Source organism: Bos grunniens, chromosome 7, assembly GCF_055505025.1.
Source record: "Bos grunniens cultivar Pamir isolate PY7600 chromosome 7, Bosgru_T2T1.0, whole genome shotgun sequence".
NCBI classification, from domain to species: Eukaryota; Metazoa; Chordata; class Mammalia; order Artiodactyla; family Bovidae; genus Bos; species Bos grunniens.
Genome location: NC_141171.1, coordinates 100,751,534 through 101,039,891, shown reverse-complemented (window position 1 = coordinate 101,039,891; position 288,358 = coordinate 100,751,534). Strand labels below are relative to the sequence as shown.

The window sequence follows — 288,358 nt, the reverse complement described above, 5'->3', positions numbered from 1 at the left end:
GTTTCAATACAGATACAACCCAGATATCCAACTCCTTGATTCATTGGCTATTGTGTATAACACCCTTTTGGTCAGTCTTGTACTGGTATTTGAAACATCATCTTTTTTTTTTTTTTTCCATTGTGAGATGAATATCAAAACTGTTTATCTTGTTTGGTGGCCTTTCATGTCATTGGATCAGTTGCTATGACCATAGTCTTATCATTCTTGAATTAAAAAACATTCTTGGTGTGCTCTTCCCTTTGCGGATTGGAACACTTCAGCTTGCACTTGTTCTGCTAGCCTGGAAAACTGGGTGTTTGGAAACTGATTAGTTGCATTCTGAGGCCTTTTTATTACTGACTCTCATCTTAATTTTTCATATTAACTGAGGGCTTGTGGTTTAGCTGGTAAAGAATCAACCTGCAATGCGGGAGACCTGGGTTCAATCCCTGGGCTGGGAAGATCCCCTGGAGAAGGAAAAGGCTACCCACTCCAGAATTCTGGCCTAGAGTATTCAATGGACTGTATAGTTCATGGAGTCACAAAGAGTCAGACAGGACTGAGCGACTTTTACTTTCATGAGTAATATGTTTTCCTTTTCTATTGCCTATCAAAACCATTTCTGTCCTTCAATGTCCAGATGGAACGTTAACCCTCTCAGAAGCTTCACCTGATGCTTTCAGCTAGATGGACTGGATCTCTTGTTTCAATACCCAGTGAGATAGCCCTTTTTGTCTCTTATGGATTTTTCACTTTCTGCTATTATTCGTTTATGCTAGTCCAGTGCTTCGAAAAGGAATGAAGCACAAATAGTTGTTAGACTTTTTATTTTTTAGAATTTGAAATTCCTTTAGTATTTTCAGGGATGTGTTTGTTGCACTAAAATGACTTCAGATTTCCTCTTTTCCATTATGGAAATGGTTTTGGTCAAGCTGATGATATTGTCAAAAAAAAAAAAAAAAAAAACAACCAAATTAACAACAACAACAAAAATTGAGATGAGAAATGTAGTCTTCCCAGCAGAGATTAAAGTTATGGAAGGATCACTGAGAAAACATATCAGCTTCTCTGGGAGGCATGAAATCAGAGAGAGAGACTTCAAACTATGTCCCGAGGAAGGGGCTAGGGAGGATTATCAAACACATCTGAACTGGAGCTTGGAGAGTGGCCAGTAACAGTGGGAGATGAGACTGTTCCAAACATGTTTCTTAGCTATTGCTGAGAAAGTTTCTTAGAGTATTTCCTTCCTTTTTGGTCTTTGGACAGGTTAGGCCTTCTCTAATTAGCTCTTTTCAGAGTTAGACTCTTAAGAAAAACTGTATGATTCATGCTTTCCCTTGATATACCTTGGATAAAGATGAAAGCAATTCCCATGGCACTGGGAAGGTCAGGCTCCTGTGGTGCTTGTCTCTTTGGAAGGCTAAGAAGATCCATCGCTCAACTGTTACCTCAAGGAGCAACTGGGGGAATTGGGAGCATTTCTCCCACTAGAAAGTGGAACTCAGTGAAAGCCTAGGTGGGGTTTAGAATGCTACCTCCTGGTCTTCTTGAGTGCAGATGATTCAGAGTGTTTTGATTTTTAATACTCACAGGGAGGACCCCTTGATGGTGGAATAGAAATAGTAATCCCTAGGAAGAACAAGGAAAATGAGAAATTCAGACAAGTAGCTTCTGAAGGCCTATCAGTCTTTATAATTTAAATAATATATTTACATCATATAAATCTTTAAAAGTTCTTTTATTTTATATTAGACTATGTTTATAATGTGTTAGCTTCAGGTGTACAGCACAGTGACTGAGTCATACATATACATATATACATTCTTTTTCAAATTCTTTTCCCATTTAGGATATTACAGAATATTGACAACGTTCCTTTTGCTATACAGTAGGTCCTTGTTGGTTATCTGTTTTAAATATACTAGTATGTATGTGTCAGTCGTCAATCCCAAACTCCCAATTTATCCCTCTCCCGTGTATTTCCCCTTTGGTAATCATAAGTTTGTTTTCTAAGGCTATGAGTCTGTTTCTGCTTTGTAAATAAGTTCTTCTGTATCACTTTTTTCTAGGTTTTGGATATAAGCCATATCATATACTCATCTTTCTCTGACTTTCTTCATTTAGTATGATAATCTCTAGGTCCATCCATATTGCTGCAAACAGCATTATTTATTCTTTTTAACGGCTGGATAATATTCAGTTGTTCCACATCTTCTTTATCCATTCATCTCTCGATGGACATTTAGGCAGCTTCCATGTCCTGACTATTGTAAATAGTGCTGCAATGAACACTGGGGTGCATGGATCCTTTCGGACCATGGTTTTCTCCAGATATGCCCAGGAGTGGGATTACTGGGTCATGTGGTAGCTCTATATTTAATTTCTTAAGGAACTTTCACACTGTTCTCCATAGTGGCTGCACCAAGTCGCATTCCCTCCAACAATGTAGGATGGTTCCCTTTTCTCCACACCCTCTCCAGAATGTATTGTTTGTAGACTTTTGGATGGTGGCCATTCTGACTGGTGTGAGGTGATATCGCATTGTAATTTTGACTTGCGTTTCTCTGACGATTAGTGATATTGAGCATCTTTCCTTGTGTCTATTGGCCATCTTTATGTGGCCAATGTGTGTATTGGGGAAAAAATGAGGAAAAAATGTGTATTCGGTTCTTTCATCCATTTTTTAATTAGGTTGGCTTTTTGATACAAAGCCGCATGAGCTGCATGTAAATTTGGAGATTAATCCTTTCTTGCTTACAACATTTGCAAATATTTTTTTCCCATTCTGTGAGTTGTCTTTTTATTTACTGTTTCCTCTGTTGTGCAAAAGCTTTTGAGTTTAATTAGGTCCCATTTGTGTATTTTTGTATTCATTTCCATTATTCTAGGAGACATATCAAAAAAGATACTGCTCCCGCCAGTTGTTGAGTCCAGAATTTGATGTTCTCAAGGCTGCCCATGACAGAACAGGGCCTTTATAATCTGGGCAGAAGGACAGTTTTAAAACAAGCTATTGCATAGGACTGATGTTGAGGCTGAAACTCCAATACTTTGGCCACCTGATATGAAGAGCAGACTCATTGGAAAAGACCCTGATGCTGGGAAAGATTGAGGGCAGGAGGAGAAGGGGACAACAGAGGATGAGATGGTTGGATGGCATCACCGACTCAATGGACATGGGTTTGGGTGGACTCTGGGAGTTGGTGATGGACAGGGAGGCCTGGTGTGCTGCGGTTCATGGGGTCACAAATGGACATGACTGAGCGACTGAACTGAACTGAACTGAATTGCTTACTTAGCGATTTTATTGTCTGTGGTTAATTTTTTAAGCCTCTCAGTGTGTCTAATCATTACCAAGGGAGCCAGGAGAAGGTATCTGGGGAAAATGTTGGGTTAAAATATGAAAGTATGGGAAAGGGGATTCTATGATTCAGTGTCTGTGAAATAATAATGTATGAAATTCCCCAAGGTTAAACTAAGACTCAAAGGGAAATAGTGGGATTACTTTGACATAAGGGAACATTTTGTCTTGTTTTTAGTAATTGACATGTAAATGTCCTGTGTTACATATAGCTCAGTTGGTAAAGAATCTGCCTGCAATGCAGGAAACCTCAGTTTGATTCCTGGGTCAGGAAGATCCACCGGAGAAGGGATAGGCTACCCACTCCAGAATTCTTGGGCTTCCCTTATAGCTCAGCTGGTAAAGGATCCACCTGCAATGTGGGAGACCTGGGTTCGATCCCTGGGTTGGGAAGATCTCCTGGAGAAGGGAAAGGCTACACACTCTGGTATTTGGGCCTATTCAGTCCTTGAGGTTGCAAAGAGTTGGACATGACTGAGTGACTTTCACTTTCACATTTATTAAGATGATTTCCCTTACGACCTACAGGATCTGGGCCTTTTCCATCATCTCAGAGAGAGAAGTGTGAAATGGATAGATGCAGCCTCCAAGGGGATCTTGAACTCAATTACTGGGGTTGTGACCCTCATGAACTGGGTGTGTATGAATTCTTCAGAATGCTTGGCCTAATTGGGAGGATCTTTTATTTCAAAACAATCAAATAAATATCAGAACATTATATTTGGGTGTTTCTAATGTATTTATATATAAACTTATATTACAACAATAATATAAAGGCTGGGGGTATAAATAGAATTATATTGTTCAAAATTCTTACAGTTTACATGAAGTGGTAGGATACCGTCAAAGAAGACATTCATACATAAAGTCTTTAATATGTTTTGAGATGGTTTTTGTGTAAGCTGGTGTAAGATAAAAGGCCAGTTCCCCAGTACCAATTATTGAAGAGCCCATCCTTTCCCCATTGTATATTCTTGGCTTTTACATAAGTTAATTGCCCATATATGTGTGATTTTTATTTCTGGCTCTCTATCCTGTTCTGTTGTTCTAAGTGACTTTTTTTATTTTTAATTGAACAAATTTGACTTGTATAAAATTAAGGTACACAGCTTGTTACTTTGATACTTTTACACATTTATAGATTGTAATGTGATTGCCACTTAGCACCATCTATCAAATTACATAATTATAGTACAATATTATTGTCCATATGTTGTACATTATTGGACATTAGACTTCTGTGGCTTATTTACTCCCAGTTATAAGTTTCTGCCCTTAAACCCTGGTAGTAATGAACATTTTACTGTTTTTTAAAGGTTTGTTTTTGTTTTTTAGATTCTATATATACGTGACATCATACAGCACTTGTCATTCTCTGATTTAACTTGTTTAGTATACTGTGCTCACGGTCCACTCATATTATCTCAGGCAGTTCAGTTGCTCTGTCGTGTCCGACTCTTTGTGACCCCATGTTGTCTCAAATGGCAAGATATCCTCCTTTCTCGTGGCTGAATAATATTCCATTGTGTATATGTACTACATCTTTATATTCATTCATCTGTCAATAGACATTTGGGTTGCTTCCATTTTTTTTTTTTTTTATCTTCATATAGTGAATAGTGCTTCAGTAAACACAGGAGTGCATAATATATCTTGCCAAAATCATGTTTTTATTTCCTTTCAGAATATATCCAAAATTGCTGGATCATATGGTAGATCACTTTTAATTTTTTAGAGAACCTCCAGATTGTTTATAGTCGTTGGACCAATTTATATTCCTACCAACAGTGCACAACAGTTCTCTTTTCACCATATCCTTGCCAGCATCTGTTATCTCTTGTTTTTTGATGATAGCCATTCTACAGGTATGAGGTAGTATCTTATTGTGGTTTTTGATATGAACTTCTCTGATTAGTGGTGCTTACTGTATTTTCATGTACCTCTTGGATATTTTGACATTCTCTTTACAAAAATGTCTATTTAGTTCTTCTGCTCATTTTTATTAGATTGTTTGTTATTAAGTTGTATGAGTTATTCATATATTTTAGATATTAACCACTTATCCAGTATGCGGTCTGTAAAAATTTTCCCCCATTCTCTAGTCTGTCTTTTCATTTTATTAGTATTTTGTTGCTGTGCAGGAGCATTTGACTCGAGATAGTTCAATTTGCAGGAGAAGGCAATGGCACCCCACTCCAGTACTCTTGCCTGGAAAATCCCATGGACGGAGGAGCCTGGTGGGCTGCAGTCCATTAGGTCATTAGGAGTCAGACACGACTGAGCGACTTCACTTTCACTTTTCACTTTCATGCATTAGAGAAGGAAATGGCAACGCATTCCAGTGTTCCTGCCTGGAGAATCTCAGGGACGGGGGAGCCTGGTGGGCTGCCGTCTATGGGGTCGCACAGAGTCGGAGACGACTGAAGCTGATTTTTGCTTTTGTTTTTTGTGCTTTGACATCAGGTCCAAAAATGCCACTGCTGAGACCAATATCAGTACGCTTCTTTCCTACATTTTATTTTATGGTATCAGTTCTTCTGTTAAAGTCTTTTGTTGATTTTGAGTAAATTTTTGTGATTTATGTGAAATAGAGGTCCAATTTTATTGTTCTGCATGCATTTTCCCAGTTTTCTACCACTGTTTGTTATCATTTCCCATTGGTTTTCTCTTGGCAGCCTTGTTAAGTATCAGTTGACCATGTGCCATTATTTTATTCTGGGTTCTCTATTCTGGTTCATTTTAGTCTGTGTCTATTTGTGTGCCAGTGCTATACTGTTTTACCATGTTACATCTTTACAGTATAGTATACCCAGCTGTGGATGTGACTGGTGATAGAAGCAAGGTCCGATGCTGTAAAGAGCAATATTGCATAGGAACCTGGAATGTCAGGTCCATGAATCAAGGCAAATTGGAAGTGGTCAAACAAGAGATGGCAAGAGTGAATGTTGACATTCTAGGAATCAGCGAACTCAAATGGACTGGAATGGGTAAATTTAATTCAGATGACTATTATATCTACTACTGCGGAGAGGAATCCCTCAGAAGAAATGGAGTAGCCATCATGGTCAACAAAAGAGTCTGTAATGCAGTACTTGGATGCAATTTCAAAAACGACAGAATGATCTCTGTTTGTTTCCAAGGCAAACCATTCAATATCACAGTAATCCAAGTCTATGCCCCAACCAGTAATGCTGAAGAAGCTGAAGTTGAATGGTTCTATGAAGACCTACAAGACCTTTTAGAACTAACACTCAAAAAAGATGTCCTTTTCATTATAGGGGACTGGAATGCAAAAGTAGGAAGTCAAGAAACACCTGGAGTAACAGGCAAATTTGGCCTTGGAATACGGAATGAAGCAGGGCAAAGACTAAGAGTTTTGCCAAGAAAATGCACTGGTCATAGCAAACACCATCTTCTAACAACACAAGAGAAGAATCTACACATGGACATCACCAGATGGTCAACACTGAAATCAGATTGATTATGTTCTTTGCAGCCAAAGATGGAGAAGCTCTATACAGTCAGCAAAAACAAGACCAGGAGCTGACTTTGGCTCAGATCATGAACTCCGTATTACCAGATTCAGATTTAAATTGAAGAAAGTAGGGAAAACCACTAGACCATTCAGGTATGACGTAAATCAAATCCCTTATGATTATACAGTGGAAGTGAGAAATAGATTTAAGGGACTAGATCTGATAGAGTGCCAAATGAACTATGGAATGAGGTTCGTGACATTGTACAGGTGACAGGGATGAAGACCATCCCCATGGAAAAGAAATGCAAAAAAGCAAAATGGCTGTCTGGGGAGGCCTTACAAATAGCTGTGAAAAGAAGAGAAGTGAAAAGCAAAGGAGAAAAGGAAAGATATAAGCATTTGATGCAGAGTTCCAAAGAATAGCAAGAAGAGATAAGAAAGCCTTCCTCAGCGATCAATGCAAAGAAATAGAGGAAAACAACAGAATGGGAAAGACTAGAGATCTCTTCAAGAAAATTAGAGATACCAAGGGAACATTTCATGCAAAGATGGGCTCGATAAAGGACAGAAATGGTATGGACCTAACAGAAGCAGAGATATTAAGAAGAGGTGGTTTCACAATTTGTATGGAAATACAAAAAACCTCGAATAGCCAAAGCTATCTTGAGAAAGAAGAATGGAACTGGAGGAATCAACCTACCTGACTTCAGGCTCTACTACAAAGCCACAGTCATCAAGACAGTATGGTACTGGCACAAAGACAGAAATATAGATCAATGGAACAAAATAGAAAGCCAAGAGATAAATCCACGCACATATGGACACCTTATCTTTGACAAAGGAGGCAAGAATATACAATGGATTAAAGACAATCTCTTTAACAAGTGGTGCTGGGAAAACTGGTCAACCACTTGTAAAAGAATGAAACTAGACCACTTTCTAACACCATACACAAAAATAAACACAAAATGGATTAAAGATCTAAATGTAAGACCAGAAACTATAAAACTCCTAGAGGAGAACATAGGCAAAACACTCTCTGACATACATCACAGCAGGATCCTCTATGACCCATCTCCCAGAATATTGGAAATAAAAGCAAAAATAAACAAATGGGACCTAATTAAACTTAAAAGCTTCTGCACAACAAAGGAAAGTATAAACAAGGTGAAAAGACAGCCTTCAGAATGGGAGAAAATAATAGCAAATGAAGCAAAGGACAACCAACTAATCTCAAAAATATACAAGCAACTCCTACAGCTCAATTCCAGAAAAATAAATGACCCAATCAAAAAATGGGCTGAAGAACTAAATAGACATTTCTCCAAAGAAGACATACAGATGGCTAACAAACACATGAAAAGATGCTCAACATCACTCATTATCAGAGAAATGCAAATCAAAACCACGATGAGGTACCATTTCACACCAGTCAGAATGGCTGCGATCCAAAAGTCTATAAGCAATAAATGCTGGAGAGGGTGTGGAGAAAAGGGAACCCTATTACACTGTTGGTGGGAATGCAAATTAGTACAGTCACTATGGAGAACAGTGTGGAGATTCCTTAAAAAACTGGAAATAGAACTGCCTTTATGACCCAGCAATCCCACTGCTGGACATATACACTGAGGAAACCAGAAGGGAAAGGGAGACGTGTACCCCAATGTTCATCGCAGCACTGTTTATAATAGGCAGGACATGGAAGCAACCTAGATGTCCATCAGCAGATGAATGGATAAGAAAGCCGTGGTACATATACACAATGGAGTATTACTCAGCCATTAAAAAGAATACATTTGAATCAGTTCTAATGAGGTGGATGAAACTGGAGCCTATTATACAGAATGAAGTAAGCCAGAAAGAAAAACACCAATACAGTATACTAACGCATATATATGGAATTTAGAAAGATGGTAACAATAACCCTGTATACAAGACAACAAAAGAGACACTGATGTATAGAACAGTCTTATGTACTCTGTGGGAGAGGGAGAGGGTGGGATGATTTGGGAGAATGGCATTGAAACATGTAGAATATCATGTATGAAACGAGTTGCCAGTCCAAGTTCGATGCACGATACTGGATGCTTGGGGCTGGTGCACTGGGATTACCCAGAGGGATGGTATGGGGAGGGAGGAGGGAGGAGGGTTCAGGATGGGGAACACATGTATACCTGTGGTGGATTCATTACGATATTTGGAAAAACCAATACAATATTGTAAAGTTTAAAAATAATAAAATTAAAAAAAAAAAAAAAAAAAGAGTCCATTCTGAAGGAGATCAGCCCTGGGATTTCTTTGGAAGGAATGATGCTAAAACTGAAACTCCAGTACATTGGCCACCTCATGCGAAGAGTTGACTCATTGGAAAAGACTCTGATGCTGGGAGGGATTGGGGGCAGGAGGAGAAGGGGACGACAGAGGATGAGATGGCTGGATGGCATCACTGACTCGATGGACGTGATTCTGAGTGAACTCCGGGAGTTGGTGATGGACAGGGAGGCCTAGCGTGCTGCGATTCATGGGGTCGCAAAGAGTCGGACACGACTGAGTGACTGAACTGAACTGAACAGGAAGTGTCATGACTCTGTTTTTGTTTTCTTCTCAGTATTGCTTTGGCTATTCAGAGTCTTCTGTAGTTCCACAAAAATTTCAGGATTCACCTCTATTTCTGTGAAAAATGCCTTTGTTTGATGGGCATTGTGTAGGTGGCTTTGGGTATAATGGTCATTTTAAAAATATTAATTCTTTCAATCCATGGACATGAGAGAAAAAATGGAATACCCCACAATTTGCATGTCACTTGTGCACAGGGGCCATGTTTTCTGTGTATTGTTCCAATCTTAGTGTGTGTGTTGCTGAAGTGAGCTTGGAACAGAGGCCCTACAATTCAGGGCTGTCATTAGTCCATAAGTAACCTTTACCTGAATTTGACAAAACCTATGGACAAGCCCGGATGCCAAAGTGTCTGGTTCTACATATGGAATGTAAGCTTACCTGTTTTGCCAGGCAGTTGTATAGAGTGCACAATCAACAAAACTTCATGTATTTCTATTTTTATTTAATTCCAGGCCAAATAGAAGAGACTGACAACATAATTTCACAGAATAGAATGCAGACACTCTCATTTTAGCATTCCCCCTTAGTTTATAATGCATGCCTGGTTTGCAAAAAGGCAAATAATTAATAGGAAAGTGATATCCTTTGTTTCAATCTTCACATCTTTAAAAGCAATATAAATATGCTGTTATGGGATAGGACAAGCAGAAGCTTCATGACAGAAGTATTTAGACTCTTGTACATTTCTTATGTACAAATTTCATAATATTATTATGTTCAGTTGGAATTGTCTATATTTTTTTTTCTGCTTACTCCTAAAACCCTCTCCTTAAAGGTTAGGAGAATGCATTTCACATTTGAGTTCCAATCAAAAAGCACAGTGCCTGGCATATAGTTGGCATGGAATGAACACATGATATTCCTGATTTCTCTCTATCTTAATTCCCTGATAAATACTAAAGGAAAAGATCTGAGATATAAATTGTGCAATCACAACATGTAGATTCTTTCTAATGAGACAAACATGTAAGCGTTTTCTGGACTCCATTTCTATTCAAGACTACTATAGTCGTGTTCAGTTCAGTTCAGTTCAGTCACTCAGTCGTGTCCGACTCTTTGCGACCCCCTGAATTGCAGCACGCCAGGTCTCCTTGTCCATCACCAACTCCCGGAGTTCACTCAGACTCACGTCCATTGAGTCAGTGATGCCATCCAGCCATCTCATCCTCTGTCGTCCCCTTCTCCTCCTGCCCCCAATCCCTCCCAGCATCAGAGTCTTTTCCAATGAGTCAACTCTTCACATGAGGTGGCCAATGTACTGGAGTTTCAGTTTTAGCATCATTCCTTCCAAAGAAATCCCAGGGCTGATCTCCTTCAGAATGGACTGGTTGGATCTCCTTGCAGTCCAAGGGACTCTCAAGAGTCTTCTCCAACACCACAGTTCAAAAGCATCAATTCTTCTGCGCTCAGCTTTCTTCACAGTCCAACTCTCACCTCCATACTTGACCAGAGGAAAAACCATAGCCTTGACTAGACGAACCTTTGTTGGCAAAGTAATGTCTCTGCTTTTGAATATGCTATCTAGGTTGGTCATAACTTTCCTTCCAAGGAGTAAGCGTCTTTTAATTTCATGGCTGCAATCACCATCTGCAGTGATTTTGGAGCCCAGAAAAATAAATTCTGACACTGTTTCCACTGTTTCCCCATCTATTTCCCATGAAGTGATGGGACTGGATGCCATGATCTTTGTTTTCTGAATGTTGAGCTTTAAGCCAACTTTTTCACTCTCCACTTTCACTTTCATCAAGAGGCTTCTGAGTTCCTCTTCACTTTCTGCCATAAGGGTGGTGTCATCTGCATATCTGAGGTTATTGATATTTCTCCTGGCAATCTTGAGTCCAGCTTGTGCTTCTTCCAGTCCAGTGTTTCTCATGATGTACTCTGCATATAAGTTAAACAAGCAGGGTGACAATATACAGCCTTGACATACTCCTTTTCCTCTTTGGAACCAGTCTTTTGTTCCATGTCCAGTTCTAACTGTTGCTTCCTGACCTGCATACATATTTCTCAAGAGGCAGATCAGGTGGTCTGGTATTCCCATCTCTTTCAGAATTTTCCACAGTTGATTGTGATTCACATAGTCAAAGGCTTTGGCATAGTCAACAAAACAGAAATAGATGTTTTTCTGGATCTCTCTTGTTTTTTCCATGATCCAACGGATATTGGCAATTTGATCTCTGGTTCCTCTGCCTTTTTGAAAACCAGCTTGAACATCAGGAATTTCATGGTTCATGTATTGCTGAAGCCTGGCTTGGAGAATTTGAGCATTACTTTACTAGCGTGTGAGATGACTGCAACTGTGCAGTAGTTTGAGCATTCTTTGACATTTCCTTTCTTTGGGATTGGAATGAAAACTGACCTTTTCCAGTCCTGTGGCCACTGCTGAGTTTTCCAAATTTGCTGGCATATTGAGTGCAGCACTTTCACAGTATCATCTTTCAGGATTTGAAATAGCTCAACTGGAATTCCATCACCTCTACTAGCTTTGTTTGTAGCGATGCTTTCTAAGGCCCACTTGACTTCACATTCCAGGATGTCTGGCTCTAGGTCAGTGATCGCATCGTCATGATTATCTGGGTCGTGAAGATCTTTTTTGTACAGTTCTTCTGTGTATTCTTGCCACCTCTTCTTAATATCTTCTGCTTCTGTTAGGTCCATACTATTTCTGTCCTTTATCGAGCCCATCTTTGCATTAAATGTTCCCTTGGTATCTCTAATTTTCTTGAAGTTATCTCTAGTCTTTCCCATTCTGTTGTTTTCCTCTATTTCTTTGCATTGACCACTGAAGAAGGCTTTCTTATCTCTTCTTGCTATTCTTTGGAACGCTGCATTCAGATGCTTGTATCTTTCCTTTTCTCCTTTGCTTTTCACTTCTCTTCTTTTCACAGCTATTTGTAAGGCCTCCCCAGACAGCCATTTTGCTTTTCTGCATTTCTTTTCCATGGGGATGGTCTTGATCCCTGTCCCCTGTACAATGTCATGAACCTCAGTCCATAGTTCATCAGGCACTCTATCTATCAGATCTAGTCCCTTAAATCTATTTCTCACGCCCACTGTATTAATTTTTATGAAGACTGTATATCCTTTGCATTACTATAATAACTAACCATTACAATTTTAATACCAAGGTGCTCTTACTTTATACTTGAATAAGAAAATTGTGTCAGTCATTACTAATTATATGATATTGAGTGGTAAATAAAGACTCTAAGGTCAGAGTTATATTTCATTATGTTAGAAATATATGAAAATATATTTTCACTTGCAATTGTTACATTTGTTCAACTTCTATACAAATGCAATGTACTTTGAATACCCACTGGTAACATAGCTGTGTAGTTAAAATATCTAAGCTGGCAAATTGTAGTTTGGCTTTGAAATAGAAAAATGGGCTAGAAATTGCCCAGAACAGGATTAAACTGGAAAAAAAAAAAAATCCAGCAGCCTATATTCAAAGTATAATTGTATTCAGCCCATGATTTAACATATCTTGCAGCCAGTGTGGTAGTTAATGTTTGTGTAACACATGTGGTATTCCTTTGTTTACTTTCTGATCTCTCATTAAAAGTATTCTTGTGTGAAGGACACTATAGAATTTGTAAACCATAATATAGAAAAGGGCTCTTGAGAACATTTAAACTTTAGTTGGTAAAGAATCCACCTGCAATGCAGGAGACCTGGGTTGGATTCCCTGCGTCGGGAAGATCCTCTGGAGGAGGGCATGGCAACCCACTCCAGTATTCTTGCCTGGAGGATCCCCGTGGACAGAGGAGCCTGGTGGGCTGCAGTCCATTGGGTCACGAAGAGTCAGACACAGCTGAGCGACTAAACACAGCAAACCTTCTATCCAGCTTTAGTGCTTGAATCAGTAAGACAACTTTTGTAGCCTTACCATTGGAAGTTGTCATTTGCTATTTAAATCCTTTCCCATTTGCTGGAAAATGTCATTGCTGCTGATAAGGAATCAAGAAGAAAATTGGAGACTTGGATATGAAACTCTCTGGTGATTGTTTAGTATAAGTGAACGTTTTTGTTTTGGGTCTGAAATAGACTCCCTAAGTCTATTTTAAGAAATGCTTATAGTGTAAATATGTCATTCATGATTCTTCAATAATGAGCTTGGAAATGGTCTATATTTAAATCTAAAAAGAGCCCATGACAAAATGATACTAACTATAGCGCTTAAAATGTTTTGTGTCATTTAGAGAGAAAAACATAAAGCTGTCCTGACTTCCTGTGGTAATTAGCGCCTCTTTTATGGTAGCATAAAATGTTCTCATGGTAATGCTGTAAGAAGTCATTTGGTTTTTATCAACTGCTGGAATTACTTTGGATGCTGTTACTAAAAATAGTGGGATATGTAGGTAGACTCAGGGTGCAGTAGCTTGGCACATGCTTGCCTAAACCTGGCATTCCTCTGAGGTTCAGATTAAAGGCCTGATTTTGTAGTTTTGTCCCTCACACCAAGGGAAGGCCTTTGACTGATATTCCTTCAGTTCCTTTTATGGAAGTAACAAAAGGAGAATGTCTCAAAGAAAGGAGGTCAGGGTGGAATAATGAGGAAGGAAGCAAGAATTAGGGAGAGAGTTGAATTTTTTAACCTGAATTTATTTTATTTACCATTATTTTCAATCCTTTTAACCATTTTATACACCATTATTTTTACCCTTGCCAGGTTAATCTGGCGAGTTCCCTAAATTGGGTGGATGAATTCATCCTTTTAAGCTTTTTAAAAGCAAAATAATTTTTCAATGATACTTCCATATAATTGTGAACAAGACCAATGCCAGAGAAGAGGAAGAAAAAAACAAGGTAAAAGACAGGAAGAAAGAAAGAAAAATGAGAGTGAAAAGTTTTCTTTAAGCTTTTGTATTTTTAGAGATGGTGAGAGGTTCTGCTCTTCTATAACTCAGTGAGTCTCTTAACTTTTTCTTATTATTCTCTCTTTTTGGCTATTGCTGTTCATTCTTGTCTCTTTGATCTTTCCTGTGTTCTCACTTCCCTTTCCAAATTTTCATCTTTTCAAAGCCCTCATGTTACAGTTTAAAATTATTATTGTAATACTGACTGCTAAAACCTTTCCATTCATTCCAGTTTCCACTGGTGTGGTTAGGGCTGATGAACTTGTGAACACCAAACCTTTCTAATTCTTGGTGTGGCCTCCCTCCACTAAGAAAAAGGATTTCCTGAAATCCTTGTCTGAGTGCCAGTACTGGAATGGGGTTAAATGTCCTTGGATCACATAATGATTGGCCAATGGGCCAATCTGTTTCTGAGAACATATTAAGTTTTAAAACTCTGCCAATAATGACATGATTGTTTAGCTGGTGACAGGTGGAAAAAGCAGTCCTGATTTTGGGGAAAAAAGTCTATGTTGCTTGCAATTAGTAGTCATGAGAATAAGCTCAAGGAACTGTGAACAGATTGAAATGGATAAAGTTTATTCATGTAGTGAACACAGCTCTAATTGTTCAGCTGACCATTTTCACTTTCTGGGCAGATAGAATGACCACATTCACATTCTAACTCAGAGTCCCTGTGGGACCATGGGACTGCAGAAGGCACTCTGCACCTCTAGTCTGCAGCACTTATGAGTTAGTGTGTTTCTTTCTCAGCTGCATCCCTCTCTTGCCCCGTCTTGACTATTCCAGAAATCATAGAAGGAAGCCATCAGGAAATGAAGGAATATCTCTTTCCACCTGCATTGAAATTTTCGTAAATAAGAAATTTGTATAGTATCCAGATCAGCTCAGTTCAGTTGCTCAGTTGTGTCCAACTCTTTGCAACCCCATGGACTGCAACACACCAGGCCTCCCTATCTGTCACCAACTCCTGAAACTTGTTCAAACTCATGTCCATAGAGTCGGTGATACCATCTAACCATCTCATCCTCTGTCATCCCCTTCTCCTTGTGCCTTTAATCTTTTCCAGCATCACAGTCTTTACAATGAGTCAGTTCTTTACATCAGGTGATCAAAGTAATGGAGCTTCAGCTTCAACATCGCTCCTTCTGATGAATATTCAGAACTGATTTCCTTTAGGTTTGACTGGTATGATCTCTTTGCAGTCCAAGGGACTCTCAAGAGTCTTCTCCAACACCACAGTTCAAAAGCATCAATTCTTCAGCGCTCAAGTTTCCTTATAGTCCAACTCTCAGATCCATACCTGAGAGCTTTGACTAGATGAACCTTTGTTGGCAAAGTAGTCTCTGCTTTTTAATATGTTGTCTAGGATGGTCGTAGCTTTTCTTCCAAGGAGCAAGCACCTTTTAATTTCATGGCTGCAGTCACCACCTGCAGTGATTTTGGAGCCCAAGAAAATAAAGCCTCTCACTGTTTCCATTGTTTTCCCATTTATTTACCATGAAGTGATGGGACCGGATGCCATGATCTTCATTTTCTGAATGTTGAGATTTAAGCCAGATTTTTCACTCTCCTTTTTCACTTTCATCAAAAGGCTCTTTAGTTCTTCACTTTCTACCAAAAGGATAGTGTCATCTGCATATCTGAGGTTATTGATATTTCTCCTGGTGATCTTGATTCCAGCTTGTGCCTCTTCCAGTCTGGCATTTTGCATGATGTCTTCTGCATATAAGTTAAATAATCAGGGTGACAATATACAGCCTTGATGTACTCCTTTCCCGATTTGGAACCAGTCTGTTGTTCCATGTCCAGTTCTAACTGTTGCTTCCTGAACTGCATAAAGATTTCTAAAGAGGAAGGTCAGGTGGTCTGATATTGCCATCTCTTGAAGAATTTTCACAGTTTGTTGTGATCCATACAGTCAAAGGCTTTCGCATAGTCAATAAAGCAGAAATAGATGTTTTTCTGGAACTCTGTTTCTTTTTTGATGATCCATCAGATTTTGACAATTAGATCTCTGGTTCCTCTGCCTTTTCTAAAACCAGCTTGAACATTTGGAAGTTCACAGTTCATAAACTGTTGAAGCCTGACTTGGAGAATTTTGAGCATTACTTTCCTAGCATGTGAGATGAGTGCAATTGTGCGGTAGTTTGAACATTCTTTGGCATTTCCTTTCTTTGGGATTGGAATGAAAACTGACCTTTTCCAGTCATGTGGCCACTGCTGAGTTTTCCAAATTTGCTGGCATATTGACTGCAACACTTACACAGCATCATCTTTTAGGATTTGGAATAGCTCAATTGAATTCCAGCACCTCCACTCACTTTGTTCATAGTCACGGTTCCTAAGGCCCACTTGACTTCCCACTCCAGGATATCTGGCTCTAGGTGAGTGATCACACCATCGTGGTTATCTGAGTTATAAAGATCTTTTATGTATAGTTCTCCTGTGTATTTTTGCCCCATCTTTTTAATATCTTCTGCTTCTGTAGGTCCATAACATTTCTTCCCTTATAGTGCCCATCTTTGCATGAAATGTTCCCTTGGTATCTCTAATTTTCTTGCAGAGACCTCTAGTCTTTCCAATTCTATTGTTTTCCTCTATTTCTTTGCATTGTGAGTGAGGAACACTTTCTTATCCCTCTTTACTATTCTTTGGAACTCTGCATTCAGATGAATATATCTTTCATTTTCTCTTTTGCCTTTAGCATCTCTTCTTTTCTCAGCTGGTTTATAAGTCCTCTTCAGACAACCATTTTGCATTTTTGCATTTATTTTTCTTTGGGATGGTCTTGATTACTGCCACCTGTACAATGTCATGAACCTCTGTACATAGTTCTTCAGGTACTCTGTCTATCAGATCTAATCCCTTGAATCTATTTGTCACCTCCACTGTATAATTGTAAAGGATTTGATTTAGGTCATATCTGAATGGTCTAGTGGTTTTCTCTACTTTCTTCAATTTAAGTGTGAATTTGGCAATAAGGATTTCATTATCTGAGCCACAGTCAGCTCCTGGTCTTGTTTTTTTCTGACTGTGTAGAGCTTCTCCATCTTTGGCTGCAAAGAATATAATCAATCTGATTTTGGTATTGGCCATCTGGTGATGTGCATGTATAGAGTCTTCTCTTGTGTTTTTGGAAGAGGGTGTTTGCTATGACCAGTGTGTTCTCTTGGCAAAACCCTCTTAGCCTTTAACCTGCCTTGTTTTGAACTCCAAGGCCAAATTTTCCTGTTACTCCAGGTATCTCTTGACTTCCTACTTTTGCATTCCAGTCCCCTATGATGAAAAGGACATATTTTGGGGGGTTTTAGTTCTAGAAGATCTTGTAGGTCTTCACAGAACCGTTCAACTTCAGCTTCTTCAGCATTACTGGTTGGAGGCATAGATTTAGATTACTGTGATATAGAATGATTTGTCTTGGAAACTAATAGAGATCATTCTGTCATTTTTTAGATTGCATCCAAGAACTGCATTTCAGACTCTTTTGTTGACTCTGATGGCTACTCCATTTCTTCTAAGGGATTCCTGCCCACAGTAGTAGATATAATGGTCATCTGAGTTAAATTCACTCATTCTAGTCCATTTTAGTTCACTGATTGCTAAAACGTCTATGTACGCTCTTGCCATCTCCTGTTTGACCACTTACAATTTACCCTGATTAAGGGACCTGTGCAGGTTCCTATTCAGTATTGCTCTTTACAGCATCGAACTTTACTTCCATCACCAGTCATATCCACAACTGGCGTTGTTTTCACTTTGGTTCTGTCTCTTCATTCTTTCTGGAGTTATTTCTCCACTCTTCTCCAGTAGCATATTGGGCACCTACCAACCTGGGGAGCTCATCTTTTAGTATTACATATTTTTGCATTTTCATACTGTTCATGGGGTTCTCAAGGCAAGAATAGGTTTGCCATTCCCTTCTCCAGTGGACCACATTTTGTCTGAACTCTCCACCATGACCTAACCATCTTCGGTGGTCCTACACAGCATGGCTCATAGTTTCACTGAGTTAGACAAGGCTGTGGTCCTTGTGATCAGATTGGTTAGTTTTCTGTGATTGTGGTTTTCAGTCTGTCTGCATTCTGATGGAGAAGAATAAGAAGCTTATAGAAGCTTCCTGATGGGAGAGAGTGACTGGGGAAAACTGGGTCTTGTTCTGATGGGCAGGGCCATCCATGCTCAGTAAATCTTTAACCCAATTTTCTATTGATAGTGGGAACTGTGTTCCCTCCCTAATATTTACCTGGGGCCAAACTATGGTGGAGGTAATGAAGATAATGGTGACCTCCTTCAAACAGTCCCATACACACACTTCTACACTCAGTGCCCCCAACCCTACAGCAGGCCACACTGACCCATGCCTCTGCTGGAGACACCTGGACACTCACGGGCAAGTCTGGGTCAGTCTCCTGTAGGGCCACTGCTCCTTTTTCCTGGATCCTGGTGCACAGAAGGTTTTGTGTGTGCCCTCCAAGAGTACTTTATAGTACTAAGTCCCCGATATTCCAGGAACTGTTTGTTAGTACAGCAGAACTTCCCTGGAGGAGGGCATGGCAACCCACTCCAGTAACCCACTTGCCTGGAGAATCCCCATAGACAGAGGAACATGGCATGCTACTGTCCATGGGGTCACTAAGAGTAGGACACAACACAGCAACTAACCATACACAGCACAGCAGAACCTACCTGGTTGTGACTACATTTAGCCCAGTATCATCAGTTTAACAAATCAACTTAATGTTGTCAGCTAGTAAACCTGTCTTCAGTTTTTTAGATGAACTTCCAAAGTATACTTTACAGTTATGAGCTCAATACCAGTTGTACAACTGTCTTGAGAACCGTGCATGTATTTGACATCCTCAAAGTATGTTCTTGTTGGAAAAGCGTCGCAACATGCTTTAGCAGTGAACGTGAATTCCGCTTCCTCTTAAGAGCTCATGGTTAGTGAGTGTGACATCTGGGAAATTGCCCTTTAACGTGAATAGAGCAGTTTTACATCCTTTTATATAAGATAGCTATTTAGATCTTTTGTAAACTTTTAAATTTATTACACGTTTTTGTGTCATCTCGACAGAAACATGGCTGTGTACATGAAGGGAGGTAAAAAGGAACTTGTGTTTCAGTCGCCTTTCACCGTGGCACACAGTTCTTGTCCACGGACTGCATAATCTGTGTGTTGGCTCTCACCTAGGCTTGGATTCAGGGTGTTTCATGTACCTCTCATTCGGAAATGGAGGCGAAACGAGTTGCAGTCCTTGGGGTCGTGCTCATTTCATGGGAGATAGTAGGAAGGTTAGAGGAGCCAATGGAAATATCTGTTGCCTTTATATCTGCTTGACATTATGCCATTTCATGTCTGCCCACATCACTTCACTCAGGGCGAGTCACCTGAACATTTATTTTGGGGAGTGTCAAAAAATATATAAGCTTTCATTGAACAATCTAAACCTTTTTCCCACAATTTTTTTTTCTGATGTATAAAATGATTCTGATTTTAAGATGATGAAAATATGTTTTATCTTTATCAGTTTTAAGTACATTGTTTATTAACATTTCTAAATAGACTGCAGTCAATTTTCTTCTTAGTATATTTATCAAAATATTTTTTGTTTTTGGCTTTGTTTTAATATTTGCTTGTTAAATAAATACTATTGATGTGTTCACTTTCAAAAGGATGAAGAGTAGACTTTTTTTTTTTAATTATACAACTTTTAAAACTCACTCCTACAACTATATTAATCTTTGGTCCATTGTTCCTAAATGATGTGTGATTCTCCATCCTGTGCATTTATTTCATGTCATCTAACCACTCTCTGATCAGTCAATCCTAAAGGAAATTAGTCCTGAATATTCACTGGAAGAACTGATGCTGAAGTTGAAGCTCCATACTTTGGCCACCTGATGTGAAGAACTGACTCATTGGAAAACATCCTGGTGCTGGGAAAGATTGAAGATGGGAGGAAAAGGCGACAACAGAGGATGAGATGTTGGATGACATCACTGACTCAACTGACATGAGTTTGGGTGGACTCTGGGAGTTGGTGATGGACAGGAAGGCCTGGCGTGCTGTGGTTCATGAAGTTGGAAAGAGCCGGATGTGACTGAGTGACTGAACTGAATTGAACATGTGGCCTTCAGGGCCAAAGAACAAAGTGATCATTAACCACTGAGTAACTAAGCAACAATAGTCAATAACAAAGCAGTAACTAAAGACTAATATTCTTATCTATAGATTTTCCTCCAGAATCATAAAACATGTGACTCTGAGAAGGCCACATGAGTTACAGCTTAACTCCCCACATATTCTTTCCTTCATGGCTGAGAGTGTTATAAAGCTGGCCTGGATTCAGTTTTGGTGCCTTCACCTTGGAGCGGTGTTGTTACCCTTATCCTCGCTTTTCACTGAACTCTTGTGTCTTGTTTCTCCCTCTCCTGCCGCATTGCACTTTCTGAAACAATGCTTGTCAAGCCGGTCTCAACAAATACTATTACTACCATCATTTATTAAATACTTATTTTTAGAGAGGTTTATGTGAATAATGCCATATGTATAAAGATTACATGGGTTATAATACTATTGCTATTTTAAATATGAGAAAAATTAAGCTTGGTAGGTGAGGTGAACTTACACAAAGTCATACTTTCAGGATTAAAAGAGAAGCATTCTGACTTTCCAATCCCTTAGTAAATTAAAAAGACAAGACTAAGCACTTGTAGCTTTTTACTTAGAGCTTTTTTATTTCACCAAAAATTGTATAGTTGTTTCATAACACTGTCCCTGATATAAACCAGATGTTGGAAACTGGCAATATATGCATTACCTGCATGCATATAAAACGTATTTTCCACTCAAGTTGTACCACAACTCATGATTCATATTTCAGTTGGAATTTTAATATCACTGAAAATGTTTCTAACCAGAAGCTACAATTTAATAATTTTAAGAGGGATGGTTAATCATATAATTATTGCAGATGTTATTCCTATTATTTATGTAATATAAGTATTATTTTTTATATTCTAACACCAAGAAAAAGTAGATGAATTAACCCTATAAGGAGACAATACTTTATTTTAAATTGATAGACAAAAATATGTTGCTTTTCTCTACTAAGTGAAAGTTCATAATTATTAAATACACTCATTTGTAAATTAAGGTTAGTTAACTGCATTCATTAAAGCTATACTTATCTATAATGATTCTGACTTAATTATTAATATTTTGATTGAATTATAGTTATGTGTTGGGAGCCAGCATATTGCATATTGAGTGCATATTGCATATTGCATATTGAGTGCATATTGCATATTGAGTGCAGCACTTTCCACAGCATCATCTTTCAGGATCTGGAATAGCTCAACTGGAATTCTATCACTGCCAGGAGCCAGCATGAGGAACTCCGCCTGTGGCAAAGGTCATGAGGAAGGAGGCTAGGCATACGCAAAGGCAGGATCGAGCCTCAGGGGTCCTCCTGGAAATTCTCGAGCATCTACCCCCAAAACCAAAGTCTGCCTACTTTCTGCTTTGTGCTTTCACCTACACCTCTGACTTTACAGGGGTCTGTCCCCCACTACCTCTCTCTGAAAAAAAGTTAGCTTACAGCTCCAGTTAATAATTCCTGGGTGTGACAGTGTTTCAACCTACAAACTCCTTTGGAAATCCTCTAGCCTGCCTGAATAGGTTTTTCCGGCCACATGTGATTGTTCAGAGCCTCCCAACTGCGAGAGGCAGATGTTCTAAACTGTGTAAACACAGATTCCTTTGAGTAGTTAAAAGATTGATTAGAAATTGTATTGGTGAAGGGTTTTTCACTTGTTGGGCCAATGTTTGCTGCTAAGTCTCCATATCCCTTACCTGCTGTGTCCCTGGCAGTGTATTGATTAATATAATTGGTGTAAGTAGTAGCTTTAATGTTTGTAATCTTGGACCCTTGAGTTAATTTTTTACTTGTTATGGCCCACCACACCTTTGCCCTTTAGGAATGCAACTTTATCTAATGCTTTTGGAGGGTGGCTCTTGACCAATCACCTTTAGAGAAAAAAAAGTTTTCTGAAGAAAGGGTCTTAAAATGTTAACAGACCTCCAGGCCAGAAGATGATGCAAATCACCTAAACTTTTGCATATGATAAGTTTGCAGGAAGAAAGCCTGGCTTACTGCATGACTCTACCCCTTCCCCCATTATCCTCTATGCATAACTTAAGGTATAAAAACTACTTTGGAAAATAAAGTGCGGGCCTTGTTCACCGAAACTTGGTCTCCCCATGTCGTTCTTTCTTTCTCCTTCTGGCTGAATTTTTTCCTGAGGCAGAGAAGCTCGTCAAGCCTACTAATTTTGCCTGGGCTTCTAAGATCTGACCAGGGAGGCCTTAGTGTCTCCTCTCCTTCAGGAGAACGGGAGGACACCTGCGGCCTTCGTAGGTGATGTAAATTCCCTGCTTTGGAATTTTATTCAGCCTCTTTTCTCCACTGAATTTCCTCACTGAGCTATCCTTATTTCAGCCTCTTTTCTCCACTGAATTTCCTCACTGAGCTACCCTTATTCTATTACTCTTTATATCCTTCATTAACGTTTAATTAAACGGTTGTTTCCTGATCCTCGCCAACGCCGTCCCAGCTTCGAATTCCCTGGATCCACCAGGGCTGGATCCCGGCAGTTATGCAAATGCCATTGAAACTTATTGTCATGTGTTACTTAAATCATAACCTCATGATTACAAGTTACTCAAGATATATTGGAAAATGCAATAGCACCCCACTCCAGTACTCTTGCCTGGAAAATCCCATGGATGGAGGAGCCTGGTAGGCTGCAGCCCATGGGGTCACTAAGAGTCGGACACGACTGAGCGACTTCCCTTTCACTTTTCACTTTCATGCATTGGAGAAGGAAATGGCAACCCACTCCAGTGTTCTTGCCTGGAGAATCCCAGGGACGGGGGAGCCTGATGGGCTGCCATCTATGGGGTTGCACAGAGTTGGACATGACTGAAGCAACTTAGCAGCAGCAGCAGCAGCAAGATATATTGTCTTGTAAAGATATAATCATGTCATGTGTAGTACATGTTGATGCTTTTATATAGCCTATGGCCAAAATCTAGTAATATCTTTAATAGCAACTGAATAATAATAATATCCTCCAAGAGAACAATGAGAATTTGAGTTTCATGGTGGTTGTAAGTGTTCTCTGCATGAAGCTATATACAATAATACAAGACTACATGCACCATCTATTGATGTTTAGTTTATGGTCTGTGGGCTTCCCAGGTGGCGCTAGTGGTAAAGAACCCGCCTGGCAAAGCAGGAGACATAAGAGATGCAGGTATCATCCCTGGGTCAGGAAGACTGCCTGGAGGAGGGCACAGCAACCCACTCCAGTACTCTTGCCTGGAAAATCCCATGGACAGAGGAGCCTGGCAGGACAGTCCACAGGGTCGCAAAGAACTGGACATGACTGAGGTGACTTAACACTCATGCACTAGTCTGTACCAGGTTCAGTGGCAAGCACCTTACTTGCACTATGTCTTTTTATAGCTTCTCAAGAGCCCCATGAATCTGAATAACTTTTAATGAGGATTTCTCTGGCAAGTTCCATTCTAGACACTGGGGTAGCAGCACTGAATCAATAGACATCTCTGCCCCAGTAGAGCTCACCTTCTAGTTGAGAAAAAAGAGACAATATAAGTAAAATATATAAACAAATAAAAATTATAATATTTGTTTTAAGCAGAAGAAGAAAGCAGGGAATTAGGATAGGAAGTGTCATGGAGAAGGGAAGTCATTTTAGGAAGGATTCTAGGAAGTTCTCAAGAAGAGGTAACACACCATTGAAGACCAAATACTTTGTCAAAGAGATTTGCTCGCATTGGAGTGCAAAGGTAAAGCTCCTGAAATTGGTCTTTGCCAGCTAAGATGGAGCCCAGTGAGTGTGAGAGTGGTATGCTAAGAGGTTAGAAAGGTGAGATACTTCAAATCACATGAAACAGGTGAAAACCCAACAAAGTATGGACTGCAACTGGGAGAGATAAATGATAGGTAATCAATAAGTTAGACTCATGAGTAAATTGAAGGGTGAATGAATAGCCAAATAAGTAGATAGAAAATTGATTAATAAAGTTTTTATTATTCTTTTAAGAACCTTGTTCAGTCCAATCTATCTAAAGCAACTGATGCTTATTAAAGAAGGAAGAAACTGAGTAACCATGTATATGGTTGCCCAATATTACACAAGAGATAGGTTTAGAATTGAATGCACTAGAGAAACTCTAGATCTTTAGCAGAAGGCTAATATTTTCGAATTTGGTTCTTCCAATACAAGAATAAACCTTTTGCAGAACACTTTCACGTTATACTCCAACCACCACATTTACTTCAAGACACATAGAGGTTTAATATTTATGTCCTGGAAGCATCACTATGAACAAAGCTAGTGGAGGTGATGGAATTCCAGTTGAGCTATTTCAAATCCTGAAAAGTGATGCTGTGAAAGTGTTGCACTCAATATGCCAGCACGTTTGGAAAACTCAGCAGTGGCCCCAGGACTGGAAAATGTCCGTTTTCATTCCAATGACAAAGAAAGGCAATGCCAAAGAATGCTCAAACTACCACACAATTGCACTCATCTCACATGCTAGTAAAGTAATGCTCAAAATTCTCCCAAGCCAATACGTGAACCATGAACTTCCAAATGTTCAAGCTGGTTTTAGAAAAGGCAGAGGAACCAGACATCAAATTGCCAACATCCACTAGATCGTTGAAAAAGCAAGAGAATTCCAGAAAAACACTGACTATGCCAAAGTCTTTGATTGTCTAGATCACAATAAACTGTAGAAAATTCTGAAAGAGATGGGAATACCAGACCATCTGACCTGCCTTTTGAGAAACCTGTATGCAGGTCAGGAAGCAACAGTTAGAACTGGACATGGAACAACAGACTGGTTCCAAATAGGAAAAGGAGTACGTCAAGGAGATCGTGGCATCTGGTCCCATCATTTCATGGCAAATAGATGGGGAAACAGTGGAAACAGTGTCAGACTTTATTTTTTGGGCTCCAAAATGACTGCAGATGGTGATTGCAGCCATGAAATTAAAAGATGCTTACTCCTTGGAAGAAAAGTTATGACCAACCTAGATAGCATATTCAAAAGCAGAGACATTACTTTGCCAACAAAGGTCCGTCCAGTCAAGGTTATGGTCTTTCCAGTTGTCATGTATGGATGTGAGAGTTGGACTGCGAAGAAAGCTGAGCACCGAAGAATTGATGCTTTTGAACTGTGGTGTTGGAGAAAACTCTTGAGAGTCCCTTAGACTGCAAGGAGATCCAACCAGTCTATTCTAAAGGAGATCAGTCTGGGGTGTTCTTTGGAAGGACTGAGGCTGAAACTCCAATACTTTGGCCAACTCATGCAAAAAGTTGATTCACTGGAAAAGACTCTGATGCTGGGAGAGACTGTGGGCAGGAGGAGAAGGGGACGGCAGAGCATGAGATGGCTGGATGGCATCACCGACTCGATGGACATGAGTTTGAGTGAACTCCAGGAATTGGTGATGGAGAGGGAGGCCTGGCGTGCTGCGATTCATGGGGTTGCAAAGAGTTGGACACGACTGAGCGAGTAAACTGAACTGAACTGAGCCTCTTACTGTAGGTACTATCCCTTGTTAAAGTTCAGGAATCTTTGAATCTGCCTTGATAAAGAACTATGTCAGCCTCTATAACAGCTTGTTCTGTGCTGGTACTGTTCATCCTTTATAAATGGAAAAGTCAGAGAAATGACCAGAAGGAGCAAGACAGAGGGGGTAATAGGGCAAGCTTAGTGGCTGGGAAGGTTTGGCCAAGTGGATGAGAGAGATGGCAGTCCTCTCTGCAATTACCAAACAAGTGGTTTTTATTTTAATAAACTCTGAGCAGTTATCTTAGTAGTTATTTTAATACTCTGAAGGAACTAATATGCTAACTTGTTTTTCCAAGGGCAAGCAATTTACAGAGAGCATTTGCTGGTTAGATCTTCTGAAAGGTAAAGGTTCTCTCTTTTCGTGAGGCTGATTTCTTGATTTCTGTGACTTTCAGCTGGACATCTCAGGGAACATCAGAAATTAAAGAATCAGGTACTCCCCTCATCAAGGGAGAGCATGCACCATGGGGGGATGTAGAGTTTCTCTCACAAAAGGGTGTTAGAAAGACTCAGCTGTGTGATTTAATTCTGGTTTAGTGATTTGGGGGAGAGTCTAAAGAAGAGATAGCTCTCTGGACTGAAAGCTGTCAGAAAGCAGGGGCAGTGCTGTGACTGGGTAAGAAGTAGCAGGTACTTGTTTAGAGTAGTAGTCAAACAAGGAGAGTTTTCTTGTGGGTGGTGGAGTGACTGTGTTTCAGTTTGTTTTTAGATAAAATTATGAAGTAGTCTTGCTGTTTTTCGTTAGGTTGTTATCTCAGAGTAACTTTGTCTGAAATTTGTATGTTGTGAAATTTTTTATCAGATAGGAGAATTCATGGCCTAGATATAATTGTCAGATCAGCTTATGAATGCCAGGGGTTTCTTTCTCTTTCACAAATTTCTCAGAACTTTTTAAGCAAGGAAGATTAGCTGACATATTGCAGACATACAGAAGTTTGATAACTGCATAAATATGGGCTTCCCTTGTGGCTCAAATGGTAAAGAATCTCCCTTCAGTGCAGGAGACCTGGGTTCGATCCCTGGGTTGGGAAGATCCCCTGGAGAAGGGCATGGCAACCCACTCCAGTATTCTTGCCTGGAGAATCCCCATGGACAGAGGAGCCTGGCGGGCTACAGTCCATGGGGTAGCAAAGTCAGACACGACTGATCAAGTAAGCACAGTATGTAAGTGATACACAAAATATAAAAATATCCCACTCCAGGAATAATGTTATTGTTCAGTTGCTAGTTTTTTTCTGACTAGCAAATTGCTCCTTTTGCCTTCTATCTTTCCCCAAATCAGGGTCTTTTCTAATGAGTCTGCTCTTCGCCTCAGATGGCTAAAGTATTGGGGCTTCAGCATCAGTCCTTCCAATGAGTATTCAGCGTTAATTTCCTTTAGGACTGACTGGTTTGATCTTGCTGTCCAAGAGACTCTCAAGAGTCTTCTTCAGCACCCCAATTTGAAAGCATCAATTCTTTGGCCCCAGTTCTTGGGCTCCATGAATATGCAGGAGGAATTAAGGTTGTTCAGCATATTAAATTATTTAATATAATCCTAAATAATTTTCAACTTTGAATATATCATTTTCAGAAGCTGTTATTTCGTCTAATGGCCAAAATTAACTTCTGGTAATAAAAACTCCTTTACATCTTGGAAATATATATGCTGTAACAGTCTATTCACAAACTAGAAAATTCAATAAAATTGATATTTACATATATGTATTTTTAAAAGACCTAACAGAATATAACTAAGTGAATGTACTAGTTAACAATATGAAATAATCTGTATCATATAAAATAAATCTGATTATTTATGTCATTTGACACATATTCTTTGCTGCTCACTGTCTATGTCTGTGAGTCTGTTTCTGTTCTGTAAGTTCATTTGTATGTTATTTTTTATTCCATATATACGTGATATCATATAGTATCTGTCTTTTCCTGACTGACTTATGATAATCTCTAGGTGCATTCATGTTGCTGCAAATGACATTATGCCATTCTTTTTTTTATGGTTGAGTAAAATTCTACGGTATGTATGTATCACATCTTTTTTATCCATTTATCTGTTGATGGACATTTAGGTAGCTTCCATGTCTTGGTTACTGTAAGCAGTGCTGCAATGAACATCAGGGTACATGTATCTTTTCAAATTATGGTTTTGTCTGGGTATATGGCCAGGAGTTGGATTTGTGTATCATATGGTACTCTATTTTTAGTTTTCTGAGGAACGTCCATACTGTTTTTCACAGTGGCTACACCAATTTACATTTCACCAACAAATACAAGAGGGTTCCCTTTTCTCCACACACTCTCCAGCATTTGTTATTTGTAGATTTTTTAATGATGGCCATTCTGACCAGTTCAATGAGGCACCTCAGACTGGTCAGAAATGACGTGCATTTCTCTAATTAATAGCAACTCTGAACATCTTTTCATGTGCCTCTTGGCCATCTATGTCTTCTTTAGAGAAATGTCTATTTAGGTCTTCTGCACATTTTTTGATTGGGTTGTTTCTGTTTATTGGGTTGTATGAGTTGTTTTCAAATACAATTATTATTGAGGTTGCAATTATTCATATTTCCTTATGTTTTACCCACTGTCCATCTACTCCAGGATCCCATCTAGGATATGATGTTACATTTAGTCTCTTTAGGTTCCCCTTGCCTGTGATGTTTTCTCTGATTTTCTTGTTTCTTGGATGGGCTTGACGGTTTTGAGGACTATCAAGTATTTTTGGATGATGCTGATCTGCTAAAATTTTCTAATGTTTTCCTCTTGAGCAGACTAAGCTTGGGCTCTAGGGAAAAATACCACAGAAGTAAACTGACATCTTCATGATATACCAAAAATATGCATTATTAAAATAATTCATCGTTGGTGATGTTGACCTTAATCACCTTGCCAAGGTAGTATTTGTCAAACTTCTCCACTACAGAGTTGTTTCCACAAAACCTTTTTTATACTACATATTTCAGCTCTTTGGAAGAAAAGATACTGTGCATAGCCCAGTCTGAGGAAATGAGTCCATGCTTTCCCGCCTGAAGGAACAGTATCTGTATAAATTATTTGGAAATCCTTCGCTTAGAATATTTATCTCTTCTTGTACTTTTTGATTATTCAACTGTTCTTTTGTATCATATGAATTTATGACTATTTTATATTTAGGGTTATAATCTAATACTGCTTTATTGGTTTTCTTGCTTTAATTGTTTCATTTGGCCATTGGGAGGTCTTTCAACTGACTTATTTCTTTGACTTATACCCAATCAATGTGTGTGTGTATTTTCTTACATGTATGTCTGCTTTTTTTGTACATCCTTATTTTTTTTGGCAATACAAGATGCTCCAGGTTCAGCTTATATATCTCGTATCCAGGTTTGCAATCATACTCCCCAAAAAGATCTGGTTTCTTTTATTGGAGGAAGGTATTAGAAATCAAAGTCTGGGTGCTGAGTGTATTCACTGCTACTGGTTATCATGTTTTTAGACCCTCTCAGCTGAATGACAGTAAAATATGTCTGTGGTGATTGCTACCATGAAATTAAAAGACGTTTACTCTTTGGAAGGAAAGTTATGACCAACCTAGATAGCATATTCAAAAGCAGAGACATTACTTTTCCAACAAAGATCCGTCTAGTCAAGGCTATGGTTTTTCCAGTAGTCATGTATGGATGTGAGAATTGGACTGTGAAAAAAGCTGAGCACCGAAGAATTGATGCTTTTGAACTGTGGTGTTGGAGAAGACTCTTGAGAGTCCCTTGGACTGCAAGGAGATCCAACCAGTCCATCCTAAAGGAGAGCAGTCCTGGGTGTTCTTTGGAAGGACTGATGCTAAAACTGAAACTCCAGTACCTCATGCGAAGAGTTGACTCATTGGAAAAGACTCTGATGCTGGGAGAGACTGGGGGCAGGAGGAGAAGGGGACGACAGAGGATGAGATGGCTGGATGGCATCACTGACTCGACGGACATGAGTCTGAGTGAACTCTGGGAGTTGGTGATGGACAGGGAGGCCTGGCGTGCTGTGGTTCATGGGGTCGCAAAGAGTCGGACACAACTGGGCGACTGAACTGAACTGATAGCAATACATGTACATGCACACAGCCATGAATAGTGGTGTGTCTATCCATTATTATCTATAACAGGTACATATGAATTCATATTGATGCGTTTAACTCAAGTTTATTGCACACCAATCATCCTAGGCTATTTCTTTTGTTTATTGTAAATACCCACTCCAACAGTGAGAAAGCTGAATCCTGTTATCCACAATTCATTTAATTTCTCAGTTCCAGTATACATGCAGAGCAGTATCAGAGATTTAAACTCATACTCCCATGGTAGGAAAAAAAAAAAAAAAATGTGATTTTGAAATCAGTGCTCATGTTCAGTTCTTTTGCCTTTAGTCTTACAGAAGCCACTCATACCTAAAATCACTAGGGTCAGCAACTTCACATCCCAACTGTCTTCAGTAGTGCTGTTTAATATGTTTGTAATAGGGCTTCCCTTATGGCTCAGCTGGTAAAGAATCCACCTGGGAGACCTGGATTCGACCCCCGGGATGGTAAGTTGCCTGGAGAAGGGAAAGGCCACCCACTCCAGTATTCTGGCCTAGAGAATTCCATGGACTATATAGTCCATGGGGTCATAGAGTCGGACATGACTGAGTGACTTTCACTTTTTTAATATGGGTACTTTTGTCATAGTCTATATTCAATTTTCAGATCCTTTGCTGTTTTATATTTTTTGACCTTGCATATATGAGGGCATAGCAACCTACTGGGGTCCAGCCCCGGTGGATCCAGGGAATTCAAAGTGGGGATGGCGTCAGCGAGGATCAGGAAACAACTGCTTAATTAAACGTTAATTAAGGATATAAAGAGTGGTTAAATAAGGATAGCTCAGTGAGGAAATTCAGGGGAGAAAAGAGGCTGAATAATTCAGCCAGAAGGTGAGAGAAAGAATGACATGGGGAGACCAAGTTTCGGTGAACAAGGCCCTCACTTTATTTTCCAAAGTAGTTTTTATACCTTAAGTTATGCATAGAGGATAATGGGGGAAGGGGTAGAGTCATGCAGTAAGCCAGGCTTTCTTCCTGCAAACTTATCATATGCAAAAGTTTAGGTGATTTGCATCATCTTCTGGCCTGGAAGCCTGTTAACATTTTAAGACCCTTTCTTCAGAAAACTTATTTTTCTCTAAAGGTAATTAGTTAAGCGCCACCCTCCAAAAGCATTAAAGTTGCATTCCTATAGGGCAAAGGTGTGGTGGGCTATAACAAGAAAAAGAATTAACTTAAGGGTCCCAGGTTACAAACATTAAAGCTACTATTTACACCAATTATATTAATCAATACACTGCCAGGGACACAGCAGGTAAGGGATATGGAGACTTAGCAGCAAACATTGGCCCAACAAGTGAAAAACCCTTCACCAATACAATTTCTAATCAATCTTTTAACTGCTCAAAGGAATCTGTATTTAGACAATTTAGAACATCTCCTGCCTCTCACAGTTGGGAGGCTCTGAGCAATCACATGTAGCCGGAAAAACCTATTCAGGCAGGCTAGAGGACTTCCAAAGGAGTTTGTAGGTTGAAACACTGTCACACCCAGGAACTTTATTAATTGGAGCTGTAAGTTAACTCTTTTTTTCAGAGAGAGGTAGTGGGGGACAGACCCCTGTAAAGTCAGAGGTGTAGGTGAGAGCACAAAGCGGAAAGTAGGCAGACTCTGGTTTTGGGGGTAGATGCGCGAGAATTTCCAGGGGGACTCCTGAGGCTCGATCCCGCCTTTGCGTATGCCTAGCCTCCTTCCTCATGACCTTTGCCACAGGCGGAGTTCCTCATGCTGGCTCCTCGCAGTGATAGACTTCCAGTTGAGCTATTCCAGATCCTGAAAGATTATGCTGTGAAACTGCTGCACTCAATATGCAATACGCCAGGAGATGGCTCCCGGCAGCAACCCACTGCAGTATTCTTGCCTGGAGAATTCCATGGACAGAGGAGCCTCGCAGGCTACAGTCCATGGGGTCCCATAGAGTCGGACACTACTGAAGCAACTTGGCATGCATGCACGTTAAGGTTTGGCTTTTATGTAACATTCTAAGGATTTTGACACATGCAGAATGTCATGTATCCACCATTACAGTATGACACAGCAGTTTCATCACCTGAAAAAAAATCACCTCTTCAACCCTAACTTTACGCCCCAAAATCCTGGGCAAATCTGAACATTTTATCGTTTTCTTTGCTATATTTGTTCTTTTCCAGACTGTCATATAACTGAAATCTCACAATTTATAGCCTTTCAGAATGACTTCTTTCACTTAAAACTATGCATTTGAGATTCTCCATGTCCTTTAATGCCATGATAGCTCATTTCTTTTTATCAGTAAATAGTATTCCAGCATATGGATGTAGCACAGTTTCTCTATTTGCCAAATGAAACACATCTTGGTTGCTTTCAGTCATGACAATAATGAATAGGGTTTCTCTAAGTCATGCTGTGCAGGATTTTGTATAGACTTAGGTTTTCAAGTAAACACCTAGGATAGTAACTGCTGGATTATACGATAAGACAGAGTGTAAATTTCTAAGGAACTGCCAAACTGTTTTCCAGAGTGGCTGGGCAAATTTGCATTCTCAACATCAGTGAATGAGAATGCCTTTTCCTCTACATCTTTGCCAGAATTTTGTATTCTCAATTAAAATTTTTATTATAACAGGTGTATAATGTTCTCTCATTGTTTTAATTTGCAGTTACACAATTACAAATTGGGGTAGAAAAGAGTCAGACACAACTTAGCAACTGAACAACAACAACAAAATTTCAAGCATTTGTGATGTGCTTATTTCTCATCTGTATGCCTTTGATGAGGTATTTGTTTAGCTCTCTTAAATTTTTAATTTAATTCTTAAATTTTTAATTAAAAGAGTCCTTTGTGTACTTTGTGGATAGAGATTCTTTTCAGATAAATGTTTTCCAAATACTTTCTCCTGGTCTGTGGTTTATCTTTCCTTTAGGAGTCTTTTTTGCAAAGTAGAAGCTTCTAACTTGTATAAAGCTCAGTTTCTCAATTTTTTTGCCTAATGGATTATGCTTTTGGCATGTCTCACATCATTTTTTATTTAAAAATTGAGGCATTATTGACATATATTATAATAGTTTCAGATGTACAATATAAAAATTTGATATTGTACATACTGTGAAATCCCTCAGAAGAAATGGAGTAGCCATAATGGTCAACAAAAGTGTCTGAAATGCAGTATTTGGATGCAATCTCAAAAACGACAGAATGATCTCTGTTCATTTCTAAGGCAAACCATTCAATATCATAGTAATCCAAGTCTATGCCCCAACCAATAACACTGAAGAAGCTGAAGTTGAACAGTTCTATGGAGACCTACAAGACCTTTTAGAACTAACACCCAAAAAAGATGTCCTTTACATTATAGGGGACTGGAATGCAAAAGTAGGAAGTCAAGAAACACCTGGAGTAACAGGCAAATTTGGCCTTGGAATACGGAATGAAGCAGGGCAAAGGCTAATAGAGTTTTGCCAAGAACATGCACTGGTCATAGCAAACACCATCTTCCAACAACACAAGAGAAGACTCTACACATGGACATCACAGATGGTCAACACCAAAATCAGATTGATTATATTCTTTGCAGCCAAAGATGGAGAAGCTCTATACAGTCAGCAAAAACAAGACAAGCAGCTGGCTATGGCTCAGACCATGAACTCCTTATTGCCAAATTCAGACTTAAATTGAAGAAAGTAGGGAAAACCACTAGACCATTCAGGTATGACCTAAATCAAATCCCTTACGATTATACAGTGGAAGTGAAAAATAGATTCAAGGGCTTAGATCTGATAGACAGAGTGCCTGATGAACTATGGAATGAGGTTCATGACATTGTACACGAGACAGGGATGAAGACCATCCCCATGGAAAAGAAATGCAAAAAAGCAAAATGGCTGTCTGAGGAGGCCTTACAAATAGCTGTGAAAAGAAGAGAAGTGAAAAGCAAAGGAGAAAAGGAAAGATATAAACATCTGAATGCAGAGTTCCAAAGAATAGCAAGAAGAGATAAGAAGGCCTTCTTAAGCGATCAATGCAAAGAAATAGAGGAAAACAACAGATTGGGAAACACTAGAGATCTCTTCAAGAAAATCAGAGATACCAAAGGAACATTTCATGCAAAGATGGGCTCGATAAATAGCAGAAATGGTATGGACCTAACAGAAGCAGAAGATATTAAGAAGAGATAGCAAGAATACACAGAAGAACTGTACAAAAAAGATCTTCACATCCCAGATAATCATGATGGTGTGATCACTGACCTAGAGCCAGACGTCCTGGAATGTGACGTAGGCCTTAGAAAGCATCACTATGAACAAAGCTAGTGGAGGTGATGGAATTCCAGTTGAGCTATTCCAAATCCTGAAAGATGATGCTGTGAAAGTGCTGCACTCAATACGCTAGCAAATTTGGAAAACTCAGCAGTGGCCACAGGACTGGAAAAGGTCAGTTTTCATTCCAATCCCAAAGAAAGGCAATGCCAAAGAATGCTCAAACTACCACACAATTGCACTCATCTCACACGCTGGTAAAGTCATGCTCAATATTCTCCAAGCCAGGCTTCAGCAATATGTGAACTGTGAACTTCCTGACGTTCAAGCTGGTTTTTGAAAAGGCAGAGGAACCAGAGATCAAATTGCTAACATCTGCTGGATCATGGAAAAAGCAAGAGAGTTCCAGAAAAACATCTATTTTTGCTTTATTGACTATGCCAAAGCCTTTGACTGTGTGGATCACAATAAACTGGAAAATTTTGAAAGAGATGGGAATACCAGACCACCTGATCTGCCTCTTGAGAAATTTGTATGCAGGTCAGGAAGCAACAGTTAGAACTGGACATGAAACAACAGAATGGTTCCAAATAGGAAAAGGAGTATGTCAAGGCTGTTTATTATCATCCTGCTTATTTAACTTCTATGCAGAGTACATCATGAGAAACGCTGGACTGAAAGAAACACAAGCTGGAATCAAGATTTCTGGGAGAAATATCAATAACCTCAGATATGCAGATGACACCACCCTTATGGCAGAAAGTGAAGAGGAACTCAAAAGCCTCTTGATGAAAGTGAAAGTGGAGAGTGAAAAAGTTGGCTTAAAGCTCAACATTCAGAAAACTAAGATCATGGCATCTGGTCCCATCACTTCATGGAAAATATATGGGGAAACAGTGGAAACAGTGTCAGACTTTATTTTTCTGGGCTCCAAAATCACTACAGATGGTGACTGCAGCCATGAAATTAAAAGACGCTTACTCCTTGGAAGGAAAGTTATGACCAACCTAAATAGCATATTCAAAAGCAGAGACATTACTTTGCCAACAAAGGTTCATCTAGTCAAGGCTTTGGTTTTTCCAGTGGTCATGTATGGATGTGAGAGTTGGACTATGAAGAAGGCTGAGCACTGAAGCATTAATGTTTTTGAACTGTGGTGTTGGAGACGACTCTTGAGAGTCCCTTGGACTGCAAGGAGAGCCAACCAATCCATTCTGAAGGAGATCAGCCCTGGGATTTCTTTGGAAGGAATGATGCTAAAGCTGAAACTCCAGTACTTCGCATGCCACCTCATGCGAAGAGTTGACTCATTGGAAAAGACTCTGATGCTGCGAGGGATTAGGGGCAGGAGGAGAAGGGGACGACAGAGGATGAGATGGCTGGATGGCATCACTGACTCGATGGATGTGAGTCTGAGTGAACTCCAGGAGTTGGTGATGGACAGGGAGGCCTGGCATGCTGCAATTCATGGGGTCGCAAAGAGTCAGACATGACTGAGCAACTGATCTGATCTGATCTGATACTGTGAAATAATTGCCAGAATAAGTCTCGTTAACATCTTTCACTATACATAGGTACAAAATATCTTATGATTAGAACTTTAGAGGTCTGTTCTCTTAGCAACTTTCAAGTATGTATGCAAAAGATCTTATTAACTGTAGTTACTATGCTGTATGTTACATCCCCAAGACATATATTTTTATAACTGGAAGTTTGTATATTTGTCTTTGTCAGTCTGACTTATTTCACTTAACCATATGCCTTCAGGATCATTTCATGTTTTTAGAAAATGACAATATTTAATTTTTTCTTATGGCTTAACCCATTTTGTGTATAATACCCAGTGGGTATGGACTCACTGGGGCTATTACTATAACAGTTTACCTCAAGGATAATTAAAATTTTAACTGGAGTTGAAACTTGAATAATAAAAATTTCATGACAATTAAATTTGGGTCTTTCTATCCCTTTAATATTATAAGACTTTAGTCATTTCTGTTTTAGGTTTTTTGGTTTAGGTTTTACGATGTTTGCATGAGGAAATTAGGGAGTGTGAAGATTCATGAATGACGTTCACAAATTCTTCTTGGCACAAATGTTGTATTCTTTCACTCTCTCTGTGTCCCAGAAGTCACGTGACTTATTCTTCCTAGAACAGACTCCCACCTGGCATCTGTTTCTATCCAAATCTTTTATTTATTTATTTTTAATTTTATTTTATTTTTAAACTTTACAATATTGTGTTAGTTTTGCCAAATATCGAATCTGCCACAGGTATACTTGTGTTCCCCATCCTGAACCCTCCTCCCTCCTCCCTTCTCATACCATCCCTCTGGGTCGTCCCAGTGCACCAGCCCCAAGCATCCAGTATCGTGCATCGAACCTGCATTGGCGACTCGTTTCATACATGTGGTCAGCTCAGGGAATTTTTTACTAGGTCCTGTCTAGAATAATCTCAGCAGTGCCATATGATTGTTTCTTTCAGCCTCATGGAGAGCAGTAATTGGGTAATATTCATGGAGAATGCAAAATGAAATTAAAAAAACTCAGACTTGTTGTGTATGTTTTATGTCCATTTGGTGCCAGGTTTTTGCAACTACTTATAATGATTCTTCTTTATCAGTGTCTAGAGTGTCAAAAGATCTACCTCCAAACAGCATAAATAAAACAGTAAATGTGTTCTGCAGTGGTGTGACCTGCTGTTATTGTTCATGAAAGTCTTAGTCGTTCAGTTGTGTCAGACTCTCTGTGATCCCATGGATGGTAGCCCACCAGGCTCCATCCCATTGGATTCTCCAGGCAAGAATACTGAAGTTACCAGCCATTCCCTTTTCCAGGGGACCTTCCTAATCCAGGGATTGAACCCAGGTCTCCTGCATTGCAGGCAGATTCTTTACCATCTGTGCCACCAGGGAAGCCCCATTATTATGGGAGCCTTTGTCTTTAGGCATCAAGAGGGAATTGTTAAAAACTGTTACTATTCACTGTATATATATTATAATATGTTAATATACTATTATCAATAGTAGGTAACAAATAATTTCCATCCGGATGCCTAAAGACAAAGGCTTCTAAGAGGTCTCACCCATTAATTGAAAGCCATTTATTGTGAATATTCCCCAGGCACTTGACTTGTTAGCTCAAGTGACTTGAATTTCAAGGTTCAAAGGTAAATGGTTTGTAATACCTAGAACATCAATTCGAGTCAAATTATATATGCAGCAGGATTTATACAGAAGGTAAGAAGATAATTTAGGTCAAAATGAATACACTGAATGTCTGAAAACTGGTCAACATTATCCTTTGAAACAGAGGTACTTATTTATGTTTTGAAATATTAGCAAGTTAAAAGCCTTTTGGCGATGTTTCTTTTTTCATGTGATATGAATGGAGATGCTGTTAGAACTGAAAACTTTTTGTTGTTGGCAGTACTGGTACTGTGTGGTAAAGAACGAACTTTGAAATTTTATATGGAGCCATTGATAAAACAGAATCTTATAGAAAGACTCTAATTTTTGTATGTCAGAGTAATAGAAATTGCAGTATTTCTAGAAAAAAAAGTTTTAATTATAATATTTTCTTTTCAAATGCCATTTTTGGACATAAATATTTATTACCATAGAACCTCAAAATTATGTGATGAACCCAGAAGGCTTAATGACCCCAAGGGAAAAAGTATTTTATAACCACATAGAATCTAGTACACTGGATATAGTTGAGTGTATAATAGATATTGTGAAGGTTACTTGTGAAATATGTAGCTCCTCTCTGCCTTCTGTTTTTTCCTGTTTGCATTTCCCTTCTAACTAGCTGTGTGTGGAGGTGGTTGTCCTTGGAACACATATAAATTGCTTTCAGTATGTCTTTACACAGGCAGGGGCTGTTAATCTTAGGCAATCCTAAATACCCTTTGCTTTCTTTTTCTTAGTCTGTAGCAAAAGACAAACAAAAAGCAAAAAAAAGAAAAAAATCCTAAGAGCTATATTCCGCCTTGGATATGATCTGCTGATCTGCTTGTTTTCCAGCCCCCAAACATTCTCTCCATGATGCTTTCTTGACCTTCATGACTGATTAGTGAGTCACAGGTACAAAAACCCAAGAATAAACCACATTGGGAAAAGCCAGCCAAGGCTTCCTGCATAATTACCATGAAAAACAAAATTGTTCTCATTTCTAGAAAATATTTCTTTAATTTCCTCCCTTATATTATGAGGTGATTGGGCAAATTAATCTGTAAATCTGTTTGGGAGCAAGCTTTCTAATTTTCTCTTAAGAACCTCTATTGTTACATAAGAATATCTCGTTAAGCTTTGCCTTTCCTGGGGAATAAGAAGGCAGCAGGTGATAATGAAATAAAGATTTTTTTAAGAGGTATGCTTTTTACTACAGAAAATAAAAAGGTGTTAAATACACTTTTAAATTAAGTATTTTCTTAAAATCAGGAGTTGAGCATCTGTTTGATTTCCCTCCTAAAGGCTTTTATGGCAATTTCTCCTCTATAAGGAGGCAACTTGAACTGCATTGACATTATTAAGCCTGCTAAAGCATATTCCCAAATTCAGGACTTATCAGGTAAGCTGACTAAAGAATAATTTCCCTTTTGATTAGAGTCAACTTTATAGCAACTTCTCACCTCTTTGAGTTTGAGTATCTTGTGTTTATCATTTTTATTCAAGACTCTAAAGTAGGATGCTTTTTTGTAGCCTTTGGGTAGAGATGTTATAAGCAAGATGAACAGTGAAATCAAATTTTTGTTGTATATTAAAAGCCTAACTGTATTTGAAAATGCTTCATCACCTGAAATAGTGTTCTTGGACAAAACACCATAGTGGATGCTAAATTTGCATTCCTCTAATTTCTGATTTGTAATAAGTGAAACTATCTTTCCTGTCTTTTATGTTTGAACATAATTTCCTTATTGTATAAATATATCAAGAATTTTTGCAATATATTACTAAAATGTTGATCGATTCTTAAGATTTTGCAGTTGGTAAACATTCATGCATATGTATATTTTTAAATTATCTTCTAGGATTATGCCCCCTTTAAAACTCTTACAATGTAACTCTTTTAAAGAAATCAATTCAGGAAAGGGTTATAACAGGATGACAGTGATTTATACGAAAAGCATTTTCCCTTCAGCACTGTCATTTTACTTCTCACAAAGTCAGTGTTATACGATTGTGTATCTTATGTGTATATTCAAAACTTGGTAAGTAGAGTTTAGTAAATACACATAGCTTTTTATAATTTTAATCATACTGTAAATGAATATTGATGAAAGAACTTTTACTTTTGCGATCAGTATGATTTTCTTTATAACTGGAATCAGACCACATGAATTTTCTATGGATTGTATTTTTAAAAAGTGTGACATGGGACTTTCTTGGCCACATATATTAATCTATTTATGAATCTATTTAATTATAGTCTATTTGTAACAGTGAACTATATTTTTGTTATCACAATTCTGTTATTAGTGGGCATTTAGTCAACCTCCAAGAATATTTTAAAAAATATAAAAATAGAATGCATTATTCTTTGTACATGGACACTCTTAGGGAAGCATTCCTGAGTTTAGAACTATATGTATTTTAGAAATAAATAGGTATTTTGATAGTTTTTATTTATTTATTTTTTAATTTTATTTTTAAACTTTACATAATTATATTAGTTTTGCCAAATATCAAAATGAATCCGCCACAGGTATACATGTGTTCCCCATCCTGAACCCTCCTCCCTCCTCCCTCCCCATACCATCCCTCTGGGCCGTCCTAGTGCACCAGCCCCAAGCATCCAGCATCGTGCATCGAACCTGGACTGGCAACTCGTTTCCTACATGATATTTTACATGTTTCATTGCCATTCTCCCAAATCTTCCCACCCTCTCCCTCTCCCACAGAGTCCATAAGACTGTTGTATACATCAGTGTCTCTTTTGCTGTCTCGTACACCGGGTTATTGTTACCCTCTTTCTAAATTCCATATATATGTGTTAGTATACTGTATTTATGTTTTTCCTTCTGGCTTACTTCACTCTGTATAATAGGCTCCAGTTTCATCCACCTCATTAGAACTGATTCAAATGTATTCTTTTTAATGGCTGAGTAATACTCCATTGTGTATATGTACCACAGCTTTCTTATCCATTCATCTGTTGATGGACATCTAGGTTGCTTCCATGTCTTGGCTATTATAAACAGTGCTGCAATGAACATTGGGGTACACGTGTCTCTTTCCTTTCTGGTTTCCTCAGTGTGTATGCCCAGCAGTGGGATTGCTGGGTCATAAAGGCAGTTCTATTTCCAGTTTTTAAAGGAATCTCCACACTGTTCTCCATAGTGGCTGTACTAGTTTGCATTCCCACCAACAGTGTAAGAGGGTTCCCTTTTCTCCACACCCTCTCCAGCATTTATTATTTGTAGACTTTTGATATTGCATTTTAAAAATGTACCAGCATTGATGAGCATTTTCCCACTATTTGGCCAATTCTGAACATTAGATATATCAAATGTATTTATTTTCCTTTTCAATTTGTAGTACGATGGAAAAAACATAAATAATTATCATTTGATTTTACTTTCCAGATAGCATATAAGATTAAATATTTTCATATATTTAGAGTTAATTCTGATGTACTATTTTGTGATATTTGTTCATAAATTTTCTCCTTATTTGTTTATCTTTTTATTTTCTTATAAATTCAGTCACATATAGGTTTTAAATATTTTCCCCAGTCTGTTACTTGTTTTTCAAAATTTGTTTTCTATTATATAATCAAATTCATAAGTCTGTTCCTTTGATTCCTTTATTTTGTAGCTTGTTAAATGGATCTTTCTTATCCTAAAATTATCAGCATATTTTATTTTGTAATATTTTGAAAGTTTTATATTTTACATTTAGAATCTGAAATTTATGTTAAGCAGCAAAAGGTAAATTTTGAATCCATTTTTCTTGGAGAAGCTAAATAGCTTGACTCCAGTATTTTGGTCCATGATCCACATAAATCAATTTTGTATTTGCTGTGAAATAAGAGTTAAGCTTTTTCCTGTTCATTTTTTCATGTGGCTATTCATTTTTCCCAGCACTGTTTATTGAAAATATTTTCTTTTTTCCACTGGTAACTGTGTCAGATAAAGGAGCAAAAGGAGGAGAAGAAGATGCCTGGGGGGATATCCCTGGGTGCTAGAAAATGGATGGATATGTTCTGTAGTGTTCACACAAATGTGCATATATAAAACAAAAAAAATTGCAAAGAACTAATTGCACACAAAAGTACCTCTAAAACCTGTGAACCGTGAATCAAGTAAGTGGAATGTATCAATGTGACTCTTCTGGCTATGGCATTACACTAAGACAACGTGTGCATAGTGCAGAAAACTAGGCATTACCTCGTGGGATCTTTCTGTGTTAGTTCCATCAGCTACATGTTGAGTCTACAATGATCACAAAATAAGATGTCAACATTACTTGTGAACACATTCTTTAGAAAAGGTTAGCATTTGTCACAAAAGTAACTTTAGAAATTCCTAAATCCTTGAGATGAAATGCAAGGGGTCAGATGAATAAAATACGGGTTTACCAATAACCATGAGAAGCAATTGTAGAGTGAAACAAATTTTTCAAATCAAGACCTGTTAAGTAAACAGATAATAATTAGAGGAGGGATTGTTACTAACCTTCTTCATGATCTAATTTGCTAGAATTAGCTTTCTCATCTTTGAAGAATGACCCAAATGTATAGCACAGGGTAAGGAGGTCAGCGGGAATTAGTTAAGACTTTCATAAAGCAGGCTAATGACCAGCTAAATTCCATAAGAGGAGATATTTACTCCACATCTCCATGCAGCATTGGTCTGATTATTTGACTCTGCAGTCAATTAGTTCAAAAAACCTATTTAATGAAAAGCCATTAAACCAGTTGTGCATATAAGTGGAATGGATAAAAATTCAGTTACCACAAAGAAGTAACTGATTAATTAGGGTTATATTTCCATTACTAGTATTAAATTGTCATTTTGAGCAAAATCTTCTGTCTTCAGGGAGTATATAAGGTGCCTGGAAAAATGATAATATAGACAGTTTCCATGAGAAAGTTTTTAAAAGTAGGCATATCACTATATCCATGAAGATACTACAGAAAGGTAGATGCCCATTCAAAATAAATATTTTACCCTTCGGACAAGACCAAAGGTGAAGTGAAGGTATTATGTTCTCTTTTTTCTGAATGTATGAAGTCACAGATGCAAAAGTTCAATTATAGCAATAATATAAATTTAGCCTAGAATAATTCTAAACTGCTTTAAACATGTAGATTGTATCTAAAAAGTTTTTTCTTAATTGTTATATATGGCAAAACCAATACAATATTGTAAAGTTAAAAAATAAAATAAAATATAAAAAAAATAAAAAGGTAGGACTTTACAGCTGGACATACTCAATAGTAGCTTATTAATTCCAGCCCCAAACTGCATTTGAAAATAAGCAGAAGCATAGATACATATGAGTGGTTCAGTTCAGAATAGACCACCCCCCTTTTGATGAATTATGCTATACTTTGCAGAGTGCCGTTATCAAAGGAAGCATTCTGATGCCTATTTATACTGTTTAGGAAATAGAGACTCAGAATTAGTGACTAGAGAAGGTGTCACAGTGGTACCAGCAGAGCCAGAGCTTGAAGCCAGCATTTTTTCATGCACAGTACTCTAGGGACAGAGCCTTGTTTCCTGTAAGAAACGGTGCCATAACCTTGCAGTAGGCAGAATAATGGTCCCCCAAAGGTGCCCGCTTCTAACCTTTAGAATCAGCAGATAAGTTATCTTACATGGCAAAAAAGATCTCTTAAATCTGATTCCATTTGGGATCCTGAGATGGGAAATTATCCCTCATTACCTGAATAGGCACAACATAGTCACAGGGGTTCTTTTAAGAAAAAAGGGAGGCAGAATAGTTGGAATCAGAGGAAATCTGATGGATGGAAGGAGGCGGAGATCTGAGTCATGGGGGCTTATGAACCAAGGAGTTCAGGTGGCCTCGGGAAGTCGATCAGGCAAGAAAAACGGGATCCTCCCAAGAGGCTTCAGAAGGAACACACCTTAGCTACACTTTGATTTTAAGCTAGTCCTACCCATTTCATACTTCTGACCTCCGAATTTAAGAGCATACATTTGTATTGTTGCAGCCACTAAGTTTATAATAATTTTTTATAACAGCAATAGGAAACTCTTACAAAGTTTTAAAGATAATACTTCATGTAAATAAATACCTCAGCAATTCTTCTCTGTCTAACATTCTGATGAGAAATTTGCCTCTCAGTAGAAAACCATGAAAGAGTTCAAAGCTAATACTTTTATCTTGAGTTGAGCTCTTTTTCTTTCTCTTGACATCTTTGACTTCTTAAATCAAACCTTTTCCCCCCATTAATCATACTTAAAGATTGTGTTTTCCATGGTCTTAATAGCCTTCTAGTTTTTTTTTTTTTTTTTTAACTAGATCTGGATGATTTTATAAAAAGGGAGGATTATCCTTTCATTATAGTATGGCATGTTACTGAACTGTGTGCTATCAATACTTCTTATCAGCAGATGCCAATATGGCTTGGGATGCTAGGAACCTTAGTCATGGGTTCCCTATAAGGTGAGATGTGAGTAAACAAGGACTCACAGTATTTGCCAACTCATCATTTATTCATCCTTTTAAAAATTATTGTACTGAAGTATGATTATTAATAATTGTACTTAAAATAGATAAACAGTGAGGACCTACAGTATTAGCACAGAAACTGCTCAATATTCTGTAATAACCTAAATGGGAAAGGAATTTGAAAAAGAATATATATATATATGTATATATATGTGTATAACTGAATCACTTTGCTATACACCTGAAACACAGCATTGTAAATCAACTGTACTCCAATTAAAAAAAAAAAAGTCATACATATTAATGAATACAACTTTATATTTTGGAGGTAAGCATCTATTCATGAAACCATCACCATAATCCATTCCCATATATATATTCATCACCTTCTAAAGTTGCCTTGTGATAATATTACTGTTAGTCTTTGTGATAGAAACACAATATAGGATCTACCCTCTTAGAAAAATTTTAAGTCAAGCACAAGCTAGAATCAAGATTGTCAGGAGAAATATCAATAACCTCAGATATGCAGATGACACCACCCTTACGGCAGAAAGTGAAGAGGAACTCAAAAGCCTCTAGATGAAAGTGAAAGAGGAGAGTGAAAAAGCTGGCTTAAAGCTCAACATTCAGAAAACGAAGATCATGGCATCCGGCCCCATCACTTCATGGGAAATTGTTGGGGGCCAGAGTGAGGTACTCCGCCCGTGACAAAGGTCATGAGGAAGGAGGCTCGACATACGCAAAGGTGGGATCGAGCCTCAGGAGTCCCCCTGGAACTCCTCGAGCATCTACCCCCATAACCAGAGCCTGCCTACTTTACTACTTTGTGCTCTTACCTACACCTCTGACTTTACGGGGGGCTGTCCCCCACCACCTCTTTCGGAGAAGGAGTTAACCTAGAGCTCCAGTCAATAAAAACTCTTGGGTGTGACAAGAGTGTTTTAACCTACAAACTCCTCTGAAGGTTCTCTAGCCTGCCTGACAGGCTCGTCCGGCCACATGTGATTGCTCACAGCCTCCCAACCATGAGAGGCACGAGATGCTTTAAACCCTCTAAAAACAGGTTCTTTAGAGAAGTTAGAAAACTGTAAGTATAGTGGGCTAATTAGAAATTGTGTTGGTGAAGGGTTTTTCATTTGTTGAGCCAATGTTTGTTGCTAAGTCTCCACATCCCCTGCCCTTACACACATTAATGAATATATAGAAGAAATAAGTATTAACCTTTGATATTAATCACGTTAGACCTTAGGCTAAGTAAATTCTTTCCTTAACTAAAACCCACTACACCCTCACCCTGTAGGAATGTAACTTTATTTGGGCGGCGTCTGTTTTGAGACTAATCAGCCCTGGAGAAATAAGTGTCCTGACTGACTGACCGCTATCACAAGGAGAGGGTCGTAAATTGTCAGCAGGCCCCCCTGGCCAGAAGATGATGTAACACCCCTAAGACCTCTGTATACATTTGTGTGAAGCACCTGACTTTAATAAAAGTCAGGACTGCTGTCCCCACGTGACTTTTGTATAACATCTCAGTGTATAAAAACAGACTCTGGAAAATAAAGAATGGGGATCAGTTTCTCGAAATACTGGTCTCCCCATGTCGCTCTCTCTCTCATTCTGGCTGAGTCTCCATCTGGAGCGCGGAACCCACCATGCTTACTAATTATGCCTGGGCTTCTAAGATCCGACCGGGGAGGCCTCAGTGTCTCCTCTCCTTCGGGAGAATGGAAGGACGCCTGCGGCCTACGTAAGTGGTGCAAACTTCTTGTCTTGAGGTTTTATTGGTCTCCCGCGTAAACCAAGCTACTCAGCCTCTTTTCTCCACTGAATTTTCCTACTGAGCTATCCTCATCCTATTACTCTTTATATCTTTAATTAATATCTAATTGAAGCTATTCTATCCTGATCCTCGCCTACGCCGTCTCTCCTTCGAATACCCTGGATCAGCCGGGGCTGGTCCCCGGCAGGAAATAGATGGGGAAACAGTGGAAACAGTGTCAGACTTTATTTTTGGGGGCTACAAAATGACTGCAGATGGTGATTGCAGCCATGAAATGAAAAGACGCTTACTCCTTGGAAGGAAAGTTATGACCAACCTAGATAGCATATTCAAAAGCAGAGACATTACTTTGCCAACAAAGGTCTGTCTAGTCAAGGCTATGGTTTTTCCAGTGGTCATGTATGGATGTGAGAGTTGGACTGTGAAGAAAGCTGAGTGCTGAAGAATTGATGCTTTTGAACCGTGGTGTTAGAGAAGACTCTTGAGAGTCCCTTGGCAAGGAGATCCAAGCAGTCCATCCTAAAGGAGATCAATCCTGGGTGTTCATTGGAAGGACTGATGCTAAAGCTGAAACTCCAATACTTTGGCCACCTCATGCGAAGAGTTGACTCATTGGAAAAGATTCTGATGCTGGGAGGCATTGGAGGCAGGAGGAGAAGGGGACGACAGAGGATGAGATGGCTGGATGGTATCACCAACTAGATGGACATGAGTTTGAGTGAACTCTGGGAGTTGGTGATGGACAGGGAGGCCTGGTGTGCTGCGATTCATGGGGTCGCAAAGAGTCAGACACGACAGAGTGACTGAACTGAACTGACTGAACTGAACAATACAGTATTGTTAACTGTAGACACTGTATTATAGAGCATATCTCTTGCTCATTTTATCTAACTGAACCCTTTAACTAATGCCACTTCCTTTTCCTGAGGCAGTGTTTATTCTTAACCTATTGGCTGTGCACATCTTCAAACACCTAGAGAACAACCCAGTGTTAAATCATATCTGTTTCTTTCTGTTTACCTTCAGTTGTCTTCTGTGCTTTTATGAGCTCATTGACTACTCTAAATCAAAGCAGTTAAATAGTCTTACAAATATCCACTTGCCTACTCATCTGGAACTCATTATTATTTATATTGAGAGAACTATCAAGCCTCTAGTTCATTGACATTATGATTTATAACACCTTGAGGTGTGAAAGAATTTATAATATCTTAAAGTTATTACCATAGACATTATATTTTCAATGCAGATATTGACATTCTTACAAGCAATACTTTATCATTTCCCCCCTTAATGATATACTTTGGAAACTTTAGATGAATTAATATATAAAAATATCTTGTTTACTGAGATAAAATCTCACTTTCATACCTCAGATTAACAGGAGTACATTTTACACTTTTCAGTTAACCCCACATGAATGGACAAATGTCAGTAATACAGATGGTCTGGCCAAGAGTATTAGTACTTCAGCATAGTAGTGTTAGTTGCTCAGTTGTGTCCAACTCATTGCAATCCCACAGACTGTAGCCTGCCAAGCTCCTCTGTGCATGGGATTCTCCAGGCAAGAATACTGGAGTGGACTGCCATTCCCTTCTCCAGAGGATCTTCCTGACCCAGGGATCGAACCTGGGTCTCCTGCATTGCAGGCAGATTCTTTACCGTTTGAGCTATAAGGGAAAATTTTCAAAATTATAAAGTATACAGAAGTTAATATTATATTTTAACATGTGTTAGAGCTATCAAAGGGAAGAAATGCTAAAAATAATAGTGCTAAGTAAATATGTCCAGTAGTTAATGAGTAATCTTGGCATAACAATGTGTAAATTTTTAACTATATTCATAATAATGAGAAGTGATAATTCTGAAAGACCTTTTCCCTAAGTTGAACATGGCACAAGATTCTGTGTTCCACAAAGCATAAAAACATGTATTGACCATATAATCCTTAATGTACATTTTAAAACTTACTAATTTACAGGTTCTTTTAATGCATACAGATGATTAGGGAAAAGGGAAAATGTTTATCAAGATAATTTGAGTTAAATAATGCCTCTAAATATATCAAACAATATGTTCTATTGCCAGGTCCACTCAAAGGTCTAAATTTACATTTTAATTTCCAAATGAAAATATATTTCAAATAAATTTGATTACATATTATGTTGCACACTCCAAATGCTACATTATTCAAAAATTTTAAAGTCGAGCTATATACACAACTTTTACCCCTCCAAAGGATTTCTTTAAGCATTTTCTACCTTAAGTTTGGATATATGTGTATGAATTATATTCTAAGTATATTAGTTTTATTAGAATATTTGAAAACATATATAGATCTACATTGGTGGCTCAGATGATAAAGAATCGGCCCACAATGCAAGAGATGCAGGTTTGATCCTTGGGTTGGGAAGATTCCCTGGAGACGGGAATGGCTACCCACTCCAGTATTCTTGCCTGGGAAATTCCATGGAGAGAGGAACCTGATGGGTTACAGGTCATGGGGATCACAAAGAGCTGGACAAGACTGAGCGAGTACATGCACACACACATAGATCTACATTAAGTGGTTGACTTAAACCATCTTGCAGACTCTCTTCTAGGAGCACAATATGGAAAACAAGGAAGTCATTAAGTAAATATTCTACCTGGAATTCAGACAAATGGAAAGGTATGATTCAATAGGACACACAGGGGATAGACATCAGTGGTAGACATCAGCTATCAGAAGAAAACATTTGTAAATATTTAGGTACCCAACATAGAAGCCCATACATGTATAAAGCAAATAAAGGGAGAAATAGAAAACAATGCAATACAATATTATTAGGGGACTTAAGTACCCCAATCATCAATGGATAGGTGACCTAGACAAAAAAATAAGGAAACACAGCCTTCACCAGTATATAAGACTGAAAACATAGACTTTGTTAATATACATACAATACATTCCATCCAAAAACAGCAGCACGCACATTCTTCTTAAGTGTACATGGGCATTCTTCAGGATAAATCATATGTTAGGCTACAAAACAAGACTTAAACAATTAAGAGGGACTGAAATTATACCAAGCAACTCTTCTTACCACCATAAATCAATTACAGATACCAGAAATCAATTACAAGGAGACTGGGAAATTCACAATATGTGGAGATTAAACAACAAACTACTGAACAATATTAGCTAAAAAGAAATTTAAAGGGAAATCAAAAAATATCTGGAATCAAACTAAAATGGGACACATACCAAAAGCTATCATATAAATTATTTCTAAGAGAAAAGTTCATAGCAGTAAGTGCCTTCCTCAAGAAAAATCTCAAAACAACCTAATGAATGTCACAGTTGAGGAATTAGAGAAAGAACAAATGAAACCCAAAGTTAATTTTAAAAGGAACTAATAGAAATCATAGCAGAAATAAATGAAATAGAGCATTAAAAAATGAAACCCTAACCTTTAGCTAGATTCCCTTTCACATCAGGAACAAAATAAACATGACTATTCTCACTAATTTTATTCAATAACATTCTGAAAGTCCTAGCCAGAGAAATTAGGTTAGTAAAAGAAATAAAAGACATCCAAGTTAAAAAGGAAGAGGGAAAACTACCACTATTTGCACATAGCATGATATTCTATAGAGAAAACCCTAAAATCTATCAAGATATCTATTGCATTTCTATACACTAATAATGAACTATCATAAAAAGTAATGAAGGAAACAATCCCCTTTACAATGGCATCAATATGAATAAAATTCCTAGGAATAAATTTACAAGGGATGTGAAAAAACTGTATTTGAAAACTGTAAGACACTGATGAAAGATTGAAGAAAACACAGGTGAATAGATATTCCATGCTTATAGATTTGAAAAATTAATATTGTGTCCATACTACCCAAAGTAATCTACAGATTCAATGCAATCTCTATCAAATTCCAGTAGCATTTTTCAAAGATGTAGCACAAACAATCCCCAAATTTGTATGGATCCAAAAAGACACCAAATTTATTGGAAAAAAAATTAATCTTGAGAAAAAAGAACAAAGCTTGAGGTATCATGCTACCTGATTTTAAACTTTACCACAGAGCTAGGGCAATCAAGACAGTATAAGTCTGGCACAAAAACAGACAAATATATTAATGGAACATAATAGATAGCTCAGAAATAAATCTACATTTATGGGGTCAATTATTTTAGGAAAAAGGAGCCAAGAATATATGGTGGGGAAAAGACAATCTCTTCATTAAATGGTGGTGTTCAAAACTGGGCAGTCACATGCAAAAGAATAAAACTAGACCACTGTTTTATATCATACACAGAAATTAACCTAAACTGTTTTAAAGACTTGAATTTAAGACATGATATTTTAAAATATAGGTGTTAAAATTACTTGAAATCAGTACTGGTGATGATTTTTTTGGATTTGACACGAAAAGTAAAGGCAACAAAATTAAAAAATGGGAGACTACAGACACCAAGCCAGGCTTCAACAGTATGTGAATCAAGAACTTCCAGATGTTCAAGCTGGATTTAGAAAAGGCAGAGGAATCAGAGATCAAATTGCTAACATCCACTGGATCATAGAAAAAGCAAGAGAATTCCAGAAAAACATCTACTTCTGCTTCTTCGACTATGTTAAAGCCTTTGACTGTGTGGATCACAACAAACTGTGGAAAACTCTGAAAGAGATGGGAATACCAGACTACCTCACATGCCTCCTGAGAAATCTGTATGCAGGTCAAGAAACAACTGGACATGGAACAACCAACTGGCTCCAAATTGAGAAAGGAGTACATCAAGGCTGTATATGTTCACCTTGTTTATTTAACTTATATGCAGAGTATATCATGCGAAATGCCAGGCTGGATGAAGCACAAACTGGAATCGAGATTGCCAGGAGAAATATCAGTAATCTTAGATGCGCAGATAATACCATCCTTATGGCAGAAGCAAAGAGGAACTGAAAAACCTCTTGATGAAAGTGAAAGAGGAGAGTGAAAAATATGGCTTAAGATTCAGTATTCAAAAAACGAAGATCATGGCATCCGGTCCCATCATTTCATGGCAAGTAGATGGTGAAACAATGAAAATAGAGACAGACTTTATTTTCTTGGGCTCCAAAATCATGGCAGATGGTGATTGCAGCCATGAAATTAAAAGATGCTTGCTCCTTGGAGGAAAAGCTATGACCAACCTAGACAACATATCAAAAAGCAGAGACATCACTTTATTTACAAAGGTCCATTTAGTCAAAGCCATGGTTTTTCCAGTAGTTATGTATGGATGTGAGACTTGGACCACCATTCTTCGGCTAAATGCCAAAGAACTGATGCTTTTGACCTGTGGTGTTGGAGAAGACTCTAGAGAGTCCCTTGTACTGTAAGGAGATCAAACCAGTCTATCCAAAAGGAAATCAGTCCTGAATATTCATTGGAAAGACTGATGCTGAAGCTGAAGCTCCAATACTTTGGCCACCTGATGTGAAGAACTGATTCATTTGAAAAGACCCTGATGCTGGAAAAGATTGAAGGCAGAGGAGACAGGGAAGACAGAGGATGAGATGGTTGGCTGGCATCACCAAGTCGATGGACATGAGTTTGAGCAAGCTTCAGGAGTTGGTGATGGACAGGGAGGCCTGGCGTGCTGCAGTCCATGGGGTTGCAAAGCGTAGACACTACTGAGCAACTGAACTGAACTGAGCATCAGGCTAAAAACCTACTACACAAAAAAGGAAACCAGCCAAGTGACCAATTAACACATAAACTGGGAGAAAATATTTGCAAATAATATATATGATAAGAGGTTAATTCACCCTCAGAGATCCTTGTAGGGCACAAACAAAACCTTATGTGCACCAGAAATGAGGGAAGGGAGCTGTGACCCCCACAAGAGACTGAGCAAGACCCCACTTTGAGTGAGGGTCTCCTGGATTTAGCAGCAGCACTTCTGGGAGGCACAGTGTGTCGTGTAAGCCCTCTTGAAGGAGGTTGCCATTAGCCCCACCATAGCGCTGCTGGGCAGGCGACTCACTAACTGGAGAACAATTATACCAAAGAAGTTCTCACACTGCTGGGAAAGTTCTGGGCCCCACAACAGACTTCCCAACCTGGGGATCTGGCAAAGGGACTGAGAATCCCCAGGGTATTTGACTTTGAAAGTCAGATTATAGAAGTTCCACAGGACTAGGAAAACAGAGACTCTTCGAGGGCACCAACAAAACCTTATGCACACCAGGACCAAGGAGAAAGGAGCAGTGATCCCACAGGAGACTGACCCAGACTTGGGAGTCTCTGGCACAGGCATGGGTCATCAGTGGCCTGCCACTTGGTCAGGGGCACTGACTACAACAGTCCTGAGAGGCATGGCATGCTGACATAAGTCCTTTCAAAGGAAGTCAACATTACTGCCATTACCCCTACCATAGTTTGGCCTGAGGCCCAACTACAGGGAGGGAACACAGCCCCACCCATCAGCAGAAAACTGGATTAAAGATTACTGAGCATGGTGTTGCCCACCAGAACAAGACCCAGAGCATGGTGTTGCCCACCAGAACAAGACCCAGTTTTCCCCACAGCCAGTCCCTCCCATCAGGAATCTTCCACAAGCCTCATATCCTCATCCATCAGAGGGCAGACAGAATGAAAACCACAATCATGGAAAACTAACCAAACTGATCACATGCACCACAACCTTGCCTAACTCAATGAAACTATGAGCCATGGTATATAGGGCCACCCAAGTTGGATGGGTCATGGTGGAGAGTTTGGACCAAATGTGGTCAACCGGACAAGGGAATGGCAAACCACTATGATAATCTTGCCTTGAGAACCCCACGAACAGTATGAAAAGGCAAAAAGATATGACATTGAAAGATGAACTGCCCAGGTTGGGTAGGTGCCCAATATGCTACTGGAGATTAGTGAAGAAAGAGCTCCAGAAGGAATGAAGAGGCTGAGTCAAAGTGGAAACAACTCCCAGGTGTAGATGTGTCTGGTGGTAAAAGTAAAGGCCAATGCTGTAAAGAACAATATTGCACAGGAACCTGGAATGTTAGGTCCATGAATCAAGGTAAACTGTAAGTGGTCAATCAAGAGTTGGCAGGACTGAACACTGGCATTTTAGCAATCAGTGAACTAAAACGGACGAGAATGGGTGAATTTAACTCAGATGACCATTATATCTACTACTGTGGGCAAGAATCCCTTAGAAGAAATGGAGTAGCCCTCATAGTCAACAAAAGAGCCTGAAATGCAGTTCAGTTCAGTTCAGTTCAGTCGCTCAGTCGTGTCTGACTCTTTGCGACCCCATGAACTGCAGCATGCCAGGCCTCCCTGTCCATCACCAACTCCTGGAGTTCACTCAGACTCACATCAATCGAGTCAGTGATGCCATCCAGCCATCTCATCCTCTGTCGTCCCCTTCTCCTCCTGCCCCCAATCCCTCCCAGCATCAGAGTCTTTTGCAATGAGTCAACTCTTCGCATGAGGTGGCCAAAGTACTGGAGTTTCAGCTTCAGCATCATTCCTTCCAAAGAAATCCCAGGGCTGATCTCCTTCAGAATGGACTGGTTGGATCTCCTTGAAGTCCAAGGGACTCTCAAAGGTCTTCTCCAACACCACAGTTTAAAAGCATCAATTCTTCAGCGCTCAGCCTTCTTCACAGTCCAACTCTCACATCCATACATGACCACAGGAAAAACCATAGCCTTTACTAGATGGACCTTTGTTGGCAAAGTAATGTCTCTGCTTTTCAATATGCTATCTAGCTTAGTCATAACTTTCCTTCCAAGGAAGAAGCGTCTTTTAATTTCATGGCTGCAGTCACCATCTGCAGTGATTTTGGAGCCCCCCAAAATTAAGTCTGACACTGTTTCCACTGTTTCCCCATCTATTTCCCATGAAGTGATGGGACCGGATGCCATGATCTTCATTTTCTGAATGTTGAGCTTTAAACCAACTTTTTCACTCTCCACTTTCACTTTCATCAAGAGGCTTTTTAGTTCCTCTTCACTTTCTGCCATAACGCTGGTGTCATCTGCATATCTGAGGTTATTGATATTTCTCCCGGCAATCTTGATTCCAGCTTGTGTTTCTTCCAGTCCAGCGTTTCTCATGATGTACTCTGCATATAAGTTAAATAAGCGGGGTGACAATATACAGCCTTGAGGTACTCCTTTTCCTATTTGGAACCAGTCTGTTGTTCCATGTCCAGTTCTAACTGTTGCTTCCTGACCTGCATACATATTTCGCAAGAGGCAGGTCAGGTGGTCTGGTATTCCTATCTCTTTCAGAATGTTCCACAGTTTATTGTGATCCACACAGTATAAGGATTTGGCATAGTCAATAAAGCAGAAATAGATGTTTTTCTGGAACTCTCTTGCTTTATCCATGATCCAGCAGGTGTTGGCAATTTGATCTCTGGTTCCTCTGCCTTTTCAAAAACCAGCTTGAACATCAGGAAGTTCACAGTTCACATATTGCTGAAGCCTGGCTTGGAGAATTTTGAGCATTACTTTCCTAGCATGTGAGATGAGTGCAATTGTGCGGTAGTTTGAGCATTCTTTGGCATTGCCTTTCTTTGGGATTGCAATGAAAATTGACCTTTTCCAGTCCTGTGGCCACTGCTGAGTTTTCCAAATTTGCTGGCATATTGAGTGCAGCACTTTCACAGCATCATCTTTCAGCATTTGGAATAGCTCAACTGGAATTCCATCACCTCCACTAGCTTTGTTCGTAGTGATGCTTTCTAAGGCCCACTTGACTTCAAATTCCAGGATGTCTGGCTCTAGGTCAGTGATCACACCATCATGATTATCTGGGACGTGAAGGTCTTTTTTGTACAGTTCTTCTGTGTATTCTTCCCACCTCTTTTTGATATCTTCTGCTTCTGTTATGTCCCTACCATTTCTTTCCTTTATCGAGCCCATCTTTACATGAAATGTTCCTTTGGTATCTCTGATTTTCTTGAAGAGATCTCTAGTCTTTCCCATTCTGTTCTTTCATCTATTTCTTTGCATTGATCGCTGAGGAAGGCTTTCTTATCTCTTCTCGCTATTCTTCAGAACTCTGCATTCAGATGCTTATATCTTTCCTTTTCTCCTTTGCTTTTCACTTCTCTTCTTTTCACAGCTATTTGCAAGGCCTCCTCAGACAGCCATTTTGCTTTTTTGCATTTCTTTTTCTTGGGGATGGTCTTGATCCCTGTCTCCTGTACAATGTCACGAACCTCATTCCATAGTTCATCAGGCACTCTATCTATCAGATCTAGGCCCTTAAATCTATTTCTCACTTCCACTGTATAATCATAAAGGATTTGATTTAGGTCATACCTGAATGGTCTAGTGGTTTTCCCTACTTTCTTCAATTTAAGTCTGAATTTGGTAATAAGGAGTCATGATCTGAGCCACAGTCAGCTCCTGGTCTTGTTTTTGCTGAGTGTATAGAGCTTCTCCATCTTTGGCTGCAAAGAATATAATCAATCTTATTTCGGTCTTGACCATCTGGTGAAGACCATGTGTAGAGTCTTCTTTTGTGTTGTTGGAAGAGGGTGTTTGCTATGACCAGTGCATGTTCTTGGCAAAACTTTATTAGCCTTTGCCCTGCTTCATTCTGTACTCCAAAGCCAAATTTGCCTGTTACTCCAGGTGTTTCTTGACTTCCTACTTTTGCTTTCCAGTCACCTATAATGAAATGGACATCTTTTTTGGGTGTCTTGTAGGTCTTGTCTAAAGGTGTCTAAAAGATCTTGTAGGTCTTCATAGAACCGTTCAACTTCAGCTTCTTCAGCATTACTGGTTGGAGCATAGACTTGGATTACTGTGATATTGAATGGTTTGCCCTGGAAAAGAACAGAGATCATTCTGTTGTTTTTGAGATTGCATCCAAGTACTGCATTTCGGACTCTTTGTTGACCATGATGGCTACTCCATTTCTTCTGAGGGATTCCTGTCTGCAATAGTAGATATAATGGTCATCTGAGTTAAATTCACCCATTCCAGTCCATTTCAGTTTGCTGATTCCTAGAATGTCGACATTCTCTCTTGCCATCTCTTGTTTGACCATTCCAATTTGCCTTGATTCATGGACCTGACATTCCAGGTTCCTATGTAATATTGCTCTTTACAGCATCGGACCTTGCTTCTATCACCAGTCACATCCACAGCTGGGTATTGTTTTTGCTTTGGCTCCATCCCTTCATACTTTCTGGAGTTATTTGTCCACTGATCTCCAGTAGCATATTGGCCACCTACTGACCTGGGGAGTTCCTCTTTCAGTATCCTATCATTTTGTCTTTTTATAATGTTCATGGGGTTCTCAAGGCAAGAATACTGAAGTGGTTTGCCATTCCCTTCTCCAGTGGACCATATTCTGTCAGATCTCTCCACCGTGACCTGCCCATCTTGGGTTGCCCCAGGGTCATGGCTTAGTTTCTTTGAGTTAGACAAGGCTGTGGTCCTAGTGTGATTAGATTGACTAGTTTTCTGTGAATATGGTTTCAGTGTGTCTGCCCTCTGATGTCCTCTTGCAACACCTACCATCTTACTTGGGTTTCTCTTACCTTGGGTGTGGGGTATCTCTTCATGGCTGCTCCAGCAAAGCACAGCTGTTGCTTCTTACCTTGGACGAGGACTATCTCCTCACTGCCATCCTTCCTGACATTCAATGTGGGATAGCTCCTCTAGGCCCTCCTGTGCCTGCGCAGCCACCACTCCTTGGATATTTTAGGAGGACACATTTCAGTGTATAGCCCTGGTTATGGAAGTTTATGTTGATCCTTATTTCATGCCATTATTTTGTGGTATTAACTGTTCAAGATCCATAAGTTCTATGTTAACCCCCTTAAAGATATTATTTTCTTCTTATGCTTTTTTAATATTTCCTTTTTAAAAAATTACAAATATTAATATGTCAACTTTAGTTAACAGCAAATGATTTAAGATGTGTGTGCTCAGTCGCTTCTGTCATGTCTGACTCTTTGCCACTCAGTGGACTGTAGCCTGCCAGGCTCCTCTGTCCACGGGGACTCTCCAGGCAAGAATACTGGAGTCGGTAGCCATGCCCTCCTCCAGGGAATCTTCCCAACCCAGGGATTGAACCTGCATCTCCTTCATCTCCTGTGTTACAGGCAGATTTTTATCTGCTGAGCCACGCGGGGGGCGGGAAGCCCTAAATTTAACATAGCATATGATCAATGAGCAGGGAGGTTTGTGGGTGAACTTTACTTTAAAAAAAAATAACTTATTGAGTTAATAATTATTGTATAAAACTGTTTCAGGTGTACAATGTTGATTCACAATTTTTAAAGGTTATACTCCATTTATAGTTATAAAATATTGGCTGCATCCCATGTGCTGTATAATATATTCTTTAAGGTTATTTTATACATAGTAGTTTGTTCATTTTCAGCCCCATTTTTTAGGGGGGCTGTATTTGCCCCTCTTCCCCTTCCCTTTTCTCACTGGTAGCCACTAATTTTTTTGTGAGACTATTTTTATTTCTCTTCACTGGTTCATTTTATTTTTTAGATTCCATATGTAAGTGATATCACACAATATGTGTCTTTCCTTACCTTTTTTCACTAAGCATACTTTCCCAGTCCATTCATGTTGCTGAAAATGGCAAAATTTCATTCCTTTCTGTGGCTGATTAATATTTTTTGAATATATACATATGTATATCACATCTTTTTAATCCATCTCTTTGTTTATGGACATGTAGGCTGCTTCCTTATCTTGGCTATTGTAAATAATTCTGCTAGGAACATTAGTTTACCTGTGTCTTTTCAATTAGTGTTTATGTTCTTTTGAACATATTCAAAAATTTATATTTCAAAAGAAATCTAAGTTATATAAGAAAAATTATCTAATCAACTTGTTGCCCAAATCATGCTTCCACCACACCTCTGCCCCCCGCAGAGCAGCAGAACTTGAAGGGTTACAGTCATGTAAGTGCTGGTTGATTGTTTTTGTGCGTTAGCCTAGTCCATGGGGTCACAAAGAGTTGGACACGACTGAGCGACTGAACTGACTGAAAGGCACTTTACCCTTACTGAAACACTGAAAAATATTCCAAGCATCGTATTAACCTTATCTATCAAGGTAATGATTTCATGAGTATCATTATACTGTCAAATTCCCACTGACAACATTATTACTATACAGAAACTTTATAAGGAAATGTATTTTGACACTGATATCTTATTAAAGTATTTTGATCCTAAGAGAAATAATCTCCTTTTTTCTTAAACACTGCAAAGTTGTAAGTCAGAGAGAGCACAACAATGTTATCTTTTCGGTCAATGGTTTTTTTCTTTAGCTTTCTCTGAGCAAGTAGCTAATAAGTTGCCTACTTTACTATCTCCCCAAGGGCACGGCAGTGGTCTAAGTGTCATCTGGAAGAATAAGGGTTAGGTATTCCCTTCTCAACATGATGGAAGTTTTTACTTTATTCCAGCAGGAAATGTCAGCAGACATACCCGTTTGACACTATAAACTGGATGCTGGCACTATCCATCTCCTCCAGTGGAATCTACCTGTAATTAGACTCAACTCAACTTGCGATCCAATGATTTGCCTGATAAGAGACAGTGGAATTTTCACTTAAACTGCGAAAATCTTGAGAATTTCAAGCCTGGGATTTGTCTTCTAAGACCCAACTATAGGCTCATTTGAGTATGGTGTGTTTTCAGAGGAGATAGTAAAATGAATCCAAAAACAGATGTCTGTTTCTGGGACATCTATTCCAATAGAAGGACCCCATCTATTCCATTTTTTGTACTTAGGATAAATATATTTTAGTTTTATATTAGAGCTATAAGCATGCTATAAGCATGGAAATACTATTCATAAGTTTATTGTTGAACTTATATAATAATAACAAAGTGATTTCAGTTCAGTTTCGTCACTCAGTCGTGTCCGACTTTTTGCGACTGCATAAATCACAGCATGCCAGGCCTCCCTGTCCATCACCAACTCCCAGAGTTCACCCAAACCCACGTCCATTGAGTCAATGATGCCATCCAACTATCTCATCCTCTGTTGTCCCCTTCTCCTCCTGCCCCAATCTTTCCCAGCATCAGAGTATTTTCCAATGAGTCAGCTCTTCATATCAGGTGGCCAAAGTATTGGAGTTTTATCTTCAGCATCAGTCCTGCCAATGAACACACAGGACTGATCTCCTTTAGGATGGACTGGTTGGATCTTCTTGCAATCCAAGGGACTCTCAAGAGTCTTCTCCAACACCACAGTTCAAAAGCATCAATTCTTTGGCGCTCAGCTTTCTTTATAGTCCAAATCTCACATCTATACATGACCACTGGAAAAACCATAGCCTTGACTAGACGGACCTTTGTTGGCAAAGTAACGTCTCTGCTTTTTAATATGCTGTCTAGGTTGGTTATAACTTTCCTTCCAAGGAGCAAGTGTCTTTTAATTTCATTGTTGCAATCACCATCTGCAGTAATTTTGGAGCCCAGAAAAATTAAGTTAGCCATTGTTTTCACTGTTTCCCCATCTATCTGCCGTGAAGTGATGGGACCGGATGCCATGATACTGGTTTTCTGAATGTTGAGCTTTAAGCCAACTTTTTCACTCTCCTCTTTCACTTTAATCAAAAGGCTCTTTAGTTCTTCACTTTCTCCCATAAGGATGGTGTCATCTGCATATCTGAGGTTATTAATATTTCTCCCAGCAATCTTGATTCCAAATTGTGCTTCCTCTAGCCCAGCATTTCTCATGATGTACACTGCATATAAGTTAAATAAGCAGGGTGACAATATACAGCCTTGACATACTCCTTTTCCTATTTGGAACCACTCTGATGTTCCATATCCAGCTCTAACTGTTGCTTTCTGACCGGCATATAGGTTTCTCAAGAGGCAGGTCAGGTGGTCTGGTGTTCTCATCTCTTTCAGAATTTTCCACAGTTGATTGTGATCCACACAGTCAAAGGCTTTGGCATAGTCAATAAAGCAGAAATAGATGTTTTCCTGGAACTCTTGTGATTTTTCGATGATCCAGCAGATGTTGGCAATTTGATCTCTGATTCCTCTGCCTTTTCTAATACCAACTTGGACATCTGAAAGTTCACAATTCACATATTGCTGAAGCCTGGTTGGAGAATTTTGAGCATGACTTTACTAGTGTGTGAGATGAGTGGAATTGGGCGGTAGTTTGAGCATTCTTTGGCATTGCCTTTCTTTGGGATTGAAATGAAAACTGACCTTTTCCAGTCCTGTGGCCACTGCTGAGTTTTACATATTTCTGGCATATTGAGTGCAGCACTTTTACAGCATCATCTTTCAGGATTTGAAATAGCTCAACTGGAATTCCATCACCTCCACTAGCTCTGTTCATAGTGATGCTTCCTAAGGCCCACTTGACTTCACATTCCAGGATGTCTGACTCTAGGTGAGTGATCACACCATCGTGATTATCTGGGTCGTGAAGTGATTTAGGCCTATTTAATAAAGGATCAATTACTTTGTTGTTAAACTGGGTCAACATTTGAGTTGAAGGGACAGTTTAAATATACTTTAGAATGTTATTGTGTGGTATTTTTCTTAAATGGCAATGTATTTGAGGAAAATTCCCTTTCCATTCCTAGCTTCTGTATATTAACTACTAGAGTTAAGAAGAGAAGAAAGTTTACCCTTCTGCTGTGCCCTGGATAAGCTCTTAGAAGACTTAACTTTTACAGGGCAAACCTCTTTAGATAGCCCTCAAAAGATAAGTTCATCAGTGTTTTCATTAAGCTTTTATTGAGTGCCAAATATGTGCCACACACTGCTATTTATACTAAGTACTTGTTATTGGGAATCACAAAATCAAAAATACCATCTGCAATCGAGAGATTTGCGATCTTGAACATATAAGCAGGCATGAGACTAAATTGTGCATTAAAATGTTAGTAATTCTATGTAAGATGTAGGTAGATGGGGCAATGGAAGCACAAATGAGGGAGAGATTACACCTGAGTTTCATTAATCACATCTGAAACTTGAAGGAAAGATGAAAAATGTCTACAAATAGGTACCTGTCAAACTTCTTTAGAAGCTAAAAGAATAGCTTCAAGGTTTATGGGGAGCTAGGCTGTGGAGAATTTAAATATATTCCAGGAGCATGAAGCTGGAGAGAATCAGTTCTCCAGAGTAGTTGAGGTCTGGGTGTAGGCATGTTTCAAAAATAAAGTTTATCACATCCAGTACATGTCAATTTAGTATTAATATTTGGCACATTTTGGATCCTAATTTTGTAAGACCCAAATTTCTGCAATTTAGATCAGCCAGTCAAAACCTACACAAAGGCATGAAGAACATCATGAATCTCAAATCAATATATTTCTCCAGATATTTTAATACAGTGTTTAAAAATACTGAATTTTCCTAGAATTTTGTAACTTTTAGTAAAGGGAGAGAGATTATACCCAAGCATGCATTCATCATTTACTCTCATGGGGGAAACTCTCATGCCTGAACATTTTAGGTATAGTGAGCTGTTAGTAGAGCTCATTTTACAACTAAATTTTTATTTAAAAGAAAAAGAACCAGAGAAAATAATAGCTACATGTTCATAAAGTATCACTTATTCTCTGTGTTGTACAGAAGAAGATACTAAAGAATTTTTGAAATCATTATTCTAGTATGCTTAAAGCAAATGAGAAATGCCCCATGTCACTATTAATACATCAAATATAATTTATCACTCAGTGATGAAACACAAATGAGTAAACTTCAATCATATTTTTTCAAATATTGCATTGAAGAAGAAAACCCTCCTAGAATCAAATATTGGTAAATAAATAAATCTAAGAAATATGACAAATACATTATTATAATCATTATTTCATAAATTTACCTTTAACCCTAAATAATATCTTTACACTTAGGATAGATTTATAAAATTGCCTTTGTGTCTGTAAAAATGGTACAGCAGAACTTTGTCAGTTCAGAACTTTGGTCAGATATCTACTTTCATGATCATTACCTTCATTTCTTGAATAAAAAAAAAAATACTTGGGAAAACTGGTGAAATTATGCCTACTTAGTAATCACATGCCTGGCATATTTGATCAATTTTCAGAATTGAGGAACTCAAGGAACTATCCATCTTACATACAGAATAATTGCACTTTGAACGTGTCTAGAGCAGAATGGTCAAAACTAACCATCTTTTTGGAATGCTGCTTTTTTCAGCATGTTTGTCTTCAAATCAGAACTAAAATTAAAATGACATCTTTTTAGCTTACTATGTTTTTTCTGAAATAATTTATAGCAATTGATTTACAGAATACAGGATGCTCAATGTTCCAGAATATGTGCCATTTTAATGCACACCATTTTATTCACTGCATTTTATATCTCTGCATAAAAAATATTAATTACTAGCTGCAATTTATGTCAAAGAGTGGTCTGCCTATATTTTCCTCGAAGAGTTTCATAGTGTCTGGTCCTTGATTCATTTTGAGTTTACTTTTGTGTATGGTGTTAGGAAGAGTAGCTCAGCCTAGTGCTCTGTGGTGACCTGGAGGGGCGGAATGTTGGGGGAGGGAGGAGGTTTAAGAGGGAGGGGGTGTATATATATCGCTGATTCACTTTGCTATTCACTTGCTAAAGCAGGAACTAACACAGCATTGTGAAGCAATGAACTTCAATAAAAAAGTAAAGTATTAATCAGCCTTGACATCAGCCTTATATTTGAGTGTTTTATAACATTTTTATTTGGTATTTCTTAAGTCTTAAAATTAGGCTTTTATCACGCTACCCACTTCATTGAGTTGTTCACAATCTTTATCTTCTCGTCTTCACTTACTTAAAGAAAATGAATGGCAGTGACTAACATGCCAGTGTTTGAGTGAGCCAAAGAGGCTGAGACAGAACAAATATATGTCTCTAGTCTGATCTGCGCATCTGACTGCCTGTGTGATTCCTGAGGCTGCCCTCCCAGCTGTCATATCAGGGTTTTAACTCTGAAATAAGATCCCAGAAGTAATGGCTTTGACTTCAGATATGATGCTCCATGTGTTTTTATCTGCTGTAGACACATCTGTTAAAACTTATGAAGATGTTCCAATCAACTAGTAGAATTCACTGTCCTATTTTCTCTAATTAGGTTAAGTTCTATTATCTTTTTCTTCTATAAGAGGTAAGAGTTTACTGGTTTAGCTTCATCAGTGTTCTACCTCCTGATTCTATTACTACCTTAATGCCACTGTCTTCCCCATTTCTCAGTAGTCTAGCTGCTTATTCCCCCAGCTCTTTACCTATTTGCAAACTTTATGACCCTAACCCACTGGGTCTATCTTTAGAGTGCTGTTTAAGCAAACATGATCCAAAGGCCTTCACTGATTTTAAAACAGGTCAACTCATTTATTCCACCTTTAAGATCACTACAGATGGTGACTGCAGCCATGAAATAAAAAGATGCTTACTCCTTGGAAGGAAAGTTATGGCCAACCTGCATATTAAAAAGCAGAGGCATTACTTTGCCAACTAAGGTCTGTCTAGTCAAAGCTATGGTTTTTCCAGTAGTAATGTATGGATGTGAGAGTTGGACTATAAAGGAAGCTGAGCACTGAAGAACTGATGTTTTGAACTGTGGTGTTGGAGAAGACTCTTGACAGTCCCTTGGACTGCAAGGAGATCCAACCAGTCCATCCTAAAGGAAATCAGTCCTGAATGTTCATCAGAAGGACTGATGTTGAAGCTGAAACTCCAATACTTTGGCCACCTGATGCAAAGAGCTCACTCACTTGAAAAGACCCTGATGCTGGGAAAGATTGAAGACAAGAGGAGAAGGGGACGACAGAGGATGAGATGGTTGGGTGGCATCGCTGGGAGTTGCTTTAACTCCTGGGTAGCCTTGCCGTGCTGCAGTCAGTGGGGTCACAAAGAGTTGGACACAACTGAGCGACTGAACTGAACTGAATGGAACTAAAAATACTAACAGGTGTTCTTTTAGGAATTGTCTTTTAAAAGATAGTAAGAGACACCTTCTTGTTGTTTGGTTAAAGATCATTTAATAAGTTTTTTACATAAAGTAGTGAATGAAATAAGCATTTTTCCTCGTTCAGTTCAGTCACTCAGGCATGTCCGAATCTTTGAGACCCCATGAACCACAGCACACCAGGCCTCCCTGTCCATCACCAACTCCCGGAGTCCACCCAAACCATGTCCATTGAGTCGAGATGCCATCCAACCATCTCATTCCTCTGTCATCCCCCTCTCCTCCTGCCCTCAATCTTTCCTAGCATCAAGGTCTTTTCCAGTGAGTCAGCTCTTTGCATCAGGTAGCCAAAGTATTGGAGTTTCAGCCTCAACATAAGTCCTTCCAATGAACACCCAGGACTGATCTCCTTTAGGATGGACTGCTTGGATCTCCTTGCAGCCCAAGGGTCTCTCAAGGGTCTTCTCCAACATCAGAGGTCAAAAGCATCAATTTTTCAATGCTCAGCTTTCTTCATAGTCCAACTCTCACATCCATAAGTGACCACTGGAAAAACCATAACCTTGACTAGACAGACTTTGTGGGCAAAGTAATGTCTCTGCTTTTTAATATGCTATCTAGGTTGGTCATAACTTTCCATCCAAGGAGTAAGAGTCTTTTAATTCCATTGCTGCAATCACCATCTGCAGTGACTTTGAAGCCCCCAAAAATAAAGTCTGACACTGTTTCCACTGTTTCTCCATCTATCCACCATGAAGTGATGGGGCCGGATAGCATGATCTTAGTTTTCTGAATGTTGAGCTTTAAGCCATCTTTTTCACTCTCCTCTTTCACTTTGATCAGGGGCTCTTTAGTTATTCTTCACTATCTGCCATAAGGGTGGTGTCATCTGCATATCTGAGGTTATTGATATTTCTCCTGGCAATCTTGATTCCAAATTGTGTTTCCTCCAGCCCAGCGTTTCTCATGATGTACTCTGCATATGTTAAATAAGCAGGGTGACAATATACAGCCTTGACGAACTCCTTTTCCTATTTGGAACCAGTCTGTTGTTCCATGTCCAGTTCTAACTGTTGCTTCCTCACCTGCATACAGATTTCTCAAGAGGCAGGTCAGGTGGTCTGGAATACCCATCTCTTTCAGAATTTTCCACAGTTGATTGTGATCTACACAGTCAAAGGCTTTGGCATAGTCAATAAAGCAGAAATAGATCTTTTTCTGGAACTCTCGTGATTTTTCAATGATCCAGCGGATGTTGGCAATTTGATGTCTGGTTCCTCTGCCTTTTCTAAAACCAGCTTGAACATCTGGAAGTTCACGGTTCATGTATTGCTGAAGCCTGGTTTGGAGAATTTTGAGCATTACTTTACTAGCGTGTGAGATGAGTGCAATTGTGCGGTAGTTGAGCATTCTTTGGTATTGCTTTTCTTTGGGATTGGAATGAAAACTGACCTTTTCCAGTCCTGTGGCCACTGCTGAGTTTTCCAAATTTGTTGGCATATTGAGTGCAGCACTTTCACAGCATCATCTTTCAGGATTTGAAATAGCTCAACTGGAATGCCATCACCTCCACTAGCTTTGTTTGTAGTGATGCTTCCTAAAGCCCACTTGGCTTCACATTTCAGGATGTCTGGCTCTAGGTGAGTGATCACACCATCGTGATTATATGGGTCATGAAGATCTTCTTTGTACAGTTCTTCTGTATGTTCTTGCCACCTCTTCTTAATATCTTCTGCTTCTGTTAAGTCCCTACCATTTCTGTCCTTTATTGAGCCTATCTTTGCATGAAATGTTCCCTTGGTATCTCTAACTTTCTTGAAGAGATCTCTAGTCTTTCGCATTCTGTTGTTTTCCTCTGTTTCTTTGCATTGATTGCTGAGGAAGGCTTTCTTATCTCGCCTTGCTATTCTTTGGAACTCTGCTCAAGTAGGTATATCTTTCCTTTTCTCCTTTGCTTTTCACTTCTCTTCTTTTCACAGCTATTTGTAAGGCCTCCTCAGACAGCCATTTTGCTTTTTTGCATTTCTTTTTCTTGGGGATGGTCTTGATCCCTCTCTCCTGTACAATGTCATGAACCTTCATCCATAGTTCATCAGGCACTCTATCTATCAGATCTAGTCCCTTAAATCTATTTCTCACTTCCACTGTATAATCATAAGGGATTTGATTTAGGTCATACCTGAATGGTCTAGTGGTTTTCTGCACTTTTTTCAATTTAAGTCTGAATTTGGCAATAAGGAGTTCATGGTCTGAGCCACAGTCAGCTCCCAGGCTTGTTTTTGCTGATTTTATAGAGCTGCTATATCTTTGGCTGCAAAGAATATAATCAATCTGATTTCAGTGTTGACCATCTGGTGATGTCCATGTGTAGAGTCTTCTCTTGTGTTGTTGGAAGAGGGTGTTTGCTATGACCAGTGCATTTTCTTGGCAAAACTCTATTAGCCTTTGCTCTGCTTCATTCTGTACTCCAAGTCCAAATTTGCCTGTTACTCCAGGTATTTCTTGACTTCCTACTTTTGCATTCCAGTCTCCTATAATGAAAAAGACATCTTTTTCTCCTAGACAGAAGGGTATTTTAAGCAATTACTTCATATTGTGTTCAAAATGAGAAAGTCATTTTCAGATACTGCTTCTGCTGATATCACTCTTTTTAGGTAACTTCAAATATCTAAGCATCTGGAACCCTAACTTAGGTTGCACAAATTTTAACCACTTCTTCTTCCACTGTGTGGCATAACTTGCCTCAATCTTTCTTACCCAAGGTCATCCACAGTAATGGTCAGTCACAACCTTTCCTTGGAACTTTAAGAGACACTACAGTCCACTGGGTTGTAAACAGTTGGAGACAACTGAGCAACTGAGCTCACAGGCACACACGCAGCAGAGCCTCACTGTGCTAGGGTCTGTCCACAGTGGTTTTCCACTCTGTATTCACAGAGGGATAAAGCATTGCCATACAGCAAACGGCCAAGCCTGTGGCCTGTCACAGGTTTATACAAGCACCCCCTAATCCAGAAAACCAACTTTGTAATCTGTAAAATCTAAATTTCCTTTCATTACTAAGATCTCCTTCACTGTCCCAGAAAGTCTTTATCTACTTCCCAAACCCCAAAGATCTGCACTCTCCAAACTCCAGAAAAGCATCCCTTCCACCTTGTCTCATGGCCTTCTCTGACCTTACCCGCTCCTTCCTCTCTCACCTGCCTCTGTACCCAGAATCCTGAGCACTTCCTTTGTGTGCAAACTTTGTATCTAGAATGTGCTAGATTATTTTTTGTTGTGTCTATTCCTCTACTTTCCAATAGGACCCATTCTCCTGAGATTAAAGTGAGAAAACACTGAAGGAGAAAAGGCAGAACTCTTTTTAGATGAGAAAAGGGCAAGGCGTTGAAAAATGCATGTTAAAATATGTGTTCCAATTAATATATTTTTTACTCTTTTTCAACATAGCTGGACTTTGATTACATGGAAATATTCATTTGGAGACTTAAAGGACCTGAAAGCAGCCAACTTTTGGGACCCAGTAGGTCTATACTCTGCTTAGGACCAGTGCCAAGTTACAGATGACCTAGTGAAAAATACTATTACAGTTTTTAATATCCATCTGAACACAGAAATAAAGACTAGTAACGGAGGAATGATTAGTTCATTGTTTTTGATATTGTCTCCTAGTGACAACACGGCACCAAGGAAAGAGCACAGCTTCGGGGACATAAATACTTGGTTTTGAATCCAATTTCCTCCTCTTTATTAGTTTTAAGTTTCATTTATCTTAGTTTTAAAGATAAGGCACATTCAGCACCTCATCTTGTGGCTGGCATTTACTGCTTACCTGATGGATGCCACTGATTTTTTTCTTTGCTCTTTTTTCATTAGTTATGTATCTGTATATACATGTATCTATTATTCAAGGAGGTTATTTTTCTGCTATCAAATATGGGGACAGCAATAAAGAATTAAATTATTTTAGATTATTATTTATTTGTGTATTCTATTTTGTATATTTTAAGAAATCCCAGAGGTCTGACATATGAAAACTGAACAGAAAAAAGGAGATAGCTGTTGGTTGAAGATCACTAATCAAACATTATATAAACTCATGCTTCAGTATTGTAACTCTAAATACTTAGGAGCTGACAATGGGACATCTGAAACTTAAATGATAAAGGTGTCTAAGGTAATGAATATTTTAAAAACATTAATTAAATCTGCTACTTGGGGCCATGTGATTAAATTTTTTATTTAATAAATTGCAAAGGTTAATAGATTTCATGTCAGCCAACTAGAAATTTCTGATCAGGTGAACATATGAGTGGTTCAAAGTCAATGGAGCAATGAATATATTATAAAATCAAACTTCCTATTTTTTTATTAGACATGCAGTTCTTCAAATTATGGAAAATTATTGAATGATTAAGTTAGATTAATGAGCTATTATTGCTTCAAGTCAGGCTGTTTACATTTTAATTGTTAAAATGCTCTTTTCCTAAACTCCAGGTAGCCCAAGATATGAACTGTCAATGTGTATATACATGCTTCAGCTTAACATACTGCAGCTGAATTCTCTAAATTTTATGTTCAATTAGTGAACTGAACGTTTTTAGTTTTTGAAGATATATATATATAATTATCCAGGCAAATATTGAGTGTTTACTTTAAAATACTTGTGAGTTTTACAATTAGAGTTTATTTTTTATAATTTCAGAGATTTCAAATGTTGAGGAAAAAATTTACATAAAGTTCTTCAGTTTCATTTTATACTGAGAATGTCTATCCCATAGTGTTACATGTTCACTTTAAAGTTTAAAAACATTTTAGGAGAACTAGACTTTGAGGAATTTTAGCTGGGAACAATATTGTTTGGTTAAATGCTTAATTAAGTACCTCCTTTCACTCAACTCCAACCTGATCCACTAACTTTAGGTTCAATGGGCCTCTCTTCTTTAAGCAGAAAATTCGGAGTTTCTTCTGATCTCTAGCACTTGGCACTTGATATCTATGACCTATGTTTTGAATGCTCTTCCTGGAGATATTCACATAGTGATTTCCTGTCATACTTAAGGTCAGTGCTCAAATATCTCCTCAGAAGCATTCCCCCCTTAAAGTAAACATCTACTTGATTTCAAGGAGACATCCTCAACTTCACACATAATACTATCCTATATCATTTTATATTTGTTTATAGCACTTTACACAGTTAATAATACATTGCCTGCTCCTATTGGGTTTTAACTTTGGTGCGGGCAAAGACCACATCAAACTTGCTCTGGGTATATCCTAGGGTCTGAAACAGTGGATGAAGAACTCAAGCAATGATGGCTGAGACACAAATAATTAGACATCTTTGAAAATGACGCATTGATCATCTCTTCTGAATAATTTAGAAAATAGTTGCTTTGAAGTCATATAAAATAAAGCAAAGCTCAACTCAACTGTGATCTCTGAAATTTTGGTCATTCAGTACTGTGACTAGGGGGAGGTTTGTTTCCTTGTTTATTTATATGTATTTTATACACACACACACACACACACACATATTTGGCCACACCATGGGGCATGCAGGATCTTAGTTTCCTGACAAGGGATTGAACCCGTGCTCCCTGCATTAAGAGCATGGAGTCTTAGCCACTGGACTGTCTAGGAAGTCCCTTAAGTATCAGATCAGATCAGATCAGTCGCTCAGTTGTGTCCGACTCTTTGCGACCCCATGAATCACGGCATGCCAGGCCTCCCTGTCCATCACCAACTCCTGGAGTTCACTCAGACTCACATCCATCGAGTCAGTGATGCCATCCAGCCATCTCATCCTCTGTCATCCCCTTCTCCTCTTGCCCCCAATCCCTCCTAGCATCAGAGTCTTTTCCAATGAGTCAACACTTCGCATGAGGTGGCCAAAGTACTGGACTTTCAGCTTTAGCATCATTGCTTCCAAAGAAATCCCAGGACTGATCTCCTTCAGAATGGACTGGTTGGATCTCCTTGCAGTCCAAGGAACTCTCAAGAGTCTTCTCCAACACCACAGTTCAAAAGCATCAATTCTTCAGTGCTCAGCCTTCTTCACAGTACTATTAATAAATAAATATCGTACTGGTTTTAATGATCATTTATGAAACAGAGTAGGAAATACTTATGAAGGTTATTGTGTAACTTCTTTCAGCCAAAGCTATTAATATTTAGGATTGCTAAATCTGGGTTCATTTGCATGTAAAAGATGCACAATTTAAGTTTTCATTCTCCAAACTGAGAACATCCCTACTTTTATATTGCCTTCTTTATTGCCATTGGAAGATATTCATCTCAAATTTGCATAAGCAGTTTTTGTAAGAGAAGCAGCCCACATTAAGGATACTGACACACACATGTGAATTATTTATGTTACCAACATGTTTATAATATGATATTTATAACATATTTATAATATAATAAATTTTGTCAGATATACACACTCATGAAACCACTACTATAATCAAGATACAGATCATTTTCAGACTCCACACAGATTCCTACGGCTATTTGCAGTCTCAGTCTATCTTTCCCAGCCCCAGGCAATCAATGATTGACTGGAATATGGCTTTTTTTTTTTTTGCTCAAAAAGCTAATATTTATTTCAATCCATGTTGCACGTATCAGTAGGCTATTTTGATATTAAAAAATACTGCATTTTATTGTGTTTTATTGTGTAGATAGGCTTCATTATGTTTGATAAACATAAGGATTGTTTTTTGTTTTTTCCTACTGTGAATAAAGCTGCCATAAACATTTGTATATAAGCCTTTGTGCTTTAGTTTTTCTTAACTAAATACCTAGCAGCAGCAGCTTATAACACAGGAAGCAAAATTTGACATAACCAAGAGTAGAAAATAATAAGAGTTGCAAGATTTGATATAGTATTTCTATTAATTGACAAAACAACTAAACAGAATATCAGCAATGGTACAATGAGCATGATCAACACTATCAGCCAGCTTGACTCACCTGACCTCTATAGAGTGCTCTACATGAAGGCAGAAGGCAGAAGAACATTTGTTTTTCAAGCACAAGATAGATCATCTGCTTGACTCTAAAGCATATCTTAATAAACTTAAAAGAACGGAAAGCACATTCAGTATATTCTCTGACCATCATGGAATTAAGGTAGAAATCAATAACAGAGGGAACTTGGGGGAATTCTCAAGTATTTGGCAACCTACACAGCTCTAAACAACCCATGTATCAAAAGAGAAATATACAATGAAAATACAATGTATTTTGAATAAATTAATAAAAACCCACAAGATTTCAAATTTACAGCATGCAGGTAAAGCAGAGCTTTTCAAAAGAAATTTACATCTTAAAACCTTTATATTTAAAAAAAAGCCTCAACAAACAAAGGTAGGCAATCACCAACACACAAATATGATATTAAAACCAGCAATTATGAGAAGAGGAGGGTATAAATTCAGGATATTGGAAATGCATTGGAAATTAAGAGACCAGCAACTTAAAATAATCTTGTACAATATATAGACTGCTATTAATATATCAAAACCTCATAGAAACTACAAACAAAAAATCTATAATAGATAAACATGCAAAAGTAAAAGCAGTCCAGACATAACACTGAAGATCATTATCAAATTACAAGAGAAGAAAACAGGAGAGGAAAGGAATAAAAAAGACCTTAAAAAACAAATCCAAACAATTAACCAAATGGAAATAAGAACATTCATGTCAATAATCACCTTAAATGTATGTGGATTAAATGCTCCAACCAAAAGATATAGACTGGCTGAGTAGATACAAAAACAAGACTGGTAACATATGCTGTTTACAAGAAAACCACTTCAGATCTAGGGATACATACAGACTAAAGGTGAGGAGATGGGGAAAGGTATTCCACGTAAATGGGAATCAAAAGAAATACAATAGCAATACTCATATCAGACAATATAGATTTTAAAATAAAGACTATTACAAGACACAAAGAAGGACAATGAATAATGATCAAGGGATCAAGTCAAGAAGAAGATATAATAATTGTAAATATATATGCACCCTCATGTATTGGCAAATACTAAATGCCATAAAAGGAAAAATCAACAATAGCACAATAATAGTGAGGGAATTTAACTGCCCTCCTACCTTCATCAAAAGACAGATCATCCAGACAAAAAATTAACAAGAAAACACAGGCCTTAAACAATGCATTAGACCAGAGGGACTTATCTGATATTTATAGAGCATTCCATCAAAAAGCACAGAATAAACATTCCTCTCAAGTGCACACGGGACATTCTCCAGAACAGATCATATCTTGGGCCACAAATCAAGCCTTGGTAAATTTTAAAAAACTGAAATCATATCAACCATCTTTCCCAACTACAATGTTATGAGATTAGAGATCAATTAGAGGGGGAAAAAACTATAAAAATCAGAACACATGGAAGCTAAACAATATGTAACTAAATAAGCAACAGCTCACTGAAGAAGTCAAAGAGGAATTAAAAAAAATACCTAGAGGCAAATGACCACAAAAACACAATAATTCAAAACCTATAGCACATAGCAAATGCAGTTCTAAGAAATTTTCAGCAATACACTCTTACCTCAGGAAACAATAAAATTATCAAATAAACAGCTTAATCTTACACCTAAAGAAGCTAGAGAAAGAAAAATAAACAAACTCAAAGTTAGTACAAGGAAAGAAACCACTGTAAATCAGCTAACTCCAAATATTTTTTTAAAGCAATCATAAAGGTAAAGAAAACAATGGAAAATATCAATGAAACAAAAGCTGCTTCTTTTAGAAGATAAACAAGATTGATAAAACTTTAGCTAGATACAAGAATAAACTAGGAGAGGGCTCAAATCAAAAAATTAAAAGTGAAAAAGGAGAAGGGACACACAGTTACCAGTTACAGTTACATACAGTTCCAGTTACCACAGAAATACAAAGGGTAATAAGAGACTAAAACAAATGACTCTGTACCAATAAAACGGACAACCTAGAAGAAATGGACAAATTATTAGAAAGGTACAATTTTCTAAGACTTAACCATGAAGAAATAAAAAATGTGAACAGACCAATCACAGGTACCAAAAACAAACCACTGATTTAAAAATTCCCAACAAAAGCCTAGAACCAGTATCACTTCACAGGCCAATTCTATCAAACATTTAGAGAAAAGCAAACTGGTATCCTTCTGAAACTCTTTCAAAAATTTGTACAGGGACACTCCTTAGCTCATTCTATGAAGCCACCATCAGCCTGATAACAAAACCAGACGAAGATGACACAAAAAATAAAAATTAAAGGCCAATATCACTGACGAGATTGCTTCAAGAAAATTAGAAACACCAAGGGAATATTTCATGCAAAGATGGGGTCGATAAAGGACAGAAATGGTATGGACCTAACAGAAGCAGAAGATATTAAGAAGAGGTGGCAAGAATACACAGAAGAAGTGTACAAAAAATATCTTCATGACCCAGATAATCACAATGGTGTGTTCACTCATCTAGAGCCAGACATCCTGGAACGTGAAGTCAAGTGGGCCTTAGGAAGCATCACTATGAACAGAGCTAGTGGAGGTGATGGAATTTCAGTTGAGCTATTTCAAATCCTGAAAGATGATGCTGTGAAAGTGCTGCACTCAATATGCCAGCAAATTTGGAAAACTCAGCAGTGGCCACAAGACCAGAAAAGGTCAGTTTTCATTCCAATCCCAAAGAAAGGCAATGCCAAAGAATGCTCAAACTACCGCACAATTGCACTTATCTCACACGCTAATAAAGTAATGCTCAAAATTCTCCAAGGCAGGCTTCAGCAATATGTGAACTGTGATCTTCCTGATTTTCAAGCTGGTTTTAGAAAAGGCAGAGGAACCAGAGATCAAATTGCCAATATCTGCTGATCACAGAAAAAGCAAGACACTTCCAGAAAAAACATCTATTTCTGCTTTATTGATGATGACAAAGCCTTTGACTGTGTCGATCACAAGAAACTGTGGAAAATCCTGAAAGAGATGGGAATACCAGACCAACTACCTGCCTCTTGAGAATCCTGTATGCATGTCAGGGGGCAACAGTTAGAACTGGACATGAAACAACAGAATGGTTCCAAATAGGAAAAGGAGTACATCAAGGCTGTATATTGTCACCCTGCTTATTTCACTTCTATGCAGAGTACATCATGAGAAATGCTGGGCTGGAAGAAGCACAAGCTGGAATCAAGATTTCCCGGAGAAATATCAATAACCTCAGTTATGCAGATGACACCACCCTTATGGCAGAAAGTGAAGAGGAACTCAAAAGCCTCTTGATGAAAGTGAAAGAGAGAGTGAAAACGTTGGCTTAAAGCTCAACATTCAGAAAACGAAGATCATGGCATCTGGTCCCATCACTTCATGGGAAATAGATGGGGAAACAGTGGAAACAGTGTCAGACTTTATTTTTCTGGGCTCCAAAATCACTGCAGATGGTGACAGCAGCCATGAAATTAAAAGACGCTTACTCCTTGGAAGAAAAGTTATGACCAACCTAGATAGCATATTCAAAAGCAGAGACGTTACTTTGCCAACAAAGGTCCATCTAGTCAAAGCTATCATTTTTCCAGTAGTCATGTATGGATGTGAGAGTTGGACTGTGAAGAAAGCTGAGCACTGAAGAATCAATGCTTTAGAACTGTGGTGTTGGAGAAGACTCTTGAAAGTCCCTTAGACTGCAAAGAGGTCCAATCAGTCCATCTGAAAGGAGATCAGTCCTAGGTGTTCATTGGAAGGACTGATGCTGAAGTTGAAACTCTAGTACTCTGGCCACCTCATAGGACGAGTTGACTCATTGGAAAAGACCCTGATGCTGGGAGGGATTGGAGGCAGGAGGAGAAGGGGACGACAGAGGATGAGATGGTTGAATGGCATCACAAACTTAATGGACATGAGTTTGAGTGAACTCCGGGAGATGATGATGGACAGGGAGACCTGGCGTGCTGGGATTCTTGGGGTTGCAAAGAGTCGGACATGACTGAGCAACTGAACTGAACTGAACTGAAGTGATCACTGATGAACATACATACAAAAATCCTCAACAAAATGCTAGCAAACAAAACCCAACAATGCTTTGGAAAGATCATACAACACAATTAAGTGGGATTTATTCCAGGGCTGCAAGGATTTTTCAATATCCACAAATAAACCACTTTGACAAACCACATTAACAAACTGAAAATTGAATGAAGTAGCTCACTTGTGTCCAACCCTTTGTGACCTCATGGACTGTAGCCTACCAGGCTCCTTTGTCAATGGAATTTTCCAGGCAAGATTACTGGAGTGGGTTGCCATTTTCTTTTCCAAAAACCAAATGATCATCTCTATAGATGCAGAAAAGATTTGAAAAAATTCACCATACATTTATGATAAACAAAAAAACAAAAAACAATTCCCAGAAAGTGGGTATAGAGGGGACTTACCTCAACATAGTGAAGGCCATACATGACAAATCCACAGCTAACATCATTCTCAATGGTGAAAAACTGAGAGCATTCCATCTAAGATCAGGAACAATGGGAGGATGTCCACTGTCACAAGTATTACTCAGCAAAGGTTTGGAAGCCCCAGCCACGGCAATCTGCAAAGAAAAAGAAATAAAAGGAATTCAAACTAGAGAAGAAGTAAAACTGTCACTGTTTGCAGATGACACAATACTATGCAGAGACAACCTTAAAGATGTTATAAGAAAACTACTAGAGCTCATCAATGGATTTGGTAAAGTTGCAGGATATAAAATTAATACATAGAATTCTCTTTCATTCCTATACCCTAACCATGAAAGGTCAAAATAAATAAATTAATTAATTAAGGAAACAATCTTACTTACCATCACATCCGAAAGAATACAATATCTAGGAATAAACCTATACCTAAAACAGAGAAAAGACCTGTACTCCGAAAGCTATAAGATGCTGATCAAACAAATCAAAGATGATTCAAACATATGGAAAGATATACCATGTTTTCGGATTATAAAAATCAATGTTGTCAAAATGACTATACTATCCAAAACAATCTACTGATTTAATGCAATCCCCATCAAATTAGCAAGGGAATTGTTCACAGAACTAGAACAAAAGTTTATTAAATTTGTCTTGAAACAAATTTAATAAACTTTTTGAGGCAATGTAGTAATAACACTCAACTTGAGATCTACCCTTATAACAAACTTTTTTTTGAAAGAAATACTACCAATCTTACAAAAACTTTTTACAAATGTAAAGAGGAATTATACAATCTCCAATTCTAAAAGTCTAATATTACCCTGTCACCCAAGTCAGAAGAAGAAAAAAAAATCTGAAAAAAAAAAACCACCCAAACTTTAAACCAATATACCTCAAGAACTTAAACATAAACATTCTTAATAAATATTAGCACACCAAATTAAGCAATATATGAAAATGAGAATCAGTCAAGAGCAAGTGATATATAGTCCAGGATTGTTTTAGTTAAGAAACAATCTTAAGGAACGTTAAGATTGTTTTAGTATCTGAAAAACCAGAGACAAGACATGGAAGCCACCTAAATGTCCAAGAACATAAGAATGGATAAAAAAGATGTGGTGCACACATACAATCAAAATTTAATCATGAGAAAGAAGGAAATCGTGCCATTTGTAGTGACATGGATGGACCTAGAGGTTGTCACACTGAGAGAAGTCAGGCCAAGAAAGACAAATATTACATGACATCCCTTACGTGTGGAATCTAAAAAGAAATGTTATAAGTGAACTTAACAAAACAGAAACAGACTTACAGACTCAGAGAACCAATGTATGGCTACCAGAGTGGGGGAAGGGTAGGAGAGGGAGTGACAGGGAGTTTGGGACTGACGTGTGTGCACGTCTCTGTATTTAAAACAGACAACCAACAAGGACCTGCTGTACAGCACGGGAAACTCTGCTCCATATTTGTAACAACCTAATTGGAAAAGAATTTGAAAAAGAATATATACTTGTATACGTATAAATGAATCACTTGGTTGTACACCTGAAATGAACATAACATTGTTGATCAACTATACTTCAATATAAAATGAGTTTTAAAAAATAATATACAATACCCAGTAAGGTGGCACAGTGGTAAAGAATCCCCCTGCCATACAGGAGACACAAGAGATGCAACTTTGATCCTTGGCTAGGGAAGATCCCCTAAGGTAGGAAATGGCCACTCCAGTATTCTTGCCTAGAAAATTCCATGGACAGAGGAGCCTGGCAGTCTACTGTCCGTGGCATCACAAAGAATCAGACGTGACTGAGCATGCATGCACACAAAAATCTTAATAGTTACAGAGAAAGAATTTGATTGGATTCAACACATATTCACAATAAACTTAATCCTAATGAAGAGTTAGGATTACCACCAGAAAACCTATAGCTGACATTGTATTTAGTGCTGAAAAACTGAACATTTGTAAAATCAGAAAAAGGACATGGAGTCCACTCTTAATCACATTTAGTCAACAGTGTACAGCAGTCCTAGCCACTGGATTAAGGTTATAAAAATATTAAATACATGCAGATATGCAAGGGAGAAGTCAAACTGATTTTACTCACAGCAACATGATTTTTATATACAAAATCTAAGGAAACTTAAAAATTACTACCTATTAGAAATGACTTTACCAGTAATACAAGGTTCATGATCAATATATACTAGTCATTGTATACCTATATGTTAGCGACAAACAATATGAAAATAAAATTAAGAATATAATTTCATTCACAATACTACCAAAAAGAATAAGACACTTAGGATAACTTCATCAAAAAAGTGTAGTCTGTACACCACGATGTGTTAAACAACACTGAGAAAAATTAAAGACTACCTAAGTAAATGGTCAGATATACTTTGCTCACATGTCAGAAAACAATCACTGAATCCCAATAGGCATATTTGTAGAAACACATAAGTTGGTCACAAAATGTGTATGAAAATGCAAAGTTTCTGGTGTAGCCAAATAAAATTAAAAAAAAAAAGAATACTTAGTGGACTTTGACTTATTCTCAAACATTATTATAAAGCTATAGTAATCAAGAGAACATATTATTTTCAGGAAGGCAAACATTCACATCAGTTGAATAGTATAAAGAATCCAGAAATAGACCCTCATCTATGCAGCCAATTTATGTTGACAAAGGCAAGGTGACTGAATAAAGGAAATAATGGTGTTTTCAGAAATGGTCCTGGAAACATTGACTATGCATATAAAAAAATTAACCTTGCCATTAATTCGTATCTTACTAAAACAAACTTGAAATGGGTCATATACCTAAAGGTAAGAGCTAAAAACATATACAAAGAAAACACAGGAGAATCTTTAAGTGAGCTTTAATTGTACTGGAAATGTTTGTGAAGAAATAACATATGAGGATTAACCTTAGTTGAAGTTGATATTAACATACAAACAAGGTTACTAATTCATGAAGATATTGCAAAATAATTTTATTAAAATGGAATTTTCTGTTGATTGAATTACCCAAGCTTTTCAATAGCTAAGACTATAAAAATAGCAAACTAGGATTTTCTTAGCTACTTTGAATACATCTTGATTTTTGTGACGCATCAATTTATTTGGTAAAATGCTATACAAGCTCCTTTTATTAGTCCATATACTTTCTATGTTTATTTTTGAAAAGCCTACTAGAAAATGGCCTCTATCTACTTTTTGAGTAAAAGAAAACAAGAGAGTAATAAAAATTTAGTTTCCTTCCTAAAAAAAACATCAAGGGAATTCATGAGATACAACCAAAAGTAGATAGAAAGCAGTGAACCATTGAAACTACACAATGCGATTTGCATAGAGCTGTCAAGTGAACTCACTCAGGAGTGAGTACAGAAAAAAGGCTTTATTTTCATGATTTAAAAACAAAATAAATTAAAAAGAACTAAAAAAAAAAAAAAAAAAAAAAAAAAACCCTGAAAAAGAGGGTAAAAACAAAAATGCTAAAACCATGGTGATTAACGAGTAATCACAAGTATTTTTGTCAGTATTTTCAGAATGTATAAACCCAACATTGGTATCTGAAGGGACACACCACTTAGAATATATGAAAAAATTTAATGCAGGGACTGTAACTGACCTTAGAGATATCCACCGGCTTGACTGTGGAAGCAAAAAAAAAACTTACCCCCAAAATCTAAGATCTAGAGACGGTTGTTGTTGTGTCATCACTAAATCATGCCCAGCTCTTTTGTGACCCCATGGACTATAGCCTGTCAGGCTCCTCTGTCCATGGGGTTTCCCAGGTAAGAATATTAGTTCAGTTCGGTTCAGTCACTTAGTCGTGTCCTACTCTTTGTGACCCCATGGACTGCAGCATGCCAGGCCTCACTGTCTATCACAAACTCCCAGAATTTACTCAAACTCATGCCCACTGAGTCAGTGATGCCATCCAACCATCTCATCCTCTGTTGTCCCCTTCTCCCACTTCAATCTTTCCCAGCATCAGGGTCTTTTCAGATGAGTCAGTTCTTCACATCAGGTGGCCAAAGTATTGGAGTTTCAGCCTCATCATCAGTCCTTCCAATTGTTATCGACTCAACAGCTGAAACCATGACTTCTTCAGCACCTCTCTAAAAGTGAGGCCTTTTACTAACTATCTTAAGGTAATTAGCTGGCAGGCCTGTTTATTTTGAAGCTCAATTTGGGGAAAAAAATAGGCAAAGCAGTTCAGTTCAGTTCAGTTCAGTCGCTCAGGCGTGTCTGACTCTTTGCGACCCCATGAATCGCAGCACGCCAGGCCTCCCTGTCCATTACCAACTCCTGGAGTTCACTCACACTCACATCCATCGAATCAGTGATGCCATCCAGCCATCTCATCTTCTGTCATCCCCTTCTCCTCCTGCCCCTAATCCCTCCCAGCATCAGAGTCTTTTCCAATGAGTCAACACTTCGCATGAGGTGGCCAAAGTACTGGAGTTTCAGCTTTAGCATCATTCCTTCCACAGAAATCCCAGGCTGATCTCCTTCAGAATGGACTGGTTGGATCTCCTTGCAGTCCAAGGGACTCTCAAGAGTCTTCTCCAACACCACAGTTCAAAAGTATCAAACTTCAGTGCTCAGCTTTCTTCACAGTCCAACTCTCACATCCATACATGACCACAGGAAAAACCATAGCCTTGACTAGAGGGAACTTTGTTGGCAAAGTAATGTCTCTGCTTTTCAATATGCCTTCTAGGTTGGTCATAACTTTCCTTCCAAGGAGTAAGCGTCTTTTAATTTCATGGCTGCTGTCACCATCTGCAGTGATTTTGGAGTCCAGAAAAATAAAGTCTGACACTGTTTCCACTGTTTCCCCATCTATTTGCCATGAAGTGATGGAACCAGATGCCATGATCTTTGTTTTCTGAATGTTGAACTTTAAGCCAACTTTTTCACTCTCCACTTTCACCATTATCAAGAGACTTTTTAGTTCCTCTTCACTTTCTGCTATAAGGGTGGTGTCATCTGCATATCTGAGGTTATTGATATTTCTCCCGGCAATCTTGATTCCAGCTTGTGCTTCTTCCAGCCCAGCGTTTCTCATGATGTACTCTGCATAGAAGTTAAATAAGCAGGGTGACAATATACAGCCTTGACGTACTCCTTTTCCTATTTGGAACCAGTCTGTTGTTCCATGTCCAGTTCTAACTGTTGCTTCCTGACCTGCATACAAATTTCTCAAGAGGCAGGTCAGGTGGTCTGGTATTCCCATCTCTTTCAGGATTTTCCACAGTTTATTGTGATCCAGATGGTCAAAGGCTTTGGCATAGTCAATAAGGCAGAAATAGATGTTTTTCTGGAACTCTCTTGCTTTTTCAATGATCCAGCAGATGTTGGCAATTTGATCTCTGGTTCCTCTGCCTTTTCTAAAACCAGCTTGAACATCTGGAAGTTCACATTTCACATATTGCTGAAGCCTGGCTTGGAGAATTTTAAGCATTACTTTACTAGCGTGTGAGATGAGTGGAATTGTGGGGTAGTTTGAGCATTCTTTGGCAACTGCCATTCAATAGACAGTCAGACAGAGGTATCCCTTCAAGAGATTCTTCCCTGACTGTCCCTGGTCCATCTCCTCTGGTTTCTCTTGATCAGAGCTCTGCAATAACAAATGTGCTGTGGACTATATATTTAGCTTGGAGGTTTTTTTTCCTTTTTATTGTGCTAGTGGGAAGAAGAAGGAGAAGGAAATGGCAATCCACTCCAGTATTCTTGCCTAGAGAATCCTGTGGATGGGGGAGGTTGGTGGGATGCCGTCTATGGGGCCACACAGATTTGGACATGACTGAAGCCACTTTGCATGCATGAGTGTATTTGGAGAAGGAAATGGAAACCCACTCCAGTATTCTTGCCTGGAGAATCCCAGGGACAGAGGAGCCTGGTGGGATGTTGTCTATGGGGTCACACGGAGATGGGCACGACTGAAGCAACTTAGCAGCAGCAGTGGGAAGAAAACATGGTCATATAAAATAATTCTGGAAAGAACATTAAAAATATTTTAATGCCAACCTTCTGATGTTATAAATGAAAACTGAGGTCCAGAAAGGTCATATAAATAAAATAAATGTCGCTCAATCATGTCCGACTCTTTGCGACCCCATGGACTGTAGCCCACCAGGTTCCTCCGTCCATGGGATTTTCCAGGCATTAATACTGGAGTGGGTTGTCATTTCCTTTTCCAGGAGATCTTCCCAACCCAGGGATCAAAGCCAGGTCTCCCGCATTGTAGGCAGACGCTTTACCGTCTGAGCCACCAGAAAGGTCATACAACTTGTCAAAAATCCTATTTCTCATTTGTGTCAGCACCAGAAGTTGAAGCACTGTCTCCTAAATCACAGTCCTATGTTTTAGTTTCTTTGTTTCATTCATTGTCAGTTTAAATTTTCACCTATAATGCTAATAGAAGTGTTTTCTTAAAGTATAAATCAGTGTACAGTTGAGGAGATCTAGAATAAAAATAATGCAGTGATTATTTGAAGACTTCCCTTGTAGCTTAGTAAGTAAACTATCTGCTGCAATGCAGGAGACCAGGGTTCGATTCCTGGGTTGGCAAGATTAACTGTAGGAGGAAATGGCAACCCACTCCAGTATTCTTGCCCAAAGAATCCCATGGACAGAGGAGTCAGGCAAGCTACAGTCCATGGGGACACAAGAGTCAGACACGACTTAGTGACTAAACCACCACCACCAGTGATTATTTACATTAAGTATGATTGGTTGGTTTATACAATACGAGTGGTTGGTTTATGCAGTTTAATTGGTATCTCATTCCCTTTTCTCAAATACATCTCAGGCTTAAATATCAAGAAGTAGGGCAAATTTTACCTCATGTCTACAATATCTACTTAATTTTACTTCTTCCAATACATATCTGAATTACATACTTCTTTAATACTTTAACACTACATAATATAAAATATAGATAGGATAGTATGTTTCAGACAAAATTTCAGGCTCAGAATTTCATTTTAAAGAGATTAAGTTCTAGAAACACACATTTTTAAATATTGTATACCACTAGATGTACTAAGAAGGTATTACATTCTAGGAATCAGCAAACTGAAATGGACTGGAATGGGTGAATTTAACTCAAATGACCATTATATCTACTACTGCGGGCAGGAATCCCTCAGAAGAAATGGAGTAGCCATCATGGTCAACAAAAGAGCCTGAAATGCAGTACTTGGATACAATCTTAAAAACAACAGAATGATCTCTGTTCGTTTCCAAGGCAAACCATTCAATATCACAGTAATCCAAGTCTATGCCCCAACCAGTAACGCTGAAGAAGCTGAAGTTGAACGGTTCTATGAAGACCTACAAGACCTTTTTAGAACTAACACCCAAAAAATATGTCCTTTTCATTACAAGGGACTGGAATGCAAAAGTAGGAAATCAAGAAACATCTGGAGTAACAGGCAAATTTGGACTTGGAGTACAGAATGAAGCAGGGCAAAGACTAATAGAGTTTTGCCAAGAGAACACACTGGTCATAGCAAACACCCTCTTCCAACAACACAAGAGAAGACTCTACACATGGACATCACCAGATGGTCAACACCAAAATCAGATTGATTATATTCTTTGCAGCCAAAGATGGAGAAGCTCTATACACTCAGCAAAAACAAGACCAGGAGCTGACTGTGGCTCAGACCATGAACTCCTTATTGCCAAATTCAGACTTAAATTGAAGAAAGTAGGGAAAACCACTAGACCATTCAGGTATGACCTAAATCAAATCCCTTATGATTATACAGTGGAAGTGAGAAATAGATTTAAGAAACTAGATCTGATAGATAGAGTGCCTGATGAACTATGGAATGAGGTTCATGACATTATACAGGAGACAGGGATGAAGACCATCCCCATGGAAAAGAAATGCAACAAAGCAAAATGGCTGTCTGAGGAGGCCTTACAAATAGCTGTGAAAAGAAGAGAAGCGAAAAGCAAAGGAGAAAAGGAAAGATATAAACATCTGAATACAGAGTTCCAAAGAATAACAAGAAGAGATAAGAAAGCCTTCTTCAGCAATCGATGCAATGAAATAGAGGAAAACAACAGAATGGGAAAGACAATAGATCTCTTCAGGAAAATCAGAGATGCCAAGGGAATATTTCATGCAAAGATGGGCTTGATAAAGGACAGGAATGGTATGGACCTAACAGAAGCAGAAGATATTAAGAGATGGCAAGAATACACAGAAGAACTGTACAAAAAAGATCTTCACGACCCAGATAATCACGCTGGTGTGATCACTGACCTAGAGCCAGACATCCTGGAATGTGAAGTCAAGTGGGCCTTAGAAAGCTTCACTATGAAGAAAGCTAGGGAGGTGATAGAATTCCAGTTGAACTATTCCAAATCCTGAAAGATGATGCTGTGAAAGTGCTGCACTCAATATGCCAACAAATTTGGAAAACTCAACAGTGGCCACAGGACAGGAAAAGGTCAGTTTTCATTCCAATCCCAAAGAAAGGCAATACCAAAGAATGCTCAAACTACTGCACAATTGCACTCATCTCACATGCTAGTAAAGTAATTCTCAAAATTCTCCAAGCCAGGCTTCAGCAGTATGTGAACCGTGAACTTCCTGATGTTCAAGCTGGTTTAGAAAAGGCACAGGAACCAGAGATGAAATTGCCAACATCCACTGCATCATGGAAAAAGCAAGAGAGTTCCAGGACAACATCTATTTCTGCTTTATTGACTATGCCAAAGCCTTTGACTGTGTGGATCACAATAAACTGTGGAAAATTCTGAAAGAGATGGGAATACCAGACCACCTGATCTGCCTCTTGAGAAATTTGTATGCAGGTCAGGAAGCAACAGGTAGAACTGGACATGGAACAACAGAGTGGTTCCAAATGGGAAAAGGAGTACGTCAAAGCTCTATATTGTCACCCTGTTTATTTAACCTATATGCAGAGTACATCATGAGAAATGCTGGGCTGGAAGAAACACAAGCTGTAATCAAGATTGCCGGGAGAAATATCAATAACCTCAGATACGCAGATGACACCACCCTTATGGCAGAAAGTAAGAGGAACTAAAAAGCCTCTTGATGAAAGTGAAAGTGGAGAGTGAAAAAGTTGGCTTAAAGCTCAACATTCAGAAAACGAAGATCATGGCATCTGGTCCCATCACTTCATGGGAAATAGCTGGGGAAACAGTGGAAACAGTGTCAGACTTTATTTTTCTGGACTCCAAAATCACTGCAGATGGTGACAGCAGCCATGAAATTAAAAGACACTTCTTCCTTGGAAGGAAAATTATTACCAACTTAGATAGCATATTCAAAAGCAGAGACATTACTTTGCCAACAAAGGTCTGTCTAGTCAAGGCTATGGTTTTTCCTGTGGTCATGTATGGATGTGAGAGTTGGACTGTGAAGAAGGCAGAGTGCCGAAGAATTGATGCTTTTGAACTGTGGTGTTGGAGAAGACTCTTGAGAATCCCTTGGACTGCAAGGAGATCCAACCAGTCCATTCTGAAGGAGATCAATCCTGGGATTTCTGCGGAAGGAATGATGCTAAAGCTGAAACTCCAGTACTTTGGCTACCTCATGTGAAGAGTTGACTCATTGGAAAAGACTCTGATGCTGGGAGGGATTAGGGGCAGGAGGAGAAGGGGATGACAGAGGATGAGATGGCTGGATGGTATCACCGACTGATGGACGTGAGTGTGAGTGAACTCCAGGAGTTGGTGATGGACAGGGAGGCCTGGCGTGCTGCGATTCATGGGGTTGTAAAGAGTCGGACACAACTGAGCAACTGATCTGATCTGAACTGATCTGATAGGGATATAAAACCTCTCTTGGTTATTCATTACTACCTTTCTGGTTTTGGTCCAGTAAACCTGCAATCTCATTCACAGAAAACTGCTATAAATATTACATAAAAATTACCTTTCTGTGTATAAAGGAATAAACTGTCTTTGAATCTGCCTCTTCAAACCACTATTGTGCTCAGTCATTTAATTGTGTCTAACTTTGCATTTTGTGATCCCATGGACTGTAGCCCATCAGACTCCTCTGTCCACAGGACTTTTCAGGCAAGAATACTGGAGTGGGTTGCCATTTCCTCCTCCAGATGATGTTACCAACCCAGAGATCAAACCTGTGTCTCATGCATTGCAGGCAGATTCATCACAGTTGAGGCACAGGGGAAGCCCTGCGTCTTCAAAAAGGGTTGATGATTATGTAATAAGTAGAACTAGCGTGCTTAATTTTTTTTTCTGTTTATTGGTTGACAGTATAAGACAACCTCCAATAGACATTAGGAAAGATTTTTATCCTATTGGATAAATGCAATATTCTACTATAATAGCTCAGTCGTGTCCGACTCTTTGTGACCCCATGGACTGTAGCCTACCAGGCTCCTCCCTCCATGGGATTCTCCAGGCAAGAGTACTGGACTGGGTTGCCATTTCCTTCTCCAGTGGATCTTCCCAACCCAGGGATGGAACCTGGGTTTCCCGAATTCCAGGCAGACGCTTTAACCTCTGAGCCACCAGGAAGTCCTTCACTTCACTCACTCACTCACTATAATAGCTTAATTCAGGTTATATGTATTTTTATATGAGGATTTAGTAAATGTATCTCAAAATTTTTTAAAAAGTTTTATCAGATTGTAAACCTTTCATTCTAAGTTTTATGAAAATAATTAAGATATGTGTATGTACACATTTGTAAATTTTCACAAAAATATAGAATATAAAACATATAGATTACTTACAGGTATATGTGACTATGAAAATGTGTTGCTATATTATTTATATTTCATAAAGCTTAAGACATAGCCAACTCTGGTATTAACAGGGCCAGACTATCACAAATAGTTTTCAGAGAGTGACCCAAGTCCATTAACAACATTTTACATTAAACACATCTTTATTAAGAGTTTTTAAACATCTTCTTAATAAGCACTGTATAGAACTAGATCACAGAGTCATTGTTCTGAAAAATATCTAGAAGGGTTTCTCAACCCGCTGCAAAGAGAACTTTTTTGCCAACCACCTTCTCCAATATCTCTACAGAAAGAAAGTTAAATTCTATTTAATTGGAAGAGATTAATATTGTTAGAGTGGAAGGAATATAAATGGTAAGCTAGCAAAAACTACAGAATCTCAAAAGAAAGGATCTGATGAGTACAGATGCAAGGCAGTTACTGACAGCAGGAATCTTTAGGGACAAAGCCCAGGACCACACCCATTTCAGAAGATCACTGGGCTGCCTTTATAGGTACTTTAAATTCCTTAGTCTTGGTATCCCCCAAGCATGTAGATAGGCTGCAAACTAGAATTGTTGTGCTCAGGGAAAGGCCTTTTAATCCTATAAAAGGTTTAGATAAAGAAGAGGCAATTCCCAGTGCACAGATTCCACAGGCAGATTCTGAAGGTCATAGAAGAGAAAAGAGCTTGAAAAATAGATTTTGCTGTTGTTCTGGTCATTGTCCTCCCTCCCTCCTCCTCTCCCTTTCATCCTTTTAAAGACCAGCTTTTAAGTATGTAAAGTAAAATGTCTGTATGTTTTCAGACATAAAGTTTATGGATGAAGAAGAACATTGGGAATAATGGAGAAAATGTAAAAATCAAATATTTTGTACTAGAGGATAAATAAAATGTTTGGGGTAAAAGAAAAGCTAATTGAGGGAAAGCAAATGATTGAGTTGAATAACCCTGAGAAGACAGTCCCTGAACACTGCCCCCCATTACCCACTCCCTTCAGATCTAGTACTTGGAATAGGATTTCTATAGAAAAACAAACAAACAAACAAAACTAGCTATTTAGAAGTTGGGACACTTTTCTGTCATTCAGGTTTAATCAACTTTAGTAATAGGATCGGTTACATAACTCTACAGAAATTTTACAGAAATTATAAGGCAATGGAAACCCACTCCAGTGTTCTTGCCTTGAGAATCCCAGGGATGGGGAGCCTGGTGGGCTGCCATCTATGGGGTCGCACAGAGTTGGACACGACTGAAGCGACTTAGCAGCAGCAGCAGCAGCAGCTAACAATAAAACATTTAGCAATTTACCCAATGTGAAGAGTTCCCTAGTCTAGAGAGAACGAAACATGCTCATGTGTCTCAGGGTGATTGCGTGTGCTCAGTCACTTCAGTTGTGTACAACTCTTTGTGACCCCATGGACAGTAGCCCACCAGTCCATGTAGCTTCTCTGTCCAAGGAATTCCCCAGGCAAGAATACAGCAGTGGGTTGCCATGCTGTTCTCCAGGGGATCTTCCTGACCCAGGGATCGAACCCACGTCTCTCATGTTTCCTGCATTGGCAGGTGGGTTCTTTACCACTAGGGCCACCAGGGAAGCCCCTTCAGGGTGATTAGCTCACAATTAATTCCCATTTGGCCCTTCTGTAAAATCTCTTCCCTTTCCAACCATTACCCTGCACTGACTTTAAAAATAAACCATAGGCCCCAAAAGGGGTCACTTATGCTAGACCATGCCACCAAACTAAAGTTTAATACTATTAGGTAGTTAGGATAGGAAAAAAGGAGTCCAAAATAGCAGTGGCTAAAAGACAAAGAAAGGGAAAAGCCCGCGGAAAAAAAAAGAAAACCCGTGGACTGGAGGGAGGGAGAACTTCAGGTGAGACAAACACACTCCCTTCTTGGCTAGCCCAATTTGCATAGGGCAGGCTGGGCGGGGAGGAGACAAACAAATAAAAGGAGGAAGCCAAGACAGACTAAGGCTTCTCCTTTTGGGTCAGCCCACCCTCATGCGTCAAGGGTGTACTATCCTTTGCTTGCAGAATAAAACTGAGCTGTAACAAAGCTATAACCCTGGTCTGCCATTTCAAATATTTGCTGCAGCGAGACAGAACTGAGGAAATTACACACTCCCCCAACAATACCTAACCTAATCGATGCTTCAACTTCCTGCAGAAACGTTGCTTTCATTGGTTAGTCAGCAATTTTCTGTTGAGCACCAATGTGGTAATCTGTTGCATGGACCTGTTCCATCAGCATCCCCCAAAGGAAAAAGCAGTAACCCACCTACTAAGACCCTTTTCCCCCACAAGTTAGGTGACCCAATCTGAAATAATTTTTTATTCTGTGCCTGAATTCCTTATCCTGCCTTAGGAAACATGTCCCTTTTTGAATTCCTCTGGAGTTCCCCTCTACTTGCTAGATGAGACACTGCCCAATTCATCAATCATTTAATGAATTCAATTAGATGTTTTAAATTTATTTTACTAATGGCTAATTTTTTTAACAACACCAAATGAAAACAAAATTATTCCCTGGTTAAGATGGCTTTGGGAAGTCCTGTGATATCAGGATACATGTTAAATCTTTTACACTACAGAATTTTACCATAAGGCCATGATCTGTCTTAATTTAATAAGGTTCATTTTCTGCCTCTACCTTAACTTACAGTATGTCTTGGTCACAATGTATATCTCCTTAGTCTATACTCCTTAGGAGTATATCATACTCTCCAATGTCTCTCCTGTACATTTTCATTCTTTTGGTATTTATTCTGTATTCCTACTCCTCTTTTAAACTTCTAATTACTCAGTTCAAATATCCACTCTCCTGATTTGTTAACCATTACCTCCCTGGGAAGTAATGGGTGTTTTCTACCCTGTTTTACCACTTTTGCATGAAGTGAAGAATTAGTCCCTTAGTCGTGCCTGATTCTTTGCGACCCTGTGGACTGCAGACTGCCAGGCTCCTCTATCTATGAGATTTTCCAGATAAGGATATTGGAGTAGTTTGTTATTTCCTTCTCAAGGGGAACTTCCCAAACAGTGATCAAACTTGGGTCTCTTGCACTGTAGACAGATTCTTTACCGACTGAGCTACCAGGGAAGCCCCAAATTTTGTGTGGTTCTTTATTAAAAAACACTTGGCCAATATTATCATCCTTTTTGCTTGTGAATGCATAAGTCTCTAATATTGTGTGATACTACAGAATAGGTATGACATATTATCCAGATCCTACAATCACACACTCAATCCACAACAGCAGTTTGAGTTGGGGTACTTATGTATGTATATTTTATTTCATTAAGTAAATAAATGAATCACATTTTTGAAATAAACATCAGAAGTGAGAGCCTTAATTCTATACCTATTTAATTTAATAACTTTATAAAAATATAGTACTACCTGCTACCATCTACAAGATGCTCTCTGTATCAGGGTTTCCCAGAGAAACAGAAAGGAAGAAAGGAGTAAGGCAGGATTGATTAATCTGTATATCTCTGTCTGTCTGTCTGTTTATCACAGGAATTGGCTCATGTTGTTGTGAAGGCCAGTAAGTCCCATGTTTTGGGTCTGGAGAACCAGGACAGCTGGTGGCATAATTCAGTCTGAGTCTGAAGTATAGACTGAGTCTGAAGCTGGTCGGGGGAAGGCTGATGGTATATATAAGTTCTGGTTTGAGGCTGAAAGCCTGAGAACTAGGAGCCCCAGTGAGTCTGAAGGCGGGAGAAAATGGGTCTCAACTCAAGTAGGGACAGCAAATCAGCCTTTCCTCCACCTTTTTGTTCTCTTTGGGTCTTCATTGCACTGGATTCCACCCACATTGCAGAAGGCCATCTCCTTTTCTCAATTTGCCAATTCAAATGCTAATCTCTTCCAGAAACACTTTCACATACACATTCAGAATACTTTACTAGCAATCTGGGCATTCCTTAGCCTAGTCAAACTGACACATAAAATTAAATATCACACTTTCTAAGAATTTTTCATACTATTTTAGGAATATATGTTTGATGCTTGGAAATGTAGAAAAAGTAAGTAAAATATAAATAGTACTGTCATAATGCCAATAAAAGTTACAAATATCACTAATATGTTTTATCTTCACTTTTTCTATATAAATCAATGAATTCCAATTATGTAAGAATGCTTTTTTTTTTTTTTTTTGCATTCAAGCATGTAATGCTGTTTTTATATGATGCTTAACTAAAAGGAAACATTGATAGCATCACAAGTTCCATTTTCCTTAGAAAATAAAATTGAGTCCTTGTAAATGTAGTATGCCTTAAAACCTTTATCTTTGGTACTTTTCATGTTTGTGTTCCAGGGGACATTTACTAATTTCCACAATAAATAACAACACTAAATGGAAAAATGCATATTGTGGACAGTAGCATGGTATTAGAAAGTAAGAAAAGTGACTCAAACAATGTTAATGGGTGAGTAGTCAATATTACTATGCTAACATAGTTCCTTTAACCTAACAAATAGTTCACTACATACTAAAGAGGACTTTTAAATAAATAGCCTAGATTAACAAAGAATTTCAGTTGAGTACACATGTGATTCAAAAATATAAACCTCAAGACATTTATAATATAACTCATCTATTTTTCCAGAAAATAGCAAAAGGGAAAAATAAACATTACTCCTGATATCACCTCTCAGGGAACATCCTTGTTAATACTTCAGCATTCATGTTTCCATGTTTCTACCTAGCTACCAGTAAAGAATCTACCTGCAATGCAGGAGACCCTGTTTCAATTCCTGGGTTGGGAAGATACCCTGGAGAAGGAATAAGATACCCATTCCAGTATTCTTGGGTTTCCCTGGTGGCTCAGGCAGTACAGAATGCACCTGCAATGCAGGAGACCTAGGTTCAATCCCTGCATTGGGGAGATCTCCTGCAGGAGGACATGGGAACCCATTCCAGTATTCTTGCCTGGAGAATCCCCATGACAGAATTGCCTGGCTGTCCATGGGGTCGCAGAGTTAGACACGACAAAGCACAGCAGGATCTTCCCTGGTGACTCAGACTAAAGCATCTGCCTACAATACCTACCATGTGGGAGACCTGGGTCCAATCCCTGGGTTGGGAAGATCTCCTGGAGAAGGAAATGGCAACCCACTCCAGTATGCTTGCCTGGAAAATCCCACTGATGGTGGAACCTGGTAGGCTACAGTCCATGGGTCGCAAAGAGTTGGACACGACTGAGTGACTTCACTTCACTAAGCACAGCACAGCATACATCTTGGCAAAATAGAAAAATGACCAAACTGTATGTTTTGTTTTTTTTTTCCCAAGCATTTTTTCTAACTATATAATTGTCTACATACTTAAAATGTTATATATTAAACCTCTGACTCTATACCAAGATATACATATATGTATATATATTTTTCCATTAATATGGTACTGAATCTCTCAACTCGTTTTTCATAATGTCTGCTATTTCAGACACTCAGATTCTTATTTTCTAATTTATCCCCACAGAGTATAAAATTTCATGCCAGACTTGCCAACTAGTACTCTATTTCTGACCATATCCTTTCCTGCTCAAAACTTACTACTTATGCCAACCCAGATTAAGTACATATTTCATAAAAATCTACATGTATTAGTTTCGTCACCTACTTCTCCCCTATAGGTGTTGTGTACTCCAGTTGCTCAGTTGTGTCTGACTCTTGCAACCCTCTGAATCGTAGCCTGCCAAGCCCTTTGTCCATGGGATATCCCAGGCAAGAATGCTGGATTGGGTTGCCATTTCCTTCTCCAGAGGACCTTCCAAACCCAGGGATTGAACCTGCATCTCTTGCATCTCCTACATTGCAGGCAGATTCTTTACCACTGAGCCATCAGGGAGGCCCTCCTTTTTTTTTTTTTTCTTTATATATTAACAGCCAAACAATACTACCTGCCATCCTAAATAGTTCAAACTTTTTTGGCTCCTTGCTTTGCTTTTGCTCATTCTCTTTCTATTAACTTAAATGCCCTCATTCAACAGGCCTTCCTACAGGAATATTGCCATTGTTCAGGATCCACGGCCAACATTACTTTCTCAAGATAAGTGACTAGATTTCCCTTTCCACATATGTTTCCCCTCTTCTTTGATCTTCCATACATTTATATATTTTAAGAACATTTACCTAAGTCCGCATTGTACTATTTATCTGCAAGTTTATTTCAGGTATTATTTATGTATTTTATCCTGCCTTTCAGAGAAGACAATGGCACCCCAATTCAGTACTCTTGCCTGGAAAATCCCATGGATGGAGGAGCCTCGTGGGCTGCAGTCCATGGGGTCGCGAAGAGTCGGACACGACTGAGTGACTTCACTTTCACGCATTGGAGAAGGAAATGGCAACCCACTCCAGTGTTCTTGCCTGGAGGATCTCAGGGATGGGGGAGCCTGGTGGGCTGCCGTCTATGGGTCGCACAGAGTCGGACACGACTGAAGTGACTTAGCAGCAGCATCCTGCCTTTATACATATATGTTAAGAAATTGTGTCAAATTGTGTAAAAAAAAAAAAAAACACAAAAGTCTTTTACCAATTTTGTTGCTGATATTTCTGTGTCTAGTATATAGCAAGTGCATGATAGATCCTTATGTAATTGAATTCATGGAAATTTTAAGAGCTGATTAAAAGCTATAATTTATGTCATGTATTATACACCATTTAAGATCTAAATAACTACTCTGAAAGAAAAGTTTAGGTAGAGCTGATAATTTAAAATATGTTTTTCTTTCATTTTAAATGCAGTGACAAGATTGGCCCATATCCCTAAAATCAATACCTAGAAATGTGTACACTTTTAACAAATAAGTCAATCCAACTGCAGTGTGTGCCTAATTCATAGTATGATAGTTTGGACATCATCAAAAAGAAAAACCTCCCAGCAAAAATCTGTTTAACTCCTCCTTACATAAATAGAGCTCCTCCAGCTTTCATTGCCTATAAATTCCCAGGTCAATATTACAAATGATTTACTCTTACCACAGTGAGAATACTGTAAAAACATTGATTCTGGGAGGCTGAGAGATGGTGAGGACGCCGCCTGGGAGACCCTCCATGGAGAAGCTGGAGGAAGGAGGAAGCTGGAAGCATTTAATGGCTTGCACAGGTGGAGAGACAAGAGCTGAGCCAGAGAGGCTTCAGTAAGTGCATGGTTAGGCTTTGTACACTCAGCTCTGTCCCCAAGTTGACTGTTTTCTTTCATGAGACAATAGACTCAAAACAAAACAAGTTCATGTGAGCTCAGGGATAGGGAAGTAGATATAAGCTTTAACTTCTCAGGATAGTTACAGTTCTTTTGCAGAACAGCTTAGATCAGTCGTTCTCAAAGCGTGGTTCCTGGACCAGCAGCATCAGCGTCACCTGACGACTCATTAGAAATGCAACTTTAATCACCAAAACAGGTAGTGAGCTGGATTGGGAGAACAGATCTTAGTTTGGCAACCTCCAGTCTAAATGACCAGTATTTATGAAATAAGAGAGCATGAAATCATCTACATATTATAGGAAAGTTTATGACTAATTTTGTGGAAGATGAACTGATGCAGAGATAGGTTAATTATATTCCAAGGTTTTAGTGCAAAAATGCACTGCTTAGTCATGGGATATGCAATTTAAGTCTAACTCCCTAGCCTCTAAAGTGTACACTGCCACTTCTTTCACAGTGGAGAAGTGAAATAGGGTGTATAACGCTATAATAATTTTAAATGTGCTAACAATTAAACAGTTTTCTGAAAAGAATATAAAATGGGCTGATCTGACAAGTAAAGAGTTTGGAAGGCACCACATCCATTCTCACAACAGAACAAAGCTGAGAAAATCTAAAAACCAGTAATTCTTCTTTCATCTATAACAGAATTGGGATCACGGGGGAAAGTACTGCCCTGAAAACTGGAGAGACGGGTGAACTCAGAAAATCACAGCTTACAGAGGGAGCAGATACCCACAATTGAAGCCAGTATCAAAGGGAGCCCTAAATGGACTGTCACAATTCATGAGTCTTACTTTTAGAAATCTCACCAGGCTCTCATTGTGAAAAGTAGAGAAAGGTCCCTTCATGCTTCTGCCAGGGGAAGGGGAGAAGTACCACTTTTGAAATATGTCCAGAGCACCTATTCTTCATTGCAAATGTCTCTTTCTAAGGAAACTATTTTTCCAGAGCCTGGCAAGTTTGATTTTGTTGTTGCTTCATTGCTAAGTCAGGCCCGACTCTTTGCGGCCCCTTGGACTGTAGCCCGCCAGGCTCCTGTGTCCATGGGATTCTCCAGGCCAGAATACTGGAGTGGGTTGCTGGGCCCTCCTCCAGGGGATCTTCCTGACCGAGAGATCAAATCAGGGTCTGCTGCTTGGCAGGACGATTCTTTATCACTGAGCCACCAGGGAAGCCCCAAATTTGATTTTACCAGAGCCTTAACTGACCAAGGAGAAGAGAAATACCCAACTCCAGCCCCCTAAGACTTCCTGCATCACCTAAGGTAGGGAAGACAAAAAGGTGAAGCGCATGAGCGGAGGTCACAGCCTGGGAGCACAGTTGCCCTCAAAGAATGAAAGCTATCAATGGGATTACAGATGCCTCCTCTCCCCCGACACATCTCTCCTCTTCACCATCACACTAACTGGGATCCTTTACAATAATGAGGGGTTCCAGCTGAAAGAATTGCAAGACTTGTTCCTACTTTTTTTTGTTTGTTTGTTTCTACTTTAAGAGAGATTGTCATACCGAGTGAAATAAGACAAAGACACATATCATATGATATCACTTATATGTGGAATCTAACAGTGGATTAAAAGCGGTATAACTGATAAGTGGTGAAAACAAAGGAAGAAGAGGAAAAATTCAATACAAAGAGACTGGACAAGAGAAAAAAAAATCTTTCCTACACAAATGTTACCGGATTGTGAGAGAGAATGAAAATACTGGAGAGAAAGTGAATCCAGAAGGATACTCAAGAAACTCCAGTGCATCATGGGAAAATATCTTTTCGATGACACTTGAGACTTTACCTGATGGCAAGATGGCATCTACTAAGAAGCTGACCTGCCTTTGACAGTGCTTTACTTCAGCACTGTAACCAGAGAGGAAGTGTCGTAGGTGGAAAGAACAAACATAAATGTGTGTGGACGAGGTTCCCCCTTCAGCTCTCCCCTTGCACGATGGCTGAGCACTGTGAGTGGTGGGCATCAGTGCTGTGAGAATTACAGGAGGTAATGATCTGTCTCCCTGTTAAAGGGAGATGTACTTTCCTCTCATATAGGTTATTTCTGAAACAAAATCATTGTGGATAGTAGATAATCTTTGTGTGCTTATCTCCCACTAGTATTATTTTCTAATTTCACAGAAGGAATATATTAGATTCCTGTAATGTTCCATATATAAACTAGGCAAAATTCAGAAAAAGCATCATTGCATACAATGAATCAGTTCAAAATTCAAGCATATTGAATTGTAAAAATTATTAAAATTTCTCAGTTGTGGGACTGGCTTGATACCTTCTGAGAGAGAGCGTTTACACCAGAGAAGGCCATTCGTTCAATCTTACATCCACAAAAACATATTTTTTTTTGGCTACAGGAAGGCACCTTGTTTCAGCTTCTTTAGCTAAGTTCTCTCAGATTTGATGATCTCTGTGATAGACTGCTACGGTGGAAATAGCATTCAACTTTTCCCTTGAGCTGAACTGACAGGCAAAGTAGAACTATTTTTCTCAGAGAGTTGGTGGAGGATGTATTGTTTTACCTCTCCTCACTCCTGGATGCAATTTTAAAGAAAGATTGCCCCATTTTAATGTTCAACAGTCTGAAGAAATTTCATGGTCAGGGAATAATAATTTTCTCAACAAAATTTAGCCCCTCGATACCATTTGGCTATATGCCAACATGTAAACATTCAGATCCACCTTATTAGAAAATTGTTTTAATGTAGCTTCATGATCTAGTAAAAGAGATAAGAATGCAGCTTGTGAATAGAGCAGAAAGGCTTAGCTCATTTCATATTTTTTTTAAAGATTGCTCCTGCCTGACTGATTTACCTAGGAACTTTATCAAGGGCAACTGGAATTGTCGCCTGATTTATATTAATGGAAACTGAAGAGACTGAAGTAATTTGTGAACAGTTATGTGTGAAGATAGAGCTGTAACCACAAGTGGTCACCTTGCCCTTAAACTATACTGTCCTTCCAGCCACTGGGTTATGTAATGGCTATAACGAGGGGAGTCTATGAAATGGAGTGTCGTAGAGTGTGGGAGGATCACCCATCAAAAAAAAAAAAAATTAACCATTTTGACGGAAACTTTCCTTTTTATAACTGGATGTCCCTGAGATATTTGGATGATGTAAACACAGCTTTGAAAATACAATTTCTCCAGACCAGTGTAGCATGGTTTAGAGCAGAAGCTGCCAAAAGGCCTCGTGCTGGGCGGTGTGGGTCAGCAGTCATATTTTCCTCACACAGCAGTAAGTGGGCAGAGAGACCAAAGGCAGTCTCAGAAAACACAGCCACAACACACATCCAGCTGGCACACACTAGAATGGCCTCCCAGGGTTTATGGCCTGTTCTCTTCTGATTATTAACCTGGTGTCTATTCTGGTGGTCAGTGTCTATGCTCCATCAGCTAATGGATAGATTGAAGATCATCACTGCATATAACAATACAACCTAAGATAATGAGATTAATAATGCAGGAAACGGAATCTGGAGGAATATTAGACATGAACAAACATTGTTAAATGAAGTAAACTTAGATGAATCGGTGGCTTTCAACAGAACATATTGTATAGCTTGGAATTCCAAGAGAAGTTTACAAACATTGGAAGGTAGCATCAGGTTTGGGCTAATGGACTGCGAATCCTCGACTGTTGGCTGCTTTGCTGTTATAACACTTCAGATTCTTTTAGTCCTGCTGCTGCTGCTGCTGCTAAGTCACTTCAGTCGTGTCAGACTCTGTGTGACCCCATAGACGGCAGCCCACCAGGCTCCCCTGTCCCTGGGATTCTCCAGGCAAGAACACTGGAGTGGGTTGCCATTTCCTTCTCCAATGCATGAAAGTGAAAAGTGAAAGTGAAGTCACTCAGTCATGTCCGACTCTTAGTGACCCCATGGACTGAAGCCTACCAGGCTCCTCCGTCCATGGGGTTTTCCAGGCAAGAGTACTGGAGTGGGGTGCCGTTGCCGTCTCTGTCTTTTAGTCCAGTGGTCCTCATTTACTGTGCATTTAAGAATAATCTGGTGAATTTGAAAAACATCTGACACACAAGTCCAGCTGCAGATCAATTGAACAACAGTCTACTGAGAGTGGGGAACAATGTTAAGTAATTTTAATAGTCGCCCATGTCATTATAACTATGGCTTTTGAAACAAGCCTAATTCTTAATTTTAAGATCATGTCTGAGTATTGTCATTAGTTACTATTCCAGGCTGAATTGCGTCCTCGCAGAATACACGTTAAAATCCTAACCCACAGACGGGACTTCCCTAGCAGTCCAGTGGTTGAGACTCCATGATCTCAGTGCAAGGGGCACAGGTTTGATCCCTGGTCAGAGAACTAAGATCCCATGTGTTACATGTGTGTGCTAAATCATGTCAGGCATATCAGACTCTTTTGTGAGCCCGTGGACTATAGCCTGCTGGGCTCCTCTGTTGGAGTGGGGTGCCATTTCTCCCTCCAAGGGATCTTCCAACTCAGGGATCAAATATGCATCTTTTTATTCTCCTGCATCAGCAGCCAGGTTTTTATTACCACTGCCACCTCAGAAGCCACATGCCACATGGTGTGGCCAAAAATAAATAAATGAAAGCCAAAAATGATAACAAAGTAAAATCCTAACCTCCAGTACTTAAGACTTTGGCATTATTTGGAAATAGTCACTGCAGAGGTAATTAATTAAGAAGAGGTAGTACTAGAGGATGGTGGCCTGCTGTGTGCTCAGTCTCTCAGTCTTGTCTCACTCTTTATGACTCCATGGACTGTAGCCTGCAAGGCTCCTCTGTTCATACGGCTCTATAGGCCAGAAGACTGGAGTGGGTTGCCATTTCCTTTTCCAGGGGATCTTCCCGACCCTGGGATCAAACGCGCATCTCTTGCGTCTCCTGCATTGGCAGGCAGAGTCTTTGCAACTGCGCCACCAAGTGGGGAAACTTTGACATAGAAACATATAGGGAGAACACCAGGTGAGGATGGAGGCAGAGATCAGGGAGACGCAGCAGACAAGGAACAGCAAAGACTGCCAGATAAACCAGCAGAAAGTAGGAGAGATGACGGGAACTGAGTCTCCTTCACAGCCTCAAAAGGAACACCTTGATCTTGGACTTCTAGCCTCTAGAACCTTGGGACAAGCGATCTCTCTGGTTTAAGCCAGCCGGTTTGTTAGGGCAGCCCTTGTAAACGAATACAGCTAAGGGTGCAATCCGTACTTTAGCTTAACTCTAAGTCTTGCTTTCTTCCTACGCACAGTGAATATGTCGAGTCTATGGATCACTGAATTCCTCTCCCGTTTTTTCTTTGTATGAGCAGATAACCTTCTGCTGTCTCTTTCTTTCCCATAACAAGGTAAACTAGCTGATCATCTTTCTTAGCTTTCCTTTCAGTTTCTTCACTAGAATATCGTTCATTTATGTTCAAGCAGCACAAGAAATCTGTGGTCATCAGGGAATGGTGTTCTTTATATATGTTTCTCTAATCCTTTAATTAAAACCGACAGAAGAAATAAGCTTCTTCAAATACGTTGACTGTGCAGTCAGGTATTCCAGTCACCTCAGTTGAGGTCTAGGAATATGTTGGAGATACCCCATTCCAATACATATTATATCATGGTGCTTATTTTATTGTTTGGGGGAATAATTCTCATGGAGGCACTGCTGGGAAACCAGTCCTTTCATAGAGGAAAAATATACACTTACTAGGATTCTAGATACATCTTTTCTACTACAGGAGTTCTTAGTTATTTCAAACATCAGACTCCAAAGCTCAAAATAAGAAAAGGGAACCAGAGAGAACTGAATAATGGCAGAGGTTGGCAACATCAGCAGCAGCATGGAGTGGATGGAATGCGTAAAATCTTTGTGGAAAGAGAATAGAATATTTAACAACAGAAGCAGGAGGGGAAGAGAAAATATTGCTTATAAGGTCATACGGACAAGACAGAATAATCAAATGCCTGGGGTAAGTAAGGATGGTAAAAAGAAAAGTTATAAAGGAAAAAAATACAAGATGCTGCTGAAAATATCACCATGGTTTCACAGGAATAGGTATGAAAATAGGTCGATGATGATGAATCTTAGAGATTCTTAAGTTAGAGAAAAATAATAAAGATGAGAATATAACATAAAACACTGACTCAGTCATTCCTCACTAAAGATTTGATTTAGTCATGATAGCACGTGTATTCTCAAATAAATCTCTGTTCTTACTAAGCTGAACTTTAATTACCTGAAAATATATTAGCACCATCAAAAATGCTTGAATCTACACAGTATACATGGGACCCTGTAGGCACTGTTACTGAGGTGTTATTACCTGTCCTATGGGAGGGGAAGGAGGAGGTTTCATATACTGGCATTTGAAACTATAATTTTCACTGGCTTTCTATGCTCTTCACTGAAATTCATTTCTTAGTAAAATTCGGACTTTTTATTTGGCCTGTAGCTTTATATGCTATTACAGAGTTCTACAGAAAAGACTTTTTTTTTTTTTTTTTAGAATATATAAATGATGCAGTTCACTGAACACTTCTAATTCTTCTCCCATCTGGGTATTATGTGGGGTTTCAATTACCAGCCCCCTTGAAATTAAGTGTTGTCAATTGATTTGCTTTAGACAGTATTATAAGTGTGGTCACATTGCAATGGAAGTGCTAAATGCTAAAGGAAAATTCACCCTGTCTTCTTTCTTGGATAATCATGGAAGGATGGTGGTGGTGGTTTAGTTACTAAGTTGTGTCTGACTCTTGCAACCACATGGACTGTAGCCTGCCATGTTCCTCTTTCCATGGGATTTCCCAGGCAAGAACACTGGAGTGGGTTGCCATTTCCTGCTCCACATGGAAGGATATATTAAGATAAACTCTAGCCTGGGTTCCTGATGACTATAATGAGGAAAAAATTCCTACTGCTGCCTGCACCCTGTGATCTATGATGGGCAGGTAACATGAACAAAATTGTAAATACTTGCTGTTTTAAGCCACTGAAACTGTAGGATAGTCTATTACTTCAGTATAACATATCTTATATTGATAGGCAGGAAGGTTATAATATCTTTTATCATCTTAAAATAATTAAAAACATAAAGATCTAAAGAACAATAATTTCTACACAAAAGCAATTAATAGTGAATTCTTTTTTCACACGTCATTAAAGGAAAAGCAAAAACAAAACAAACAAAACCAAAATAAAACTTACTTATCCATATGAATTTGTCTATTTGCTCTGGAAGACTGTTATTTGTCTTAGAATTAAAATGAGTGGATTTTAAAGTATTCTGAGAAATCAAAGAAATTAAAATTTTTTTATTGCACAAATTTAGAATTCTTGTGCTCTCTCTTGTTCTTACTCTCTTTCTCCTCTCCTCCTTCTCTCCTCCCTCTCAAAAGAACCCATTTTCTAGAATAAAATTTAGGGTCACTTCTTATTCTGTACAAATAGATTCACAGACCCATTTGAATTTAATAACCTTATGGAATCCCCACAGTATCCTAAGTAGCGGTGTAATCTGTCATCCTTACACATTGACTTATATTCTCTTGCCATTCTAAAATGACTGGTAGCACTGTATGCAGTGGGCATAAAGCCAATCTGCCTAACAGCTAAAGTCAGTACAATGTCACATTTGTGTGAAAACCCTGCAGACATTCAAATCCATTGGAAAGGATTTTAAATCTTTTCTGAATTACGTCCAAAAAGTGATAAAGGAAAAATCACAATAATGAAACACAGCTACTCTAATGCTATCTTTCCACTGGCTGCTACCACCTCCTATGGCAAAATGGCTATCTCTTAGTCTTGCAAATCATTCCTCATTACTCTCTCATAAAATTGAGCCCATTTCTATATTTCTCAGTCCTTTCCTTTTAACTCTCTTTACCAGATCTTAATTTTATTCAATTAGCAAGCTTCCATTTTGGAACTCCTTTTAATACTTTTCCCCATCTCTTACCTACATGAACACAAATAATGGTCCAAAAGTTGATCAGACAGAAGAAATACAATAATAAGATGAGAAAATGTTTATGGCTATTAAAGTATATAAGCAAATGACAATTGCACACAACACAAATGTGCTTATAAAATATTGGGATGGCCAAAAAGTTCATTTGAGTTTTTTCATGTTACAGAAAAGCCCAAATGAACTTTTGGCCAACCCAATATAACATTAGCCTACAATGTAAATTGAAATACTTCTCACTTTATATTTAGATTTAAATATTGAATTATGTACCCAATGCTCTATTTATTTGCTGTAAATTTGCTTCTCTTCTATCATGCAAAGAGTTGACTCATTGGAAAAGACTCTGATGCTGGGAGGGATCGGGGGCAGGAGGAGAAGGGGATGACAGAGGATGAGATGGCTGGATGGCATCACTGACTCGATGGACGTGAGTTTGGGTGAACTCCGGGAGTTGGTGATGAACAGGGAGGCCTGGCGTGCTGCAATTCATGGGGTCCCAAAGAGTCAGACACGACTGAGCAACTGAACTGAACTGAACTGAATACATTTCTATTAACACCTGTGTGTGTCTTGAATAAATGGGGAAATTTGTCAGGCTTCTAAATAGTTTTCTGAGTCCCCAAATTTATACTGCCACCTTATCACTTTTTCCCCTAGATTTATTGTTTTATTTACTTCCTATGATATTTAGTTTTTAAAATAAAAAGATGGTAGAAAGAACTTTTAACTTCATTTCATTTCTAATAACTAAACTTTGGAATGTGAAAGCACAATATTAACAGGTGATTGCAAGAACTGTAAGTTGAAGCAAGATCACTCTAGAGAAATTTAACATGAACACTATACGCTTATCCTTTTATGATTTCTACCTAGCAGGCAATTGGCATCTATATTTTCTTCTCTTAGATATTCTGAGAAGCAACCACATGGCAGCATTTCATATTTCACAAACTAAATGACAGTGCAAAAGTAGTTTCCCATAATGGAGGTGCTTTGAGAAGTTGAGAACTATTATGTGACTCATCAGCTTCAAATAATTCAGGCACTAGAGATAAAGGGTAATATCTCTTGTTGAAAGCACAGGTTGAAGGAAGTATTTTCAGTGGAAAACTTTCAGAACCTCTCTGCATAACGTATAGTGCAAAATTGTGACAGGTTTATACTATGCAGTTCTACATAATGGGTTATGGGAAAGCAAATCAACAAGAAACAGAGAACAAAAATAAACAATGTGCAGGATGGACAGTAGGTTAATTTGGTGACTGAAGCTAATATAATGGCTTTTAGGTACATTAAATGCTTTTTTCATGACACCCATAATTAAATGAAGTAGAGTAAATCATATCTTAAAGAGAAATCTGATTCTGCTATGTGTTAATTATCACCAAAATTGGATAATTGCTTTGTGGAAGAGTTAATTCTTTCTGGCAAATAGAATGTCAGGTACTGAGTCTGGTTTAATTAATACCTTAGTAATTACAATACTTTATTATATGAGGGAAAACTAATTTACCGTTGCTCAAAGTTAATCTCTCATTCTACAACAGGCAGCTCAAAATGGCATTTATTTTTTAATAGTTAATGTTCTGCAAACAATGGTACTCAATAAATGTTTATGACTGTTTAATTTACTTTTGTTTTTGTAAGCGTGTGATTGGTCCTTTGCAAAAAGGTGGCGCCGTCAATACTGGCATTGACTCGGACTCAGTGTCTTACCCTGAGATTTTCCTATCAGTCAGTGTCCTTGTATAGACAGACGATAATTGATGGAGTAGAATAATATAGATAATTGCATAAAGAATAAGTTTGAAAAGAATAATATTTCCCTTCAGGAGAGAAAATGTAAAAGATCACTCTGTTGGCAGTACTCAGGGAGACTACAGGCAAGCTTAGCAAACAGTCTTAGTTAAAGGACAGCCACGCAGACTTTTTCCCCTTCTTTTGGATTGTACTTCTGGCAATTTCATGTGGCTTTAGGCAACTCCATGTTTCTCTTTCCCTCAGATTTTTTCTTTCTTCGACTCTCAATAAAATACAAAAAGCTAAACACAAACAGTCATGATCCTGTTATTTGCAACGTTCCGAAGGGCAGCGGAATGCTTGACTTCCCGCAGCTCAGCAGTCCACACAGCACGTTAAGTGTAACTGTTGGCACATTCAGGTAGTATGTAGCAGACCAGTGATTTGTAGTTTGGGAGGCTGTTTTAATGGGCATTGAATTGTAAATGCAACTGCCATGAAATGGTTTGAATTGTAACATTGATGAAAATGTGTTTGCTAAGTGATTCCCTAAATTACTTTATGGAGTATAAAACATCTGCATTTAGCAAGATTCTATTTGGCTGAAAAATAAACATTTATAAACCACCAGCTTTCATGTCTGATGACAATAATGTACCGGAAGACTTGAAATTGCATGACAATCTAAATATGCTTTCTCTTAAAAAGCAAATAGTACTGTTAATATATGACATATTAGATTGTACTGTTTAAAGGGTAAATTCCTCCAGAAGATATATAAATGTCGTGGTATACATTCCCACTTACAAAACCAAATGATAAACAGCACTGTGATAGACGCTGGGTTAGGAGAAGGTCGATTTTGATAATAAAGTACACGTTCACAAAATCATAAACAATGGTGAAACATCATTCCTTGGTTTCCTCAAAAACTGAAGAAAATATTCAATACCAAATCAGTTTTGTTCAGTAATTTTACATTGCTGGTCCAGCAAACAATAAATTTAGAATAATGCAAAGCAGATGTTTGCTTTAAGAGTCCATGGATACCATACTTATGAAGGTATTTGAGAAACAATAGAAAATTCAACCAGGTGCTTCTTACCACAGAAAGTAAAATAATACAATAATCAGTGTACTGTAATCAGACCCAATGGAGATCAGGCTTACAGAGGTGTACAGATATATTGGTATAAAATAGCTAAGCAAAGAACATTTCATGAGCTATTTGCACATTTCTGTAAGTTACCATCCACACTAATCTGTTTGAAGGAAATGTGACTTTATATAGTGCCCATCAGAGACTGTCTCTCTTTAATCGAGTTTGATTCTACTCATATAGCTCATAAGTTCCTCCTTCAATTTAAGCAGTAAAATTATTTTTATATTTATTAAATCATAAAACTTTTATGTTTTTATAACAACGTAACCATTAGAATAATATTTTGGCATTTTTTATTTTAGTAGATGCAAGCAATGTTAATTCAAATATTCATTGCTTATATGTAAGTACTACCACCAACAGTAGAAGAACAGAGCAATGTATTACCATTAGATTTACAGTCAAAGATCTATCCTTGACTCATTATTCAAAGACATTAGTGATCATTTGATTCACATATATTAATTTTTTGAAAAAAAATCCACATGTATATCTTATGTCAGGATAGACTTATAAATTCATGCAGGTTCTTCAATGAAAAGAAGGTATTGTCCTAGTGCATGAACAATGGCTTGATATGAGTTTCAGTATTTCATAAAATTTTCAATGGCTTAAGGCTATTCAACATATATCAAATGAATCTATCTTAGAAAAATCATATTGCTGTATTAGAAAGTATACTTCCTTTTCCATAATATTAAGCAAGGTATTTGACTTCTTGTATTAATAGTTAATATTACTCATTACTTGCCTGATTATTTACATGTTAGCTGATAAAATAATACCTAATTAATTGACACATATTGTAGTTGACACAATATTTACCTCATTATTTTCTGAATTTCTTAACATCCTCTTAATTCTCAGTCTGCTCATTGTCACTCAAACTGAAGTATTTCCTTCATAATAAAGTTATCTTGCTACTTATAGCATATAAATGATTTTAAAATTTCAGTGTTAAAAAAACAAATCTCTGGAATTGCAGCAAAGGACAATAGGAATTAAAAAGGACAGGAAAAAAAAAAAAAGCACAGGCCTGGAAGGTCTTTGTGAAGAGTAAGCTGAAGCAAAAGAGCTAATCACCAGATTAAGGTTTTTGAGTAAGACTCAAAGATAACAGGTGTATAATTATAGAAAACCATGTTCATACACTGTTAAGGAATTTCCTTCAACATATTGTGTTCTATTCATTAGGTGCTCAGTAACTGACAAAAAACTAGGCGTTATACAATTTAAAACATTTACTCATAGGAAACTGACGCTAAGAGAGAGAATCTGTCTGTGGTCACACAGCTAATGAACAGATTTAAGTATTCTTACTTCTGGTATTTTTGTAATGTAAACAACATGATCTAGGGGTGTCATCTACTACAATGCTTCCCTCACAGCTCAGTCGGTAAAGAATCTGCCTGCAATGCAAGAGATCCTGGTTCAATTCCTGGGTTGGGGAGATCCCGTGGAGAAGGGATAGGCTATCCACTCCAGTGTTCTTGAGCTTCACTGGTGGCTCAGCTGGTAAAGAATCTGCTTGCAATGTGGGAGACCTGGGTTCAATCCCTGGGTTGGGAAGATTCCCTAGTGAAGTGAAGTCGCTCAGTCGTGTCCGACTCTTTGCGACCCCATGGACTGTAGCCTACCAGGCTCCTCTGTCCATGGGATTTTCCAGGCAATAGTCCTGGAGTGGAAGGGATAGGCTCCAGTATTCTGGCCTGGAGAATTCCATGGACTGTATAGTCCACTGGGTCACAAAGAGTTGGATAGGTCTGAGTGACTTTCACTTTCATTTTCTACTAAAATATACTAATATGGCTTTAGCAAGATTTCAGTTAGACCTACTACTGTACAAGAGTATCAAATTGATAACCAATTCCTATAGGTACAAATAGGGATATATATACAAAAGGCCTTAAATAACTTTTTTCCCTTTCAAACCATTTTCCCAGTTCTTGACATTTGTCACAAAATATTTCACAGATGTGTAAAAAGATATATGTACATGGATGCACACTACAATAAGTAATTGTCTATGTGGTGATCTGTAGAGCACAATTTATTTCTAGAAATCGTTCCCTGTGGTCTTTCACATCTACATAAATCCTGTGGATCTGCTATTACTATGGAATGCCAGTCCCTGGGCCAGAGGTTGTCAACTGACTGAAGCCTGATCAGTTAAAACTCTATACTTGTATACTTTGACTTAGAACTGGATAAAAGGAGTTGAGAGGTGTGTATGCGTGTGTGTGAGTGCACATGTACACACAGTTGTGCACAGGTGTACATGTGTGTTTGTATCTGGGTATGGCGGTGAGAAGTAGAGAGCTTGGCTGTTGTCAAGGGCCATTTTCTTCTGAATTTGCAAAGTGATGAAGACAGTGTGTATTCCAAGAAAATGAAGTTTATACACAGAAAGAAGCAACTGAAGTTGAAAAAAAGCAGCAGATTACACACACTCACACACACACACACACACATATAAACAGAGTGTGTGTGTGAGAGAAAGAGAGAGGAGAGGGAGGAAGAGAGGGCCTTGGAGAATGAGTTCCTAATTCCGTTTATTCATGAGACATTGCTACATCTTCCTGTGCTTTGGATTTTCAATTCTTCTTTAATTTACACAAAGTACTCTAGTACTCACCAAACAAATCACCGTTTTCTCCAAGCTAGCTTGGGATAGGCTTCCATGATTCACAACTAGTAGTTCTAACTAACACAAAATTTTTATATTAGTAATGAAGGCACATTCTAGTGATTATATAATTACAACACAATCATATAATGGGTTTTCTGCAACCATTAAAAGTCATGTTTTGAACATTATTTAATAAACTGTGAAACTCCTCTAATTATAATACCAAGTGAAACAAAGTGAGATGCAAACAGCATATAGAGTGTAATTCTTTTGAAACTCTAAAGTTAAAAAAAAAACATTTACAAAGACCAAAAGAAACTCACCAAATCATTAAAAGTGGTTATTTTAGGCATTGCAATTATGGTTAATGTTGATGTTATTTTTCTGGTTTGGAACAGTTAATATATTTTTTCATAAAAAGCAAAATAATAAGCAGTATTTAAGTTGTATCTCTGATTAAAAAAAATTTATTCTTTACAAAGGCACATAGAAGGGCTGGATCAAGATGGTGCAGTAGCAAGACCGTCAGCTCACTTACTCCTACAGAACTACAACGGCCTATACAGCAACTTTGAGAACAACCTGAAGACCACCAAAACAGAATTTCTACATAACTGAAATGGCAACCCACTCCAGTATTCTTGCCTGGAGAATTCCATGGACAGAGGAGTCTGGCACGCTGTAGTCCATGGGGTTGCAAAGAGTCAGACGTGACTGAGCGTCCTTCACACACACACAAGAAATAAATAGGAATGAACACGAACAACACTAAAGAAAGTCATCATCACAAGGGCAGAGAGCAAGAGAATAAGAAAGGAACAGAAAAGAACTACGAAAACCATGAACAAGATGGCAATAAACACATACCTATCAATAATTGCTTTAAAGGTAAATGTACTAATGCAATTTACATGTAAATGTACTAAAGGCTCCAATCAAAAGACAAAGAGTGCAATATGCTAATAAACGACCAAAGTGTTCACTGGAGAAATCAAAGAAGATATCAAAATATACTTTGAGACAAGTAAAAATGAAAACACAATGATCCAAAACCTATGAGATGCAGCAAAAGCAGTTCTAAGAGCAAAGTTTGCAGCAATAAAAGCCTACCTCAGGAAACAAAACACGTCTCAAGTAAACAACCTAAACTTATACCTGAAAGAACTACAAAAATAAAAACAAACAGAACCCCACATTAGTAAAAGGAAAGAAATAATAAAGATCATCGCAGAAATAAATGAACTAGAGCAGTGGTCCCAAACCTTTTTGGGACTGGTTTCATGGAAGACAATTTTTCCACGGGCCAGGGGCAAGGGGTGGCTTTGGGATGATTCAAAGCACAGTGCGCTTGTCGTGCACTTTATTTCTACTATTATTACATTGTAATATATAATTTATATAATTTAAAATTATACAATTGTCACTTGGCACTCACTGATCAGGTTTTGATACGAGTCTGCAAGCAGATGGTTTCTGTGCAGTTAAACCTCTCTGCTAACATAACCTGTATTTGCAGCCACTCCCTAGCACTCACCGCCTCAGCTCCACTTCAGATCATCAGAATTAGATTCTCATAAAAAGCATGTGCAGTGAAGTTCACAGTAGGGTTCATGCGCCTGTGAGAATCTAACGCTGCCACTGATCTGACAGAAGGGAGAGCTCAGGCAGTGATGTGAACAATCAGGGGCAGCAGCTGTAAATAAATGTGGAACTTTGCACGCTCACCCATTGCTCACCTCCTGCTGGGCAGCCTGGTTCCAAACAGGCCATGGACCCGTACAGGTTTGTGGCTTAGGAGTTGGGGGCCCCTGAAATAGAGAATAAAAAATAATAAAAAAAAAAGAGATCAGTGAATCGAAATCTTGCTTCTTTTTAAAGACAACAAAAATCGATAAACCTTTAGCTAGACTCATCAAAAAAATAAGGAAGAGGGCTCAGGTATATAAAAATCAGAAATGAAGTTACAACCAATATTAAAGATATAATACAAAGGCTCATAAAAGACTATTTTGAACAATTACATACCAATAAAATGGAAAACACAGAAGAAATGGACACACTCTTAGAAATGTGCAATCTCCAAAAACTGAATCAAGAAGAAATAGAAAATATGAACCAGATTAAATTAATCACAAAAATTCCCAACAAACAAAAAGTTTAGGACCAGATGGCTTACAGTTGAGTTCCATCAAAGATTGGAAGAAGAGTTAACACCTATCTTTCTGAAACTATTCCAGAAAATTCAGGAGGAAGGAATACTTCTGAATTTATTGTATGAGACCATCACTCTAACACCAAACCAAAGATGTCACACACAAAAATTTTACAGGCCGATTATCACTGGTGGACATAGACACAAAAGCCTCAATAAAATATTACCAAACCAAATTCAATACATTCAAAGGATTATATACCATGATCAAAAAGACTTATTCCAAGGATGAAGAGTGGTTCCATATCTGCAAATCAATCAACATAAGTCACCACATTAACAAAATGAGCAGTAAAAATCACATGATAATCTCAGAGTCATAAAAAGCATTTGACAAATTCATTATACATCTAGGATAAAACTTCTCAATAAATAGGTTATAGAAGGAATGAATATACCTCAATATAAACAGGTCATATGTGATAAACACACAGGAGGAGGAAATGGTAACCCACTCCAGTATTCTTGTCTGGAGAATCCCATAGACAGAGGAGCCTGGTGGGCTGCAATCTGGGGCTGCAAAGAGTTGGACACAACTGAGCAACTAAGCCCATGGCACAACACAGCACTCAATGGTGAAAAGCTGAGAACGTTTCCACTAAGATCAGGAATGAGACAGGATACTCACTCTCACCACTTTTATCCAAAAGAGTATCAGAAATCTTAGCTTCAGCATTCAGACAACACAAAGAAATGAATCAAATTGGAAAGAAAGAAGTACAATGGCTACTTACAAATGACATGATGCTATATTTATAAACACATAAAGGCTCCATCAAAAAATATTACAACCAATAAATGAATGGATTCAATAAAGCTGCAGAATACAAAATCAATATACAGAAAAATGTTGCATTTCTAGACACTAATAACAAACTGTCAGAAAAAAAATTAAAAACAAATGTTTATAATTGCATAAGAAAGACTAAAATACCTAGTAATAAATTTAACCAAGGAGGTGAAAGACCTGTATTCTGAAAACTATAAGAACTTGATAAAAGAAATTGAGATGACACAAATAAATTCAGTGATATGCTATGCTCATGGGTTCAAAAAATATTGTTAGAATGACCATACTATCCGAAGTAATGTACAGATTCAATGCAATCTCTATCAAAATTCTAATGTCAGTTTTCAAGGAACTAGAGCAAATAGTCCTAAAATTTGTATGGAACCACATAAGACACTGAATAGCCAAAGCAACATTGAAAAAGAAGGTACCATGCTCCCTGATTTCAAATGAGTCTACATAGCTAAGTATATAGCTATAGTAATCAAAACTATACGGTACTGGCACAAAAACAGACATAGATCAATGGAAGAAACTAAAGAGCCCAGAAATAAGTGCATGCTTATATGGTCAATTAATTTACAAGAAAGAAGCCAAGAATATACAGTGGAGAAAAGACAGCCTCTTCAACATATATTGTTGGGAAGCAATACAGACATGGAAAAGAATGAAACTGGACCACTTTGTTATACCACGTATAAAAATAAATTAAAAATAGATTAAAGTCCTAAATGTAAGACATGAACCATATAACTCCTAGAAGAAAATATAGGAAGTGTGGCCTCTGACACTGATCATAGCAATATTTTTTTTAGATCTATCTCCTTGGGAAAAGGCAACAGAAGAAAATGCAAACAAATGAGACTATATTAAGCTAAAACATCTTGTGTACAGTAAAAGAAACCATCAACAAAATGTAAAGGCAACCTACTGAATGGAAGATGGTATCCACAAATGATATATCTGATAAGGGGTCAATATCCAGTATATATAAAGAACTCACACAACTCAACACCAAAAAAACAAACAACCTGATCTAAAAATGGGCAGAAGATATCCACAGACATTTTCCAAGGAATACATACAGGTAATTTACAGACCCATGAAAAGACACTCAACATCTGTAAATGTCAGGGAAATGCAAATAAAAACCACAATGAGATATCACCTTGTAACTGTCAGAAGGGTATTATTAAAAGACCCTCCAAAATAAAAACAAACAAACAAAAAACTAAACCAAGTAAGCATTGGCAAGGATGTGGAAGAAAAGGAAACCATCAGGCACTGTAGGTGGGAATATGAACTGCTGCAGCCACTACAGAAAACAGTATGGAGCTGGCTCAAAACATCAAAAATAGAACTACCATGCTGCTGCTGCTGCTAAGTTGCATCAGTTGTGTGTGACTCTGTGAGACCCCATAGACAGCAGCCCACCAGGCTCTGCTGTCCCTGGGATTCTCCAGGCAAGAGCACTGGAGTGGAGTGCCATTTCCTTCTCCAATGCAGGAAAGTGAAAAGTGAGAGTGAAGTTGCTGAGTCATGTCTGACTCTTCGCAACCCCATGGACTGCAGCCCACCAGGCTCCTCTGTCCATGGGATTTTCCAGGCAAGAGTACTGGAGTGGGTTGCCATTGCCTTCTCCAAGAACTACCATAAGATCCATCAATTCCACTTCTGAGTACTTATCTGAAGAGAACAGAAACACTAATTCAGAAAGATATATGCATGCCTATGTCCACTACAGCATTATTTACAATAGCCAAGAATGGAAGCAACCTAATGCCTCTCAATAGATGAATGGATAAAGATGTGGTGTATATCCACAATGCAGTTTTACTCAGTCATATAAAAAATGAAATCTCTATTTGTTACAACATGGATGGACCTAGAGGGTATTATGCTAAATAAGTCAGACAAAGGCAAATACAGTATGATTTCAATTATATGTGGCATTCAAAAAACAGTACAAATGAATAAACATAACAAAACAGGAACAGACTCATAGATACAGTCACCAGAGTATATGGGGTTTGGGGGGGCAGTGAAATAGATGAAAAGCATTAAGAGTTACAACCTTCCATTTATATAATAAATGTCATGAGGATGTAATGTACAACATAGGGAATGCAGTCAATAGTGTTGCAATAAGTTTATATGGTGACAGATGATTATTGACTTACGATAATCAACTCCATGTTGAACACCTGAACTATTATAACATTGTATGTTAACTATATTTCAACAAAACAGAAAATAAAGATACATTTAATTCACTTCATCTCAGTATACCTAATTAAAAAGTTTTGTTTTGCTTTTTGAATCTCTCTATGTCTCCTTCCCTGGGAGCTCAGCTGGTAAAGAATCTGCCTCCAATGGAGGAGACCCCGGTTCAATTCCTGGGTTGGGAAGATTCCCTGGAGGAGGGATAGGCTACCCACTCCAGTATTCTTCAGTTTTCCTGGTAGCTCAGACTGTAAAGAATCCACCTGCAATGTGGGAGACCTAGGTAGATCCCTGGGTTGGGAAGATCCCCTGGAGGGGATCTGGCAACCCACTCCAGTATTCTTGCCTGGAGCATCTGCATGGACAGAGGAGCCTGGTGGGTCACATTTCATGGGGTTGCAAAGAGTTGGACATGACTGAGTGACTAAGCACAGCGCAATCCTTTCCTTACACAATGAAATATGCACAAATTTCTATACATTTGTTCATTCAAGTATTTGGACTAGATTTAAAACCAATAGCAGAATATCTAAGTCATTAGCAGAATCTTTCATTTATTCAAGTTCCCTTTGTCTATTTTATGATGCTCTTATAGCCTCCAAATACTTCCTCCAGTCTAAGTAGTGCAATTCAGAAAATAAAAAAAACCTGGTTCATAGGTTTATGATTATCAGCACCCTAACCTGGCATTTATAAACATAGGTGAAATTACTGTTTATTTTTATATACATACAGTGGGTGTCATAAAAACATACAAACAAACAATAAAAAAACAGGTACAAAAAAGATGCATTGTCTCTGCCTGAGAAAAAATGAATCACTTTCTCCAGATAAGGATATGAGGATCATACCATTGCAAAGAAGCTGTATATCACTGGAAACTTGTCAGTTACACAGTTAAGCCATAGAATACATTCTTGGAGAGTACTTGAGAAATGCTTAAGAACTTTTAAACAATTTTAATAACTGTTTTAGCTGTTCGTTACAAGTGTCTACTATATGCCAAGCTATGTACTGGGTGCTTTCAGTACAACTATAAGGGACATATTAACTCCATGTGGGGCATTATATACTTGTATGTATAGGAAGGCTAAGCAGCTTGCCTAAAGCCACACAGGTAGATAGGATCAGTTGCCGCTGCTACTGCAGCTAAGTCGCTTCAGTTGTGTCCGACTCTGTGTGACCCCATAGACGGCAGCCCACCAGGCTCCCCTGTCCCTGGGATTCTCCAGGCAAGAACACTGGAGTGGGTTGCCATTTCCTTCTCCAATGCATGAAAGTGAAAAGTGAAGTCACTCAGTCGTGTCTGACTCTTAGCGACCCCAAGGACCCCATGGATAGGATCAGTATTTGGCCTCAAATCAGTATCGAATCCTGATGTCAATACTGCCTAAGTAAGGCCTTTGTAACTCTGTAACAGGGGTCTACAGCCCTGAGCATGTAGTACATCCTGATCCAACTCAATGTGCTAGGGCTGGATTATCGCACCTTCGTGAAGTTTGTTTCTGAGTGTCCAGGGAAGTTATGAGTGCCACAGTCTATCAGTCACTGGATTTGGAACTGCTGTGCAAAAGCACAGAAAGGTTGAGGCTTGAATGCATGGTGACGACTGAGTAAGTCCATGGGGTGGGATGGGAACACCAATCTGGCAGTGCACTGAGAGATAGATAACAAGGCTCAAGATACTGTATAAAATAGTTAAGTTAACCAATTTAATAGTGAAAACAGCCCTCTAACATAGTTACCACTATCCTCAGCTTCATGCACACACAGTTCAGGAAACTAAGAACCATAAGAGGAAATCAGCTTTGTCTGGGGTCACACAGCAAATAGTGGAAACAGGGTCTGAATTCAGACATTATGGCTTCCCTCTTAACTAACGCACTGCACCATTCATAACTACCTTCCCAGCACACCAGAGAAGCCCACTTAGTAGATATTTCAAAGTAAATATTTCAAATATCTATTTCAATAGATATTACATCTATTGTAATAGATGTATTACAATCCCAATACATTCTGAGCCTACTTTCAAATATTTCTTCTGTCATTGTTACTTTTGGGTGTGTTTGGTTTGTTTTTGATTCTTGTGGATTTATGGCTTAAAATTCCTTTTTTATTGTCTTACATGTTGAGCTTTGGAGGAGCAAATATAAATACCTGTATCCTTCCAGTCTTCAGTGAGAAGCTTAACTTTAAGTTTCTTAAAGATCAAACATTAAGTTTGATGTTTCTTAAGATCAAATGTTATGGGAAGGAAATATAGGTATCAGAGGATAAGAGAAATGAAAAAAATAATTCTGGTGAGGAAGAAAAAATAAACTCAGCACAATTTATCTAGTTTGTCTGAGTATAAACAGAAACTGTTAGCATAGCAAGATTCTTATTCCTGAACTGCAAGTGCTGAGACTTTTGAGTAATTTAATTAGCCAAAATAAAAAATTAGTATGGAAAAGATACATTTTAACAAACAATAAAAATTATCAAAGATGCAAATAACTATAGTTTGCACTTTTTGCAAATGTTATGAAATTGCATTTTCTGTTTGTGCTGCATTTTCTCAAATGGCAAATCACCAAATAAGAAATGCTGACAGCTACTCTAGATATGAGATGAACTGGTGCAAGATATACAGTGGTTGTTATTTTAGTAACATTTAGTATCCAAAATGCATTCAAAATGAACTTGAGCCCAGGGAAAAGGAATTACTTTAAAATTTGGGTAAGAAACTGTTAAGATAACTATTTCTAAATATTTCTAATCTCTAAAAGAAATGTTTTAATCCTAATAGGCAAAGCTGTTTTTAATCCCATTTTTCATTTTCCTTTGTATATGTATACATGGCCTCTTAATAGTAATCAATCTTAAATGCATAACAGAAATGGTACCTTGCTTGTCAAAATTCAATAACACTTTTACTATGTGTAATAATTTTGGCTCACCACTTCTTTTTAAATGTTGTGTTATGTTCCTTTCTCTAGTAAATGATGGAGAATATTTCACATTACCCATTTTAACAGAAGACGTAAAACCATAAATTTAAATATCTTACTCCTGTTTCCAATACAATTTAAGCTCTCCCTCCTCAAAATAAAAATGTTCTTTTTTTACTTCATAAAAATTACATTTTCCATCGTACCAAAGTGCCCCTTGATAAGCCTGATGACTTTTATCATATTTATTTTGCTCAGTGAGAAAAAAATTACTCAGAGTGACCCTTTCCTTAGGAAGAGACTTAACATCTGAACCTCCTCCCCATTCTCTAGACTTATGATTTAGGAAATCATAGAGCCTAAATGAAAAGCCTAATTTAGAGCCTTAATGAAAAGAAAATCACCTTCCATATTATATTACCCTTAAAATACATATGTGCAATTGAAGATATTTTTCTTTTATTCTTTGATCTGGGCATCTGCTCCCAAATATATCCTAAGATTTTTGCTGTATGTCCATACATTTTATTTCATAAGAAAGAATTCTTCATGTGGGACTGGTCCCTTGGTGCATCTTGTTATCTACAAATGTAAAGTTCTGCTTTTTTTTTTAAAGGAGAAGCTCTTGGAGAAAATTAAGATAGGGCCTAGGTATTAGAGGTAGTACATCCATCTCATAAAGAACCTCACCTCTTCCCCAGGAATTCTGGAAAGAGTAGAAAGTACTTTTGTAAGGAACCAGGTTTCTTTTTTGATTAGCCTAGAATGAGGCATAAGCCGATCCCTGAATATAAAGGCTAGGGGTATAGAACACACAGATTTTACATCTGAATATAAGTTCTGTGGTGGCTTTGTCTGTGTTACTACATATACCATGGACTCCATAATACCTAAAAGCTGCTTGTCACATGGTAAATCCTTATAAAATTGTACATTTAAATAAAAATTACATCAATTATAGGCCAGTAATGGATCAATTATTTGCTCTTGGGTCTGAGAAATGCAAACAGATAATAGTATATATCTGTTAATCCCAAACTCCCAATTTTTCCTTTGGTAACTGTAAGTTTGTTTTCTATGTCTCTGAGGCAATTTGTAGTTCTAATCATACAGTTGCTGAACATGTTTTGCTAGATGTATAGTTATTTCACGACTTTATTGCTATTGTATATGATACGTTTTTGTTAGTTTCATTTCCAATTGCTCCTTACAGGTTTGTAGAAACATAGTTGCTTTTAAATATTTTATCCTAAGCTTTGCTGGACTCACTAACTAGTTTTAGGAGCTTTTTGTGGATTCTTTAGAATTTTCTACATAGCAATCATGTTGTCTTTAGATGGAGATATTTCTATTTCTTTCCCTAGAAACTGCATGGCTTCTATTTATGTTACTTGACTTATAGAACTAGCTGGTAAACCCAGTACTATGCTGAATAGCAGTGGCAAGGACAGATAGCACTGTTTTTTCCTAAATTTTGTGGAAAAGAAGTGTTTCACCATTAAATATAATGTCAAGTATAACATTAGCCGCAGTGCAGGTACTTACTTAGTTTAAGGAAGTTTCCCTCGGTTCCTAAATTGACTTCTGCTCCTCTTGCCCTAGGTGAGCCAGTGCTTGTAACTAATCGTACTTTGGAAGGACAGATTTTTTTCCTTAGATTACATGCTATTTGGTTTTCCTGTAACCTCAGTTACTTAATAAATTTAAGAAAGTTATAACCTGGCTTTTTCTTACTGTTACATTATAAGTGGTGCCTTTTCCACTTCTGCTTTCAATTAAAAGAAGAATATGTATTTCTCTTAGAAAAAAATTAATATTCTAAAATGGCTTACCATGCTGCATACTTACAATCTTACAGTCCTTTTTTTACCCTTTGTAGTTCCCACAGATAGATTCCTTGCTCAGGTAAATACTAAAGAAATTCCCCTCAAATTCCATTCTCTTATGGCCCAAGAGTTTGAGCTTACTGTGATACATACCCACAATCTGAGCCCACATTCCCATATAAAATTCACCAATATAAATTCTTCCTAAATATAAGCATACATTTCATTTTTACCTGCAAGTCTACTTGGACCACCAAAATTTGGGTGTGGAAACGCCCTCTCCTACTCCTGTAGCACAATAGCATAATTTCTCTACTCCTTTAACCTAAATAATTCTCTCTACTCATTGGTAAGTACTGAAAACTGAAGACTATGATTCTCTTTCAGCATTTGATATCAGCACTCCTCATAACAGCTAAAGGAAAGATGGAAGCCATTCAAGTGTCCATTGAATGATAAATGGATGAATGAAATCTGGTACATCAATACAATGGAATATTATTCATCCATATAGAGAAATGAATTACTAATACATGCTCCAACATGAATGAACCTTGGAAAAAATACACTAAGTGAAAGAAGCCAGGAATAAGAGATCACATATCATATGATTCCATTTGAATGAAATATCCAGAATAAGCAAAAATCCTCAGAGACAGATTAGTGGTTGCCAGAGACTGGGAAAGTTGAGAATGAAGAGTGATTGTTTACAGGCACAGAGTATTCTTTTCAAGTAATTCTTTCAGAGTAATGGAAAGTTCTAAAACTAGATAGTAGTGATAGTCATACAGTATTGTGATTGTAATTCAGTTCAGTTCAGTTCAGTTGCTCAGTAGTGTCTGATTCTTTTTGACCCCATGGATTGCAGCACGCCAGGCTTCCCTGTCCATCACCAACTCCCAGAGTCTACCCAAACTCAAGTCCATTGAGTCGGTGATGCCATCCAACCATCTCATCCTCTGTTGTCCCCTTCTCCTCCTGCCCTCAATCTTTCCCAGCATCAGGGTCCTTTCAAATGAGTCAGCTCTTCGCATCAGATGACCAAAGTATTGGAATTTCAGCTTCAGCATCAGTCCTTCCAAAGAACACCCAGGACTGATTTCCTTTAGGATGGACTGGAATCTTGAATCTTCTTGCAGTCCAAGGGACTCTCAAGAGTCTTCTCCAACACCACAGTTCAAAAGCATCAATTCTTCCATGCTTAGCTTTCTTTATGGTCCAACTCTCACATCCATAAATGACCAATGGAAAAACCATACCCTTGATTAGACAGACCTTTGTTGGCAGAGTAATGTCTCTGCTTCTTAATATGCTATCTAGGTTGGTCATAACTTTCCTTCCAAGGAGTAATCATCTTTTAATTTCATGGCAGTAGTCACCATCTGCACTGATTTTGGAGCCCCCAAAATAAAGTCAGCCACTGTTTCCACAGTTTCCCATTCTATTTGCCATGAAGTGATGGGACTGGATGCCATGTTCTTAGTTTTCTGAATGTTGAGCTTTAAGTCAACTTTTTCACTCTCCTCTTTTACTTTCATCAAAGGCTCCTTAGTTCTTCTTTGCTTTCTGCCATAAGGGTGGTATAATCTGCATATCTGAGGTTATTCATATTTCTCCAAGCAATCTTGATTCCAGCTTGTACTTCCTCTAGCCCAGTGTTTCTCATGATGTACTCTGCATATAAATTAAATAAGCAGGTTGACAATATACAGCCTTGATGTACTCCTTTTCCTATTTGAAACCAGTCTGTTGTTCCATGTCCAGTTCTAACTGTTGCTTCCTGACCTGCATACAAATTTCTCAAGAGCCAGGTCAGGTGGTCTGGTATTCCCATCTCTTTCAGAATTTTCCATAGTTTATTGTGATCCAGATAGTCAAAGGCTTTGGCATAGTCAATAAAGCAAAAATCAATGTTTTTCTGGGACTCCTGCTTTTTTGATAAATATAATTAATGTTATACTTATTGAATGTAATTTCATGAATGTAATTAATGTTACTGAATAGTATTCTTTAATATTGTTAAAATGGTACATTCTATAGTGTATGAATTTTACCATAATTAAATGTAAAGTTTCATATATATATTCATCCATAGACATATAACTATATATAGAGAGAGAAAGAGACAATGAGACAGCAAGGAGAGTTTGCATGTGTTACTATGGTCCATTTTGTCATTAGAACTGTCCTTGCCCTATCTTTTGTTTATGAAATCTTACTTAGATGGCATAGCACTGGTATGCATCTTCCCTGGTGGAGGGAAAGTGGGTTGATATTTAGTTTCTATCACTTCTCCATTAAAAACAGAGAGCAGAGACTTCAGAAATTAAACTTCAGCAAATATGACAACTCATAACTAATTTTAATAAAAGCAGATAATTCTCCCTTTAAAGTATTTTTTACTTGAATTTCATTCTATAATTTGGGATAAAAGTGCAATATGATGTTTTGTGAATATTTCTGAAGCATATATGGATCAAAACCATGCTACAGCATTCTGTGTGTTCAGATAAACAACACTTGAGGTCTGTCTGTGTATTTTTTTCATTTCTGGAGGGATGGAACAATGAACAGAGCCTGGGAGGTCATAGTCCCTGGCTACACAGAAGTGTTCACGTATTATACAGGCCATCTAGGGACAGACTACAGTAAAAAATCTTAATATAAACCTCTCTTTGTCTCAGAGTTTATGCAACCATTTCACCAACATTTCTTCAGAACATTTCTTCATTCCTCTCTCCTGCAGACAACATACCGCTGTTTAATCTTTTTCTCTAGAAAGATCTTTTCATGCTGTTCCTGATAAAAGTTCAGTAAAGATTATTTGGTAAAATTGCTTGTTTAAAACACTTGGCCTTTCTTCTCTTAGTTAAATTCCTACTTGATGATGGCATTTTCAATGTGATTTTTCATAAAGTAATTGATTTGATGAAGGTTTAAATTTGTTTTGATATAATGGGAGCACTTGGGATGCATATGCACCAAGTGTTCTCTCCTTAGGTATTTAGCATTTCTCTTCAAATTCACAAAAACGATTCCATATTACCAAACGGCATAAACTTTTCTAAGAGATATTGTGATAAATTAGATATAAATCTTAACTTACCATATCCATATACAAATAGAAAAATGATCATCTAGTTCATATTAGAGATAGAGAATTCAATGTATCTGTTTCTGATGGAAGAAGGTTGTATGTAGGTAAAATTTCACCAGTGAATTCTAGGAAAGGGAGAAAAGGTCATCTCTGAGATGCAGTGCTTTGAGATTATGGTTTAAGTGAAAGACTCAGAATAAAATGCATACACTCATTTTCATGAGCTGTAAGATGTATAATAGAGAATGGAACAAAATAATATTCACTTTTGTGATTAAGTTAAGAAGCATCCCTGATGTGTAACTGTCTGCATGAGTGTGATGAGAGCACATGGTAGGGAGCATCAGGAGTGCAGCTGCAATGTTTGGGAGCTTTGCTCTGCTACTGTGATTTGGATTAATTGCAGCCATGCAGACTAATGTGGCTCAGCTGGTAAAGAGTCCGTCTGCAATGTGGGAGACCTGGGTTTGATCCCTAGGTTGGGAAGGGACCCTGGAGAAGAGAAAGGCTACCCACTCCAGTATTCTGGCCTGGAAAATTCCATGGACTGTATACTCCATGGGATCGCAAAGAGTCGGACACAACTGAATGACTTTCATTTCATGCAGACTAAAATTTCCTCTTCCTTTTCCTCAGCTTGTGGCTGTCTCTTTATTCTCTTTCTTGTTCCTGCACATGTGTTTGTAATAAAGTTGCTGCAGAATTGGGATCGTGGTTTCAAATATTGCAAATGGTGAAATATGGTCAAGAATGCTTGGAATCCCCTGAGCCAGTTAATGTGTTACTGCTGGAAGATGTGGAGGGATTCTGTTCTGTTGGGTTCAAGGTGGAGAACAAAATAAGCATAAAGGTTTGTAAGTCTGACATTGTTTTCTCATTATAGTCTTACTACACAGAAGCAATTCATTTTAAAGAGACTTTTCAGGCAATTTCTCTACTGCTAAAGAATACAGCAAACTGAATATTTCTCTACTACATATTTAACAATATGAAGGATGAGCATTTAAACTTTGGGCAGAATACTCAGGGATTTGCTTCATGTAAATCAAGGTAATCTATCTTAAATGTTATTTGTCTACACATAGAGAATGAAGTTAGATATTTCTTAATAGACACTTTTCTTAGCCTTTAGCAAGAGCTATTTTTTTTAATGCTTAAACATATTTAAGCTAAAGATATGTCAGTGATAGTACCTTCAAACATCTGAAATATTTAAAGAAAATTAATTTTACTAAGTCATTTTTCTTTTACTAGTTTAAAATTTTCTTTTCATATTCAAAGCATTTCATTCCCATGAATTATTACTTTGATGAAAGAGCAGGCATTTTCAATGTGTGTAACTCATCTTTTCAGGTAAATACAAATTCAGAGTTTTTTAAAAAAATTTAACCATGGAAGTAATTTGAATTTTAAAAGATTAACTTAGTAGTGGTAGAAGACATAGTATAGGATCAAAAATATGAAATAAAGAAAAAATTGTATAAAGCAGGAAAGTGTGAAAGTGTTAGCTGCCCAGTTGTGTCCGACTCTTTGAGACCCCACGGACTGTAGCCTGCCAGGCTCCTCTGTCCACGGGATTCTCCAGGCACAAATACAGGAGTGGGTTGCTATTCCCTGCTCCAGAAGATCTTCCTGATCCAGGGATCAAACCTGTGTCTCCTGCACTGAAGGCAGATTCTTTACCACTGAGCCACCAAGGAAGCCCAAAAGGAAACTGTTAAACAGTAATTGTTTGAATTTATGAACAATCTTTGTGTTGCATTAGGAAGCATTTATGATGGACAATTAAACTTAAGGAGTATAGCTAAAGTTGTATTTAGAGGATTACATTTAGCCTCAAATGTATATATAATAAAAATGAAATTCAGACTTCAATTTAGTAAGTTCAAAAAGTTAGCAGAGTAAATCCTCCAAAATAGGAAAATATTATAAGGCAAAAAGAAGTTAAATATATAATATATGAATATTTTAAAAATAAAGTAAAAATTAAATTAGGCAAACTCTGGTAACACCAATCTAAAATGCATACAAAGAAACAAAATAAAGAGTATAAATTGGGACATAGGTGTAAATTCAATAGTAATTAAAGAAGCTACCCTAAGAAAAGCTTCAACTTATTATATGTTTAACTTTGGGGAAAAGGAAAATTACAAAAGGAGTCCGATTTAACAAAGATTATAAATCAGAAAACAGAGGAAAAGAACTTATGATGCTGTTGCATGAATCTCGGCCATACATGGGCCGTACATGAAGCAATTGTATGCATAAAAAGAAGGAAAAGGGTTTAGAATGGAAGCCACTTCAAGAAATATTTAGCAGATAAGCGTGATTTGTGAGCCACTGGTCATGTGGAATAAGGAAAAAATAAAAGTAGACTTTGAAATTTTAGCTTTTGGAATTTCTATACATAGATAGTGGTTTAAAAATTGAAATAGGATATCCAGTAAGACCAATATGATTGTGATGGTATCTTTCTTATCTGGTGAGAGAGATGGAAACAGGAGGGAGACAGGGAAGGTGGTGTGGTCTTCATAAACCAGTTTCGAAGATTAAAGCAAACTATTCAACTATTTCTCAACTGCTCTGTATCTACTCTTTTCCTTTCCAAATAATCACTGGGATGACCCTGAGGGATGGGATGGGGAGAAAGGTGGGAGGGGGTTTCAGCATGGGGGACACATGTACACTCATGGCTGATTCATGTCAATGTATGGCAAAAACCACCACAATAATGTAAAGTAATTAGCCTCCAATTAAAATAAATTAATTAATTAAAAAAAAAAAAGCCAGGGGTAGTTAAAGAAAAACAAAATTTAGCTTGTCACTACTGAAGTCTTACTAAAACAAGACTGCAGGGGGATAGTACCTGTTAAACTGGTGTTAGTAATGGGTGGTCATCAAGCTCTGTATTACTGGGAATCTGTAGGGTCTAGATAAGTGTGTGGGATCATTTTCATTGTTTGCGATTATTCCAAAAGGATTGGATGTCCTTGTAAGTTAGCTCTAATAAAATAGCAGCTGCCTTTGGAGAAAAAACAAACAAAAAAATAGCCAAATGCTTCTCCAGATAATCACTGTCGCTGTGTTGGCAATAGGTATTGATTTGACCTCAGGCATTAGGAGTCTTCCCTGGTTGCAAATGTTTAAATAATGAGCACTGACCCAGCCTTAGGCCAATCTGGGATGACATCTTACTGGACCTCCAGTCAATAAAGTGTTTATATTACTAGTCCGATCAAGGTTAAGAACATTTTTTTCCATGATCATGGAAGAAAATGTTCTCTGCAATACACATGCACAAGGAAGATGTAGCTTTTGTTGCTGCCAGCAGTCATCCTATGACCATGCAACACAATGAAATCAATACATGAGAAAGAGGCAAGGTGAGAAAATTGCAAGCAACTGATCTAGGTCTTTGATTTAATTGGCCTGAAGCTTAAGCTACTGCTAGACTTTAAATCATGATTCAATAAATCCACAGTGTTGTTTAGGCAGCCGTGTTTTGCTTCTTGTTGCTAAAAGTGTATAAGCTTGAGTCCATTCCACTATTCCACTTAGGCAAGTTATTTTTCTCATTTTTCATATAAAAACACCCTAGGCTATTTTACTCATCTGAATGGCTAATATAAAAAGTACAAGGATATTAAAATAAAATGTTTATCAGATTTATTATGGGTAAAGTGCATTGCAAATATGCTTGCAGGAAAAAATTTTAAAGTGCAAAGAATGCTATAGGGACACTTTTAATTTCCTGTTTTTAATTATTTTTAGCTTCTTTTATATGCTGTGTTTATTATTTTCTAGAAATATGAAAGTATAGAAACAAAATGTGCAGTGTTTTAACAGGAATATAAACCTTATTCATTTAAATGAAAAAGAAGCTCACATAACAGGCAACATTGTACAGTTATAATTTACTTACTGAAAGAAAATTAATAACAAGAAGCTTATACTCATTCCAACAACATTTTCATTTCTGGGAATTTATCCTTTGTATGAAAAGAAGAAAGAATTAACTAGACTTGTTGACTTGATTGGAAATAAAAAGACAATTGGTTTTCTTCTACATTATATGCTCATTACCATAGGGTAGCCATCTAGGAAATAGCTCCTTGCATCATTCTATTGTTTTATGACTTTAAGTGATTTTAAGAAGGGTCTTATTCTATGGTGCTGAGTTATAATATTTTTCTTCAAATAAGGTATAAATATACTTCAAATATACATCATCATTTAGCAAATATGTTAATATGATATCCTTTGTCTGAATTTTGTTATTGAGAAAGTGAATATTTGTATTACACAGTCTGTATTAGTACCAACAATGTAAAGTAACATTAACTTTACATTCTAATACGGTTCCTAATTCCAATTGTGCTATCTTTCCTCTATGTAGTAGAACAATATGAGATTAACATAGTTACAAAATTTGAACAAATTAGAATTGATTATAGACATACCTAAAATGCCATACTTATTTTTTTACTCAGTGTATAAAAAAGTAATTAATCAATCTTTCAAATGATTCTTGAGTAGCCTCCAACTGAATACAGTATTTGGGCATAGAAGGTATGTATATGGAATTTTAAGACATATTAACCTGGCCAAAGACCACAGTTTATTAGAAATTAAAATGTCAAGTGGAGAGTTTACATAAACTCTTTATTCTTTCATAGTTTATTCACTGGATAAAGTATAATCACAGTAAACATACTGATTTTCATTTGTTCAGTATGAAAATATTGAACAAATGATTTAATTATCATTTGAAATTGATACTGATATCGAAACTGATATTGAATTGAATTCACATTGAAATTGAATTGAAATTGATATTGTTACCAGGATGATCCTGGTAACAAGATTAAAACATGTATTGGATAAATTTAGAAGACTAGTAAATATTAATATATATACATATTGATTGGTTAAATCTTTAAAAGAGTATGCACATATAACATATAATCCTAAAATGCATAAAATAAAAACTGATACAACTGAAACAAATAGACAATTTAAAGATAATAGTCTAAAGTTTCAACAAATCACTTTTAATAATTATAGACAATTATAAAATCAAGGAGCATAAACTATCAACCTTAATGACTTAACTATATAATGATCCACCCAACAGCCATTGACTATACATCCTTCATAAGCACAGGTGCAATGTTCTTCAGGAGAGATAATGCATTGCTCCATAAAATGAAACTCAAAAATTTAAATAGAATTGAAATTACACAAAGAAATTTCCTGGATCACACAAAATTAAATAAGAAGTAAAACAGCCAAAGAATAAAGTACAAGGGCATCTAGAAAAATTCCAAATTGAAAGAAAACAAACATCACATACTAAAATTTATTAGTATAAACTCCTTACTGCAAAATTCAGACTTAAACTGAAGCAAGGAGGGAAAACCTCTAGGCTGTTTAGGTAAGCTGTAAACCAAATCCCTTATGATTATGCAGTGGAAGTGACAAATAGATTCAAGTGATTAGATCTGATGGAGTGCCTGAAGAATTATGGATGGAGGTTCACAACATTATATAGGAGGCAGCGATCAAAACCATCCCTAAGAAAAAGAAATACAAAAAGTCAAAATGCTTATCTGAGGAGGTCTTATAAATAGCCGAGAAAAGACGACAAGTGAAAGGCAAAAGAGAAAGGAGAGATACCCCCATCTGATGCAGAATTTCAAAGAATAGCAAGGAGAGATAGAAAAGCCTTCTTAACTGAACAATACAAACAAATAGAGGAAAGCAACAGAATGAAAAAGACTAGAGATCTCGTCAAGAAAATTAGAGCTACAGCGGGAATATTTCATGCAAACATGGGCACGATAAAGGACAGAAACAATATAGACCTAACAGAAGCAGACAAGATTAAGAAAAGTTGACAAAAATACACAAAAGAACTGTACAAAAAAGGTCTTTATGATCCAGATAACCACGCCGGTGTGATTACTCACCTGGAGTGTGAAGTCAAGTGGGCCTTAGGAAGCATTACTATGAACAAAGCTAGTGGAGGTGATGGAATTCCAGCTGAGCTATTTCAAGTCCTAAAAGATGATGCTGTAGAAGTGCTGCACTCAATAAGCCCACACATTTGGAAAACTCAGCAGTGGCCACAGGACTGGAAAAGGCCAGTTCTCATTCCAGTCCCAAAGGAGGGCAATGCCAAAGAGTGTTCAAACCATGACAGAGCTGCACTCATTTCACATGCTAGCAAGGTAATGCTCAAATGCTTGAAAAAGCTTGGCTTCAACAGCATGTGAAGAGAGAAATTCCACATGTACAAGCTGGCTTTAAAAAGGCCGGTCAAACTGCCAACATCTGTTGGACCATAGGAAAAGCAAGAGAATTCCAGAAAAACACTTACTTCTGCTTCAGTAACTACACTAAAGCCTTTGACTGTGTGTATCACAACAAGCTGTGGAAAATTCTTCAAGACATGGGAATACCACACCACCTGACCTGCCTGCTGAGAAACCTGTATGCAAGTCAAGAAACAACAGTTAGAACAGATGTGGAACAAGGAAATGGTCAAAACTGGGAAAGGAGTACATCAAGACTGTATAGCATCACCCTGCTTATTTAACTTATATGCAGACAACATCATGAGAAATGCCAGGCTAGATTAAGTTCAAGTTGGAATTAAGATTGCTGATAGAAATAGCAATAACTTCAAATATGCAGATGACACCACTCTAATGGCAGAAAGTGAAGAGGAACTAAAAACCCTCTTGATGAACATGAAAGAGGAGAGTGAAAAAGTTGGCTTAAAACTGAACATTTAAAAAACTAACAAACTGTATACCAAAAAATTAGGGAATTTAGATAAAAATGGACAATGTGTAGCATGAAATAGAAATAGCCAAAATTACAGAAGAAAATTTAAAAACCTGAAACCCTGTAGCAAATGAAATTAGTAATAAGTAATTAAATATTGAATTAGTAGCTTAAAATCTTCCTTTAAAGTAAAGCTCAATCCAAATAGCTTCAGTGGATAATACCATTAAAAATTTTAAAGGTAAATTTTTCAGAAAATAGAGTAAACTACTCCATTCATTTAGTGATGCCTGTACAATCCTGATACCAAAGACAGACCAAAATGTAACAAGAAACCTACAGACCAATATCCCACATACACATTGATAAAAATGCTGGGCTGGATGAAGCATAAGCTGGAATCAAGATTTCCGGGGAAATATCAATAACTTCAGATATGCAGATGACCTCACCCATATGGCAGAAAGCGTAGAAGAACTAAAGAGCCTCTTGATGAAAGTGAAACAGGAGCGTGAAAAGTTGGCTTAAAACTCAGCTTCATAAAACTAAGATCATGGCATCCAGTCCCATCACTTTATGGCGAATAGATGGGGAAACAAGGGAAACAAGAGACTTTATTTTCTTGGGCTCCAAAATCACTGTAGATGGTGACTGCAGCCATGAAATTAAAAGACGCTTTCTCCTTGGAAGAAAAGCTATGGCCAACCTAGACGCATATTAAAAAGCAGAGACATTACTTTGCCAACAAAGGTCTGTTTAGTCAAGGCTATGGTTTTTTTGTTGGTCACCTATGGATGTGAGAGTGGAACTGTGAAGAAAGATGAGAGCAGAAGAATTGGTGCTTTTGAACTGTGGTGTTGGAGAAGACTCTTGAGAGTCCCTTGGACTGCAAGGAGATCCAACCAATCCATCCTAAAGGAGATCAGTCCTGGGTGTTCATTGGGAGGACTGATGTTGAAGCTGAAACTCCAATACTTTGGCCACCTGATGCAAAGAATTGATTCATTTGAAAAAACCCCAATGCTGGGAAAGATTGAAGGCAGGAGGAGAAGGGGATGACAGAGGATGAGATGGTTGTATAGCATCACCTACTGGATTGACATAAGTTTGAGCAAGCTCCAGGAGTTGGTGATGGACAGGGAAGCCTTGTGTTCTGTAGTCCATGGGGTTGCAAATAGTCAAACATGACTGAGTGACTGAACTGAACTGAATATAAAAATCTCAAATGCTTTGTAGTTCTTGATATGGCCTACAGTTTAATAATTTTTACAGTTGAGCACAGTACATCATTTTATGCTATTGTAGATATATTTAAAGTAAATTCCCAAAATAAGAATAAACTGAAACATAGTATCATGATCTCTAAAAATGACACCATTATCTGAATTCATGTAGACATGAGTTTGACCACGCTCTGGGAGTTGGTGATGGACAGGGAAGCCTGGCATGCTGCAGTCCATGAGGTCTCAAAGAGTCAGACGTGACTGAGTGACTGAACTGAACTGAACTTAACGGTGTCATACAATGCATTCTTGAGGAAGTGTGCAAGGTATAATTTTTATACCACAGGTTAAATATATTCAAATCTCTCAAATAAAATACAACTAGAGAAGCCAAAAGAATTTCCACCATAACAGAAGCTGAACATATAAAGTTTAAATAGCTATCATGCACTTGGATAAAATGTCTACTTTTCCTTCACAGTTGGGAAATGATCATGATAAAAGTTTCATGTCATGCTCCTCCTATGAAGTATTGGTAACTTTTTTCTGTAGAGATTTCCATTGCTCTCTTGCACCTCTGACAATGTTCCTTTTATTTGACAAAAATGTCTGTGTTCAATGCAAAATAGTTAAAATAACCCGACATTGTTTATCCTCCTAATGTGTTCTGAATTTATAGAGGCTACTAAGAATACTGCTAGAGGCTGTGAAAATTATGAATATTTCAGTGGAACTGAAGGTGTCAAAATATATGTCAGATATGTAAAATAAATGAATGGAACTATGACAAATGAAAATTATAATGCATCCTTCTAAACAGATTTGTCCTGTTTTGGAGACCTTACTGGGGAATGGAAATGGCAGGGCTACAAGCTTGGGAAATAACAATGAATTCAAGTTTTGAAAAGTAACATATGGTGAAGTGAAAGACGACTGAACTTGAAAAGATAAATACTAGTATCCATTATGATATTGCAAATTATGGCTGGTAGAGGAAAAACAGATAAGTCTCTTTTTGAAGTTCACGTTACGTAGCAGGGAATTTAACCTTATAGTTAAGTAAAAATAAAGAGAGAAAGAAAATTTATGCTGTATAAAATGAGAGTTCTAGTAGGTAGTCATTTGTGTAGCAATTATTTTGTGTCAGCCACAGAAGGATTATGGAGAGGGATTAGAGACAGTTATTACCATTAGGGATACAAAGAAGAATAGGACATAAGGATATTAGCAGTGTCTGAAAGACAGGTAAATTAACAGTTCAGGATCTTCTATGTGATAAGTACTGCTGCTGCTGCTAAGTCGCTTCAGTCGTGTCCAACTCTGTGCGACCCCATAGACGCAGCCCACCTGGCTCCCCCGTCCCTGGGATTCTCCAGGCAAGAACACTGGAGTGGGTTGCCATTTCCTTCTCCAATGCATGAAAGTGAAAGGTGAAAGTGAAGTCTCTCAGTTGTGTCTGACTCTAGCGACCCCACGGACTGCAGCCCACCAGGCTCCTCCACCCATGGGATTTTCCAGGCAAGAGTACTGGAGTGGGGTGCCATTGCCTTCTCCATGTGATAAGTACTAGGTAAGATTAAAGTTACACTGTGAATAAGCCACAGTGTAGTAGACCCTAGTCCAGACTGAGTTTACAGGGATCTTCTGAACTGGACCCTAAGTTCAAGTAGGGCCCATATGAGCATAATACAGAGGAGGGCAGAGATAAACGTGCAGACAAAGAAAAGAGCAAAAACATAACCCAGACTGAGATCTGCACCTGGTTCACTGTGCTCACACGAGAGTACAAACCACCATAAAGTACACCTTGATCCAAACCTCGCTTCCGACTTTGAATCAGTTACTCAGCTTTCTCTGGTGTCCCATGTCCTTACCTGAAAAAGTATGGGATAAATCAGTTCTTTCACATTTTTGCCTAACTCCAATTATTTGTGATTCTTTGGAAAATAATAAAAATGTAAAGCATATCCCCTAAAATGCTGTTAATATTTTACTGCTATCTTTGAGGTTAACAAACCTGTAGAGTTTTAAGGCTGGTGTAGATAATCTTGTCAGTTTCCCATATCTTCACTTGATTTTCTCCTTGAAGCCAAGAACCACTTTATGAAACCCCATTTGGATATACCTACTGTAAGTCCAGGTTTGATGCATGAGACAGGGTGCTCAGGGGTGGTGCACTGGGAGGGCCCAGAGGGATGGGATGAGGAGGGAGGTGGGAGGGGGGTTCAGGATGGGGAACACATGTTCACCCACAGCTGATTCATGTCAATGTATGGCAAAAGCCACTAACTGTATAGTAATTAGATGCCAATTAAAATAAATAAATTAAAAAAAATAAAGTAGAACCTCCATATCCTTAACCCTTACATTCTCTCCTTCCTACTAAAAAGTTCTATTTTATAGCCCATATTATCACAACTGTACTAAGTACTACGAGAAATTAATGCATAATCAGCAATTAACTATATCAATTATATTAAATAGGTTTCCTTTCCAACTGTATTTTGCAAGGGATTCCTAGAGTAAATGATGGTTTAATCCAGGTTGATACATTGTTAATGATGGAATGAGATCACAATAACAGGTGGGAAGAAAGATTTAAAATGTGGGAGACTCTAAATGGCTCCTGTTAAACATACTATGAAAACATCCTCTCCTCTACGTACGCATATGACGAGTTCTGATGTTCTTAACTTTGGGAAGGTGCAGACAACACTGTGGGGCTTGAGTTCAAACTCAAGAATAAGAGATTGCATGTGTATGTGTTCAGTCATGTCAACTCTTTGTGACTCCATGGACTGTAGCCCACCAGGCTCCTCTGTCCATGGGATTTTTCAGGTAAGAATACTGAAGTGGGTTGCCATTTCCTTCTCCAGGGGATCTTCCTGACCCAGGTATTGAACCCTGCATTATAGGTGGATTCTTTACTGCTCATCCATCAGAATGAGAGATTCAGTTCAGTTCAGTTTAGTTGCTCAGTCGTGTCTGATTCTTTGCGACCCCATGGACTGCAGCACGCCAGGCCTCCCTGTCCATCACCAACTCCCAGAGTTTACTCAAACTCATGACCAGCTATTGAAAAGGGATACATAATTGATGAACATCTAGTATTTTTTCAGCTTCCAGATTTTTAAGTGAGATTAGTAAAAATAATGAAACTATATGAATATGTCTTAACCACAGACAACTTTTTCCAGAGGACTGGGCTTGACATCACACTGATGCCTCTCCTCCAAGATTCACTTGAAATATCTGACATACTCATTCAGGACAAAAAATAGTGCAAAACCAATACAATATTGTAAAGTTAAATAAAATAAAATTAAAAAAAGAAAAAAAAATAGTGACAGAGGCGCTGACGTAAAGGGAATAGGCCATTGCCCCACACATACTATAAAGCCTCAATTAATTCTTGAAAATTATTTGGTAAACTAAAACCACCCCTTCTCTGATGCTGTCAGAACATCCACTTATCATCTTAAAACCCACAATATTAATAGAAGCCCAACATATTTTATAGGCCTCTTTGTGTTCTGGAGGCAACAAATTCCTCATTAAAATCTTTTTTTCCTTAAGCCCATTGATGCTGGTATTCACCACTCTACCCATAATTGAATGAAACTTTTACAAAAAGAAGACTATGGAATCTGTCCAAATTGCAATGCAACAGAGGCTCTCATTAATGCCAACAAGAAACTCCTTCATTGCAGAAGATTCAGCAACGTCCTCTCATGCCTCTTGGAGGGTCTGTGTCATCCATGATGACCATAGGTGGTCCACTGGCTTCTGAAACAAGAAATTGCCTTCGTCAACCTCACACTGTGTCATTATAGTGGCAACTGCTGGTCATACTCTGATCACCAGGAAATGGAGCCTCTCATAGCCATAAGCCTGGAGCTCTGTATACCTAGACGCCCGTTGTGCTTTGGTTCATATAAACATCTTGCAAGCTTGGCACAACCACAGAGGCCTCCTTGCCTAAATGAAAAGTATACCCATAGGATAGAGTCAAACCGGACCCCTGGAGTTTATCCCATCCACAGGAGGGGGCGCCTCTTCCTATCAGTCCCTTGACAAACAGCATGATGTTGGGGGGGTCACCCCTTCTTTGGACCGAGACCCTCGTGAACATCAAAGGGGATGGCAGTGTCATCATTACATGTGATGGGACTTTCTAGAAAACTGCAATTTTTCATCCCTCAACAAGGATGCTCTTGGTAAAGGATGGGACTAAAGTGTTAGCACAGCTAACTAAACTTCAAGCAGTCATCTGACCACATATTTCTTGGCAAACAGCAGCCCTCCTCTGAACATTTTTATAGACCCTTGGGCTGTTTCCCATCTGATCTGACCAATGGGAGCAACAATGATTTCATAGCCAAAAATTCCTCCTTGAGAGTAAAAGCTGTGGAATCTCTCCTTCAGAGATTTTGAAAATATAAGTCAATGTCACAAATGATTCTACACACATTCGACTGACAAGTCCTCAGCAAGATGCTCCTTATTCCTTTCAAGGTTTAGTCACAAGGATGTGACAAAACTCTCATTTCACTTCCAAAGAAACACAATTTGGGGCTTTTGAGCAAGCCACTTAGGGGGACTTTTGCCTCCCTTATCAGCTTAAGGCCACAGGCCACAAAGAGTTAGGTAAACCATGTGACTTACATAAAAGTTCAAATCAAAATTAAAGAAACACTTCAGTCATCAGTCAAACATCAGGAGCGAGACACAGTGAAGGCTTTGGCTCCACCTCAAGCCACACCTGTTCACCCATCCCCCTCCTCTCATCTGGGCAGGCTGGTAAGGAAGCCCAGATGCTCCCTTGTTTGGAGTTGGTGGAATTTCAAGCCATATGAGCTCTTAGCCTCATAAGAGAATTCTCACCATAAACTTCTGAGCACCATAAAGCACCAAGCCAGTCACCCTACCTAGATACTCTGGACACCAGTTGGCCTTATCTGCACATTTTGGGGCCTGTCTGGGACCTCCTTGCTCTCTCCTCAAAAAAGCCTTATTGTATGAATAATGCATCTTTTATAAATTCTTGTTGCATGTGCAGTGTCTTTTGAATACCTCAATCAAATTTGGGGTCAGGTGGCCCATCTTGCCTCCGTGGAATCATGGCAACAGCTTACCTGCAATTTTCAGCCTTCCTTGCCATGAGACGGTCCCCCATATGGCTATCTTTGAAATGAGGTGACATGTGTAACTTTGAGATCTAAGCAGTTGGCAGCTGGCATGTCTCTTTCGCACTTCATTTTCCCTTTCTATACAACTATGAGGCTGTGTTTTACAGTTGGTTTAATCAGATATAAGACTTTGGAAAGATGCCTGATCTGAACTGAACTACAAAGAATGAAAAATAAACTTTTATAGTTAAACCATAGTTGTCTGTAGGGCAACTAGATAAATTACCCTAAATACACAAGGTGAAGGCACCTGTTGACCTCTCGATCCATCCAGATGACTTTCTCACATATTGCATGTTTTGTGCCACCTGAATGTTATCCTCACCCTCTCTGCAGTCTGAGCAGGTTGTCACTTTGCTGTTGTGCCAGAACAAAGTTCTTAAAGGCCTTCTGTTAGCAGCCACTGTGTGTGAACTTCCTTGCTCACTTCCTGTTGTTTCAGAATTACAGAAGTAGCTTTGTTGTTTTGGGGAATGAAAAACCACATCTGGTAGCTCAGATCCAGCACCTTGCTGCGGTCTGACCTGAGTGACCTTAGATAAGGATGGTAGTACTGGCCTTTACATTTGTACATATGTTTATGAAATAGTACAGGTTGTATCTATTAGGTTGGTGCAAAAGTAATCGCGGTTCTGTATTGCTGAACTTTGCCATTTGAAGTGGCTCAGACGGTAAAGCATCTGCCTACAATGCGGGAGACCCAGGTTCCATCCCTGGGTTGGGAAGATCCCCTGGAGAAGGAAATGGCAACCCATTCCAGTATTCTTGCCTGGAAAATCCCATGGATGGAGGAGCCTGGTTGGATACTGTCCATGGGGTCGCAAAGAGTCGGACACGACTGAATGACTTCACTATCACTATACATTCCTAAATAAATGCAGTTGTATTATACAACATCTTAATGTGCATCTCTTGCTTTATGTATTTTTTAATTTAAATTTATTTATTTCAGTTGGAGGCTAATTACTTTACAGTATTGTATTGGTTCTGCCACACATCCACATGAATCCACCACAGGCGTACACGTGTTCCCCATCCTGAACCCCCCTCCCACCCGCCTCCCTGTACCATCCTTCCGGGTCATCCCAGTGCACCAGCCCCAAGGATCCTATATCGAATCTGGACTGGTGATTCATTTCTTATGTGATATTATACATGTTTCCATGACATTCCTCCAAATCATCCCACCCTCTCCCTCTCCCAGAGTCCAAAAGACTGTTCTATACATCTGTGTCTCCTTGGAGGAGGAAAAGGCTACCCAATCCAGTATTCTGGCCTGGAGAATTCCATGGAGAGTCCATGGGGTCACAAAGAGTTGGACACAACTGAGTGACTTTCACTTTCAGCTTTATGTATTTTTGCTACTGAATTATTATTTGCTGTTTATGTCTAGTTTAGACTACAGAAATGTTAGACAAAAATGCAAATTCAAGAGATTTTATATTAGAGTTCAAACTGGGTCATAAAGCAGCGGAAACACCTCTCAACATCAACAACATATTTGGCCCAAGAACTGCTAAGGAACATACAGTGCAGTGGTGGTTCAAGAAGTTCTGCAAAGGAGATAAGGACTGTGAAGATGAAGAGCTTATTGGCTAGCCGTTGGAAGTTGACAAGGAGAGCACCATCAAAGCTGATCCTCTTACAACTGCATGAGACATTGCCCAAGAGCTGATCATTCTATAGTTGCTTGGCATCTGAAGCAAATGGAAAGGTGAAAAAGCTCAGTAAGTGGGTGCCTCATGAGCTGATCACAAATTTAAAAAATCATCCGTTTGAGGTGTCATCTTCTCTAATTCTATGCAATGACAATGGACCATTTCTCGATTGGACTGTGATGTGCTATGAAAAGTGGATTTTATACGATAACCAGTGACAACTAGCTCAGTGTCTGGACCTGGATGAACCTCCAAAGCACTTCCCAAAGCCAAACTTGCACTAAAAAAAGGTCATGGTCGCTGTTTGGTGGTCTGCCACCCATCTGATCCACTAGAGCTTTCTGAATCCCAGTGAAATCATTATATCTGAGAAGTATGGTCGGCAAATTGATGAGATGCACCGAAAACTGCACTGCCCGCAGCCAGCACCAGTCAACAAAAAGAGCCCCGATCTTCTCTCCCGCAATGCTGACTGCATGTCACAAAACCAATGCTTCAGAAGTTGAACGAATTGGGCTACAAAGTTTTGCCTCATCTGCCATATTCACAAGACCTCTAGCCAGCTGACAACCACTGCTTCAAGCATCTCAACAACTTTTTGCAGGGAAAATGCTTCCATACCAGCAGGATGCAGAAAATGCTTTCCAAGAGTTCATCAAATCCGGAAGCACAATTTTTTACACTACAGGAATAAACAAACTGATTTCTTGTTGGCAAAAATATGTTGATTGTAATGTCCTATTTTGATTAATAAAGATGTGTTTGAGTCTAGTTATAATGATTTAAAAGTTAAGGTCCCAAACTGCTACTACTTTTGCAATAATCTAATATGAGATGTATGAGATAATATGTATAAGTACTATAAGTTATATTATATATAAGCTAGGTTAATATAAGTTATCTATATGAGATAAACATGTTCGGAATGGGGCCCATGCTAATTTCAAGAACCTTGACATTGTATTTCCTCTCATTATTATTGTTGCTCTCATTGTTATTTTTCCTTGTCTTTAATCCAAAATCCATTACTTTCTTAGAAATAAAAAACTTTGATAAACCAAATGATTTCCTGGGTAGGCATTTATTGAATGGGATGTGGCTTTATTCAGCTGGGATGGAGACTGAATCGAGGATGAGGAAGTTTTTGATATAGATATCTTCCCTTGTAGAGAGGGCACTGCTGCTGCTGCTGCTAAGTCGCTTCAGTCGTGTCCAACTCTGTGCGATGCCATAGATGGCAGCCCACCAGGCTCCTCTGTCCCTGGGATTCTCCAGGCAAGAACACTAGAGCAGGTTGGCATTTCTTTCTCCAATGCATGAAAGTGAAAAGTGAAAGTGAAGTCGCTCAGTAAGTGTCCGATTCTTTGCAACCCTATGGACTGCAGCCTGGCAGCCTCCTCCATCCATGGGATTTTTCAGGCAAGAGTACTGGAGTGGGTTGCCATTGCCTTCTCCAGTCAATCTAAATTCAACATGACATCACTTGGTATGTGGGACAGATACCAAGATGTCCCCACTCCCAAGGGACATCACCTAAGAGTGGGGACAGAATACTGACAAAAATCTAAGGGTCTCAGAACTCCCAAGGGACATCACCTAAGAGGGGGACAGAATACTGACAAAAATCTAAGGGGCTCAGATGAGAAAGTATTAAAAGGACATTATTTTTATCATCACTGCTATAATTTGCACTAACGTTTTAGCCTTTATATTTTTTCTGCATTTATGTCTTATGATTCTCTAAAGTATTTTATTATTATTGTGAATATAATTGACTTCTGTTTATGCAAAATGAAGTTCAGACAGGGTATATGACTTGGATAAAATTCCTTAGTAAAAAAAAAAAAAAAATGAGCTAGCTTTTCTGACTTCCTCTAGGTATTCTGTCTTCTTTGGGGAAAAAAATAATCTCAAATATTTTGCTCATGGGTAGTGTGTGACATGTAGGAGATACATCAATTTTATCTAGAAAAGTACAATTTTCCATAGAAAAGTACAACACTTCCTCCTATTGCTCCTTTGTCTGCAATAGAATGGTAAGTAGGTAGTAAAATCAGCATGTAAGCCTGGGATTGGAAATAGCAGATGAGCAGTCAAATTTCATTAGAGAATATGGAAAGACAAAGTAGGAAGAAGAGAGACCCACTGACTTCCTATTCAAAATATCTGACATATGCGGCTCACTCTGCTTTAGTTTTACAATGAAGAGTATTTCTATTTTATTTTTCAGAAAGAGACCAGTTCTGCAGTGCAGGAAGATTGCTATGCTGAGGTAATAACAGCTGAGACTTGCTTTGCGTGTGCTGTGTGGCTCTGCATGCAAAGTCACTTATTATTCCATCAGACATGAAGTGTCCGGGCACAATGATATGCTGGAGCCCAACGAGGCATTGGTTTTCGTTTATGAGGACAATTAACACAACGGGTTTCCCTCTAGCCTGTGGTGTTGAAAAATTAAGTAACTCCTCTCCTGCTACAGACAAGTCATATTGGGTAGCATCAAAAGCCTAATGTTAAAACCAGTCTACTCAGCTAGATGTCACTTTTCCATTTCTTCCTTTTAAAATCTTCATTATCAGCAAAAACACATCTTCATGGAGAGATTCCTTGCTGATGAAAACACAAAGATTTCTATTAACTAAAGCAAAATAAATGCTAAATAACCTATCACCAGGATACTCTGAAACTATTCTGTCAACTCCTCCTTAATGGAAGTTGTCAATGATATAAATGAGAAAGCAGAAGCAAGTAGTCATTTAAAATTGCCAGCCTTGGGAGAGGAGGGGGGTGCTAAAATGTGCAGTTCTGAAGATGCCCTTTATCTTCTGAAGCAGCGTGAGAACTTCAGTAGTATTATCTTTCATAACCCAGTGCCACATAGAATGGTAGATGAGGTGGTGGGACAGAAAAACTGAGTCTATAATGAGGAGCTCAAACACATTTGGCCATGAATCAGGGGACAGGCCTTAAAGGTAAAGCTGAGTCTATAATAAAATGTGAATAAAGTCTGTCACTGTCCTCATAATAACCAGTTCATTTCAATGACCATTCTTAGCTTTAATATTATAAGATAAGAACTGTGGTTGATGGAAGAACAATGCTTGTCTTAAGGGGAAACTCAGCCCGAGCCACGCAGAAACATTCATCTTGTTGCCAGATCTTCTGATTTCTCTAAACAAATCACAGATATATAACTTATGCAAAATTTTCCCAACTAAGACATTTATGATGAAAAAGAAAAGAGGGAGGAAGGCAGGGAGAAAGGGACGACAGGAAGAAAGGAGGAAGGGAATAAATACATTCTAGCCCGATTTTGAACTCTAAGCTTCCACTTTGCCACCTCTGATTAGGTTAGTGCTGTATATTTTATTTTTCCAAATAAAAGACACATATATTTTCAGTAATAATACACTCTCAAAAACTCCTGAGAGGTAGTATAGTGATCATTTTCTGAGCAGCAAATTTGAAATGCATATGCTGAAAATCTATGTGAGGGAATATGTTGCTCAGTTAAACCATGTACATTGCAAAGAACCATTCATTATCTCTACCTGTTGGAACATGTAGGAAAACTCCCTTGAGATGATTTAAATTTTATTCTGGATATAAAATGCTCTGAAAATAAATTTAACTACCAATGATAGCTCCTAGCCATAAGACAAATAAAATTTAGGCAAGAAAGTATATTCATAGCAGAACGAATTTGTGAATTTTTCTATTTGTGAATGGCTTGGAATAAACACATCGTGAATGTCACTGGCCTAGTATGATCAGATATCTTAAAATGTCATTAAGATTTAATTTTTTATTAAGATAAAAAAGTTTATTAGAATAATAATAAAAGTTTGTGGTGGTTAGATATGTGTGAAAGAAGAGGAATATAAATATTATCAGAAATACTTATTAATTAAAAATAATTTTACTAATGTATAACATGCAAAATACATATGTAACTGACAATCTTAATGGAGATCCGAAACATTCTTAGTCTACGATTTAGTGTTTGGTCTAGAATCATCCTTTATACTGACTCTACACATATACTGCACTCTCTTTTAGGCTTTTATGGTCAGTTGAATAGACTATTATTGTCATGGAACAGACCACTGATCCCCCCCACAGGTCATATTCCTGCAAAGAGCCATATTCCATGCTGCTACAAGTCAAACTGACAAACCAGCAAGCACCTTCTGAACACTTGTTTAGTGGATCACCAGCTTAAATCCACAGGTGAATTTCTGGAGCTCAAAATCTAATTGTGGACCTAAGATAGAGTCAAGAACAATTAGAGAATGCAATGACAAGTGTAGAATCAGTACTCAGTTGTTTCAAAGAGAAGAAACATCTATGTGACTTACATAATCAGCAGGGTTTTCATGGAGGACACAGGCTAAGTCACATTTTGAAAATTAAGTAGAATTTTAGTGAGTGGAAAGAAGCAGAAAGAGCCATCAATACAGATAGCCTGTTCTTTATCCCAAGGGGTTCAAGGGGTTAATGAAAGTGAAAGTTGCTCAGTTGTGTCAGACTCTTTGCGACCCCATGGACTATATAGTCCATGGAATTCTCCATGTAAGAATACTGTAGTGGGTAGCCGTTCCCTTCTCCAGAGAATCTTCACAACCCAGGGATTGAACCCAGGTCTCCCACATTGCAGTCAGATTCTTTTCCAGCTGAGCTACCAGGGAAGCCCAAGAATACTGGAGTGGGTAGTCTATCCCTTCTCCAGCGGATCTTCCCAACCTAGGAATCAAACCAGGGTCTCCTGCATTGCAGGTGGATTCTTTACTAACTGAGCTATCAGGGAGATGGGATTAACAGCAGACTCTTAAACAGAATTTGTTCTTGGAACATGGTGGTGGTTTAGTCATTAAGTCGTGCCTGACTCTTGCAACCCTGTGGACTTGGGGTCCATGAGTTGGGTGTTAATTTACCTCACTGTATTCAGACTTTCCTAGATAATGAACTACCAAATGTAAGTACAGCTATTTTCAAGCATTTAGTAGTGAGCAGCCACCTGGCTGTAAGGATACTTTTGATAATGAGAGAAACGTTATACATCTTGGCATTTTATAGCACAGAGTGTGCATCGGTCAAGGATCTCTACAGAAAGAGAACCAATGGGATATATGTGTATATATTAAGAGATTTTTTTCAAAGAACTGGCTCTCTAATTGTGGGATCTGGCAAGTTTGAAATTCATACAGCAGAAAAGTCCAAAATTTGTAAGTTAGGTCAGTAGGCTGGAAACACAGTCAGAAGCTTATGCTGCAATTTTCATGTAGAATTTCTTCTTTTTAAGAAGAAGACATGTCAGCTTAAGACATGTCAGCTGATTGGATAAGGACCCAAACATTATCAGTTTATTTAAAGTCAACTCACTGCAGTTGTCAAACATTTCTACAGAATACTTTCATGACAACACCTCTATTAGGATTTGTTTAAATAATTAGGTAATACAGCCTAGTCAAACTGAACCCAAAAAATTAACCATCACATGATGTTATTTGTAGTCTGTGGATTCTGGAGCTAGACTTCCCAGAATTGGATCTGAATTCCACCAGTATGTGAAGCTGGGCTTCTCAGACTGTTTCACAATTTTGTTTTGAAAATAAGAATGGTAATAGGATAACCTATGCTGTGAGGAAGTTTTGAATATAAATATGCTAAAATTATAGGCTCTGAGTAAATGAATATGTTCATAATCCTAAGTAAGGACAACTTTAATCAACCAAATTGATACGTGATGCCTTGTTTCACACCCCTACCACTTACTGATCTTCAGTGCTTGGTACTTAGTCACTCAGTGGTGTCTGACTCTTTACAACCCCACGGACTGTAGCTGCTAATGGTGTGGAAGAAAAACATGGGAGATAGATAAACGGAGAATTTAACATAATTTATTTTTTCCCCCAATTCTTCTCTATGTCTTAAGAAAACTTTACATCAAGTTGTTTGCTTATTCAGTTATATAGTTAATTATTCCAATTGAAGACTTTGGTTTTAACCACAATTTACAACGTACAAGGGAACGGTAGCCAACTACCTGAAAATATTTGCATCTGAGATATCTTTTTACACTAAGTAACACTTGTTAAACATGTTGACAATATATATTTATTTTGTCTTAGTAATGTAATTAGTCAACCCACAAAACAAGAGTTTCCAAAAAAGGAGAAACAAAAAATTTAACTAAATCTTTTAAAAAAGTGAAAATAATCATGAATCATCAGCATTCCCAAATATATTTTAGAATTTTGAGAATGATTCTCTAGTATAATGTGAGATATGAAATAGAAATTCATCTGAATACCAGAGCTTTATGACTGGATATAAAAAATTTAATTGTTTGAAGGAAAGACTTAAATATCAACAGCCATAAAACTAATATGAAATTTGCAATCTGAAATATGCTGATAGACATTCTGCAAAAAAAAAAAAAAAAAAGGAGATGCTGCAATGTAGAGTTCTAGATTAGAGGTTCAAAAAGCACATCATCACAGCAAAGCACTTAAAAATTTCTATAGTAAAGAAAGAGTTTCAAATCTCATATTTACAAAACACATTTGATCACAGAGTTTGTCTACCATTTACCATAGATCCTAGTCTGTTGATTCTTAAGGTGTGGTGGAGAATTAAGATTCAGTGCAGACCTACTGTTTTAAACAAGCTTCCCAGGTAAGTGTTCCAACCTCTGAAATTTGAAAAACATCCACATACATACACCATGAAACAAGAAGTAGGAAAGCATGTAGGTGCCATGAAAGAGAAACTTATGCAATGATATCTGTTGGTGTGACCTGACAGAAGAGAAAGAAAATGAACTTTCCGTATCAAAAATGTTATAAAAGTTTCCCAGGAGAACTACAGTTTGCTATCCACGTGTAATTGTTGCTCAACTTACAGATTCACTTCTTTAACTCATGGAAATAACCCAATTAATCTATAACTCAGCTGAAAGGAAGTATCTTCACTCTAATGCGGCTGTCTGGAAAGACTGACAACCCTAACAGTATAATGTGGACATAGTCTGTCTCTTATTGGTCTTCCTTATGCACTCAGGGCACATATCAAGTTTAATTGCATTACTCTTCAAGGTTCTAGTTTGGAATCCTCCAAACCAGGTCCAGACAAACTATCTGGATGACACTTCTCCTTCGCCTTATTCTGTGTTGCATTCAAATGCAACCAGCTGTGGATGAAAATGTACACAACTTTTTTACATTTATATTTCAGGTACAAGGACTGTAGGATGAAAATTGAGTCAAAATCCTACAGGACTTATAAAATCCTAAAGAACTTAAAATATGTAACTATAATTACAAAAAGGGTAAATATATGAGGTGTTGGATGTGTTAACCAACCTTATTGTGGTAATCATTTTGCAACATACACGTCTGTCATCAAATCACCCACTATATACCTTAAATGTCAATGTTACATAACAATTATATCTCAGTAAAGCTGGGGGGAGAAAGGGAAAAAAACAGGTGCAGAAGTTAAGGCATGTCCTCATTTTCAGAGACTAAGACTGAAGAGAAATATTTAAATTCTTTGCATTTAATCACTTATTCAAGGCGAAGGGGGAGATAATGTGCTTGACAACAAAAAGGAGATACATAAAACAATGAATGGGACAATTTTATGATATGTATTTTAAAATTATTTAACTATAGAGGGTTAAAACACAGTTCGTCTGAAGCAATAACTGACATTACAATATCGGCAAGGACCTCAAATAGCTATATAAGCTAGTCTCTTCAATGTCCATTTGAGAAAAATGAAGTACGGTGAAGTTGAATTGTCTGTGAAGATCACACAGCCAATTCTACATCTAATATTCTGCTTCTGTACAATCGGGTCCCATCCACAACTTGAAAGTTTGCAGTTGCGAGCCCTGTGCTACACCAGGATTCATGACTTCGGAGGAGTGGATTTTGATCTGGGGCCAGAGATGAGGCTTGACTACTTGGAGCTTTTTGTGTAGTCAAGTTTTATTAAAGTGTAACAGAGATAGAGAAAGCTTCTAACATATAGACATCAGAAGCGGACAGAAAGAGTGCCCGCTTGCTAGTTTTCAGTAAGGTGTTTTATGTCTGTTAAATCAGAGATAGCAAAGGAACATTTCATGCAAAGATGGGCTCAATAAAGGACAGAAATGGTATGGACCTAACAGAAGCAGAAGATATTAAGAGATGGCAAGAATACACAGGAGAACTGTACAAAAAAGATCTTCATGACCCAGATAATCACGATGGTGTGATCACTGACCTAGAGCCAGACATCCTGGAATGTGAAGTCAAGTGGGCCTTAGAAAGCATCACTACGAACAAAGCTAGTGGAGGTGATGGAATTCCAGTTGAGCTATTCCAAATCCTGAAAGATGATACTGTGAAAGTGCTGCACTCTTTATGCCAGCAAATGTGAAAAACTCAGCAGTGGCCACAGGACTGGAAAAGGTCAGTTTTCATTCCAATCCCAAAGAAAGGCAATGCCAAAGAATGCTCAAACTACTGCACAATTGCACTCATCTCACATGCTAGTAAAGTAATGCTCAAAATTCTCCAAGCCAGGCTTCAGCAATATGTGGACCGTGAACTTCCTGATGTTCAAGCTGGTTTTAGAAAAGGCAGAGGAACCAGAGATCAAATTGCCAACATCTGCTGGATCATGGAAAAAGCAAGAGAGTTCCAGAAAAACATCTATTTCTGCTTTATTGACTATGCCAAAGCCTTTGACTGTGTGGATCACAATAAACTGTGGAAAATTCTGAAAGAGATGGGAATACCAGACCACCTGACCTGCCTCTTGAGAAATTTGTATGCAGGTCAGGAAGCAACAGTTAGAACTGACATGCAACAACAGACTGGTTCCAAATAGGAAAAGGAGCATGTCAAGGCTGTATATTGTCACCCTGCTTATTTAACTTCTATGCAGAGTACATCATGAGAAACGCTGGACTGGAAGAAACACAAGCTGGAATCAAGATTGCCGGGAGAAATAGCAATAACCACAGATGTGCAGATGACACCACCCTTATGGCAGAAAGTGAAGAAGAACTAAAAAGCCTCTTGATGAAAGTGAAAGTTGGAGAGTGAAAAAGTTGGCTTAAAGCTCAACATTCAGAAAATGAAGATCATGGTATCCGGTCCCACCACTTCATGGGAAATAGATGGGGAAACAGTGGAAACAGTGTCAGACTTTATTTTCCTGGGCTCCAAAATCACTACAGATGGTGACTGCAGCCATGAAATTAAAAGGCGCTTACTCCTTGGAAGGAAAGTTATGACCAACCTAAATAGCATATTGAAAAGCAGAGACATTATTTTGTCAACAAAGGTTCGTCTAGTCAAGGCTATGGTTTTTCCTGTGGTCATGTATGGATGTGAGAGTTGGACTGTGAAGAAGGCTGTGCACTGAAGAACTGATGCTTTTGAACTGTGGTGTTGGAGAAGACTCTTGAGAGTCCCTTGGACTGCAAGGAGATCCAACCAGTCCATTCTGAAGGAGATCAGCCCTGGGACTTCTTTGGAAGGAATGATGCTAAAGCTGAAACTCCAATACTTTGGCCACCTCATGTGAAGAGTTGACTCATTGGAAAAGACTCTGATGCTGGGAGGGATTGGGGGCAGGAGGAGAAGGGGACGACAGAGCATGAGATGGCTGGATGGCAGGACTGACTTGATGGACGTGAGTGTGAGTGAACTCCAGGAGTTGGTGATGGACAGGGAGGCCTGGGGTGCTGCAATTCATGGGGTCGCAAAGAGTCGAACACGACTGAGCAACTGATCTGATCTGATCTGAATCAGATAAGAGAGACACCTTAAGGCTGGGGAGTTTCACCAGGTCCCTGTCCCACAATATGCATTTTTGGTATAGAAATGGCATGAGGTGTGTCATCCCTGGCCATAAAACAATTGACACGAATACTGGTTTGTTGTTGAGCCATTATCAGCCCAAGATTTGAGAAAAAAGAAAAAAAAAAAAATCTGCCACTTGCAGTTTATTTCCTCTGCCCCTTGGGGACGTCCGGCCTCCCTACAAAGGCTCTCAGCCTTAACACTCTCAGACTTCTGCCTTGTACAACTGCCTGAAAACTGAGAAATTTGCTTTTTCCCCCTGTCTATACAATGTGGAGGCTTAAGTCAGGCTCTATGGTACTCTGAATTCCTCAGAGTCACCATTCCTGAAAATGTACACGTGTTGTGATAGGAAGTCAGAAAACCATAAATCTAGGATATTTTGCTATTACCCAAAGGAACAACCAGCAGCAGTAATCTAGGCAAAGTTGACTGTTAGCGCATATCTCGCTGTTCAAGAGGCACCTGTAGAAAGAAGATCCATTAATTTCCAGGATCCAGGACAGTGAGTCTCTGAGAACTTTGGTGCTGTTTACAACCATTGTTTATAATGAAATTTTGTGAATTTTCATAACTTATCTACTGTCATTTGGGTTACATTTACTGTCAAAATACTACTTGCTTCTCTGGGAATAACATTCTAATGTCCATAGTCAAATGTGCCTGTTTGGTTTTACTTTAAATCAAGCTAGCCAGTCAGTTGATTTTCTCTTTTCTAATGTCTATATTAAGGGATTTTTCTTATTTTTCCCTCCGTTTCCTCCTTCTGTTCTGGCTTTACTTGTCAGACCCAATGCTGGCTAGAGTCAAGTAAAAATTTTGGTACACAAATATGGAATAAGCATAGTGTGGCCTTTTGATAACATTTTAACAAGAGAGGCAGAATGTAAACAAGTAATTGATACGTGTGAGTGAGTGAACACCGCTCAGTCATATCTGACTCTGTGACCCCATGAACTGTAGCCACCAGGCTCCCCTGTCCATGGTATTCTCCGGGCCAGAATTCTGGAGTGGGTATCCATTCCCTCCTCCAGGGGATCTTCCCACCCAGGGGTTGAACCCAGGTCTCCCACACTGCAGGCAGATTCTTGACCATCTGTCACCAGAGGACAAGTAAACAGTACCATAAGAAATTTTATAGAAAGGGCTCTGAACACACAAGTGATTGACTAGTGATTTGTTTACAGAGTTGGGATAATATCTGAGCTGAATATTAGGTGATGAGTTTGAGACTGATAAAGAGGAAACGCATAGCAGTGTGAAAGTACAAAATCGGTTGAAAGAACAGGAAGTACCCTGATCTTCCTTGGCCACAGAGTGGGACCTCAGGAAGCAGTGTAGGTGGAAGGCTTGAAAGAGCCAAAGAATCTTATCTTCTGTGTTAACCTGTTTGGCATCTGTTCTGTCAATGATAAGGAGCCATTAAAGATTTCTAAAAAGATACTTTGCTGCACACTACTATATTTGGTGAATGTAAGAGAGGGCAAAGCAGACTTTTGGATGCATTAGTCAATAATTTGGAAGTTACATGCATTGAACAAATGCATGGAAAACTCTCCAAATTTCTATTTCAATTGATTCTTTGTAGATATATGTATTTTAGATAAATAATGACTGTAGAAATACTTCTAAAGTCTGAATGTAAAGTTACTTGTGTGTATTAATAATGTTCCCGTACATAATTTTAAGTATATTTTATTTTTTAAGTATATTTTAATAAAATGTGTTAAATTACTATTATACAATATAAAATAAAAATTGGGATTATATTAGTACTAACTATTCTTTAAAAATCTTTCTCAGATACATCAAAAAGGAGAGCATAGTTTATATCTGTGGTAATTCCCACATATTTCATAGCACTGTGTATTCCTATAATGCCTGATACAAAATTCATCATATAATTTAATAAAAAAAAGCATTTTGTTACTAAAATAATAAATAGCTTTGACTTTGGACTCAGTCTGAACCAAACTGAAAGTCTTATATTAATCAAAAACATTGATTTTGTCATAATAACATAAAAGGTCTAGAGTGCTGTTGATTAGATTCAGATTAGAAAACCAAGACAATATGCTTTCTGTCCATAGTGTGAGGCACAATCTTTGGTATGTCATTAAAATTAAAGATTATTTTTCTGCTACTGTTTGGAATCATTTGTCATTTATTTATTAATAAATCTGTTACTAAAAGTCAGCTAAGTGCATTTGTTCTGAAAACTTTTAATTAGAACTAATTGCTGTTCTCTTTAGGATTCTGGGCCAACTCATCATTTTGCAGTGGTTTTTAGTGGATAATTTTCAAGCTATTGGAAAAGGTATTTGAAGGTGATATGCTCACAAACAATTTAGGTTTATCAGAACAATATGGCAGGTCATTTTTACTGTCCTTCGCCCTATCTCCTCTGCCTGTTTATACCTCAGAACAAAGAGGCTTGCCGGTTTTCACTTACAGGCAATGCTGACCAAGTTGAAATTTTTGTGATTAGTTATAATTAGCTTTGCAGGAGGGAAAATGAATTAGAATTGTATAGTTAATGGTCTCCATGTGGATTGTTAATAAGAATTGAAGGAGTTGCCCTACTTATAAATTAAGATATTTAGAAAAATGAGTTTATATGAAGGTGATTAATTATGCACACTTGTAAAAGAAGTATCTTTTTATTTTATGTAAATTTATTCTTTAGAAATTAGCTTTTAAAGGACAAAAAATGTACAGATAGAATTTCTTTTTAAACTATAGCCACTATGTAACTATATAAATTATAGAATATCAGATCAGATCAGATCAGTTGCTCAGTCATGTCCGACTCATTGCGACCCCATGAATCACAGCACGCCAGGCCTCCCTGTCCATCACCAACTCCCGGAGTTCACTGAGACTCACGTCCATCGAGTCAGTGATGCCATCCAGCCATCTCATCCTCTGGCGTCCCCTTCTCCTCTTGCCCCCAATCCCTCCCAGCATCAGAGTCTTTTCCAATGAGTCAACTCTTCACATGAGGTGGCCAAAGTACTGGAGTTTCAGCTTTAGCATCATTCCTTCCAAAGAAATCCCAGGGCTGATCTCCTTCAGAATGGACTGGTTGGATCTCCTTCCAGTCCAAGAGACTCTCGAGAGTCTTCTCCAACACCACAGTTCAAAAGCATCAGTTCTTCAGCGCTCAGCCTTCTTCACAGTCCAACTCTCACATCCATACATGACCACAGGAAAATACATTTCATGTTAAAATATGCCATATGATTAATTATCATACTAATTGCAGCAAACCAGATGAAAAATAGTATATAATACCACTTATATGTGGAATCTATAAACTAACACAAATGAACTTATTGTAAAGCAGAAATAGACGCCCACACATAGAAAACAAACTTATGGTTAGTAAAGGGGAAAGGGTAGGGAGGGATAAATTAGGACTTTGTTTAAAATATACATACTACTGTATGTAAAATTGATAAACAATAAAGATTTACTATATAGCATAGGGAATTATATTCAATATCTTGTAAAACCTATAATGGAAAAGAATATGAAAAAATATATATAGTATGTATCATTTTGCTGTACACACAAAACTAACACAATATAGTAAATCAGTATTCTTCAATAAAAAACTAACTATATAAATTATGGAATATATTTTTTGTTAAATATGCCATATGATTAATTAGCATATAACTTTAGACTCTTTAGACAAGGTCAAGTTATATTTATAGGTATTAGATTTGGAAAGAATCTAATGATGTACAGTTTTTAAGGATATTTTCAGTTGTTATTATTTCTGAACACTTCCTAACTAAATCAGATAGATATTCATGTAAAAATATTTAAAACTGAATGTTTTCCACTTGTGTATAAATATTCTGACCTTTGTTTAAAGGCAATGGCATTCTTAAAAAAGGACATAGTGAATAAAACTGACCTAATAACAAGCACTATAGTGTGGATACTGACACAGGTATAAATTATTTAGCAGGACAGAATGACTCAGGGTGCTGAGATAGTATGAGATAAAACAAATAATTGGAAAATGATCCAGGCCAAATTAAAAGGATTTTACTAATGATCTGATAAAGTAGAAAAATGGCAACCCACTCCTGTATTCTTACCTGGAAAATTCCATGGACAGAGCAGCCTAGCAGGCTACAATCCATGGGGTTGCAAAGACTCAGACAAGAGTGAGCATGTGTGTGCATACATACACACACACACACACACACAATGATCTGTAAGCTAAAAATCGTTACTTTACTTTTTTCAAGGGTAATGTTTAAACAAAATACAAATGTCAAAGTTCATAGTTTTCAGTGTACAGATATTTTACTACCTTAAATTTATTCATAAAACTTTTTTTAAATACAATGCCATGAGTTATTAATTTGAACTCACCCTGAACCAAAGTGAATGCCTTATATTAATCAGAATATTATTTGTGGTTAGTAATGTTTATATTGAGATACAAAGATTTGTATGAGATGAGAAGGATTATACGTTAAGTAACTCAGGATATGTCTCTGTTTCACCAGGAATGTTCCAGTTTACAATTCTATTCTTGCGGCTTGACAATAAAGTATAAGTTAACCAGAATTGTAGTTCTGTATAACCTGGCAAATGGCCAAATGAGTTTATGGTGAAGGATATTGCCTTTGTGGTGAACAAGCTCTCATATCTGTAACATACATAGTGCCAATTTTTTCCCAAGAATTATGACAAAGCTATTTCTCCCTTGATTTTATTTAAACAAGCCTTTCCATATTTCCTTTACTTTCAGGATTCTCACTTCAAAAATTGTAGTCATAAATGTTTTGTTTCTAAAAATGCTACATTTTAATTTGACACAATTTGTTTTAAAGAGGACTTGCTATCTTCCATCTTCTACCTTTCATTACAAGGATGCTTATTAATACTGCTTTCAGTAAGTCCCAGAGGAACTTAAGGAACCAGAGATCAAATTGCAAAAATCCACTGGATCTTTGAAAAAGCAAGAGAATTCCAAACTTCTGCTTCATTTACTACCCTAAAGCCTTTGACTGTGTGGATCACAACAAACTGTGAAAAAGTCTTCAAGATATGGGACTACCAGGCCACCTCACCTGCCTCCTGAGAAATCTGTATGGAGATCAAGAAGCATCAGTTAGAAGGGACATGGAACAATGGATTGGTTCCAAATTGAGACAGGAGTATGTCAAGGGTGTATATTTTCACCTTGTTTATTGAACTTATATGCAGAGCACATCATGCGAAATGCAGGATGAAGCACAAGCTGAAATCAAGAATTGTGGGAGAAATAGCAATAACCTCAGATATGCAGATGACACCACTCTTATGGCAGAAAGTGAAGAGGAACCAAAGACCCTCCTGATGAAAGTGAAAGAGGAGAGTGAAAAAGTTGGCTTAAAACTCAACATTCAAAAAACGAAGGCCATGGCATCTGGTCATGTCACAGTAAGACATGGCATCAAAGTCACAGTAAGATACTTTATTTTCTGCTCCAAAATCACTGCAGATGGTGACTGCAGCCGTGAAATTAAAAGACGCTTGTTCCTTGGAAAAAAAGCTATGACCAACCTAAACACCATATTAAAAAGCAGAGACATTACTTTGCCAAAAAAGGCCTGTCTAGACAAAGCTATGGTTTTTCCAGTAGTCGTGTATGGATGTCAGAGTTGGACTATAAAGAAAGCTGAGTGCTTTTGAATTGTGGTGTTGGAGAAGACTCTTGAGAGTTCCTTGGACTGCAAGGAGATCAAACCAGTTAATCCTAAAGGTTATCAGTCCTGAATATTCATTTGGAAGGACTGATGCTAAAGCTAAAGCTCCAATACTTTGACCACCTGATGCAAAGACCTGACTCCTTGGCAAAGACCCTAATGCTAGGAAAGACTGAAGGCAGGAGGAGAAGGGGACAACAAAGGATTAGGTGGATGGATGGCATCACCAACTTGATGGAAATGAGCTAGAGCAAGCTCTGGGAGCTGGTGATGGACAGGGAATCCTGGTGTGCTGCAGTGCATGGGGTTGCAAAGAGTCAGACACTTCTGAGAGACTGAACTGAACTAAGTCCCAGCCCTTATACCTAAACTCCTTATAAATATCTTCAATGGTAGGCCCTAATTTTCACCAGCTTGCTAGACATTTCTTTTCCCACTGTACAAAATAAATACCACTAGTGGATTCAACTGAACATTCTGAATGTAAAATTTATCTTCACACATTTAAAATCACTATTCTCTAGATACTGAGGTTCATAAAGTAGAGTAATTTTAGATTCTCATTTTTCTAGGTCATCTTTCTTCAAATAGGTCACCAAGTCCTGTTGATACAACATTCTGAGTTTCACTTAAATTTACTGTCTTTTTAGTTATCATTATCAACTCAGTTCCCATAAAATTTTGAAGCCTTCCTATTTTTCTGTTCCAATTCATCTTTCCTCCACTTGTTAGCAACTCTAAATTTTTAAAAAATCTTTTATTTACGTTACTTTCCTTACCTGCCAACATTTTAATGACTTTGCTTTTTTCTAGAAAAGCCTGGTCCCAAGCTGTCTTTCTAAATTTGCTTTCAGGTAATCTTTATATGAACTGTTATATAGAGTCACTTTAATTGGAGGAATCATTAGAAGGAAAATAGATTATATTTTAAATAGGGATTTTTGATAGCTAATAAAATATTTTTTTTTATTTTTACCCAAAATTTGTCATTGAGATATTTGCAAATGATTTCTATCCTATAGCTAGTTTTCAATTGGAAGACATTTCATTTCAACTGAATGGCAATGGTGAAAATAACAGATGCTCTAATACACATGTTCCTATTGATTTTTACATTATTTCCAAATATTTTACAATGCTTTCGTGTAATGCAGGACTAAGAATGCCTTTACTAGGAAGTTTTGGTCTTGTGTTTTTATGGTACAGCAACAACAGATCACTTCATACTACCATATTTCTTCCATAATAATGTAGCTGCGAGAACAGACATAAAATGCCCCTTTTAAACAGAAGTATTAATGTGTTAGAAGAGATAGGAAATTTTTAGTATATTGATACATAAATAACAAGGCACTTCAATAAGAAAAAAGCAGTTTTGCTTTCATAGTTTCATAAATCTGATTCTCTTCCTTTTCAAATGTCTTTGCCGTATGTAGTGCCTAAATTTATCTTTCTTTCTTTTTTTTTTTGCTTCTTATGTGGTTTTTCCCCTGACAAAAACTCACTCTGTCAATAATATTGTCAAAAATATTTTGCATATGGTAAAACTGTATTTCTAGTTAAAATCAGCGTCTACACTTAAAATTTTTGTGAACAAATTTTAGGAACTTGATAAAAAAATTATATCTATTAATCAAATGTAATATCAAGTTCCTTAAATTTGTTCAATAATTGGTGCTGGAGCTATTTTAGTGCCAGTTGAATCTCAGTGCATTCTCAGCCACTCAGTCGTGTCCAACTCTTTAGTGACCTCATATGCTATATAGCCCACCAGGCTCCTCTGTCCATGGAATTTTCTGGGCAACAATATTGGAGTGGGTTGCCGTTTCCTTCTTCAGGTGATCTTCCCAACACAGAGACTTAATCCATGTCTCTTTTATCTCCTGCATTGATAGGAAGATTCCTTATCACTGACCTACCTGGGAAGCTCCTTAATCTCAGTAACTAAATTATAATAAAGTAACACAACTTGTTTTCTCATCATCGAAACTATTCTTTTCAAAATTTTAAGCACTGAAAACTAATAGACATTTTCCTACTGCTTCAAAAAAAAAAAACAAAAAAAAACAAAGCTGTTTCTATTGTTTTCTTTGTTTGGAATAAAGACCTAAGTCTAAGACCATATACTATTAATATAAAACTCTTAGAGGAAAATATAGGCAGAACACTCTCTGAAACAAATCACAGCAAGATCTTTTTTGATCCATCTCCCAGAGTAATGGAAATAAAAACAAAAATAAACAAATGGGACCTAATTAAACTTAAAGGCTTTGCATAGCAAAGGAAACTATAAACAAAACAAAAAGACAAACCACAAAATGGGAGAAAATATTTGCAAATGATTCAAAGCAAAGGGTTAGTCTCCAAAATTTACAAACAGCTCATGCAGCTCACAACCATGAAAACAACCAATCAAAAAATGGATAAAGGCCTAAATAGACATATCTCCAAAGAAGACAAACAGTCACATGAAAAGATGTACAGCATCGGTAATTATTCAATTCAGTTCAGTCACTCAATCATGTCTGACTCTTTGCGACCCCATGAATCGCAGCACGCCAGGCCTCCCTGTCCATCACCAACTCCTGGAGTTCACCCAGACTCACGTCCATCGAGTCAGTGATGCCATCCAGCTATCATTAATTATTAGAGAAATACTAATCAAAACTTATGAGGTATCACCTCACACCAGTCAGAATGACCACCACCAAGAGATCTTCAAACAGTAAATGCTGGAGAGCATATGAGAAAAGGGATCTCTCCTACACTGTTGGTGGAAATGTAAATTGTACGGCCACTATGGAGAACATGCAAAGGTTCCTTAAAAAAATGAAAACAGAGCTACCATATGGTCCAACAATCTCACTCCTGGGCATATATCCAAAGAAAAAACATAGTTTGAAAGGACAGATGCACCCAGATGTTCGTTGCAGTTTTACACTAGCCACTCTTTAAATCTGGCCTTCCCTAGTAGCTCAGATGGTGAATCATGTGCCTGCAATGCAGGAGACCTGGGTTTGATCCCTGGGTTGGGAAGATCCCCTGGAGAAGAAAAAGGCAACCACTCTGGTATTCTTGCCTGGAGAATCCCATGGACAGAGGAGCCTGGCAGGCTACAATCTATGGGGTCACAAAGAGTCAGACATGACAGAGTGACTAACATGCACGCTCTGTAAATATCCAAGACCTGGAAGCAATCTAAATGTCCATCAATAGATAAATGGATAAAGAAGATGTGGTCCATATACACAGTGGAATATTACTCAGCCACTAAAGAGAAAATAATGCCATTTGCAACAACATGGATGGATCTGGAGATTATAATACTAGGTGAAGTCAGACAGATGTATAAATATGTAAAAATACCATATGATATTGCTTATATATAGAATCTAAAAATAAATGATACAAATGAACTTATTTACAAATCAGAAAAAAGACTTAGAGATGAACTTACGGTTACCAAGGGGGAAGGGTGGATGAGAAGGATAGATGGGGAGTTTGGGATTGACATGTACACACTGCTACATTCAAAATAGTTAATCAATATTGTAAAGTTTAAAAATAAAACAAAATTAAAAAAAAACAAAATAGTTAATCAATAAGCACAGGGAACTCTGCTCAATATTCTGTAATAAGTATGGTAAAAGAATTTGAAAAATAATAGATACATGTATATGCATAATTGAAGAAAGGAATGGCCATCCACTCCAGTATTTGTGTCTGGAGAATTCCATGGACAGAGGAGCCTGGTGAGCTATAGTTCCTGGGGTTGCAAAGAGTTGGACATGACTGAGTGAGTAACACACATATGCATAAGTGAATCACTTTGCTGTATACCTGAAACTAATACAATACAACCAACTATAAGGCAATGGCACCCCACTCCAGTACTCTTGCCTGGAAAATCCCATGGGTGGAGGAGCCTGGTAGGCTGCAGCCCATGGGGTCGCTGAGGGTTGGACACGACTGAGAGACTTCACTTTGACTTTTCACTTTCGTACATTGGAGAAGGAAATGGCAACCCACTCCAGTATTCTTGCCTGGAGAATCCCAGGGACAGGGTAGCCTGGTAGGCTGCCATCTATGGGGTCGCACAGAGTCAGACATGACTGAAGTGACTTAGCAATACTCCAGTATAAAATACAAATTTTTTTAAATTAAAAGATATATATATATATATATATTCAGTACAATAGAAATAAACAAAATTTCTTTTTAAAAAACTTGATTTTCAAGCAAAGTATTCAACAGAAAATTTATTCAGTCCAGAGAAATATGGATAAATTTTTTTAAAAAGTAAAACTATTTTCCAGGGGTAACACCATACTTTGGAGAAGGAAATGGTAACCCACTCCAGTATTCTTGCCTGGAAAATCTGATGGACAGAGGAGCTTGGCGGGCTACAGTACATGGGGTCACAAGAGACAGACAAGAATTAGCGACTAAACAACAGCTATGCCCTGCTTGTGACAGAACCATACACCATCCATCTGGAAGGCAAAATGCTTGTTTTCACATAAATGATGACTTTTATTTTATTAATTTTTTTAAATTTAAATTTATTAGCTTTTTATGTGAAATGATACATTATTTTTCTTTCCAGCATAACAAATATAAGCTGTTGTTTTTAAAAAATTCTTTGTTCTACTTGAATTTATCTTAAACTTAAGAATCATAACACAAATAAAAGACTGGGTATTTTAATAGCTAAATTGTTAGCATGGAATAGCTTGGAAGCTAATTAGAAATAATCATTTCTCTTATTGTGTGTGTGAACATATTTATTTATAAAAACTGCCAATATTTTCCTTTTGTTTTTCCTTTCCCACCTCCCAGAAAAACATCAGAATTATAATTTAATGACTTTATAAGTGATCACAGCTAGAAAATGCAAATGCCAAAATTGACATCAGAAAATACCTATTATAGTGTAGGTGACGTAAAAGAAAATTTTCAAATTTAAACATTTGTCTGTCTTTGGCCTCTAGATGAAAACTTATTTAGCATCAAGAAAGCAGGGATCAGGACTTCCTTGGTAGTCCAGTGTCTAAGAGCCTAAGATCCCAATGCAGGGGGGCCTGGTTCAATCCCCAGTTGGAGAACTAGATCCTACATGTCACAACTAAGAATTTTCATGCTTCAACTAAAGAGCCTATATGCTGCAATAAAGATGATCAAACAAATATCAGAGATCCTGTGTGCTGCCAACCAAGACTCGGTGCAGCCAAATAAGTAAATCAATGTTAGAAAAAGAAAGCAGATATCAATGTTTATATATTCTCAGTTCTATGTGAACTTTTTTTCACTTTCACAATTTTAGTTCAGAGATTTCTAAGAAAATCCACATCATGTTTTAAAATCAGAGAACAAGAAACATTGTTGCAGGGCTTTGACATTTTCATGTCAATTAAAATGATATTGACATTGCAGATTTTCATTTATATTCCGAGACATAGATAAACTTTTTAAAGAAAAAGCCTGCTGAAAAATATTCAAGATTAGGCATTTCCAGACTTATTTTATCACTCAAATGCTAAAAGGTTTCATACTGAAGTCAGGTATCCTAGTTTGATAAGAAGAGTTTCAGTCCTTTTCCTTCTAAATTTTTTATGCGTATGTGATTGAACCTAGTTAAGGCCTCCAGATAAGCTCTTAAGATTTCTGGCAGGTAGGTATGGAGAGACACTAATTCTGCAGGCACTCAAGACAAGCTTCATTATTAAGTTCTCTGTGCCTGCTTAGTTTCTAAGTCGTGCCCGACTCTTGGGACCCTGTGGACTGTAGCCCACCAGGCTCCTCTGTCCATGGGGGTTCTCCAGGCAAGAAGACTGGAGTGGGTTGCCATTCCCTTCTCCAAGGAGAAGTTCCCTCGCTTATTAAACCAGTCACCTACCAACCAGAGCGTATTTCTTCAATCTGTCCCTGACTTCTGGAGGCCAGTTTCAGCTTACATCTAGGAGGCTCCCAGAGTTTTGGCCTAACTGTGGCACAAGGGAAGCGATGGTAAAGAGGTTGTGACATCTTGGACCACCTAGCCTTGTAAATATCTGTGTGGATACATGTTGGAAAACTATAATGATGATTCCAGAGTAACCGGAAGCCAGCTTTTTCAGTTTTGACTACTCCTTCACTGTGGAACATGAGTGTATGAGGAGGTGGACTTTTACATTCCAGAAGAGAATCAGGTGGTACAGGGAGGACTAGTCTTAGCCTTCTCCAGTGACCAAGAACATATACATATCATTAAAAGATTTTAATTTGTTCAACTTTTTTTCTACTAAATTTTTCAGCTATGTCATAGCCTCTTAAAAGAATATACTTGTCCAATTCAATACAGTATATATCATTAACTCAGAGGGAACTACATGTATATAAAATAAACAGTTTGGAAATTGAAACTATTCTCTTTTTGAAACATGTTTAAAATGTGTACATTTTTACATTAGGTATAAAGGTATAATTATGTATTGTAAACTGCACCTATAAAGAGAGTCAAATAATTTAGTGTTCTTTTTACTTATCAAATTTGTAACCATATGCTTCCCTTAAAAAATCAAGTACAAAGAATCTTTAGTGAATAAACAACTTGAATAAAGTATTTCTAAAAGAGAGCACACTATCAAATTTCAATTTATAAAACATGATAAAACCTAAAACACATAGATATATAGAAAAATGTTTTGCAATTGTCTAAAATAGACATTAAATATATACAGACAGGAGTAATCTAAGATAGAGTAACCAGGAACAAAGAACCAAACCAGGCTAGGAAGAGTGGCAGAATTCAAGGACAGCATAGCAAAATAGCAAAACATTCCACAAAAACTAGATTTGGAAGAACAATTATAAAACTGAGCCTGAAGTGGGTACTTGAATTGCAGAAACCCAAACTCATGTAAATGTCTACAACCCCAGTAATTTGTGAATTGGAGCTCCTAAATGTGTTAAGATGGTCTACACAAAAATACTATGGCGGGATTAAGAGATTTTAGAGAAGGGAAGACAGACTGTGGCTAGTCAGAGGAATAGTCTCATATTTTTTCATTCACTATGTAATCATCCTGGCTGCCCTGATAGCTCAAATTGTAAAGAATGTACCTGCAATGCAGGAGACTTGGGTTCAATCCCTGGATTGGGAAGATTCCCTGGAGAAGGTAATGGCAACCCACTCTAGTATTCTTGCCCAAGGATTCCATGGACAGAGGAGCCTGGCAGGCTACAGTCCATGGGGTTGCAAAGAGTGAGATATGACTGACTAACACATACACACACACAAACACACACACATAATCATCTAAAAACCATTTCTAAGTCCACAGATTTCGGTACCATGTAAGGGGTTGAATATGCAGGATAAATAATGTATAGGTCACTGCTTTCAAAGAACTTGTTGATCTATAAAAGAGTATGTGTGCATGTGTGCTCAGTCACTCAGTAGTGTCTGACTCTTTGCAAATCCTCTTTAGAAAAACATAGTAGTGTATGTCTTGGGTATTGGAGAGACAGATAGTCAAGATATTATAAGGATATTCTAAGCAACTGACAAGAAAGAAGAAAACACATTACAGACATTTGTATTTTTCTTTTTCAAATTGTGAAAGTAGTCCTCCCATATAGTTAATACAGCCATCATCTCACAGATTTATCTTTTCATAGATATTCAGATATTTCTACATACTTCAGATCTTCTTGGCTAGATGGATCAATCCAGTGTCAGTACTTCCAGAAGTCCTTAAATAAAACACTTGCCCTTTAGTTGTTCAGTTGTCTGCAGTTGGGACTAAAAGGTTGACTCAAAATGTGGTCCATTTCTCTAACTACACACACACACAAGGCAGGGTCATTGTAAACTAATCTATTTGCTCAAAGATATTAATTGGGGAGAAGGAAACTTTTGGCTGTTCTGAGTGTCCAAACATATAAAAATTGAGTAAAATTTCCATGTGATGACTCTGGAAGAGAGTATTAGGATAAAGCCTGTGAGAAGGAAAAAGTGTGGCACATGTTTCTGATCTTAGGAGAAAAAACCTCTTATGAAACCATATGTACAGAGCCATTACTTTAATTTTTGGTGCTCAAAATATGCATTGTTTATGACACTCCCTTTGATTTCAAACTTTGAGACAGACTTACTGAAGGGGGAAAAGGAAAATTAATATATGAAAAGATGTAAATGGCTGGTTAGGTAGCTATTTTCTATGATTGCCTGTGCAAAAGTATTTAGCATAAACATGGAAGTATTCTTGAAAGCTTTCCAAAACTGAAGTTACTTGAAACAAAGATTGTTGAAGATAATTTCCTTCACAAATGTAGTTTGGGATTATTTTTTTAAATTTTATTTTATTTTTAAACTTTACAATATTGTATTAGTTTTGCCAAATATTGAAATGAATCTGCCACAGGTATACCTGTGTTCCCCATCCTGAACCCTCCTCCCTCCTCCCTCCCCTTACCCTCCCTCTGGGTCATCCCACTGCACCAGCCCCAAGCATCCAGTATCGTGCATCGAACCTGGACTGGTGACTCGTTTCATATATGATATTATACATATTTCAATGCCATTCTCCCAAATCTCCCCACCCTCTCCCTCTCCCACAGAGTCCATAAGACTGATCCATACATCAGTGTCTCTTTTGCTGTCTTGTACACAGGGTTATTGTTAGCATCTTTCTAAATTCCATATATATGCATTAGTATACTGTATTGGTGTTTTTCTTTCTGGCTTACATCACTCATTATCAGAGAAATGCAAATCAAAACCACTATGAGGTACCATTTCACGCCAGTCAGAATGGCTGCGATCCATAAGTCTACAAGCGATAAATGCTGGAGAGGGTGTGGAGAAAAGGGAACTCTCTTACACTGTTGGTGGGAATACAAACTAGTACAGCCACTATGGATAACAGTGTGGAGATTCCTTAAAAAACTGGAAATAGAACTGCCTTATGATCCAGCAATCCCACTGCTGGGCATACACACTGAGGAAACCAGAAGGGAAAGAGACACGTGTACCCCAATGTTCATCGCAGCACTGTTTATAATAGCCAGGACATGGAAGCAACCTAGATGCCCATCAGCAGATGAATGGATAAGAAAGCTATGGTACATATACACAATGGAGTATTACTCAGCCATTAAAAAGTTTGGGATTATTAAAAAATATCGCAATTCCTTGAATATTTAAACATAATAAACATATTATAATATGTACTCTGTAAAGTCATTATTTTTTATTAAATTTAGTTCATATTTTAAAAGGAAGCTATTGTATAAATGAAAAATAAAATTTCAGATTGATTTTATACTTAGATCATTACTTACTAAGGCTTCCCTGGTGGCTCAGAGGGTAAAGCGTCTGCCTGCAATGTGGGAGACCAGGGTTAGTTCACTGGGTTGGGAAGATCCTCTGGAGAAGGAAATGGCACCCCACTTCAGTACTCTTGCCTGGGAAATCCCATGGACAGAGGAGCCTGGTAGGCTACAGTCCATGGGGTTGCAAAGAGTTGGACATGACTGACCGACTTCACTTTCATTACTTACTATATCTCTAAATCTCTGATTTTATATTATATATTCTCTATATATATTTAACTAAATTTTTCTCAAATAATATTTACATTAGTAAAGTAAATACTTAAAATACATGGTGACAAACGAAATATGTACTTGCATATTTTTAAAACAGAAACATGGCTAGGTAACAGCTCTTTCAGTTCAGTTCTGTTCAGTCGCTCAGTCGTGTCTGACTCTTTGCAACACCATGAACTGCAGCACACCAGGCCTCCCTGTCCATTATCAATTCCTGGAGTCCACCTAAACCCATGTCCATTGATTCGGTGATGTCATCCAACCATCTCATCCTCTGTCATCCCCTTCTCCTCCTGCCGTCAATCTTCCCCAGCATCAAGGTCTTTTCCAATGAGCCAGCTCTTCGCATCAGGTGGCCAAAGTATTGGAGTTTCAGCTTCAACATCAGTCCTTCAAATGAATGCCCAGGACTGATCTCCTTTAGAATGGACCGGTTGGATTTCCTTGCAGTCCAAGGGACTCTCAAGAGTCTTCTCCAACACCACAGTTCAAAAGCATCAATTCTTTGGCGCTCAGAGAAGGAAATGGCAACCCACTCCAGTATTCTTGCCTGGAGAATCCCATGGACGGAGGAGCCTGGAGGGCTACAGTCCACGGAGTCACAAAGAGTCCGACACAACTGAGAGAATTTACTTTACTTTCTTCACAGTCCAACTCTCACATCCATACATGACCACTGGAAAAACCATAGCCTTGACTAGGCGAAACTTTGTTGACAAAGTAATGTCTCTGTTTTTTAATATGCTGTCTAGGTTGGTCATAATTTTCCTTCCAAGAAGTGGTGGTTGGTGGTGGTTTAGTCACTAAGATGTGTCCATAAGTGTCTTTTAATTTCATGGCTGCAATCACCATCTGCAGTGATTTTGGAGCCCAGAAAAATAAGGTCAGCCACTATTTCCACTGTTTCCCCATCTATCTGCCATGAAGAGGTGGGACCGGATGCCATGATCTTCATTTTCTGAATGTTGAGCTTAAAGCCAACTTCTTCACTCTCTTCTTTCACTTTTATCAAGAGGCTCTTTAGTTCTTCACTTTCTGCCATAAGGGTGGTGTCATCTGCATATCTGAGGTTATTGATATTTCTCCCAGCACTCTTGATTCCAGCTTGTGCTTCCTCCAGCCCAGCGTTTCTCATGATGTACTTTGCATATAAGTTAAATAAGCAGGGTGACAATATACAGCCTTGATGTACTTTCTTCCTATTTGGAACCAGTCTGTTGTTCCATGTCCAGTTCTAACTGTTGTTTCCTGACCTGCATATAAGTTTCTCAGAGCCAGGTCAGGTGGTCTGGTATTCTCATCTGTTTCAGAATTTCCCACAGTTTATTGTGATCCAGATAATCAAAGGCTTTGGCATACTCAATAAAGCAGAAATAGATGTTTTTCTGGAACTCTCTTGCTTTTTCCATGATCCAGCGGATGTTGGCAATTTGGTCTCTTGTTCCTCTGCCTTTTCTAAAACCAGCTTGAACATCTGGAAGTTCACGATTCACATATTGCTGAAGCCTGGCTTGGAGAATTTTGAGCATTATTTTACTAGCGTGTGAGATGAGTGCAATTGTGCGGTAGTTTGAGCATTCTTTGGCATTGCCTTTCTTTGGGATTGGAATGAAAACTGACCTTTTCCAGTCCAGTGGCCACTGCTGAGTTTTCCATATTTTTTGGCATACTAAGTGCAGCACTTTTAGCATCAGTTCTTCCAAAGAACACCCAGGACTGATCTTCAGAATGGACTGGTTGGATCTCCTTGCAGTCCAAGGGACTCTCAAGAGTCTTCTCCAACACCACAGATGATGCTACAGCATCATCTTTCAGGATTTGAAATAGCTCAACAGGAATTTCATCACCTCCATTAGTTTTGTTTGTAGTGATGCTTCCTAAGGCCCACCTGACTTCACTTTCCAGGATGTCTGGCTCTAGGTGAGTGAATACAGCATCGTGATTATCTGGATTGTGAAGATCTTTTTTTGTACAGTTCTTCTGTGTATTCTTGCCACCTCTTCTCAATATCTTCTGCTTCTGTTAGGTCCTTATTACTTCTGTCCTTTATTGAGCCCATCTTTGCATGAAATATACCCTTGGTATCTCTAATTTTCCTGAAGAGATCTCTAGTCTTTCCCATTCTGTTGTTTTCCTCTATTTCTTTGCATTGATCACTGAGGAAGACTTTCTCATCTCTCCTTGCTATTCTTTGGAACTCTGCATTCAAATGGGTATATCTTTCCTTTTCTCCTTTGCTTTTTGCTTCCCATCTTTTCATAGCTGTTTGTAAGGTCTCCTCAGACACCCACTTTGTTTTTTGCATTTTTTTTTTTTTTTTGAGAATGGTCTTGATTCCTGTCTCCTGTACAATGTCACGAACCTCCATCAATAGTTCATCAGGCACTTTGTCTATCAGATCTAGTCCCTTATCTATTTCTCACTTCCACTGTATAATCATAAGGGATTTGATTTAGGTCATACCTAATTTGTCTAGTGGTTTTCTCCTCTTTCTTCAATTTCAGTCTGAATTTGGCAATAAGGAGTTCATGATCTGAGCCACAGTCAGCTCCTGGTCTTGTTTTGGCTGATTGTATAGAGATATTACTTTGCCAACAAAGGTCCGTCTAGTCAAGGCTATGGTTTTTCCAGTGGTCATGTATGGATGTGAGAGTTGGACTGTGAAGAAAGTTGAGCACCAAAGAATTGATGCTTTTGAACTGTGGCATTGCAGAAGACTCTTGAGAGTCCCTTGGACTGCAAGGAGATCCAACCAGTCCATTCTGAAGGAGATCAGTTCTGGGTGTTCTTTGGAAGGGCTGATGCTAAAGCCGAAACTCCAGTACTTTGGCCACCTCATGCGAAGAGTTGATTCGTTGGAAAAGACTCTGATGCTGGGAGGGATTGGGGGCAGGAGGAGAAGGGGATGACAGAGGATGAGATGGTTGGATGGCATCACTGACTCAATGAACATGAGTTTGAGTGAACTCTGGGAGTTGTTGATTGACAGGGAGGCCTGGTGTGCTGTAATTCCTGGGGTCACAAAGAGTCGGACATGACTGAGTGACTGAACTGAACTGAACTGATAGAGCTTCTCCATCTTTAGCTGTAAAGAATATAATCAATCTGATTTCAGTGTCAACCATTTGGTGATGTCCATGTGTTGAGTCTTCTCTTTTGTTGTTGGAAAAGGGTGTTTGCTATGACCAGTGCAGAGTTCTCTTGGCAGAACTCTATTAGCCTTTGCCCTGCTTCATGCTGTACTCCAAGGCCAAATTTGCCTGTTACTCCTGGTGTTTCTTGACTTCCTACTTTTGCATTCCAGCCCCCTATAATGAAAAAGACATCTTTATTTAGGGTGTTAGTTCTAAAAGGTCTTGTAGGTCTTCACAGAACTGTTCAACTTCAGTTTCTTCAGCGTTACTGGTCGGAGCATAGACTTGAATTACCATGATATTGAATGGTTTGCCTTGGAAGCGAAAAGTGATCATTCTGTCATTTTTGAGACTGCATCCAAGTACTGCATTTTGGACTCTTTTATTCATTATGATGGCTACTCCGTTTCTTCTAAGGGATTCCTGCCCACAGTAGTAGATATAATGGTCATATGAGTTAAATTCACCCATTCCAGTCCATCTTAGTTCGCTGATTCCTAGAACGTTGATGTTCACTCTTGTCATCTCCTGTTTGACCACTTCCAATTTGCCTTGGTTCATGGACCTGACATTCCAGGTTCCTATGCAATATTGCTCTTTACAGCATCGAATCTTGCTTCTATCACCAGTCCCATTCACAGCTGGGTGTTGTTTTTGTTTTGGCTCCATCCCTTCATTCTTTCTGGGGTTATTTCTGCACTGATCTCCAGTAGCATATTGGGCACCTACTGACCTGGGGAGTTCATCTTTCAGTGTCCTATCTTTGCGCCTTTTCATACTATTCATGGGGTTTTCAAGGCAAGAATACTGAGGTGGTTTGCCATTCCCTTCTCCAGTGGACCACATTCTGTCAGACCTCTCCACTATGATGCCTTATATATGTCACAATATTCCTTCGAAATTTTCCTAGTACTTATTTTACTATTCCCTTTGTCTCCTTCATAAAGGCTTATAACACATTTCTAAATCAACCAACCAAAGAATTGAAACCAAACCAAACAATAAAACTTATTTACCCATCAAGAGGTTTTTCCTAATATATTTTAAAACTGAGAATGACTTATTTAGGCAAAATTACCTCATGACAATATTTTTTAAAAATTATGAGATTACTTTTCTTTCCACCACTTCTAAATAATTTCATGCTGGGGTTTTTTCTCCCAGTTTTCTTATTGTTTAAATTCAACAATGCCTTAATTCATCAAATGAGGCACCTAGTTAACACCCCTCTTCCTTTTCCTAAAAACTCACTGCATTAGCTTCAGTTTAAAACGATCATTTTCCTTTGTCAAATTATGTCCCCTTCCTTCAAGTTTTTTACACAGTATGTTTCAAAGTCCACATGTTAGGAATATTTAATAAAGGTTTAGGATGGAAAGGGAAAGGGAAGTTATGGGCAATGTACAGAAATGAGAAAAACTCAGCGGGAGTAAGATACTAGAAAGAACCCCGGTGTTATATTTTCATGCCTTTGTTAAATCCCTCAAGTATGTAATTGCAAGAGTCTCACCTGCTGGGGAACCATAAGGACACTCATGATGACTCATGAACAGCAATTATTTCTGAGACTGTGCCATATCATAGGCTAAAACACTGTATTAATATTGTAAGAAATTAGCAGATTTAATCAAACCAGGGATAAGAACCCCTCACCCATCAGTGTATAAATTTTCAAAGATCAACCACAGTATCAATTGCACTGGCTCTTTCTGAAAGGAAAAAAAGGCCACTTCCCATCTTCTGGTACCTAATTTCCATCCCAACCCACAGGCAGCAGTTAGTTTCTTTTAAGATTTGTCTGACCGTCACTTTAGATCCCAAGACAAGAGTCATATGGTGAGTTCCTGAACAATTCCACAAGGCACTCTTGCCAGCAGGATTTTATTTTCTTACCAACTTCCTGTTTGCCACATGTTCCTTCTGCCTGACATGGCAGGGTACCTTGATTAGAGACTAGAAAATATTATTTTTGTTTCAGCCAAGGATCCTAACCTGGAAAAACAGAGCAGACAGAAAATAGAATCCATCCTTCTGGGATTAAGGAGCACACATGACTGGCTCTGTTCCAGGCTCCCAAGAAGAACTCAAGCCATTTCCATTTATAGCAAGCTTTCCAAACACTCATTTGTGTAAACGTTATCCTTTAATCTGTGAATGAGTCAATATAATGGCACCCGGTATATCTCCAGTTGTTTTATTCTTTGGGATAGCCTGATAAACACTCTTATGAAATTCATTTCATATTTTTTTCTTATATTTGAAACCCACCAATGACCCCTCAATATATTAAGTTATGTAGGCAGATGATGCCTCTTCTAATATACAGTAGATTTATGTTTTATTAATCTGTATCTTAACATATGCTTATAGCTTTGTGCATTACCACAGCTCATAAAATGCAAAAACATTCAGGTAAGTATTCTGAACCTAATATGCAATTGTGTGATCACTCATGAATGCTTGTTTACCGCTTCTATCATCCTTCCAATGAAATGCCACACTGAACATTCAGTCTGAATGTGCAATGTCTCGTGCAAAGAAACACTTTCATTTAATCATAACTTTACAATAACTAACTGTGAGGTATTTAATATAGCATTAGAGTATGAGTTCAAACATATCATCACTGGGATGTTAGCCCATGAGCCACAGGGTTCCATTACAATGATAACTCTCAGCATCTCTGAGCCTTCTTGTCTTGCTACAAAGAAAGAATAAAGCTGAGGTGCTTGCCATGTCTTTATCTCAGTAAGACTGTAAATCTCTGCAGCATTAAATTTGACCTGAAAGTTTAAAGGCCAAATGATAAAATATTCCAAGGTGAAGAATGGCATGCCTCAAGATGAACAATAGTCACATGAAACATATGGTCATATTTTATACTTTTTTCTTTACTCCTGTGTATTCTCCTTACTATAGGCTTTCAGGAATTAATCTGGTCACTCAATTTTCATACAGCCCAAATTTTGTATTAGAGTGACGGGCTTACCTTTGGAAAAGACTTTTATTATATATTTCAGGTTTTCTTTAAAGAAACATTTTATAATCCTCATAGGGATACAACATGGTATGGTTCATGTAAAACGTCTGGCATATATCAGCATAGTTGACAGTAGAGAATAAACAGCAGCGTATTTTTGAATCTGTTCACATTATTCTCCCAATAAATACAGAAGTCACTTTGAGAATGAGAGGTAAGATTAGAGCCATATAATGCTTATTCATGTAAAATCAAGATATCTGCATCAGGGGAACAAAGTGAGAGGTTAACCTGGAACCTTCTCCCCAAAGAATACCTGGACCATTTGATTGGTTGACATATTATCTTGTAAGCTAAATGACATTTATCCCAGTGTCTAAAACCTAAATCAGTTCAGTTGCTCAGTCGTGTCTTATGCTTTGCAACCCTATAGACTGTAGCCCACCGGGCTCCTCTGTCAATAGGATTTTCCAGGCAGGAATACCAGAGTGAGTTGCATTTCCTTCTGCAGGGGATCTTCCCAACCCATGGATCAAACTTGGGTCTCCTGCACTGAGGGCAGACTCTTTACCCTTTGAGTCACAGTGAGGAATGATACAACTAGAGAAGATGCTTATTTTTCAAATATCCCTGAAACCTTCTCTTGCTGCCATCCAATTTGCTTCACGAGCCATAATGATCTCTTTCATGTTCACTCTCAGCCACTTAATCAGGCCATTTTATACTATCTAGCCTTAAATTTGCTATTCTCATTGCTCATGTGTAAAAGCAGCTTCTTCTCATTCCTCAGGCATTAAATCAACATCATCTTCTCAGAGAGGTTCTCTCTGATTACCCTATCTAAAGAGGACTCCGTATTACATGCCCCCATATATTTTCTGTGCTTATTAAAGTAACTAACTCAAGTATTTTATTTGTACTGCTATCTCCATTTTAGACAGTAAGAAAGGGAAGGAATGTGATTTCTGTGTTCTCTGCTTTATCCTCAGTTCAGTTCAGTTCATTTGGTCAGTTGTGTCTAACTTTTGTGACCCCAAGATCCGCAGCATGCCAGGCCTCCCTGTCCATCAACAACTCCCGGAGTTTACCAAACTCATGTCCATTGAGTTGGTGATGCCATCCAACCATCTCATCCTCTGTCATCCCCTTCTCCTCCTGCCCTCAATCTTTCCCAGCATCAGGTTCTTTTCCAATAAGTCAGCTCTTCACGTCAGGTGGCCAAAGTATTGGAGTTTCAGCTTCAACATCAGTCCTTTGAATGAACACCCAGGACTGATCTCCTTTAGGATGGACTGGTTGGATCTCCTTGCAGTCCAAGGGACTCTCACGAGTCTTCTCCAACACCACAATTCAAAAGCATCAATTGTTCAGTGCTCAGCTTTCTTTATAGTCCAACTCTCACATCCATACATGACTACTGGAAAAACCATAGCCTTGACTAGACAGACCTTTGTTGACAAAGTAATGTCTCTGCTTTTTAATATGCTGTCTAGGTTGGTCATAACTTTCCTTCCAAGGAGTAAGTGTCTTTTAATTTCATGGTTGCAATCACCATCTGTGGTGATTTTGGAGCCCAGAAAAATAAAGTCTGACACTGTTTCCACTGTTTCCCCATCTATTTCCCCTGAAGTGATGGGACCGGATGCCATGATCTTCATTTTGTGAATGTTGAGCTTTAAGCCAACTTTTTCACTCTCTTCTTTCACTTTTATCAAAAGGCTCTTTAGTTCCTCTTTGCTTTCTGCCATGAGGGTGGTGTCATCTGCATATCTGAGGTTATTGATATTTCTCCCAGCAATCTTGATTCCAGCTTGTGTTTCTTCCAGCCCAGCATTTTGCATGATGTACTCCGCATATAAATCAAATGAGGAGGGTGACAATATACAGCCTTGATGTACTCCTTTTCCTATTTGGAACCAGTCTGTTGTTCCATGTCCAGTTCTAACTGTTGCTTCCTGACCTGCATACAGGTTTCTCAAGAGGCAGGTCAGGTCGTCTGGTATAGCCCCTGATATTCCTGGCATATGGGAGGCATACAATGAATACATGTTGAATGAATGAAAAAATGAGTGAATGGCTGAACGTTACATTAGGCAAATCACTTGAAACTACTTCACTTTTGCTGTCACAGCGTCTCTTCTGTGATTGTAGCCACATCACCAACCCCTTAATCATGGCTGTTGACATTGGTGATGCTCTGGAAGTGTCTAAGCTTGCTTTGCTGTTTGCTGAGAGGACAGAGGCTACAGGCTGGATCTTGAAACAGCTACCTATTTTTGCTGGTTATTCGCTTTAACACCAAAAAGGAATACCCATCAAAAGGCAAAAAGCAATCAGCAGTCCAAGCACCCTTTTGTGTGAAAAGTCACCTCAGCATAAATGTACAGGGTATCTTTAGTAAACTCAACATGCAGCCAAGCCTCCCATAGATTTGAGACGCCTCTCCACAGGAATTCTACCCCTTGTGTATGTTTCACGAACTCATTTGCTCCTGAGAACTCTCCGTGCACTTGTCCCCTGTCCTCTGTCTCCATCTCCAGTTTTACCTCTGTCTCTATTTCTCTGTCATAAATGAATGGCTTCACCTACTTCTCACCCCAGGCCTGCACTGCAATGTCCTTTGTAGTTATCCAGGCACGTAACTGAAAGGTGAGCAGTTTATATTGTAGGTTTCACTGAAGACAATGAGCAGACACATTTTGAGTTCTCCTGACAGAATTTTAAAATGCATTTTGTGACTCTTCTCATTGCAGGTCACAACTGTAACTAACAAGCCATTTGGCTAAGCTGTCGCATTAGGAGAGCTCAATTTTCTCTAAGTTTTCCATACATACTGACTTAAAGCTTTTGAGAAGAATGTGAAGAAAAGTAATTGTGGTGTACAGAGTAGAGATCAATTATTTATATTACTTTGGGCAGAAGCAGGTCAGATGCGAATTAGACTCATTATTTCTTCTCATTCCCTTGGGCCCTCACGAGTAAGTTCTCAGTGATTCTTCCTCAGCGTGTACGACTTTCCCTAAACTCTGTATATACATTTTCAAGTCACAAATGCTTGGTTTAATTATCTGTTCAACTTTTCACCTTAGATATACTCACTTTATGAAAAAAAAAATGATAGCCACGAAACAAGTACATCAAAAAATGTTTATCTCCAAACTTTTTGAACCGAGGTTCATTAGACTTAAGCCCTCATGCTTTGAGGCATTCAATGTATATAATGAATTGACGTCTCTTGTGCATCTAAAGTACTGATACATCCTTAGAACAGTTGAGAAAGTCACCACTTATGCTATTTTCTTATATTCTGATTCAGACCAGAAGAAATTCTGATTGAAGAAGTGTTACATTATAATGCAGAGAGAGCAGCCTGGTAGTAAAATACGTTAACAAAGGAGAGCATGTATAAGAAAAATAACACAAAATGTAAGAAACAAAATGAATATTTCAGAGTTTAGTGCCAAGAATGCAAAAGGGGCCAAGTCTAGGGAACACTCCATTGAAAGAGACAGGTTCTACTCAACCAAAAATGATTGTTACTGTATGGGAATATTAGTACAATGTTATTAAGTCTGCTTTTCTTTTTGAAAAGGACCTTGAAATCTTTAGAGGTTTAATGTGGAAATTTTAAGGTTTTGAAATATTTGCATATAATTTTTAAACATTTAATATATTATATAGGAAAACACAATACTTCTTGGTTTATAACCCTCTCTTCTCTGGTCAGCAAGGAAATCAATCTAGTCAATCCTGAAGGAAATGAACCCGATGATTCATTGGAAGGACTGGTGCTGAAGCTAAAGCTCCAATACTTTGACCACCTGATGCGAAGAGCTGACTCATTTGAAAAGAACCAGATGCTGGCAAAGATTGAGGCCGGAAGAAAAGGGGACAACAGAGGATGAGATGGTTGGATGCATCACCGACTCAATGCACGTTGAATAAACTCTGTCGGTGATGCACGGGGGGCCTGGCATGCTGCAGTCCATGGGGGTGCAGTGTAAACTCTGTTGGTGATGGACAGGGGGGCCTGGCATGCTGCAGTCCATGGCGGTGCAGTGTAAACTCTGCCGGTGATGGACAGGGGGCCTGGCATGCTGCAGTCCATGGCGGTGCAGAGTCAAACACGAGTGAATGACGGAACAACAACTTCCCTGGTGGCGCAGACGTTAGCGAATCTGCCTCCAAAGCAGAAAACTCGGGTTCAATTCCTGGGTCAGGAAGATCCCCTGGGGAAGGGAATGACTACCCAGTCCAGTATTACTTGCCTTGAGAATTCCATGGACATAGGAGCTTGGCAGGCTACAACCCATGAATTGCAAAAGTCAGACACGACTGAGGGACTGTCACTATTGCTTATACTCCTCCCTCTCTAGACTGCCAGAAAAATCTCTGCATTATAAAGATAATCTGAGTAGTACTATGCCAAAGCCTTTGACTGTGTGGATCACAAGAAACTGTGGAAAATTCTGAAACATATGAGAATACCAGACCACCTGACCTGCCTCTTGAGAAATCTGTATGCAGGTCAGGAAGCAACAGTTAGCACTGGACATAGAACAACAGACTGGTTCCAAATAGGAAAAGGAGTACGTCAAGGCTGTATATTGACACCGTGCTTATTTAACTTCTATGCAGAGCACACCATGAGAAATGCTGGGCTGGAAGAAGCACAAGCTGGAATCAAGATTGCCGGGAGAAATATCAATAACCTCAGATATGCAGATGACACCACCTTTATGGCAGAAAGTGAAGAGGAACTCAAAAGCCTCTTGATGAAAGTGAAAGTGGAGAGTGAAAAAGTCGGCTTAAAGCTCAACATTCAGAAAACGAAGATCATGGCATCCGGTCCCATCACTTCATGGGAAATAGACGGGGAAACAGTGTCAGACTTTATTTTGGGGGGCTCCAAAATCACTGCAGATGGTGACTGTAGCCATGAAATTAAAAGACGCTTACTCCTTGGAAGAAAAGTTATGACCAAGCTAGATAGAATATTCAAAAGCAGAGACATTACTTTGCCAACAAAGGTTCGTCTAGTCAAGGCTATGGTTTTTCCAGTGGTCATGTATGGATGTGAAAGTTGGACTGTGAAGAAAGCTGAGCATCAAAGAATTGATGCTTTTTTTTTTTTTTAGGGTTTTTATTTTTTTTCCTTTCTTTTTTTTATGATTTTATTTTATTTTCTAACTTTACAATATTGTATTGGTTTTGCCATATATCAACATGAATCCACCACAGGTATACACGTGTTCCCCATCCTGATCCCTCCTCCCTCCTCCCTCCTCCCTCCCTGTACCATCCCTCTGGGTCGTCCCAGTGCCCCAGCCCCAGGCATCCAGGATCATGCATCGAACCTGGACTGGCGATTAGTTTCATATATGATATTATACATGTTTCAATGCCATTCTCCCAAATCATCCCACCCTCTCCCTCTCCCACAGAGTCCAAAATACTGTTCTATACATCAGTGTCTCTTTTTCTGTCTTGTATACAGGGTTATTGTTATCATCTTTCTAAATTCCATATATATGCATTAGTATACGGGTGTTGGAGAAGACTCTTGAGAGTCCCTTGGACTGCAAGGAGATCCAGCCAGTCCATTCTGAAGGATATCAGCCCTGGGATTTCTTTGGAGGGAATGATGCAGAAGCTGAAGCCCCAGTACTTTGGCCATTTCATGTGAAGAGTTGACTCATTGGAAAAGACTCTGATGCTGGGAGGGGTTGGGGGCAGGAGGAGAAAGGGAAGGCAGAGGATGAGATGGCTGGATGGCATCACTGACTCGATGGACGTGAGTCTGGGTGAACTCTGGGAGTTGGTGATGGACAGGGAGGCCTGGCGTGCTGCGATTTATGGGGTCGCAAAGAGTCAGACACGACTAAGCAACTGAACTGAACCAAACTGAAGCTCTCAAATAACATTGAAAAATATCATCTGGTAATCAAAAATTTATTTAAATAGTTCTAACTGGAAGACATAAGTAAAAGTCTGTGTTGTAAACAGTACTGCTTATGCAATCTGTACGTACTTTAATTTAATAATATGCTGATTAGGACCAGACTGTCTTCAATGTGGCCTTTAGACTTTACATTTATTGATTTATTGATAAATTGAAGTGAATATATATTTCATGATTATATTAACCAAATGCAACAAACATTTCCTAATCACTAAATTATCCTAATATAGGGTACACAATTCCTGAACTCTCATTGAACTGGCATTAATTAGGTATATACAAGATACATCCTATAAGATTTTCATAAAGAACATCATTATAAAATTTAAAAGTCTCAGATTTTCTGTTACTTTAATTTGCCTAAGTGTTTTCTAAAACAAACCTTTAGTAGGTGCATTTGTTTTTCCTGGTAGTAAGTTTGTGTTCTGTTTTGATTTTTTTCAGAAGTTTATTATCCAATCAACAGCTCTATTGAGTGATGTCCCACCACAGTTTCATTTATAAATATTTCTACAATGAAATATTTCCATTTAAATGCTTAACTTTGTCTCTTGAGTCTTCCCTTCCACTTAGTCCTCTGACTGTAGTGAACAGCCTGACATTTCCTGAAAGACTCAGAAAACCCCTGACTTTGTACATGCACATCTCAAGATGTTCTATCTTTTGTCTGTTTGCCTAACTCCCTAGTCATCTAGAAGCTTCCTATTCCAAGATGCTGTTCTTTCTCCTAATTCACTTACAGCCAAAACTGTAACTCTAAGAGCTTACTCAAACTAGCTGCATACTTCCAAATGCTGCTGTTAGTGACCTGTCAACATTGCAATTTATTTATTTTAATGTCTGATCTCCCTCTGAGATAGTGAATTCCTTGGCTGCCTAGGGACTGTACAATATTTTATTCCTGTCTATGTCCCCACACACCACATCCAACCCGCCCTATTCATTGACAGTCATTTAAAGTTGGATGGATTTAATTAAGTGCTGAATAGTTTTCACAGATGACTGTTACTGGGATTTCTTCTAAATTCAAAATACACTGATTTACCATTTTAAAAGTCAAAAACTAATGGAGATAATTCAAATCCTAACCAACACCATCACAACAAAGGCGCACATCTACCCATTTTATTTTTCTGTTTTTGTTGAGAAACAGTCACAGAGACGGCCACGTGTTAATGAAAGGGGACGTAAAGAGGTAACAATAACCACAGACTGTCCCAGCGATCCACTGGAAGTGTCAAAAACTTTGAATTGTTTGATCCTTAGACAGTTTTTTATTTGATTCCTTAGACTGAAAGTAAAAGGTGAAAGTCGCTCAGTCGTGTCTGACTCTTTGAGATACCATGGAAATAGAGTCCATGGAATTCTGCAGACCAGAATACTGGAGTAGGTAGCCATTCCCTTCTCCAGCGGATCTTCCTGACCCAGGGATCAACCTGGAGTCTCCTGCATTGCAGGCGGCTTCTTTACCAACTGAGCTATCAGGGAAGCCCTTAGACTTCTTAGATTACGCTGCAGCAAAGATGGGTTCTAGATTCAGGGTTCTTAACTTCCTAAATCTTGGAGGGAGAGTGTTATCCCTTTCACCTGGGTGGAGAATCAAGGTTTGGACCACTCCTTTCTTTTGAGCGAGAGGACTTGTAAACTGCCAAAATTCAGGCTGGCTGCAGCCACTGCCTAGATTGAGAAGACCAGAGAGTGCAGACAGGTGTTGGGTGGGGGCGGTTGAATCTCCAGAAGCTCATCTCGAAATGTCCTTACAGGCCTCCCCCATTCCCACAAGCCCCTGTCCCCACCGTCTCCCTTGACAGCATCCTTTTTGTCCCCACCACCAAAACCCCCCACAGCCTCATGCAGTTAAAAGATGGGACCAGGTTCTGGGAGAAATAGTGAGATGCAGGTTGAGCTAACTTCTAGTTATCAGATTTTAAGTAAATTAAAAAAAGAAAGGAAGGTCTAAACTGAGTGCTGAGACCTTTAGAAAATTTCCTCTCTGGTTTCTTTCCATCTCTCTGTCTCTCTCTCTTCTCTGAGTGGGGGATGTGTACTGTGGGGATAGGGCGAGAGGGTTTCCTTGTGTCTAAAGGAAGGCCCTTGGTGGCGGTTTTCTCTCCAATTCCTGTCTCTTCTCTATAAAGTTGAAGTGGGATTGGAGTTTTCTCGACCTCTGCCAGAGGAGTATCCATGAAGGAAGTGAAAGAGATTCACATACAAATTTATAGAGTTTCTTTTTCCAGTGGTCATGTATGGATGTGAGAGTTGGACTGTGAAGAAAGCTGAGCACCGAAGAATTGACGCTTTTGAACTGTGGTGTTGGAGAAGACTCTTGAGAGTCCCTTGGACTGCAAGGAGATCCAACCAGTCCATCCTAAAGGAGATCAGCCCTGGGTATTCTTTGGAAGGAATGATGCTAAAGCTGAAACTCCAGTACTTTGGCCACCTCATGCGAAGAGTTGACTCACTGGAAAAGACTCTGATGATGGGAGGGATTGGGGGCAGGGGGAGAAGGGGACGACAGAGGATGAGATGACTGGATGGCATCACCGACTGGATGGATGTGAGTTTGAGTGAATTCCGGGAGTTGGTGATGGACAGGGAGGCCTGGCGTGCTACAATTCATGGGGTCACAAAGAGTCAGACACGACTGAGTGACTGATCTGAACTGACTGATGACCCACTGTCATCACTTGTTTCCTGCAGAAAACTGAGTCGGGACGGTCCTCCACCACCCACCCAGTTCAGTTCAGTTCAGTGGCTCAGTCGTGTCCGACTCTTTGTGACCCCATCAATCGCAGCACACCAGGCCTCCCTGTCCATCACCAACTCCCAGAGTTTACCCAAACTCATGTCCATTGAGTCGGTGATGCCATCCAACCATCTCAAACAGTGGCGATGGGCCAATCAGTTCATGTGTGTGTGTGTGTGTGTGTGTGTGTGTGTGTGTGTGTATGTGTGTATACTTTCCACAATGAGTGGTGCATGGAAGATAAAACATTCTCTGACTCCTTCTCCCTCCCTCCCCCCATTTACTTGAGAGGGGGTGAGTTTGCGTGAACACGCATGTGTGTACTTAGCAAAAGCATGCAGCAGAATCTACACCTTTTGCAGAGCACCCCAGTTCTATCTGAAGCCTTTCTCCATCAAGAAGCATCTCTAGCCTGTCCCCATATGAGGTGTCGTCTTCATCCTGAAGCTGACAGACTCTCTCAGAGGACTGTGTCTGGGGAACTAAGACTCTGGAGATCCCAGAGGGTGATCTGACTTCTCCTACTGTGCTGCTGTCTCCCCCGGGTATGCCAGCAGTGGTTCCAGCAGCAAGTGCGCAATTGTGTGTGGTGTGTGTGTGTTGGAGGAGGGGGTTGCCTCCTGTCCTGTGCAGGCAGGGCTTATTTGCACTTTTACATGACAAAGCAGCAGTCAGACAATTGGCTATTTTTTTCTCATTTCCCTGCTAGAAAGAGGGAAGGACCCATGGCATCGCTGAGCTCAAGTGCAAGTAGCAACCTCCGCCTCCAATGCACTAGAAGGCTGAGCTACACAGAAAGCCTAGCACCGAGGAGGAGGCCTGCGCACACACCCACAGCAGCACACAGGACACTTACTGACTTAGCAGGAGCTTAGCCTCCCAGGATCCTCTCCTTTACTGCAGAGACCCTCCTGCTCCATCGGGGGCACCCAGGCTGCCTGATCTCCTAAGATTTTTAGATCCCCTCCATCCTGGCTCTATCTCCCTCAAACAGAATCTTCCTATCAAGAGAATGTGAGGGAGGAGGTGGAGAAAAGGGAACCCTCTTGCACTGTTGCTGCTGCTGTGCTGTGCTCAGTCATGCCCAACACTGCACCCCAAGGACTGTAGCCCAGGCTCCTCTGTCCATGGAATTTTCCAGGCAAGACTACTGTAGTGGGTTGGCATTTCCCCCTCTGGGGGATCTTCCCTACCCAGAGATCAAATCCAGGTCTCTTTCAGGTGGATTATTTACATACTGAGCCACCTGGGAAGCCCCTTTGCTCTGTTGGTAGGAATGTAGACTGATACAGCCTCTATGGAGAACAGTATGGAAATTCCTTAAAAAACTAGGAATAAAACTACCGTATGACTGAGCAATACCACTACTGGGCATGTACCTTGAGAAGACTGTAATTCAAAAAAAATACATGTACCCCAATGTTTGCTGCAGCATTATTTACAATAATCAGGAAACAGAAGCAACCTCGATGTCCATCGACAGACGAGTGGATAAATGGATAAAGACGTTGTGGTACAGGTATACAGCGGAATATTACTTAGCCTTAAAAAGGAACAAATTTGAGTCAGCTGAGCTCAGATGGATGAACATAGAGCCTGTTATACAGATTGAAGTAGTCAGAAAGAGAAAAACAAAATATTATATATTAATGCAGATATATGGAATCTAGAAAAATAGTACTGATGAACCCATTTGCAGGGCGGGAATAGAGATGCAGACATAGAGAACAGGCTTGTGAACACAGTGAGAAATGAGAAGGTGGGATGAATTGAGAGAGAAGCATTGAAATGCATATATTACTGTATGTAAACAGACAGCTAGTAGGAAATTGCTGTATAATACAGGGAGCTCAACCTGTGCTCTGTAACCACCTAGAGGGGTTGGACAGGGTGGGTGGGAAGGAAGTTCCTGAGGGAGGGGATATATGTACACTTCCGACTGGTTCAGGACTGAGAAAGGAGTACAACAGGCTGTTTACTGTCACCCTGCTATTTACCTTATATGCAGAGGATATCATCAGAAATGCCACCAGACTGGATGAGTTACAAGCTGGAGTCAAGATTCCTGGGAGAAATATCAACAACCTCAGATACGCAGATGATACCACTCTAACGGCAGAAAGGGAAGAGGAACTAAACAATCTCTTAATGAGGGTGAAGGAGGAGAGTGAAAAAGCTGGCTTAAAACTAAATGTTAAAAAAAAACTAAGATCATGACGTCTGGTCCCATCACTTAATGGCAAGTTGAAGGGGAAAAGGTAGATGTAGTGACATATTTCTTCTTCTTGGGCTCTAAAATTAACGTGATGCAGACTGCAGCCATGAAATTAGAAGACTACTTCTTGGCAGGAAAGCTATGACAAACCTAGACAGTGTCTTAAAAAGAAAAGACATCACTTTGCCAGCAAACGTCTGTATAGTCAAGGCTATGGTCTTTCTGGTAGACATGTACGATAGTGAGAGCTGGACCATAAAGAAGGCTAAGCACTGAAGAGCTGATGCTTTCAAACTGTGGTGCTGGAAGAGACTCTTGAGAGTCCCTTGGACAGCAAGGACATCTTATTATTAGTCAGTCTTAAAGGAAATCAACCCTGAATACTCACTGGAAGAACTGATGCTGGAGCTCCAATACTTTGGCCATCTGATGTGAACAGCCAACTCATTGGGAAAGACCCTGATGCTAGGAAGGATTGAAGGCAGGAGGAGAAGAGGGCAACAGAGGATGAGATGGTTGGATGGCATCACCGATGCAATGGACATGAACTTGGGCAAACTCTAAGAGATGGTGAGCCACAGGGAGGGCTGGCATGCTGTGGTCCATGGGGCTGCAAAGAGTTGGACATGACTTGTGACTGAACAGCGAACATCATGGCTGAGTGATGTTGTTGTATGGCAGAAACCAACACAACATTATAAAGCAATTATCCTCCATTTAAAAATAAATTTAAAAAAAGAGAGAGAGAGAAAACATGAGGTAGCTGGTACCTCCAGGGCATTCAGGGGCACCCAGGATGTGCTACTACAGGAAGAGGTGGACGAACTGCACAGTAAGTCTGCTCCTGATCTTTTGTAAGATAAAAAAAAAAAGAAATAGCACGAAATGAGGGATGGGGGAAATGCAACTCATGGAGTAATTCAAGATAAAACAAGAAGTTATAAAGCTATAAATGAAATGCAAATATATGTGGTAGAAGGAGGATTGAGACAGTATTTGTGTGTTCCTATGAGCTTGTGAGCGTTTAGTATGAGTTAAAAAACAAAGGCTGTTGTTGCGATGTGTGGGGTTCTCCATGCCTTCCCCAGGGTGAGCACAGCTTTTGCAAAACAGCAGTCAATGCAGCTGTGTTGGAGCCCAGAGCTCACTGTGCTAAAGGAGAAGTCACTGAAGACATATCAACAAAAACATGTACCCTGTTCCTTTAATTCTAAATGGAACTCAAAGGAAGTATCTATATTCACCATTCAGTCTCCCTTCCCTCTTTTCTCTACCATAGGACTTCTGAGTTACAGACTGTTTTCCCGAAAGGCTGAAGCTGAAGCCCAGAAAGCAGGAAATACCCACCTCTTCTGTTTCTCCATTCTTTCCTCCTCCAGCAGATTTATGTATTTAATCAGAAACTATGCTGCTATCAAGGACACCATGTTATCTGCCCTTCCTTGGAGCAGCTTCTAAAAGGTTTAGCTATACTTGTGGAAACTGTGTCCTGAGCACATGACTTAACCCTCTCCTACATTTGTCCAGATAAGGTCTTTAGTTTAATGAATACAACCTCTGTTCTTCAAAAGCTTACCCAGGAAGTAGCTATAATTTTGTTTTGCTGACATGTCTTGGAGGATGTGAACCTGGTTATAAACACATTCAACAGTCCATTTCTGGAAATCTTACTTCTCTTTATATGAAACAGTTTATAATACTGAAAAGATAGGTGTAGGTATTTGTTCCAACATAAGCATAATTTATCCTTCAGATTTTCTTTATCCCACTCATATTCTATCCTTAAAACATGTATAAGAAATGCCATTTACAACTTACCTTAACCACTAATCAAAATAAACTATGTTAATGCAAAATATAATACGCTACTTAAAATTCTCCTTACTTTCATAGAGCTGGCATTTTTTTGTTTTCCATTTCAGAGATGGTGAACTCTGTTTAAATTGATATCTCACTGAGTTCTTCACTCTTTACCTACAAATAATAAATGCTAGAGAGGGTGCAGAGCAAAAGGAACCCTCCTACACTGTTGGGGGAATGCAAATAGGTATAGACAATGTGGAAAACAGAATGGAAGTTTGTTTAGAAACTATAAAATAGAACTACCCTGTGATCATGCAGTCCCACTCCTGGGACTATATCTGGAGAAAATCATAATTCAAAAAGATACATGCACTCCAATGTTCATTGCAGCACTATTTACAATAGCCAAGACATAGAACCAACCTAAGTGTCTATCCACAAATGAATGGGTAAAGAAGATGTGGTACCTATAAACAGTGGGATATTACTCAGCTATAAAAGTGAATGAAATAATGTCATTGTAGCAACTAGAGATTATCATACTCAGTGAAGTCAAAGAAAGACAAATATCATATGATATCGCTTATATGTGGAATCTAAAAAGTGATACACACTAACTTATTTACAAAACAGAAACAGCCTCAAATATATATAAAAAAACAATCTAATGGTTACCAAAGGGGAATGGGGGAAGGGATCAATCAGGAATTTGGGATTAACGGATACACCCTATTATATATAGATAGATAAAAGAGTTCCTACTATATAGAACTATGTTCAATATGTTGTTGAAACCTATAATGAAAAACAGTCTGGAAAAGAATACACATACACACACACTGGAATCACTTTGCTGTACACTGGAAACTAACACAGCATCGTAAATCAACTATTCTTCGTTACAAAACCATGTTGTCTCTTTGAGTCACTGCTCGAACTTCTTTGAGAAATTAAATGTAAGATTCACACACAAAAGAAGATTCACCGTTCTCTAGAATGTTACAAATGAAGTCCTGTTTGGTCCTAGACGTAAGGTGAGTTTCCTTAGTAGTGCTTAATGAATTTAACATCATGTCATAGGTGCCCTGAGCTGACCAACATATTAAACACTGATTTATGCTTTTAATAGATATTTTAATAGACAGCATCAGCTCAATTTAATGATGCTAAGGGGATGATATGAATCATAAAAGTAAAACTGTTACACAATTGGCATGTTTAGGAATTCAATCTGCAAGTTTTGGAAACATCTTCACACTAATAGATTGAAAAGAAACAAAACACTTTTATTAAGCATCTTACTGTTTTCTGTACATAATGGTCTCACAGAGAGAGCTTAAAATAAGATATTTCTATGATTTTAAAACTAAAAGATAGATATGCCTTCTGATGGGAATTCCACCCCTGCCCCCACCCGCCCCATCTTAGCTGCATGGAAGACAGGATGAAATTAAGCTAACCTTTTTTGAAAGTCTTTCACCTTATAGATTAATTGCTACTCTTGTTTCTGCATTCTTTTACATTGATAAAACATTTATTGACTACTGACTCTGTATAGATACCTGACAAAACCCTTACTCTTGAAGGAAGAGAGTGGAAAATAAAAGTGAATGAAATTAGGTACTAGGAAAAATAAAAAATATAATGGAGTTTAAAAAAAGAGTTTACCTATTTCATTTTGCTGGAACGTTTTCCAGGTCTAATAAAGAAAATTAAATTTAAATGACTCTTTAAATAGATAACCTTTTGGTGTAAAAATTAGGGAAAAGTGGGAAGGCAGAGGAGACATATGAAGAAAGAGGACGTTTTATTCAGGAACCAGTTTCGATGCAACTTTGTCTATGTGTGTCAAGACAAAGGAGAAAAATGTATAAATGTGTTGAAAATAGGTAGAGATGAGATGGGCAGACCTGGCTTTATCCCCCAAATTTTATCTGAACCCTTTCCCTTTCCAAAGTTCTTTCTCTGCATGCTCTTCCTGGCAGAGAATAAAGTATAGATAATACCAAGTTATCACATGGGACATGGCCCTGAGAAACAATGGCATTGGTGGAGAACTGTTAGGTAGTGACTTGCCCTTAAAGTAAGGGAAGTGGGGAGTGTGTTGGAGCCACTCTGCAGCACATCTGTGAGGAAGGAGATACTAATCTTTCAGAGGTATGGGGACAAGGGACAGGGAGAGAAGGTCTAGTGGTTTTCTTAACATCGCTGCTGTTCAGCCTCCAGTCATGTCCGACTCTTTGCGACCCCCATGAACCTCAGCCACCAGGATCCTCTGTCCTTCACCATCTCCTGGATTTTGCTCAAACACATGTCCATTGAGTCAGTGATGCCATCCAATTATCTCATCCTCTGCAGTCCCCTTCTTCTCCTGCCTTCAATCTTTCCCAGCATCGGGGTCTTTTCGAATGAGTTAGTTCTTCACATCAGATGGCCTAAGTATTAGAGCTTCAGCATTAGTCCTTCCAATGAATATTCAGGACTGATTTCCTTTAGGATAGATTGGTTTGATCTCCTTGCAGTCCAAGGGACTGTCAAGAGACCTCTCTAGCACCACAGTTCAAAAGCATCAATTCTTCAGTGCTCAGCCTTCTTTATGGTTGAACTCTCACATCCATACATGACTACTGGAAAAACCATACTTTGAATCTATGAACATTAATATTCCTAATGTTACTTGATAATAAACAAAAAGCTAAAAGTCCATATTCTCCCCCACCCCATTTTTTAAATGTCAAGAAAAAAGATTTAGACTACTGCATTACTCACACTCCCCTACCTTCCTATCAGATCAGATCAGATCAGATCAGTCACTCAGTCGTGTCCAACTCTTTGTGACCCCATGAATCGCAGCACGCCAGGCCTCCCTGTCTATCACCAACTCCGAGATTCACTGAGACTCATGTCTATCGAGTCAGCGATGCCATCCAGCCATCTCATCCTCTATCGTCCTCTTCTCCTCCTGCCCCCAATCCCTCCCAGCATCAGAGTCTTTTCCAATGAGTCAACTCTTCGCATGAGGTGGCCAAAGTACTGGAGTTTCAGCTTAAGCATCATTCCTTCCAAAGAAATCCCAGGGCTGATCTCCTTCAGAATAGACTGGTTGGATCTCCTTGCAGTCCAAGGGACTCTCAAGAGTCTTCTCCAACACCACAGTTCAAAAGCATCAATTCTTTGGCGCTCAGCCTTCTTCACAGTCCAACTCTCACACCCATACATGACCACAGGAAAAATCATAGCCTTGACTAGATGAATCGTTGTTGGCAAAGTAATGTCTCTGCTTTTGAATATGCTATCTAGGTTGGTCATAACTTTCCTTCCAAGGAGTAAGCATCTTTTAATTTCATGGCTGCAGTCACCATCTGCAGTGATTTTGGAGCCCAGAAAAATAAAGTCTGACACTGTTTCCACTGTTTCCCCATCTATTTCCCATGAAGTGGTGGGACCGGATGCCATGATCTTCGTTTTCTGAATGTTGAGCTTTAAGCCAACTTTTTCACTCTCCACTTTCACTTTCATCAAGAGGCTTTTGAGTTCCTCTTCACTTTCTGCCATAAGGGTGGTGTCATCTGCATATCTGAGGTTATTGATATTTCTCCCGGCAATCTTGATTCCAGTTTGTGTTTCTTCCAGTCCAGCATTTCTCATGATGTACTCTTCATAGAAGTTAAATAAGCAGGGTGACAATATACAGCCTTGACGTATTCCTTTTCCTATTTGGAACCAGTCTGTTGTTCCATGTCCAGTTCTAACTGTTGCTTCCTCACCTGCATACAGGTTTCTCAAGAGGCAGATCAGGTGGTCTGGTATTCCCATCTCTTTCAGAATTTTCCACAGTTTATTGTGATCCACACAGTCAAAGGCTTTGGCATAGTCAATAAAGCAGAAATAGATGTTTTTCTGGAAGTCTCTTGCTTTTTCCATGATCCAGCGGATGTTGGCAATTTGATCTCTGGTTTCTCTGCCTTTTCTAAAACCAGCTTGAACATCAGGAAGTTCACGCTTCACATATTGCTGAAGCCTGGCTTGGAGCATTTTGAGCATTACTTTACTAGCATGTGAGATGAGTGCGATTGTGCGGTAGTTTGAGCATTCTTTGGAATTGCCTTTCTTTGGAATTGGAATGAAAACTGACCTTTTCCAGTCTTGTGGCCACTGCTGAGTTTTCCAAATTTGCTTTAATATTAGCTTCCTTGCTTTGGACATTAAAATGCCCCTAGAAGGGACAACACAGTCAAAGTGACCTACATATCATAAATGCTATGTAGAAAGAAGAGACTGAGGGCCATAAGAAGTGGGTGAAAGAAGAGAAGGTTGTGAAGATGTGAGATTTCTAGAAGGGTACTCTGAAAGATAAGTAAAGCCAGATCCTAGCTTAGCTAAGTTCTAAGGAAAGGCTCCATTTAGTAATCATTGCAGGTCTCCTGGTGGTTCAGATGGTAAATAATGTGCCTGCAATGTGGGAGACCTGGGTTGGGAAGATCCCCTGGAAGAGGGCATGGCAGCCCACTCCAGTATTCTTGCCTGGAGAATTCCCATGGACAGAGGATCCTGGAGGGCTTGCAATAGGGAAAAGAACCTAGCATGACCTGAACTCAAATTCCCAAAACAAGAGGTGGAAGACCTTTTAAAGACTGGGGGTACTAGGAGAACTGGAGGGGCTTTCAAGGGGCTTGGTCCATGTGACTAGCCCACCTGGATTCATTAAGTGCTGCTAATGGGGAGGTGAAACACGCTTCTATCTAAAGACAGGAGGTGGGATGCAAGGCTCCAATACTTTGGTCACGTGATGCGAAGAACCAACTCATTGGAAAAGACCCTGATGCTAGGAAAGATCAAAGGTGGGAGGAAAAGGGGAAGACAGAGGATGAGATGGTTGGATTGCATCATCGACTCGATGGACATGAGCTTGACTAAACTCTGGGAGTTGGAGATGGACTGGGAGGCCTGGCATGCTGTGGTCCATGGAGTCATAAAGAGTTGGACACAACTGAGTGACTGATCTGAACTGAACTGAATGCAAGGCACTCAATGAAGGGAGGCCCTTCTACTCCCTCAGGGACTTCAAGCTGGAGTGAGAGATGCATTTCAAAGAGACTGTGTTCAGGTCCTCAAGAAAAATGTTTGTGTAGTAGTTTTACATCTCAAAGAGCAGAGAAAAAGTTTATAATTGTCAGTTTCTAAAGGAGCTGCTCTACAAGGGGCTTTCAGGGCCTATCTACCTATTGTGAGATTTTGGCCAAAACAAACAGAAAATTCTGGCAGCACTGAGATTTCTCAGGAAGCCACTAAACAGGGGTCTGGGGTCATCCTAGGCCATGACCCTGAGCAAACAGGAGCCTGCTAGAGTCTGCAAGCGTTCTCCAACAGTCATTATGTTATGAAAATTCTGCAGTTCTCAGTGCAAAGCCATTGAAACACAAATATCCAATAGTTTACAAAAAGATTTTATGGCAATGAATTAATAAAGTGGGTTTAATGATAATTTCATTTTAATGACTTGTTTATCAGTTTAGTCTAAAACCTTAAGATTAATGCATTCCTACAGAGGTCATATTTGGAGATAGTATATACTATTATCTATATCAGTTCAGATTTTATTAAGTGCTTACTCTAGACACAACAGTGTTCTGAATTACACAGCACTTAAAAGTATATTTTTAAAAATTCATTGAGTATTAATTTTTCTTTGGATCTTATTTTAGTAGTGACAGTAGAATTGATCATTTTTGCTTTATAATTCGGACCTCATAATCAATATGAAATATAATAACTGCAATTTTTTTCTGTTACTGACAAAGTTTTATTGCATTTTGCAATAAATACTGCATAACTTTAGGAAAATCTTAAATCACAATCTAGACATAATGGTGGAATAATCGTTTAGAAAAGATTAATTAATGAGAAACAGTGAGAAACAACTTAAACTTAATAAGCCATAAATACCTTTATTATTTTTCCAATAATGTAGTTTCCCCCAAAATTAATGAAATAAGCCTTCATAAAAGATACAGCTAAAATGACAATCCTTTAATAATAGGAAATATGTGTTGGCTATCTTTACTTCTTCCTGGGTCTAGCCTACAGTCACACATTAGGATACACTCAGTAAACCACTTATCCAAAATGAATAAATAAATAAATAAACCACTTATCAAGTGATATGATAACTAAAAATGGAAACATTTTAATTGAAAAATTACTGAATAAAGAATACCTATAGATTTCTTAGAGGAAAAAGTTGTTTGAGGGCAGAGACTATTTGATCTTAGACCAGCCACTAAATGTATAGAATTGAAATGGAAGAAAGTTGGAAAATTCATTATCATTCAGTAACTAGAAAAGTTCTCTCCCATCTCAAACAAACATAAATATTCCTTCCTTGATGCCACACCAATCTTGCAATTAAACTACTAGTGTGCACGCACTGCCATTTCTTTTGGTTTTGATTTTATTCTTAACTTTATTAGTTCTGCTCCTAGCATTAGGTCACAACTGAACATCTTTCACTTTCACTTTTCAGCATTAGGATGATAATTCTGTAATGTCAGTTATCTTATGCAATACTAACTTGTACAAAGTTGTAGTTCATAAAATATGAACTTCCCTTCTAATTTCCTTTTTCCATCCTTTTCTCTTTTTCTCTCTTTTCCTTTGTCTTTACTCCTATCATTTCTACTTTTCCCCCTTTTTATTCTGACTTTGTTTTTTGATGTATTTATATGGGAAATGTCCTTTTTAATACTGATGTCAAGGAATGCAAAATGTTGTGACATATATATTGTTTGTTGTTATGTTGAGGACAAAAATCTCTGTAACATTTAAACATGATGGAATAGAGCTCTGCTAAACACATGGACATGGACCCTTTGACCAGTTTGCATGTGTGCATGCTAAACTGCTTCAGTTGTGTCTGACTCTGTGCAACTTTATGGACTGTAGCCCCTCAGGCTCCTTTGTCCATGGAATTCTCCAGGCAAGAATACTGGAATGGGTTGCCATGATGTCCTCCAGGGGATCTTCCCCACCCAGGGATCGAACCTGTGTCTCGTATGTCTCCTGCATTGGCAGGTGGGTTCTTTACCACTAGTGCCACCTGGGAAGCCCCTGATCAGATTACTACAAGCTTAATTAGCTCCTTTATGCCCATTATATGGTCTAAAGAGAACTTTAAGCTAGAATTTTATTGTTTAACCTTAATGAGAGCCGAGATCTTGAGTGTGGCTCAAATGCTGCATCCTCACAGAGACCATATGTACAGCGTCTACAACAGCCTCCCTCTTCTTTGTCCTCTATTCTCTTTTTTATTTTTCTGATCACTGACAGATGTTATCTTTTTCAAATTTTACACATTTTTTAAATGCATTAGAGAGTAAATCAATAAGGGAAGTATTTTGTTTGTTTTGCTTATTCCTTCAGTAAATATTCATTGAGTAAATAAAGAATGAATGCTAAAATATAATGATGCTTCTGAACCGTTCATTAGAAATCATAGATAATGTGTTTCTATTTCATTTGTTTCCTTTGCAGAAGAACTGGGAAACCTGGCTATATCTCATAATGATAATTACCACTACTTGAGAATGTATCATTATCTTTTCTTTGTTTGAAATGGAATTTAGTGTTTCTTTACCTGCTTTGTGGGTTTCACAGATTCAGTTCTAAAAAAATAAATATACAAGTAACTTGCCTTTATGATGTTAACTCTAAGGAAGAACAGATTTCATATATTTATGACCTTCTTGGACTGTACTGAAGTTACACGATGCTCTTCCATGTTCTGCCTGCCCTTAAAGCACACCCATCAACATGAACTCTCTGGCCTTCACACTCTAGATGCAGTTATTGTTGAATAATTTATTTGGCTCTTACTCATGTACATTGAGACAGCACTTTCATTAAAGCTGTAGAATGTTATTTAACATTTTTGTTGTTGTTTTCCTCAATCACATTTTAAACTCCTTGAAGGCAGTGGCTATTATTCTTTCTTAGCACAGTCCATGTAATACACACTTAATAAATGTTTATCTTATCTGATACACCATTATGAACAATATCTATTATCCAAATCATGGATTCAATCTCAATTATGGCTTTGTCTTTAAATGTAGATCAAAGTGCATATCAATTTTACTCAGATGCTCTTTCTTTCAATACATTTAAGCAATAAGAGAACTCATTAGAATTTCATAATACTTTCATTAAAACTGAAGGGTTTTTTTCTTAATTTAAGAGCTCTGTAACAAATGCTTTTCAAATCACCAAGTCTCCTTTGTAGATAATACATTACCATTACAATTAAGAGAACCTGAGAGAAAAATGATGGATGTGAGAGTTGGACCATAAAGAAGGCTGAACGCTGAAGAATTGCTGCTTTTGAACTGCGGTATTGGAAAAGACTCTTGAGAATCCCTTGGACTGCATGGAGATCCAACTAGTCCATCCTAAAGGAGATTAGTCCTGAACATCCATTGGAAGGACTGGTACTGAAACTGAAGCTCTAATAGTTTGGCCACCTGATGTAAAGAATCAACTAATTGAAAAAGACCTTGATGATAGGAAAGATTGAGGACAAGAGGAGAAAGGGGTGACAGAGGATGAGATGGTTGGATGGCATCACAGACTCAATGGTCATGAGTTCGAGTGAACTCCAGGACATAGTGAAGGACAGGGAAGCCTGGCATACTGCATTTCATGGAGTCACAAAGAGTTGGACATGACTTAGCGACTGAACAACAACAACAAGAGAACATAGTAATATGACATATAAGAGTTATATGACAAAGCATTTTTTCTTATAGAAAGGTAATAAATATTCCAGATTAGTAAATACATATTAAATGAAATCTCCTATTCAATTACTTCAAACCTCTTCACCAACCAACATAGACATGTGTAGGTATAGAAATATGTGTGTGTATTCACTAAACGCACATATGTAATACATATAAGTAGAATACATACATATACATTTACAAATATACATATATATTTGCAACATATACATTATAAATTTCAGTACCCAAAGTGTTGATCTGCCTATTGGAATAAACCAGAATCTGAGAAGGAATTCATTTCTTTTTTATATTGCCTAGCTTAAAGAAGTTCAGGAACTGAAGTGACTTCCTCAGAATATTAAACCATGTGCCAGAAAAAAAAAAATCATAGAAAAGGTAGTGATAAGTCATAATAAACATTATAGATTTATATTACCTATATATAGTTTTGATCTTGGAAATAAAACTAATTAGTTTGGCACTATAACAAACTAATTAAAGTACAAAAAATGAAGGGAAATTTTAATATCTTAGAAACAAGACATATCATACAGGTTTCTGTGAGTGTCTTGGTTTCAAAATGACTTTAGGAAATTAACATTTTGTGTCAGTTAAAGGGAAACAAATTCCATAACCAATCGGATGCATCCTACAGAGTAAGAATCCCCTGCTGGGTACTCTTCCTCTTGGGGCTAGATAAAATTGAATTGTGCAATCTATAAAAGTATGATCAATAAATGTTGTTGGCTAACTCTGATGATAAGAGGAGGATGACAAGGACATGAGTCTTTAAGGGAAAGTTTTATTCACATAACTACAAATGAATAAATAAGTATACTGTGCTGTAGAACTAAAAAACAGAAAAATCTAGACCCTAAAGCACATCTGAATGTAATGTATTGATGATTTTTATATTTAACTTAATATTTACAATTGTGGCCAAACAGTAGGCTGTCACTATAATTAGCAAAATTTTATTTTAAAAGTTGCTTAGGAAGCTTTAAAGTTGGCTCAAGAAGAGTTTTATTTCCAAATTTTTTGTCAGCCTTAATTTTAAGTCAACCAGTTCACACAACTGAATTTACGCTCACGTTCCTTTATTGCCCTGTGAAATATTTTATAAATACAAAATACTTTAAAACTATATTTTAGGAAATAAAATGCTAAAAGTAAATTTATTCATAAATTTTTATAGATGTATATTTCATTCCAGAAACACAAACTGCAGACAGAATTGAGCTAACATCTATACCACAGGCAGATGTATATCACTTATATCAAATATCTCTAAAGTTTATCAGAATAGAAAATGTTTTAATTTCCCTACTTCAAAATTTAAAGTCTACTACATTATTTCTTTCAGTTCAGTTCAGTTCAGTCTCTCAGTCATGTCCGACTGTTTGCGACCCCATGAATCGCAGCACGCCAGGCCTCCCTGTCCATCACCAACTCCTGGAGTTCACTCAGACTCATGTCCATCGAGTTGGTGATGCCATCCAGCCATCTCATCCTCTGTTTTCCCTTCTCCTCCTGTCCCCAGTCCCTCCCAGCATCAGAGTCTTTTCCAATGAGTCAACTCTTCTCATGAGGTGGCCAAAGTATTGGAGTTTCAGCTTTAGCATCAGTCCTTCCAATGAACACCCAGGACCGATCTCCTTTAGAATGGACTGGTTGGATCTCCTTGCAGTCCAAGGGACTCTCAAGAGTCTTCTCCAACATCACAGTTCAAAAGCATCAATTCTTTGGTGCTCAGATTTCTTCACAGTCCAACTTTCACATCCATATATGACCACTGGAGGGATATATATATATATAATTGTTGAGTATGTAATAGTTTTGGGGTTCCCACTGACATGTCTGGATTTCCTCTATCTGTCTGGATAGTTAGCTAGCTATCTAGTGTGTGAATATTTTTATATCCACCAAGAACACAATTTACCCTAATAAAAACTGTAAGATATACATTTGCAGAAAATGAATGCATAATATCATAGATGTTCCATAACTGTTCTTGTCTTAGAAGATCAAAAGAAAATTTTACCTTTTTACACGTGGTTCTGGCATCACTATCTTTCATCAGATATCTTTTTAAAAACCCTTAATTATTTCATTAGAATAAATGGCTATAAGTTAACTATTGAGACAGAGGAGGGTATAAATATTCAGATATATATATATATATATATATATATATTTTAGAATTTATTACAAATGTAAACTTCTACTAAAGTAGTGTGAAACTCCCCATCATCCTGTAGTATTTTCAATATTCAAAAATCTAATTCTTGATGTCTCCATACTAGATATCTCTTAATTGAATGAATTACAATAGTAGTATTTTCCAGAAAGTTCTCATGGATGATCCATTCCTTGACTTCTCCCATATTTGATAAATTTATTTCTTTTTTAAAATAATTTCACTTATTGGTTTGTTTTCAACTGTGCTGGGTCTTTGTTGCTGCATAGGCTTTTTCTCTAGTTGCAGAGAGTGGGGGCAGCTCTCCAGTTGTGGTGCATGAGCTTCCCCTTGTGCTGGCTTTTTTGTCGCAGAGCACAAGCTCTAGGGTGCACAGGCGCAGTAGTTGTGACTCCTGAGCTCTGGAGCACAGGCTCAGTAGTTGTGACTCCTGAGCTCAGGAGCACAGGCTCAGTAGTTGTGACTCCTGAGCTCAGGAGCACAGGCTCAGTAGTTGTGACTCCTGAGCTCTGGAGCACAGGCTTAGTAATTGTGGCACATGAGCTTAGTTGATCTGCAGCATGTGGCTTCTTCACGGGTCAGGGATGGAATCCATGCCTCCTGCATTGACAGCCGGTTTCTTTATCACAGAGTCACATCGGAAGCCTCATTTGTTCCTTTTATACTCAAGAAAGCTCTGACTGTATATACAACTCTTGAGTTATATTTAGTTTTGTCCAGGACCCAGAGACATTGGTTTGTTGTTTGTAATTGAATGTTACATTAATCCTTTCACTATATTTTTAGTATTTGCATCATCTTTGCTGAATTTCATTATTATCATCTTTGCTGAATTTCATTATTGAGTAATTTTTTATTTTGATTTGCTTTTAGTTTTTCAAGAGGAGTTGTGAATGTCATATACACTGAGTTGCTTTATGTATAAAGATGTCTGTACATTACACTTTCAATTCAAAATCGGGTTACCTAGGTTTAACGCTCTTAAGTCATACTTTATTTCCAAGTTTTGGAAACTCTTCTATTATTTCTGGGCAGTTCATAATGCAGTACAGATATCTGAGGATAGTTTATCATTTTCAAATTTTAGGTAGAGTTTTTCCCTACCTGGATACATAAATAATTTTATCGTTAAAGTCCAGTTATTTAGAGTTAAACATATTCACATTAATTTTCTAAAAACAGAATGTGTACTTTAGTTCTGTAGATTCAAATCTTCATGTTGTGAAATTTTTCTTTGATGGAATCTGTTAATACTCTTTCTGTGTCCATTTGATCCTTGTTAAAATCATACTTATTTTTTGTGGAAAAATAAACTTTTCCTGGATTCTTTGGTGCTCCTATAAAAGCTCCAGTCTCTTAACACCTTTCACATACCATGAGAATTAAATCTGTAGCCTCTTCTCTACTTAATTTTTCTGATCCTGGAAGGCTAAGTGGTTAGAACCCTGATGCGATCCCTAGTTTAAGCCCCAAGATGAGGGGGAGACTAGAGCATCCCCTCTCTAGGATGAACAAGGAAGGAAACCCCAGGAATGGAAGATATCTAGGTCATTAGGGCTTCCCCAGTGGTTCAGAGGGTAAAGCGTCTGCCTGCAATGTGGGAAACCTGGGTTTGAATTCCGGGTCAGGAAGATCCCCTGGAGAAGGAAATGGCAAGCCACTGCAGTACTCTTGCCTGAAAAAGGACAGAGGAGCCTGGTAAGCTACAGTCTATGGGATTGCAAAGAGCTGCACATGACTGAGCAACTTCACTTCTCACTTCTAGGTAATTAAAGCTCAAGAGGTACCAGCTTGCTCTTAAAGCAATTTTATTGATATTTACGTATCAAATGATTGGAGTAAGAAGAAGACCCTTTCAGAAGGGGAGGAGTCAGCTTCCTCCTTCCCCTTTATGACCAGAGCAAAATCACTTTTCCTTATCCCTCAACATTAGAGTGACCTGTTACCTCCAGGAAACATCTGACCTTCCTTTGATCACATGACCCCATGGAGAAGGACTGGGAACAAGAGTCCAATATATCTATTGTTTATTTTAAAGTCATTGATAAGAAATCTATTTCTGATCCTAAACACCTCGTTCATTCAGGATAAAGTTAATACAGATAAATATTAAAAACAGGCTTTGTTTTGTATTTCATGTCCTGATTTGAAAATATTGTTATATTTGCCCCTGCCCTCAGAGTTAATTTAGAAATGGGCAAGGACTACAAAACCACCAGCTTTTCCTTTCCTTTCTGTGTAACCAGACAATAGATAAGGCTTAGAGCAGTGCCCAAACTGGATATCATTAAGGGTCTGCTGAGCAGTTACCCACGTGGCCACATGTAGACCTTTGTCTGCTATGAACCCACTGAAGCTGAGAAATATCACCCTAGGGCCGCAAGAGTGAACACATCATTCCTACACAGCAAGTGGAGACAGGGATGCTACACTCTCACCCAGCAGACTGACCATGCTGTTTTCCACAGGGAAGTCATGAAAGGTACCGACAAGGGCAGAAGGTTTCTGCATAAATTATCCTTCACATAACGAACAAGAATGCAGAGACTATCACAAAAACAGAACCTCTTATAAGGACACCAGTCATACTGTATTAGGGGCCCAACTTTATGATCTCATTTAACCTTTATTATTTCTTTAAAGGTCCTATCTGCCTTCTAAAGCACAGTCAGATTCCAAAATACTGGGGCTTAGAGCTTTCAGTTCAGTCAGTTCCATTCAGTCGCTCAGTCATGTCTGACTTTTTGCAACCCCATGGACTGCAGCATGCCAGGCTTCCCTGTCCATCACCATCTCCCGAAACTTACTCAAACTCATGCCCACTGAGTCGGTGATGCCATCCAACCATCTCGTTCTCTGTCATCCCCTTCTCCTCCCACCTTCAATCCTTCACAGCACCAGGGTCTTTTCAAATGAGTCAGTTCTTTGCATCAGGTGGCCAAAGTATTGGAGTTTGAAGACACAAATTTTGGAAAACACAATTCAGTTCATAATAACTGTGATTAAAGAGCTTGATTTAATTCTAAATGCTATGGGAGGCCATGGTAGGAGTGCACATGGGGTGGATAGGGTGAATGACTTCTTCATCCTCCCGTCTTGAGTTGGAGTTTGCACGCATTACTTTATGTCTGTTTTTCTGATATGTGAGGTCTAGGCATAGGAAAGTGTGAGTTCAGTAGGGGATGTGCAAGTCTCTGTTGGAGGAACCTCAGTTCCAGCCTCTCTTTTGAGCTTGGGTGGAAAAGAATCTACTGAGTGCTCTCCAGCAGGCCTGAACTGTGTATTTAGTCCGATGGTGTGAAATTCTGCCATTCCACTGAGAAACCTGAGGCAGTAACTGTACGGTCTAGCTCATCAGATGGTCTCTGCCCAGAAGATAAGGCCACTTCCCTGTGCAGCAGAGGGAAAGGTAAGGAGGACCTGTGTAGAGGGTGAAGGACAGGTGACCTTTGGACTCAAGTCCTCGGTGTACTTCTTCACCTCCACCCCCAGCACTCTGCTTCTTTAGAGTGTTGTAGCTTCTGCACTCCCTGTTTATTGCTTGGGCTCATTACCTGGACAGAGCTATGATGACTTCCACAATTTTTTCAGTTTGAAGATACAGACTAAAGGTGTGTGTGGCATGTGCCTCCTGGAATGTTTTCCTGCTCCAGCTGAAATCCCACTGTGATAGTTTCCTTCATTATTTATTTACCCTGGATGCAGTCTCCACCACTCTCATCTGTCCATGCTGGGGAACAGTCTCAGGATCTTCTAACCATGTTTTCTGTCCTCTGTATATTTCCTGAAGGCAGACTGAGTACAGGGCACACCATGACTCAAGAATTCCCACCTGATTTCTTTTCAACCACCACTTTTAAAATTTTATGACAAAACGCAATAAATGCATCCTTTCTTGGTCAATTGAAACTCATAAAAAAATTGCCCTTGCAATTTTTTGCAAGTATTTTTTATTATTATTAATTTTGGTTAAAGGCCAATCAGTGATCTGGGTGAAATCGGCCCTACAGTTTTTCTAAGAATATTTTGTTTTTATATTCTGCATATTCTTGTTGCTTCACATTTGGCTTTATCTTTAGGGATTCGGTTACATGGCAGCCCCCTTCCTCTCTTTAATTTTAGATTGACTTCACTCATTATTTTTTAATTAAACAATGTTTCTGCCACTGGATTTGTGTTTTTAATCAAGGAAACAAAGCAGAGCAATTAGTTGCTTGAAATAACGAACGAACTAAACCACCCAGCGCTGAACAGACACTGGTTCCGTCCTGACTCTTTTACATTCCAAATGAAGAAAGGAGCTCATAAAAGACTGCTGAGAACAGAGATAACACAGGCTCAGACACACTAAAGCTAATTACCTACAGGACGTGATTTGAAGCAGGGCCAATAAGAGACTGAGGAGTAAGCATATTAAAGCCACTATAATAGGAGACACGGAATGAGACAAAAGAAATGAGAGATGGAAGTGTAACGCATGGGAGGAAATTCATACCGGGGATTAAGAAAATTACATTGCTATTGTGTTTTATTCTAGGTAAAGTGAATGACCTTCACTGGCAGTGATTCTGAATCCAGTATTTGTAAAGAGAAACAGACTTGTCAGTGGTCAATGGCATACGGGCTAACTCCTTTCTGTCTTCCCAGCCTCTCCTTCTTTCCTTATCCCTTTCCCTCATGGTGCAGATAATTCGATTCATGGCAGAGAATTACGGGCATATGACAGTTTAGAGGACACGGATGCTGTGAGCTGTGCTTATCTAGCTGAAGGCAGGATTTTTCCCAATGTCATCCTCTTCATCAGTTACAAAACTGCTGGGTTTATACATTAATAATCCTTCAGTTGATGAAAGGGCGTTGCTGTCAGAACATATTTTTTCAACTTTCATTGAACTGCTAGTCCCAGAAGGTCTGGCCCTCAGTTGGCTAGATGTCTCTATTTTGGTGCAAAGTCTTTTTTTTTTTTTTTTCAATAACTCATTACCATATACAAATAAATGTGAATAATATGCTTTATTATTCCTGTGACAAGGTTGCAGTAGGCCCCATGTGTCAGGCAGCATTTTGGATCTCTGTATTCTCTTCCTGGATAAGAAGCTTGTGCTACTATTCACAAAATTTTAATGAATATGCATTTGACCAATGAAGGGGCATGGAAGAGGGATAACCTCTAATAACCTTGTTTTCACTGCTAATGGTAAGAAAACAGGAGGGAGAGACTAGGAAGTTAGACCAGTCATAAAACACAGGCTTCTGCAGTGATTAAATTCTTGCTGCATAGTTCTTGTTATCATGCCTTAATCTGTTTTAGTCATTTTAGCAAAATCATAGGTCTTAAAGATGTGGGTGTCCTGGCATATTTCATATTTGAAGGGTCATTAGAGAAGCACAGACATGTTTTTTGATCTTCTCAAATTAAAATAGTAAAAAACGCAGCATCGTATAGGATTCACTTCACAAGAACAAGATCTACCCTTGCTGATTAACCAGAGAAGGATTTGTTACAGGGAACTGAATAGACTGAAAAATGATCAAGCAAGCTGGTAAGAGAGACTTCAGGCTAAGTATCCAGAAAGTTTCTTAGGTCACATGACAGACCTGAACAGTCACAGCTGCTGCTGCTCCTTTGACAACCAAGCGCTGCCTCGTAAGGAACGCTCTGAAGCTCACCTGTCTGCTCCAGGGCAGGGCGGACCCCACCACGAGACCCACCAGGAAAAGGGCTCTTGATGCTCTGTTTCTCTCCCCACTTAGCCCGGGTCTGAATTCTAGTTTTCCAGCAATGCTTCTGACTGATGAACATAAGTCACATCAGAACTGCAGATCTAAGGGAGTCTGGGAAATGCAATGGTTAGACTGCCAGTCTGGGTAGGCTACGGGACGCACTGAAGAAGTTAGATTATCTGTTGAATGTGTGAATCTAGTATCTGTAATTTTATACCAAGGGTGTTGCACAATGATCCCTTCCATTTCTTGGCACTTGACAGGTTTCAAAGTGCCTTTGGAGTCATTAGCGCATTTGATGATCACCACAAGATTATAATGGCTAAGGTCAGATGTCCAAGTCTCATTTTTTCTCATACTTAGCCATACTCTATAGAAATATGTCTAAGACATCTGTATACCTTTAATTCATACATTTCACTGACTGCATAGTATTACATGATATATACGCACCCGACGTTGTTTAGTAGTCCCCTTTGAGATAGTTACCGAGTTTCCTATTTTTCTCCACTGTAAACAATGCTATAACACATATCCTAGAAGACATATCCTTATATGCTATTACTTTTTTCTTTTGCTCTATCAAAGAGTGTGTGGCTAGTCATCTCTTCATATTCTTTCATCTTTTTTCTTAGCAATATACCCCTTAACTTTCAGATGAGCATATTTATTTCTTGTAGCTAAAACTGGCTGTGTGATTAATAAAGGCACAATTTCTAGAAAACATCCTGAAGTGGAAGCAATGAACCCTTTAATGCTTTTCTTTCATATACTAATTGAAGTACAAATGCAGTGGCTGGAACTTCTGCATTCTTTGAAAATCGTGAGGTGTAAGTTATGGAGTGTCCTGATGCTTTTGAACTGTGGTGTTGGAGAAGACTCTTGAGAGTCCCTTGGACTGCAAGGAGATCCAACCAGTCCATTCTAAAGGAGATCAGCCCTGGGATTTCTTTGGAAGGAATGGTGCTAAAGCTGAAACTCCAGTACTTTGGCCACTTCATGTGAAGAGTTGACTCACTGGAAAAGACTCTGATGCTGGGAGGGATTGGGGGCAGGAGGAGAAGGGGACGACAGAGGATGAGATGACTGGATGGCATCATCGACTCAATGGACATGAGTTTGAGTGAACTCCGGGAGTTGGTGATGGACAGGGAAGCCTGGTGTGCTGTGATTCATGGGGTCGCAAAGAGTCAGACACGACTGAGCGACTGAACTGAACTGAACTGAACCAGATTGTACATCTCTAGGGTTATTTATGTGAGACAGAAACCTATTTTGCCCCTCCATTGTCATTAGATTTTTCTGCTAATTGCAGCCAAACACCCACCTTTACAATTTAATACAAGTTTTCAAGCTGTAAACTTGAAATTTCCATCAACGATGAATAAAACTATACTTTCTCTCATGTTTGCATTTTAATACTTGCCAATTAAATGGATAAAATATCTATGTCAGTTTACTTTGAATTCCCTTAATATTATATTTGAGTATATTTTCATGTGTATTTAGCTAATTGGATGTATTTGCTTTTCTGTGAATTATCATGGCATATTGAGTTGTTTATCTTTCTTTGTTAAAATGCATGAGACCTTTACATAGGTGTTTGATAGCCTTATATCTCCTGTGTGCATGCATGCTAAGTTGCCTCAGTCGTGTCTGACTCTTTGCGACCCTGTGGCCTGTAGCCTACCAGGCTCCTCTGTCCATGGGGATGCCCCTTGCAAGAACACTGAAGTGGGTAGCCACCCCTCCTCAGGTTATCTTCCCAGCCCAGGGATTGAACCCGCATCTCTTAAGTCTCCTGTGCTGTCAGGTAGGTTCTTTACCACTAGCACTTATATCTCCTAGATAATGCTTTTGTCAAAATTTCTAAAAAATGTGAAATAATAATAGTAATTCCAGGTATACTTTTAAAATCCTTTTTATCAAAAACTTTTTTTAGTGTTTTCTCAACTAACTGTAGCTTGGTAAGTAAGTAAGTGTTATTCGCTAAGTCGTGCCCAACTCTGCAACCCCATGGACTGCAGCCCACCAGGCTCCTCTGTCCATGAGATTTTCCAGGCAAGGATATTGGAATGGGTTGCCATTTCCTTCTCCAGGGAATCTTCCCAACTCAGGGATCGAACCCAGGTCTCCTGCACTGCAGGCAGATTCTTTAGTTTCGGGCAGGGGTAAATTATCTGATGTGAAGAGCCAGTTCATTAGAAAAGACCCTGATGCTGGGAAAGTATGAAGGCAGGAAGAGCAGGTGATGACAGAGGATGAGATGGTTGGATGGATCACTGACTCAATGGACGTGAGTCTGAGCAAGCTCCAGGTGTTGGTGATGGACAGGAAAGCCTGGCATGCTGTAGTCCATGGGGTCGCAAAGAATCGGACATGACTGAGCGACTAAACAACAACAAATTATCTTTATTATGTTAAAGTAAGACACTTCTGTGGCTATTTGCTTTAAAGGTGTTTTTTTTAATAATAAATGATGGGCAATATGAAATATAACAAAATTTTAAGAACAAGAGCAAGATCAAATGTTCTTAGTTATACAATGTTTCTAAAGTTTATGTCCACCTACCCTTCAGGAAGATATGGAGAATGTAATGGTAGAGTAACCAAGCTAAAGACAGAATCCAAAAACAGAGAGCTCCAACAGGAAAGAGTTCATTACAAATCTTGATTCTAATTCCCATAGCAAAGCCATTTCCCTTCCAGTGACAGAGCTTGGCCGTGCATCTTAGTGAAGAGAAATAAAAGTTCTAGAATATGATGATTACAATTGGTGTGCCTCATGGAGGTGTTTTATAATTTATACGAACGTGTGAATCAAATGTTGTTTTCTAATAATGATCTATACAACTCCTATGATTTTATTCTTTAAACATTTTACATTTTTCAGAGAACAGATATTTTGCAATAAGGTATAGGCAGTCTGCAAAGCTGTGTTAGTTTCAAGTATATACCAAAGCAATTTAGTTATCATACATACATACATATATATATACATATATACATATATATTCTTTTTCAGATTCTTTTCCATTATAAGTCATTACAAGATATTAAGTATAGTTCTCTATGATTTTATTCTTAGTTTGAGTGTTCTTTAGAATAAAGTAAATGTTATGCTATATATGATTTTCCCTCAAATGCTAAGCTCCTGACCTAGACTCAGTTCTAGAGGACCAAGACAAACACACAGGTGTCTAACACTATGGTAGTAGATTCAAAGCTAGTCTGGCACTAGATAACTTGTGACATATTACTGTACCTAAGCAGGTATAAAACTCCTTATTTTATTCATTTCATGTCCCTTGGTATCATGAGCATTAAACTTTGAATCCTAGGAAGTCAATCAACTGCTCGTGTCTCCATTTTCTCACCTATAATCTCTCTTACCTGTTGGGAAGAATGGATACATAAATGTATGTGCAGGCACATAATTCAGTTTTGACACCTAACAGATTCTCAGTAAATGCAAACTTCATTGACTCCTTATGTGTATCAGGAAGATGATTTGAATTCCTGTGAAGATACATATGCCATCTTTCCTACATTAAGCAGTGGTTCTCAACCCAGGACAGCTATCCCACCACCACAAGAGGACATTAGCAATGTCTGGGTATTTTCATTGCAACATCTGGGAGAGACTGTATGACAAGCATCTACAGGGAAAAGTCAGGAATGCTGGTATTAGTAAATATCAAAACGATGCATACAACAGCTCCCCGTGACAGAATCATCCAGTTCAAAATGTCAGTAGCACTCTGCTCTAATGGAACCTGCCATCTAAAATATCTAAGCATGTTTCTGACCTTATGTGTAGCAAAACTGAAAGCGTGACCCAATAAATGTGTACATCCTAGCATTCTCTCCTTGACTGTGGTTTGAGGGAGATGCACTATGTACTTCTGGCAGCCAGGCCTTTGGGATCATTTCTACCAGGAACTGGGAAATTGTACAGTCTGAACCCAGCACCAACTGCAGAAAATGAAGACCCAGCTTTGCCTAGAGTAGCAATCTGTTTCATGCAGCCGATCTCAAGTTGCATCATAGTCCCTTCTCTCCACCGTATGGCTTTCTACTGTCACCCAAGCTGAGACATAACCTGTACTGTACAGGGCAAAATTACTAACAGGACATACATTAGCCACAAAAAATGTAGCAGCTCCACAATAAATATGCCAAAGAAGAAAATGACTGAGTGCTGATGTTCTGGTGCAGGAACTAGGTGGATAGGGTACCTATTCACTTGATTTGTGTGACAAGGATGCAATATTTATGATTTATTTAAGGCAGAAATGTCCACAATCTTTTTTGATAAAGCAGGCTATACAATGAAGAAAAAGTATTTTTATGAGGGCAGTTTGGGAGCACCTTGACATTTCTTTTATTTTTCTATCAGACTTTTTGAAAGTTTTTCTTTGATGCTTCCATAAATCAACAGTTGACTTATGAAACACAAATTTTGCACACTCTAGAATCACAAAAACCTTCTATAAGGTAAATATAATTGATAAATATAAACATAATATCAATATCCTCAAAATATGCATATTTAAATTATCATTTTAAAGGTCAATGTCTATAAGCCTGCATGTATCAAAGAAACTATAAAGTTTTACACAGAAATTGTAAATGACCTGCATATTCTAGTCAATGTGTTGATGTAATAGGTCCCTACATAAATCATTTAAGTATTACCAAAATCTGTGCAAACATAAAACTCAAATATTATTGTGAAAACCTCATCTGTTCCAATAATTGCTTTTTATTTATGTTAAGATAAAATATTAATATAACTACAATATTTAACAGTGTATTTTATTATATCATTCATATTTTATTCTTAAGTTATCAAAAGTTTAAAAATTAGGCAAAATAAAATAATTTACTTGGAGAAATGTGGCAAGCTTATTCAAATATCTTTTAACCAGTGCCCATAAGAAATAGAATAGCAAAGTGTATAAAATAGCCAATAAGACATGTTTTCAAAAAATGGATTAAATCTAACCACCAAATATACTAGGTCATGCAAACTAGGATTAACCTGCTCTTAGGGCTGAAAAGAAACTGGATTTTACAGGTCTAATGCTGTAGAAAAATGAAGGAATTAATCAGACCATTTTGATCACAATCAACTATCATCCTATCATTGTATTTAAAAGAAAGCAAACAATAATAATTCTTAGTAACTCCTACAGGTTGTACAAGCCTGTGGTTGATAATTAAGAGCACGGGGTCCTGGAGAAATTAAATGTGCTAATTTATCCTGGCATTTGCTTATACAGGCCTCCCCCAGGCCTGTGAAATGCATTAGCAGACCTTTTGCTCTCGTGAACTGCTAAGAGAAATGGTACTGCCTTTAGTGTCACCGACAAATCTTGAGATTTTTATAATTACTCACTCTATGGAGAGCAATGTGACAGGTCCCAGCAACTCAGAATTGGTAACAGTTATGTGAATCCATGTCCTGGCCGTTTATTCTAATTCTAGATTCCTTTTCTACACCGCCTCACCCTACCTCAGATGGTAAAGAATCTGCCTGTGATGCAGGAGACCTGGGTTCCATCCCTGGCTTGGGAAGATCCCCTGGAGAAGGGAAGGGCTACCCATACAGTATTCTGGCCTGGAGAATTCCACGGACTAAGTCCATGGGGTCACAAAGAGTCGGACACACTGAGCGACTTTCGCTTTCACCCTACCTATGCTCTTGGCTTTCATTTCTGCTAGTACATGGGGACATGGCAAGGCACGGCAGTTTCACACTGTGTGCAGGTCCTTCTCCTGTCCAGTAGAGGGAGACGGTGTTCCCCTCTGGCTCTACCTTTTGACAGTTTAGTTCAATTCAGTTCAGCAGCTCACTTGGGTCCCACTCTGCCACCCCCTGGACTGCAGCACCCCAGGCCTCCCTGTCCATCACCAACTCTAACACCCATTTATTCCTTCTGTCACAGGGCACCTTCAGCCTCTGCTCCATTTGCTCTTTATCTCTACCCTCCCCACCACACACCAATCTCAATATCTTGATATAAACCTGCCACAAATTTATAATTTCATAAAGATTTACAAGACTTGGCTTCAAACAGGTTTTTTTGTGTGCTTGCTTTTGGTTTTGTTTGTTTCTTTATTATTTTTACCTAGCAAGGAGAAAAATGCTAAGGATTTGATTACTTGCTTGAAATGAGAAGTGGGGAGAGGAGGGACAAAAGGGAGAAAACAGTTTCAGTTCTATGGAAAAGAAATGTGTCTGCTTGTTTTTATTTTTTCTTTAATCAAAGATATTTGGAAAATCCTAATACTGGAAGGTGATGGAATTCCAGTTGGGCTATTTCAAATCCTGAAAGATGACTCTGTGTAAGTGCTGCACTCAACATGCCAGCAAATTTCAAAAATTCAGCAGTGGCCACAGGACTGGAAAAGGTCAGTTTTCATTCCAATCCCAAAGAAAGGCAATGCCAAAGAATGCTCAAACCACCACACAATTGCACTCATTTCACACACTAGTAAAGTGATGCTCAAAATTCTCAAAGCCAGGCTTCAGCAACACATGAACTGTGAAATTCCAGATGTTCAAGCTGGTTTTAGAAAAGGCAGAGGAAACAGAGATCAAATTGCCAACATCCGCTGGATCATGGAAAAAGCAAGAGAGTTCCAGAAAAACATCTATTTCTGCTTTATTGACTATGTCAAAGCCTTTGACTGTGTGGATCACAATAAACTGTGGAAAATTCTTAAAGATGTGGGAATACCAGACCATCTGACCTGTCTCTTGAGAAACCTGTATGCAGGTCAGGAAGCAACAGTTAGAACTGGACATGGAACAACAGACTGGTTCCAAATAGGAAAAGGAGTATGTCAAGGCTGTATACTGCCACCCTGCTTATTTAACTTATATGCAGAGTACATCATGAGAAATGCTGGGCTAGAGGAAGCACAAGCTGGAATCAAGATTGCTGGGAGAAATATTAATAACCTCAGATATGCAGATGACACCACCCTATGGCAGAAATTGAAGAGGAACTAAAAAGCCTCTTAATGAAAGTGAAAGAGGAGAGTGAAAAATTTGGCTTAAGTCTCAACATTCAGAAAACGAAGATCATGGCATCCGGTCCCATCACTTCATGGGAAATAGATGGGGAAAGTGGAAACAGAGGCTGACATTATTTTTGGTGGCTCCAAAATCACTGCAGATGATGATTGCAGCCATGAAATTAAAAGATGCTTACTCCTTGGAAGGAAAGTTATGACCAACATAGATAGCATATTTAAAAGCAGAGGAATTACTTTGCCAACAAAGGTCCATCTAGTCAAGGCTATGGTTTTTCCAGTGGTCATGTATGGATGTGAGAGTTGGACAGTGAAGAAACCTGAGTGCCGAAGAATTAATGTTTTTAAACTGTAGTATTGGAGAAGACTCTTGAGAGTCCCTTGGACTGCAAGGAGGTCCAACCAGTCCATTCTAAAGGAGATCAGTCCTGGGATTTCTTTGGAAGGAATGATGCTAAAGCTGAAACTCCAGTATTTTGGCCACCTCATGCGAAGTGTTGACTCATTGGAAAAGACCCTGATGCTGGGAGGGATTGGAGGCAGGAGGAAAAGGGGACGACAGAGGATGAGATGGCTGGATGGCATCAACGACTCGATGGACGTGAGTTTGAGTGAACTCCGGGAGTTGGTGATGGACAGGGAGGCCTGGCGTGCTGTGATTCATGGTGTCAAAAAGATCGGACACAACTGAGCGACTGAACTGAACTGAACTAAACTGAATACTGGAAGGGCAAAGAGATGTATTAAATATACGCATATATCTTTTTCATAGATTTATAAGCTCTCTCAATTTTCTCAGAGACAAATCCTACTTGCCGAAAATATTCTGCAGAATTAAAATTTTTATGAAGAAAAAAACTGTAAGAAATGTAGATTCAAATTAGGAGTGGTACATCTAAAACTTTAGCTATACTCTTAAATAAAAATGTCTTTACTAAAATTAACTATCAATTCTTTAATGGAGTCTAACTGCAGCAAGTAAGACATGGATGTTTGCCTATCACCCACCCTACCCTGCAAGTAAAGTAACATTATCAGTACAGAAAGTTTTATAGGATTTTTTAAAAAAGAATTTATACTTGAATCCTCAACCCTAAATTAACATATACACTGAATTATATATGGCTGAGGGGTTCAGGGAGCTTAGTTTCTGAAATTTTCATAATAATGAATTACAAAACTGCTTTCTCAATATCTGTGACTTCCAGAATAAAGATTCTCTTAATGTTGCCTGAAAATACAAACAATAGTCTTAGAGTCTTTGTAAAGCTTTACTCTAGTCACAAAATAATGGACCTGTAGTTCCCAAAGTGTCTCAGAAGTCATTGATCCTACCTTTCAATAAGCATCTTAATATAAATTTTAGAATTTAAAAAGCAAAATACAAAACAATACTCTAGCTATAAAATGAACTACCATAATGGTAGATCCTTGCTGGCCATCTATGTCTGTAATATTCTGCAAATGGCCCTTGGGAGCTTAGATTCGCTCCCCGTTGCAATACCATATTAAACTATATCTGTGAGCTGTTAGAACATCATTGTACTTGGTATTAAACTAGATCTATTTGGCATTTTCTTTCATATCGTAATTGCAATATAAAATTGACATGGGGATGACAATCAGATAAGTCTTAATGTAAAGCAAGTTCCAACCTGAATTAAGATAAAAAAATTTAAATAATCCTTTTAAGTCTAGCACACTGTCTAATGGATAGTGTAAAACACACACATGCACACACAAAAACAAAATAATTTTAAAGCTGTTTTTAGTTTCCTTAAGTAATAAATACTATCATTTGGAAGTGGAAGAGCTAGTCTTAAGGGAAAGTGCTATCACTAACCTTATAATGAAACCAGATATTTGAATGCATGTTTGAATTTTGTGGAACTGAGTGATGTGTTTGCTTGCTCTTTGGAAACTGCTACTTGTTGCCATCCATGCCATGAATCTCTCTCTACAGGTGACAGTGGCCTTGGGAATTGTTTCTGGTAAATAAGAATAGTGCAGACTTTGGAGGCTAGATGCTGGATTTTCATCATTTCTTCTACAATAAGTGAAATTATATGTAATGATTTGTAATTTTGCTAATGGGCATGCAGGTGTACAAAGAAAATCTAGTTTTTGTTTGGCTTGGCTTTCCATCATTTCTTTGTTGTCAACCTGTGGAGTAGAAAAGGAATCACAGTCCCACATACTATATTTAGAACAATCCAGCAAATTCACCTGAATCCAGAAACTTGAACTTTCTTAGGTACATTCATCTGTCTTGAATGAATCAATTGACTGCTGTACTTCTTTCCTCTGCTTTTGAGTTCTGGCCATTGTGTTTACATGTCAGGAAGTCGGGTGGGGATCCAGATGATTTTCTCTGAATCATCTGGCCTCTGCTGAACGGAGCTCTTCTGTTCCCTGTGCAGATGACCACCAAGCTGTGAGTCCTGTGGCTCATGGACATAGTGAGGGCAACTAGCTTAAAGCGTATCTTTCTAAAAATGTGTTCCATTCTATTTCAACCTAGGTCTCTGCTGGCTCACTGAAAGCCCTTTTCCAGGACAAAGAGAAGATTCCTTTTTTGTTTTTCTTTCTTTTTTAAAAAATTATTATACCCTAGCATTTCATTTTAAAAAAATTGGAAGAAGAAATATTTGACTGTGCTGCACATTATCTTAGTTCCTGGACTAGGGGTTGAACTCATGCCTCCTGCAGTGGGAGTGTAGAGTCTAAACCACTGGAACACCGGGGCAGTCCCAAAGTGGACACTCTTTAATGTCTATATACACACTCTAAAGCTAGCAGGGAGTGAGGACTACCTCACACTTATCTTTCTAAATACTCGCATCTCCTCATGCCATATTATTTCTTAAATGCCAAGCTGAACATGACCACATGCCAGTCTTTTTCCAAGAGTCTGCGGCCTTCTTAAACTTCTCAATGATCATGTCACTGGTTATTCCCTCCTGATGTTTTAAAGATCCACTTTCTCTAACTGGGGTTTTCTGTAGGAGAAATATAAGGACATGAATACCTAAGCTTTACCACACATTTGAATACGTTACTTTACTTTCTAATGTCCACTGGGGTTTAGTCAAGAGCTCTCGTACACTCTTGAATAACAGAACTTTTCAATAGAACTTTTCCTCTCTTAGATGATATTCACTCCATCTCTTTTCTTGACAGCTAATGGCAGTTAAGAAAGAGAGAAAGATAAACTGTTTTACAGATAAGAGAATGTAAATGGGGAGTATTTACTACTTCTGTTTTACATAGATCAATTTTCTTTTTCTATGTCTATAAATAAACACCAATAAATTGAGTTTTAAATAGTAGGTTCTTACACTGTATTTTAATATTATAAAATAATTATCTATTATTATCTTTTTAAAAACCTCATCAATCACACTAACAAATATGGGAGGGAAAACAGACATAATAATCATGAATAATCCAGGGAAGTGGATAACAAATTGAATAATTTAAGAGAAACACTGTGATGTTAACAATGTGGAGTGCCTAATACCTACTTATACTAATGCAGAGTTACATCATTCTTCTGAATATTCACTATTAACAGTTTCAAAGGTTTTTCTTCAATCTGCAATTCAAGAAAGGCTGATCAATGCACATCCTAAGATCCTCGAGCCTGACAGTCTGAGTTCATTATTTCATGTTTATTGTCTGATGGGTTTATAAACATAACATGTCTTTTTCTAAAAAGGAATTATTCATAAGTTGAACTTTGAATAGTTGATAATACCCAATAGTTTTCAATTGAGACTGCAAAAACTCACATTTCCACCAGCATTGTAGGAGAACGAAAGATGGATGGTAGAGATTTTTTTGATGATATGGGTTTATGACTTTTCTATTATGGTGGGATTATTTTCCAGAAATAAAGATCAGTAATTACGTAAATTATATAGACTCATACAAAGAGTTTAAAAAGTCAGGGAAGCTTCAAGTCAATGCACTGTATCTCATGACATCTCTCTATTGCATCTTACAGCAAAATTATTTCTCTTCACTGGCCTTAAAGGAAAGCAACATAGCACTTTATTCTTATGAGACTCTCATCAATGTATATATTAACATAGATTTATTATATACATTTGTGAAATATACGTTTAAAGATAATCTCTAGTAAAAACTAAAACTTTTGTTTGTACAATATTTGTAAGGATCTTTGCCTTACAAATAACAGAAGTAAGCATAATCTGAATATGCCCTATATTGAACAAAAGAGGGAAAAATAAAACTAATAAGAAAGTATTATAAGAATAAATTGTTAAGTAGAGAAACTGAAGCCAAACCAAACAACTACAGGGTGTTAGTAAGTAGCCCAATCCTTTTCTATTAAAAAGGTAGTATCTCAGATGGGAGCAAAAAGGGCTGTGGAACATACTGAATATTGCCCTCAGCTCTCTAAATTCAGAGATGAACACTTCTAACCAGGTATCCCAGTGAAAGGAAAGTTAGCTACAGATAAATTACAACCATAAAATAAATTAAGACCCTATCACCAGACTTCAGTCCAATATCCTGCTTTGTACAGAGTGACTTGAATAACTGATATGTGTGTGTGTGTGTGTTTTAAGTTATAAGGTTAATTGCTTAAATGCTTCATTTGCTTTGAGTGTGGAGACCTACCTACTGATTCATCAGACTAATTATATACTCCATTATGTTAATTCATATTAGCTACTATTTATGGGAATACATATAATCTTCTAGGCATGGTATTGGCCTACATATATTAAAATAATCAATCCTCACAACAAAAACATAGATTTTTAAATTATTTCACAAATGAAGAAATTATGGTTCAGATTAAAAAACATAACTAGCTCAGATTCACTTGGGTAGTAATTGGCAGAAAAGGGTAACAAGCAAAGTCTATCGGAGTTTAAATTTATTTTCTTCTAACTAACGGGGGCAGGAGGAGAAGGGGACGACAGAGGATAAGATAGCTAGATGGCATCACCGACTCGACGGACATGAGTCTGAGTGAACTCCGGGAGTTGGTGATGGACAGGGAGGCCTGGCGTGCTGCGATTCATGGGGTCGCAAAGAGTTGGACATGACTGAACTGAACTGAACTAACCTATACATAAAAAATTTACTGATTCTGTGTTTATGAATTTTTACTGAAAATGTGAGCATGGTTAAGCACAATAAGGAAGGTCATTTAGCTATAACAAAATCTCCCTCTTTTATATATTATATTGCCAAATATATACTCTTCTAGGATATATAATCTAACGATATCTGCCTAAGGTATGGCTTTTTAAAAGGATCTGTAACTAAACAGCAGCAACTTATTGAGTTATATAGTTTGGATTGTTGCTCAGTAAATATTTCCACCTCCCTTGTCCCCACGAGCGCAGACGGACATTTCTCCATCTCATTGACACTGAGTTTGGCCAAGGAATTCACACTGACCAAGGGTTATTTGCAGTTGTGATATGAATGGAAGCCTGAAATGTGCTCTTCAGCTGCACTCGGTGACTTGTATTCCTGCCCTTCCATGAGAAGACTAAGTCTTGGGTACCTACTGGTCTGAGAATAAGAGTTAGAACGCCTTAAACAATCCCCAAATCTGTGACTTAATACAATGAAAGGTGTTTTTCTCACACACTACTAATACATGAACAATGCCGGTTGGTGGGGAGCTTTGCTTTATGCTCTGATTTAGGGACACAAGATGATAGAGTGTTCACATTCTAATGTGTCATCACCTGTACATACAACCTTCTGTTATGGGGGAAGGAAAAGGGATGGTTGGTACTGGTTCTTTTTTTGCTTTCAGCTGGTCCTGACTCGATAATGCACTGTCACTTCATCTTAATTATTAATTGTGATTCCACATAAAAAGGGAGCTTGATTTTGGGGGAGACAGATGGAATACCGGGTGTGCCTCTCTCTTTCTACATGGGCTGGCATTGCATCTATCCAGGACTGATTTAAGAGGACATCAGGAATTCTCAGATTTAGAAAAATTGCCCTGCAGGCTAATTATTTATGTTCAAATGTCCATTATTAGAGATTTATTCCAGTAGATTAAGACAGTATTTCTCATGAACATAATTATGTAGTTATACACTGAGTGCTGAATACTTTGAATCATTATTAATATTAACCATCTCATATGAATAAAGGGATTAAAGTATATTTTTAATGGGTGAACTTAGTAAAATATAACTTGGCAGCATGAAAATCTAGATTGAACTCGGTGAAGTCAGGCTTGAGTACCACGTGTTAGTGAGGGATTCCGTGCAACTCAGGCAACAATAACAGAACTAGGTTCTCAGAGCGCTAGAGACATCACAGGAAAGGGTACAATAAAACAAACTTCCTAAGTGACTTACCCTAAAAATAATAACTAAAAAAATCATGAGAATGCTTGGTGTTCTTCAAATATGTTAAATTTTGTGCCTCCTGAACTTATGGTGAGTTTTCACTTTCTAACCTATTTGTTGCTGGACGGAGGCTTGTAGGCTTACCAGGGCTGATCTGTGGGCATGTGATCTGTGCAGTCTCACAGGGCTCTGGTTATAATGTGCCCATGCTTGATTTAATTTTCTGATGTCACCATTTTTAAAGTCTTACAATTGTTTGAATAAGAGATACCACATTTTTTAATTATGCATTAAGAAGTCCCATAATCTATGTTGCTTGTTCTATAACTAGTTCTGGGCAATTAATTGTGAATGGAAGTGATATGTATCACTCCTGGGCTGGTGCAATTATAGTCAGGGCCAAGTCCTGTCTAGTTTTCTTTTCCTGCAAAAAATGATCCAGGTTTTTCTGTTAACCTGGGCCCACGAGTGAGTTTCATTTTGAACAGAGGTGCCACATGAAAATAATGGTCATGTCACATTAATGAGAAATAAGCTTGCAGTAAATTGCAAATATTGATGCTAAGGATAGAATAAGCTAGTCACACAGCTAGAAATGCCATGAAGGGAAGACAGAGGGACTTCAGGAGATCACCATAAGCTAGACACCAGGTAGAAACTGTCCAGAACATCTGGCAGCTAAGCAACAATCAGAACATTTTGACACTAAATAGTTACTTAGGCCTCTGCCACAGAAAAATGCATACAAGAGCTTTATTTGGCCTTGGGAGGGCTTTAAGATAATGGACCCTGAAAAACTACATCCCCGAGGGTAGTCAAGATAGGAATATAGGTGAAAAAAGGAAGAAAAGAGGGGGAAGGAGACATTATACTGATACCTGAGATGAATTGCCACATTTTAGTACATGTTACCACCCTTCTGTTAACATGTGTGTGCCCAGTCACTCAGTCGTGTCCCACTCTGAGACCCAAGGACTGGAGCCTGGCGGGCTCCTCTGTCCATGGGATTTCCCAGGCAAGAATACTGGGGTGGGCTGCCATTTCCTCCTCCAGGGGATCTTTCCGACCCAGGGATCCAACCCGAATCTCCTACATTGGCAGGTAGATTATTTACCACTAAGCCACCGAAGAAGCCCCTCTGCTTATACACTACATGATTTCAATAGCACCATGACAGTCCCTTTAGACCATACAGGGTCAAAGAAGGAACTGAAAATGCAGGTCTTAGCATCTACCCAAAAACGAGGAAGAAGGTGATCTTCTTCCTTCCCCATTCTTTCTTCCACTATAAAAATGTACCACTCTGTTCTCAGAGCTACACTCCATTGCCTGCCTGCCTGCTTGTATCTCTCACAAGCGTCCGTGCTTACAAACCCACTCTTTAAGTATCACTTTGCCATATGCTGAATTCTTTCTGCACGGAAACAAAAGAAACTGAGCTTCAGTAACTCCCGACACGAGGTCAGTAGTGTTACTAAAAGGCAGTGGTTTCAAGTCTCCTCCTATGCAAGGGACTGTGGGTTCAAGTCCCAGCCTGGGGTGTGGCTGCGTTCAAGTATGCCATCAAAGACTGTGGTTTCACTGACATAATCCTCCATGTTCCACAGGTGTTTGCCCCTTTGGTTCAAGCTTTCACAGCTCCTCACGTCAAGAGAGGAGTCTGTTTTTCTACTCCCTTAATCTTGGCTTTCTCATAACTTGCTTTGGGAAATAAATTGTGGTGGCCATGATGCTGCACCTAAGCTGAGCCCAGTCCTTGGGAGACCGTCCACACTTTCTCTCTCTCTGAGTTCTGCTGGCTGCCATGTAGACCAGCAGGGGTTAGCTTGTTGGAGGATGAGAAATAATGAGAGGCAGAACTGAAGCATCCCAGCTGAGACTGCAGGATGCCTAAGAGCATGGATGAGAGCCCAGCCGTAAGCGTAAAGACTGCCAGCAGATGGCCCTCAGCTGACCAGAGATGCATGAATTGTCTCCTCTGAGAGTGGTTTCCTCTGCAGAAGAACTGCTCAGGGGACCTATCAGCTTTGAGCCATTGACTTTTGGTGTTATTTTATTAGGCAACAATAGTGGAAACAGAGATTCTAATATCACAGAATATGGACTGAAAAACTCTTTTTGGAAGCATGTACTCTGAGCAGCAGATACTGTTCTAAGCTCTCTACATATTATCATATTTGAGTCTTGTAACAATTACATTGTCCTTGTAACAATTACATTGTTATTCTCATTCTACTGACAGGATAAACCCCCTTTACTAGAGTATCAGAAACAATCCACTCAAGGGTTGCAATACGGAGTACAACAGAATGCGAGCCATGCAATTTCACATTAGGGCTGTTTTTGTGATCACTGACTTATCTTGCTCAAGGTCACAAAAATTGCTAATAGGAGATGTCTTTGTGTGACAGCACACAGATTACTGGACATCAACATGAAGGTTTCTGGTTAGCTAATATTAGCAAATGGGGGATTATACCTTAGAACCCACTGCTCTTGGCTTTTGACCTTAAATTGGTTAAAATGTATTATATCAAAATTCAGAATATTTCTCAATATTTATTGCTATTGATGCTTTTTACTGATAGGCTGTTAAACCAAACATAGTTTGATATTTCTAGGAAACACTGTGTTCACTTTCTCTATCTGCTATTTGTAAGTGAACCACAGAACTCCTAATTGAAAAGAGAAATTCTGTGGCAAAATATTAAAGCAGAACTTCTGAAACTCTGGTTATTCTTTTGTTTCACAGATGCCTGGAAAATTGCAGCATAGATTATAGTGAGAAGATTTAGTACTAGGGTTTTTAATATTCCATTTCACCATATTTTCAGGCTGTAGTTTTACAAAAATAGTAGTTCATGTCAATCTAGATTGCTCTGGTAATTGAAAAAGAAAGAAAACTGCAACTTAATTTGTTTCCCCAATGGCTGTATAAAAGCAGACATTCCATAATGATGTTAACCACAGGAGGTCATGGTGAAAGATAGCCCACTGGTATTTCGATTACCACAATGAGTTCGTACAGGCATCACTGATTAATGGTTATTATTGTATATCCACTCACAACTTCATTGAACTCCATTAGGAAAGTTTATAGCACAGTTGCGTCATTATAAGTAAAACGAACAGCCAGAAAACCCTGAAGAAAACATAGTTAAATGGTGGGTTAAACATTTTATTTAAATGGAAGAAATGGTTTAATATTAATTAGAGACATGAGTATTTTTAACTGCTCAAGCCTGGACTTTCTGCCACATGCACACAAGTTATGGCCACCTTTGCAACAAAATCAATATGAGGTCAGTTTCCATCTCCTGTCCATTCAAAAGACTGGGGAAAACAAATGTACTGTTTTCACCAAAGTCATCAAACTATAGATTGGCATCTTAGCCATCTTCCATAGAAATTATTGATTCCAGTGGCATTACAGCTGTTATTTTTCTTCTAAGTAAGTAACCAGCTGTTACTTTCACCCAAATCAAGTTATCTGTCAAACACTGATGTTGAACACAAAGATAATATGTCTCCCAGTCAAATCTGCAAAGCCTCTGACATTGAAGGAATTTACCTCAATGTCATAGGTGAAGCAGTTATGAAATTTTCATAATATATGAAACTCTGACAGCTAACATCATACTCAATGATGAAATACAAAGATTTTCTTTTTTAAATTTATTTTATTTTATTTTTTTAATTTTTTAACTTTACAATATTGTATTGGTATCAGAAACAAGGCAAGGATGCTCATTTCCACCACTTCTGTTCAACATTGTACTGGAAGTCCTAACCAGAGCAATAAGTCAAGAAAAAGAAGTAAAAGGCGTACCCATCATAATGGAAGACGTCAAATTCTCTCTTTGCAAATTACATGATCTCAAAGAAAATTTTAAGAATTTAACAGAAAATGTTAGAACTAATAAACCAGCTTGGTAAAGTTATAGGCTACAAAGTCGACATATAAGAATCTGTTGCATTTCTAACAATGAACTATACAAAAACCAAAAAATTTTAAGTCCTATTTACAACAGCACCAAAACATTAAAACACTTCGAAATAATCTTATCCAAGGAGGGGAAACACTTTATACTCAAAACTATAAAACACTTATGAAATAAAAGTTTTTCTTATATTTTAAAGAAAATTTAAAGAGATTTGAGATGTATTTTGTCATATATCCTTAAGTAGGTGAGTATTAAGAACACTCAAACCAGTCCATGCTAAAGGAACTCAGTCCTGAATATTCATTGGAATAACTGATGCTGAAGCTGAAACTCCAATACTTTGGCCACCTAATGCAAAGAGCTGACTTACTGGAAAAGACTCTGATGCTGGGAAAAGATTGAAGGCAGGAGGAGAAGGGGACAACAGAGGATGAGATGGTTGGATGGCATCATTGACTCGATGGACATGAGTTTGAGTAAACTCTGGGAGTTGGTGATGGACAGGGAGGCCTGGGGTGCTGCAGTCCATGGGGTTGCAAAAAGTCGGACATGACTGAGCGACTGAACTGAACTGAACCCCTCTACCATAGGATTATTTTCCCAAATTTTGAAACTTTCTGGGCTACTGTTTGCAATTTTAGAATTTGTTTTCAGATTTCAGGCAAGTTTCTTCAGCCTTTAGTTCTATGCCATTGCTTGTTTATGCCAGTTACAGTAAATCTATTTGCCTGCCACTTACTGAGCACGTGCTGTATGCCTGATATTGTGCTTGGCACCTTCTAGATTATCCTTCACAATCAGACTTCAGGATAAATATTTTCTTACCTTATCAAGCAACTTCAAAAAGTTTATTTATAATCAAATTATCTTACAGGATATTATTCTATTCCAACTATTTGAAAATGCACTTTTATTAATGACAACTAAACCCTAGGATCAAACTAGTAAAGTTGATAATACCTATTTACTGAATGTCTCCATAGTATGTCAGAACATTCATAACATGGAAAAGATCAAGATGCAAATAGTAATACAATAGGAAATACAATTTTGGTGCTTCTTATTTTACCAGTTATATGGGAGTGAATAGATAAGACAGTATTTGATATCTATTTCTACCCAAAAGCTGAAGAAGGGTATGGCAACCCACTCCAGTATTCTTGCCTGGAGAATCCCATGGACAGAGGAACCTGGTGGGCTACAGTCCATGTGGTCGCAAAGAGTCAGACACAACTGAAGCGACTTAGCATAGCATAGCATAGCATCTACCCAAAAGATATTTCTTCCCTTCTTCCTTCCTTATTAATAAAATAAGAATCTGATTTTGTTCAACTATTTACTTCAAAATGACAATAACCCTGTCCAAAATTTACAAACTAATGTGCTTTAATGAAAACTAATCATGGAAACGCTAGATCTCTCATATCTGATTAATCTAGGATGTGACACAATTTCGTTCAGTGGGATGTGAAGGAACATCAATTCTGAGGCTTCTTGGAAGGGATTTTTTATTTTTAATATAATTAAATTGGAATAGACAGCTGTACATTATTCTACCTTTCTGTAACAAGGGAACTATAGCACTATTGTATGATAACAGGATTACTGGAAAAGGGCCAAGACCAAGGCACTGCGAGGGCAGAAAGAAAACGTGGCACGTCCAAAGTTTCAGGTGGTCTTTTTGAACTGCTGAAATAATCACTTGTAAAGTTATACTACCTTAGTCTTTCTCAGTATATGACATTAAAATTTTAATTAAACTTATTTTGAGTTAAACGTTTTGCTACCAGTAGCTAATTTGCATCCTATTTGTTACAGTATGCAAATGCATGGAAACTACAGTGAAAGAAGTTCAGTTCAGTTCAGCGGCTCGGGCGTGTCCGACTCTGCGACCCCATGAACTACAGCCCTCCAGGCCTCCTGTCCATCACCAGCTCCTGGGGTTTACTCAAACTCTTGTCCATTGATCCATAATTTGTTCTATGTGTTCTCTTTTGGGGATTCTGAGACTAGCAGAACTTAATTTGGTTAATAAATTATTCATCCTCCCATTTATTTCTCAAATTCAAATTACAATCAATGAAGAACATAAAATACCTCAACTAGATTCAGATATTCCAAGTATATATGATTTATTTGCAACCACACCTTGAAAAATCAGATTATTTCTTTCTGAATTTACTCTGGCCATTATCTACAGTTCCATATCTCAATCAATGAAAATTATAAAAAAATGAACAAAAATCTAAAGAATATTTTGAACTTTACTAGACATGGAAGTAACTTCAGATTTACCTGATCAAGTAATTTCTTTAAAGAATATAGAAGAAAAATCAATTATAAATTTAATAATAAAAGAAAACCTGGAATGATTCAAAAGAGATGAAACTGGTTTGCAAATAATTTAGAAGGTGGCATGAAAGACCAGTTGTGAAAACTTATTAGGCCCTTAATAACCTGGCCCTTTTCTTTAACCTCTCCTCCCTGATCCCACACAATGTCTTGCCCTGGTCTCTCACCAGCAGTTTGCCTGAGGAACAAAATTTCTTCCCTTTTTCTCACTGGAGCCAGCATTTCATTCAGCTGAGATCTTTCTCTTGGATACAGCACCTTCTTCCTGGAACATTCATTTCCCAGATCTCAACTGACCAATCCCTGTTCCTTTTCCACTTCTCAGTCTAAACCTTTTTCTCCTGGAAGCTTTTCCTGACCCACTATAATCTGCTTAGGTGCCTTCCTATTTAGGATGCACCTGCTAGTTTTCCCATTACGGGACTAATTCTATTGTATTGAACTTGACTGTTTAATAGACTGTGAGCCCCAGAAGTATAAGGTTGTGTTTGACTTATTCACCATTTTATAGACAGCATCTAACACAGCACCTAGTACTTAGTGGAGACTTAATAAATACCTGTAGCTCAAATGAATAATTATTCTGAGTAATGATGTTGGCATTTTAGAGCTTATGGGAGGAGAAGTGATTACACATATTACAAATGGAATTCGAGGCTTTGAGAGGAAAACAAAACAAACTCAGACTCACTGGCAGATCATTGCAATGTTTTCAGGATGTGGAATCCTACAGAGTTGCAGACTTAGTTTTATAAACACCAAAGGCTATTAATTATATTTATTTTTAGCTTTCTGCTATATATGAGATATTATGGTAGATATTGTTTAAATAATGATGAACAAACCCCTGGCTTCTGTGCCTTCAAGGGCTGTTCAGTCTATGGAATAAATGTCTGAAGAAGGTGTTTTCTGTGGCACCTTAGAGAAGTATTTACTCTCATTTATCAGAGACTCTCTTCCACCAACCCATTTTTTTTCATCAACAACTTTTTCCAAGGAGTTTAAATTTAGATCCCCATGTAGAAGGAACTAGATTATTATGCTCATCTCTCCATGGCCTACCTCTCAGTTCAGTTCAATTCAGTTGCTCAGTCGTGTCCGACTCTTTGCAACCCCATGAATCGCAGCACGCCAGGCCTCCCTGTCCATCACCAACTCCTGGAGTTCACCCAAACCCACATCTATCTAGTCAGTGATGCCATCCAGCCATCTCATCCTCTGTCGTCCCCTTTTCCTCTTGCCCCCAATCCCTCCCAGCATCAGAGTCTTTTCCAATGAGTCAACTGTTTGCATGAGGTGGCCAAAGTACTGGAGTTTCAGTTTAGCAAACCTACATGGGTTCCATGTTGAACTGTTGACTTTGCAGCAGCTTTAAAAAGAGATCATAAAAGTGGAGAAGTGTATTGGACCCTTAATTAATGGGTGGTTCTTAGAACAATGTCAAGGTGATCAAATGTTCATAATAAAAATAGATTGATTGAAGAGGCGAAACAAAAATGTAATTTAACCTCTGTTGGTACAGCAAATATGCTGAATGTTCTTATGAAACTAACCTTGACCCCCGTGCTTGACATGTTTGATTACAGTGAATGTATCAGGCTTCTATACTTTATTGGTAAATAAATGCTATGTAAGGTTGACCTGAGTTAGAACTTCACAGATTAACGGCCATTTATACTATAAATACCAATTTTCAGCACAACTGAAGCAGCACAATAATGAATCATGGCTAATACAGGGGAAAGAATAAGAAATATTACCACATTATGAACCACAGTCCATTTTCTTGCTAGTGAAGCTTAAATCCTGCATTCATATTCAATATAGAGACTCAGCTCTTGATGTTCAGAATATTTTTGGGAAAACAGATCCTTTAACTGGGAACACATCAAGCAAAAACCCAAACAAACAAAAGATTCACATTTCGAAAATTGGACAACAAATCTAATTTTTCTGTTTTATTGTAACTAAAACCCTTTAGAAAATCTATTACAAAGACCATTTGTAATAGTAGAAATATATGCAACTCATTATTTTACTGTACTAACAAAATTCCTGTAATTAATATTAATGTTTAAGACTTTGTATTTTCAATAGCAATTTTTTTCTTGAAAATATTGTTTTCTATACGTATAGCCAAATAACTAAGTAGCTTCAGTTATGTTCAAATCTTTGAGACCCCATGGACTGTAGCCCTCCAGGCTCCTCTGTCCATGGGTTTCTCCAGGCAAGAATACTGGAGTGGGTTGCCATGCCCTCTTCCAGGGGATCTTCCCGACCCAGGAATCAAATCCATGTCTCTTATGTTTCCTGCATTGGCAGGCGGGTTCTTTACCACTAGGGCCACCTGGGAGCCCATCTTTATGTACATCTGTATGTATATAGTTTATTTATTCATACATGCACAAATTTATTTTTCCCCTTGGTTTAGGATTTTATTACCCTGACTCAGAATGTCTCGGAGAAGGAAATGGCAACCCACTCCAGTAGTCTTGCCTAGAGAATTCCGTGGACAGAGGAGCCTGGTGGGCTGCTGTCCATGGGAAGAGTCAGACACGACTGAAGTGACTTAGCATGCATGCATGCATTGGAGAAGGAAATGGCAACCCACTCCAGTATTCTTGCCTGGAGAATCCCAGGGACAGAGGAGCCTGGTGGGCTGCGCCTATGGGGTCGCATAGAGTCGGACATGACTGAAGCGACTTAGCAGCAGCAGCAGCAGTAGAATATCTAGTGATTTTAGATCAAACACCATTTTCTAATAACCTTTTTAGAGATTTCCAAGAGAAAAAAATAGACAACTAAAAAAGACCCATAGGTGATTTAGGTATTAGTGTTTATAGGTTAGGGCTTTAACTGAAGTTACCAAGCTTCCAAAACAAACAAAAAAACTTACAAGGAAAAAGGCTCAAATGATTGGGAAACATTAGATTGTAATATGAAGAGTTCTTGAGAGACCCTGGTATACCCTCTGGAACTTACGGTTGTACTTTAGTACAGACTAACTGAACAGATGTGGATGGTTTTTTTTGGTTGGTGAATTATGAATGCAGAAGCATGGATGGTGAAGTCTGCTAGTGTAGGCACATCACACAGGCCATCGTGGAGCACCTTTTACTCCCCTATTAGATTTTAGTAAGAACAGGTGGCTTGCCAAGTGTATGCCATTGTAGATAGCTGAACTCAAGCTGTCTGTAAGCAAACTGTCCCTGTTAAAGAGTGTTTGTTTTCATATGAAATTTCAGGAGCAATAACTACTGCACATAAAAGAAAGTTTAGCATGTATGTACATAGTTCATATCAGTTCAGTTCAGTTCAGTTGCTCAGTCGTGTCTGACTCTTTTCGACCCCATGAATCACAGCACACCAGGCCTCCCTGTCCATCACCAATTCCTGGACTTCACTCAGACTCATGTCCATCGAGTCAGTGATGCCATCCAGCCATCTCATCCTCTGTTGTCCCCTTCTCCTCCAGGCCCCAATCCCTCCCAACATCAGAGTCTTTTCCAATGAGTCAACTCTTCGCATGAGGTGGCCAAAGTACTGGAGTTTCAGCTTTAGCATCACTCCTTCCAAAAAAATCCCAGGGCTAATCTCCTTCAGAATGGACTGGTTGGATCTCCTTGCAGTCCAAGGGACTCTCAAGAGTCTTCTCCAACACCACAATTCAAAAGCATCAATTCTTTGGCACTCAGCTTTCTTCACAGTCCAACTCTCGCATCCATATATGACCACAGGAAAAACCATAGCCTTGACTAGACAGACCTTTGTTGGCAAAGTAATGTCTCTGCTTTTCAATATGCTATCTAGGTTGGTCATAACTTTTCTTCTAAGGAGTAAGCGTCTTTTAATTTCATGACTGTAGTCACCATCTTCAGTGATTTTGGAGCCCCCCAAAATAAAGTCTGACACTGTTTACACTGTTTCCCCATCTATTTCTCATGAAGTGATGGGACCAGATGTCATGATCTTCGTTTTCTGTATGTTGAGTTTTAAGCCAACCTTTTCACTCTCCTCTTTCACCTTCATCAAGAGGCTTTTTAGTTTCTCTTCACTTTCTGCCATAAGGGTGCACATCAGGAAAGCATAAAGAATTATTAAAGAATTTTTTTTTTTCTGAGCAGTAAGTCACAATGGGCTTAAAATAGTAAATCATGCTGTCTACAAGGAGATCAAACAAATCAGTCCTGAAGGAAATGAACCCTGAATAGTCATTGGAAGGTCTGTTGCTGAAGCTGAAGCTCCAATACTTTGGCCACCTGATGTGAAGAGCCAACTCACTGAAAAAGAGCCAAAAGATTGAAGGTAAAAGGAGAAGGGGGTAGCAGAGGATGCAATCGTTAGATAGCATCACTGACTCAATGCACATGAATATGAGCAAACTCCAGGGGACAGTGGAGGACAGAGGAGCCTAGTATGCAACAAGCCATAAACAGTCACAAAGAATCAGACATGGCTTAGAGACAGAACAACAACAGCAAAACTGAGCTGTCATTCAGGCTTCTTGCTCCATCTATAAAACACAGGCAGAGTAGATTTAGCATAATTCTTAAGAGCTTAAGGATTTTTTGGAATGAGAAGTGGTAAATAAACACAGACTTCAAGTCATCAGTTGCATTGAAAGTGAAAGTGAAGTCGCTCAGTGGTGTCTGACTCTTTGCAACCCCATGGATTGTAGCCCACAGAATTTTCCAGGCAAGAGTATTGGAGCGGGTTGCCATTTCCTTCTCTAGGGGATCTTCCTGACCGAGGGATCAAACCCGGGTCTCCTGCATTGCAGGCAGGGGCTTTACCTCTGAGCCACCAGTTGCATAAGCCCCTATCAAGAGAGTCTGCCTATCCTTTGAAGCTTGGAAGCCAGGCAGTGAGTTCTCCCCCTATGAAAGTCCTAGATAGTATCTTCTTCAATAGAAGGCTGTTTCATTACGCTGGATTGTCCGTCCATTTGTTTGTTTTTAGTACAGGCACCTTCATTATCTTAGCTATACTTCTACGGCAGTCCTTGCTGCTTCACCTGGCACTTTTATGTTATGAAGACGGCTGCTTTCTTTAAACCTCACACACCCATCTCTGCCAGCATTGAACTTTTCTTCTACAGTATCCTCACCTCTCTCTGCCTTGATGGCATTTAAGACAGTTAGAGCCTTGATCTGGACTAGGCTGAGGTTTAAGGAAATACCATGGTTGACTTGCTCTTCTGCCCAGACCACTAAAACTGTGTCCATATCATTAATGAGGCTGTTTTTCTTTCTTATCATTCCTGTGTTCACTAGAGACAACACTTTTAATTTCCTTCAAGAACATTTCCTTTGCACCCATTACTTGGCTGGCTCAAGAGGCCTAGCTTTTGGCCCATCTTGGCTTTTGACATACCTTCCTCACTAGGCTTAATCATGTCTAGCTTTTGTTTTAGACTAAGAGATATGCAACTATTGCTTTCACTTAAATAAAGGCTGCGGTAAGGTTAATTAGTTGGCCTAATTTCAATACTGTTACAGTTCAGGGAATAGGGAGGCCAGAGGACAGAGAGATGGAAAAGGGCCATTCGGAGAGGCAGTTGGAACACAGCATTCATAGATGAAGTTCACCGTCTTATTTGGATGAGCTTCACGACATCTCAAAACAATCACAACAGTGACAGCAAAGATCACTGATCACAGATCACCATAAAACATAATAAAAACTAGTATTTTTGAAATATTGTGACAGTTGACTAAATAGTGTGACAAATGCCAAACTGACACAGGAAGTGAGTAAATGCTTTTGGAAAAACCACACCTATACCTTGCTTCAGTTCAGTTCAGTCACTCAGTCGTGTTCAACTCTTTGCGACCCCATGAATCGCAGCATGCCAGGCCTCCCTGTCCATCACCAGCTCCCGGAGTTCACCCAAACTCATGTCCATTGAGACAGTGGTGCCATCCAACCATCTCATCCCCTGTCCTCCCCTTCTCCTCCTGCCCTCAATCTTTCCCAGCATCAGGGTCTTTTCAAATTAGTCAGCTCTTCATATCAGGTGGCCAAAGTATTTAGCTTTAGCATCAGTCCTTCCAATGAATATTCAGGACTGATTTCCTTTAGGATGGACTGGTTGGATCTCCTTGCAGTCCAAGGGACTCTCAAGAGTCTTCTCCAACACCACAGTTCAAAAGCATCAATTCTTCTGTGCTCAGCTTTCTTTATAGTCCAACTCTCACATCGATACATGACTCCTGGAAAAACCATAGCCTTGACTAAATGGACCTTTGTTGACAAAGTAATGTCTCTGCTTTTTAATATGTTGTCTAGGTTGGTCATAATTTTCCTTCCAGGGAATAAGCATCTTTTAATTTCATGGCTGAAATCACCATCTGCAGTGATTTTGGAGCCCCCCAAAATAAAGTCAGCCATTGTTTCCACTGTTTCCCCATCTATTTGCCATGAAATGATGGGACCAGATGCCATGATCATAGTATCCTTGCTTATTGTAGGATAATACACACAAACCTTCAATGTGTTAAACAAAGCAATCTCTGAAGAACAGTGAAGTGAAGCAAAATAAAACAGGTATGCTTCCACCTGTACTGCTTGACATGCTTTTCACAGCATTAATTTTATGAAACTGATATTTTAACATTAGAAATGGTAGATTTCTACTATACATTTCATGAAAATGTTAGGGAAATAATAGCCACCCTCTTATACACAACACACAATTACTGAAAATCATCCACTGCTCAGTACTCTCACTATTTTTAAAGAGAGAGGAAAAAGGGCAGTATGCCATTTTGCATAACCAGAGAATTTAATAATTATAATAATAATAAAATTCTCATATAAAGAACAAAATTAGCTGCACTTGCAAAAGGAGTGTAGAACCCATTAAAATTTGCTGGAGTAAGTGCTTCTTCTTTTTAATGAGCTGAAACATATTCTCTGTACAACCGGGTACATTCCTATCAGGAAAGGAAAGGGCCATTAAAGCTGAAGAGTCCAGAATATAGCAAAATCATGAATAGTATTAAACACTTAATAATGTCTTTATGCATATAGTGATTCTTCCTGACATCATCAGTAGATTTTAATGAAATGTAGGTAATTAACATAGCTGTAATTATTATTCTTATTTTTAAGTGAGAGTGCCCTTATTTATGGAGAAGGCAATGGCAACCCATTCCAGTACTCTTGACTGGGAAATCCCATGGACAGAGGAGCCTGGTAGGCTTCAGTCAACGATGTCACGAAGAGTCGGACACGACTGAACGACTTCACTTTCACTTTTCACTTTCATGCATTGGAGAAGGAAATGGCAACCCACTCCAGTGTCCTTGCCTGGAGAATCCCAGGGATGGGAGAGCCTGGTGGGCTGCTGTCTATAGGGTCGCACAGAGTCGGACACGACTGATGTGACTTAGCATCAGTAGCCCTTATTTAACACAAATCAGTTGTACAAAAATTTAAATATTAAAAATGTAATAATCACTGCTTTTATTTCTACAGTGCTGTTCTCTGTGTGTGCTCAGTTGCTCAGTCATGTCCAACTCATTGTGACCCCATGGACTTAGCTCACCAGGCTTCTCTGACCATGGAATGCTCCAAGCAAGAATACTGGAGTGGGTAGCCATTTCCTACTCCAGGGGATCTTCCCAATCCAGGGATCAAACCCAGGTGTCCTGAATTGCAGGCAATTTCTTTACTGTCTGAGCTACCAGAGAATCAGTTAAATCAAACTAAATAGCATAAGAACTCAGCATCAAAAAGTTATAAAGCAAAAAAATACACAAGAAAAAATGTGTACCACATGATTTTGAAGGGTCAGAGTAAGTTTTCAAGAAAGTCTCCTTTTTCAGTAGCTAACATTTTCTTTACTCTTAATTTAGTCTTCTTTAAGGTTATAAAAGAAAAATGGGATCATTAAACCTATAAGTAGGTACAATCACTTGATAAAATCAAATTTTAGCAGATGGCAACACTGGATGATTGAATAGCTTCCTGTATACTTTTTGTCTCAACTGTCTCAACTAAAAGAGTTCTGAAATTGATATATATATGTAATGTGTGAAGTGTGAAATAAAATGGTGTCTCCTATGTCAGGGGGCTTTACAATGGAGCTGGGAGACCATTAAGGAGATGATGGACCTTAGGCATATCCTTACCAAACAGAATCAAAAACTTTTTAACTGGGTTAAGCCACAAAGATGAGATGGCTGGATGGCATCACCGACTCAAGGGATATGAATTTGGGTAAACTCCAGGAGTTAGTGATGGACAGGGAGGTCTGGTGTGCTGTGATTCATGGGGTTGCAAAGAGTCAGACATGACTCAGGGACTGAGCTGCACTGAACTGAACTGAAGCCGCAAAGAGGCCTATGACTCTACAAAAACGCCTGCAACTTGTCACAGTAACAACTTTTACTTCCCTCTAGAGATAGCCTTAGCACTCAAGCTTTGCCAAAAGTAGCTTCTGCCTCGCCTGGAACTCCAAGTGAAAGTGAAAGTCACTCAGTCATATCCAATTCTTTGCGACTCCATGGACTATACAGTTCATGGAATTCTCCAGGCCAGGATACTGGAGTGGGTGGCCTTTCCCTTCTCCAGGGGATCTTCAGAATCTAAGGACTGAACCCAGATCTCCCGCATTGCTGGATTCTTTACCAACTGAGCTACCAGGAAAGCCCAAGAATACTGGAATGGGTAGCCTATCCCTTCTCCAGGGGATCTTCCTGACCCAGGAATTGAACTGGGGTCTCCTGCATTGCAGGCAGATTCTTTACCAGCTGAGCTATGAGGGAAGCCCTATTGTAATATAAACCTCCCACCTGTACCTTTAAAATCCTTTTTTATTCCCTGGTGGGGATACTACTTGGTTTATTACCCAAAGATTGTATGTGTCCTGAATTGCGGTTCTCAGATTCTGAATAAAGGCTTTTTGCTTGACTACTGTCACCTGTTTATTTAGATTGACAAATGCATTAATAATGGACGCTAAGGCAGTGTCTTAACTTTTGAAATTGGCAATCTTAGCAGTGGTGAAATAATTTTTTTATTTGTTTTTCTTTTTCATGCAAATGGAGAGCTCAGTTGACTGAAAGTAAAAACTGAAATTGTTTATATCCTGTGAATTACTTATAAAAAGGTCAGGAGACAAATATAACTTCTAATTCAGCAAATTACTTTCTAAATACCAGCTTCTTTATAAGCAAACAGATCAAGTTTTTGAGGACAAACTTATAAATTCCCCCAAAATGTGTTAAGTTGAGAAGTCATCTGATAAAATTTGAGAAGATGACGAAAGTCTCTGAACAATATAGATCTTAGGTTACCAAGAATTAGAACTGTAGGTGAATCTCATATAATGAAGGAGCAGCTGCATCCAAGTGGTTACAGATCAGCTTTTTTAAGGTTTCCTCTCTGATTGCTGCTGTTATTGGTAAACTCTCAGGAGCTTCACCATCCTTTTTAACACTATAGACCAAGAAAAATAGACATTTCCTTTGGTAGTCAGTCCCATGTAGAACTGGAGATAGGTTAAGACTTAGAGAGTCAGGGAGTAAGAGAAGGAACATGAGTTACAATATACAAATCTGAATAGCCTGGATTCAGTTCAGTTCAGTCGGTCAGTCATGTCCAACTCTTTGCAACCCCATGAATTGCATGGGGTCCATGCAATTCATGGACAGGGGTCCTCCCTGTCCATCACCAGCTCCCGAAGTTCACTCAGACTCATGTCCATCAAGTCGGTGATGCCATCCAGCCATCTCATCCTCTGTCGTCCCCTTCTCCTCCTGCCCCCAATCCCTCCCAGCATCAGAGTCTTTTCCAATGAGTCAACTCTTCGGATAAGGTGGCCAAAGTACTGGAGTTTCAGCTTTAGCATCATGCCTTCCAAAGAAATCCCAGGGCTAATCTCCTTCAGAATGGACTGGTTGGATCTCCTTGCAGTCCAAGGGACTCTCAAGAGTCTTCTCCAACACCACAGTTCAAAAGCATCAATTCTTCAGTGCTCAGCTTTCTTCACAGTCCAACTCTCACATCCATACATGACCACTGGAAAAACCATAGCCTTGACTAGATGGACCTTTGTTGGCAAGTGATATCTCTGCTTTTTGATATGCTATTTAGGTTGGTCATAACTTTACTTCTAAGGAGTAAGCATCTTAATTTCATGGCTGCAGTCACCATCTGCAGTGAGATTAGGAAGCAACAGTTAGAACTGGACATGGAACAACAGACTGGTTCCAAATAGGAAAAGGAGTAGGTCAAGGCTGTATATTGTCACCCTGCTTATTTAACTTCTATGCAGAATACATCATGAGAAACGCTGGGCTGGAAGAAGCACAAGCTGGAATCAAGATTGCCAGGAGAAATATCAATAATCTCAGATATGCAGATCACACCACCCTTATGGCAGAAAGTGAAGAGGAACTAAAAAGCCTCTTGACGAAAGTGAAAGTGGAGAGTGAAAAAGTTCAACATTCAGAAAACAAAGATCATGGCATCTGGTTCCATCACTTCATGGGAAATAGATGGGGAAACAGTGGAAACAGTGTCAGACTTTATTTTTTCGGCTCCAAAATAGCCTGGATTAGAAGGGGTGTTTTAGAGTTTTTCAGAGTTTGTGAAAGTGCAATAAACTTAGTGTTTATGTTTCCCTAAATTTCACATGGTGGAAATCCTATATCTAATGTGATGGGATTTGGAAGTAGGCTTTCTGGAAGGTAATTAGGTCATGAGAGTGGAGCACTTGTGAATAGGATTGGTGCACTTATAAGAAAAGGCCAGAGAGTTAAGAGACACCTCACTCTCTCTGCCCTGTTCAGATACAAGGAGAAGTTGGTTATCTTTAAACCAGGAAGCAGGTCCTCACCAGACATCGGCTATGCCAGAACTTTGATCGTAGACTTTCCAGCCTCCAGAGCTGTGAGAAATAAATGTTTGTCTTTAAGTCCCCAGTTTATGGAGATTTCTTACAGCAGCACAAGAAGTCTAAAACTAAGACAGACATGTCTAAAACACTACCAATATTTTAGGTTTCCAATATGTTAATAATGGAGAAATCCAAATAAAATTATAAAAGTTGAATTATAAAGAATGTCTTTTTAAATGTGAAAAGATTTATACTTTAACATATTGATATGATAACTTTCTATATAGTATCTTTAGTTATGTCATTAATAATTTTAATTTTGTTGGAAATATGAGTCTTGGGGGAAAATGACCTTTTCCCTTGTCTTGGGGAGGTCCTGAATTATTTCACAGAATTTCTGTCACATTGTGATCAAATCTTATATACCAAAAAAAAAAAAGTTTCACTGGGTTCCTTAAAGGCTTTCTGCCATGAGGCAAATTCTCTGTTTCATAGTAATCACATGTGAACACTTTCTCCTGTAGTCAGACTTTAAATTTTCTACTGAATCATAGGCTCATTCCTTTTTCCTGTTTCCTTATTACCTGTATTTGGCTTTCTGGCAGAGAAAATTTCAAGCAGCAAACCTTGCCTAATATCATGCATTAACCACATTTTTCTACAGCTAAATCCTTTGATTGTGTGGATCACAACAAACTGTGTGAGATGGGCCAGACCACCTTACCAGCCTCCTGAGAAGCCTGTATGCAGGTCAAGAAGCAACAGTTAAAAGTTAAATCTAGACATGGAACTGAAAGGTTGCTGCTGAACCACGAAAAGATGCCAGGATTCTTGGTCTCTGGAGGAGAAGAATTCAATCCGGGGCCAGAGACGAGGCTTGATTGCTCAGAACTTTTGTGTAATAAAGTTTTATTAAAATATAAAGGAGATAGAGAAAGCTTCTGGCATAGGCATCAGAAGTGGGCAGAAAGAGTAACCCCTTGCTAGTGTTAGCAGTAGAGTTATATATTCTCCAATGAATCAAAAGAATGTATGGAGGTTGGGCTTCCCTCATAGCTCAGTTGGTAAAGAATCTGCCTGCAATGCTGGAGACCTGGGTTCGATTCCTGGGTCAGGAAGATCCCCTGGAGAAGGGAATGGCAATCCACTCCAGTATTATTGCCTGGAAAATCCCATGGACAGGGTAGCCTTACAGGCTACAGACAAGGGGTTGCATGAGTCAGACACAATTTAGCAACTAAACCACCACCACCAGACCTACTCCCATAATTTACATTTTAAGATAACAGGATTAGGCAGAAGGTTTCATCCAGAGACTGTCCTCAGGTAGGATACACTATTGTTATATAATCCTAAGGAATGTAGAGGGGAAAAAAAAGTTTGTCCTTTCTTCCTCCTTGAGAATTCCAGACTCCTTTCTCCTTGGGGACCCCTAGACTTCTTATCAACCTGCCTAGGAAATGACTCTTTCAGAACAATGGACTAGTTCCAAATTGGGAAAGAAGTACGTCAAGGCTGTGTATTGTTACCGTGCTTATTTAACTTACATGCAGAGTACATAATGTGAAATGCTGGGCTGGATGAAGCACAAGCTGGAATCCAGACTGCAGGGAGTAATATCAACCATCTCAGATTCAAAGATGACATCACCCTTATGGCAGAAAGCAAAGAAGAACTAAAGAGCCTCTTGATGAAAGTGAAAGAGGAGAGTGAAAAAGCTGGCTTAAAACTCAACATTCAAAAGACTAAGATCATGACATCCGGTCCTATCACTACATGACAAATAGATGGGGAAACAATAGAAACACTGACAGGCTTTATTTTCTTGGGCTCCAAAATCACTGCAGACGATGACTGCAGCCATGAAATTTAAAGATGCTTGCTTCTCGGAAGAAAAGCTATGACAAACCTAGACAGAGTATAAAACACATAGACATTATTTTGCCAACAAAGGTCTACATAGTCAAAGCTATGGTTTTTCTAGTAGTCATGTATGGATGTGAGAGTTGGAACATAAAGAAGGCTAAGAGCCAAAGAACTATGCTTTTGAACTGTGGTGTTGGAAAAGACTCTTGAGAGTACCTTGTACTGCAAGGAGATAAAACCAGTTAATCCTAAAGGAAACCAATCCTGAACATTCATTGAAAGGACTGATGTTGAAGCTTCAATACTTTGGCCACCTGAGGTGAAGAGCCAACTCATTGGAAAAGACCCTGGGTAAGACAGAAAGCAAGAGAAGGGGACAACAGAGGACCAGATGGTTGGATGGCATAATCGACTCAATGGACATGAGTTTGAGCAAGCTCTGGGAGATAGTGAAGGACAGGGAAGCCTGAAGTGCTGCAGTCCATGAGGTCACAAAGAGTCAGACGTGACTGAGCAACTGAGCAACAAAATTCAAAGACATATATAGTAAGAGTAAGGTCATTCCTTTAAAAGAAGCAGGATAGCAAATGAGATCTCCTTGGTGTTTTAAAATTAACTGTTAGGTGCTAATACTTTGAAGATTTGCACTTTTGGAATTTATTTTCCCCATTTTTTTTTGTAGAAAAATTCCCTATACCCCTATTAGTTCAGTTCAGTTCAGTCTCTCAGTCGTATCCAACTCTTTGCAACCCCACAAACCGCAGCATGCCAGGCCTCCCTGTCCATCACCAACTCCCAGAGTCTACCCAAACTCATGTCCATTGAGTCGATGATGCCATCCAGCCCTCTCATCCTCTGTCATCCCCTTCTCCTCCTGCCTTCAATCTTTCCCAGCATCAGAGTCTTTTCAAATGAGTCAACTCTTCGCATGAGGTGGCCAAAGTACTGGAGTTTCAGCTTCATCAGTCCTTCCAATGAATATTTAGGACTGATTTCCTTTAGGATGGACTGGTAGGCTCTTCTTAACAGTCCAAGGGACTCTCAAGAGTCTTCTCCAACACCACAGCTCAAAAGCATCAATTCTTTTAATACCCCTATTAACAGGTATGCAATTATTATATTAGTGTTCAAATTTATACCTATACCAGGCTATACTAATTTTGGGCAAATTTCTGCCGACAAGTCCTGCTACCTAAGTTGCTATATTTACTACTTATTTTTTTCCATCCTGGACCAAATTACAGATATTTAGGGATTAAACATATCATTGGCTAGTAACTTACCACCTGAGTAGATACTGAATTCAGTAGTCACTGAATTAAATATTCAGTGACCAAGGCTGCTGGCATTGGGTCCAGAAGCTGATCTAATTTAGAGATTATTGATCTAGAATAGGGATGAATTGACTTCTGAGCAATTAAAAAGGATGAGGGAACAGGACCTATTATGAAGCAGAGGAGCGATAAAGGAAGGAGAACCAGCCAGAAGAGCCACAGACCCATCCAGGCCCTGAACGTCAGCACAGCTTCTGACAGTTTTCTGTGTTCACTTGAGTGTATTTTATCAGTGAAATGCTGCTTTTGTCTTGAGGTGACTTGAATCTGGGTCAGTCCTATCTTTTACAGAAATTTGACTAAATCACTGTCAGTTCTTAGCTTTTGCTCTGTTGACTAAAACAACATTTCGAGAATGATCTGCAGGGGCAAATCAGATGAGTCTTTTTTTCTCCACCTCATTTTAGGGCCAGTATTACTTGGAGGACGTATTTAGAAACAGTCAATTTATATTTGATATCAAGTCGTTGATGATTTAGCAACTTTAACTTCAGTGAAGTGACTGAAAGATTCAGCAGCTGTGACAAGGAGATTTAAGTGTCAATGGGTGCCCAATATATTATTTTATAAAGAAGAAATGAAAAATGATGGATGTAATTGGCAAGTTAATGGCCTGCCAGAAGCCATCCTATTTAGGCAGCTCTAGACCCAGACATAAGCACCTTGGGTGGAACTACACAAGGAACTCAGTGCAAGCAGATTCTAGCTTATCGTTGTCAGTAACTTACAAGGGCATACTGGGTGCCAAGCACTGTGCTAGGTGTTAAGCACTCATGGGAGGAAACAGAAAACCATGCTACCTACAAAGAATGAGCACATTTTCTGTTTAGGAATTTGTTTTCACAGCAAATCCATTACAATACTTAAAATCATCACTGAGCTTCTTTTAGTTGATAAAGATTGTATTAAAAAACAACGTTTTACATGGCAAAGCTAACGTAGGAAATCACTTATAGTCAATCATTTGTTCACAAGAATTAGTGGAATTAGGTCGGTGCATTATGAACCAAGGAAATAGTACTATTGGTAAAATTTTAGGCATCAGAAACAGCACTGAGGAAATATTTATGGCAGAAACCTCACTGAGGCTCTACAGATGAAAAAGTAGAAAAGAACTCTTTTTTATTTCTTTCCTTTTGAAATAAAATAAATCTGGATTTGTTGTAGACAGTGAAAAAGTGCAGTGCCTCTGTGGAGAGTTCCAGAAAGGAAATGACATGAGGGTAATGCACCACTGGGCAAAGGGGAGGGGTGAGATGAAATAGGAATTTAGAGAAATAAGTCCTGAAAATGAATAATGCGGTGAGAAGTCAGAAGAGGAATGCTGGAAATCTGAAAGATGCTCTAGCCTCATTTGATAAGACTATGATTCCACAGCCTGTTAGGTTGACCACACTTCTCTAAATTGTGTTTCTTCATAAAAATCCACATGTTGACTCTAGGCACCACTGAAGCAAGGCAGCTCCTAATGTAGAGAATTAAAAACCACCAAGTACAGCCATCCAGTGTTTTTTACTCTGTGGTAGGTCTAGGGTGAAACAGTATTTCTGAATGTGAGAAATTTAAATTCAAGAATAACATCACAATATTACCAATTGCCTTACAGTGAAATGAAACCAAGGATGGAAACTAACATTTACTAAAAAAAAATAAAAAATAAAAAAAGCTGCTTCTGGAAGAAATCAGGCTTTATGCATAATTTAATTGTCAGATTAGCATTTTAGGGACTAACTGGCTTTGAAACTACTTTGATTTCAGAAAGGCACCTTGTTGAACTCTTGCCTCATCTGATATAGCAAACATTAACTTAAGGAGAGTGAAAAGAATGGTAGCATTTTATGAATATGGAAAGCAATATAAATGCTGAATGACAATAATGCCATCCCTGCATGACATCTGCTGAATTTTCGTTTGGAAAAGTTCTGCCTCTATGCTAGATAACTCTTTCGTCTCTTCTGCATTAAATAAGTGAAATGAAAGTATATCAAGAGGCAGGAAATGGATAAACACAGGAAAAGTTTAAGCTCTGTTTGAATGTTCAGTATTCGAATTAATTGCTAAAAGTGTTTTCAACTGGAAAGCTGTAAGAACAGCATGCTAGTACCAAGCCAAATAAACATGCCAGAAAGAAGAGTATAAATATGGGGGGAAAAGTCATGACACAAAAGACAGATGTCTAAATAAACAACCATGGAGTTCAAGACTGCAACCTAATTAGACCCTGAACTCACCTGCCCCCAAGGACACATGAGTCTGCAGCTACAGAAGCAACAATTTCCTCCTAAAAAAACAAAACCTGAAGGCTGGCTGAATGACAACGCCACATTGGATAAACAAAAGACAAACCACATCAAATCAGGGTAAGAGAGACTGGAACACAATCCCGCTGTAAACCACATCCCTGGTTGACACCACCCACGGCAAAGAGAAAATCCAAAACCAGGACTTTCTCTGAGGCGCAAAGGGTTTGAACCCTACATGGGGCACCTCGATTTTTTTTTTTTTTTAAGATTTGCATGAGAAAAACAAGCGCCCAAAACATCTAACTTTGAAAACCAACAGGTCTTGAGTCCGGAGACCCGCTCGTAATAATACGAAAAACAAAAAGCTCATGCAACTCACCTACAACAAGGGCCAGCAGAGGCTGGCGAATGGCATCCAGACAGCAAGCAAAGGGGCTCACCTGCTTATATGCCATCCGCCCAAGGGCCTGGCACCTAACAGAATGCATTCGTCTAGGGGTTCTTCCTGTATATAAATAACTGTTTCCTCACCTCTGCATTAAGAAAAGAAATGAAAGTATCTATTTTAAAAATAGGCAGCTATGTTGTTTGTTGGTTGGTTTTGTTTTATTTTGTTTTTTTAATCTATGATTCTACCAGAATCACCAAGGTGATCCTTGAATTCTGCTAAAGGTCAAAATAAAGTGCCTGCCAAATCACGATTGTTCCCAACACCTGGGAAAGGAGAGCAGCCCTAGGTTTAAGGCTTTCCTATTGGAAACAAAAGGACTGTGGAAGGCATAAAGTAAAAGCTAAAACTGTTAAGTTCAGTAGGAGAATATTGGGTACATGAGGGGGAGATTAGTCCTTCCTTCCTTCATCAAGGAAACTGATTCAAATTAACTTAAGCAGGAGAAGGGGATGATGTATTTGGCTCAGTAACTGGAAACCTCAAAGGAGTAAGTGGGCTTGGGACAGGGCTGAATCTCAGTATTAAAACTACATGATCGGATTTCTTAGCCATACAGCAAATTCCCCTTGGCTATGTATTTTACATATGGTAATGTAAGTTTCCATGATACTCTTTCAAAGGGAGGGGATGTGTGTATACCTATGGCTGATTCAGGTTGAGGTTTGACAGAAAACAACAAAATTCTGTAAAGCAATTATCCTTCAGTAAAAAAATAAATTAAAAAAAGTTTACTCTATATTAAAAAAACTGTTGGTTAAAAAAAAAAGAAACAAAAACTATATGATCGGGAATCTCTTTCTCCATCTTTTAACTCTACTCTCATCCACATTGGCTACATTCTCAGCAGCAATAAATACAGCCACCATCAGACAGACTGAATTATATTTCAAGCTAGAAAATGCAGTGAAATGGAATGTCTCTTCTAGAAGTTTTCTCAAAGGATCAAGAAGGGCCACAGGGCCTGGCTTGTGTCCTGTGCCGCCCCTAAACCAGAGTGTAGAGAATGAGGAATCTGATTGGTGGATCTGGGAAATGTTTCCATCTGTATGTGTGGAGTGTGCCAGCATATACAGGTTACATACAAGCCTAACACAAAGAGGGGTTCTTCCGAAGAAAGAGGACAAAGGAAGAGGAGCAAGAATGCCTGATGGATAGATAGGGATAATGGGCATCACAGTTCACTACAGCTTCTTAGTGTGGTGTGTGAGGGGATAGCCTGGACATCACCTGGGATTTCCAGTATAAAGAATTGCCAGGCCTATCCTGTTGCTGCTGCTGCTGCTAAGTCACTTCAGTCATGTCCAACTCTGTGCGACCCCATAGACGGCAGCCCAGCAGGCTCCGCCGTCCCTGGGATTCTCCAGGCAAGAACACTGGAGTGGGTTGCCATTTCCTCCTCCAATGCATGAAAGTGAAAGTGAAGCTGCTCAGTCGTGTTCGACTCTTAGCGACCCCATGGACTGCAGCCCACCAGGCTCCTCCATCCATGCGATTTTCCAGGCAAAAGTACTGGAGTGGGTTGCCATTGTCTTCTCCCAGGCCTATCCTAGACCTACTAAATGAGAATTTGCAATCAAAACTCTCCCCAGGTGATCTGTGTGCATGATAGATTTTTTTTTTTAAATCACCTACTGACACTTCTGGAGAGGACTACTTCCATAACTAATCTCTCCATCTGCACTTTCTGCCAGTTTATGTTACTTATCTTTTTCCTACTCACATCCTCAGGTTTCTAGGCTCAACTTAGTGGCCGATGGGTAGCAACATGTCTGATACTTTGCTCTGAGGCTCTCATACGTCACAATAGAAATAATCCAAATGCAAAGTGACAGTTGTTGTTCAGCTACTAACTTACGTTCAACCCTTCGCAACCCCATGGACTGCAGCTCTCCAGGCTTGCAGATCCTTCAAAGTGAGAGTAGGTGACAAGATTTTCTCACAGAATTTTAATGCCTATCAATTCTCTTCCCTAAATAAATTTTAACTCTGTATCCCATTTTATCCTTTAATGGTTTTTTATTTTAGATTATCTTATAGTTAGATTATTTTATAGTTTATGCAGACATAACTCTAGAAGAATCAGTGGATATTATTTTAGTCACAGTCCTTGCTCAGACTTTGTGCAAGTCACTTGATGGGCAGTTGTTTCCTCTGCTATTGTCTGGATCATCCCAAATACTCAGACAAGGGATGTCAAAACCATTCACTGCTCTTTTCTGCTGTGTCTTTGTTGCTATGCTGCTGTGCCTGCTCTGTGTTAATGTGACATTACCGTCAGAAAGTTTTCGTCTGGGTCATCACTAGTAGTTGTACTGCATTTTTCCATGGCAGCTCACAAAATGCCCTGGAGTGTCTTGTTATTCAGTTGTGATCAAACGGCTAAAGTGACTTTGGCTTTTCTTATGGTGCAATTTACCAAGATACATGGATAGTTTTGCAGAACCAAGTCTGTGTGGCTAAAACTGCCTGAAACGTGACATTCATTTGTCCCTCAATATAAATAAATAGTAAATGGATAAAGACTAATTTGGTTTACTTCTAAGGTTTTTCTTCTATTAATGACCAATATCTTTGCTTTCTGACTCCTGTTTTCTTGAAGCCATTTTGCTAAATTATGCCATTCTTGGAAACAAAAGTCAGCCTATTTCCCCAAAAATGTTTACCTCTTTTTATTTATTAGTAAAATGAGGGAAATAAACATTTAACTTGGAAATTCACATTTATTTATAATTAGTTACCTCTACTTTTCTGAGATTCAGATCACTGCAAGGCAACCACAAATAAATCACTTGGAAATGATCACTCTTTTTGGAGTATGTTGAAATGGGGCACAGCATGAAGACTGGGCAGACATACACACAAAGTCATGAAATGACTGTGTCACCTCTGCTGAGAAGTCATTTATCCTTTAAAGTGGGGAGAAATAGCAGGTGTAGTAGACAAGCACTGTACATATCATTCTCAGTAAAATTCCTTATTAGACTTCGGAATGCTGATCAGCCATCATTTTAATTTTATTGTAAAAAATGTAAACAGTACTGTATGTGAGTACATATCATAATCTGAATCGTTCTTTAATCTGGGTTCAAGAGAAGCAGTAAGAAAGAGAATCTTAAGTACTTGGCATAAGTTAGGCAGGTGAAGTGAGAAAAATGTGACTAAGATAATAGTTGTCTTAAATATTAAGTAATCTAGCAAAATTCTTTTCAATACGTACCCATGTTATTAGTGTTAACAAAGAAAGAATAGAAGGGCACGATGTGACTTTTCAGTCTATCTACTCTTATTGCTCATGGCTCATGGAAGTTCCCTAAAAGGAAAAATGCAATTTCCCTTAAATTGCTGGAGAAGGCAATGGCACCCCACTCCAGCACTCTTGCCTGGAAAATCCCATGGATGGAGGGGCCTGGTGGGCTGCAGTCCATGGGGTCGCTAAGAGTCGGACATGACTGAAGTGACTTAGCAGCAGCAGCAGAAGCTTAGGCTTTTTTTTTTTTTCTTTTAAGTAGTTCAGTCATCTTTGATATTTTCTTTACTGTTGGTCATATAAAAATCATTAATTTTATTTTTTACTTTTTCAACATAAAAGTACATTAAAGTAGGAGAATTGAACATATTTTAAGTAACTTTGCTATACTGAGTCATAAAATTTATATATATATATATATATATATATATATATAATATGCTGGGTCTTATTTGTATTTTGGCCCTGAACCCTGACCTTAAGTCAGTCAATTCAGTCGCTCAGTGGTGTCCAACTCTTTGGGACCCCATGGACCTTTGTACCTTAGGGAAATCAAATTTAGAGGTTATTAAATTTCTTAGGCTTTTAGAATGTACTGAGCTTTATGGAATTTTACTAGAAACTTCTGAACTCCTATAGGTAGTCCTATGCAATGAGTCTTTGTCAGAATAGGTCTTTGCATACATCTCAGGAGCACATTGCCCACTATGGTAGCCACGTGAGACCATTAAGCATTTGAAATTTAGCTAGTTTAAAATGAAATATGTTGTGAATGTAAAAGAAACACACTGGATTTTGAAGGCTTAATTTGAAAGAAAAATAAAGTGAAATACCTTGTTAAGTTTTATATTGTTTATATATTTAAAAGATAATATTTTGGATATATTAGGTAAATATTTATTATTAAACATAATTTCAACAGTTTCTTTTCACAATTTACATATGGCTACTAAAGAATTTTAAATTATGTATGTGGTCCTCATTTGTGGCTCATATATTTCTATTGCAGTGCTGATCTACATTCTTTGTTTCTGAAAAGGATTTAACTTGTTACTCAGTTGCTTAATAATACTTAAATTCTTAGTTGGTTAACAAGGTATTTTTATCTTCAGTATTTCTCATGACAATTGAGACAGAAGGACATATAATATTCATCTTTAATGTAGCTTGAGATTCAGTTTAGTTCAGTTCAGTCACTCAGTGGTGCCCAACTCTTTGCGACCACATGAACCGCAGCACTCAGGACTCCCTGTCCGACAACAATTCCCAGAGTTTACCCAAACTCATGTCCATAGTGTCAGTGATGCCATCCAGCCATCTAATCCTCTGTCGTCCCCTTCTCCTCCTGCCCCCAATCCCTCCCAGCATAAGGGTCTTTTCCAATGAGTCAACTCTTCACATGAGGTGGCCAAAGAATTGGAGTTTCAGCTTCAGCATCAGTCCTTCCAATGAACACCCAGGACTGATCTCCTTTAGGATGGACTGGTTGGATCTCCTTGCAGTCCAAGGGACTCTCAAGAGTTCTCCAACAACACAGTTCAAAAGCATCAATTCTTCGGCACTCAGCTTCCTTCATAGTCCAACTCTCACATCCATACATGACCACTGGAGAAACCATAGCCTTGAGTAGACGGACCTTTGCTGGCAAAGTAATAGTCTCTGCTTTTGAATATGCCATCTAGGTTGGTCATAACTTTCCTTCCAAGGAGTAAGCGTCTTTTAATTTCATGGCTGCACTCACCATCTGCAGTGATTTTGGAGCCCCCAAAAATAAAGTCTGACACTGTTTTCACTGTTTCCCCATCTATTTGACATAAAATGATGGGACCAGATGCCATGATCTTCGTTTTATGAATGTTGAGCTTTAAGCCAGCCTTTTCACTCTCCTCTTTCACTTTCATTAAGAGACTTTTTAGTTCCTCTTCACTTTCTGCCATAAGGGTGGTGTCATCTGCATAGCTGAGGTTATTGATATTTCTCCCGGCAAACTTGATTCCAGCTTGTGCTTCTTCCAGCCCAGTGTTTCTCACAATGTACTCTGAATATAAGTTAAATAAGCAGGGTGACAATATACAGCCTTGACGTACTCCTTTCCTTTTTTGGAGCCCGTCTGTTGTTCCATGACCAGTTCTAACTGTTACTTCCTGACCTGCATATAGGTTTCTCAAGGGGCAGGTCAGGTGGTCTGGTATGCCCATGTCTTTCAGGATTTTCTACAGTTTATTGTGATCCACACAGTCAAAGGCTTTGGCATAGTCAATAAAGCAGAAATAGATGTTTTTTCTGGAACTCTCGTGCTTTTTTGATGATCCAGCAGATGTTACCAATTTGATCTCTGGTTCCTCTGCCTTTTCTAAATCGAGCTTGAACATCTGGAATTTCACGGTTCACCTATTGCCGAAGCCTGGCTTGGAGAATTTTGAGCATTACTTTACTAGCATGTGAGATGAGTGCAATTGTGTGGCAGTTTGAACATTCTTTGGCTTTGCCTTTCTTTGAGATTGGAATGAAAACTGACCTTTTCCAGTCCTGTGGCCACTGCTGAGTTTTCCAAATTTTCTGGCATATTGAGTACAGCACTTTCACAGCATCATCTATCAGGATTTGAAATAGCTCAACTGGAATTCCATCACCTCCACTAGCTTTGTTTGTAGTGATGCATTCTAAGACCCACTTGACTTCACATTCCAGGATGTGTGGCTCTAGGTGAGTGATTACACCATCGTGATTATCTGGGTCATGAAAAATTTTTTGTACAGTTCTTCTGTGTATTCTTGCCACCTCTTCTTAAAATCTTCTGCTTCTGTTAGATCCATACCATTTCTGTCCTTTATCGAGCCCATCTTTGCATGAAATGTTCCCTGGTATCTCTAATTTTCTTGAAGAAATCTCTATTCTGGCTGCAAAGGACCGCACAGAGGCACAGCTGAGTTGAGCTATCCCACGTGCTAGGTCAGGGGCAGTGACAAAGAGTGCCAGGCTGCGAAGGTGCAGGAGTGGCCTAGAGAAGCTATTCCAAGTCCGAGGTCAGAGTCGGTGCCCGAGAGGTGCTACCCCACATCTGAGGACTGGCGGCTACGTGGGTGCAGGAGGGCCAAGAGGAGCTACTCCACGTTCAAGATAGGGAGGGGTGACTCATCCAAGGTAAGGAGCAGCAGCTGTGCTTTGCTGGAGCATCCATGAAGAGATACCCCACGTCCAAGGTAAGAGAAACCCAAGTAATTCGGTAGGTGTTTCAAGAGGGCGTCAGAGAGCAACACACTGAAACCATAATCACAGAAAACTAGCCAATCTGATCACAGGGACCACAGCCTTGTCTAACTCAATGAAACTAAGCTAAGCCATGTGGGGCCACCTAAGGCGGACAGGTCATGGTGGAGAGATCTGACAGAACGTGGTCCACTGGAGACGGGAATGGCAAACCACTTCAGTATTCTTGCCTTGAGAACCCCATGAACAGTATGAAAGGCAAAATGATAGGATACTGAAAGAGAAACTCCCCAGGTCAGTAGGTGCCCAATATGCTACTGGAGATCAGTGGAGAAATAACTCCAGAAAGAATAAAGGGATGGAGCCAAAGAAAAAGTAATACCCAGTTGTGGATGTGACTGGTGATAGAAGCAAGGTCTGATGCTGTAAAGAGCAATATTGCATAGGAACCTGGAATGTTAGTTCCATGAATCAAGGCAAATTGGAAGTGGTCAAACAGGAGATGGCAAGAGTGAACATCGATATTCTAGGAATCGGCTAAGATGGACTAGAACGGGTGAATTTAACTCAGATGACCACTATATCTACTACTGCGGGCAGGAATCCCTCAGAAGAAATGGAGTAGCCATCATGGTCGACAAAAGAGTCAGAAATGCAGTACTTGGATGCAATCTCAAAAATGACAGGATGATCTGTGTTTGTTTCCAAGGCAAATCATTCAATATCATGGTAATCCAAGTCTATTCCCCAACCAGTAACGCTGAAGAAGCTGAAGTTGAACGGTTCTATGAAGACCTACAAGACCTTTTAGAACTAACACCCAAAAAAGATGTCCTTTTCATTATAGGGGACTGGAATGCAAAAGTAGGAAGTCAAGAAACACCTGGAGTAACAGGCAAATTTGGCCTTGGAGTATGGAATGAAGCAGGGCAAAGACTAATAGAGTTTTGCCAAGAGAACACACTGGTCATAGCAAACACCCTCTTCCAACAACACAAGAGAAGACTCTACACATGGACATCACCAGATGGTCAACACCAAAATCAGATTGATTATATTCATTGCAGCCAAAGATGGAGACGCTCTATACCGTCAGCAAAAACAAGACCGAGAGCTGACTGTGGCTTAGATCACGAACTCCTTATTGCCAAATTCAGACTTAAAATGAAGAAAGTAGGGAAAACCACTAGACCATTCATGTATGACCTAAATCAAATCCCTTATGATTATACAGTGGAAGTGAGAAATAGATTTAAGGGACTAGATCTGATAGAGTGCCTGATGAACTATGGACTGAGGTTTGTGACATTGTACAGGAGACAGGGATCAAGACCATCCCCATGGAAAAGAAATGCAAAAAAGCAAAATGGTTGTCTGGGGAGGACTTACAAATAGCTGTGAGAAGAAGAGAATGGAAAAGCAAAGGAGAAAAGGACAGATATAAGCATCTGAATGCAGTGTTCCTAAGAATAGCAAAGAGAGATAAGAAAACCTTCCTCAGCCAACAATGCAAAGTTTGGGATTAGGAGAGTGCATAATGCAATGTGTTTGTATAGTGCTTTTCAGTCACTGTTCAAATGGTCAAATAATTGAAATACAGAGACTAACAAGTTAATTTGGAGAAGACAACAGCACTCCACTCCAGTACTCTTGCCTGGAAAATCCCATGGACGGAGGAGCCTGGTAGGCTGCAGTCCGTGTGGTCGCTAGGAGTAGGGCACAACTGAGTGATTTCACTTTCATTTTTCACTTTCACGCATTGGAGAAGGAAATGGCAACCCTCTCCAGTGTTCTTGCCTGGAGAATCCCAGGGATGGAGGAGCCTGATGGGCTGCCGTCTATGGGGTCGCACAGAGTCGAACACGACTGAAGCAACTTAGCAGCAGCAGCAGCAACAAGTTAATTAATGTTTAAAAGAGAAAGAGATGCATAAATGATTCCCTGAGTACTCTTTGGAAATACCAATGACCTTGGCATTTGGTTACCACATCTGTGGCCTAGACAGAGGTAATTTTTTTTTTCATATTAGAAAAAGAAACTGTTATTCTCTCAAAAAGAAGATTAAAAATAAATGAGTGGTATTTGTATTATTATTCACCAGTTTTTGTTAGTAGTTGAATTCAAGAGTCAGTTTATAAAAGTTGAGTACTGTAATAATAGATCTAGTTTAAATGAAGAAAACAATGGAACAGTTGGTTTCCTAGGAAGCAATTTTCAGAGGTATCCTGGAACGTGAAAAGTTGATGTTGAATCTTGCATCATTTAGTGGCTTTGCTCAGGAATTTTATCGACACAATTATGATGCATTTTTCCATTAGAAAACTAATTTTCACTTAAGTGGTGAAATCAAGCTCCAGCTTGATTGTTATAGTGAGAAGGATTATGCTGTCAAATCAGATGAATCCATGTGAAGGCAATGTTTTTGTTTAGACAAATACTGAAAACTATTTGAGTGCAAAAGATCAGCATAACAATGAGCTTCCAACTTCACTGAATAAACTTTAAAGAGAACTTGTTTCTTCTTTCTTAAATGAGAGTTTAAAAGGCCCAGAAAATGCCATGGAACAAAATTTTATGTTTCATCAACTCATTGGAAAAGACCCGGATACTGGGAGGGATTGGGGGCAGGAGGAGAAGGGGACGACAGAGGATGAGATGGCTGGATGGCATCATCGACTCGATGGACATGAGTTTGAGTGAACTCTGGGATTGGTGATGGACAGGGAGGCCTGGCATGCTGTGATTCGTGGGGTCACAAAGAGTCGGACATGACTGAGTGACTGAACTGAACTGAACTGATGAATTAAAAAATTAGATTTTGACTTTGTATTTATTGTCTGGGATACCATGTTGATAGTGTTCTTTACTAATGTTAATGCTTCCAGTATTTCCCAGTCATACACTTCCGATCAGAGAAGGCACTTCCAATACTGCAGGACATTATCCCCACAGCCTTTAATTTGGTGCAATTCTTTTGCTGTTAAAGTATCTCATAAAAACAGGAATGTGTGAAGTGATGATGCTTGTAGCTAGGCAGGCCTCTTTCCATAGTAAGAGGAGGAAGACTTTATCACAGGTGAGAAGAACGGAGCAGAAGAAACAAAGGAGCCGTGAAGATATTACTGAGTTCCTGAAAATTTAGGACTTCCCTTATCTCAGTTATGTCTTAAGTAAACAACTGATGTGCTATACTTCAATCAAGGTGCCTGTTGACACCCATTAGGCATTTTCAGCATCCCAGAGGTGCTGGCATGTGGACAAAGTCCATTACCAGGTCTGTAGGATGGCCTTGACTTTGGCCACAGCAGCCTGATAAAGAAGCTTTGGTCTCATAAAGCATTCCTATGTCCTGCCCATTGGCTTTCAGTGTGCTGACCCAAACACTCCCATGGGAAGGATGAATGAACAGGATTGGATGGATGGACAGTGTAGTGCCTTTGATGATTATTGTTGTTATTCAGTCAATACGTCATGTCCAACTCTTTGCAACCCCATGGACTGCAACACGCCAGGCTTCTTTGTCCTTCACTATCTCCAGGAGCTTGCTCAAACTCATGTCCATTAAGCCGCTGATGCCATCCAACCATCTCATCCTCTGTCACCCCTTTCTCCTTCTGCCTTCAATCTTTCCCAGCATCAGGGTCTTTTCCAATGAGTCAGCCTTTGATGATGGCTCTTTGCAATTTACCTGCACCTCCTTCCCAGTTCTCTTTCTCCTCCTCAGCTGCTCAAAGTGCTCTGTAGAAAAATAGCGGTGGCTGGGGCCGGAAAGTTTGTAAGAAATTGACGCTTTCACAATTTCATTGTTGAATGCTTAAAAAAAATAGTTTTTTCTTTTTTATAGGAGTTTTAGTCCTAATCTCTTAATTCTAGGAGCTAGGGGAAATTAGTTATAATTTCATTATCCACAGTTTCATAAGACCAAGGCATTAAAGAAAGATCGAAGCTTTGTGGGCAGACAGAATTGTTGAAGGATTGTGGGGATATTTGGGGTAAGGGACAGGAGACTTTAGTTCTTGTCCAGTCCCACTACTGACTACATGATGACCTTGGGATCTCAGCGTATTCACCTGTAAAGTGAGAAAAGTAGATGACCAGGTTTCTTTCACTAAAACAGTGTATAACCCTCCAACAGGTCTCATCACTTTGCTGCTTCACTGGAGGCTTCAAACCTAAGCTGCACGTTGTGTCACAGCTCTAATATATATTGTGCTCTTTCATATTTTTAGAAATGAGGAAGAATGTATGTGTAGCTTTTGGTAGCCACTGGGCTTTATATCAAGTAACTCTTGGTAGTTTTATACCTAAAGGGCAAAATACATCAAAGGGATGATCCACTCTGTAACTCTTGACATATTTTACATCATTGTACAGATACATTTTCAGCTACATATGCCAATACTAAGGTTATACTCAAGATCTTAAAGTATATTTGGACTTCTAGAATATAATTGAGTTTTCTGTGTCTCCTAATACTTTGTATGTGGAAAAAAAAATTCTATTTTGGCATTGAATGGGAGTAGTTAAGTGTGGCTGTCAGTGATGGTAGAATTGTCTGCAGGACAAAGATGGGACAATTCCTGTAGAGTTGTCTGCAGGACAAAGCTTTGTAGATATTATCTGCCTATCTGTCCATCTTTCTGTATCTTAAATATTCTAAACACAAGGCTTCCATGAAATTGGTAATTTCCTTCTGAGCCCATTAAGTACCATAGACTGTCACCAAGCTCATTAGCATCCACACCATTCCCTTTCTCTCTCTCTCTCCCTCTCTCTCTGTCACACACACACACACACACACACACACACACACACACACACACGTGCTGTGCTTTTTGAGAATTCGGCTAGTCACAGGGATTTTTTCGGATTCATCCCAAAGAATAACTCAGGTGCTTTCCAAAGAGTGACTTATTTTTCTCTGAGTAGCAATACAAATCCCCTCCTACCTCACTGACTCACAAGAGGAGCTGGCCAAAAAGCCAGGGGTTAAAATGAAACTGTGACATTCTTCCATCTCTCTCTTTGGAGCGTAGTTTGCTTTTAGAGGGCACAGATGTATTTTCAATCAAAAGTAAGCCCTTTTTTAAAGCCATGTACAAAGAAAACTATTACTATTGGACACTTGAAATATATTTTCTTCTTACCCTAATTGAAAAGGTACAGTTATCATCATTTCTATTAGTATTGCACCTGTAGAAAGGCAGATTCCACACAGTTTAAATTCCTGCTGCAAAGTCTCTGCCTCCGTATTTTTGGGTCTGTGGCTCTTTTTCCCTGTTGTCATCAGACTGATAGATTCTATACTCCCTAATATTGATACCACCATTCTTGACAAGAGTAAATGAGGTTTTCACCTAAGAGTGAGTGAGATTCTTGGGTGTGTTAAGAACCCTCCACTGGAACGGGAGCGGCCAAAGAAGTAATGCCTGGGCAACTGTCTTCAGAGCCAAAGTCCTGAGACTGAATTAGGAATATCTGCTCAAGCTTTGTTTGCTGTGGGACATTCCCTAACCTCCCTCAAGTCAATTCAGGAAGATGGTCTATATGCTCAATTCTCCATTTCCCCTGTATACATAAGTTTGCAAATTCAAAGGAATAAGGTCTATAGCTGAAGCTCCAATACTTTGACCACTTGATGCAAAGAGACAACTCATTGAGGGCAGGAGAAGGGGACAGCAGAGAATGAGATGGTTGGATGGCATCATTGACTCAATGGACGTGAGTTTGAGCAAACTCTGGAGATAGTGAAGGACCGGGGAAGCCTGGTGTGCTGCAGTCCATGGGGTTGCAAAGAGTTGGACACAACCAAGCGACTGAACAACAACAAGAGTGCACTACAGGTACTGAGAAATTTTGTAAGGGAAATCTGTCTCAGTGAGAGCTCAGCATAGACTGGAACATAAGATGTGGCTCTGTTGTGCTAGATCTGTCATAGATGAATCCCCAAAAGACAGGGCACCTCCTCAAGGCCACATAACTAATCATTTAGACTCATCTGCACATATGTCTTACCTCAGGGCCAGGGCTTTCTAGTCCACCAATTTACTTTTAAATATTCCCACCACTCCAGAGGACTCAGAGGTCTTGATAGGGTGGAAGTTTGAAATTACTTTATGCTTTTATCTAATTTTCAGATATGATATATGTTTTCAAATATTTTTCTACTACTTAAAATCATTTGGAAATTCCTCAATATTTTTTCCCCTATCTGCTTCTTGATTCTGTTACATTTCAAAGAATAGAAGTAGATAGGTGTGTATATGCACCAGACCAACTGGCAATTTTCTCCTCCTCAGCCATGCATGCTCTGCTTTTAATATCTATTTGTGTGTATTATGCATGTATACCTGCACACAAAGAAAAAGAGGGAGTTCATTGAAGTAGGTTGTTAAAGTTCCAGGAACAACAACAAAATACATTTAAAAGAGGGAGAGAGTTACACACATATATATTTTGTTGTTCCTGGAACTTTAACACCCTACTTCGACTGTCCCAAAAGTAATATTTTAGCTTCATATGAAGATGACCTAGTCAGGTCTAGTGGCATTCTCTGCTCCCATTACCTTCTCGTTAGCCAGTAGGCTTCATGGGTGTGGGAGAATAGCAGGCATATTTATACTATTCTTCCAATAAATTCAGAGAGCTGTTGGAAGATATGGGATAGATATTTGGGGGTTTCTTTCAGATTCACTTTAATTATTGTTATGAGTACAGAACATGAACGAAAGAAAGTGAAGTCACTCAGTCATGTCTGACTCTTTGGGGCTGCATGGACTGTAGCCTACCAGGCTCCTCCATCCATGGGATTTTCCAGGCAAGAATGCTGGAGTGGGGTGTCATTTCCTTCTCCAGGGGATCTTCCCGACCCAGGGACTGAACCCAGGTGTCCTGCATTGCAGGCAGATTCTTTACTGATTGAGCCACCAGGGAGGCACTATACAGAACATAGGAAGCTGTTTTGGACTTAGAGCATATTAAATTCTTTGGATTTGATGGCTATAAATATAACTAATGACAGGATAAGAATATCAGGAAACTTTGGACACTGAAGGGCCAAGGACCATCATTAATGACTACAAATTATATCAATAGAAAGTGACACATTTACTTGCTTTGAAGGTGAGGAATAATTGGTTGGAAATCCAAGGATCTCATAAAGACCTAAGCACTAACCAGCAATGTGGAGCGTCCCGGCGCAGTACTGCTTTCTGCCTGTAGGTGACAGCAGAGGACCCCTGGGCCAGCAGAGAGAAGGGTATGTATGAGCTGCTGCTGCTGCTGCTGCTAAGTCGCTTCAGTCGTGTCTGACTCTGTGAGACCCTAGAGACGGCAGCCCACCGGGCTCCTCTGTCCACAGGATTCTCCAGGCAAGAATACTGCAGTGGGTTGCCATTTTCGTCTCTAAAAGGATATGAAACCACAAGCGTAATCTGTGGAAACCAAGAGGTCGATAGCTATAGTTAGTTAAAAGAGCCTCAGCTGCAAGTCAGTCGCACGCATACCATTAGGAAAATGAAGGCCGGACTGCAGTATATTCTGTAGTGATGAAGAGTAAGGAGGCATCACAGGCCTCTGAGAGGGCGGCTTAGAAGCCTTGAGCTTTGAGAAAATCTTTCCTCCTCTGTCTCAGACACTGGACTGGAATGAAGGCGATCTGACTGCAAGCTCCCCGCTGACACTCATTCCTAGCTCAGGGTGGAGCAGCATTGGGCTGTTTTCCTGTTTAGAACAAGGGTACCTCAACTGTTGTTCTCCCAGCCGCAGCGTCTAGGATTCCCCCAGGCCTGGCGGCCACTAGCCCGTACCTGCTCCCCTTCTGGATGTTTCTCCACCTGTGAGAGGGCTCGACCCCCTTTGTAGAGTTTCATTCCCAGTCTCCACCTCAGGGTCCACGTCCCCATCTGATGGGCTTTCTGGTCCTCTTTTGCCTTCACCTCACCTCACCTGTGGCGTATTCCTGATCTTCGATGGCAGTGTGCGTTGCTTTCTCTCTCTCACTTTAATTCCTAACCTGGGTCTCTCTCTGGATTGACTTTTGTCTTGTTTTCCACTCAGTCCACCTCCCGTCTTCCCAAGCCATGGGAATTAACAGCTTACCTATCTTAACTTCCCTGGTGGCTCAGATGGTAAAGCGTCTGCCTCCAATGTAGGAGACCTGGGTTCGATCCCTGACTGGGGAAGATCCCCTGGAGAAGGAAATGGAAACCCACTCCAGTACTCTTGCCTGGAAAATCCCATGGATGGAGGAGCCTGGTAGGCTACAGTCCATGGGGTCACAAAGAGTCGGACACGACGGAGTGACTTCACTTTCACTTTCACTTTTTCACCTATCTTAACTCTAAAGGAGAGCAATGCAAGACAAAAATGAACTTTAGGTATGCTAAATGATTCTAGAATGCAAGTTTTGAGAGAACGAAAAGCATAAGGATCTTAGAAAACCTTTGCTGTTTTATATAAATGTATTATGTAATCAGTTGAAGAAAATATGAAGTATTTGGAGAAGGCAATGGCAACCCACTCCAGTACTCTTGCCTGGAAAATCCCACGGATGGAGGAGACTGGTGGGCTGCAGTCCATGGGGTCATGAAGAGTCGGACACGACTGAGCGACTTCACTTTCACTTTTCACTTTCATGCATTGGAGAAGGAAATGGCAACCCACTCCAGTGTTCTTGCTTGGAGAATCCCAGGGACAGGGGAGCCTGGTGGGCTTCCGTCTATGGGGTCACACAGAGTCGGACACGACTGAAGCAACTTAGCGGCAGCAACAAAATCACCTGGATTTAGGGGACTTGCCTGGCAGTTCAGTGGTCAGGACTTGTTACACTCGCTGCAAGGGCCTTTGGTTCAATCCCTGGTTGGGGAACTAAAAATCCCATAAGCCAAGCAATGTGGCCAAAACAAAACAAAAAATTGGAGATAACTTGAAAAGTGAAAAGGTAACACACTTTATATAACAAATATTTGAATTTAAACAGAGGTAATTTAATTTTCACATTCAATATTAGATTTTTGCAATGCACACTTTTCCCCAAGAATGCCAAAAATTAAGAAATAAGAAAAAATACATACAAATTTATCTCCAAGCCCTTGATACTGAGAATAAAAATCACTTATCCTCAGGATTCCCTGCAAGAAACATGTAGGAAGCTTTGTGGAAACTGTGTGTCCTTGTCTGGCTCTTGCTATGTCTTGGCACCTCTTCTCTTTCAGATTTTAGTTTTGGGCATCACTTTCTCAGCAGTAACTGACCTTTTTTTTTTTTTTTTATAAATGTTTGCCATTTTCAAAGCATAAATTGCTTTGCACACAGTCGTGTTTGATCCATCTGCTATGACTGTTGTTGACCAGGCCAACCCTGCGTGGAGTTTCATAGCCAGAAGACTCACACACCCCACCTGCACTGCAGATTGTGGCAGAATTCCACAATGATCACAGCAATGCAGCTTTTTAGTGGGTGGCCTTTAGAACAAAAGTCTTTTTTATATCATGTGTTCTGGGGACTTGGCAGTTAAAGCCTGAACACTTCCTGTAATGTCCAGGTTCCTAGATCCTCCTAGAGGCTAGATTGTTCTACAGAAAGAAGGAGAGTGAACCCTGGAATTAGATAAACCTAGATTTGAATTCATGTTCCACTGTTTACAGTCTGAGGGATGCTAAGCAAGCTTTTCCACCTTTCTGAGCTTCTGCTTCCTCTTCCCCATGATGGGAATGCTGCCTTAGAGCAGGATTACTTAGCCTTGGCACTCATGCACTTCTCTGTGGTGCGAGCGGTCCTGTGCACTGCAGGGTATGTGGCCGCATCCTTAGCCCCTCTCCCCACTAGATGCCAGTAGTATGTCTCTAGTTGTGACAATCAGAAATCTCTCCAGACTTTGCCCAGTGGAGCCAGCATTAGAAATTACCTCCGGTTGACAAACACTGCCCTACAAAACATGATGATTAAAAATAATATTTGTGAAGTGCTTCATATATGGAAATAACTAGTTATTAACTGGCACCCTCTTGGATGTCATTTTCAACTCTGATTTGAGTTAGTATTTGGGGTACTTAGAGTAAAACTACACAGATCAATGAGATAGGAGCCAGGAGCCCAGCGATCATAAGAAGGATATAAGGGGTCACTGAGCTGGAGTCAGGCATAAAAGCAATCATGATAATAGATGTTGGGGGCAGCGATTATAGAGTCTTGCTGAACATTTGAATTACTGGTATCTCCGCCAACCTCTTTTAATTAGGCAGAGAGGAAAGGAGTGTTTTTGTTTGAGAAGGGGGCGAATGATTTGACTTGGAAGGACAGTGGCACTCTGTATAGATGGCATTCGTCAGTGATTGACACTGTTGAGTTTCCAAGAGCAACAAACAGAGAAACAAATGCGAGCCATCCAGGAGACTGTCTTCCTGAGAGAAATACATATTGCAATTCAGGATCTGTTATTCTTTCAGCAAGATCTTAAAAATGCCTCCCAAGAGAAAGTTCAGTTTTCAATTGTCTCCTCTCCATTGTGGTGTTATTGTGTATTGAGCAATATTTCAACATGATTTACAGTGTGGGATATGAATTATTAGCTGAGGAATCCAGAAATCTGTGCCCATATTCTCCTCTGCAACTATAAATATTTCCTTGGAAATCTTTGTGGCAATACACACTCCATACTCTGGGTATTGCTCTGTGTAGTGTGGACGGTTCTATAAATTACCTTGAAAGGAAAAGGGTAGTAACTGTGAGTCATGGCACCACATGCCGCTATAAACAAACTGGGGTGGGCTCAGTGACATTTCAAAGTCATTCAGAAGTGTTTTGTGAGGTCACCTGTCCTGGTAGATGCATATTCTTATTAATGGTTTCTCTGCCTTTTTAATTTTTTTTTTTTTTTTTTGAGAGGAGATGAAGAGGAACTGGTGGGGAAGAAGTCGGGGGAGTAGAGGCAGGCGGAGGATGAGTCAGCTTTGGCAATTAAATTTATTAACTCAATTACCTGGGGTACCAATAAAAGCTATAATCACGAGGCCATCTAAAAGGCATTAGCTGTTTTACTGCTAATGGGGCCCTTGCCAACATGAAATGGAACCAGATGCTCTTGGTGGGTGCTGGCAGCTGTTTGGTAGCACAGAAGCAAATAGGTTGCACTTGGGTAGGGCATCTGGACTAACGACAAACATGCTTTGTATTTATAGAGTGTCTTTATTCAAGGAATAGAAATCCATGCTTTGCAAAAAAAAAAGAATGCATGAACCCTTATGGGCTTCCCCTGGGGAGACAGCCATAAAGACAGGACAATCATTTAATGGATGGCAAAAACTAAACACAAAAGCCCATAGGTGTGTGTCTTCCCAGGCCATCTGTGACAGACCGAGCTCTTACGTCTTAGCTGACACATGCCCCGGGTCTTCCTTGTCCCTCCCAGCTCTGCAGCTCAGCCCACTCAAGAAGTATCAGTGCCCACTTTGAATCTGTCAAACGAAGTATCCAGAGAGCCGCTCAGGAAGAGGCATCAACTCTGTCCTCTGAGGTCTAGAATTCTGTGAACAATTACAGGGTGATCTTCTGACTGCTAAGACTTCAGGGATGGCATCTGAATATTTTGGTCTTTCTTTTTGAATTTACCATGTATTTATTAAAAACATGTAAACTGGTAAACCCTGGATTGGAGAATCAAAGTCATGGAAAACAGTATTGTCCCACACAGAGCTCTCAGGACACAGTGAAAAACAAAAAATAAACAAAAAACAGCTGGCATTCATAATACCTCTAGGCAACTGTGATGGGCACACACAGTCTGATATATTTGTGGATGGGTAGGAGAGACCTTTTGGAAGTCAGGAGAAAGGCATGGCCAAGCTAGATCATAAGGAATATCAAGAGATAACCAGATAAAGAATGAAGAATATTGATGATGTCGTAGGAATGGCAGATACGTCTAAAGCTCTAGTGGCACAAAAGCATTTTCCATTCCAAGAACAGCAAATCGTTCCAGAATTTAGGAGATAAGAAAGACGATGAAGAAAGGGAGAATAGAGAAAGGTGAATTGAAAAATTATGTAAAGGAATAGATTGGCACAGGCACACGAAGGACTTCAGATTGTGTGCCTTAGGACAACTGAAGGTTAAAAGACACGATTTTCCCCTTCATAAAGGTCATATTGCTGGCATTCTGAAAGTGAGCAAAATTGGAAATGAGGCCAGCACACGGCAGCTGCAGTAATCCAGAACTGAGTGATGACCGTTTGGCAGCGAGAAAGAAAAACGGCAGGGTTTTAGAAACACATAGCAAACGGGATCCTCGAGACTTGATTGTTGGGGTGAGGACACTGAGTGGTCTGAACTGTCCGGCAGTTCCTGCTAGAGCTGGTCTATTTCTGATTCTCTCTTACTCGGAAGCACAGCCACGGGGGTCCTAACCCATGGTGACTTCAGTGTGCCAGGGATGTGCCTACAGGCCTTGAACTACAATATTTCCTCCTCTGGGCCATCGTGGCTGTCAAAGGTAGGGCCCAGATAAAGTTACACTTCCAATTTCAGGAAAAATGTTAACCTTCCATTTCTTAGAGACCGAAAGCTCCTTTTTTGATATTTATCAGTTATATAAACCTTGAAGATTTTTCAGCAGCTTAATAGACTCTAAACAGTTGACAAACCTGCAGAATCTCCAGCTGCTCGTCCTGCTTATGGCTATATAGCAGTGATGGCTCTGACAGGGCAAGGGCGGAGACAGGAAACGATGTTGATATTTTTTAACCTCTGGCTTGCATCCATGGGGTCGCAAAGAGTCAGGCATGACTGAGTGACTTTCGCTCAGAAAGCGTGTTTCCCAGGTGGTACTAGTGGTAAAGAACCCACCTGCCAATGCAGGAGACAAAAGAGATGCAGCTTCAATAAAGAAGGTACTTCTAGTGAAGAATATGAAAGAGCTCACCTTGTTATTTCAGTAGCATTGTTTGCTATACTAGAATTAAAATGAAAGAAACCGGATCCAACCAGAAGATACAATGCTTCCCTGCTGGCTCATGGGACTAAACAATGGAAGATAGAATAATTGATTTGGTTGACATTTCTTTAATTATTGATAAAGAGGTCAAGTTAAACATTTTGAATATTTGTCATACTGGTTATCTTCTTCAATGATTACTTGTTTTCTATTTGTATTTGAGGTGCTTTTTCCTGGAGGAGGAAATGGCAACTCACTCCAGTATTCTTGCCTGGAGAATCCCATGGACAGAGGAGCCTGGAGGGCTAGAGTCCATGGGGTCACAAAGAGTCGGACACGACTGAGTTACTGAGCACACTTGCACGTGGTGCTTTTTACTTCTACATTTTCTTTTTAAAAATTTTTTTGTGGTGGAGACACCTCAAGGTGACCTTCAATAAGTCATGTCCTTAAACAATCCCCTCCTAATAGAATATGAGGAAGGTGATGGGATTACACTGCATTATGTAAGACTGTCTTAGCAGATGGAAGTGAAATTCCCCATGGCATTGAAAAAGTAAGTCACCATGTTCAATCCTCTTGCACCATGTTGCAAGAGGGCCTTTAAGAGGGTCGTGTGTGAAGGAATTGCTGGTGGCATCTGGGAGCTGAGATTGTTTCCTGGTTGACAGTCTGCAAGAAAATGGGGATTTACATCCTACAACCAAATGGAATTGAATTTTGCCAGCAACTACATCAGCTCCAGAACACAGCAATATGACACCTTGATGGCAGCCTTGTGAGAGTCAGAGTGAGGGGAGAATGTTTTATGCCTGGACTCCTCAACCACAAAACCAGACAGCAAATGTACATTGCATTAAGCTGCAAAGTCTGTGGTAATTTATTTCCCTGTAATAGGTAACTAATGACAACTATAATTATGATAGTTGTGATTTGATCAAATCTATTTTTTTCCTGTGATTTTTCCTACTGCTTTAATTATACAGAAATATGCGGCCCATATCAAGGTCATGAAATAGTCACCTACTGGTATATTCAAGTTCAGAATAAATGACTGGTATTTGCTCAAAAACAAAATTAAAGAAGCTTCCTCATTACCAATTCATCGTTTTTTTTCATTCACTTATTCATCCCAGTAAAACCACCAACCTCCTTAACATCAATTAAATACGAAGTAGATCATAAATTAGCCACAATTCTGTCTTTGAGAGGCTGTGGTCAGGTGCAGATAGAGACTGTCCATAAACAAATATTTTCTCTACAATGGGATAAAAACTTCAGCGGAAGAACATATAATAATTAATATCAATATCTAAGACAAAATTATTTTTCTGAGTGAAAAATAATGCAGAAAGATTTCAAGAAGAGGTATTTTTGACCTAAATCTCAAAATATGAATATGAATTTTTCAAGCATTAAAGAAGAGTGGAAGATACTCCAGGAAGAAGGAAAAAAAAAATGTGTACAAAATTATGAAAACATTTCAACTAGGCTTTAACCTCCATGAGGGTGAATCCATTTCTGACTTTACCACTTTTACAACCCCAGCACCTGTGCTTCTCCTTACTCTAATAAATCAATATGTTCTGAATACATGAAAAAATGAAGACATGCAATCATGTAAGAAATAATCATAAATGTTCAGGAAACAGAAACAGGTTTGCTGTGACTGGACCGTGATGGGGGTGGTGACCAGTGTGAGTGACGGCGGTGTGGGGAAGGAAGAGCCCAGTTTATGAAGAGGCCTTATGTTTTCCTGCCGGCTCAGAATCCGCCTGCAATGCAGGAGATCCGGGTTCGGTGTCTGGGTCGGGAAGGTACCCTGAGAAAGGGAATAGCTACCCACTCTTGTATTCTTGCCTGGAGAATTCAATGGACAGAAGAGTCTGGTGGGCTTCAGTCCATGGGGTCGCAAAGAGTCGGACATGACTGAGCAACTAATTTTTTTTCCACATTTGATAGGTATTCTTATCATATGTTAAATGGAATGACTGGCCACTTTTATTTGATAATAGAGTAGTTACTCATTTTGTACAAGAGCTTTTTAATGTGACCATAGATACATAAAAATAATGATTTTTTTAAAAATAAAAACTCACTCTATTAAATTTCTCTTCTGACAGTAAGCCAAACATACAGTTAAGACGACACGGTTTTAAAAGCATTGGCAGGGGTGTCAATATAGGTATACTGTAAAAAACAATGTAAGACTGCTGTCCTGGCACCTAGGGAGTTTACTACCTGGGTTCCTGCACTGCAAGGCTTTGTCCTTTCTAGATTCTGTTGACTTTAGCAATGCCAACAACTTAATCTGTGGTCCCGACCTTGTTGTTCTCTAAAACCTTCAGGATAACGTGGGGTCTATGTTGGGTGTTGGTGTTCCAAATGGTGGCCATATAGTTTGCAGCCCATTTTTTAAAATTATCGATGTGGCTCCCTGTGATGTTCTTTCTGATATAATTTCTCAGGAATGGCTACCATAATTATCATCTTCTTGACTCTTAGAATCTGGAGTTGAGAAGCACTGAGCACTTGATACATTATGAAGACAGACTTGAAAGAAGCTTGTAACGATACAGTTCCTCTCTTCTGTGCTCCCTAGGAATTGAGCTGAGACCAGAAATTTCCTGTCAAGGTAAAATTTACTGAACTAAACATCTAAGGTTGCTTCCCGACCCAAATCGCTCATAATGAGGTCAAACTGTCTGTCTTAGGTCTAGAAGAAAACACTATCTCCAATAGATACACAAATGAATACACACATACTGTAAATACGGCAGCTTTAAAGAGATTTTGCTGAGCTGATATTGAAAAACGCCCAGTGATCATTTGTGCCACCGTTAGCACCCGATAATGCAATCCTGGGCCTTTAGCATTTGACAGAGATAAAAGTCTGTTTGCATTTCCATTCTCATTATCGGAGGCATTCTACCATTGGGAAAGATTTAAATTTCCATTTAAAAAAAGTACAAAGACTCTAGAGCTGACATAAACGTGCTTATAAGATGACAAGTTATGACCAGTGCTTCCTTGGATGTGGTGACCTCCACTTACTAATTCTAGCAAGAGGTCAGTGCATCAGCTGCTCATTATTCACTTCCCTTTCAATGAAATGCCTTTAAAAATATAACAGTACATACACGTAACTGGGGTTCTACAGCAAGCTTGTTAAATACTTGTCTTGAGGGACTCAAAGTAACCCATGTTTGGTGATGGATTTGCATTGCTGCTTTGTCTTCTTGTTCTCCAGTTCCACTCTGATGCTGTTTCCTGGCATTTGAGAAATGGACAAACAGTTAAGTTCATGATTATGAGGCACCTAGTTTAGGTCTGATGAGTTAAGGTGAAATGTTCTGGAAGTTAACGAGATCTATGTGCAATGCCATGCAAATCTAATCAATTAACTACCAACATGCCCACAGGAATTGCCCTGGCTGTTGGTAAATAAGACTAAGCTATATTCATGCTTCATAAAGATTATAAATATAAGCACCAATTGGCTTCTTCTGAGTTATTTATGCTTTTGGTTCTTTGTACGAAATTCTGCGTTTGTTATTTGCTTTCATGAACTAGTAAATAATAGGTTGCTTCAGTCATGTCTGACTCTGTGCAACCCCATAAACAACAGCCCACCAGGCTCCCCTGTTCCTGGGATTCTCCAGGCAAGAACACTGGAGTGGGTTGCCATTTCTTTATCCAATGCATGTAAGTGAAAAGTGACAGTGAAGTAACTCAGTCGTGTCCAACTCTTAGCGACCCCATGGACTGTAACCCATCAGGCTCCTCTATCCATGGGATTTTCCAGGCAAGAGTATTGGAGCGGGGTGCCATTGCCTTCTCTGAAATAATAGGTAGTAAGTTTCAAAGACTCAAGAAAAAATGTAGGAGTTTTATAAATGATATAGTACAATATGAGGCTTCCCTGATAGCTCCCTTGGTAAAGAATCCGCCTGTAATGCAGGAGACCCCAGTTAGATTCCTGAATCCAGAAGATCCCCTGGAGAAGGGATAGGCTACCCATGCCAGTATTCTTGGGCTTCCCTTGTGGCTCAGCTGGTAAAGAATCTGCCTGCAATGTGGGAGACCTGGGTTTGATCCCTGGGTTGGGAAGACCCCTGGAGAAGAGAAAGGCTACCCACTCTAGTATCCTGGCCTGTAGAATTCCATGGACTAGTCCATGGGGTTGCAAAGAGTCAGATATGACTGAGTGACTTTCACTTTCATTTTCATAGTATATTATAATTAAATATGATAATATCCCCATATATATTCCTAGAGAATGTTAAATTCCTCTAAACTATTGTATTAGTCATGGTTTACCTCAGTTCAGGGGCCACAGTTTGAGTACAAGAAAGCTATTATTCTAATCTGAAGGAATGCTATGATGCATTATAATGATATACAAAGCAATAAGTGAAAACCGTATTTAATCTGGGTGAGGATAAATGCTGAGAAAAGAGAGATTTAACACTCAAAACTAATTGAGGAGTGTTAGTTGAGCCAGTATTATTATGCAAAATAATTACATACAGATTCTCAGCAACATAAATAAAATGAAATTAAAAGACGCTTATTCCTTGGAAGGAAAGTTATGACCAACCTAGATAGCATATTCAAAAGCAGAGACATTACTTTGCCAACAAAGGTCCGTCTAGTCAAGGCTATGGTTTTTTCTGTGGTCATGTATGGATGTGAGAGTTGGACTGTGAAGAAGGCTGAGTGCCGAAGAATTGATGCTTTTGAACTGTGGTGTTGGAGAAGACTCTTGAGAGTCCCTTGGACTGAAAGGAGATCCAACCAGTCCATTCTGAAGGAGATCAGCCCTGGGGTTTCTTTGGAAGGAATGATGCTGAAGCTGAAACTCCAGTACTTTGGCCACCTCATGCGAAGAGCTGACTCATTGGAAAAGACTCTGATGCTGGGAGGGATTGGGGGCAGGAGGAGAAGGGGACAACAGAGGATGAGATGGCTGGATGGCATCGCTGACTCGATGGACGTGAGTCTGGGTGAACTCCGGGAGTTGGTGATGGACAGGGAGGCCTGGTGTGCTGCGATTCATGGGGTCGCAAAGAGTCGGACACGACTGAGCGACTGATCTGAACTGAACTGAACTGGAAGGTCCAAAGCGCTGTGGAAAGCATATGCGGCAGAGTGAATAGTGAGTGGGTAAATGGGTGACACAGTTAAAGCTAATTTTTAAAATGAAAAAAGCAAAATGAAAAATGTATAAAATTTAAAGACAAATATTCTTAAGTGAAAGGAGTATTTTACTGAAGTAATGAAAGTAATGAAGTAATTTACTCAAAGTGAAATAGAAACTTGCAACAACTGTGAAACAGACTAGAACATAAAAAGATGATATTTAAGCATATTTTAAACTACATTGAATACAATAGCATCATGCTTGTTTTTTAAGGATTACTATTTACCTTTAAATATTATTGTTATTTTACAAATGAGCATTTTATGATTTAAAGATCAGATTGAAAGTTGTCTAAGTAATCACCTTGGTAATACCATGATGTATTGCATGGTCTTAACTCATTTAAAAAACTCTGACCTGACCTTTTGGGTTTAGTTGCCATTTAGTAGATTTGCTTCTTAAAGATATAGGCAAACTGATGTATTTATAGCAATTCATATCCCAATTAACTGTAGGCTAGCCAATATATTTAGAATGGTATTTATTTTATTTGCATCTTTGCTTATTTAATTATGTGATCACTCAGCAACTGTGCTGTCACTGTGCACTCAGTGCCTATTTGTTGCATTACTGAAGATTAAGTCTACTATGTCAAAGATTCATCCATTAATTCTTAATTGGTATTTCATCTAAAGGCATCAGTATAAGTTAAGTTATAAAATTTATATTTTTATCAATAAAGTAAGAACTATACAATGGAATATTACTCAGCCATAAAAAGGAATGCATTTGAGTCAGATCTAGTGAGGTGTTTGAACCTAGAGCCTGTTACACAGAGTGAAGTAAGTCAGAAAGAGAAACACAAATTTCATATATTAACGTATATACATATATATGGAACCTCGAAAAATGGTACGGATGGACCTATTTGTTGGAGAAGGCAATGGCACCCCACTCCAGCACTCTTGCCTGGAAAATCCCATGGACAGAGGAGCCTGGTGGGCTGCAGTCCATGGGGTCGCTAAGAATCGGACACAACTGAGTGACTTCACTTTCACTTTTTCACTTTCATGCATTGGAGAAGGAAATGGCAACCCACTCCAGTGTTCTTGCCTGGAGAATCCCAGGGACGGGGGAGCCTGGTGGGCTGCCGTCTATGGGGTCACACAGAGTCGGACACAACTGAAGTACTTAGCAGCAGCATGTCTCCCGCGTTACAGGCAGACACTTTACCGTCTGAACCACCAGGAAAGTCCACGATATTGTAAAGCAATTATCTTCCTTAAAAAAAAAAAAAATACTCCAACTGTACCAAAGAAATGTAGAAAAATAGCCTAGTTTTTAAAACGATGCAGGATTTTCTTTTTTTTTTTTTTTTCAATTACAAGAAAAAAAGGTTAAGGGAGTTTTGACGTTTATCTGTATTTAAGGTAATGGTTATAGATATTAAACTTATTTAAGAATTTAACATATTAGTCTATTTTTCCCTCACCAAGTATTATGTAAGTCTATGCAGTTTAAGCTTTTAAATATTCTACTCAAAAAAGGAGCAAACATTATCAACACATGATTTTGTTCCACATGTCTTTTTTAATTTCATAAAGTAGTCAAAAGCTTCAAAGAAATGAAAGTTTTCTAATGGTCATGACTATAATAAAACAAAACAAAATACAGAAAGCTAATTTCTTCACAGCTAATATTTTGTGCCACAAAGCTAAACAACTGATTTAAGATGATGTAAATTTCAAGATATTGCTGTAGCCAGAAGAACTACAATTTGCAAAAGAAATTTTTATGTTCATCCTTCCTTCATCAGGAGTTTTGATTGGAGGGTTACCTCTTTCTCTTTTCCTTTTTCTCCCTGCTGCCCTTCCTCCCTTTCTCCTTCTCTTTCTCCACATTAAATCCCCCAAACCTGGGATTGATGTAGTGGTTAAAATGGCTTCTTTTTAAAATTTATGCTTTGTTGGGTTTGCTTTGTTTTACTAGGAAGCAGAAATTAAGACTTTGAATATTCTTATTGTGCTGGATATTAGGTTTCATATTTGAATGGAGTCTAAAGTTTTTTTTTTTTTTCCCCCTGTTGATGATAGAGTTGTTCACATGCTAGGGTACAATGGGAAGTTAATACTCTACTTCTGTTCTCCTTTTGACAACCAGTCCAATTGCCAAATAAGCCTCTTTGACTCTTCTCACCATCAGTAGAATAAAAAACTCTCCAAAAACACACTGGCAGGCTTTCCTGGTGGCTCACTGGCAAAGAATCTGCCTGCCAGTGCAGGAGACCTGGGTTCAATCCTTGATCCAGGAAGATCCCTCATGCCAAAGAGCAGCTAAGTCCACACAGCACAGCTTTCAAGCCAGTGCTGTGGAGCCCATGTGTGAAACAAGAGGAACCACGGCAGTGACACGCCTGTGCACCGTTACTAGAGAGCAGCCCCCTGCTCACCACAACTAGAGAAAGCCCTGCGGCAGCAAGACCCAACACAGCCAAAACAGAGGTAAATAAATCAAGTTACACCAAAACAAAAGCAAAAACACACTGGCTATTTACTGAGGACAATCCCTGTCATGTAGATCTTAAAGTGTTAACAGTTAAAAGAGAACAAGGAGAATCCCAATCTAAAATTTTCTCCTAGCACAATAAGAAAACAAACAAGGTGGGGAAGCCTCCCTAGTGCTTCTCTGAATGAAGCAAGGATTTCATCCCTTTGTTTCTCTTTCTTGGAAACTTCACAGATGCTATTTCCACAGTCTGTAATGACTTTAGGACTGGGGCCAGAATTCAGGGGATAAGCTAGTAAATCCCAGTCCGAATCTCCTTTCAAAATTACATTTAGAGATCACAGGTCTGGAGTTCTCCTTTTGCAGTATCATAATATAGCTTAACTGTGCTGGGGTGTCATATATAATACATATTAACATAATTACATTTCCCTATGGTTTTCATAGCCGTGATGAGGATTACTGAATGAAAAACACTGTATGCAAAATTTACAAAGAATTGTTTTTACTACTGAAAGAATTAATATCATGCCTAGTAATTTTTTCATTGCTAATAAGGATCTATTAAAGAATCTCTCAGAATCATGTGGTTATATCAGTTTGACTATAAGTGAGATCATATAGTATATGATATCTGTGTCTAGCTTATTTCATTTAACATAATGCTTTCCAGGTCCATTCATGCTGTCACAAATGGCAAGATTTCCTTCTTGTTTTTAAGACTGAGTAATACTACATCTGAGTGAACTCCAGGAGTTGGTGATGGACAGGGAGGCCTGGCGTGCTACGATTCATGGGGTCGCAAAGAGTCGGACACGACTGAGCGACTGATCTGATCTGATCTGATCTGAATATTACATTCTGGGCTTCCCACATGGTGCTAATAGTAAAGAACCAGAGCGCCAGTGCAAGAGATATAAGAGAGGCAGGTTCTATTTCTTGGTCAGGAAGATCTCGTGGAGGAGGGCATGGCAACCCACTCCAGTATTCTTGCCTGGAGAAACCCAAGGACAGAGGAGCCTGGTGGGCTACCATCCATATGGTTGCACAGTCACTTTACACAACTGAAGTGATTCAGCATACATGCATGTACAATATTACATTCTATCTATTGAACAATCAATCTATCTATCTATCTATCTATATATATATATATCATACTTTTTTTATCCATTCATCTATTGATGGACATTTCAGCTGTTTATAGAGAGTGGAGAGTCAGGAAATCACAGTCAAACATCACAAAATATCAATTATACAAGGTAAGTTGATATCTACTCTACAACATACTGCTTATAACTAACAATACTATATTGTATACTTAAATTTTTTAACAGGGTAGATCTTATGTCAAATATCATAATTACACACGCACAAATAATAATAATAAAGGGTTGAAGTGAAGTCGCTCAGTCGTGTCTGACTCTTTGCGACCCCATGGACTGTAGCCTACCAGGCTCCTCCGTCCATGGGATTTTCCAGGCAAAAATACTGGAGTGGGTTGCCATTTCCTTCTCCAGGGGATCTTCCCAACCCAGGGATTGAACCCGGGTCTCCCACATTGTAGGCAGATGCCTAAAGGTGAGTGGGAGTAAATTTTGGGAGGTGATGGATATGTTTATTGCCTTGATAGTGGTAATGGTTTCATGGTATACACTTGCCTGCAAACTCATAGAGTTGTATACATTCAATAGGTATAACTTTTTATTTGTTAAATATACCTCAGATAAGTGGTTTACAAATATATCCTCTGGTTGATTATGAAATATTTATGCTTCCCTGTAATTATTACCTTGCATGACCTTCCTATCTGATATTTCTCCCGGCAATCTTGATTCCAGCTTGTGTTTCTTCCAGTCCAGTGGGTTTCTCATGATGTACTCTGCATATAAGTCAAATAAGCAGGGAGACAATATACAGCCTTGACGTACTCCTTTTCCTATTTGGAACCAGTCTGTTGTTCCATCCAGTTCTAACTGTTGCTTCCTGACCTGCATATAGGTTTCTCAAGAGGCAGGTCAGGTGGTCTGGTATTCCCATCTCTTTCAGAATTTTCCACAGTTTATTGTGATCCGCACATTCAAAAGCTTTGGCATAGTTAATAAAGCAGAAATAGATGTCTTTCTGGAACTCTCTTGCTTTTTCCATGATCCAGAGGATGTTGGCAATTTGATCTCTGGTTCCTCTGCCTTTTCTAAAACCAGCTTGAACATCAGGAAGTTCACGGTTCACGTATTGCTGAAGCCTGGCTTGGAGAATTTTGAGCATTACTTTACTAGCATGTGAGATGAGTGCAACTGTGTAATAGTTTGAGGTATGCAGATGACACCACCATTATGGCAGAAAGTGAAGAGGAACTAAAAAGCCTCTTGATGAAAGTGAAAGTGGAGAGTGAAAAAGTTGGCTTAAAGCTCAACATTCAGAAAACGAAGATCAAGGCATCTGGTCCCATCACGTCATGGGAAATAGATGGGGAAACAGTGGAAAGTGTCAGACTTTATTTTTTGGGGCATCCAAACTGCAGATGGTGACTGCAGCCATGAAATTAAAAGACGCTTACTCCTTGGAAGGAAAGTTATGACCAACCTAGATAGCATATTCAAAAGCAGAGACATTACTTTGCCAACAAAGGTCCATCTAGTCAAGGCTATGGTTTTCCCTGTGGTCATGTATGGATGAGAGAGTTGGACTGTGAAGAAAGCTGAGCAATGAATAATTGATGCTTTTGAACTGTGGTGTTAGAGAAGACTCTTGAGAGTCCCTTGGACTGCAAGGAGATCCACCCAGTCCATCCTAAAGGATATCAGTCCTGGGTGTTCATTGGAAGGACTGATGCTGAAGCTGAAACTCCAATACTTTGGCCACCTCATGAGAAGAGTTGACTCATTGGAAAAGACTCTGATGCTGGGAGGGATTGGGGTCAGGAGGAGAAGGGGGCGACAGAGGATGAGATGGCTGGATGGCATCACCGACTCGATGGACGTGAGTGAGTGAACTCCTGGAGTTGGTGATGGACAGGGAGGCCTGGCGTGCAGTGATTCATGGGGTCGCAAAGAGTCGGACACAACTGAGCGACTGAACTGAACTGAATGACCTTCCTAAACTGAATCTGGCTTTAGTCATGTGATTATTTTGGTCTTTTGGTTAATGGGTCAATATCAAACATGACAAAGGAGCAGAGACTTGAAAAATGCTTCCATGCTGTTATACCGGGGATCACCTAACACATATTGAAAGATATATGTTCCAGTCAGGCCCCTGCTTTTCCAGTTGACATCAGTTGACAAAGCAGCGCTTTACAAATGACCAATATCTGACTGCAAATATATGAGAGAACATACCTAATACCAGCAGAAGTACCACCTAGCTGCAAATGGATGGCCCACAAAATTGTGAGCTAAATACATGTTTGGATTCTTTTGCTAGTAAAAGCTAACGTGGTTTATTATGCAGAAAAAAGCTAACTGATACAAAAAAGTGTTATCAGAAATGCACTACTGTAATAAGAGTGTAACACATGTGACACTGGCTTCGGGACCATGTGGCAGGCAGTAGCAACAAGGAAATTATTCATGCAGTCTGGAAAACAGTGAGAAAACTGTTAGTAAAGGCTGCAAATACTGGTGTGGAAATTGTGATTGGAGGCTAGAAAAATGGCGGCTTGTGTATATCTATAACAAACAGCTGGCAAAACTGTCACTTGTGATATTTTGGAATCTCAAAAAAGTATCTAAAACTTTTTTGGGGTCTGCTTAGAAAGGATATTTAAGACATCTGTTAGACATTCCTAACCATATAGAATAAAACATAATGACAGTTTAAGCTGAACAGGGAACAACTTATAATGTGCAAGCAAAATTTAAAGGGAATACAGAGGGACAGGACTTGGCTGCATTAGGAAATAAAACTAGCTTTCAATTCATTCTCCCTACCTTACAAATGTTTTTCAAAGAAAATACTGTCTGAGGAGAAGATTTCTGCTACTGCTGCTAAGTCACTTCAATCGTGTCCGACTCTGTGCGACCCCACAGATGGCAGCCCACCAGGCTCCCCTGTCCCCGGGATTCTCCAGGCAAGAACACTGGAGTGGGTTGCCATTTCCTTCTCCAATGCATGAAAGTGAAAAGTCAAAGTGAAGTCGCTCAGTCGTGTCCAACTCTTAGCAACCCCATGGACTGCAGTGCACCAGGCTCCTCCGTCCATGGGATTTGCCAGGCAAGCGTACTGGAGTGGGGTGCCATTGCCTTCTCCAGGAGAAGATTTCAGGCAAAGATAAAAACCATAAACTTCTGTTCAGACTTCTAAACTATTTTAGCCAGTACCTAGTAGATGCTAAACACAAGGGCTTCTTGATCTGAGTACTATTGACATTTGGGACCACATTAGTCTTTATTGTGGGGAGTGTCTTGTGCCTTAAAAGATGCTTAAGAACATCCCTGGCCTTCACCCACAAGATGACCTAATACCACCCTCACTCTAACTGTAATACCCGAAGAATGTCTGTAGACATCTTCAGAGGTCTCCTAAAGCACAAAAACACCTTCAAGGAGAGCCATTAAGTCAGACAAAAGTGATTCTAAGGATCTTCATGACGTTTTCCACAGAAGCATGAAATAGCTGAGGTGAAGAGAGGCCTATCTCAAAAAGAACTGCTGTCGTTTCTTCAGTTGAATAGGATGGGCCATGATCTGATGCATAGTAATTCCATAAATTTTTAAGAGAGTTGTATTAATAAATGACCACACCAAATGAGACACACATGGGATAAGATGGCTCACCAAAAGACTTCTGGGTCTTTCTATGGGCCAATAGCAGGCTGAGGAAGCTACTACACTGCAAGCACAAATCATTTTTCACATAGAAGAAAAAAAATGAGTGGGACAGCCCAAGAGTCCAGAGAAAAATGGAAAATAATGAGCTGAGGTGTCGATGGCCAGGAGCAGAATCAAGACCTTGTGAAGGAATATTTCCTGCTCCCAGTGCAAGGGCCCTGGCAAGAAGCTCCTGTCAAGACTTCAGAAAACTTATACATCAACAGACTGTGCCTCTTGACGCCCCCTAACTGTTGAATTGGAGAATCTTTGGTGATCATCACATTCCTACCTCACTATCAAGTGTTGGATGTGAGGAGGACAGATGATTTGACATTTTACAGGTTTCTGAATCAAGAATAACTGTATCAAAGGATCCCCATTAAATCTGATTGCAGATTTTGAGGTCTTGGATTCTGAGGTTGTCCAGTGAGATAGTCAATGAGATACCTGGATAATGAGTCCTATTATCCAATGAGACTTCTGGGATCCTGGTAGGAAATGAATGTGTTCTGCACTGTGAGGAAAAGTGAAGTATTCAGATCTCAGAGAAGACTTGCAGATACTCTTTAAATACGGTTCTCTATTCATTTGTGTATTGCGTACGCATGTCCTCTGGTCGTCTTCTCTCACCATGGATCTCAGTCTAACCACATGGTTTATCTTGGCAAATAGCACAAAAGTTAATGTCCTTGATATAAACAGATGTTTGAAAAGCTCTTGCCTATTGAGGCTTACCCTCTCCTGATGTTCTCTGACCTTCTACATTTCCACATTGTGGAGAGGCCTGGACTAGACTCCTAGATGAGGGACATGTGACCATTCTCATCTCAGCTAATGAATGAAGCCCTAGAAGCAGAAGCAACTCAGAGGCAGAAGCTAAGTGAACACAGAAGCAGGGATGAATCCAGCCAAGACTAGCAGAAGAGCCTTGCCAAGCCCAAGTGAAATGATCAACTCACAAATAAAGTTCGGAGCTAAATAAGTAGTTGCTGAATTCAGCCAAGAAATTGTGGGGCAGTTTTAAATAGAATCGTCAAACAACCATTCCCAGAAAATGCAATGCTAGTGATAATTCATGTTAAAAGTACTGTCAGACTATTAGATTTCTACACCAGCCATACTTCCTTTTTACTGTGCCTGCACAAAGCCTATCCATAGCAGCTCCCCAATCCATCTTTATGAAGAAAAATTAATTGTAATCAGCCTTTAATTGGTCTAGATGGTGCCTTCATGTTTTCAGCTACCAAACTGTTTTCTCTGACGACTTGGAAAAATATTTCACCTTTTGATCCATCCTCTTAATTTCACATGATTCAATCTCTCCCTTTTCTTTCATCCAATTATAAGGGAGGCTTGATGGTTAAAGCAAGCTTCTAGTAAAGCCTGTCAAAATCCTCACAGACTAAGATCAATATGATGATTTTTCCAGCAGTTGCTATTTTCCCTTAAAAATTGCTCTTAATGATGAGGATGCCCCTTATTAATAAGGTTATAGAGACAGCTCATTTGCATAACCATGCCAAAAGGGGGCTAGAGAGAGCCATTCTTCATTCTCATGTGTGAGGAAAGCTGAAAACAGCAAGGTGCTCAATAGGCTATGTGCAGGGTCTAATCACAGGGCTCTGCATGTCTCTTTATTAATTAACATATAAATAGCTGCTATTTAAATCTCTATCTTTGAATGAATCACTACAAGACACATCAACTAGATATTCCTATTAATGAGATGGCATTGCATAACATAGCAGAAAATGAGTATCTCTATTAGGACACTTGGAAATCGGAGGAAATAGTGAAGAGGGTGGCAGATGTCTTCATCAAAGAGCTGTTTGACAGGCACCCAGATCCACTGACCCAAATACCCCTGGGAAGTGGGAAATGAGCCAGAACAGTGTGGGGGAGAAAGTTGTCTATGTATTACCTATTATGAAAAGATGTTCTCATTGCTTTTTTATAGTTTGATGGGATTCATTTTCACAACAGATCCTAGGCAGTGTCATTTCGTTTGAAGACTGGGCTGCATCTGAAAGAATGGGAAAGAAATTATGCAAGGTCCTTATTATCTTACAAAATATTTACAATGGAATCATTGCTACCCCTTACGGAAAAACAGTCTGTTAGATAATGTTCTGTCCTATTACATATGAGGTTATATAATTGCATGGGATATTACATATTTATAATAAATATATTAATGAAAGCACATTGCAAAGAACTGAGAATAATTTAAATTTTAGCCCAGAAAAATTATTATTATTTTTCCTGACCAACAACAAAAGTGTAATGTGGAGCAAAATGTTTGTACTGAAAAGTGAAGAGAAACAAATGATGGCATGTCTCTACTGAATAAAATTAAAATAATTCAGTTAAAATTATTTCTCCAGGTACATTATTTTAATAGGTGTTTTGAGTTAAAAATTAAATTTTATGTATCTTTATCACATAATATGATTTCATACACTGAGATCCTTTATGATCTTTCAAAAATAATCCTTTCTGATATTGTATATCATTTTATAATAGAATAATATTTTGTTTCACAGCAGTTTTTGCATATAGTTTCCTATATATTATGTATATATTATGTGGTAACAATATATCTTAGATTTCCTTTGATAGCTGTCTTCAAATAATACTTTCCTGAATCCTTCAGTGGGCCAGATAGCCTAGCATTCATCAATATTGCTTAATTTGCTTAATAAATATTGCCCAATTAAAACCTTACCATTAGAGAATGAAACATTTTTTAATTGTTAGAAAGTGATACACTGAGGACCTTCTTATAATTGCAGGACCAGTTTTCTAGGTCCTTTTAGAAGCATAAATCCCTCAATGGCTAACTAAGTACAATGAAGTAGGTGCAGGATTAATTACTATTTGGGGGGTAATATGATGTTCTCATATCTGTAGTTTTGATGTACATTTTTTTATCATGAAATCTTTTAAAAAGGATAATGATAAATTTGTTTATTACCATTGAGATATGATTCAGATTCCGATGACTAAGTATTTCACCATCATTTCAGTTAGCAATGAACTCACATCATTTTATTGCATCAAGCTATTTTGCAACGTCAATGCTTAATTTTATATATAAGATTAAATGACATATGTTTATTTAACAAAGGCTTCCAAATATGTATCCCATTAGTACATGTAGGTTCAATTTTTTAACATGTTGATTGTAGAATTGGATTTGATTATATTTAACATTGCTTCTGACCTCGATATTCTGATTCTAGGTACAAAAGTTTAGAAACTATTATTATATATCATTATGTGATGACAAATTTAAAAACATACTGCTATAAACACTTTAAATTTCATTAACCCAAGTTTCTATGTTTTTGTATATCATGGTTTCTCCTGTAATATTCTGTCCTTGCAGCAATTTTTAGCTCCACACCTGTGAACTAATTATTTCTTCTCTTTTCTTTCAAAAATACACAAGGACTTTCATATGCCCCAGTAACTCTATATTTAAACACTTGACTGATGTTTAGCTATAAGTATTAAATGTGTATTTGTTTACCCCTTATTTCCTATGTCATGAATCAAAACAAGCAAAAACAAACAAAAAAGGTTAGAGTAGATTTCTATCTACTAAATCACTTTAGTCGTGTCCGACTCTGTGTGACCCCATAGACGTCAGCCCACCAAGCTCCCCTGCCCCTGGGATTCTCCAGGCAAGAACACTGGAGTGGGTTGCCATTTCCTTCTCCAATGAGAAGGGATCATGATCATGATTTCTATCATCCCATCAATAAATACTAAAGCATCATCACTTTCTTATCAATGGTTGAATCACTAGACATTATAGTAATATTTTGGATGTGTCATGCATCAGCTTAAATGCCTACAGCAACTGAATTATATATTAATACTTCGCTCTCAAGATACACCTGAGGCAAATCCTATCATTGTTTATACCTTATGGATAAGGAAACACACATAAAGTGACTGTATGGCTTTCTGAAGACCGTGCTCTTGAGGCTGTGCTCTGAACCATTGCCTGCAAATATGTTAATGTCAGGGTATCTAGTCAACAACAATAGTTTCCTGAAACTGCACTTTCCAGAATTTGTTAATTTACTGCACTGATCTTAATTACTTAAGATATTTGTTGTTGCAAATTTGTCATTTCTCACTGTTGTTTCCTTCACATGAGAACTATAAATTAGATTTCAAATCTGACCCAATCTGCATTATTTCACCTAAAATAAATGCTGTTTGAATAATTCAATAGTACTACTTAAACTAGTGTACTTAAAGTAGCTATCAGTTTATGTGTTGAGTATAAAAAAATCTAATGGAGTAAAATAGTCCCAACAAAGCCTATTTTAATTGCAAACCATATTTTTTATTAATATTATACTGCCTATATGTCAGAAGTCTCTTACATAGTAAAAAGTAAAAACAAATCAACAGATTGTACTGTGTTTTACCCCAGGACTCGTAATCCAATGAATTGAGATAAAAGAATGTTGTGCCCAGAAAATTTAGTCTTTCTATTAGATTCATTCATTCATATTTCATCCTAAAAGTTTACCTACCTAAACTTAAATAAATTTGAACATTGAATCTTCCCATGGAGCTGAATCTATGATTCCCTTTCTCTGACTTGATGAGTACATGTAATCAACTATTCAGAGTTCCTATGGGAAAGGTCACTGCAAGCTTACTCATTTTAGTTTCTATGTATTTACACATTCTCTTGGTCTTTCTTTTAACTCTTTCTTTCACATTCTGTTCCACTTTCTGCTTTCTCCATGAACATGTCAAAAACTTTTCTACACATACCCTCAGCTCCCCAGCAAGTAGGTGCAGCACAAATCATTAAATTTTTTAGAAAGGTAATCTGGAGAGAAAATCATTAGAACATGCCCCCCCCTTTTAAATTAATTAATTTATTTTAATTGGAGGCTAATTATTTTACAATATAGTGATGGCTTTTGCCATACACTGACATGAATCAGCCACCGGTGCACATGTGTCCCCCATCCTGAAACCCCCTCCCACCTCCCTCCCATCCCATCCCTCTGGGTTGTACCAGAGCACCGGCTTTGAGTGCCCTGTTTCATGCATCAAACTTGCACTGGTCATCTATTTTACAAAAGGTAATTTACATGTTTCAATGCTATTCTATCAAATGATTCCACCTTCACCTTCTCCCACAGAGCCCAAAAATCTAGAACATGCCCTTTTTAATGAGCTCCGTTACCTTAGTTCTCAATTACATTTTTACAGTGCTTTTATTAGTTATACAATATTCTGATAGGCTCAAAATTGAACAGTTGGAAGGAAGTTGAACATGGAATGAAAGGTCTTTGGTGAATGTGCACCTGTACATCTGTACAAATCAAGTGACAAATCCTAGGCAGAAAAATCTAAATGGAGCCTACGACTTGTGTTTCTAAAATCACAGAGCTTGTTTTTGAGTCTTTTACTGAAGTGTGTCATGATTTACAGTTCACCAGAGCTTCCAGCAGTGCTGTATAAATACTTCATGAAGTATTCTACTGAGAGTATTAGCATTTTGAGATACAGCAGAAATTATGTATATGCCTTTCTGTTTGGTAAACAATTTTGTCAGTAAATATGAAGATATGAAAAGTCATGTGTTTTGTTTATAGTTGGGAAAGTTTGCTTAGGAATTTACTGTAAGCTGAGGCTTTACCTGCTGAGATTCTATTAAGTCTTCATTGCAACAGAAGGAAATTCATTTTCTTAAAAAAAAAAAAAAAAGCCCAGGATTAGCGTCATTAGGAAATGCTGCATGTCTGCAGTCTGAGTTTGTTCTAAGGCATCTTTTACAAAATCTCCATTAAATGTTAACAAGCTAACTATTTCCCATGGGCCAAAAATACAGGAAGAAAGACGAAAGCCTGCTTCAGTGAGATTGGGAGAGGGTGAAAACGATCACTCCAAATAAACATAAGCACCACACTGAGACTATTAAATTTTTGACATAAGTTTTAAAATATTTATATAGAAAGTACAGAAGCAGATGCTTTCTGATTTCTCCACTGTCTTTAATCCTTTGAGCACATCACATTTCTCCTTAAACACCAACTTGAAGCAACTGCATTTAGTCATGACTTTAGGGCAAATAAGACTGAAGAAAGATGGCCTGTTTGTTTAATAAACACTTATCAAATACTTCCTCTACTTCAAGCAATAAGCCTAGCACCATAAATACAAAAACGAAATACCATGTGGTCCCTGCCATCGTGGTACTTTTAATTTAGTAGGGAACAAAAACTCAACATTAGGAAAACTAAGGTCCTGGCATCCAGTCCCATCACTTCATGGCAAATAGAAGGGGAAAAAAGTGGAAACAGAGACAGACTTTATTTTTTTGGGTTCCAAAATCACTGCTAATGGTGACTGCAGTCATGAAATTAAAAGACGTTTGTTGCTTGGAAGGAAAACTATGACAAACTTAGGCAACATATTAAAAAACAAAAACATCCCTTTGCCAAGTAATATCCATCTAGTCAAAGCTATGGTTTTTCCAGTAGTTATGTATGGATGTGAGAGTTGGACCATAAAGAAAGCTGAACTGATTGAAAAATTCATGCTTTTGAACTGTGGTGTTGGAGAAGACTCTTAAGAGTCCCTTGGACTGCAAGGAGATCCAACCAGTCCATCCTAAAGGAAATCAGTTCTGACTATTCATTGGAAGGACTGATGCTGAAGCTGAAACTCCAATACTTTGGCCACCTCATGCGAAGAGCTGACTCATTTGAAAACACCCCGATTCTGGGAAAGATTGATAGCAGGTGGAGAAGGGGACAACAGAGGATGAGAGGGTTAGATATCATCACCAACTCAAGGTACATGAGTTTGAGCAAACTCTGGAAGACAGTGATGGACAGGGAAGCCTGGCGTGCTGCAGTCCACGGGGTTGCAAAAAGTTGGACATGATTTTGTGACTGAACAACAGGGAAGGAAAAAAAGTGATGCATATTTCATAATATAAGGTATTCAAAAGTAATTGGTATGTCAGATTAGCAAGATGATATTGCAGACAATAATAAGATTACTGTAGGATAAGAGAATTAGAAATTGGTTTATTAATTAATAATGCTAATACTCAGAAAATTCTAACATATGGCTAACTGAAAATGTTTAAGGCAAAGATGATTCTATTCAAGGTCTCAAAGAAAACATACATCAACTTTCCCCCTAATTCAATGTACTATTTTAATACACATTCTTCTAGATTCTTTCCCTGATTCTAAGGATTTGTGGGAATGACAAAGAAGAGACATATTCTACGTATCAGTTCAGTTCAGTTCAGTCGCTCAGTCGTGTCCAACTCTTTGCCGCCCCATGAATTGCAGCACGCCAGGCCTCCCTGTCCATCACCAACTCCTGGAGTTCACTCAGACTCATGGCCATCGAGTCAGTGATGCCATCCAGCCATCTCATCCCCTGTCGTCCCCTTCTCCTCCTGCCCCCAATCCCTCCCAGCATCAAAGTCTTTTCCAATGAGTCAACTCTTTGCATGAGGTGGCCAGAGTACTGGAGTTTCAGCTTCAGCATCATTCCTTCCAAAGAAATCCCAGGGCTGATCTCCTTCAGAATGGACCGCTTGGATCTCCTTGCAGTCCAACGGACTCTCAAGAGTCTTCTCCAACATCACAGTTCAAAAGCATCAATTTTTCGGCGCTCAGCCTTCTTCACAGTCCAACTCTCACATCCATACATGACCACAGTTTATAGGATTTTATATTTAAATTTTTCATCACCTTTGTAATTTGGAAATTGAGGCATAATATTTTAGTAGTGCTGAGTTCAAATATTTTCTAGGTCATAATTATAGTTTACTACTTTAATTCCCTCTTGTAACCAAATAATACTCTGAAGCATTATCCATGTACTTCAAAAGAAAGAAAATTTTGCCTTTAAGTCTAAATCTCTGAAGATCAAAAAAACTATCCCATTTCTATGTCCCTTTTTCTATATCACTTCATAGAAGATAATTTAATAATCACCTATATGCCTCTGATGCCTTGATGTGACCATTCAGTTCAATTCAGTTTAGTCACTCATTTGTGTCCAACTCTTTGCAACCCTATGAATTGCAGCACGCCAGGCCTCCCTGTCCATCACCAACTCCCAGAGTTCACCCAAACTCATGTGCATCGAGTCGGTGATGCCATCCAGCCATATCATTTGTCGTCCCCTTCTTCTCCTGCACCCAATCCCTCCCAGCATCAAGGTCTTTTCCAATGAGTCAACTCTTCGCATGAGGTGGCCAAAGTATTGGAGTTTCAGCCTCAACATCAGTCCTTCCAATGAACACCCAGGACTGGTCTCCTTTAGAATGGGCTGGTTGGATCTCCTTGCAGTCCAAGGGACTCTCAAGAGTCTTCTCCAACACCACAGTTCAAAACCATCAATTCTTCAGTGCTCAGCTTTCTTCACAGTCCAACTCTCACATCCATACATGACCACTGGAAAAACCACAGCCTTGACTAGATGAACCTTTGTTGGCAAAGTAATATCTCTGCTTTTTAATATGCTATCTAAGTTGGTCATAACTTTCCTTCCAAGGAGTAAGCGTCTTTTAATTTCATGGCTACAGTCACCATTTACAGTGATTTTGAAGCCCCAAAATATAAAGTCTGACAGTGTTTCCACTGTTTACCCAGCTATTGCCCATGAAGTGATGGGACCAGATGCCATGATCTTCGTTTTCTGAATGTTGAGCTTTAAGCCAACTTTTTCACTCTCCTCTTTCACTTTCATCAAGAGGCTTTGTAGTTCCTCTTCACTTTCTGCCATAAGGGTGGTGTCATCTGCATATCTGAGGTTATTGATATTTCTCCCAGCAATCTTGATTCCAGCTTGTGCTTCTTCCAGTCCAGCGTTTTCATAATGTACTCTATATAAGTTAAATAAGCAGGGTGACAATATACAGCCTTGACGTGCTCCTTTTCCTATTTGGAACCAGTCTATTGTTCCATGTCCAGTTCTAACTGTTGCTTCCTGACCTGCATATAAGTTTCTCAAGAGGCAGGTCAGGTGGTCTGGTATTCCCATCTCTTTCAGAATTTTCCACAGTTTATTGTGATCCACACAGTCAAAGGCTTTGGCATAGTCAATAAAGCAGAAATGCATGTGACCATTGGCCTTCAAAAAAGACCTGAAACCTGAGGGAATCAGTAATTGGTTTGTTTGTTAGTTTTTGAAACTGACATGCCCACCCCCTACTGTGTAGATAATCTCTGCTATTTTTATTCTGATAGTCTATGAACAAAAAAATCACATTCTTGTTCTTTCTTCAAGACAAACTACATGAAAATAAAATTAATTAAACAGACAGAAAACAATATCCCACACCTTATTTCTGGATTTATATTTTGTTTTTGTAAAAGTTAACTTTCTTGGACTATAGATCATGGATTAAAAACAGTTTGTGAACTTATTAACTACTATACACATGGTTCTTTATCAAAAAGTCCAAATCTTGCTATCTTTATTAGGGAGAGTTGCAGATAAAGATCTTTCATAAGTAAAATCTCAGTGGAACATGGCTCATCTCTTTTTTATAAAAGCTCTAAAAACAGAATATTTTAATTCCAAACTTCTTTGATGGTTGAATCAGTGATGTGGAAATTCCTTCATATAAGAACCATGTCAGAATCATAACTGAAAACTACTATTGATTTACTTGTGTGGGAAACTTAAGTGAAAAGCCTACAACCTTTCAATGTCTTCTATAAGAATTGATAGTTATGTATAACCCAAAATCTTAAGGAAACTTGACACACCATCCATGTTTGTGCTTAGAATTTAATTATTTAGGTTCTTATTTTAGATTTGGTATATACAAGAGGTGTTTGAAAGATGGCAATCCTGTGATTGGGATATTGAGTGTTCCACTAGGAAGTAAAAATGGAATGAGGAACAAAGATAAATATAAGCAATCCCAGAACATTGCCATGCCTGGGTGATTTATTTAGTAGTTTTGTTACCAATTCTACTTTGTTCCCACAAACAAAAACCTTCTAAACCTCTGGGTGTCTACATTTTTCTTGCAAGGTGATAAAGGCAATAAACATGTGTACAGCGCTTTCTAGACTTGGTGCTAAAAGCTGTGATTTAGGAAACAATCAACATTTAAATGGGGAAAATTAGAACATAAAATAACCTGTTGTCACATAAATTATTTTTATGACGTACTACTGTAGCTATGTTATGCAGGGGCACGCTCTCATTTAAAATTGGGTCGCTTGAATATTGTTTATGCCTTGACAATATGCATGCTTTTTTTTTTGCTATAAAAAGATCTTAAATGCTTTCTGCATATTATATAAGTACATCCTACAGAGCTTTTAGTTAAAAAAAAATACTAATAAAGGTTAGAAGAGTTACCCCAAATTTGTAACTGTGCCCCACTCTGAGCTCCTCCGCATCCATGGCCTCAAGGTACTTAATTCATTAAAACAAATGATATGCAAGGGCAGATGACTACCTATTCTAGATTAATTCAGGAACACAATACCGCAGTACTAACACATTTTGTGTTACAGCCTTACTGCTATTGATTAATGGTATAGCTTATAGAACACTAAGATCATGGCATCTGATCCCATCACTTCATGGGAAATAGATGGGGAAACAGTGGAAACAGTGTCAGACTTTATTTTGGGGGGCTCCAAAATCACTGCAGCTGGTGATTGCAGCCGTGAAATTAAAAGACGCTTACTCCTTGGAAGGAAAGTTATGACTAACCTAGATAGCATATTCAAAAACAGAGACATTACTTTGCCAACAAAGGTCCATCTAGTCAAGGCTATGGTTTTTCCAGTAGTCATGTATGGATGTGAGAGTTGGACTGTGAAGGAAGCTGAGCACTGAAGAATTGATGGTTTTGAACTGTGGTGTTGGAGAAGACTCTTGAGAGTCCCTTGGACTGCAAGGATATTCAATCAGTCCATTCTAAAGGAGATCAGCCCTGGGTGTTCTTTGGAAGGAATGATGCTAAAGCTGAAACTCCAGTTCTTTGGCCACCTCATGCGAAGAGTTGACTTATTGGGAAAGACTCTGATGCTGGGAGGGTTTGGGGGCAGGAAGAGAAGGGGACAACAGAGGATGAGATGGCTGGATGGCATCACTGATTAGATGGATGTGAGTCTGAGTGAACTCCGGAAGTTGGTGATGGACAGGGAGGCCTGGCGTGCTGCAACTCATGGGGTCCCAAAGAGTCAGACATGACTGAGCGACTGAACTGAACTGGACTGAACAGTTTGTTGACACAATATTTCCAGTAACTGCATTTTTCTTATTGCAGTAAGTTTTACTACACCACCCCCACCCCCCATTTAACAGAATTTGTGATTGTATCCCCAGTTAAAATTACAACAGCACTGAGTCATGTTTCTACATGGGCAATTACTGGATCCAAAACATTATAGCTAAATCTGGCCTTACTTATGTCTTCTAATCGCAAAAGGCCATTTGAACAATTAGGGAAAAATAAGTCACTTCCTTGACAGAAGGTTCAAGATGTAGTGGTCATAGGTATATTTACATTGGGGTTGGATATTTACAGAATGTCTCTACTTTCCGTGAGAATTATAAAATAAAATGGTGAGAGGTATTGGTTCAGTTCAGTTCAGTTCAGTTTAGTCGCTCAGTCACGTCTGACTTTTTGCAGACCCATGAATTGCAGCACTCCAGGCCTCCCTGGCATGTTGTCCATCACCAACTCCTGGAGTTCACTCAAACTCATGTCCATCAAGTCAGTGATGCCATCCAGCCATCTCATCCTCTATTGTCCCCTTCTCCTCCTGACTCCAATTCCTACTAGCGTCAGAGCCTTTCCTAATGAGTCAACTCTTCCCATGAGGTGGCCAAAGTACTGGAGTTTCAGCTTTAGCATCATTCCTTCCAAAGAATACCCAGGGCTGATCTCCTTCAGAATGGACTGGTTGGATCTCCTTGCAGTCCAAGGGACTCTCAAGAGTCTTCTCCAACACCACAGTTCAAAACCATCAATTCTTTGGCACTCAGCTTTCTTCTCAGTCCAACTCTCACATCCATACATGACCACTGGAAAACCATAGCCTTGACTAGACGGACCTTTGTTGCAAAGTAACGTCTCTGCTTTTGATTATGCTATCTAGGTTAGTCAAAACTTTCCCTCCAAGGAGTAAGTGTCTTTTAATTTCATGGCTGCAATCACCATCTGCAGTGATTTTGGAGCCCAGAAAAATAAAATCTGACACTGTTTCCCCATCTATTTGCCATGAAGTGATGGGACCAGATGCCATGATCTTCGTTTTCTGAATGTTGAACTTTAAGTCGACTTTTTCACTCTCCACTTTCACTTTTATCAAGTGTCTTTTTAGTTCCTCTTCACTTTCTGCCATAAGGGTGGTGTCATCTGCATATCTGGGGTTATTGGTATTTCTCTCGGCAATCTTGATTCTAGCTTGTGCTTCCTCCAGCCCAGAGTTTCTCATGATGTACTCTACATATAAGTTAAATAAGCAGGGTGACAATATACAGCCTTGACATACTCCATTTCCTATTTGGAACCAGTCTGTTATTCCATGTCCAGTTCTAACTGTTGGTTCCTGACCTGCACACAGGTTTCTCAAGAGGCAGATCAGGTGGTCTGGTATTACCATCTCTTGAAGAATTTTCCACAGTTGATTGTAATCCACACAGTCAAAGGCTTTGGCATAGTCAATAAAGCAGAAATAGATGTTTTTCTGGAACTCTCTTGCTTTTTCCATGATCCAGCGGATGTTGGCAATTTGATCTCTGGTTCCTCTGCCTTTTCTAAAACCAGCTTGAACATCTGGAAGTTCATGATTCACGTATTGCTAAAGCCTGGCTTGGAGAATTTTGAGCATTACTTTACTAGTGTGTGAGATGAGTGCAATTGTGTGGTAGTTTAAGCATTCTTTGGCATTGCCTTTCTTTGGGATTGCAATGAAAACTGACTTTTTCCAGTGCTGTGGCCACTGCTGAGTTTTCCAAATTTGCTGGCATATTGAGTGCAGCACTTTCACAGCATCATCTTTTCAGGATTTGAAATAGGTCAACTGGAACTCCATCTCTTCCACTAGCTTTGTTTGCAGTAATGCTTTCTAAGGCCCACTTGACTTCACATTCCAGGATGTCTGTCTCCAAGTGAGTGATCACACCATTGTGATTATCTTGGTCATGAAAGTGTTTTTTGTACAGTTCTTCTGTGTATTCTTGACACCTCTTCTTAATATCTTCTGCTTCTGTTGTGTCCATACCATTTCTGTCCTTTATCGAGCACATCTTTGTATGAAATGTTCCCTTGGTATCTCTAATTTTCTTGAAGAGATCTCTAGTCTTTCCCATTCTTTTGTTTTCCTCTGTTTCTTTGCATTGATCACTGAGGATGGCTTTCTTATCTCTCCTTGCTCTTCTTTGGAACTCTGCATTCAGATGTTTACATCTTTCCTTTTCTCCTTTGCTTTTCACTTCTCTTCATTCACAGCTATTTGTAGGAATGTAGTCCACTGGAAAAGGGAATGGCAAACCAATTCGGTATTCTTGCCTTGAGAACCCCATGAAATGTATGAAAAGGCAAAATGATAGGATACTGAAAGAGGAACTCCCCAGGTCAGTAGGTGCCCAATATGCTACTGGAGGTCAGTGGAGAAATAACTCCAGAAAGAATGAAGGGAAGGAGCCAAAGCAAACATAATACCCAGTTGTGGATGTGACTCCTGATAGAAGCAAGGTGCGATTATATAAAGGGCAATATTGCATAGGAACCTGGAATGTCAGGTCCATGAATCAAGACAAATTGGAAGTGGTCAAACAGGAGATGGCAAGAGTGAACGTCAACATTCTAGGAATCAGCGAACTAAAATGGACTGGAATGGGTGAATTTAACACAGATGACCATTATATCTACTACTGTGGGCAGGAATCCCTTAGAAGAAATGGAGTAGCCATCATGGTCAACAAAAGAGTCCGAAATGCAGTACTTGGATGCAATCTCAAAAACAACATAATGATCTCTGTTCATTTCCAAGACAAACTATTCAATATCACAGTAATCCAAGTCTATTCCACAACGAGTAACGCTGAAGAAGCTGAAGTTAAACTGTTCTATGAAGACCTACAAGACCTTTTAGAACTAACACCCAAAAAAGATGTCCTTTTCATTATAGGGGACTGGAATGCAAAAGTAGGAAGTCAAGAAACACCTGGGGTAACAGGCAAATTTGGCCTGGAATACGGAATGAAGCAGGACAAACGCTAATGGAGTTTTGCCAAGAGAACGCACTGGTCATAGCAAACACCCTCTTCCAACAACACAAAAGAAAACTCTACACATGGACATCACCAGATGGTCAACACTGAAATCAGATTGATTATATTCTTTGCAGCCGAAAATGGAGAAGCTCTATACAGTCAGCAAAAACAAGACTGGGTACTGACTGTGGCTCAGATCATGAAGTCCTTATTGCCAAATTCAGGCTTAAATTGAACCAAGTAGGAAAACCACTAGACCATTCAGATATGACCTAAATCAAATCCCTTATGATTATACAGTGGGAGCGAGAAATAGATTTAAGGGCCTAGATCTGATAGATAGAGTGCCTGATGAACTATGGACGGAGGTTCGTGACATTGTACAGGAGACAGGGATCAAGACCATCCCCATGGGAAAGAAATGCAAAAAAGCAAAATGGCTGTCTGGAGAGGACTTACAAATAGCTTGAAATAAAGAGGTATTGGTATTTTGAGATTATCAAAACAGTTTTGAGAATAGAAATGTCCCGTTAAGAACAAGTATTCTATATCCCTCAGTTGGCCAAGTTTCACATATGGTTTAAACCGTTCTCTGCCATTTTTTTTTCTCCCTCTGCCTTTCTTTCTGTCTTAAATATACACATTCAAGATACGGAAGCTTAGTCTTAAAAATTACATGATTCTCATGTAGCCTAAACCAATTTTAGCTTCAAATGTCCTTCAGTCATGTTCACAAAACTAACTCTGCAATGCTGAAGAGATGTTTGTGTCAAAACTTGCTTACCCTCCCCCGCCCCATCTCCTCTTCTTTTTAAAAACCTCTTAATAAAATATTGCATTGCCAGGAAAAAGCTGCCTTTCCCCCTTCCAGGTGCACCACGCTCTCCTCTGCTAGGGTATCACCCATCGATAACAGCTCACGTGGCTCCAGCATTTTTCAGCTTATGAAGTGATTGGGGCACCCCAGGTGATGTGCACAGTGACCCCCAGGCCAGGAAAAAACTTAGCATCTCTATATAGATGGGGAGGCTGAGGCCCAACTCGTGAGTGGGAGAACTCAATCTTAATCTAGAACCCATATAGAGAAAATAATTCTTTTGTGCTTCAACTTGTGGGTCCATCACATACTCCCTGTGCTCATGCTAACCCCATCATTGTAGAACTGGAGTGGACCCAGGGTCACTAAACTAGTCTCTGTCTCTCTCCTTATAAGGTCCCCTTTATAGAAGTCAGAAACATAGACTCTCAGAGAGACCTTGTTGGCACAGTACTTGTGCAACAAGGTGCTTGTGTGTGTTTGTACTGGGGTGTGTGTGCATGTACAGAGTGTGGCTTCTGCCCAGGGGAGTGGTGGTCCAGCCTGTTAGAGGCATAGCCAGGGCAAGCAGGAGAGAAGGAGGTCTCTGACTCAGCCTCCAGGAGACACTTGCCCTCCCACTGACCAGGCCGCAAACCACCCTGCTCACCTTTACCCACTCAGCACTTCCTTGAGCCCTCCCCATGCAGCTTCTAACTTGCTGAGATCCTCCTCTCAACATCCTACCAAGATAAAAAGAAACTTGCTCTCGGTTTCCATATTATAGAAACTTGTCAGTGGTTCTTCTCAGGTATATTTCTCCTTCTCATGTCAGCTCTTTCATTTTAAAGGAGTTAAGTCAGTTTTGAAAATATAAATGGAAATACAGGTGAACAAAACACATGCATTTCTGAAGTTGGAAAAATATGATTTTACTGTAATTAGATTCCCATCAATAGAGCTGAGGATGAAAGGATTAGGCATACATTAGGGATATGGACACTCCTCATGTTTCAGGCATTAGGTTTTTCTTAAATGATACCCCTGCAATTTTCTACTTCTTTTTTTCTGTGTGCATCTTTGATGTTTTGAAAGATTTTGTGTAGTTCTGTGGATTTGGAACACAAGATAATTGATGGGTTATTTGTATAAACAAATCCACATTAATGCAAAGTTAGAAGTATGTTACAAATGAGTTTACTCAAAATTGCTTTCTCAGATATGACTAGTAATTGCTCTTAGGGAGCAACTCACTATTTCCCTTTTAAGAGACTTATGACAGTGGAGCAGCAATCAAGGATGAATAAAACCAAGGCGGTGAACAATCTCATATGCCCCAAAAGAAAATAATCGCAGGATTCACTTCTAAAATCTGTAGCAAAGCTTTTGAACAGATTCTCTCAAACTCTATAACAGCATATACTCAATATGGATCCTATAAAGATGAAATATAACAATGCACTTTTGCTAAATTAAATGTAGACTTTAAATTTTTAAATCAAACAACTTCCTTGATTATAAAGTCAATATAAAACTAAAAACAAATGTTCAAGAATACTTCAAGTATGTCCATGTATCATGCAGCAACTATACTTCAGTGAAATAAGAATTTAATTCAATTCCATCATTTTGGGGGTCAATTTAACTTTCTAGTTTGCATATCATACAATTTTGGTGTTTTACATCAGCTTTTCTCCTTTATGCACTTCAAATAACTTTCAAAAATAATTCAAAAAATAAACTGGCAAAGATAATAAAGTATTTACACAGATAAATTATCCAACATCTATTGATATTTTGAATGAGACATGAAAAAGAGAAAAAAATAAAAGCACCTGCTTTTTAAAGTTTTTGAACTATCTTATTTCATCATCATACTACAGCTCATAAGAATAGTGGAAAGTACCTAGTGTAGGTGTTCAGTCTTTTCTAGAATCCCAAGTTCTGTGGCTTAAGGTATAAAAGGTCTCAACAGTAGAAAGTATTTCTTTTTTTTTTTTTTTTTACTTTGGCTGTGTACAAAGAAAATGTCAAAATTAGGCAGATAGGTATTAACTTGACTCTTTAGAAATCAGTATGGATGCTGTTAACTAAAGCAATTACTTTAATTAAATACCTATAATTTTACTTTACAATAACAGCGATTTTATAATTTATTGCCATATAATAATAAATATATAATTTAGAAAATTAATAGCTCTTCATTATATCCATATTCGTCCCTCCCTTACCAACAAATTGACAAGAAAGAGATAACTTAAATGACGTTATCTTACTACAAAAGAGGATATTTTAATTCATAATTCCAATATTATTATTTAAGGAACTTAACAAATATGCAGGGATACCTGATTTAATGTATAGAAAATTTTAGAAATAAAATGGCACACAGAATGACAGTCATCATGTTTTCTTCATTAATTGGTTTTGCTCATCTCACAGTAATCTGGTTCCCACATGGACAGAATAACAGAAACACCGAGAGGGTGGATGAGCGACTCTTACCAGGTGACTATCATAGGTTCAAGACTAGCACATACTTTACTCTCCTAATTTTAGTTTGCACTAGGGGCATTTACCAGTGTTATAGGAAATGAGAGATCTTTCTATGTTTTAGTTACCATGTTCACACTTACTTTGAATTATCAAGTGTTCAGTTTTTTTTTTTTTTTTAACTCCTGTCTTCCTCTGGGCTACACATTTGAAAATTTGTGGATATGACAGAAATTAGTATAACCTAAAATTTCACTTTAAGAACTTAAAGACCTGGGTTTATAAATCAGGTCAAGTTTAGACCAGGCTGGTCTGAATCTGTTGTCTCCTTTGCCATCAGAACTCACTTTTTTACTTTAAACCTTTAACATTTTTCATGGGAGTCATCACAAAGACTTCATAAGTGCTCTCCTGGCCCCCGTTATCCTACTGAAAACACTTAGTTTAAAATATCTTTGAAAAATACTTCTCTGAGGACTTCCCTGGTGGTACAGTGGTTAAGAATCCATCCGCCAAAAAAAAAAAAAAAGAATCCACCCGCCAGTTCCAGGGGACATGGGTTCGATCCCTGGTCCAGAGAAGATCCCACATGCCTCAGAGCAACTAAACCCAAGCACCACAAATACTGAGACCACATGCTGCAACTCCTGACACCTGCTCATCTAGAGCCCGTACTCCACAGAGAAGCCAACACAAGAAGCCCGAGCACAGCAGCAGAGAGTAGCCCCTGCTCGCTGCAACTAGGGAAAGCTCGTGTGCAGTAATGAAGACTCAGCACAGCCCCCCAAAATAAGAACTACATTTAAAAAATTCCTTAAATACCCATCTGACTGTACGGGCATTCTTCACAATATCTCTCTTTTATTTTTTCATTATTTGCTTTTCCAAAACACACTGCCTATATCTCTTCCCCTCACTATGTTTCTGACATTGTCAATCTCTGGCAGTTCCCTCACACCTTCAGATCCACCTCAGCCTCCACGTTTCTTTATCCTAGGGTTTAGTACACTTATAAGCTTGGTGATTCTTTAAATGTTCATTATAGCCCAATTTAACGATCTCCTCCACAGGTAGGCTGGACCTCCTATGAGCCATTTTTGCAAACATGTGCCTCTCTACACAGGGCTTCCCAGGTGGCTCAGTGGCCAAGAATCCACCTGCCAATGCAGGGGCCGCAGGAGACACAGGTTCAATCCCTGGGTCAGGAAGATTGCGTGGAGAAAAAAATGGCGACTCACTCCAGTAGTTTTGCCTAGGAAATCCTATGGATAGAGGAGCCTGGTGGGCTACAGTACATGGGGTCACAGAAGAGTTGGACACAACTTGGCCACTAAACAACAAAAACCTCTCTATACAGCTTACTTACTATGACGTATTATAATTATTATCTCTACATACTTGTTGTCTCCACTAGTCTGAATTCCCTTGAGGATAACGAAGGACTAATTTTGTGTCATGAGTCCATAGCCATGCAATCTGACACACAGTAGGTGCTTTATAAATGTTTGGTAAATAAATGAATGGTACTGGAAAATAGCGAATCTGTGAATCAGAATCTGTTAAATTCCTAAATGAGGCTTGGCTTACAGCAATCCCATTTTCAGTGAAGCTGGATTTATTTTGTATCTGACTATAAGTAACCTGAATTAAAACTTATTTTTTATTGACAGGATTCAGAGAGGGCAAATAAGATTCCAGTAAAGTTCTTAATGAATATTCATGTAAGAACTCTGGTTTGCAAACACAAGGAAAAGGAGATATAACAATGAAAGCTCTATATACTAAAATTTGATAATTTACACTTTATATTATTCAAGTGGTTTTATGATTTTGGGCTTCTGTTCAAATTTAATTTCATGTTTTCTGGCAAAAATATTCATCTATAATAACAGATGTGCTTTTCAAATGTAAGAACTATTTGTATTTTGAGCTTGGCATTAGAATCTGGATGAAGAAGAAAATTTCTAAAACATATTGAATCTGTCTATTAAAACAAAGGGTGTATATAGTCTGTGGGTGTGGCTTACAGAGAAGGAGAATTTACTTGTCTGCAAGGTTATATGTGCATGAATGTTATTTTGTTGCTGGGTAAACTGAATTCTGTCTCTGTTGTAGTTTTAGGATTACAGTTTAAGTGCTAAGTTACACATATGTTTCACAGCAACTTTAGTGTTTTTAGATTAACATCTTTGATATTTATTTCAGAGTTTTTAGCACCAACAATGTTAGAAAACAGAGTAGACAGTCTTTCAGATTCTGTGGATGAAGCTTTTGCGCTGGTAATTAACATTTCCTCAAGAGGAGTAGGAACCACCCATTCATTGCAGTAGTTTTTATCATGTACATTCCTCACTTCACCCCGTGAAAATACAAGTGTAAGAGTAAAGTCAGGAGAAGGACTTCAGTGTGTTTTCTTCTCTCTATCTTTTTAGTAATAGTACAGGGCTCATCTTCCTGTTTTCTTATTAAGTCATTAAAATGCTATGAGTTTTTAAAGTAATGTTCTCCTATGTCTACAGATAAAGGGATGTAGAGTTTGACTGATAAAATGTGAAAAGATTTATTAACAAGTATAATATTTGTGGCTGATATTACCCATTGTGCATTCTTCCCTTTAAAAAGGCAAGATTTAAGGTGTGACAACTGAATTACCTAAATGGTGAACTGAAAAGTCATCTGTAAATATTTGCAATCACGTAGAAACACAAAATCACTGGAAAAGTTCTTATAGATATTTTAATGATATCCACAGGTGGCTTTTTCTTTTTGAAAAAGAGCACTTCCTGTGTCACCGTCCAAACTTAACAGACAAGATTGCTTTTTATGTATGTGGTGGATATGCTCTGTTTCTGAAAATAAAATAAATAAGACATGCACTTCCTGCAAAAGGAGACAGGACCAGCCACTTTGTACTTCAGCTGTATGTTTCCAAACCTTAGGAGCATCTGCCCATGACAGCAGGTGTTTGACAGTTTCCTGGGGCTTCGGCGGGAGTCAGCTGCAGAAGAAAGATGGCTGCATTGTGTCAGGGCCAGTGGGTTCCACATTCATCCTGGAAACCATCTAGCTGAGCTCATATAGCAAATGATGCATGGAACTAGGGGAAAAATATCTCCCATACAGTAAGCCTTCTGTTCTCCTAAACCACATACATTAAAAGAGGAAGCCATATCTGTATAGTGTTTTTTCCCTTTATTTTTATTCAGAGCATTAGTCTAAGCTTCACAAGAGATAGTTGCATTATCTCTATAAGGGTAAGAAAATCTTTTTGAAAGGATGTTCAAATAAATTGGGAAAGGAAAAAGACGGACAAGGAAGCTAGATAAAAGAGATACTCTGATCACCAGGTAGAGGGTATCATGCTGAGAAAATGAGACCTGATTTTCTTGTTTTGTTTTGTGTTCTCCATCTCGAGGACCATGGACCCTTCAAAATACTCTCTTGCCCTTGAAATCTGATGTCTAATGCTCAGCTTGACATGAATTGGTTTGGCTATTTCTAATTGTTCAGAATTTACAAACTTTAACATATTTGATTGAAAAAATGCATTTAAAATACAGTTTTCAAGAGTTTATCTTACTGCTGAAAACAGAAATGAAACAAACAGGGTAGAGATAGGTATTTTATCCTAAGACTGAGTAGGATGTGCAAATATTAACATTTAGTTATATGTTGATTATCTTTTTTGGAGATTTTTGCTTTACTCCTATTTTTAAAAAGTGAAATTCATTAATTAAGTAAGCACAGTCAGCATGGTCTTCTAAAACTTATTTTTAGGGAGTACATACTTTTAAAAAACACAGGGACTTTCTCTTTGGTCCGGTGGTTAAAACTCTGTGTTTCCACTACAGGGGGCACAGGTTTGACGCCTGGTTAGGGAACTGCATGTGTGGCCAAACATAAACAAACAAACATAGAGGTCTAAAAGATTTATCCTCACAAAAATATATATAATACAATTTTATGAATACATGAAAACCTTGGTAGTATTGGCAGGGGAGCAGAGTCTGCATGAATTAAAGAATTTTAAGAGGGTTCATAGAAGTAACAATTATCTATTAAGTTCCTAGCAAATTAACAGACCCTTGCTGTTATTCTCAACTACACTGAAATGAACGATAGCTGCAGCAGCAGTAATGGCAGCACCAAGCAGCATCTATTGCATGCTTCCGTTTGCCAGAGCCTCTGTTAAATACTTTTTATGGTCTGGCACACCAATATGCAGCCGGGTAAAATCTAAATCAATGCTGACTGACTCTGAAGCCTATGTCCTGATCTCTGAATTGCCTCATAGAGATTAAGTAAAAAATAAATCTTGGAGCTCCCTATGGTGGAGATGATCCCCAAATACACAACAGGAAGTGATATTGTACAGATCTTTACAAGACAGACTATGCAGTGAGAGGGAGAGGAGGAAGTCGGTGGATACTAGACAGATCAGGAAAAGCTTTTGGATGGATGTGTTGAGCTGAAGAATGGGTAGCGTCTACATATTGTTTTTAAGGTAATGGGGATGGTGGGGAAAGAGAATTCCAATTTAGAAAAATACAGAAAACAAGGCACAGAACATAATGTAACTCATGAGACTGGGTTTGATTAAAGAGTATGCACTGGCAAAATTCAATTCAACTCAAAATTGATTTTTTTTTTTTGAGTTCCACCCCTCAACTTTCTCTACAGCCCCACCAAACAAGACACTGTGACAGAAATCACAGTGTTGTGAGGTAAAGTGCCGGAGGAAACAAAAGATGAAGAGAGTAGCTATTTGGAGCTTATTCTTGAAAATGACTCATTTAACTCTGTATGATTTTGTCTTCTCAGTCTAAAATGATTCGCTACAAGGCCTGAATAACTATGCACATTCATAGAATGAAAATGTCTTTGTATCTGGGACATAAAGGGACAATGAAATGGGCACCAGGAGAAAGATGTGGGCATTTTCAGTAATAATTTTTCCTTGATGCACAATGTTTTTCCTGGAGCGACTGTACCAAACATGATGCAATACACTGTTCATTTCACTTGCTTCTTCAAAGGTGGAGAGGGAAATGTCCGACAGTCTAATGAAAAGGAAAGCAGGTCAGTGAAGAATATATCTGTGCAGGATGAGATTAAAATTTCAGGTTCATAAGCAACTCTAGAAATTTAAAAAAATGAATTCATCTCTACTTTTTAAATTTAATGAAACCGTGATTTTTTAGAAGTTACTTTTAAGTCCATGAAGGCAGAATAGAAAAAACAGATTAGCCAGATGATTTCAGATTAAATAGCACACCCTAGATCTGTGAAGTACATGGGTAGTTAAAGAATAGTATGGGTGTGAACGTAGTGCTGACTGGCTTTAATTTTTTCAAAGAAAGAATATATGATAAAAGAAAGATATTACTACCCTCCTTTCCCATATTTTTTAGCATAATGGATATTTTAAAGGTAAGGTTGTTCTTGTTTAGTTGCTAAGTCATGTCCCACTCTTCTGTAGCCCCATGCACTGTACCCTACCAGGCTCCTCTGTCCATGGGATTTCCCAGGCAAGAAACTGGAGTGGGTTGCCACCTCCTTCTCCAGGACATCTTCCTGACTCATGGATCAAACCCATGTCTCCTGCACTGACATTCAGATTCTTTACCATTGAGCTACTGGGGAAGCCCAATATAAAGTACATAGTCCTATAATAAAGAGTTGTCATTTAAATCATAGAAAGTGAGAGAAAGTGAAGTCGCTCAGTCGTGTCCGACTCTTTGCGATCCCATGCACAGTAGCCCAGCAGGCTCTAATGTCCACGGGATTTTCCAGGCAAGAATGTTGGAGTGGGTTGCCATTTCCTTCTCCAGGGGATTTTCCCAGCCCAGGGATTGAACCCGTGTCTCCTGCATTGCAGATAGACGCTTTACTATCTGAGCCACCAGGGAAAACCTAAATCACTGATCAGATCAGATCAGTCACTGAGTCATGTCCGACTCTTTGCGACCCCATGAATTGCATCACGCCAGGCCTCCCTGTCCATCACCAACTCCCAGAGTTCACTCAGACTCACGTCCATCGAGTCAGTGATGCCATCCAGCCATCTCATCCTCTGTCGTCCCCTTCTCCTCCTGCCCCCAATCCCTCCCATCATCAGAGTCTTTTCCAATGAGTCAACTCTTCACATGAGGTGGCCAAAGTACTGGAGTTTCAGCTTTAGCATCAGTCCTTCCAAAGAAAACCCAGGGCTGATCTCCTTCAGAATGGACTGGTTGGATCTCCTTGCAGTCCAAAGGACTCTCAAGAGTCTTCTCTAACACCACAGTTCAAAAGCATCAATTCTTCGGTGCTCAGCCTTCTTCACAGTCCAACTCTCACAGCCATACATGACCACAGGAAAAACCATAGCCTTGACTAGACGAACCTTTGTTGGCAAAGTAATGTCTCTGCTTTTGAATATGCTATCTAGGTTGGTCATAACTTTCCTTCCAAGGAGTAAGCGTCTTTTAATTTTATGCCACAGTCACCATCTGCAGTGATTTTGGAGCCCAGAAAAATAAAGTCTGACACTGTTTCCACTGTTTCCCCAGCTATTTCCCATGAAATCATGGGACTGGATGCCATGATCTTCGTTTTCTGAATGTTGAGCTTTAAGCCAACTTTTTCACTCTCCTCTTTCACCTTCATCAAGAGGCTTTTGAGTTCCTCTTCACTTTCTGCCATAAGAGTGGTGTCATCTGCATATATGAGGTTACTGATATTTCTCCCGGCAATCTTGATTCCAGCTTGTGTTTCTTCCAGTCCAGTGTTTCTCATGATGTACTCTGCATATAAGTTAAATAAACAGGGTGACAATATACAGCCTTGACGAACTCCTTTTCCTATTTGGAACCAGTCTGTTGTTCCATGTCCAGTTCTAACTGTTGCTTCCTGACCTGAATACAGATTTCTCAAGAGGCAGATCAGGTGGTCTGGTATTCCCATATTTTTCAGAATTTTCCACAGTTTATTGTGATCCACACAGGCAAAAATTTTGGCATAGTCAATAAAGCAGAAATAGATGTTTTTCTGGAAGTCTCTTGCTTTTTCCATGATCCAGCGGATGTTGGCAATTTGATCTCTGGTTCCTCTGCCTTTTCTAAAACCACCTTGAACATCAGGAAGTTCACGGTTCACATATTGCTGAAGCCTGGCTTGGAGAATTTTGAGCATTACTTTATTAGCATGTGAGATGAGTGCAATTGTGCGGTACTTTGAGCATTCTTTGGCATTGCCTTTCTTTGGGATTGGAATGAAAACTG

The 288,358-nt window shown here is 38.7% G+C and overlaps 1 long non-coding RNA gene across 2 annotated transcripts; it reads right to left on the bottom strand.

Moving 5' to 3' along the window:
* Nucleotides 1-68,690: 68,690 nt before the first annotated feature.
* On the bottom strand, nucleotides 68,691-231,886 carry LOC147370037 (uncharacterized). Of its 2 annotated transcripts, XR_015168342.1 has the most exons (5): nucleotides 231,624-231,886; nucleotides 108,353-108,424; nucleotides 75,126-75,283; nucleotides 74,903-75,026; nucleotides 68,691-69,744 (listed from the first exon to the last, which is right to left on the bottom strand). It is a non-coding gene; the product is annotated as an uncharacterized LOC147370037 (long non-coding RNA). The 2 variants fall into 2 exon arrangements; XR_015168343.1 differs by lacking the exon at nucleotides 74,903-75,026 and having other exon boundaries at nucleotides 231,624-231,884.
* Nucleotides 231,887-288,358: the final 56,472 nt, after the last annotated feature.